The sequence below is a fragment of the Prunus persica genome, chromosome G7, assembly GCF_000346465.2.
Source record: "Prunus persica cultivar Lovell chromosome G7, Prunus_persica_NCBIv2, whole genome shotgun sequence".
NCBI lineage: Eukaryota > Viridiplantae > Streptophyta > Magnoliopsida > Rosales > Rosaceae > Prunus > Prunus persica.
In genome coordinates this window covers 19,336,497-19,602,403 of record NC_034015.1, presented here as the reverse complement: position 1 = coordinate 19,602,403, position 265,907 = coordinate 19,336,497, and the positions used below count along the sequence as shown (strand labels likewise).

Sequence of the window (265,907 nt, the reverse complement as noted above, 5' to 3'; positions counted from 1 at the left end):
AGAAAAAAGAGACATATTTGGGCTCTGAAAAACAGACTACATTTAATGGCCCAACAATGGTGCTAGTTTGAACTGGGTTTATGCAAAATGGGTAGGCCCATGCACACAGAACAATCTAGTATTACTAATTATTATTTTTGGCTTCTTTTCTAAGTAATCAAAGTCTTGCCAGTAGCAATCAGTCCAATCCAAATTCCAATCACTCAATCCATCAGTGTGCTAATGGTTAAGCATAGTTTTGAAGATAGGGAACAACCCAGATGGCAACTGTTACCCACTTAAAATATTCATCTAACCAATTAAATCCAAAAGGATTATGTTCCATGGGGACACATCAAACCAGAATCATCCAACAAGTACATATTTGTCACTATCATTCATTACAAAACCTAATTGAACTCAGCAACATTTCTGCTGCTCTTCAATTTCCATCTTCTTCTCTTGTAGTTTCACTTTTGAATTGCCGTTTCTGGTTCAAGTGTGAAAGAAAGAAAAATTCAAGTGACACCTCCTTTGCAAATTCCAAACTATCATTTTGATCCTCCTGAGGAATGTGGGCCCACTGCACAGGGTATCCCAAAAAAAAAAAAAAAAAAAACCCAGCTACCATTCATGCAAGTTTGAAGCTTCATCTTACGAGGTTGCTGTACCTTCCCACTTTGGAAATATTCGCAAAGCATATACTTGCATGGATTTTTTTATTTTTTTTAATCTATCTCCTTTTTTCTAAGAAATAGCTTTTATATAATTTTATTGGTCATGCTGTATTTTAGCTTTTGAAGGATTGTTTTTTACTAAATCTAATTACTTACTAATACTATCCAAGGAGCTCTTAAACCTGTCTTTTTCTTTAATAACTAACCGCTTAAGCCTTTTGACTCACCATGAAAAAAGATCCACCAGTCACTCTCAGAGACACACATGACCTTTGGGGCATTGCCGTAATAAAATCCAACTCCAGAGGCCAAATATAAACATCAACCTCATCCCCTAGATTGACTATTTTACAATGTCGATTTCAGTTGCCAAAATTATTCGCATACTATATCCAATTCCTTGGCATCTAAGTTAACAGTACACACTCTGTCTTCAGTTCCCAAATTTAGAAACCCACCTCTTCAATTTCCCTAATTTCCGTTTTTAGACCCCAAAAAAATCCTTCTTTTACCTTCCAGATCGGTCCCAATTTGATGATTTATTTCAAATCTGCTCCGTGATCCCCAAAGTATGTAACTTTGTAATTTAACTTTGGAAAGTTCTGCAATTTGCGATATTAAGGATTCGGAATCTTTTCTTACCCTTTTGTTTGTTATCTTTAAAATCGGATCTTGTGTTAGGGGTTTTTTCGGTGCGTGTCTGTCTGTGCGTTATGAAGATCGAGGAATTGGAGGAGGCGGAGTGTGATTGGAGCGACGGCGTTTCCGGGAGGCAGATAGTTAGGGTTGATGACGCCAAGAGAGCGCTAGTCGGAGCCGGGGCTCGGATCCTTTTCTACCCGACCCTGTTATATAATGTGCTTCGGAACAAGATCGAAGCTGAGTTCAGATGGTGGGACGAAGTTGACCAGGTTTTTCTCATTCATTTCTGTTCTTTTGTTTTTTGGCGGACTGGTTTCGTTAATCCTGTGTTTGTTTGCCTAGAAAACGTTGGAAAACGGAAATTGTTTTGGTGTGTTATTGAATTAAATTTTTTTATTTTTTTATTTTATAAACAAAACCTATTTCACTTGTCATGATTACGGGAGTTAGGGCTATCAAGTTATGCTCTGTTTGGTTGCTGGGAAAGCTGATTTCGAAACAAGAAACAAGTTTTTGAAATTGATTTACTTTTGCAAGAAAGTTTGTTTGTGAGTGGAGGACCGAATATATGTAGCTTAATATATGGACAATTTATTTTCTTGTCAGAATGATATTTTTTCTTGTTTTTTTAATTGTTTCAATCAGTTTTCTCACTATTATTTAGAATGATTTTGAAATTTTGATGATTTCATTTTATCAGGACCTTAGAAAAATTGGATTCTTGCATATTGCTAAAACATATTTGAAAACTTCTGGCCTTTGCTGGTGATTGGATGCAAGTAGGTCTTGGAGTTGTCTTAGGAGATATCCTTGTTTCAGTGTTCTAATGCTAGTCTGTGTTGTACTTGTGTTGTCTCAGTTTTTGTGTTTAATGGATAAGTGGTGTTGTTTTTCAGTTTGTTCTGCTCGGTGCGGTTCCATTCCCCAAAGATGTTCCCCAGTTGAAGCGACTGGGTGTTGGCGGTGTTATCACTCTCAATGAACCTTATGAAACTTTGGTTCCAACGTCCTTGTATCGTGTGCGTGACTTCTCTGCGCCATATGGTTGTCATTTGCTGCTATTTTGTTAGATAAGAAGGGTGAAATGCATTTAAATCCTGTCTATTTAGATTTTTACTCATTTGTTTAAGATGTTATGATTTTCAGGCCCATGGAATTGACCATCTGGTAATCCCAACACGTGATTATCTCTTTGCTCCTTCATTTGAAGATATTAGCAGGGCTGTGGAATTCATTCACTGTGAGTGATCTTATTCAACCTCAAATCTGCTAGTTTGTAATCTCTTAGCTATCATTTGTTGAAATGTTATTTTAATTTTGTGACCTTTGTTTTTCCCTGGAATACAGTAAATGCATCTTGTGGTAGAACTACTTATGTTCACTGTAAAGCTGGTCGGGGAAGGAGCACAACTATCGTGCTTTGCTATTTGGTAACTGTCTCCTGCCTTCAAAAGTTTTCCTGTTGCGTTAGCTGAAGAGTTACTAATCATTAACCCTTTTCAACCATTTGGACATCATAGGATTCAATTGATTTGCTTTCTGTAGGTGAAACACAAGAACATGACACCTTCTGCAGCCCTGGACTATGTGCGCTCTAGAAGACCTCGCGTGCTGCTGGCCCCCTCACAGTGGAATGTATGTGTTGCAGTTTTCTTATACCTGTGCATTTTATTGTAATCTGCAATCTTCTTTCATTTTAAACTTTTGCAGTGACTGATGTCATTCATTCCCATATCCATACAACCTCACTCACCATTTTCTAAAGTTGCTTGCACTTAAAAAATAAGCAGGCTGTTCAAGAATATAGCAGATGTAAGCCAGCTACCACAGCATGTTCTCCGTCAGGAGATGCAGTTCTAATTACCAAAGCTGATCTTGAAGGCTATCATGGCACGTGTGACGATAATGCTTGTAAGCAGTTGGCAATAGTTCCTAAAATGGTGAAAGCCAGTCCCATGATAGCTAGGTTATCCTGCCTTTTTGCATCTCTGAAAGTTTCTGGCAGTTGTGGACCAGTCACAAGGCGGTTGACTGTGCCAGAGCCACGTGCTTGCTGAGCTCTCCCGCATCTCACACAAGTGTCATGAGTTGTTTTGCTTGTACAGAAGAGGATGGTGGAAATAAATGTAGAAATTTTATTAAGTGCCAATGTTTCTGGTAGCTTCATGTTTACGGGAGAGAAGGTAAATGAAGGGAAAAAAAAAAAAAAAAAAAATTCGGCGGCTTTCTTGGAAGGTTGTGTATAACACTCTTGGCAACGGCTGAGGAATGGATTTGGAGCTGTACTTGTACGTTAGAGTACGTCAATTTTTCTCCTGTTTTTAATTGTCGCTTTGCATGTAAGTTTCCTAGTTTGTACCCACCCTTATGTACTGCTGCATTTAAAATATCATTTTGCTTTAACCTTGTTGGTGTGGGAGGGAGAATATGGTTGTTTGTGTAGATGCTTATGTCAAGTTGTGTTGTGAAGTAGGCTGCACGTTTGAAGCAGGAAGGAACCAAACCCCAATCAAGGGCAACATTGTAGAGCACAAATAAATCTAAGACAAATTTTGTGACGCGTACTAAGCCGCCATTGCAAATCTAACCCCAACTTTAAACTAGCAAAGCAAAGTCCAACTAGGACATGGACCCAAAAAAAATAAAATCCAAAGACAATATACAAGTTTGTAATGGGAACACAGCAACCAAGAAATCATACAATTATCGGAGCATTGGTGATCATTTCAAATTTCAAAAGTTAAAATTCATGACCTCTCCGCGGTTTGTGAGTTGGAGAAAGAAAAAAGAGAAACGAAGATGGAGAGCTTTTAAGTTGTCACAAATAAATAGGAAATTAACAAGCAAGCCGGCTTTTTTTTATAGAGTTTTTTTATTTGAACTCCGCACTTCTCTTTGTTCACTCTATATTCTAAGTTCACTCCCAACTTCTAATTCAAATTTTCACAATTTCTTAGAAAATTTCACCATCTTTTCGAATTACCCCTAAATACACACCCATCAGATAAATAAAAAAAAAAAAACTCATCAACCTCGCACCCCACACCCCACACCCGATACCCGGCTTTCTTGCCCCTTACCATTCTTAAGTTCACCTCAACCTCACATTACTTAAAGAGATAAAAACACTGTTGTCAAATGTGTTTGTGAAGAGAAGATGAGAGTGTATGGTTTGTGAAGAGAAGATGAGAGTGTATGGTTTGTGAAAAGAAGATGAGAGTGTAGTAGATTTCTTAGATTGAAAGAGATGAGTAATATGGCAATAGAGTGTAGAGGAGTTTGTATTTTTTTAAAACTTAATATGAAGAGTGGTGGAGTGTGTGGAATATATATGTACTAAGGTTAAGTATTAAGTTGGATAACCTTTTTTGTCTTCTACATAATAAGAAAAATTAAGAGCTTAAGCTTAATGCTTTAAGTATTAGTGTGAAGAAAGAAAAGCATAGAATTTAAATAGAACAATTCGGGCATTTGCAGCGGATAAATGTCATGGAACCAACATTGAGGTGGCAGCTGCAGCTGGTGAGGGTGGTGATGGAGAAACCTTTGATGTGCATCAGTTAGGTATTTTAGAGGTTCATAAATTAAGAATCCGTTATTCTCAACAACAACAAAAAAATTCCCTACTGGTCATAAATTCCAATTCTAATTTTTTTTTTTGGGGTCGAAATTCCAATTCTAAATTCCAATCCTACTTTTGATATTCTATAATTGCATGGAAAGATGGAGACAAGATAATAATGCTTTTGATCTTTTTTGGTTTTGTCATGTAGTAGGGTACCAACGACAGTTACCTATTTATAATTATTCCTGAACTGACCCCAATGTCTGTTGTCTTATTCGAAAGTATTGGCAAATTGCCATTTGGTCCTTTTGTAGTTGAGGACATATTTAAATGACAGGGATTAATTCTTCGTAATTTTAGTGCGGATTCAAGGCCCATGTTGAGCGGCCCATTTAAGCCCATCCATTCATGCTCACTTACCATTCAGCCCTTGTTGTAATTTTTTCATTTTTTATTCAATTTTTATATATATAAATGAAATAATTATTAATTCGTACCTAAAACTACTCTTCAGCATTATAAACACTCATACGTTAGCAGTTTATTTTGTCCTTTTCTCCTCCTTATCCAATCCTATCCTATCTCAGGATAATATTATTATTATTAGAACATTGTTTTCAACATCTGTGACCACATATAGTCTAATTGTTCAATGAGACACTTTTGCCCGATTAGTCCATACACGTTTTATATGGAAGAAATTTACAAAAAACCATATTCTTTCCTGCTTAAACCATAATGTGATGGAAAAATTTTAAGTCGTCATCGTCATGTAGTGTTATTTATATATAAATAAATATTTTATAATATTACGTCACAGTTAGTGTTATTTATATATAAATAAATATTTTATAACATCACGTCACAGTATAATTGTAATATAACGAAAAATGACCAAGTGTGGTATTAGCTTTTCAAAGAAAGCACCTTTGCAACTTTAGTGGCCGCCTTGTGTTGTGTAGCATCTCGGTACAAACGTCTGGTGTTTTACTGTGTGTCTGATCTGATATCGTATTTCATAGCATAATCGTATAAACAAACCCTATTTCTACTGTGGATCCTACAATCACATTTGTCATAAATTTTCTCATATTAAAACCTCCTCACAATAAATTTGAATTATTAATATTTTATGCACACAATATTCGTACATGGAACATTATTCTTATATATATATATAAAATATATTTCTATTGTTTTTATTAAATCTCATTGCTTAAGTCTCCACTCATGCACGATATGCTCACCAAAACCCTCCAAACCAAAACTAGTACAACTACCTAGAGCTGGGTAGAAGCAGAAGCAGTGGGAGTTTGTGTTTTTATATATGAAAACTGAAAAGGTGGTGAAGTATATAAATATAAAAAGAGTAGGGTGGTGTGGTTGGTTGTGGAAGAATCCGAAAAAGGGAGAGTTTGGCCATGTTGTGATATTCGTCCTTGCACTACCTACCACTTACAATTCTTCCTGCAACTTCTTTATGGGACCAAATCTCTGCACATCCACAAATCTTAGCCCTCCCTGCTTCGCCCTACTATCGTACGTACCTATTTTTAAACTCTTCCCCCTCTATATCTCTAAAAAGATACATAAAAGCACAGAGAGCATCCAAAATCTTCCATAAAGCCAAAGAATTCAATTTCACCTTTTTAGGTTGATGTCGAACACGACATATATATATACATGTATATATACAAATAAACATATAATATACAGGATAATTCAGCTGAACGAGGGCTCTCAGGAGATGTTGGTCATTTCGAAACTTAAAGTTTATTCTTGTCCTTTCATTCTTTGTTCACCTCTTTATTCCATTCAGAAATTACGATGAAGTTGCCTACCTTCCATGTTTGTTTTTAGCTTTATTTCATGCACGTCCCATGAAAATAAAGATAGCATGCACGTTACTCTCTCTCTCTCTCTCTCTCTCTCTCTCTCTCTCTCACACACACACACACACACACACAGAGGAGAGAGAGAGAGAGAGATAAGCACATCTTTACTGGTAGTCTATAATAATAATACTGCTGAAAAAGCTCGAATCTGGAATAGAATAAAGCAATAAAGAGCACCCTCATGAAGTAAGAAAAAAAAGAACGGAGGCACTGATCACTACTAAAAATGTGAAACTCCATGTTACTATATCTTATACTAAGATTCCAGATTAATTTCCAACTACAAGTTTGAGCTCAACCCCACTTCCACTTCCTTTAAGAGCAAAAGTATAAAATTAGAGCCTTGTCAATTTTGCCAAGGGACTTGGTGGTGCATGGGAACCAACAGAGTAAAGTTTCTCTCCCTCCTAACAAAAGAAAAGCAAACTTCCTTTTCATAATATTAATAGGAAGACCTCAAGAGAAATACAAGCAGTCACTCAAAACAGATGAGCCCGAAAGTTCTTCGCATTTGTTGATAATTTAGAACTGACGCGCAGAGAATTCAATCTTTACTGGCAAATATATACATTTATGTATAATTGCTGTATATACGCAAGTAGGAAAAAGAATGGAAAAAAGAAATAAAGGAAGAAGAAAGTTAAGTCTGCTTCCATAGCATATGTAAAACACTTACAGATGACCATAATGAAGAATCAATTCCTTATGTCTTTTTCTTTTGGATAATGCATGCGTCATTCCTTGTAAAGAGATACTTCTCCTTCATGCGAATTACAGTTTGATATATATGTAAAAATAATTCATAAAAAACAAAAAAAGAAAAACTTATGCACACATATCACACTGCTATTGGTAGGAGGAATGTAGAAGCTTACAAGGTAACGAGAGAAGTATTTTTCTTTTCTTTTTTTGTTTTTTGTTCTATGATATATTTTCCAAGTGGACAAAAATCAAAGCACTCTGAACAACGATATTGTCTTAATATAATAACACATTTTCATTTCTATTGATATATCTTTACTAACAAAGTCATCTCACTAACCAAAGCACAATTAACGAAGTATATGTTGCAATTGGCGCAAACTCTTTGGTATTTTTTTTTTCTCTGTAAAGAACAAGAAAGAAAGAAAGAAACATTATACAAACATTTTCAAAATAAATAAAATAATAATAAGAATAACCCATAAAGATGGTATTGTGTAATGATAAAGGTGATGATTTTCATGCAGAATAATATTGGATTTGCTTTGGGTCTTTGGTTCTCCTTCTATTTGTCAGAAGACGAGAGCAGCAGCCTTTCTTCGTTTTTTCTTTTCCTTGTTTTCTCCTTTTCTTCTTTTTTCTCTCTTTCCTTTCCAACATGGACTGTTTGCTCAGTTAATTCAGTTGAAACCCAAGAGAGAGAGAGAGAGAGAGCTTAGCTAGCCAGAGACCCCCCAAGATAGAGAAAAGAAAGAAAAAGTTGATGACCAAACCAACTTCTTTGGCCTCTCACGTTTGAAAGGAACTTGCGGGGGAGAGGGTGGTGATGATGAGGATAATGACTTTGTCTGTCTGTGAGCCTGTGACTGTGACTTTGATGAGGGTGTGTTTATTATTCTCTCTATTGAATTTTTTTTTTCTTTTTTTCTTTTGGGTTTTCTCTTCTACCCATGATGATCTGGGTTGTCAGGGTCAGGCCAGAAGGAAGAGTACTTCATCCACTCTGCCTCTTGAGGGTTTGGCATGGATGACTCCTGCAACAAAATGAATCGTAAGCGTGCCCGGTTTAGATTAGGATAATTAGTAGGGTTTCTATGAAACTAATTTCCTGATAAAAAAAATTAATATGCAACAAAGAATTTTCTCTGAAAACTATAAGTACAATTAGAAGATAATTAACAACCGAAAAAAGAGCCCGAGGGGAAGCTGCTACTTGAAGGTATCACTACCTGTATTTTCTAAAAGTGAAAAAGAGAGTTTCTACTTGAGTTTCAGTTGAAGGCTGGTCGTTTTCACAATGTACATTGCTCTCTCTCTCTCTCTCTCTCTCTCTCTCTCTCTCTCTCTCTCTCTCTCTCTACCTATAATAGCCTATTTTGTTAGGGTACTTGATCTAATAAAAAAAGGAATGGAAACACAATTTTTGTTTACGATCTGAATTTAGAAATGATAATGATAATGAGAAATGAAAATGGTGGTAATAAAAGAGTCACATGCACAGTAGCTTTGATGTTTTGAATTTTGCTATTTTGTACATTATGACGGCTTTACAGTCAGGTAACAGGAAAGATTATATTCTATAGACTAGCTAGAGTCTAGATATGCTAAGTGTCTACCAAAACATATATACAAATGAAAAACAAAGATAAAGAGAAAAGGGCAAAAAGGCTTTGGCTTCTCCTATCTTTAATTTAAATTAATAGTAATAAAGAAATTGGTTTTTGTTGCTTTTGGTTCTTTATAATCCATTGGCTTACTTTTTCTTTCTTTTCACTTGTGATTAGTCGGCATTATGACAAAACAAAGGTCATGAAATTCAGAGTCAAAAAGTTAGATCGATATATCTACTCACTTCTTTTACATTACTGCTGGAGGTGCAGCCCATTATGAGTTCCTCCAAACCAGATGCAGACCTTGCTCCTATTTTATGATGCTGTTGTTGTTGTTGTTGTTGTTGCTGGTGCTGTTGTTGCGCCTGTAGTCATTCAAAAGACAAACCACCCAAAAGAAAATAAATAAATAAATAAATAAAAACTCATATATATCATAATGATATTGTCTTCACGGATTAAAAAAGTGAAAAGAAGTTTTCATGCTTGCAATTTAGCAAACACCAAAAGCAACACCAGGGATGAGTTTGCCACATATACAACATGGCTTAGACGTAATGAGTTTTAGTTATGTGGATGACCTAATTATTATAACAGACGACCCGGGTGGAACTCAGTCCGAGTCATTGACTCGGCTTTTTCTCTCTCTCTCTCTCTCTCTCTCTCTCCCCCACCTTTTGTTGAGGAACATTTTTTTTAATGAAAGTTTGGCGGGGCAAATTAAATACACCTCTCATAAGAACATGTACGTGACCACTAAAACAAGAAAAGAAAAGGAGAATAATGTAAAAACAAACCAACTAGAAAAATTATACGCACTATTCCTTTTACAGGCCATGAGCTCTGTGACATGGCATGGATGAATATATATATTGGGTTTTGTTAAATACCTGGAAATTTTCATTTTGGAGCATGATTCGAGAGTAAGAGTCTTGGTCAAGAATGATGGAGGTGTGATGGAGAGGAGGTGGAGAGATGATGGTGGAAATGGGATGTGAAGGACGGCTGATGTGGAAAGCTGTAGCAATTTGTTGATGATGTAGTTGCTGCTGCTGTTGTTGATGTTGATCATGCTGATGGTGATCAGGTACTACTTCATGGGCCATATGATGATGATGATGATGATGATGAGGCTGTGGTACTGATCTCTGGTGGTGGTGCTCCCCTCTCATCTCTTCGCACGTGCCGGATGCCGGTCCTTCCCTTGCTGTTGAAGCCTCTCCTCCTATCCCCACCTGCAAATGGACACCCCATGAACAAATTCGCTACCATGTCTATTTTTTTATCAACCACTGTTAATTGATCACTTCCCTTTTTTCTTTTATTGTTTTAATTTCTATATGTATGTAATTTGTTTACGAGTGCTACCCTTTTGGTGGGTAAACTGGTTTTTAGTTAGATGACAGTGATAATCAAGAGAGGTCCGTGAAATTTGTAATGCCACAAATGCAAGCAATGGGTTTGAGAGGAAAATAGTTAACAACATTGAAACCTTTTTGATAGCAACATATATTTACATAATATATGACTAATTAAATTGTTGGAAAAGATTAACGTAAAAAACAAAATGATGTTTATAAGTGTTTGATTTAAAAATATAAGTTGCATGGAAATTTAAATAAAATGAAATTAAAAATATAAGTGTGAGTGTGTGTGTATATATGAATATGAAAATTAAAATAATCACCTCATCAAAGCTTTTTCTGAATGGGGCAAAGCTGAAGTGGTCTGATTTCAACTGATGAATGTCCATGGCACTGTAACTTGAAATAGGAGCAGCAGCTGCAACCCCAGATGCTACTGCAGACATTTGGTCATGCTCTCTATGAGAATGAGAATGAGAATGAGAATGGGGTGGTATTATTTCTTTAGAAGAACAACTCCCACTGCCACTATCTCGTCTGCTATTAGCAGGCACAATATCACTGCTTCCTTCACCAGTAGTTGCGCTTGCTCTATCAGACCAGTTGCATTGCCTGGGCTGTGTCTGATAGAATATCTTTGACACCACAAGCTCTCCTTCTTTCTCTTCCTCATGCTGCCCAAGATGGTATTGGTGCATCACCCAATTCGTCTTTTCGGGTTTTCGATTTTTCCCAAAGTTGGTGTAGAGGACCAGGATTTTCTTGCACCCTTTTTGTTTGCCATTCACCATGACTGGCCTGGTCTTGCCTGTCTTGTGCCACCTTGTTTCCCCTCCTTGCAAGTCACATTCGGTTTGGATTTTTCTTCTTTTTCTTGTCCCAGTTGTGTAAGCTTTCGAAGGTCTGTGGAAGAAGTGCCTGCTCAAGCCATCTCTTGTGACTCCTGTTGCAAGAAATAATGTGGTCAAGCAATCAAAATCAAAGTTAGGTTGACTTAGGTATGACAAACTTTCACCCAATTAATATTGAGATTCTTCAAATTAAGTCATAACCAACTGAAGCAGTGTATGGGAAGAAACAAACTAATTGCAATTCATAAAATTTCAACTTAATTAATCTGAGAGAGAGAGAGAGAGAGAGAGAGTAATTTTCAAATAGTGATCATCACCTGGAAGTTTTTCAGGATGGGTGTAACAAATCCCATCTTCTCCTTCAATTGTAGGGATGAACTCATCAATCAAAGGGTGAGACTTGGTGTCTTTGCCTTCTACCTTTGCTTCAAGGTGTTCAATCAGTTCTTGGTCTGTTGGATCAAATTTCACTCCTGCTGGTAGACCTAACCAATCCTGCAGCAAACTCCATTTAATTTAGTAATAAGTTTCAAGTAAAAATATTGAATTAAAGCAAGAAAGGAGAACAAACAAATTAAAGTAAAAGATAAAGATGAACCTTTTTCATATAAATTTTTTTCTCCGTATTGAAAATAATTACTATCAAATTTTATATACAAGAAGCATAACACTTTCATATGCCAAATCCTTTTTGTAGAAGATAAGAATAGTATAGGATTAGTATAATTATCCATACCGGCTTTCCTTCGAGTTTGTGTCCACAACCGGGGCACTGCTTGGATCCACACATCTGATGCTCTTCAAGCTTGGCATCAATGAGATCAGAGCTTCTGATGGACCCCAAATTACTCTTATTCATTGCTCTTTTCAACGTCCAGGATTGGATGCTATCTTCTTTCTCTCAAACTCATCAACTTACATATGAAATTGTCACCATCCTCGTAAAACAGCCTGCTGCTCATATCCCAGCTGCTTGCTCTCTATACAGAAATCATACACAACTTCGATTGAGATCTATCGATCGATATATCAACTGTGTGCACAAAAGGGTACTCTTCAAAAATAAAAAATAAAAAGCAAGGAATTTGATTGATATATATTTGTTGGATAGGTTCAGGAACTTGATGAAAGATCAAAATATGAACAAACTATAGAGCCTTTCTCAAGCAAGAAGTACAGCTTCATCAAGCTGATGAAGTATGAAAACAAAATATCAAAAACAAAATCTTTATATGAAAAGAAATATAAACACAAGTTTTGCAGATTGGAAAGTTGTTTCCTTGGCGGAAACTGGAACCAATATGAAAAAAGAATAAATTTTGGAAAACCCAAATGAGAAAATAAGCACCCAAGATAGAAAATACAAATATATTTTTATTGAGGAAAATCAGTGAGCAGGAGGAGAAGAAGCTGAAGCTATAGGAGAGAAAAAGAGGAAACTGTCGCAGTGAGGTTGAGCTATAAACCTGCTTTAACCATGGAAAACACCAGAGCTGAGAGTTGCCTCTCTACTTTAACTGAAGGGGCAGTGAGAAAAAAAAGGAAAAGTTGCTCTCATACCCCTATACTACTACATACCACCTTTAAGCCTTAAAGCCTTTGCTAATTTAAGCAGCGCATGTAGCTAGGCGGTTTAGGGGAGAGAGAGAGAGAGAGAAACACACAGAGACAGACAGAACCACAGACACACACATACACAAACACAGAAGAAGAGGATAGAAAGAGAGAAAACCAAGTTGGTTTTTCTAAAGCTAGCTAGCTCATCAAGGCCTCTCCCTCACCTTTGTTAGAGCCTTGACTACAAAAGCAAAAGGCAAGAAACGGCCTTCACAGCTGTTACTAAAGCAGAGGAACCCATCTTTCAGATAGTACTAATATATTTATTGGAAAAAAAAGGAAAAAAAAATTTGAATGATACAATATTACAGTATCTGTATATATATATTTATTACTTGTTTATAATAAAATAATGGTTGGTATTTTCATGGTAAAAGGTGGATGTCAATAAAGTTGATATTTAAATTCTTAAAACCCCAACCAAAAAAAAAAAAAAAAAAAAAACAGAGACATATTTGAACTTATACGTGGCAGCAGAGACTTTGAGTGATAAAGACGAAATCAGGAATTTTGCAGTCCCAGAAATTTTTACTTTATTTTTGGTTTTGTATAACAGATTATAGTTAAGAGGCATAATAAAGCCAAATCTTTTCTTCATGGCAGTGAGAGAAAATGAAAAAATAGTAGAGAAGAAAAAAGAAAGATGATAGGTTCTCACATGGGTTTTGAGCTGGAGTGCTGATCATGATGCTTTTGCCATGAATGTTGCAGAGAGAGAGGAGAGAGAGAAGAGAGAGAGGTATTAGAAGGTTGCTTGATAAGCAAGGCAAATGAGCAGTATACTTGATGGACCACCACCACCCCTTCTAATTAGAACTTATGCAAAATCATATTAAAGAAATTTTAGAAAACTTGAGGTAGAAGCACCCATTAAATTACCTCATCCGAAAAGAGATGATACATATGTATTTTTTATTTGTAACTGCAGTATTATATTTTCTATTGGACCCTCTTTCTGGCTTGTGTTATTTCTATTTAGGGGAGAAATCTAAAGTACTAGGCACTCATACCAATTATGCTAGCCCCCTATATGTGAAAGATGTAGGGCCCACCCTTGTGTGGGCCTCAAGCCCCTGTGGCCTGGAAAATCTTGTGCTCTCAAAAGTGTCTTGATATATCGGATGATGGTGAGCCCTCACGTTTATAACATTCATTCAAGCAGTCAAAAATAAAATGATGGATGGTCCAACATGCTGCTTACACAACAGATAGATGTCCATGATTACTCATTTGTCTGATATCCCCTCCTTTTTTCTTTATTGGGTAACAAGAATTTCCTAATTTAATTCAATTGTGTATCTTTAATAAAAGATCATTGATTTTTTTTTATTTTATAATATAAGTGATAGTTTAAATTATTATGATCTGTGGGAATGAGAATTCGAACTTAAGTGTAAAGAGTTATGTTCACTATCCTGACCAATTGGCCTGACGGATGCCTGCAAAGATCATTGATTCGTCCAGAGGTGAAGATAAATACAGAGGGCAAAACCATTAAACTTGTAGAAAGCCTTGGGTTTGTTGTGTCCTTTTTGTCCCAAGGGAATGAAAGAATCAGACTGACTAAGCCAACAGCAGAACCCACATTTCTCAACACTGTTTATATATATATATGCTCTATTGATACTTTGCATGTGGCATGTGTATCTCCAAATTAAATGTATTTATCTTGAAATTAGAAATGGGTTATGTCAGGGGGAAAATGCGGCAAGGAATATTAACTATATATGTATATGATTTGTCAAGAGGAATATTAGCTGTATATGTAATAAGGGTCAATTCAAATTGAGCATTGCATATGAAATATTCCAAGAACTTTCAAAGTACTTGCATTATTTGGGCACATCTTTACGAGGAAAATACTCCCCTTTCTATGAATTGAAGTAGAGACAGGTATGAGAATATTTCTTACAAGTAGGTTGGTAGAATAATAAGACTTGGTACATCTCAAATTTTATTCAGATTCAGCCCAAGGAATTAAATTTGCATTTTATACAAAATGACGAGCAGAAAAAAGTGACCCTGAACAAAAATCAAAACAATAATATCGGGAAGGACAATGACTTTAGACTTTAGCTAAAACTTGATGATGTCCGAGACCAAAAGAAATTGCTTCATACGAATACTGTATTTGAGCACATCCCTTTTCAAATGCTCAAGAGGCATACTGCATGCTCGCTCACGCACGCACTTACAATATTCTACAAGTCATGATCCTTTTCTACTAAGCTGAACCGTTGGCGTAAACGACTTATATCTTTGATAACATTTATCTCCTCACTCAAAGTCAAAGTTAGAGTTTGAATACTCCTCCTGGGGTGAGAAGACCATCTGGTCATCAAAATAATGGTCGCAGGAAGCAAACAACGTACTTTAATTAGAAAAAATATTCATGATGAAGGTGAGTTCTATCATAATGGTGTTTGTGCATGCATGTTTACAGATTTCTCATTGTCAATCAGATGGTAAACTGCGTATGAGTGGGTGGTTGCAAAATGCCAATGGATGCTCGACAGAAGCAGTAAAACCGTCGGCATATTAATGATTTCTGAAAGCAGAAAGTGAGAGAGAAGTAGAGGAGACAAAAGAAAAGAATATAATTTTTTTCTTCTTTTCTTTTCTTTTCTTTGTTTTGTTTCCTTTTCCAGGTTGGCCAAAAAAATAAAAATAAAAATAAAAATAAAAATGAGAAGAACGTTGAGATTATAGAAGACAAGGATAGAGCATGTACGTGCAAGTTTTGTCATTTTAGTTTGGTACGACTCTAAAATGCTTTGGGAGAGGAAGAGCAGAAGTGATGTTAGGTTTATCTACTATCTAACATTGCTTCCTCTTCTTCACCAATTTTTGCACTTTGACTTTCCATTATCCTTGCAAGTTATATCTAACATCTCTCACTCAGTTTTGTTCAAATCAATATAGAACTGGCAAAGCCACCACCACTAAATACAACATTAATAATAATGATTATAATACTAATCACAATAGCTTGAATTGCGTCGGGTTATCGGGTAAATCAAGGTAAAAATATATATACGACAGATCATACATGGCACTGCAACTCACTGCCTCACAAACTCTACCAACAAAATTTATATATAAGCCGTACGTATCAAAATGCTGCTTGTCCAGAATCATCAATTTATTGTCCAGAATCATCAATTTATTGGTTGACATCAATGTACAAAGTTTCATCGCTTATCTGAAATTCTTGTATAGGAGCTCTGTAAATGCATACGTCAAAATACTACGAATCAGGTTACTACCCAGTTCGGTGTATGAAAACAACTCATTTTAAATGGAACTTTTTGCTGACTGAGTCATAGCTTGGGACTTTAGTAACTGCAAAACAAGATTGTGAAACAAAACGGCATTATAGCTGAAGGATACTTGTGAGCCAAAAACAGAGAATTGTCACTAAGCTGCGTACATACCATCTCCATATGATGCCATTGTAAGAGGGGAAGATAAAAGCTTTTGGCCAATTGAAGCAATATCCCCCAAAGAAACCTCATCCACAGCCTTCAAGAGTTGGCTCAGTTTCCTAACAATACAATATATTTCCATGAAGAGAATACCAGAAGCAGACTTCTTTCAAGCAGTGTATGCACAGTATAAAACATATAAGCAGCAAATGGTATCGAATCCATGTGAAAATGTGCGTGTATGAGAGGGAGAAGAGTAGTGAGTAGTGACATGACAATCATTTCATCAGAGAAGCAACGTTCACATCTGACACAAAGTTCATCACAAACATGTATGGGCATGAGAAAGGCCATACCAGTCATTGTACGTCAGAATTTGCCTCCCAAGATCATCTGCAACAACCATCTACAGAATGCAAATCAAAAGTAAGCAAATAAAATAACATTTATAAAAATCTCGACACCAAGATACACAGATCCTAGAAGTATAAATCAAGTATGAATTTATTGTTACGAAATTCACTGATTGTTTACATACTCTGGATTCCAAATTCATAAGAATGGAGGACTTTGTTGACTTTTTAGCACGATCTAGCTGTACCTGGTCCACTGTGTATAAGAGAAAATAACATGTCAGTGACTGTTTCCAATTATCAAGTAAAGCAAGGAGATTAAGAATCAAAGGAAGCGAAGATAACCTTCTCCAGGTGTTGCAATCGCAATAAGCTCATTAGCTGCTATATCAATGGCTTTTGTGACAAAATCTGAACCCTGAAATCCAGATAAGGCTCCTAAATTATTTACACATATATCTAGAAACTAAATTTTCCTATTTCACATTTCACATGACAGAGTAGTTACTTACAGTGGCAGCTTGGATGCCAAAAATGCCAGTATTGTTGTAGATGCTACTGAATGCTGAAATGGAATGTAATTCTAAATGTTGATTTAACACACGAGAATCTGCAAATCACACAGCAGCACATATATTCAGATGCCGAGGTTATTTAAATCAGAAATAAATATATATAAAAAGAATGAACAATTCATTTATAAAAGAATGGTATAGCTGAAATATAAAACAAAGGGATCCTACTTCCTAGTGACTTAGATGCTCCTATGTAAAACAAATGTATAAACAAGCCCTCTTGAAGCATTAGTGTCTTTATTGTACTTTTTTTTGGGTGCATTATTTAAATTTCTGCTTGTGTCTTTTAAACAACTTACATAGACGTGAGTGCATCCCTTTTCCAGGTCCGCCGGCTGAAAAAGATCCACCTCCTCCCATTAGCACCTACAATAAACTGGATTTATTATTGCTTTCCAATTTCCAATCCTATTAAAGAGCATAGAATGAAAAATTTTAATGCAAATGATAAATAAAGTAAGAAGGAAAGCGCACTACAAAAACGTATTATAGCCTTTTTGGGGGAAGGGGAAGCACAAGGAGTTATAGTTACTATAGAAAGACAAAATCAATATAGACCTGAAGAACATTCACAATCATTGCATCCTTCTCGTTGAGCCAACCACCAGGAAGTTCAAATGCAAGAGCAAAATGAGTTTCCTGTTGCAATGCAAATCAAACTTATTGATGAACAAGAAAGAAAGGATAGAAAATTTAGATCAAACATATAAGATACGCACCCCTGAATCACCTAGACCACGGTAATCACCTCCAGTATACACAGATTTTGGCTCCTTGGCAGGAGGGACATTGGGGAGATCAGACAAAAGTGGTTCTGCAATTTTTAGAAGCTCCTCATGTTCAACACCATAAGCTGCAAGTACCATTCGAGGAGCAGTATAATTTTCCTGAAATTCTCAATAAAAACATCAGTTTATTGGGAAAGATCAACTAAGAAAATAAATAACTAACAAACATAAAAGAACACAATGAATAATATGCATTCAATAAACTTACAGATAAAAATTCCTCCAAAACGTTACTGTTCAGTCTACTAATTGAAGATTCTGGGGCTAAAAGTGGATTCGCCAACCCACCCTTGTAACCAACAGAGTGAACAGCTTCCAAAACAAGGGCTTCAGGGTTTGTGGAGGCTTCACTAATATTATGTTTCACCTTCTGAAGCTGTAAAAGATGGAATACAATACCCAATATTAGCCATAAATTTGGCATGGCATGTAAATTTTCAGCAGAAGAACAGCAAGACTCTGGAAATTTACCTCCTCATTGATCTCCCAGTCCAGGAAAACAGGGTTCCGAACACAGTCAATAAGAAGCTCTACCATTTCAGGAACATAAGTCTTCAGAGCATTGAAGGTGTAAGCCATCTGCTCCCGAGAAGCTGAGGCTTGCACGTTGCCACCAATTGCCTCCACCTCCCGCACAATACGCAAATGGCTTCGGTTTCTTGTGCTCTTAAAGGCCATATGCTCCAGAAGGTGAGTGGCGCCAGATGATTCCGGTGTCTCATAGACCGAACCACAATTAACATATAAACCTACAGAAGCTGCTGGTTTCTGGTTGACCAACAAAATCCATCAGTGAGCGAGTTAAAATTCTTAATCCCCCGTTTCAGGGAAACAAGAAATAGAAAAGAATAAGCACTTCCAAGGACATACCTCTGACTTCAGAGAAGCTATTTTGACACCATTTGGCAGAGTTGTAATCTTGGGTTCCACTGGTTGAACATAGTCAGGCAATGCAGGTGGGAGTTTGATGCCTGAAAGTGGAAAGTCTAGAGGAGGCATAGACCTGGACTTTCCCCCAGTCAGCCAGCCAAAAAGAACTCCAAAAGGAGAGGAGGACGGCGGCTTCGTGGCAACATCATTCAAACTTGAAAATCTGGCCACTCCCCTATTGAATGTACTTGTACGACCCTGATCCCCTCGTTTGAAATCAGAGAATATCAAAGTCACATTCTATGATCAGATTACCAACATACATAGAAACACACAGACAGACATACATACATTAGTTCCATTTCCATATATTTTGTACGTATTTATGTATGTTTATATGAGTTCCAAATATTTTGTCCAGAAACTATAAGACTGAACTTTTTTTTTGGGGTAAATTATTGGACCTCAACTTCACCAAAGCTTGCACGGATTTGAATTTTACTCTTGTAGCATGTCATAAACTCTAAATTTTATTTTCAAAATTGAAATTTACTGGTCGAACGAATTGAATTTTACTATTCACGCTAAAAAATATTTGAACTTTACTATTCTAACGAATTGAAAATTACTATCTTAACGTGTTGTCGTAAATTTTGAATTTTCTTTCCTACACTTTCACGCATCCAAGCAACCGTTACGCATTACCAAAATCCAGATTAAATCACCAAAATCAGGACGCAATCAGAGAGTTCAGAATTAAGATTTTTCAGTGACAGAGGCAGCCAAGCACTGACCTTTAGAGCCCTAAGGCGCGAAGCTGCGGTTTTGAACATGGCGATGGATGCTGATGATCACACAACCAAAATCCTAGACTGTACGGACTCCGCCTTGTCTGTGAAATTTGGAAAAAGGTGTTAGAAGAGTGGAGGAGAAGACTCCGCTGTGAGGAACTCACTGGTTAGCGCGGGTTGTGCCCCCCACCATTGGCCACCGACACACCGTGTATGGAATTTTCTAGTGGGAGAACTCTGTACGGTTGAATTTGATCTCAAGATTCTGGTTGAATCCTGACATCGACGGACAGAGTGGTGCCAACTCATCACGAGTGTCTGGGCATATTTGGTTTGGGCTTATACTGAACTGGGTCAAAAGAAAAGAAAAAACAAACAATAAACTATTTTTATTAATTTTTTTCTTCTATAACAAGAAAAATTAAAATCAAAATCAAAATCCCACTAATTATTGTTTAATTTAAACACTAGATTTGAATGTGTCAAAATCTCTATATTTATCGAATGTGTTAAAATCTCTTAACTATGGACATCCAAATTGGTTCAAGGTAAGTGGTTTATCGAGTGTGTTAAAATCTCTATATTTTGTGATGTCATTTGTGTTCTTTATAGAATATCTCTTTATTCAAAGTTAGGGTGCGTGTACGTTTTAATATGATTAGTGTGCGTGACATATGGTTCGATTTCAAGCAGTTGAATAATTCTCGCAACTTATAAGCATCCAAGAATGTGAATAGATCCTTTTCAAACTAGTAGCTCATGGTGATGCTAATGTGATATGAGACACTGATATCCTTAGTCAAATTATTCTGTTCAGAATTGACCCTTTTTCTTGCAAGATTTTAAATTCTTGGGTATCATGCCAACTTGAAAGCAAATTCAGACATTTTTAGAAGCTTGAAGATGAGCAATGAAGTGGATCAAGGTGAACATAAAACAATTATAATCATTAAAGGGTATTTTAAAAAAAAATTATTCAAATCCATTATTCTCAATATATATTCCTCTTGTAATCACAAGTGACAGTAGGATTATAAAATAAAAATAAAAATTCTTCCTTCTTTCTGGTAACACAATCAGATTTAGAATATATATTCAGAGAATGTCCATGAAATTCCTGATATATGGAATGGAATATTATCAATATTCTTTATGTGGATAAGTAGTTCTAGTGGAAGCCATAGTTGCTTCTATCCCATAATTAGGGTGATCCCTTTGTTCATATTTTAACTTTTAACCAAGAATGATTAAAAGAAAATTTGCATTTGGATAACATAAATAACAAAAAGAGAATGAATTTTTGGACAGAAAAAACAGAAAGAAAAGAGAAGAGATTATGCTAAACTCATTCATGTAGTTTACTGCATATCAGATCAATCAACTGCCATCTCTTTCCTTCTACTTGTCCTGCAGATGCTATTCTCTTCAATATTCACCTGCTCTCCTTTTCCTGCACAAGAATTTGCTTCCTATTGCAATGGAATTTACAAATAGTAGCTTGGCTCTGTCTTAATTTGTTGCAAAAACTAGAACCATGACAACAGCAATGGGAGGCTTACATGGGCCAGTGGTTGCAGCTTCCTGGACTAAAGACTGCACTTTCCAATTGTTGTCAAATTGTTAGTTCTTCTTACTTCTCCAAGTCATATATATGATCATATATCTAGCTTATATCACACAACGAATGTCAATAAAAAATTTCTTCATTTTTTTTTGTTCAGGCTTTCTGCAGAAACCAAATTTCACCAAGACCTCCACTGCTAAGCTCAGTTTTCCTTGCATGCCATTTATTGGGGTTGCCTTCAAGAAAAAAGAAACTCATGTTGTATCTCCCAACATATCTTCACCAAGCGTGACGACGGGGTTACTTGATGCATGGGACGATGAATATGGCGGAGTCATAATGAATTCAGAGAGCCTACCCATGAGTGCAAATGCTTTTGCATCTGCTTTTCAGGCTTCTCTGTCCAACTGGAAAATGAAGGTCTAATAGATGTGAACTACATAAAAATTCCTACCTTATTCTAACAAAAGTCTGATCTTTAAATTGAGATGCTATTATGTGCAATGCAGGGGAAAAGAGGGGTATGGCTCAAAATACTACAAGAGCAAGCTGATCTTGTCCCAATTGCAATTCAGGTAACAATTCAATTCAAATGGTCTGATTGTCTGTTATCATCAATGATACAATCACTTTCCTAATCATTGTTTATTTTCATCTAACCATAAACTACTAATTAATCTTTTAAGTGGCAACAAATTTGTTAATTACCATTTTCAAGACATCTGATTATCCTGCATTCAGGAGGGTTTCAACTATCACCATGCTGAACCAGGATATGTTATGTTAACATACTGGATACCCAATGAGCCTTGCATGCTTCCTGCTAGCCCCTCACTTCAAATTGGCATTGCAGGATTTGTGATCAATGACAAAAGAGAGGTATCTATGGCAATCATCGTTACAGTTATTTTGAAGTTTATGGGACCATTTGTAAAAATTCGTAAAAATTTATACCTGATGCAATTTAAATAACACAAGGTTCTTGTGGTAAAAGAGAAGTGCCCTTGTAGCTGCTCTGGTGTGTGGAAGTTGCCCACTGGTTATATCAACAAGGTTAATATTTTCTAGTCTTGATTCCTCTGCTTTTGAATTCATAATTTCCAGCAAGCCCAACAATAATGTGATCTTCTTCTTTTCTCAGTCTGAAGACATATTCTCTGGAGCTATCAGAGAAGTGAAAGAGGAAACTGACGTAAGAATATAAATATTCATCTTTCTGTACCATTATCATTGAATCTCACTTGTTTAACTACTTCTTACTGGTCACCCATTTCTCTGTTCACAGATTGACACAACTTTCCTGAAAATGGTAGCTTTCAGGTAAGGCTTTCTGTTGGCACCAATCTTTCCTTTGGTTGGTTGACACAAATTTCCTATGAAATAGCCTAACTTGATCCTCTTTCTTTTTGCATGTGTAATTTCTATTTCCTTCTCCTCTGCAACTTGAAAGGCATGCACACCTGGTTGCATTTGAGGCGTCAGACTTGCTCTTTGTCTGCATGCTCAAGCCATTGTCTTATGACATCACAATAGATGACAAGGAAATCCAAGCTGCAAAGGTATTATATATAAATCAAAATTTACTCACATTCATCCAATTTTTCTTTTGGAAAATTAGATTTTCTCACTCCAATTTCTGATTGATTTGTTTGATCATCTTTCTCAGTGGATGCCTCTTGATGAGTTTATTGCCCAGCCATATTACCAAGATGACCCCTTGTCCAAGAAAGTCATTGAGATATGCATTGCGGCTCAAGAAGATCGCTACAGTGGCTTCACTGGTCATCAGCTCAACTCAAAAATTGATGGAAAATTATCCTACTTGTATTATGATGATTTAAAAAATATTTAGAAATTTCATCTTCTATATTATTCCAAGAGGCATGCCTCCTCAATCTAATATATGATACTGTATGTAAAAAACAATTTTAGCAATATATTTTAAAACTAAAAATATTATAGCGACTACCAATTACCTCACTTCCAACAACATGTGATCCTTCTAGTATTATATTAAAGGGTAATAAAACGACATCAAAATAAACCCATAAATTTGAATCAACAATTGTTGTTACGTGACTCGATCGATTAAATTCGTGATCTATTTTCTTTGTTAACTCTTAAAAAATTCAAAATAAATATAAATAATTGTTCAACTCTCTGATAACACAGAAAACTAACTTCTATTTATCCAAGAGATGAATGAACTTCAAAAGAGTGTTTTCGACTATAGAAGGAAGAACCCTAATCTTAATCAATCAATTTATGGGGACAATATACATTAACACCACCAGAGTTGGTTCTACAGAGCACAGATTGATTAAGATGCATACAGATGGCACAAACCCACTGATCTCTGCTGTCCATAACGTCTTTGACAATGACATAAGCACCATCTCAGATTCAATGTGACAAATTCCAACCTGCCCATATCCTCCCCCTCCATGAACCCTGCTTTTTTCTCCAACCATATCATTATCACTTTTCATTTTCCACGTCTCCCCAAAATCCCTGTGAACCTCTTTGCTTTTGCTTCTCTACCAAATCACTTTCTAGCAAACGACTTGTCGTATCCACTCAAACAATGGTGCCCAAACTTCAACGGTCAAACGTTTCCTTTTCTTTTTTCTAAATTCTAATTTACTTATCCTCCACTCCACGGCTATTAATTTCTGCCAGCCCAGAAAAGTAAAATTGTTAACCGTTAAAACAAAATAATTCTAGAATCTATAAATTTCCCAAAATGGTAGTTGGTTTCTTCTCCAAGTATTAAAGCTCAGGTTTTTTTTATTCATCGTCAAAAACCAATAGAGAAAGCGAAACAAACAAGTTTCATCCACCGTTTTTCTTTTTCTTTTGTTTCATTCTTTCTTCTTCTTCTTCTATATATGATTATGAATATGGTGGTTTTCTCTGTTTCTTATACCAGTCCAAACTACTTGTCGTTGCTCTCTGTTTTCCAATGGACTCAGTTTACGCTTCTTCCTCTGCAACCATTTCTGTGAAGCCTCCACGTAACTCGGATTCAAACTCGTTTTCGGGCTCCAGAAATCGGGTTACAAGCTCTTCTGGTTCGGGTCACAAAGTCGGGTCCTTTTCTCGTTCCCTGATGGAAAACAAGCCTCATAAGGTTGTGGTCGGTGACGCTGGTTATGTGCTCGAAGATGTTCCTCATTTCTCTGATTACATTCCTCATCTCCCTGTACGTCGTCGTTCTCTGCCTTATCTTTTCATTGCCCGCCAAAAAAAGAAGAAAAAGACAAAAACTTTTTTTTTTTTTTTTTCTGGGTTTATGGATGGTTTTTGGTTGGTCTGTATTTGTGAGTTCTTTATGTATATTGTGGTAATGATGGGTTGTTTTTTGATGGCCTTGTAGACCTACCCAAATCCATTGCAAGACAATCCTGCATACTCAGTCGTCAAGTAAGTTGTCTTCAGCTTTGTTATGTGTATGTCTTATTTCTCTGCACAATTGGCTAATTTATAGGAAATTGTCTTTTTCTAAAAATTTATTTTCAGGCAGTACTTTGTTAATGTGGACGATACTGTTGCCCAAAAGGTGAGCTTTTTCATATAGATAATAGATTTTCGTCCTCCATATTTCTGTTGAAGAAATTGTTCATATTGTATTTGCAGTACTATAAATTATGCTCATGTATGTATTGTCCTCTCTTCTGATTTTTGTAGATTGTTGTTCACAACAATAGTCCGAGGGGCACACATTTTCGGCGTGCTGGACCACGTCAAAAGGTATGCTTTTGTGAATTTTATGAATGGAGCTTGAAATAATTAAGTACCATGGTTCTGTCAATGACTACGTTTTTCTTGTTATGCAGGTGTATTTTGAATCAGATGATGTTCATGCTTGTATTGTGACATGTGGGGGCCTGTGCCCTGGGCTCAACACAGTGATTAGGGAGATAGTTTGTGGTTTGCACCATATGTATGGTGTAAAGAAAGTTCTGGGGATTGATGTAAGCTATTGCTGCAAACTTCTATTTCCAAAATTGGTTTGAAAGTATAAGAAATGAAGAACAGAATTAAGTATCAGACGATGGCTAATGAAGTTGATAAATTTGCAGGGAGGATACAGGGGTTTCTACTCTCGTAACACAATTTCTTTGACCCCTAAGAGTGTGAATGATATCCATAAGCGTGGTGGAACCATCCTTGGAACATCACGAGGCGGCCACAATACCTCAAAGATCGTTGACAGCATTCAAGACCGTGGAATCAATCAGGTTTTTTTTATCATACTTAATCAATGCTATTCGTTGATCAGCAGTTTGTTGTATGCATTTCTTGTGGGTCTAGATATGCATGGACTATAGCTTTATATCTTTCTATGTGACAGGTTTACATAATTGGAGGAGATGGAACCCAGAAGGGGGCATCTGTGATATATGAGGTGATGTAATTTTACAAGATCTTGCCAATCTTTCTTTTCTCTTGGTCAAGGCTTAGGCAGCAATCTTTCAAAATGAAATGTCATTTGCTTGTGCAAATTATTTTTCATTGACATTATGGTTATTCATCAAGCAGGAAATTAAAAGACGTGGTCTCAAAGTGGTAGTTGCTGGAATCCCCAAAACCATTGATAATGACATTCCGGTAACATTTCTTGGCTACCCTACCTGTTGCTGAGTTATGCGTGTTTTTTTTTTATCTCAGAAATTCACAAAATTGTTCAATGATGTCTCTTGTTGATACAGGTTATTGACAGGTCCTTTGGCTTTGACACTGCCGTGGAGGAGGCTCAACGAGCAATTAACGCGGCCCATGTTGAATCTGAAAGCGTTGAGAATGGAATTGGCCTTGTGAAGCTGATGGGCCGGTATAGTGGTAAGCTTCCTGCTTGCTCATGACATCTTCCATTTTAGAAACTCCTTCAGAATGTCCTGAGAAGTCTTCCTAGCTTCCTGCTTTACTTGTTAAGTGCATGTTCTCACCACTTAAACTGGATGCTGTGATGCAGGGTTCATTGCTATGTATGCAACTCTTGCAAGCCGAGATGTAGATTGTTGCTTAATTCCAGAATCACCTTTTTATCTAGAAGGTCCTGGTGGACTTTACGAATACATAGAGAAACGACTCAAAGAAAATGGGCACATGGTTATTGTCATCGCTGAAGGTGCTGGGCAGGAGCTTCTTTCTGAGAGCATGCGTTCTATGGCCAAACAGGATGCTTCAGGAAACAAGCTTCTCCAAGATGTTGGCCTATGGATTTCCCAAAAGATCAAGGTCTAGTTTCTGATATGCATATTCTCACTCATCAGAAGTCAGTAATAAGATTTGCACACAGTTTCATTGATATATCTCTTGTTTTCTGCAGGATCATTTTTCAAAAAGGAACAAAATGACCATAAACCTCAAATATATAGGTTGGTAGACAAACATGCAAAAAAAATTCTTATACATTATACTCTAAACAAAAGTGGGAAGGACTACTTCTAGATCAATCAAGCCTTGCTCTTCATTGTTTCAGATCCTACGTATATGATTCGAGCTGTTCCGAGCAATGCCTCTGATAATGTGTACTGCACACTCCTTGCTCAAAGTGCTGTCCATGGAGCAATGGCGGGTTACACAGGATTTACAGTCGGGCCTGTCAATGGGAGACATTCCTATATACCTTTCCATGTGAGTGCCTCAAATGATGCACAAAATCAATGTATCTTTTGGTTGTTCATAGATATAACATGAAGTAATTGTTGGCTTTGCAGAGCATCATTGAGCAGCAGAACAAGGTTGTGATAACTGACAGAATGTGGGCTCGGCTCCTATCTTCCACAAACCAGCCAAGTTTTTTGTGTGCTAAAGACGTCATTGAGGACAAGAAAGAAGAACTGCCAAGCCAGTTGTCGGATCATCAAAATGGTTTAAAAGACAATTTGGTGAAGAAAGAAATCAGTCATGCCCTGTAATTGAGATTAGTACTATACTGATCTTAAGTTGTTTTATTCAAAAGAGAGAGGACGAGAGTCGAACTCTTATTGTAAATTTTTTTTTTGGGGTCTGAGTTGGGATGTAGGGATGGGAATGTTCCAAACACTTGAGTTTGAAGGCATCACAAATTCAGAAAAATAACACAATTTCCATGTTTCCATAATTTATTTTTAAACATTTGATTATGTGATGGTAAAACGGACAGTCTTCAACTTTCGTCTATTTTAGAGGTTTGAATCTTGTATTCTACAAAGACTATTCTCTTTTCTTCGATAATCATCCAACCAGACTTTCATTATATTGAGCTTCCAGAATTTTTTTAACTATGGTGCTAAATGGCTTAATAGGTAGGTAGGTTGCACAAAACGATTACTATTTTTAAAAAAAATTTATTGAATACAAAGTGATAGTTTAAACTACAACAGTTAGAGGGCTTCTCACACATGCCACCAAAATGCAATGGAAGTTCAACCCTAAGATCACTGATTTACAAGTCAAAGTCATTTTTTATTGAGTTAGACCCCGTTGATGCTATTTTTAATTTTAAGTTTCTTCCTCTATTTCTTTTTCTTTTATAAATTTAACATATGCACACACCAAAGAAAAAAGGATTTTAACATATAACACTACACAACTACACACACATACCCACAAAAATATATTTGAGGAAAAATTTAGTCGCATAATTAAAAGCAGATTATACATACATTGTATCTAGAAACAAGGAAAGTAAATTTAGGTTTTTGCCATAAAAAAAACTTTCACTTTTAGAAAAAATTAAATTTTTTTCAAAAAATACAGAAAAATATCTCAACCTTCATACCAAAAACATACAAGGATTTCTTAGTAGATTCAAAAATACATAAGGGCATTTTTGTCCATTTTAGCTTCTTTTAAAAATATTTCTCACCCCTTTCGCTTTTTCCAAAACATCCCAAAAATAACCTGGTAAAACTGGTGCAGACAAACAGATCCTTGAGGTTTGAGCTTCATAAAGCAAGACATCTGAGACTGAGAAATTGAGTTGTTGTGTTGAGAGGGAAGGATGGGGATCAGATTCATATTGATGGTGAACAAGCAGGGGCAGACACGTCTTGCCCAATACTACGAATATCTCACTCTCGAAGAAAGGCGAGCTCTTGAAGCTGAGATCGTCCGCAAATGCCTCGCCCGCACCGAGCAACAGGTCTCTGCTTCGTCCTCAGCTTTTGCTTCGTTTTCTATGCCTGCTTATCTGTATTTTCTAAAAGATTACGAATTTGGCTCCAAATCTAATTATCGGAACCAAAAGCTCCGATTTTTTTCGCTTTGAATCGTGCATTTATGAAATATGAAATTGCCAATGCCCAATTGTTCAATTCTGGGTTTACACGTCTTTGGTGAGATCTCAGTACCCAGGTTGCTAATTTAGATCCAAAACTAAATTGAGTTATTTCTGTTGGCTATATGATATAAGAATTAAAAGTTTTTAAATTTTTACTGGGTGTCTCAGATATCTACTTCCTGAAACTGTGGTTGCATGTAAGGGAAATAGGATGTCCTGGTAGAGTCAGATCGAATTTTCATTCCTTGATAAATTTGATGATTTAAAGTTAAGAATAGGTGGGTTCTGCCACTGAATTGTTTCTCCTCTCATTTACTCCAACTTTATGAATATCAAACACTTGTTACGATACCCATGTTTTGCATTATGATTTATGAAACATGAAATTTTGTGGGAAACCTCATTGGTGACTAACCCTTTTAGAAGATCATATCTTTGGGCCCTGCTGAACTTAAATCATTTGTAGGAGTTCACTACTTGTCTTCCTGCCTCGAAAGAGATCCTATTAGCAGGTTGCATTGGTTTGTAGGATGGTTACTCATTTTGTTGACTGCTGCATACTAAGGGCAGCGTTTCTTTATGATGCCGGTCATGTTTAGCACCGGTTATTTCTTTGCTTGCATATCTATGGCATTTAGCTGGGCTCTTTTCCATAAAGATTTATAGTTGAGCAGCATAAATATATAAAACTTGATCCTTTTTTCTTTCTGTTCGGTAAACTGAAGTTAGTATATATTTATGTGACAGCAGTTATACATGTTTATATTGCTGATATTTATTGTACATTGAACAGTGTTCATTTGTTGAGCACCGGAACTACAAAATTGTGTACAGGCGCTATGCTTCGTTGTTTTTCCTGGTTGGAGTTGATAATGATGAAGTAAGTTACTCACGAAAAACTTGTTCTCTTGTTGCCTCCAATTCCGTCTTTCTTAATATATGTTTCCCTCTTCTTGTCATTTGCATTTCAGAATGAGCTTGCAATTTTGGAATTCATACATCTGTTAGTTGAAACCATGGACCGCCATTTTGGCAATGTGGTAAACTCCTCTTCCCAAAATAGTGCACGTGTTCCTTTTTGCTTCTGACTTGATTTAACCTGCCATTTTCTTCTTTTTACTGGTCGACAAGAAATTAATTTGTTTCTCTTCAATTGAATTTGCAGTGTGAACTAGACATCATGTTCCATTTGGAGAAAGCGCATTTCATGCTGGAAGAAATGGTCATGAATGGGTGTATTGTCGAGACAAGCAAGTCTAGCATTCTGGCGCCAATACAACTGATGGATAAAATGTCTTGAGAAAACGCCAAATTAGATGACAGATTGTTAAGTGTTTGGGTTGGGTTGTATTGAGTTTGCATGTATTTGTGTTGCTGGTTGTACAATAACTGCAAAGAGGATAAATACCATACTCTTTCATTGTTATACAAATTTCGGTTTATTTTGTTGAATAACATATATATAATATGAGGAAAAATACCCTTTTGCTGAAAACGTGCAACACTTTGATCTTATTAATATTATCTCTTAGTAAACACAGCCTAAGTTACCCAACAATGCCATTCCCAATTGATGTGTATTTCTATTTACGAACATATCTGCACATAAGACTCACTATATTCCACCAAGGCCTCTCCTTTTCTTTTTTTTTTCTTTTTTTGGTCTGACAAGGCCTCTCCTTTCTAATCTACAGACAACTTGCAATCATACAGCTGCAGGCTTCCCATCCTTTCTAGGATCGCTTACAGCAGTGAGCGTACCATGAAATGTTTGTTCATTAGAATTTTGTCCACTTTTTCGGCCCATGTTAACAGGTTTTCGGAGGGTTTGGACAACGAGCTGAGTGATGGCTCCCCCTGCCTTGGCCTCCAACTGATGTCCCCGCTCTTGCAAGAAGAGCTTTTTTTCATCCGAAAGCTCGATGTGATCTCCGTCTATCAGTGTCAAGTTCTCATAGGAGACTACGTTTGGTATCAGCTGCATAGAATTAAACAAGAATTTCAACTAAACGGACAAAGAGTTCATAAAGTATATCATGCCTATGAATTGAAGCAAGTTATCAACCTTGTGGTAGATCCTTGGACTTTGAACTGCAGCTAAAGGTTCCATCCCCAATACAAAGTAATTCAGAAAAACCTGGGTTACTGCTGGAATTATGTTCATACCGCCACTACCGCCAATAACTCCAGCCAACTCATTGTCCTGCAAAAACCAAAAACATTCCCTTTTATTGCCTACTTTAATCTTACTGAGACGCAAAGTATGCAGATGCAGTACTATCTGTACCTTCATTATAATAAGTGGAGTCATGGAGGATAAAGGTCTCTTGTTTGGTTCAATAAAATTTGCCGGAGCAGGAGGGAGACGGTCTGGGGATATCTCCGTCGGAGTTGAGAAGTCATCCATCTCATTGTTGAGCAGAATTCCAGTAGAAGGAGAAAGCACTCCGCCTCCAAAAGGATAGTTTACAGTGCTTGTCATTGAGACGGCATTTCTATCTGCATCTACTATACAGAAATGACTTGTTCCATGATCTCTGAGCTGGCTCCACCTGGTTAATCATGGGATGAAATAACTTCAGACTAATGACTTAGGCAGTATTATTAGCAGTTTATCCAGCAGGTAGAGAAAGCTCTAATTTGAACCACAAAAGAGCAGATCATGCCTTTGCAAATAATACTCTGGAGGGAAGGTTGTGTTGTCAAATATCTTCTGCTGAATTTTCTTTGCAAAAGATGAGGAAAGCATATCAGATGCATATTTACTTGTATCAACGAAAGCAGGGTCCCCCAAGTTCATTCGGACTGCAAACATGTGTTTCAATGCTTCAATCAGACGATGTAAACCAAGATCTCCCTTTGCAGCGTCCGAAGTTCCATAGCTGTCGAAGATGTTCAGAACCTGTTTTTACCAAAATGCAGACCAATTCATCAAAATGGTCACAATCACCCAATTTGGAAGGAAGATTCTGCACTTACATCTACTGAAGAGCAAAATGGTAAAGAAGAAATAGGAAAGAAATTACCCACCAAAGAAAGCCCCAATGTTCCACTTGAAGGAGGTGGCATTCCAAATACATTGTAGCCCATCACATTAGCAGCCACTGGTTCCACAACACTCACCTTGTAATTCCTTAGATCCTCCATTGTCAAGATCCCACCAGCCTCTCTCACATCCTTTACTAGTTTTTCACCAACACTGCCATTATAGAAGGTTTGTGGCCCAAGTTCTGCCACTGCCTCTAAGCTATGGCCAAGTTCTACATTGTAGCATGTATCACCTGTCTGTAACAACTTCCCATTTGGTGCAAACACTTGCCTTAAGCCAGGGTCACTTAGAATCTTATCTCCAAATCTACTTATATATCCTCCAAGATAAGGAGCAATCACATATCCATCTTTAGCTAGTTTTATGGCAGGTTGAAATAAAGTCTTCCATGCCATACGCCCATGTTGCAACCAAGCTTCATGGAGACCAGCTATCTCACCAGGAACTCCCATTGACAATGCACCTAATAACTTGGCTTTGGGATTGGTCTCGTACATATTCTGTTTGATGACAATAACAGTTTATACACAACATAAAGAGTAAAATTAGAATGAATCTTCATCAAGGAAAATGATCAAATTATTAGTCACCCATTCCATTCAATGGGTCCAACCTAAAAGATTGGTCCGTCTTCGACGCCAACACTTCTGATAGATTGGAGCCACTGACACACGGGTTTCAATCAAAACTAGCATTTCAGCTGAAAGAGAGGATTTTGAAACCTGTGAAGCAGCTATAGGAGCAGTCTCCCTCAAATCAAAAGCTTGGGTTTGGGAGGTTGCTGAAGATCGGACAAGCATGAAACCCCCACCTCCAATCCCACTTGCCATCGAATTAACAACGCCAAGGCACAATGCTGTTCCCACTGCAGCATCAACAGCATGCCCACCCTGTCTAAGTATTGAAGCACCAACCTCAGAACATCTGGCATCATCAGCTGCAACAACTCCCTTCTCTGACTCAACAATATCAGAATCATTGATTTTAAAATTCCCCTCATTATAATTGTTTGCTCCTCTGATCAGTACCCGCCCATTTGTGTGCCCCCCAAATATAAAGCCTACAACTAGAAAATGAATGAAAAATACAAAAAGTGTCAGTGAGCATCCAATCCAAAGCATTTAACTTTCAAAAGTATTGTCAATAATTAAAAAGCATTTGACTTTTATTGTCAATGTCCTGGTTTGGCATTCCAGATATAGAAAGCAGGCACTATATTCAAAGAAAAACTTCAGGGGCAAATAATATGTAAACTGATAGTGGAAAAGTATGAAAATTTGATTTAGATTATGAAAATTTTTGCTCTTCAAGTTCAGTTGTGAGATTGGTAATTCGGGTAAGTCCATGGAACTGAGATCGCCCCTAGCAGCTAGGTACTGTCTCTAAAAGCATAGCAGCCAGCACACACATTTTAACCAAGCAAGAAAAATAAGTGGGTTCTTTAAGCATTTTATATAGCTGCTGAAAGAAAATTGGAAGCAAATAGATTGTGAAAAGCAGACCCCCAAAAAAAAAAACTTCGTGAAAAGCCAGAACAGAGAGATCATAAATACAGCTTGTGGTATAAGAAAGTGAGAGAGAAACAAGAACTGACAGATGATGGCTACAAATGCAAGGAGGAGCCAAAAAGCTCTAGATGTTGTCGACCCATGGCTGTCCAAGAGTGGAGCTGCCAAGCTCTGTTGCGCCATCAGGTGTTTTCACAGAGAGAGAGAGAGAGAGAGAGAGAGAAGCTTAGATGCTTTGGTATTGGTAGAGTGGTAGGAAATGTTTTCGTTGTTGTCAACTTGTCGTTCATTGATATAAAATAAGCAACAAAAAGATTATTCGAGCACAGAGACCATAGTTGATTTGGCACATTGAAATGACGAAGTTGTGTCTTTTGTTTTGTTTTGCTTTGGTTATTTTTTCGGCTAAGCCTTTCTTCTTTCACCAATTTGTAATCTGGCCAGCTTTTCTGACCCAATACAGAATTACATTCTCTTCAGTTGGATTCCTTCGCCTGTCAAACCAAGAATAGTTAAATTGTTACATTCCATCCGTAACTTGGCCACCCTCCACCACTTAACTGCTGCCATGATAAGAGAAAACCTTTTTTTTTTTGGTTCGGAGTAGATATATAGTCTAAACTACGAGATGATGAGAGTTTCTCACACACTCTACCATGATGTGATGGCGGTTCGAACATGAGACTATTAGTCTTTAAGTCAATGACCTTTTCAACTGCGCTAGAACTCGTTGGTGAGAAAATTTGGGCTAGAGTTTTCACCTCTCATTTGTGAGAGCTTTATTTGTATTGTTATGGCTTGTTTTTTTCAAGCTTTATTTATTTTTGGTTGTTCGATAAAAAAAAAAATCTATTTTTAGTTGTTCTGAGTTTGCACTCTTAGTTGGAATGCATATGCCAGAGTTTCATCGATCATGCGTGATCGTTAGTGGAGGAGACTCAGATTGTCTTAATTCTTATATTAGATTGCTATGTAATTGTAATAGCTATTTGTAGCTAGTTTGTATTAGTCATTTGTGGCTAGTGATTTTTTTAACTGAATTATGAATGCAATCCAAAATTTCTCAAAAAAAAACCCCACCACTTGAATAATATAAAGTTTATCAAAAATAGCCAAAATTTACCCCCTATTTTCAAAAATGTCAGTTTTTATAAAATCTTTCAAATATAGCCAAAAACTCACCTAAATATACACAAATGCCCTTAAAAATTAAAACTCACGTAAACCTAAAAAGCAAAACTCTACTACACAAAGTTTTGAATCGCACGCACTTCTGTAGCCTTGGTCGAACTACTGCTGAGCACACACGTTTGTAGCCTTGGTTGAACTACTGGTGAGTGATGTTCTTCTTTTTCTTTCTGCATATTTTGTGCTTATTCGTGCGGTTGCTTCTTTCTTTTAATTGTTTCTTCGTTTCTTTGGCTTGGTAGGAACAAGAAATTGAAATTCATCAATTTTGGTGTGTTTTGATGGTGTAGCATGAGTTCTAGGTTTCCTGCACATGGCGTGGGAGGAATATCTTGCTTTCTTTTATGGGAATTTGAAGCAATTCCAACACTTCCTAATTCAACTTACCGATCTGTAATACCAGGTTTGCTTTTCTTTCTCTCTCTCCTTCCATCTTTGCTTTAATTCTAGGATTTTATGTTGGCCAAATTGTGTTTAGCAGCCAAGGACGAAACTATATCTATCTTACTGAATAAATAAAGAATTTTTGATAAGAAGTTTATGGGGATAAATTCCCAACTCTTCTGTTAAACTTGCTTTATTTCATTCCACTTTATTCAACCGTATCATAGCATAAATTCCTAACGCTTGAAGTTGAAGTTGGTTGTGTCGATGACCGATGCATGTGGAAATTGTGTGCATCCAAGGTATGAAAATCCTCATATTTCATGGTAAAAAAATATTTTACAAAACACTCATGCTCATTGGATGCTATTCATCGCCATCATCGACATGCAAGTAGTTCTCTTATTGGTCAATACATAAAATCTAAGTACGAGGGTGTATCACGAGTACATAGACCCCACGACATCATGGAGGATATGCAAAAGGACATGGGTGTGAGTATGTTATAAGTTATGTGAAGGCTTGGAGAGCTAGGGAACATGCACTGGAGTTGGTTAGGGGATCGCCAGAGGAATCTTATGCGATACTTCCATCATATTGTGCTATGTCAGAAGCCAAACATCCTGGTACGATAACTCATATTGAAACTAACAGTATTAATCATTTTATGCATTTTTTTCATGTCACTTGGACCTTGCATCAGAGGATTTCGCACTGTTATCAAGCCAGTAATTGCACTTGATGGAACATTTGTAAATGGTAAATATCGTGGGACATAGTTTGTTTCCACATGGAAGGACGGAAATAACCGAACAAACCATGTTGCATTCGGAGTTGGAGATTCAGAGAATGATGGATCATGGAATTGGTTTTTGACAAAATTACGGGGAACTATTGGGGATCAGACTGATTGGGCCAACGTGGGACTAGACTCAATGAGAGAGGATGGGCACCTGTGAGACAATGGTTTTGTTCGGCACCTACGAGTTCATGCATCAATTTTCTTCAGAGTCTCAATCTTTAGTAAGATACCAAGTATAAATCAATAACTGGAACTCAAAATATATTGGAACTTTTTAAGTCTATGTGGGTTTTAATTTTTAAGGGCATTTATGTTTATTTAGGTGAGTTTTTGGCTATCAAAAGTATTTATAAAAATAGACATTTTTGAAAGTGGTAGGTAAATTTTGACTATTTTTTATAAAAACTTTGAATAATATAGGAATCAATTTTAAATTAGTTAATTCACAATTTGCCACCACCACGTGATTAGTTAGCATAAATTCATACTTGTTTTCTTTTCAATTTATGGGATTTGTTATTGGCTTGGACTTGCATGAGAAGACTTATGGGGGTTTGGAAATAAAGATTCAATTTTGATTTTGATTTACTAGCTGTAGACGACAAGAAAAACCAAGACTTTTTCTAGACACAGACATGGAGGGGCTCCATGGACGTCAATCATTTTCGCTATATCACGAGTAGTCTCTCAAGTCGCAAGTCGAGCCCCTTCCTTCAATTTAGCCCACATGTTGCTTGGTCTTTTTTTAAGTGCATAATTCTTCAATTTCAAATTCAATCAGCAAAAAGCATCCAACTTCTGAATTCTAATGATGTCTGTTCATTTCAACTTCAAACTCAATCTGCCAAAAAAGCGTCCAGGTTCTGAATTCTAATTTCTCTGTTCCTTCTCCAAATTTGACCAAATGTTCGTTCAAGCCATTGTTTCGTAATCAAACATGTCATGGATTTTGACTTTGATGAGTTGATTGGTATTGAGCAAATTTTGGTTCGGTTTCTTTCATAATGTTAGGCACCAACTGCATTATCAAACATAACTATCAAGCAGGCACACGTACTAGTACTACCATGCATATGTATTGGAAGGAGAAAAAAGAAACTATGCCCGGTTTAAACAATGCCATATGTAAGGGCTTCTTTTTTTTTTCTTCTTCTTTTTTTCTCTCTCTCTCTCTATATATATATATATGTAATAAAAAAAGGCCACAATCTAAAAGATGACCTGGATCAAGAAAGAAATATATATCTATTGAGGGTGTATATTTACCAAAAGAATTAAACCAAAATAAAAACTAGGCTCTTCATGTCTGCCAGAACACATCAGGGTCATTGCTGTACAATGAGTGATCCTGAATTTCCTGGTTAGCCACATGGCAATCAATGAGCCGAGATTGGATAATTTTACACAGTGCCAAACCAGAAGGAAGCACCCACCACCCACTTTCATCCCTGCATTTTGCAAACAAGGATTTTCATTAGCAAGAATTGAAGTTGCTGCAATAACTATTTACAACAGTTGAGGCTACTACATAAAAGAGTTGCTGCCATTGATCTAAAAACTTACATGCTAAAATTCCAGGACTGAAAGTTGGAATGCTTTTTCTGCGAGTGGGTCGTATACTGAATCAATCCGCATGTAAAAGCAACAACCTGAAACATTACAAAATGTCAGGAATCGCACCATCAAATATCGAAACAAGGGCATAGCCTGCTTGTATTGTAGTAATAGCCTTTCATCTGACCCTCTTGAATTTTTAAGCCACTGGGTCAGAACAACTTACAACATTGATCAAGGATGTGATATTCCACAAAGCATATATACGTGCAAGACCTGCTGACCGTCTCGGTCCATGACTAAACAAAGCACTGATTCCAGCTGGGAAGGGGAATAGTAGTCCAAGAGGAAGAATAAATAAGACTAAGAAGAAGTCCAACAGTGAAATAGAATACAGCTGCAGCAAAGTGAGCAAGACTATGCTAAAATCCCCCAACAGAAGAATAGAGATGACCAAACCAACAAGATCCTGTGATAAAGAAAGATACGAACGAGGGAGAGTTAGAATAGCATCTAAGAACAACCAGATTACAGAATGAGGAATGATAAAAGACCAAGTCAGTATATTGTAGGCATGGTCACTACCTGATGGCCAACAGGTTTGCCATTACAAACTATGAAGGAAAAGGGATAACATATAGCTTTCCTCTCTTTAAACATCCTTAAGCTCTTGGTGTGTAAAATCCCTCCAGAGAACCTTTTTTGAGACATCCAATGGTCAATGAGTCTCAATTGTTCAAAGGGGTTTTCCCTATGATTTCTTGGCATACTGCAAATCAGGTCAAAGAAACATAAGCCTTAAGGTATATAACTTGCTAGAAAAATAATCAGGAGGAGAATGTTACCGTGACTGATGCTCTGGCGGCAACGATGCATCTTGGCCATCCAGCGCTGGTGGCATACTTTCATTGTCAATAGCATATACCAAAAGTCCAAACTGGCAATATCCAGATGCGGTAGGCTGAAACCAGGCAAGATCTACATGTATTCCATATGCACTAAGAGCAGGGTTTGCATGTGTTTCAAGCCAGCTGATAACATGACCAAAAGTTAATTTTAAGTGTCCACGCCTAACCAAACGCAGTTGAGCGTTTAGACCAGCTACAAGCCGATACCAGATTGTAGGTGGAATACACTGAAAACAAATCAAATATAACAATCAGAACTTAATTTTTATATATATAATCAGCAGTAGGATATAACTGAACTTCACATGATACACATCCCTAAACATAGATCAGTAGCAAACCTGACTCATGAGGCTAGTAAGAATGTTATCACTGTGAAGAGAGAAAGGAGCCATGTAACTTCCATTTCCTCCAAAAATTATAGACATCGGAAATCTCTGATGAAGGCGGGGAGGAAGACCAGCTCTTTTCTCATCTCCACCCAGGAAAAAGTCCACATATGCAAGCATTAGATCAGAAGTTGCAGCTACCTGCAGGAAAAAAACATTAAACGTGATGGTAAAACTGTTTATTCAGCCATAATTTCAAAACGACTCTTCAAAAGACGTTAACAAATGAAAATCGGCACAATTGCACTACAATGACACGAGATTAAAGTAGATCATTCATATGTATTCAGTAAACTTCATATATAGATATCTAGCTAACAATGCAAGCTGATGGTATTTCTGTTCCAGGTGCTTAAGATCCTAAAACCTCATAGTCCAAAGAAAATTATGTAGAGAAGCATAAGGAAACACTAGACAGTTAGGATGCCTTTAGAAATACCTTAAGCCCTTCATACAGTGCACGCGAACGACAAGAACGCAAGCAAGAATGATCATATTCTGACCGAACATATTCTCGAAGTTGTTGTAACTTCTTTTTCCGTCGACTCTGTAACCATGACCATGCAAGTGGATAGGCAAAAACAGAAAGAATGCTGTAGATTGATCCTTCCCACCACTGATAAGCAGCTAAACCATTAATCTCATCCACAAATCTATTGAATGCATCTTCATATCTGCCATGTAATGAAATACTTAAAACACTAGCAGAAGTTTACCCAACTTGAGTTAATAAGAAACTATGAACAACATTATCAAACCCAAGGCATCAAGCATCAATATAGAAATATATGCATAACTAAACAAAGGCATGTCGTGTCACCATTAATTTGCAGTGAGCATCCAAGCACCAAAATCATAATACACCAAATGGAGAAAGAGAGCTTACACAATCTCTGTTACTTGTTCTGGAGGGGAATGAGGTAGATGCCAAGGTTCACCGAATGTATTTGGCCCCATGAAATACATCCTATGTACATGACTCTGAGATTCCTCGTTTCTATTTGTTTCCAAAACCTAAATGACAACAGGATTGTCACATCAAACACGATGGAAGATTACAGGGCACTCCAATTTGGTTTTTAAATGACAATTAAGCCAGTAATAAAAACAGCAGTAAGTAGCCAAAGTTAGAAATTGGAGGCAAACCTCATTTAACGATTCCAGGAAAGGGAAGGAATGATCTAAACGTGACCCCTGTCGAGCAGGTAAAGGAGCTGGTACTTCATCTGCAGTAACATATTTTGTTCGTGCAACACTAAGCACAAGAGCTAAAAGGATGAGGAGACCTAACAGAATAAGACTGAACAACCATGGTCCACCAAAAGTGTAAACCAATTCTTCAAGTGCTGTATAACATTTTGGCATGTGATATCTGTCAGAAATGCACTTGTATGGACAAGGAGTTTCACTAACACCACCTGATAAAATTCAAATGAAGTCAGAGAGTTGGTTTACCCAAAGAGAAACATAATCACACTAATATTGTAACACCACTCTCAACAACAAAGATCCACAACATGCAGCCAGTCAATCCAATTTCCAGGTCTTCACAAGTCAACTAATGACGAACTTTTTAAAATAAAGCATATTGAAAAACATAGCGAAACTGCTGCACAAATAAATAAGTAGCCAAAGTAAAATTTAGGGATACCTCGAACAGTAACATATATGGCACGATGTGGAAGCTCGAGAGATGGGCAAGCATGACAAAGGGCTCTATCAGAGCCACTGACATTCTTAAAAGTGCCCACAGGGCATTCCTGCAGTACAATTTGCTCAAATTGTAAACATAAACATGATAATTAGGAGAAATAAAGCAACCCATCGAAAGCATATTAAAGCCCACAATCACAGACGCAAATATGTATACAAATACAATATGAACCAATATCTTCTTATCACATGGATACAGAGTCTAGGAATCAAATGATTAAAGATCCAATTGAACAATTAAACAATGCAAAATTGACATCAACGATAATGTTTCAAATGCGCCTACAACAACAGGAAGAAGATAATTTATTCAACATAATGTTTCTTAACTCTATGCTAGATATAATACCATGAACGCATCCATATTACATCTTAAAAGCAATTAAAAACATCATGCAAATATAAATTGCGAAGCTACCTCACAAAAGATACCATAAAGCCCTCTAGGACAGGCCTTTCCAGTAATACTCCCATTTTGCCCAGCAAGACCATGACCTCTACCGAAACCTCCCCTGCGCCAAGGAGAAGGAAAGAGGGTTAATATTTTATAATCAGAAATCTAATTATTGAATAGAAACTAAACCGGCGACATATATATGTCAAAATGAAAATTGTGAAAAGCAGTATCTATTTCAGAATACAAACCCAGTAACAATGCTTCCTCTCACTCTTGCTATGGGTAGATATGCATCACCAACTGGTATATCCGACCAATGAAAGTGAATCCTTCCACCACCACCTCCGCCACCACCACTAGGACTACCATGTCCACCAACAGTTGAGATTGTAGATGAATTACCAAGTGCCAAAGTTTGAACAAACAAAAGAATAGTTCCACCAGATCCACCACCAGGACCTATATTTGAAAAGGTCCTACTATATTGCTCCAAAAAATCTTCTCCAAAGCTTTCTCCGTCAGCTCTAAGAGAACCACCAAGAGACAAACTTGACAGCGAGCGCTCCAATGAACCCATTACTGTTCGGGAACAGGACAAACAACACAATAACTATCCATCACAAAAAGAAAATCAAGAGAAACGAAATTGAATTTAACAGTTAAGATATGTTTAACCCATTGAATTGTCAACGTATTTCAAAAATTTCTCCACAACTTTCATATACGTTTACTTATATTTCTTACCGATAATACCACCACCTGCAGTTGCACCAGCTAGGCTATCATTTCCACTGCCACTACCAAGTTCACAAGGTAAATCAGCATCTCCATAGGAAACACCACCTTCAATAAATTTTCCGTCGTAATACCCATCCCCACCTTTGCCACCATGGCCCCCGCCACCACCAAGCCCATTTACAAAAAACTTTCCTCTACCCATCCCACCAGTGCAACCTACACATTGAAATAGAGATTCCTTAAATCTTAAAATGCATTGTTTAGGTAATCATTTATTTCAACTTCTAATCCAAATTGTTAAAAAATAACACAAAAACACATACCTAGCCCAGATGCACTAATTACCCCAGAAGAGTGGACCGCTACAGCTCTAACCCAGTGAAAATGTATAACAGATCCAGATACAATGCCTTCAACAATAACATCTTCAACACGACAGATCTGGAAGTAGTAAGCCAAGCCAACCATATATCAGAAAAACAAGGTGGAATCTGTTCAACCATAATAAAAGTTTGGCAAATTGACCAAGATAAGTACTTAGTTCTCAATCTGGATCAATGGGAGACCTGAAGAGTGAAGGTCAATGTAGAGTTCATGTTACAATCTTCGGGCGGATGAAGTAATTCCATGGGGCAGTTTGGAAGTTCACAGTTGAGTTGAGGTTTCCTACCAGTCCCAAAATGAAAATCAACTCCAAAAATAAATAAAAAATACAACAAAATAAAATGGCATCACTGAGAACTATGAATTTAAAACTTACGTCAAATTACTACTGCCACTGTCCAGAGGCCCTCGCAGTAAAGATCCAGGTCCAACCTTCATATTACAAACAGAAGATTCAGTATGTACATGGCAATGCAACAAGATAATACGTGATTAGTGGCACAAATCATATAGTACATTTCAGAATTCACACAGCATGACAAGTAACAACATCAGACCATGTGGATAAGATTTTTTTTTTTTTTTTTTCATATATATGCTCATTGGATTTGCTTATTATGTCAAAAATGAAATTAACAAACCAATGAAAGTTCCAAATTCAAGTAACATAAAACTGATGCCAAAATCATTGTTCCTCAGATGCCAACAATTCTATGTATATGATGGTGGAACTTTAGAGAGACAAACTGAACACTTTGCATCATAATCCTGAAACTCGTAAAACATGGATTTAAAAAATGGTGAATTCTTAAAAACTACACAATAAATACACAGCTTACATAGATACTGAAAAACAGAGACAAAACCAGGTGTTGTGCTTCAATCAGATCTCCTGGCCCAGACAAATTCAAGAAACCTTGTCCATGAACTCCCAAATTTGCATTAGAATGTATCACAGACGACCCCTGACAACCAATTACAGAAGCATGACTTGATACTGTAAACAACATAATATTATATTACTTGTTATTTTAGGTGTAAAATTAAGGCTCAAGTTTCAACATACCCTGAGAACCACTAAATTGCTTGCCTCAAGCAAGGATGTTGCCACAAGTGCATCAGCGCCACCATCTATAAGCATTTTAGAATTCAACATCAAGTGCATTTTGACAGACATTCGAAGAGCCCCAAATATCTGAATTTATTAGGAAAAGAAAGTAGACACTCAAATGTTAAAGTCTTACAAGGTAAGAATAGAAAGAAAGAAAAATGGTAAATCTGCCACTTGCCTTGACAACAGAATCACTCATCAGAAGCTCTTCTGCCATTAACTCAAACTCTGATGAAGCATAATGTGCAAGACCAAAACTCAAAACTGCACCACATGATAAACGAATTTGACCTCGAACCTGTACAATGCATTACAATTTCAACATAATTCAAACTTTACAACACATGTTTTTTATTTTGAATATCAACATTAAGACAAGAAGAACCCCTTCAGCACAAAGCAATAAATGTTAGTTCTTCAATTACCTGAACACGGCTCCAATACAAAGGAACCAAAGTCTTGGCCTGATTTTTGATATCAACATTGGTCCAAAGTGGCTGTTTAGGAAACTCTAACAGAAGCGTGTCAGTCTGTGTGGACAAGTTGTGATTACTGACAATAAGTTTCCGAGGTACAGCATCATAATACGTCCCTGCAGCGCCTGCATTTTCAGGACAGCCTAAACTCCTTCCCCCTGCCAGAAGAAGCAGGGCATCACTAATATACCAGAATTAATGTACAAAATCAAAGGAGTTCCAATGGTTCTTTCAAAAGCAAGTTCTTTCTCTTCAGATTACAAAAGATAAACTTAAACAACTTCTTTCATATACAAAAATATATTACAAAGAATAATATTTGACTTACCATGAGCGAAGATATCTGTATCATCACGCCTGCTGAAAACTTTGATGGAAACTCTGCCACCTCCTCCTCCAGCGAATCCATTACCCCCCACTGCACTTATCCTGCCACTTCCAGTCCTGCTCTCCACAGAAAAATAATTGTAGGTATGCAAGGGAAGAACAACACAAGCTGATAGCATCTAAATTCATGATTGAGCATTAATAGGCACAAGCATTAGTCCTTTTCAAAAAAATAAATAGGCATAAGTATTAGTGAGTCATTGTTTCAAGTTAAACAAGCAACAGCTAAAGAACTTACATTCTATAAGCTCTGATAAATATGCTGCCTCCAGACCCTCCTCCACCCTTAATTCCACCATCACCACCATCAGCCAAAACACTCCCACCAACATCAATTGAACTTCTGGCCTCCAACCAAATCCTTCCACCTCCTTCCCCACCATTCTTCTCATCCTTAGTAGTCGTGCCACCCTTACTCCCATAACTCACGGGCTCATCCAACGATGACCACGCATATGGATCCCCACCCCAAACATCGGAAGGGAGCTTCGTATTATCGGTCACACAACTAGCACCCCTCCCACCATGCCCTCCACCAGAGCCCTGCACACCCTCTGGGGTGCCACTAGTCTGCGGCGGGGGTGCACCAGCCAATGCCGTAACGTTTATCACTGACCCTATTGACAAGTTTGCATTTGAAGCATTAACCGAAACTAAACCTGCAATAATCATTGAATTGCTACCTAAACTAAATTCTCCACTAATATTAACCACAAATGAGCAACCCAATAGTGGGCAGCTCAAATTAACACCAGGGTGTATATATAAGCTCCCATTGCCTTCTATAAACACATCATCTTCAAGAATCAAGCTTGAGTTGAGCTCACAAATGGTGTCCAGAGACCCAATTCCATTGAGACCCCCCTGACACGAGAGCGGTGGGGGGTGAGGTGGCGGCGGACTCGAAGGTGGCGAAGGAGGCGTGTAGTCTCCCTGAAACTGATCGAAACCGAAGCCGAGAACCGAGAATTCATCGTCTAAATCAGCGCAGAGAATAGGGTTTATGGTGAAACTGGCCAATAGGTTGAAAACGAAAAGGTGGAGAAGAAACGGGGGATTAGCAGCCATCTTGAAGAGGCAAAACTCATCACAGATATAAAACCCTAGTTGGATATTGGTTGCAGAATCGTAATGGGTCAACACAAAACCCAAATTCTGGGTTTTGGGGACATGGATTTGGGGATTTGAGAGTTTTGAGTATTGAATTGAGTGAGATTCTGGATCAAAGACTGGAACTTAGAGTGAGAAATTGGGAGGATAAATTAGGCAAATACGTAAAAGCCAGACCTTTTTTAAGAAATAAGAATTTCATGAAAATGGTAAGCAATCTAATAAGAAATTAGCGCGTATTGCTGTTGCTTTGTGATTGAGACAGAGAAGAAGACGAAGAGCTGATGCCTGGTGGAAGCAGAACAGAACCGACGCAGCATACGTGTGCGTGGCACGTGCAACCTTCTTTATTAAGGTATTTCAGACTCTTGAGTTTCAGATAAGCTTCTTCTTCCTTCAATTCAACATTCCAATCCGACTTTCCCAACTGCGAAAAAAGAGAAAAAGCAAATTCAGCGCAACACAGTCTTTTCCTACAATTAACAAAACCGCTGTAGATTGTCACTGATTTCTGATGCGTAACGTAATCACTAACAGAGATTATATTAGATTAGGTTAGATTTAACACTAATTACATATTATTTCGATTCTAATCTCATTTAGTCATTTTATACTAATGTAAAGGTATGCGTCAACTGATGGAATTATTGGATTTTTTTTTTTTTTCTGGTGGAAGAATTATTGGATTGGACCAACCAAGATAGATTGCGGTTAGTTAATTATATAATCTGTCAAATCAAATTCTATAAAAAACCACCTTTTTTTTGTTTCTTTGCGATATAGTATCTTATCAAAAGCTGCCACCTTTAACGATAAAATACTGTGCAATGCATCCGTCTTAGGTTCATCAAAGAGATTATTAACTGTTTGATTATGATTAATGAATAGTTACTGATAGTTACTTTCAACTTTTAATGCTTCACTGTGGTGTTTATTTAGGATCTGTCATCAAGGGAGAAACTTTTTTTTTTGGGACGAAATAAAGGGAGAAACTTTGAATATTCGGCTCATAGAGTTTGGTAATTGAAATCAGTACAGTCTAAATCCCGTAACGAGGATTTGGTTGGATAATAAGAACGTACAACTTGGTTCTTTCTCTGTTTTTTCTTTATTAACTGTGTTACGTACGTTGTTGCGTACAGCTCTCAATCTAATTTGCAAACAGTGGAAAAATTAGAATATAATTAGTCCTTTGTCATGGAACTTGTGGGGTGAATGAGGCATGAGCTGACCAATTTGCGTGTAATGAACTAGGGTAGGGCTGTTCAAAAATAATAAATCAGCAGCAGCAATCTGTTTGGTCATCATCCAGCTGTACGGTTGATTTATTTTAACTCCCAGCTTCAGGGAAGTGGATTTATTTTAACTTGGAAATGGAAATCCAATTCATGTGGATGAATTTTGATCTTTATGAGTGAGAATGGAACTTTCGGAAATTATGAAAGGAGAAGGATGCAGAAATACACTCTCTTAATTCATTCATGAAATTTGGTGTGCGCAGCAGCCCAAGAATATATTTCTTAAAACATGTAAATAAATAAAAAAATACAACTCATCAAAAAGTAGCTGGAGGGAGCAGAGCGCCTCTTCTTTAACCAACGACCAAATGAAGTCTTGATGAAGCAGAGCATATAAAGGTGCACTTCTCCTTAATATACATATTGATCATGTTGGAAACTCTCATGGCTCACCATCTCAGCTTTGCTGGGAAATACTGCAATAAAATTCACGTCCAATTAGAATATGATCGGTTGGAGAATGATCAAAATCCCTACTGAGGAACTGCACAGCAGCACTCACCTTCTCAATGAGGGATAAATAATATGGCTTCACTTTTTCGACATCTACTCGTACTTTGCTCTTGCTGTACAGGTCATATTTGCTGCATAAGATTACATAAAATAAAAGTACAAACATTGTCAGTTTGAATTAGAATGATGAGATGGGATATATAAACAAATGAAGTGAATTGGAAATGGAGCTTACTTGAACACTTGAAGCCACTTTAGATTCTCTTCATCCTCCTTGTTCATAAGGTGTCTATAAGCCCCTGCCCTATGTAAAGCTGCAAGATGATAAATGGGAAATTTTCAACATTGGTTTCCTTGGACAGAATATTGTCAAGTGCAGTCTGCATATTTGGAAGGCGATTTTCATGATGGTACTTACGATAAAACGAGTGATACCGGACGATGAACAATCCAGCCTGAGGCAAAGTTGTTCCATTTTCCTTAGCCACCTGCAGATTTGAACATACCAGTTAACAAAATCAGAGTTATGCTGATAGTAATGTTTGAAAATCGTACGGAGCGAAAGACATACCAAGTACATGTAGTCATCATGACCCCAAGATATCATGACATTGTCCAGTCCGCATCCTTCTGAGTAGATCCCATACTTAGTGTTAAAGGAAGCATTGTTGTAGTCCGGATTTTCCTTGAAATACTGCAGAAGCAAATAAATTTGGTGTAACTTGATTGATTATAGTCACATTTAAGATGTCCTCAGTTCAAGTAAATTTTGAAGAGGAAATTTACCTTGTGGTGAACAATGGATTCATCAAAAGCGCACCCAAGAGGATGTGTGTCTCCTGCAACAAAATAATTGAGTAACTTTTTTCAATTGAAATAACTCAAAAAGGGATAAGGGTGAAATCATATATATCAATCAACAGTGAAACTGCAAGGCTCACCAACAACAGCCCATTGAGGAAGTTCTCCAAAGCTAGGAAGAAGAAGCACTTTTCCAAGATCTGAAAAACCATGCAAGATTAAGTTAAATATGCTGCTGTGGATCTTTAATCCAAAACATATCAGAACCAAGGAGTTTTGATTGGGTATTTACCATGAATAAGGGCAGTCAAGTGCAACCAATCTTCATTAGGATAGTCTTTTCTGATGGCTTCAGCTGTTTGCAACAAATGCTCAATTTGGGGTTCATCCAAGTCAGGGTCACTGTCATCCACAACCTCATTGAGGAGCTCACAACATTCCCATATGCTCATTTCCACTCTGTTCAACTTGCTATACTCCTCCCTCATCTTCTTCACGAAATCGAATGTTTGATTGATGTGGTTCGACTTGTAGAATTCCTCCACAGATTTCTGCCTCTCACTTTCTGCATTGTAATCCCTGCAAAGCATTTGTGCATAAAAATCAGGTCAGGCTCCAATGCTTTACAACAAGAAACCAAACCCTTGATGCAACATAAGAATGTGAACAAACTGAAAATATATATAGAGACCTGAATGACTGGCCAAATGAGTTAATTTCAGGGGCAATGAAGGCATCATTTGATGCTGCAATTTCTTGTGTCACACATCCGTCATTTTTGGAGATGTCTTTGGGCACCACAAACCCACCATCCAAAACCAGTTCACAGGTTTCATTGGTTTCAGAACAAAGCTTCTTCTCCTCCATTTGTGACCCTGCTAAAACAGGAAGAGAAGATCAAGATCAGAATCAATTAATTCTGCATCAAAACTGGAACCTAAAACTCAATGCAGAAGAGTTTAAAACAAAGAACAAAGGAAAAGGGTAGAAGGGTACCAAGCTGATGATCAGGCTGCTCAATGAGGATAGTCATTTTTGCCTCCAAAACTCAATCAATTAAAATATGACCTAAAGCAAACAAAAAGCACCAGAAACAGAGAAAAACATCAATCAGGCTGCTCAATGGGCTGTGTGGCACAACATGTTGCCAAAGAGGGTTCTTATAGTCACATAAACTGTCCTTGCATGAAAATTTTGAAAGCATGGAAGTCCTCAACTGAAAAAACCATCAGCTTCCAAACCATTATTTTATCCAACAAAATCTTACAAAATGTCCTTGCATGAAAATTTTGGAAACGTACGAGTCCTCAACTGAAAATTTATATATTTTCCAAACTAGTTTATCCAACTGGCCCGGTTGAAACGTTCAAAAAATACAGTTGGACTTGGAAGGAAAATGATAAGGCTCTCTCTCTCTCCCTCTCTCTCTGCCCACATTTGGGAAATAAGATGATTAAAATTGAAATTTAAAAAACACGACTAAGAGTCAGCTATTACGTGGATATCATATCTAAATTTCTTGCTTGGACCTACTGACATGGAATCTAGTCATGGCCGAGTACTATATAGAACTGTTTTCTTTTTCTCTGGTGTGAGATCAACGGCTTAGCTGTGACCCTCTAAATAAAACGTTGACTAATATGGTACTAGTAATCAGAATCGACGGTGAATATTTAATATTACACGCCGACATCAACTTGCTAAGTTTTTTTTCTTCTTTTTTGGCTGAGAACATCAACCTGCAAGTTGCATTGTGTTCTTGTTGTAATGAAAAATATAGTATTCTTAATAATGCACAGGTCGGCTGTATTCTGAGAGGATATGCCAATGCCATGGTGGGTATATTTCCTGCTATAGATTTATACCATTGCCGACTGCAGGTTAAATTGCTAAACTACGAATCTAAACAGTTGATGTGTGGTTAATGTTCACAGCTTAACGATATGAGAATTTGTCTCGTAATAAAAGTTTGATAAGAGAGTATTACTCGACAAATTATATATTATAATTTTGGCTTCGTTAAACAAAATTCAAAGAAAAAAAGTAGAATAACAAGAACAGCTCATGTCTTTACACTGAAAGAGAAGTTAATGGGAGGTAAATTGAATACATGAAACTTGATACATGCATGCTCACAGAAGATGTATGTTAATTGATTGATGATAGTAAGTAAATTGAGCACGTTTTCGTTGTTCAAAAAAGCAGAATATTTTGTGTCGGGGGGAAATATAAAAAACGTGTTTGCTGAGGCCTTAATGCATATTTATACCGTACACTTGTGATGGTTTTATATCTGTAATGCCAAGAAATTGAAAGTAAAGATCTTCCATAGCTACCCTACCAGGTTCCGTTCCCTTTGAAACCATATTCGGTGCTCTTTAACGTAGTTTAGAGTAATTTAGCGTATCGCTTTGAATCATATCAAATTTTCTTAGAAATATATTTGGTAATTGAGATTGGATTGGATTGCGTGGTAGAATTGGATTACATTAGATTGAAAATGATAACACTAATCCAATGATGTGTTTGGTATTACACATGATTAATGGATTTGATTGATTGAAATGTTCTATTACATGGCTTAGTAGGATTAGACATAATTCAATTCAACTTAATCCTAACCTTTTGGTAGGATTCATAATCTTACTATATTTTGCCCCAATAGGATTAGACATAATCAAATTCAATCTTCTCAGAAATTCTATGGAGCCCAACATTTGTAAGCCTTTCTTCAAAGATCAACATGACCTCTTCACAGACAAATCTTACCAAATAATAGAGACCAGGTGACCCACCACGAAGCCTTTTCTTGTTTCTCGGTTGGCAAGATTTCAGACCAACAAATGCTCTTATGGGCAGATGTAAGTTCCAAAGGTTATATGGACAATTTTTTTTTTACCACAAAATGCTTAACTCTGACATTACAACTATTGAACATTTCATGAATACCAAAAAATAGCCAACTAATCAATTAAAGCAGAGTGGAGAAAATATGTTCTAGTCTCCATTTGCAAGATGGTTATAACTCAACTTAAGTGATTAAAAGAAATTAGTATTGTATTCGGGATTGTGTGTTCGAATTCCCTTTATTTATTATCGTTTATGTAAAAAATAACGCTTTAAAGTTGTGAATTTGAAATTCATAAACTTCATGTCAAATTCCAATCCTGCTTTTCCATTCTGTATATCCACTTAGGAAAGACAATGACTAATGTTTTCCACTTACCATACCATGATAAACTAGACAACAATTTCTTTTTGTTTCTCGGAAGCCAGGCCACACATGGAGCACATGAAAATCATGAAAAATCATGACTCATGAGACTTACCGACACCGGTAAACTAAAAAGAAAATTGCTCCCTCCCAAGAGTTCTGCAAATCAGTATTAATTAGATTGAATGCCGGAGTCTTTGACAGAAAAGACATTGTCGATTTTACATTATTCACGAATTGACCCCAAAGCCTGTTGTCTTATTCGAAAGTATCGGGGAATTTTGCAGTTGAGGACATACTTAAATGCTGCCACTTTACGCGGTACCCGGTCCAAAATTGGGCAGCCGACTGATTTTTCTGCTGACAAAATTACCGGATCAATGTCCAACAAATGCGTAACACTAAAACTGGGCCTGTCCAGACCAAGAAAAAACCATTGGGCCTAGCTAGTTCAGCCAAGCAGTTCTTTTATTTTTCGATCAACATACCAAATTTTATTTTAACAACCCAAATTAAGCAGAAGAAGGATTTGAAAATTCGAGTGTGAGAGGTAAACATACTCGAGTCAATTGGCCTAACCCACAAATGCAATAGATCAATCAATTAAATTTGATTGCTTCTGATAAACATAGTGGACAAATATGTTTCATGAACTCGACAAAAAGAAAAATTTTGATGCATGAAGATTTTTGTGTACTTTTTTGTTTATCAATGGAAAAAGTGAATCAGAAAATGAGATATTGTTCAATATTAAAAAATAAAATATCACTAAATTAAGAATTAATTACACCCTAATCATAGACTACGGTAATTGTAATCCAAAACCTACAATCTTACATTTGTGGACCAAAAAATACATATTTGTTTGGGCAATTTGGTTAGACAAAGATAAACATCGAATCTAGTTCAGGTAAGATTGTATCCACTTTACAGTTCCAATCTTTAAAAAGAATACAACTTCAAAAAGATGGATGATTTGTTTAATCTTCATTCCTAAGATTATATATGTTTTGTGGACAATGATTATATGCAAACAACATACATAAAATAACAAACAACTTGCTTAGGAACCTTATCCAAGCTAATCTCTTTGCAAAAATTGTGGGCTGCTGTTCTATTCTTTTTTAATCTGCCTTTGAGAGTTGGCCTAACCTTCAATTCAATCGCTTAGTTTATGGATTACAGCCATTTTACTATAAGAGGAGCATACAAACTGATGTATTGGGATAATTTTGTTTGGTTACTAAATAATAGGGAGCATCAAACTTGGACATTTCAGTCAAATTTTGTGTCGGGAATAACACTTCTTACTACGTAATATAAATTTATCGACATTCATACATACACGTGAACAACTATCGTTAGCATTCACATCAATAATATCTTTACTTATTGAAATAACATAATTGCATCAAATGTTTATATTTGAGTTGATTTCTTGTGCACTCAAAGACTGTTATATATAATGTTTCTTCTTAAAAGTTGATGGGACAAATTATACTTAATTCCTTTCGTGATTAACACTTCAGATTCTCATATAGGCCCGAAATAAAGTCATTTATTCTTACATCGATCAACCCAAGATAAAGTCATCCATGGTTTCGTAAAAATAAAAATAAGTCATCTGTAGATATTATATATTAATCAGTTGTCCCTTTCCTTGATAATTACAGACGAAAAGAAACCCGCAGTAAGCACATAAACTTCTACCCCAGAAGAAAATATATACATTATATATGGCGCAGATATTATCATAGTAACAGTGACATCTGCTGGTGGGGCAATTAATCTTATCTATATCACTCTCAATGTGACTGATACCGTCACTTCTATATACATTTTTTGTATTTATTATTCTTTAAAATTTATTTCCATGTCCCTAAATTCACAGCAACCTCCCAAATTTAGGCCTCTAGGTCCTCCACCTCCACCACAAACAAATATCACAAGGCACAATGATTGACCTTCAAGAACAAATTTAATTTCAGAGGATGTTTATCCGTAATTGTAATGACTTTTATTTCTAGTTTATATTGATTATTTATGAATGAAATTTCGAAATTTCTCAACATAAAAAACCCCGCGTTGTTCCAATAAATATTGATTTCTTTGCCCCCTTAACCTCATATAATTGTTGCTTATGCTGTAAAATAATTGTGTGCATGCAAGATGTAAACTTGGCCCACAATGCCTTGGATTGGATCGATCATTGAGGCCTGAGAACTTTATAGTCCCATTGATACGACAAGAGATTTAAGTTGTGCCAAAGATTTTCCAAGGCAGCAAAAAAGTTGTGCACGAAGTAAAATTAGGCCATTAATCGATAAAATTGAACAAGGAGAGAATCTCATGCTAAAGGTATTGCATGAGAGGCCACAGAAATCACGTGTTTGGATAATGGTATATGAGATGCTGTGCTGACATGACAGAAAGCAAACCTACATAAACAAGTTTCACAAGTTACCCTAATTTTGACGAGGAGACTAACTTATTACAAAAAATTTCGGTCAACAACCGATATGATAGTGTTTCATTTACTTTTATTATCGGTTAACTAGACTTTTATTTAACCAGGAACAAAATATTAATGAATATACGATTACACTAATTTTAAGATTTTATGACTCATTTCAAACACTGGCGTAACCAAGTTAATAACTGAGGTGGGTTGTAGTCCAGGAATTTTTTTTAGTGGAAAAACAAAAAATCAAACATGTAAACTCAGTATGTATTAATCTAATAAAAAGTCTTAAAAAGTTCAATTACTTATGAATTTAGTTGCAATGCATCAATAAAATTACATATTGAAATAGGTACACTTTCAATTTAGTTGTTGAACATATTTTCATTTTGATAATATCTGTTTTTTTGTTGCATTTAATATGTATTTATTTTGTGTTAAACTTTATTGAAAATTAGTCAATGAAGCTATGAACTAGCGTGTTTTATATTATTTAATGTATACATTTACAAAGACTATAGAAATTGCAAGTACAAAAAAAATATATATATTCATTACATTTTATCTTAACCCTTTATCTAGCTCACCCGTTGAAAAAATTCTAATTCCGCCCTTGCTTTCAAAGTAGTTCATCTTACTAGCGTTTGAACTTTGACATGGATTCTTCTTATCCTTTATTGGGGTTGGCTTGGAAGGTAGGAGGCAAGGGGCAATTGATGGTCTAAATTGAGTTGATGGGGCCGTGTATGCAATATGCAATATTTGATGTGAACCTAGGTAGGTGTTTGGTCACATCACCCTTTGCTCTCATATGGGGAGCTAAATTAGCAATGGTTTTGGAGCAAGGTTGAATTATTCTGTTTTTGAACAAGAAATTGCAATCTAGCTTGGGAAATCTTGATATCCATCTGGGTTTCGTTTTTCATGTTCCTATCCGTTTTGTTATAATGCATGTGTATAATTTTGGACATTGTCTCACTCCTTGATGTTGTAGAACTCGATAAATTCCTATAAATTTGGTATTGTGTGATGTTTGACCTTTTTTAATTATTTATTTTAAGTTTTGTACTGTTAACACGTCGACTCGATTGAATTCCTCTCTCATTTTATCCTTATGTTTATTAACTTTATCTAATCCTCAAAGATATAATTGAATTAGGAACTACCTGCAACGTTCCAAAAGCAAAAATACAACTCGAAAATTACAATTTGCTTAATATAATCCACTTGGGTAATGTTTGTAATATCATTTATGAGGTGCCTAAAAGTACCGAAATTTTGGAAGGAAAAAAAAATTGAAGGGATTAATGACATGTTTATTTTTTGATAAAAAGCGATTGTAATTTTATTGATAACACATAAAAAAGTACAGAGTAGTCGCAATGCCAAATATGAGTACAACATCTCCAGTGACCAAACAAAAAGATAAATTAGTTTGATCTGGAGAGAATTACATAATGAAAATCAAAATAAGGAGTTTAATTCTGATTATTGATTACTCATACGTTACTTCACAAAAAGAAATGAAAAGGCAAGTGGTGCCGACATAAAATCATGAATTCAAGTCAACTTATGATTTTGGAGAAATTTGACTTTTGAGTGAGGAGGTGATATTGTAATTCCGAGAGATGCCCACAAGAATCCATCTTTTTTACTCATTATATCTTCATGCAAATTTTAAAATTCTAAATTTATCATCCATTTTAATCCATTTAGAACAAATAAATTTTAATAATCAAACTAGTTTCAATTCTGATTCATGAGAATTTAATAAACAACTTATAAGGAATCAATATCACTCATTTCCTGATTCCACATAAAAGTTTAGTATACAACTTTAATTGGAATTCGAATTCCAACTACTCCTCAATATAATTCCTCTTAACCTGATTATGAATTAGTAAACATCAGAAGAATATTATCGATTATGAAAATAACTTTCATAAAAAACAAAATAGCTCAAAGTTCACTCTCATGCCCCCATATATTCTTCAATTTTATGTTTCAATCCAAAAGATACTTTATTTGTTGTCGACAATCCAACAGTTGCTCTGTGGATGATATTATGATGAACCTCCTAAGTTTATTTATTTATTTTATTAATAAAAATTCATTAACAGTGGCTTGTTTATCGTTTGGTTTTATATTTTAATAATGCTTTTACACTTTAGGAGTTACCCCCTACCTTTCTTAATGTATCACTTGTTTGTCTATTATTCATTAGGAATTTCTTGGTTTGTATTTTGCTTTCGGCTGTGATATGTATTTGTCGTTTCTGTTGTTGTGTGGTAAATTTATATTGTTAGTCTAAGTACAAATGCTTCGGGCTACTAAATTAGAGATTTGAATATTTGTTGGTTTAGATGTAATTCTCTCCAAATCAATTTATTTGATCACTGAAAATGTTGTATTCATTTTGACATTTTTGTGACTTTGTACTATGCTCTATTTCTTCAATAAATACTATTGCTTTGTTTATAATAAAAAAACAAGGTAATTAATTAGGTTCTTAAGTATCTTCCAACTTTAATATTTTGTATTAATTTATTTCCTCCTTTTGGGGGCTGTGTGCAGTGCAGGGTTACTTTCTTCCCTTTCAACTAAAGAAGATGTTGCAAGATCTTAAAAAATCCCAATAACATTGACAACTCCAATAGTGGAAAAGCCAAAGTATATTATCTAACCTCACCCGATGTTGTCGAAACCAAGCTCACCCAAGAACTTGATTGGGCAGCAGCAGATGAGCAAAACCCTTTACTCTTCTTCTTTATTGTTTTTGGACGAAAAACCCTATTTACTCTTTGGCATTTATCATTCGCATGCATATGCTTTCCTTTTCTATTCTCTCCACCTTAGCTAGTCTTGAGGATTTGAAAAGTCTTCCATGGATTATGACCGCATGACATGACTCACACCACCACTTTGTGTATAACATATCTCTCAAAAATGGTTTAAGGGTCAAATCCAAAATATTTTGTATAAGATTATGTGTAATATAAGTCGATAATATGCAAGACGAGATTAACATAAAAATTTAAATTGCTTGAAAATAGTGTGTTCTGATGCATTTTAACTTCCAAAAATCTGGCACCTTGGTTATATTTTTCTGTCCTTATATATATATATAAATAAAATAAATCAACCGTCATTTTTCTGTCAAACATATCCAGATCACCAAAATATCAATAATAAATATTAAAAAACAGAAGGAAAAAAAACCTGTTGGTTGGTGAGGTTTCATGTCAACATTTGTTTTTAATCAATATGTCAATATTAGATTAAACATTTTGCATTACGTAGAAATTGTCAAGATGAAACAGGAGTCTATAATCAATCCATGAACACATCGATTTCCACAAATATATATTTTTTTTTATATAAACAAATATACATTGACTACTTTGTGATGAGTAATCACATGGCAGCTTAGCCTTTGCATGTTACATTTACCTTGTTTGTAAGGCAAGTAAACAGTGTTGTAGTTTTGTGAGGACACGCGTACAAGTCAAAATAGTGTAAAATAGTAGTCATAATACATTCTCGAAACATAATTGAGAAATCCACTTAGTTAAATAGATTAGATTGGATATGCATCTCATTCTGCACTTGAGTTCGTATCCTTTTTTATGTATTTTAGATTTTAGATTATATTAAGTAGAATATTTTTTGTATAAAAAATTTAGAAAGTAACACCTCACACATAATATTTTTACCAGTAATAGAAAATAAATTAGTTCCTAATTTAGACGATCGAGAGCTAAGTAAGGATCATTGTCATCGCCCGTCATATCAAATATGGTCACTCTCACTGATAGTAGTAATAGCCAAAGAGCCGACAGTCAAACGTGATCTGGTTTTTCTTTTTATATATAAACACCGAGGTTATCTTCCCACTACCAATCTTTAAAAAATTCATTTAAAAAATGAGTTAAAAATGCATATAAAAATTTCATTACGCAAATGCATGAAAAAATGGTTATGGATAATAAAAATCAAGTTTATCGATCGTAGTTTGTGATGATAACTGAACCGTGATTTTCAGCCGTTGATACCGTTCCTGCTGATATTTGCGGAGTAGCATCCGATACTTCCTCTTCCAAAACGATAATATCAAAGCGGTCAATTAAAATAAATAACAAAATCGAAACGCGTCAAAATCACGGGAATCTCGAGATCTAAGAGTCATGGAGATGCGGCCACGTGGTGAAAAGAGCTTGTGTGGCAGTCATGGTAGGACCAGACTTGTCGCTTCCGGAGTGAGTGGAAAAAGACGTGGACACGTGTACGGTGAAGGAGAGATTTAAGGGGACGCGTGGTAGGTGTCCGTACATCCATCGCATTCACTCTCTGGAGAAGGATATTACTCGTACGGGGGAGCTCGTTCTGTTTTGTCGGGACGCGAAAATGTCCTTAACTTTGGGACATCTGTCCCATTCCCACCCTCTTCTTTGGCCCTTACCCTAGTTCGTCAACACTATTTCACGTGACACTGTGAGTTCAGAACAATATTATTTTGGCACCCTCAAACAAGTTTATCCATGCCATTTGTTTTTCTTTTTAATTTTAAATTCAACCTTGGATGTTATATTTGATCCAAAGAAGGGGTTAGCATCAGTCGTACACGCGCGTGCGACTTAATTTCGGCTGTCGACACTTTTAAATTAGACACGACATATGCTAGTAAGGAAAGAGTCAACCTTGAGCTAAATCTAATGAAAATGCTAATAAGGGATGATGATGTTTTGACAAGTAGTTTATTGAGAAGCTCCCATTGATGCATAACTTTTTCTTCTAATTTTCCTTTTTTATCTCAAGGGAATAACACAACAGAATCAAAGTGTTGGACATGATGTTTGGCAAGATCTGATAGGTTAAGATACCAGAACTTACAGGCCTCCTATTTAACTTTTACTAGTCCTAAAAACAAAGGACATCCCCAACTTAGGGTTCCTCCAAGGGAAGAACCAAATTGATATACCATTTGGCAAAGCCAGCGCGAGCACACTTTGGACAAAATAGTGGTGCCTCTAGAAGGCGCAGGAAGACTACAAGGCACCAAACAGGACTATAATCCAAGAGAGCCATGAGGTGAGTACAGTGCTACAGTACAGATGCTAAAACAGAGTGCAGATTCTGTTGTGTTGTGGTGAGGTGGACAAAAGAGACCTCATACGTGCCCTAACTTCCTTGAGACCGCTGCCTAGAAACTGCCAAGTGTAACCCAAAGGGAAAGGGTTTCATTCTCACAGCCTATATATAATTAAGCAGCAGGGCATGGCAGAGCTTTTCTTTTATTTATGCTTGCCCTTTACCTCACTCATCCTCCGCTGCACCTTTGCACCTTTGCACCTTTTGCACATGTCTGCCTCATTCTTATCCCCTTCATTAGCCTCCACGTACGTCTACCCACATCGTCCCCATCCCTAAATGATTTCACCTTGTTTTCCTTTTCATTTTGGTTCTTGGTTTTGTTTTGGGTTTACAACCAAAGGAACGAGGTGACTGAAGGAGCTACAAACCCCAGAACTAGAAGCATAAGTTGTTAATGTGTAAATGAACTCAACTAATCTTATTGATTACGTTCATATAACCATTACTTTTTGGAGGGGTGGGTACAAATATTCAAACATCCAGAAAAGGTGAGCCCCGACGAGGGCTGCTGAACTTTAATTATAGGCCAAAAGGGGCACTAAGAAAAGTAATGAGATCTCTGATTCACCTCAAATGGATAGACATAAAGCTCTCTACCCCGACACCACACATGCTGCTTCATTTCAATGCCTAAGGATTGTGTGGCCCAGGATGGTTGGATCCCAATGGGGGAACATTACTCTATCTTGTTAGCTCTTACACAGTCATCAAATCCCTAATACAACAAAACAGGGTTTCTGGTTTTAGACCTAAACGATTGATGAAAACATTCAACAATAGCTGTTGTGGCCAGAAACTAAATATTTCGATATCTTGGTCTTTTTTCTGCCGACATTGTTATCAGAATGTGCGTTCCATCAAAATCTCTAAGACATTTCTAAACATGAAATATAAAACAATATAAGTATGAAACTTAAAAGATCATTATACAAACAATAATTGTGAAATGAATTTTGGTGCTGTTTTTTTTTAAAAAAAAATGAAAAGTTAGGCGTTATTTTTTTATGTAAGTTTTGGCACACTGGAAAATATGAATTCTCGCACTATGAAAATTGTAAAATGACGCATATTTTGGTGGAAATTAAACTCGGGAATTTGATGCCTCAGTTTCCATGATTTTTCCACTGCGTCATTTAATAAATTCTAAGCTTAAGTTGCCAAACGAGAGAATTGTCAATTTCTCCTCTTAAATTTCTGACTTTTTACTAAATTTCGAGTTATTTTTCCTCATCCAAATGAAGAGTAATACAACAAAACAGGGTTTCTGGTTTTAGACCTAAACGATTGATGAAAACATTCAACAATAGCTGTTGTGGCCCTGTAATTAGGGAAATATCATTTTCAGGGAGAGGGGAGGGGGGCGGCCTGGAGGCATCTTTGTATGGAATATGGATTGGACAATTTGAGTTGGATATGGATTGTGGTCAATTGACCTTTTAGGCGTGATAATATCCGTGACAGATGCATAGAAATCTACTAGTCAACCAAGGAAGGAAAGCACAAGAGAGTTTCTGCTTCATTGGAATTGACAATGAATTACAACCAAAACTTTACAAGTTACAAATATGAAGTTTCTGTTTTTATGCATTTACGTCCTCTCTCAAATTATTGACTGCTACAAACCAAAAAATGGGATCTGAATATGTCCAAGGCTTAGTGAAATTGGCATAACCTAAAGATGAGCTCCCAAGTCAGTTTCTTTAACTATTTTCCACATCTTGATGTTAACTTCATTCAAGTTGACTTGATATAATATAGTCTATTTTCATACCAATTCCTCTTGATAATGGACAAAGTATACGTACAAAATGATGTACATAACTAGAGAATGAGTATGAAAAATTGCACGTTTAATAAGTGCATTCGTATGTTAAATGCTTTATGAACAACAATTCATTTTCCAAAAACTATTTCATACAATTTTAGTGTTGCGTTTAGTTTATGGAAAATGGAGCTTTGAAATGGGAAATATGATTTCTTATGTTTAGTAAGTTTAAGCATGAGAAATAGTTGCATGACAGATAAGAAAATATGGGGAGAAATTAAACTCTCCAGCCCTTTGGGTTTCATTTTCCCTTCTCGTGGAAAGCTAAGGCCAACATTAAATGCACTTTTTTATGACCATTTTGTTCGAATTATTTACACTAACATCCTCTTAGATTTTTGACTTTTTCATGAAACCCCATCAGGGGGTGTTTGTGTAATTTTTAAGACATAGGAGAGTTTTATGAAAACACCAAAAACCTTAAAGGGTGTTAATGTAAATAACTCTATTTTGTTGCCATTAATAATTTAAAATTACTATATAGTATTTAATTGATTTTTTAATTAATTGAAGAATTAAATAAAATTTATTTTATATTCCTTCAAAAATCAAACATAAAAAATTAAATAAAATGATATATTTATTTTCCCATCGTTATTAAACATGTTAAAAGAATCGTTTAATTTCGATCTATTAAAAAAAGACATAGAAAATCATTTTCCATCAAATTCTCTTCACAAACCAAAGCCTAGAAGTTTCTCGCTGGTTGGGAATTCATTCATGGGAGTTTTCTATTTTAAGTTATTTTAATTTTGGTTTTTAATTTATTTAAATGCTGTTTATAGAAACAAGTCGGCAGCCCAAAATATTATATAAAAAGAAAATCCTTTATATTATTACGTATCACACGCTCCACCGCCTTCGGAAACCAAGGGCCTAGCAATAAATAATAAAAAGTCGAGCGCCACGATCACCAAACAGCATGTTCACGGGAGTCGGCTCACCGTCCAATCTTAGTCACCCACGTGTCACACACGACCATCCCAAATAAAACCCCAGCCCTCGCGATAAACACGTGGATAACAAACCTTCAGCTGTCCAAATTCAATAAAACAGCACCGTGACCGAGAAACTCCCCGTACGGTTCTTTTAACCGCGGTGGTAAATGGAGCAGCTCCTAGAAATTTTTAACTCACAACTCAACCACGGTTAAATCACAACCTAACCCAGCCCAACCACGGTTAAAACCCACTCTCAGAGCAGTTTATAAAGAAAGCTACACCAGACTGATGTTCCCCTAAACACCACCACCCAAACCAAAACAAAAAACCACCCAAAAAACGAGAAAATGATGCTCGGAGAACCGCACCGTCCCAATCCAACGGTCCACGTCCCTCCGTGGCTTCAACTCGACGATCCCACGGCGGAGGTGTACTCTCCGTTCCCCCTGAGCGGCGTCTCCGTTAACTCTGAGGGCAATGCAAACGGCGCCGACTACAACAGCCCTTACTATCTGCACGAAGCCCTGACGACGTTCCAGCGCTACTTGCCCTCCAACGAAACCGACCCGGACTCCGACTCGGACATTTCGGTTCGCGAATCGGACTCTCCCGTCGACGCATACTCCTGCGACCATTTCAGGATGTTCGAGTTCAAGGTAAGGCGCTGCGCACGCGGGAGGTCACATGACTGGACCGAGTGTCCTTACGCCCACCCGGGAGAGAAGGCCCGGCGCCGCGACCCGAGAAAGTACCACTATTCGGGTACGGCTTGCCCCGATTTCCGAAAGGGTCATTGCAAGAAAGGCGATGCGTGCGAGTTCGCGCACGGCGTTTTCGAGTGCTGGCTCCACCCAGCGCGCTATCGTACGCAGCCGTGTAAGGACGGCACGAGCTGTAAGCGAAGGGTTTGTTTCTTCGCGCATACGCCAGAGCAGCTAAGGGTTTTGCCTCAGCAGAGCCCCAGAGGCTCCAACTCGCTCAGCACGGCCGAGTCGTACGACGGGTCGCCTCTTAGGCAGGCGATAGAGGCTGCTGCCTCGTGCGGGAAGACGCTGCCTTTTCTGTCATCCACGCCAGAGGAGTCGCCGGAAATATCCCCGCCGGTGTCTCCGATGACCCGGTCGCTGAGTCGGTCTCTGGGTTCGAACTCCGTCAACGAAGTGGTTGCTTCACTGAGGAATTTGCAGCTTGGAAAGGTCAAGTCTTTGCCTTCTTCTTGGAATGTGCAGGTGGGTTCTTCCGGGTTTGGGTCTCCGGGCTCTCCCGGGTTCGTGTCTCCACGCGGGTCAATTCTTCGACCCGGTTTCTGTAGCCTTCCTTCGACTCCGACCCGTGTACCGGGCCGTTCTGGAATTGGGTATTTGGATTTCTGCGAGGAGGGTTGTGAGGAAGAGCCTGCCATGGAGAGGGTGGAGTCTGGAAGGGGATTGAGGGCGAAGATGTTTGAGAGACTAAGGGAGGAGAATTCTCTGGGTCGGGTCGAATCAGGCCCGAGCGGTGGTGCTCCTGATGTTGGGTGGGTTTCGGAGCTGGTGAAGTGAGTGGGGCCAAGTGGGCACATACGGGTTCTTTAATGGTTCTCTTATGATTTGTTGCTGAGATGAGATGTCTATGATTCTATTTTGGGTTCAATTTGGTGGCCTCTAATTACCATATTTTGCTTTCTCTCTCATTGTGAATAGTGTCTCTGAAGCAGAGAGAGAGGGGGAGAGGGTTGGTATATCTATCTGGGAATTTGATTTTGGAAGCAAAGTCAAGCTGAAGATTTGAAGATTATGTGTAAATGTTTTCCCAACCAAGATGGTTGGCGTGGGCGAGAAGAGTAGAATCTCTATTTTGGGGATTGTTCTGATAAGAAGTAGATAATGCTAGATTGGTAAGAAAGGAATTGCCTTTTGTATAGTTGAAGCAAGACAGTGGATCATTCCCTCTTTTATTTTTCTGTTCATTATGGTGTTTGTTATCACTATCCCACTTACTGATCTCTATCATTGTAAAAAACTTATGCTTCTATGCCAAACTACTTATCTATGTAAAAATTGTAACTTTTTCCAGTTTCCTCTGGTCTGTTGCTCTGTTTTTTAATTCCTTTTGGCATGTTGGGTTTTTCTTATTTCTCCTTAAATTTCAGAGGCTGTTGAGGTTTAATTTTCTCATTGACAAGGGGCTTCACATGGAGAAACACTTTCATGCCTACTATCCCCCTGCCGAATAACGCAATGACACACCAGATGACTTCCAGATGACAAACCAGATAAAACTTCTAGATAACTTTTTCAGGTGTAATAGTATTATTGACCGGTAATAGTCCGTTGCAAGGAAGTTTTTATGCTTCACATGGTTCGACAGTGTCTGGAAAATGAAAGTGAAGTCCATAAACTCTTCCCCAAGTCTCCTCCTCCTTTTCCACTTCACAGGTTTGAAATTGTGGGACATAAATTGGAATTCCAGGGTAAAGAAAATATCTCTGACAAAGAAATTAATGGATGAAAAATAAGGTGGAAATTATATCCCTGGCAAAGAAAGAAAAACTATTTCTGTATTGTGCTCTGGTATAATTGGTCTTCCGACTTTACTTATATTCAATAGTCTTTGATTTAACCCCTCCAACACGCAATATCTTAAGGATATGAGGCTATTATGAGCTATGGTTTCATTTTCCCTTCTGTTGACCTTTACTAGAATAATACAGGCTGATCCTGATGCTGCTGCATGCACTCTAAGCTTGTTCCCACCGTTGGATTTTTATTGCTGAAGCTGTGATTGTGATGAGGGTCTTTGGAATTATCGTACGGTGAACGATCTGTCAAAATCATGATGTGTAGAGTCTTGTTTTCATTGGGTGGTGGTGTTGATTTAGACATGGATAATTACTGATAATGATTTTAATGTATCCGAGTGCGGTTTATTGGTGGACTAATTACACACTAATAATGAATGAAATGCTAGCCAGTCTTAATTTCGATGCATTTGTTTCTCTGAGCATCCCATCCCATCCCATCCACCGAACTGAGAAGCTGCTTTTGGCCTTTAAATTCACTGAAAAGCAAAATTTGGGTTGTTGAAAAAATTCAATACACAGGTACACAGGGACAAGGCCTCTGCAAATTACGCTGAGAGAGAGACAGAGAGACGAAGACATAATTTTGAACAAGTACAATTCTTGTTTCTTGATAAACAAATTGAAGAAACAATATTTGTTTGCCTACCCCAAAACAAAATAAAAATAAAAATAAAAATACAAGAGCAGGGTTATTATATTGAGTTCCAACCTCCAACTACAAAAGTGTCGTTGTCTGCCTCTTGAGTCATAAGCTATATGCCGCATCACGTAAAAACCTGTCATGTTTTTATTTGCATGTTTGCCACGTGCATGCTTCGTGTCCCTAAACATCAATTTGCTTCTGCTCATGTACATGTCGTGCTCTTGGAATTGCAAAACTGGAGAGAGCCCTGCGGTCCTGAAATTTTCACTCTCATTCTGGGATATGCCATCCAAACTGGCAGAACATCACGAAGAATATCCATTTTTGGAAAATAAAAAGCATAATTTTGTGCATCAAAAACAAAAACTTAAAAATATGAACCCATCGAGGAATTATAGGAAACTGAGATGTTTGGTCTGCCATATATATTTGACGTTTTTGGCTTTTAGCATTGGGAAAAAACTTGTAGATTGGGGCTAGGTTCCATTTCAACCCCAAATTATTTGTTTAACATTATTGTTAGCATCAGATCAGTCCACTGAAATCTACATTATCAAAAGAAAAATCGAGGTGGGTCCATTTGTGATAAAAGACGAACTGAGTTTAGAATTATAAAAATAATAAAATAAAAATCTTCTTTGTTTGTGTGTGTGTTTTTGTCAATGACCATGAAAGCAAGGAAGACGATGAAATCGTGTGAATTTGTAGTGTGATTTCCCAGCACATTGAGGTTACCGTCAAACCAAGTAACTAAAATGAAATTGAGTAGTTGCCAGTCGCTATCCTGCGCCGATGGGTTCAAAACCCATACTTTTGGCTGCACCAACACCAAATGAAATTAGGTGTAAATGTGTATTAGTTTATAGTTTCAACTTGGGAGTTTGATGCTGACAGAATGGACCAGAAACGCAAAGATCATTTAAGGTATGGAACTATGAAAATGGATGGGATGTGAAAAAGGGCACAATTATATGCATGCCATGACATGTGGTAACCTAACCACTCACTCACTTGTCCTCGGATTGCTGGAAATCCGGAACCATAGTAAGAAATTATGTTCTTATCTTCATTACTATTACAAGTTGCATTCATATATAATTGTGTTCATATGGGATTTTCAAGTGCTTAATTTCTTCTAGTCAAATTTGTTTGTTTTTTTTTTTTTTTTTCGGATAGAAAGATTAAGATGCCAACGTTTGACTTTTTGTTTTTGTTGAGACAAGAGAGCCAAATTATAGGAAGAATACGAATGCAGGACTGCATCCTTTTCTCTTTATCTCTCTCTCTCTCTCTCTCTCTTTCTAACCTTTAATCCAACTATGAAATGGACCTCCATTATTCATTAAAGAACATACTGTTGATATGTTGTAGGTAATAGGAGTTTGAGCTAAACTAGTCAGTTTTCACAACTTTTATTTTATAACAGCCCCTGCCCCTATTTAATGTCTCTTTATTGTCCCTATAGTGTCTCTTTAATGCAAAAAACAGCTACTTTAGAATAGAAGTTGTGAAAAAGGGCTATTTTAACCAATTTCAATAGATAATATGTCAATATCGTTATCTCCAAAATAAGAAGTTGACAAAAAAGGGGCACTAAAAGATATAGTATATATATTGCTTGTTTGTTACACAATTTTAGACAGCACTGAAAAAATTAACTTAATTTATAACATGTGTAAACAAAATAAGAAGTTTATTTGTTTATCATACATATTACATTAATTTGATGAAGTATAAAAGGAGGTCAGGGAGTGCATCAATTAAATATTAAAAAAAAGGTTGGCTCTTAGGCGGGTCTAGATCGGGCCAAGCTGGGCCAGACCACAGGCGGTCTTGTCTGGTCAAGTCTTGGGTGGATGGAGAGTTCCAAATTATAAGCCCAAATCTTACCCAACTTTAGAGCAGGTTGAATCGAACATGCCTAACTATCGGGATGGGCCTGACTTTGGCCTACCGAGTCTCATTCTACCCATTTTAACTCGTAGACTGCGAGCGAGTCGAGAGTTCCAAATCCTAAGCACAAGTCCTACCCAACCTTAAAGCGAGCCAAGTCGAACATACCTAACCATCAGGTCGAGTCGAACTCTGGTCCATCGGGTTACCACTTTGGCCTGCATGCCAAATGTTGATTCCCATCTCCAATAAAATGTAGCAATGTGGTACACATTTTCAACAATATCGATGCGCTTTAATAAAGACCAAGCATCATTGAAGTCTATGCATCACTTAAATAAAGCATGCTTTTTATTCCGGAATAGCCCAAAACAGAGCAGTCTTTTTCCGTACGATTTGATGGGCTAGAAAAGTTTCATGGTCCTGAAATAAAATTTGGAGAGAAGGAATTGGATTATTGGACTAGGGGAGGTGATAGTTTGCGATAGGCCCATAGCCGATGTAGTTAGATTTTGTGGAAGGCTTGGAAGCCCAAGTACATGAGCCAGCTGACTGTTCTTGATTTATTTTGATCACCAATAACAGCAAATCGATCTCATTCAGATTTATGTCATCGCCAATCAAATTTGAAGTCGTCTGCATATTATATTCAGTAAGCACAACATGATCATGACATTAAGCAAAGTTTGGCAGATGATAAGCAACCAATCTCCATATAAAATCAATGTCAAATCCATAAATATAATATTTCAATTGGCCTAACATATCCCAGATTACAAAATTCGCATTTTCTGCATAAAAATGAATCCATGAGGCCATATCATGACAGATGGTATTTGAATAGTCCCATGTCAGGGTGATCAAAGCGTGAAATAGTTTCTGTCAACACCCAGGTAATAGATTTTTTTTCCTTTAATCCGAAAGCTTAAGGTAAAGTTAAAATCGCGTTTAACTTACGTGTAACGAGTCAAGTATTTTTCTTATTTTATAAGGCATTGGCATTGTGTAGGGAAATTTCTGTTTTGACAGCAAATGCATGAGAACTGCGTGCTTCCTCAAGCACCAACATTGACTAGTCTCTCTTTCCCATTAAGAAAATGAATAAACTTTATTGGTCAGTCAGACGAAGTCAAGCTTTCTAAAGGCTCTTTTTATCCATCTTTCAAATGCTCAACGTACCCCCGCACTGGTTTAGTTTCTCTCCTCTCCTCTGCTAACTTAGCTTTTGGACCCTTTGGCTGGTCTGCTTTGGTGGTTGAATTTGAGGCCAGAGTAATAGACTAGTGTTTTTGAGTGTTTGGCCATGGGAAGAGCTCCATGCTGTGACAAATCTAAAGTGAAAAGAGGACCGTGGTCCCCCGAAGAAGACACCACCCTCAAGAACTACCTCCACAACCATGGCACTGGTGGCAATTGGATTTCGCTCCCTACCAAAGCAGGTACTCTAATTTCAAATGATCACTTACTAATTATTACTTCTTAATTGTTCTTGGAGAAGTTGGTTAGTTCATGCAAAACAGTTAGTACTACTTTTATTCATGGTGGTTAAATGAATTTAAATTTAATTATGTGTTGAATTAAGGCCTCAACCGTTGTGGTAAGAGTTGTCGATTGAGATGGCTGAATTATCTTAGGCCAGACATCAAGCGTGGAGGTTTTACTGAGGAGGAAGACAACCTTATTTGCACTCTCTACGGTACCATTGGAAGTAGGCAAGTCCAATATTATTTATAAACATATCTTGTGTGTCTAAACTGTTTAATTTTGTACCATTTGTGAAGTTCTATTTGTGTGTGATTAATTAGGTGGTCTGTTATAGCATCCCAACTGCCAGGAAGAACAGACAATGATGTCAAAAACTATTGGAACACCAAGTTGAAGAAAAAATTCTTCGCAGCATATAACATGAATTTGGCTTCAAGAGAGTTTCCGGCTTCAGTTCCCAAATTTGAATCTGGAACCCCTCAGGATCATGGGACTTCATCATCTTGTTTTGATGGTACATTGCCATATCTAATGGACGTGAGCTTGGGGCAGAGTTTTGATCAACAAAAGCAAATAAGTCAATTTTCTCATTCAAATTTTCTGGAAGTTAATGATTTTGGCACTTGTGGAAGTAAGAGTTTCACCAATATTTCATCATCTCAAGAAGCTTCAAGTCTTCCCACTTCATCTATTTTGGGTTTGGAGAACAATTACACCCTGTGGTCTGGCGATGAAAGTGGGGCTCTTACGGACTATGGATTTGAGCCTCCTGCTGATGCTCTTCTGGGTAACTTTGGTTATTAGGCAAATATTTAAATATACTTACGAATTTGCTCTATGTATTATGCATATAAAAACTCTCTCCTTACCTACATGTTAACAGCAGGCTATAAACTCAAGATGCCAAGGCAAAGCCTCTCTATCAAGTTCACAAACTAACACGTATGAATACTAGGGTTTTGGTTCTGTTAAGAACAACCAAACTTGGATGATTATGGAATTATGCATGCAGTTTATCGACTAATCAAGCTGGCGTTTAGCGTTGTTTTGTATTAATGTTTGTGGTAACTTTGGCTGAGGGCCCTAATTTGCTATTATAAACCTTTTTTTTTTTTTTTTGTGTGCCTAATTGTGCAAGTGAAAATATTCAGTTATATTGTGAGGTATATATGTAGTCAGCAATAATTTGTTTGCTTCTGACTAGTCAGAGGTCACAATAGTTGCATTGTGCTGCATATTCAAAGTGAAGAAAATGTCTACATCTGACAATGACCATCTATCTCTCTCTCTCTCTCTCTCTCTCTCTCTCTCTCTCTCTCTTGTGGGTTTCTTGTTTTGTTTTGTTTTTTTCATTTGAATGAGCTTAGAATAAGATTACAAAGAACACATAGTCAAAAGCCATAAATGTTATTCATAGATGGATAGTCAATTTGAATGAAAATTCAAGGAGTAAGAAGTGTAAAAGGGTTTTAGTCTTTGGTAAACAGCCTTTGCCATTATCTTTAAGAACATGGCAAAGACTGGTACTTGAAAAAGTGATGACCAAAATGGGTGCCTTCTGTTTTCTTTGGCTGGAAGTGGAGAAATAGAGCATGCCTCAGATTAAGACTATTATATTAATATAAAGTGTGGCCCTTGTGAGCTTCATCATATCCTTTATTATACTTGTTCTCTGAATCTGCCCTTCTTGACCTCTTTTCATTCAACTCTACCATCATATTTCTTTCTTGTATATTAAGGACTTCTTTGGTTGCCTTCCCCTATTCAACATGCAAAGTCTCATTGCAAGACTCTTGCTAAGCTAATAAACTTTTAGGATGAGTTGATTGATGTTGAATACAATTCAAATGGGGTGCTAAGAAAAGCTGGTCTTTTGTCTTTGTATATTATTATTGTAGTAAAACATCATTACAATAATCTAATCAAAGAATTGTGAAGGAAGCAGCATAGAGCAACCCATGGTGGCTCTAGGTTGTGAGGTTATCTAAACTAAGAGACCAACTTGGTCAAATCAACATCTTTGCTAGTCAAGGATTTTCAAATTCACATGTGCTGTTTCTTTTAAGAAATATCTTTGTTTGTTTATAAGTAATTTCTCCAACTTGCAATTGTTTATTATGAGGTCAAATTAGTGAGTATCAAGGAAAGAACAGAAAGGAAAGAAGAAGAGAAACACAATCTTCAATGATATAAATTTGATTTTACTCTCAGAAATATCAAGCCTCCTCCTCACTAGCTACCTAGCAAATGGTCCTGTCATGGACTCTGCATTTGTGGAATCTTAAGCAACTATGGCCAAGTAAGTGCATGAACATTGATAGCTAACAATAAGGAGAAGAGAATTGCCTTGCTTCTAAGGGTCTGAGAACAAAAGCTTAAAGTTTCTAGATTGCTAGTTGCATCATGAAGCAAGTTATCAGAAACCTAATCGAAAATAAGCAACATTGATGTTCAGAAAACCCAAAAAAGGTATAACAGCAGATTTTGCTCAATACGGAAAAACTCAGAAGACCCATAAAAAAGAAAAACTTGAAAGAGAATCACAGGCACATACCGACACATGCATCAAAACGAATCATTCATATATAGCCATGAATTGACAGATTTTACACCCGATGCACTACCTCGTATGCATTTATGTTTTTCTTTCTTTCTAGAATTTGATTTAGTGGTGGCAGTAAAGTACATTCTATAGTTTTTTGGGTTTATATTTCCGAGAAATCCATATTTTTATTGTTGGTGCAATGTGGAAATATATTTAAAGAATACATCATTTTAATTAGTCTAGCCGTACGACTATACTCTTTAAATATAATATTTTAACCGTATAGCAGAGCTGCGCTACTCTATAAATGGAATATTTTACCCGTATAGCCGGGCGGCTATACTCTTTAAATAGAATACTTTGAAGGTGCAGCCGAGCCGCGCGCTCTTTAAATAAAATATTTTGAAGGTGCAGCCGATCGGCTGTACTATATAAATAGAATATTTTAAAAGTATAGCCGGGCGGCTATACTTTATGAATGGAATATTTTACCCTTACAGCCGCGCGGCTATACTATATAAATAGAATATGTTAATCGTATAGCCGCGCGGCTATACTCTATAAATGGAATATTTTGACCCTTGTAGCCGAGTGGCTATACTCTATAAATAAAATATTTTAAGAGTATAGCCGCGCGGCTATACTCTATAAATGGAATATTTTACCCTTATAGCCGCGCGGCTATAAATAGAATATTTTAATAGTACAGCCGCTCGGCCCCACTCTTTCAATAGAATACTTTGAAGGTGCAGCCGGTCGACTATACTGTATAAATAGAATATTTTACGAGTATAGCCGTCCGGCTATACGCTACGGCTATACGCTATAAATGGAACATTTTACCCATATAGCCGCTCGGCTGTACTCTTTAGATAGAATATTTTAATAGTATAGCCGCGCGGCGGGACTGTTTAAATAGAATACTTTGAAGGTGCAGCCGATCGGCTATACTGTATAAATAGAATATTTTAAGAGTACAGCCGGTCGGCTGTACGCTATAAATGGAATCTTTTAAAAGTATAGCCGCACGGCGATACTCTTTAAATAGAATATTTTAAATTGATTATTTTAAAGGTATAGCCGAACGGCGATACCTTATAAATAGAATATTTTAACAGTATAGCCGATATACACGCATATTTAAAGAGTATAGCCGCTATGTACCAGTATTCCAATAACGTGTTTCTTCCGTTTTTGTTGTTTTCCTTTCTCTTGTTTGCAAAACGCACTTGTTAATCTACGTATTCTAGACTAGTTGTGTTGATCATCAATGGAAAATTTCTGCTCACGATACAGAGTGAAAGAACCTAGGGGAGAGAGAGAGAGGCAGGGCTTCAACTTCAGAACCAGAAAACTTATGTACCAAATCATAAAACTCAAAAATGAATCACAAACTTGGCTATGTACATAAAAGAAATTCAAAAACTAAGTATAGACTTTGTTGTATATCTTTCTCAACCTGCAAGGCTGCAAATATCAAGCCTCCTCACTAGCTACCTAGGAAATGGTCCTGTCATGGACTCTGCATTTGTGGAATCTGTGTACATGGAAAACACTTCAGTTGAACTAGTACTAGCATACGGTGCAAATCTAACACGAAGTTCTTCTGTTGAGCCCGGGGTTCTTTCTCGATGCCTAGACAATTCCATTTCAAGACAATGTTTTAGCTCAGACAATACAAAATCCATTGTGGCTCTGTGTTGGGAGGTGGAAGTTGTGCACGCCATTGCTACCTCTAAGGCTTTCCAGACCGAATTCACATCGTAACCTTCTTGCATCCTTGGATCTACAACACTTGTTATATCCCCTCTTTGGAGCTCAGGATTCACCCACTCTACAATGTGGACATGCTCATCACTTTTTATGATTGCAGCTTGGCCTGTAATGAGCTCTAGTAGAACAACCCCAAAACTATATACATCACTTTTTTCATTCAATCTTTGACAATTGTAGTACCTGAGCACAAATCATAAATCAGTCACTCTTCTTATATCTGTGTTTTGCCATAATTGAATTTGACGTTGAAACTTGAAACTAATTTGCTTCTGCAGTTCTTTTTTACATCAAATACTCACATGATTAAAATGCTAAGAGAATAATAAAATGTAAAAACATACTCTGGATCAAGATACCCAGCAGTGCCCATGACTGTTGTCACTACATCAGGCTCATTATCACTGGGAAAAACCTTGGAAAGACCAAAATCTGCAATTTTAGCTTCCAAATTTTCACTTAAGAGAATGTTGGCAGTCTTTACATCTCTATGTACAATAGGTGGCTTGCATCCATGATGCAAGTACTCCAGCCCTGAGAGACATATTTCACTATCTACATTAGTTGAACTGTAATATAAGCAAATATTGTCATACCAGAATATATATTTAAGAATCTTTTGTAGGAAATTGGAAAATCACATGCACAGAATGCTGGTGTAGGAAAGCTGTTCCAAGTTTTAAGAGATGTTCATATTTTGGGTTGAGTACCAGGAAGCACCAACCTTGCGCAGCATCTATTGCTATGCGAAGCCTCATTTCCCAAGTCATACGTGTGCTCCTATCTGAATCTGCAACCATTAATGTGACATTTAAATATCTTGAAATGCTCAAGCTCATGTCGAAGGACAATGCTTTGATAAAGGATTACCTGAGAGACAGCCTCTAAGGTTGCCATTAGGCATGTACTCGTATATAAGTGCTAAGTTGTCTGCATCATCACAGTATCCAACAAATGAGGCCAAGTTTCTATGATGGATTCTCATCAGGAGCTCAGCCTGCAGTCAACAAGGGACTCATCAAATCAATAACAAATGAGCATAGGCCTTTGTCTTTCATTCTAGTTTCACTCATCACTCATATGCAAGACTTTTATTCCACATCCAATGAATTTCAAGGCATTCTAACTGACAAACCTCTGTTTGGAACTCCCTAGGTCCTTGAGATGATGACGGGGAAAGCATTTTGACTGCAACTTGGGTGCCATCTTTCATGTAGCCATGGTACACAATCCCAAATCCTCCCTTCCCGATCGCAGTTTGAAAGTTTTTGGTAATTTCTAAAACCTCTTCATGAGTAAACTGGCATTTCTTTGATGCTATAGTTCTTCCTGTTTTGTTAAAGTTTTCTCTTTCTGTATCTAAGTACACAAATAATGATTTCAGATTCCGACTGTTAAAAGAAGGAACTTTTCATGATTTAAAATGATAATTTCAGAAGTTATTTCTTCCATTAAGTTAAAAGGTACCTGCTTTTCTTTTTCTTCTCAATTTCCATACTACTATCACCACTATAAGGAGGACTAGTGCTGATAATAACGATGCAACTATTGGAACAACAATTTTCTTCTTCTTTTTGCATGAATCCGAGCCACAAAGATTTTGGCTATCCACACTGAAATGCAGAAGATACACAATTATCATACTTCTCTGCATAATGCATAACATCAACCATTTCTGTTATTTTTTAAACTAAAAGAAGCTTACAAAACCAGATAAACAAGAAGCAAGTTTCCGGGTTGAGATGAGGAGGTGTACCTCAGTTCAAGTAGTCCAGCTCCTGATCTCTCCAGAAGAGCGTTTGGAATGGAACCAGACAATTGATTGCCTTTCAAGTTCCTGCATGTCAATTCTTAATAATGGAATGCTGGCATCACAATGAATCTATCATCATGTAGTAATCACACTTACAGGATCTTGAGAGACTTTAGTTCTTCCAGGAACTGAGGCACCGGTCCAGTTAAGTTGTTGTTTGACAAATCTCTGGGACAAAGCATGTAAAGTTAAGTTAGTATGTTCATGATATTAAAGTGGATAGCTTTAAAAAGATGAGCCTTTTTGCAAGCACAAAATAACAATAATTACAAGGACTCCAATGATGAGAGCTTGGCAATGGAAGCAGCTATGATCCCATTCAAGTTGCTTGAGTTCAAGTTCCTAGTGACAATAAAAGGCAAATCTGTTTAGAAATGGATTACAAAGGAGAAGAAAATTGTATTAATTCTAGTTCCCCTGAAGGACTTACAGCGAAGTAATCCGAGGATGTGAAAGGGTGTAGTTGCATTTTAGACCTTCCCAAGAGAAATTCTTAGGTCCACAAGGATCGCCAGCCCAGATTTTTTTTATTTGATATGTAGTTTTGACATTCGTTATGGCCTCAACTGAGATCAAACAAGACCGGTGTGAAGCTAAGCATTTCTTTCTGAGCAATATACAAATTTGAATGCAGTAAACTTCAACAAAAGAAAACATACCATCTTCACTAAAAGTAGGTGATTCAACCCGCTGCATGACTTTGAAAACCTCAATAGCATTGAGAATGGGTGGAAGGGTAGAGTTCTCTGCCTTGTATATAGAAATTTGGTGATCTTTTCCCACCAGAGCTCTTGAATTTGATATTATGTCTGCTTGTAAGTAACGCGGCACGACAGGTCCAAACAATGGAGATCCATTCCAAGATATATTGAACTTTCTTGACTGGTTTCTCGCAAGAATCTCTACCTCAGCAAAGTACATATAAATATAAAATTGATCATCCATACCAGTTGTGTTCCAGTACAAGTTTAAAGGTTCACTTCCATTTTGAGGTCTAGCTGCAGTCTTGATTACTTCAAACGGTGCTCTATATCCGTTCTCATAGGTATTAATTGGTAAAGAAGTGCTAACTGTATTCCAAGAAGGTGAAACATAAAGGGACCAAATTCGATCGTAAACATCATCTCCATATCGACCTGTTCCATTGCTTGATCCAATGTCTAGCCTTCTAAAGAGTACTAATGATGCAGTGGTCCCATACTCAGTACCATAAGTTGAGCTGTTGAGCGGTCTAAATTCCAATGCTGAAATGAAAGGAGTTCCTAAACCTTTGTTTACTAGACAAATATGCATGCTGTCAGATTGTGCAAAACCTATAATCTCCTTTGTAACAATTTCAGAAGCATTTCCAAATCTCACTGTCGACCAGAAGTTGACATCAAGATATAGATCAAACTCAGGTAGCTTGTTTTCTCCATTGTAGTTTCCATATAAAAAGGAAGCTCTAATCAAATTCAAGCTGCCTTTTCCCGCTTCGGGTCTCAAAGTGTAGCAATTTTTGTTTCCTAGAGGAAAACTCCTGAGGTCTGAGAGAGGGAAGGGTAGGTTGGGATACTTTGGATACATATACTCAGAGGAGATGTTCTGGTTTATCCCTGTATCTGTGTAATCTCCATCTGGTGAATATGTTATGTTGGTGTCTGTGTCTTCGTAGGTCTTCGAGGGAGAGCCACAGTCAATGCTTACGAAGTCTAAATGAAAACAGATAAGTGAAGAGAAATCGGAATGAATGAGCTGTTTCTGATTGTTAACACAAAAGAACAAAACAGCCCAATTTATGACCTAAAATCCTAGATTTATGAATTATATCTACCCTTTTAAAAGATGCCACAGAATCATAATGGTCTTTATTAGTAGGAAAAGTTCTTCTCCTACCAAGAAAGGTAGCAATAGGCCAAGAACACAAGCAACTAGTACTTAAAGATACAGACTTTTACAAGAAACTATATTTAGAGCTAAAACAAGAAGTTATAAGTAGACATGTAAAATGAACCAGACAGACACAAATATCATTTGCTTTTAAAGAAAAAACTAACCTATCCGGCGCTGCGCATGAACTAAACTTGCACAGAGCAACAGGAGGAAGAACCCAGTTGACATTTTCATCTCTCTCTCTCTCTCTCTCTCTCTCTCTCTTGGATCCTATGAATCTGATACTAAAAATGAATGACAGTTTTTGCTGGTCACGTGAGCATCTTTGCTGGTCAATGCATACATACTGATTTCACATTCAGTGTGCTCAAGAACCTCAGCCAAATTAGTCAGACTAAATCCTTTTCATCCATTTTCAATCCAAGCCACCAAGTTTTAAACATGTGGGATGAGGATGACAGAGATTCGTGTCACCACACCACAGTTTAAGTAGAAAAATTTCTACCCACCCACCTGATAGTTTTGAAAATTGGTAGGTGCATTATTCATATGTTTTATTGTTCCTTTTTTTAAAACTTGAACTGTACTGGCAATCAATGATTAATTTAATTAGCATGAAAGCCAAAATCTTCGTGCCGACAAGCAGAGCAGAAAGAAACTGAGAAACGCAACCTTAAGTCCAAAGTCTAAAAAGGCATAACAAAGGAAGAATATAAAACCTTAATAATATTGCTCAACTTGCTTATAATATTGAACTAGTAGGCATTAGTATATCAGCAGGCATAAAATATTTGGGTCACATATTGCAGCTGCTGGCAGCTCTATCTTTGTGGCTTTGTACCAGACCTTTTTTGTTTTTTTTGTTTTTGTTTTTGGTATTATTTAATTTGTGTGTAATGGGATGATAAAAAATGGAGTTGGAAAGGGCCATAGCCGAGATCGATCTTGGCCATTTCATGAGAATCCAACGGTTTAAGGTCACTATTTACAAAAATGACAAGTTGTTTTATGTTAAGAAACTCTTTAGTGAAATAGAACATATATACGCCTTCTTCTTACAATCATCTCATCACATGAGTAACACGTGATACGTTGATACGAGAAAGAAAACTTGCATGATATTCCACTTCAGAATTTTATTTCATGACTCATTCATAATTGCATTGATCCAACAGTCTTTTTTGAGGAGGAGATATGGTTTTGACCATCATTTTTCCATTCCATACTTAAAAAAAAAAAAATCCCCTTTTTCATCCGTATGAGTAAGTTGTTCGTCACATTCGAACGACACGTCGTTTGAACAAACGCAAATGTGAAGTATAAAAGGACGTGTTAGTAATTTGAATAGTAATTTGAGCATAAGCTGCTGAGTGCTGCAGTGGATATAAAGAATTCCCGCCAATCTAGACGCTTCATTTCAGTAGCTTCCTCAGCAATTTGTCTTCTCAGCTCGCCTCAATGGTAAATCGCTCTCTCTCTGAACCCTAATTTTTCTTTAATTTTATTTGTATTTCTAGCTCACTCGTTAACTATAGTATCAGATCTCTCAAGTTTCAAATCCTAGCTTTTTGCTCCGTTTGGTTACTGAGAAAATGCGCGAATGAACAAGATTCAATATAGTTTTTAATCTTAAGTTCAAATTAATTGCTCCAATTAATTATTTGTGTCGCATAGAAACGAAATGTGTTAGTATTTTGAATTTCTTGCGATTTCTCTTCTCTCAATTTTTTTTCTTTTTGTTGGCGATGTTTTCATTTGTGTACAGTCGAAGAAGAGAGGTCTTTCGTTGGAAGAGAAGCGTGAGAAGATGCTTCAAATCTTTTACGACTCTCAAGATTTCTTCCTTGTGAGTATTATCACGCCCTGATGCTATAATTTTAATGAATTCATTCAATTTTTTCTAATTTTATTTTGCGAACCCTATTCTAATTGATTTCAATTGAGTTCTGTATTTTCAAATGTGGTTAATCTCTTTTTCATTGTGAACAATGTCAATGGTTTCAGCTTATATTGTACTTCTACAGCTCTGTTCATATGTTTATTGGTGATTTCAGCTAAAGGAGCTTGAGAAGTCAGGCCCAAAGAAAGGTGTTATTTCTCAGTCTGTGAAAGATGTGATCCAAAGTTTAGTGGATGATGACCTTGTTTTCAAAGACAAGATAGGAACCTCTGTAAGTAGATGTTTCCACATACAGCTTTGCATAGTGGATTATGATCAGTCTGTGAAAGATGTGATCCAAAATGCTTGTTTTTATTGGCATTTTGTAATGTATGTTATTTTAAAATTTCAGGTGTATTTTTGGAGTCTTCCTAGCACTGCTGGAAACCAGGTGAACCTTTGATGGTTTACATTATAAGCTCAGTTCTACAGGGTAGGATTTGTGCTGAAATTCCTACAAGTCGATTCGTGCTGATATTGTTTTTGGCCTTTGGCAGCTTAGGAATGTGAATAGCAGACTTGAATCTGATCTCCAAAGCAGTAAGAAGCGTCATGCAGAACTTGTTGAACAGTGTAATGCCCTGAAGAAGGGACGTGAGGATTCTGTGAGTGTTTCAAACTTTTATCTCTTTCAAAGGCTTGAACTGTTTTCTACTTTGTAAGAATGTATTTATGCATCTGAATCTCATGTTTTTACCAGGAAGAACGAGATGAGGCCTTAGCTGATCTAAAAGCCATAGAGCTAAAGTATAATGAGCTGAAGGTTGGAGTCTATATATCCTGCACATTTGTGATGCATTAGAGTTTGAAACAACTTAAATAAATTATTTGATCGAGTTGCTAACTGTAGTCCATTGCCATTTTCAGGATGAGATGGCGCAGTATGCAGACAATGATCCAGCTGCCTTTGAAGCAATGAGTTAATTGATGCTTCAATCATAGTAGAATGATGCCCTTTTAACACCTTCGAACTCAAATAAGTGAACTAACCATATTATAATTTTGTTGGCAGAGAAAGCAATTGAAGTTGCCCATACAGCAGCTAATCGATGGACAGGTTTTATCATAATCCATTTGTTTCTTGTTTGGAGGGTGGGGTGTGTTTCTAAATCAAGAGAATGGGAACTCTTAATAACTGTGGTTTAATTACTGCAGACAACATTTTCACAGTGCGCCAGTGGTGTTCAAATAACTTTCCGCAGGCCAAAGAGCAGCTTGAGAACTTGTACAACGAGGTAAATTAGAATTAATAGAGAGCAAGCCCAGGTTTTTATTATTTTGAACTCATGAGCTTGCCATGCTGAGGTTGTCGTTTGTCATGTCAGCTGAAAGAACATGCTCAATTTGAATCTAGTCATCTAGCTTCCCAGTTTCTCTCTTTCCTTTGATAATTGTCTTTCTAATTTCAAATGCAGATTGGAATAACAGAGGACTTTGACTATATAGAGATGACACCAGCTCCACTGAGCTCAGTTATTAATTAGATCCTGAATGGCACCGCATGGTAAATACAGTATGGTTTGTAATTCCTTAGATTTCAATTGTCAATCACCACTATGGCTTGTATCGAACAAGGAAATGGTGTTTCCTTTAGCTTTATGCATCATAATGGTACTAAGAACACAGGTTGATATGATACTTAATGACTCAATCTAACATGTTTGTTTACTTAAACCAGACTTTGTGTCATTAGGTCAAGATTTCCTGGTCTCCTTGATTAATGGGACGAACCAATTTTGTGTTTTTGCTAGAAAAGATTATTGGGCTTCAGCCTGACTCTTCCTTAACCAGACCAGCTTAGTCTGGAAGCTCGGGCTGACCCATTAATTTGCATCAAACACATTTCATCATCAAAATACTGTGACGTGATTAGTAGTTGATTTAATGAATAATTGTCGAAATTTTTTTGCACTGGAACAGGTGGATCAAATACTTTGAATATAAGTCACCTCATTTTCATAATGTTTACGACAATTAATAGAACAACATTCGAACCTTTCATTGTCAAGATAAAATCAACAAGAGGAAGGAAGGTTCAAATTTGTTTATATTCCAACGCACTGCCTTGCCGTGCCTTGAATTGCCAAGTTGGATGTGTGTCGGTTACCTTGAAGTGTGATGTGTCCAGACAAGACTAAAGAACACACCAACGGCTCAATCATCTGCTAGACTTTTGAAATTTAGCCAGAAAATTCAAAAATAATAGAAAGAGAATATGAGTGTATTGATGATATGATGGCATGTGGGAGGGGGTCCCACAGTTACACAGCTCGACAACAATGCCTGGAGTTTAACGTGCAACTGATCTCGGGCGTACGCGTGGCACCATCAAGAGCCTATAATTTGGGGTAGGAGGCTAAGAGCCATTGAAATGAAATCATAAGGTTAGTTAGCAGCAATTATAAGCCAGAGTGGCGGTTTCTATAAAAATTAAATTATTATTATTTTTTTTTTTGTGTGTAAAAGATTCTCCTCGTCCCACTGTCGTTTTAGGCTTTTGGGTTGGTCGTATTGTGTGAGTAATTTCCTCTTTCATTCGAAGTCTTTTGCTCTCTTTCTATATAAATCTGGAACTGAAGAGGTACAAAGCCACCCTCATTTGGCTGAAAACTTTGTATTGGAGTTGGAGAAGAGACCCATTGGGGCATACCATAGTGGGGGGCAGAGAGAGAGAGAAAGCTGTGTTTGGGAAGTAGGAAATTTTTTTACAGCTTGTAGAAAATGGAGATGTTGAAAGTTCAATTTTTTGTGATGGCAATTTGTTCCCTTGTTATCTCTCTGCTTCTCCCCTCCATCAATGCTCAAACCCTTGCACCTACCCCTGCCCCTACAAGTGATGGTATGTTTCTCTCTCTCTCTAGAAATCATGTTGTTGTGATTTGAGTTCAGATTGTTCGTGTTGAATGTTGATGATTGTGTTTGGGTATGCAGGGGTAGCAGTGGACCAAGGAATTGCTTATGTGCTGATGGTATTGGCTCTGCTCCTCACCTACATCATCCATTAGAGACCCCATTTTTGGAGAAAGATGAAATATAGAGAAGAGAAAAATTCAAGAAAAATTGTGAAGTGAAATTGTTGCATCATTATCATGTTAGGCTTTGCTTGCTAGCCCATGTTGCTAATTTGTTGTTACCATTTTTATCAAATCCCCTATTCTTTTTTCAATTTCAAGATTCATTAATTTCCATATCCTTCTCTCTGTTCACATTATGTTATCTCTCTCTCTCTCTCTCGCTAGTAAATGTTAAAATCACTGAAGTGAATTGGAGGGCAATTAGAACCTCAAAACAGTTTTAAACCAAAATCTAATACCTACTTTTACTTGGCAATATTAATATTGTTTATGGCACCAAAAAGGAACGACATGGGCATCCTCTTTCTTTTTTGTCAATACAGAAAAAAGTTGTGAAATCAAGACCCCACCTAACCAGACAACGTGTTTACCACTTCATTTTATAGAGAGACTGTTGTCTGGTTGTGGACCAAAGTTTTTACATGCGCAACCTTGTTTTAAGAAGCATGCCAGTGCCAGTGCCAGTGCCAGTGCCTTTTCTCTCGGCTTCAACTGTTTACAATCCATCCCCTTTTTGTTTTGTTGGGTTAGATATAGATATAGAGGCCTAATCCATCCCTAAACCCTAGAACAAAAAAAACCTACGTCGACCTTCCCTAGGGTTTGGAAAACTACAAAATCTCTTATCCTCAAGAATCATATAGAACTCTACCCTTTTTGTTTTGTTTGATCTTAGAAAATAATAAAATAATTCAAATTGAATGGTGGACAAGTTTAATATTGTTTTTTTTAAATAAAAAAAAAAGTACAAAAGAGGGTAAATGAGGAGAGCATTTGAACTCTACCCTTGGCATGAGTGAAAAACCATTAAAGCTACAAGCCCCATCTATTAATATTTGTTTTAGCACTAGAAGTTTTGTTGGGTTACCAAGTGTAGCAAGTTAATAGTAACCATGAAACAACAATAGAGACAACGTTCAACGATGATGATGTATTTGAGCAGCAGCATTTTCACTGATGGCCCACATGAAGAGACTAGTTCTTAGTCTAGTTACCCTTTTCATGGTTGAAAGAGAACCCGAAGGTGTAGCCGTTACACAATTACGTGGTATCACGTGTTTTAAAACATATAATAAATGACACGGTTCATGTTTGAAGACTAAAATTTCTCCCATGTTGGAATCCCTCTTTATCAATGATTAAAAAGACACTTAAACACAGGAGAGATGGTGAAATTTACGCATCATTTCCTTCCTGTCATTGCCTTAGGTCAACAGCCGATAGATTAAGCAAAAGACTGACCAAGTCCAATGGAGTGGAGGCGATACCAAGAAGACAGAAGAGCTTCATAGTATAGGCTCCAAGATCATCTCATATTATTCACTTGGTAATATCACATAATAGAACAAGCTACTGATTCAGGCCTGACAGAACATTGAATAAATGTTCAAAGATAAGTTAAAAAGAAAAAGAAAAAGAAAAGAAAGAGAAAACTCTGAAAAAAGCAGAATACAAGTTTCAAAGGGGACTGTTTGATTTATGCCACCTTTATATACATTCGGTTTAATAATGAAGCCACACAGAAATCTGGATGCGCGATCGGAGCACAAATCTCCATTATAAAATCAGACCAATCCTTTACATAACCTCCTTTCATCCTGCAGAATAATACCTGCAACATTATAACAAATAAAATCAACTCTTAACTCAAATACAAAACAATGAAACTGCATATAAGTTCATTTCACTAAAACCCTCAGAAAGAATTCCATTTAATGTACTTCATTCAACTAAAATGATAAAAGAAGGCACAATTTGTGAAACAAACAACTGCAATTTTATGTCTTTAATGATATTACAATAATCATACAGAAACTGATCAACGGACCTGCTCAAAGTGCCATCTCAGCCTGCAAAGCAGCCAATTCATCTTCTTCAGCAGTGCGCTTCTGGGGAATAGGACGGGTTGGTTGCCTTCCTGCTGGGGCTTGCACTGGAGCAGCAGGAGCTGTTGTTGCTGGCTGAAGAAGTTGTTCTTCCAACTCAGCGCCTTCCAGCTCTTCAAGTTCTGCTTCCAGTTCATCCTGCAGATTAAAAATGTCCAAACCACTAAGCAGCTGTATATACTAGTTGAAAACATAGCATTTAGAAAACCAATCATATTGGGATAAGGAAAGGAAAAGACAACACAAACCTCATCAAAATCAGCAGCTGCACCAATTGGAGCTGACAATGCTTCCTGTATCTGTTTCATGTTCTCTGTCTGCTCATTAATCTCATCCATGGTCTTGTCCACATCATCTATGTTCCTGTATAAAAGGACACCCATTTCAATTATGTGAGGAACACCCATAATTGAATTAATCAGATGTGATGTGACATCCAAGAAATGAAGATGAAACATAAAAAGTAAAGCATATTATTAAAAAAAAATTCTCGTGAAAGTGCAAATATGCTTAATACAACAATAAATGCTACATACGTTGCTTTCTGCATTGCTTTCATTGCAGCTGCTCCAGTTCTCAAGGCATCTACAGTTTCGGTTGTGGCTTTTGCACCTTCTAGCATTATCATCTGCAACATCAACATATGCCACATCAATACAGCAAAATCCCATTCATCAAAACCAAATAATCCAAAAATAGATAAAATTATTGACAATATTTGAAACACTATTTAAAGGATCAAGAAATATAGTTCCAATTCCAACGTCACCTGATCATGGATACGCAACTGGAAATTTCCAAGCTGTTCTATTTGTTGTTCATATAACCTCTTCCTCTTTAAACATTGTATAGCCGCTGCAAAAAAAGCAGCAAAAGTTACAACTCAACCACAGAACTAGAATTTCAAAAGACATGGACAACACATCTTTGGTTTTAGATTCAAATCATATAAGGGTCTTATAAACTCTTTATGATTTCCAACTTATAGACAAAATCTAGACAGGTTTGACAATCATCATTCATATATTTGACCAACTTTAAGGAGTATAAAATGTATTGGTATACACACTGAGTCTCCAGTCCTAACCAATTCAATTGGTGCTGAAAGCAGTGGTGAGGAATAAAGAAAGCCTCAGGTTAAGTTCCTTACTTAGATTAAGTTACCGTAGAAAAAAAGCTTGATAAGCATTAGATGGCAATAATACAAGGCAAACTCATGTATACATAATCAAGGTGCAAAATGTAAACTAATGGATAAACGGGTGTGAACATAAGCCCTCTCTCAAAGCAAAAAGTTAATAAATTCCTTAAAAATTATTCAAGAATTAGATTATCACCATCCGAATTCTCCATAAGAATGAAAACATTTTGCAACCATACCCCTTTTGTTCTTTGCTCTGGTGAATTCCTTGGCCCTTTCAACTTCTGCAGCAGCCTTTTTCTGTAGTACTTTTTCCTTTTTCTCTAGCATTTCAAGTGTCTGTACAACAGAGAGAGATTGATCGAGGAAATAATCAACTACTGACGAGGAACAAAAATAGGTGTAAACACAACCAGAAACAAAGTTCATCCAGATAATTAACATTTCCGTCAACTTAATAGGTGTTATCATCATCACTACTGAGATTAATGGCCTTTGTTGCAATACAAGCCAAGATATCAACTTGAAAATCAATACTTCATTTCATATGTGGAAAAACATCTTCAGAAAGCAATCTAATTGCATCAACCAACTCAAAGAAAACATAAAGAACTACATAATTGAAGAGTTCCTCATGTCCCATCAGCCTCTCATTCTAAACTATTCACAAACCCATAGAGAATCATCCACATGCCGGCACACACAGTCACACACAGTAATACTTACAGACTTCCAAAACCAAATCAAACTAACAAAGCTACGAACGAATCACACAAATTTAAATACTTTGAGAAAAATTATCAATACGAATGAATAAAAATCGATGAATAAATCGGTCATTTTACCTCATTTAATTTGTCTAAGGTGGTCAGGGCATTGCCTTCCTGTTTAGGTTTCCCGAAAAGCCTGGTAAACATGGTTGATTCTCTGCAATTATCGAACCCTCTCGATCTTCTGCATAATAAAAAACGTCAACGCGATGAAATCGATCAAAACCCTATCCAAAATCTGTTTCCCCAGCCCCGCCAAATCAAGATCGAAAATTTTCACCACAAAGAAACGTCACAACATTTATTGGAAACAGCGACGTACAGATAGATGTATGGGTAATTGGGTACATATGCTTACCTTGAAATTGACGCTAGATTTTGAGGAAGAAGGATCGGATTGGGAAAATTAGGGTTTCGAAGGAGAAGAAGGAAGAGGACCGTGTAATGGCCGTGGCTTTGCCGATTGGGTTGATTGGGGATTTCTTAGGCGTGTTGGTTTGTGTTAGAAGAAGGAGAAGCGAAGCTGCTTTGCCTTTTTCTGAGTTTCGTCTGCGTCGTTGAATGGAGTTATGTTTTTCCACGTGGCGCACTTGATTGGTTTGTGGGGTCCAGTGAAGGTCTAACGGACGGCTGGATGTATCTTAACCCTTCGGATGGGTGAAACGATGTCGTTTGGGTTTGGTGGTTAGTTTCTACAAGTCAATGATTGGTCATTGGAGCTTGCTCACTTCTGATGGAGGTAGTAGTACTAGTAATGCTGTAAAAGATGGAAATGTTTGTGATTGGGTAAGAATTTGATTAATTCTCTTTTTTACTATAGCAATAAAAAAATTCATGTAAATGACTTATTTACTTACACTTTTGTTCTTTACCTTTAACCATTGAGCTTTTACCGTTTCCTCTTTTTTTTTTTCTTTTTTAATGTATATATTTAAAGAGTATAGCCGCGCGGCTATACTAATTTAAATATTCGAATATATTGAGAGAGTATGGCCGCGCGGCTATACTCTTTAAATAATTGAATTTTTTAAAGAGTATAGCCGCACGGCTGTACTGTTTAAATATTCAACTTTTTTAAATATTCAATTATATTCATTAAACAAGTGCAAGTGCCAAATCAATGTGCATTTAACTGCACCAAGAACAATTTCACAACCCCTTTTGTATGTGCGGTGAACCAACTGGATTTGCTCATATTTGGGCGGTGAAAGGACCTCATTACTGACGTGCTTTACATGAAGATTCCATCAGAACTAGAAATAAGTGATGATAAAAATACAGAACTAGTATCGTTCAAATGATCTAAACATCGTTTAATAACTAAACAAGTCAGCTTTAGATCACTCGAGGCTGCAACGCTTGAAAATCACCCCCTATGATGTTCATCGTCTTGTTTATAATAGATACATCGTTGTGATAAATACTTGTAACATATATCACCCTGTAACGAGGAGTCAATAGAAAGAGGTGGCGCTTCAATTTCTTAACATAGTCTTTATAGCTGAAAAAAGAAAAAAACAAGAGTCATAAACACAGAAATGACAACATATATTTCGCCAAAAAATGAAGTCCAAAATAACTCACCAAAAGTTTAATGTTGCAGCATCATCAAAACAATTAAGAAATCTGTCACGCTCAGGCCATTGTTTACAACTAGGTGCCAGCAGCATCTTCAGAGTGTCCCTGAACTCTTGGAAATCTTGGATTTTCCTTGAATGTTGTTGATCATGTAGGCTCTCCAAACAACCGCCGATGTTAAATAGTTTCAGTTGGTCCCCAACAACAACATAATTATTATATCCCGCCAACGAACCATGGAAGAGCCCACAATCATGGATCTGAGCAATTACCTTTATTAATTCTCTGCCAAATCATGAAATACATTAGTTAATTAAACCATAAATTAATAGCACTATAACAAAAATACTATTACGCGACGCCAGAAATCAGATAGGCAATTACTTCCAACAATCAATTTGAACTTTCCAGGATCTCTAATTTCATGGTTTTGTAATTTGAGTACCCATTCGTCTAGTGTGTAATCAAGCTTGTCATAACACAAGGTCCAACAACCCTTCATCATATCCCTTTCGGCCTCACTGCATTCATCATTGAATGATTTCTGTTTGCAAAAGGTAATACTTAAACGGGCGAAGAATCCTTTTATTAGATACTTTACCGTCCAACCTAAAAATTTCTTGGGAGATTCACTATTATACCCAATATGGGGGCCAAAATTATAAAAATACCCTATATAAAATGGACTTTAGAAACACACCCAAAGTCCATTTACAACATAACAAAAAAGCTTTTAACTTCTTATAAATTACAAAACTGCCATCAATTTCTTAAAACAAGCCCAACCCCAAAATCTCATAAAAATACCCAAAGCACTCAATAGGGCATCAAAGTAATTTAATAATTAATATTAAATTCAATAAGGCCAGCTATCATTTTTTGGGTTTTTTTTGGGTTTGTTTATAGGAATTCAATTGTGTAGGGTTTATTTATAATATTAGTGCTAGAAATGGGTATATCACTAAATATCTCAAATTTCTTCGACACTCAATTTAGTTCTATCCTTAGCATCCATATTCATAAATGTCACACTCAATTTAGTTCCATCCTTGAAGAACAACTCACCATCATAATGTTGTTTCCTGCTAGCATAATCAATAACAAAATTATAAAAGCTAATACGAGAACCCATAACGGTGCATTTTGAATTATTCTTGCGCCATTGAGTTCTAATGTAATCAATGTAACCGTCGTCAATTGGTGTTAGCGTTTGTATTATTCAAGCTAGGTTTTCTTCTGTATTTTGGTTGTTAGAGAGAAGAGAAGAAAAAAATGGAGCAGACTTGCATAACCACTCTGCTTGCTCACGAAATCAGTGAGCTAAGCAGTTTGTATATTCCTTTCTCTAACCGAATGAGCTCACACGGCATGTACTACATGACCATTAGCTCTTAGCTGGATTCACACACAATTCAGTGAATCTCAGCCATTCATTCAAAACAATCCTAGCTCTTGGCTATTCTACTCTTTACTGAATTTAAGCCTTACACTTGTCATTCTCTAGGACTAAGTGAATACACAACTTTGCACTCTAGGCTTAAATGAAATCAGACTCACTACTTACAATTCTACACTCCCCTTTAAGTGTTGAGCTGATTTCACACCAAGCTTGTCTCTGAGGTAGCAGAATCGATCCTTAGCCAATGACTTTGTAAAGATGTCTGCCAGCTGCTCATTTGTAGGGCAGTAAATCAAGTTAATGATTCCTTCTTGCAAGGCATTCTTAATGAAGTGATACCTTCGATCAATGTGCTTAGTTTTCTGGTGAAACACAGGGTTCTTTGTGATAGCAATAGCAGCTGTGTTGTCACAATGTAGTGGTGTAACTTCAGCCTGAAATTCACCAAAGTCTTCCAAGACAAACCTGAGCCAAATTGCCTGTGTAGTTGCTTCTGAAGCACTGATGTATTCTGCCTCTGCTGTAGAAAGAGCAACACAGTTTTGTTTGACTGATGCCCAAACAAAAACACCACTGCCAAAAGAGAAAGCATACCCTGAAGTGCTCTTACTGTCATCCACTGAGCCACTCCAGTCACTGTCACAGTAGCCAATTAACATTGCATTCCTTCCTTTCACATACTCCAATCCATAATCAAGTGTTCCCTGAATATATCGGAGAACTCTCTTAGCAGTCCCATAATGCTTATTAGTAGGACAATGCATAAATCTAGCAAGTAGACTAGATGCATACATTATATCGGGTCTTGTAGCTGTGAGGTATAGCAAGCTTCCCACAATCTTCCTATATTGCTCTTCATTTGCTGGACCACTTCCATCTTCTTTGCTTAGCTTCTCTGTTGTAACCAACGGTATAGAGACAGGTTTGCATTCATGTAGACCAAATCTGTTCAACAAGGATGCTGCATATTTCTTTTGGTGAAGAAAAATGCTAGTGTGAGTTTGAATGACTCCCATTCCCAAAAAATGATGCAAGAGTCCCAAGTCTGTCATCTCATATTTCACCATCATATCTTGCTTGAACTCCTCTAACATTGCTTTAGAACTCCCTGTATAAACAATGTCATCCACATAGATGGACACTATTAGAATTTCTCCCCTTCCTCTGGTTTTGGTATAGAGGGTGGCCTCACTTTGACTCTTGGCAAAACCACATTGGGAAAAGTAGGTGTCAATCTCACCATACCAAGCTCTTGGTGCCTGTTTTAGGCCATAGAGAGCTTTCTTGAGTTTGTACACCTTATCTTCACTCCCCTTGACCAAGAACCCATCCGGTTGATCCACATACAACTCTTCTTCCAAAACACCATTTAGAAAGGCAGATTTGACATCTAGTTGATACAGTTTCCAGTCCTTTTGTGCTGCCAAGGCAACTAGGGTGCGGATTGTATCAAGTCTAGCCACTGGTGCAAATGTCTCATTGTAGTCAACACCTGGTTTCTGAGCATATCCTTTGGCAACCAGCCGTGCCTTGTTCTTCTGGACTGAACCATCAAAGTTCAGCTTGGTCTTGAACACCCACTTAACCCCAATTATAGGTTTAGCTGCTGGTCTGTCCACCAGCTCCCATGTTGCATTTTTTTCAATCATGGAAAGTTCATCTTTCATTGCCTTCATCCAAGATTCATCTTTTGCAGCTTCATCATATTTTTCTGGTTCCATAATGCAAAGGTTGCATTGAGCTAGAACATCATCCAGATTTCTCCATTTTAATGGAGTATGATCAAAGGCTTGAGTATTTCTCATGCTGCTGCTTATCTCACTTGTGCTTGGGGATGGAAAGTGGTCAAGACTTCTAGGAGGTGTTACTTGGGAAGAATCAATAGGCAGATCAGATGGTCCTTCATGAAAGAAAACACTTTCTTGTGTATTAGACATTTGTTTCCAATCCCAAACTGCATTCTCATCAAAAACAACATCCCTTGAGAGTAGAATCTTCTTAGTAGCAGGATCATATACTCTATAACCCTTTTCACAGATTGCATATCCCACAAGAATGCCCTTGGTGCTTTTTGAATCTAACTTCTGCCTTACTTCACTTGGTATGTGTACATAACACACACTACCAAATATTTTTAGATGAGCCAAACCTGGTTTTCTCCCACTATATGCCTCAAATGGTGTCTTATCTCCAAGTGCTCTAGTAGGACACCTGTTCAGCAAGTAAACAGCTGTATGGACAGCTTCTGCCCATAGAAAGTAAGGCAATCCTTTCTCATGGAGCATAGCCTTTGCCATTTCCACCATGGTTCTATTTTTCCTTTCCACCACTCCATTTTGTTGTGGAGTATAGGCCATAGAGAGTTGTCTTTGAATCCCTTCAACTTCACATAACTTGTTGAATTCACTAGATGTGAACTCTCCTCCTCTGTCACTTCTCAAACATTTCACCTTGAAACCACTTTGCAACTCTACCATTGACTTGAATTTACGAAAACAATTCAATGCATCAGATTTGTATTTGAGAAAGTAAACCCATACCATTCTTGTACAATCATCTATAAGTAGCATAAAGTACTTGTTGCCAGCAATGGATTCATTTTGCATGGGTCCACACAAATCCACATGAACTAGTTCAAATGGATTGCTTGCTCTCCATGCTTGGTTCTTTGGAAACCATTCTCGGTGCTGTTTTCCAAACTGACATCCATCACAAACTCCATCAACTTTTTCCATGAATGGCAGTCCATGCACCATATCCTTCTCTTTGAGTTGATTTAGACCTTTTAGGTGCAGGTGACCCAACCTTTTGTGCCACATCCATGTAGAATTGGATACACTTGCCTTTAGTGCAATATGATCATTAGAGAGCAATGCCAAGGGATAACACCTATTCCTTTTCATTTCCACTTTGATTACAAGGCACTCTAGTGAAGGACCTTCAAAGATGCTGCACAGTTTTCCTCCAAATACTAGATAGTAACCGTGTTCATCCATTTGTCCCACACTTAGTAAATTCTCTTTCAATCCGGGAAGATACATCACTTCCTTGATATATTTTCTGCCTTTGGTAGTGTCAATTGCCAATGTGCCCATTCCAGCTACATTCACAAGCTCACCATTTGGCATTTGCACCTTGCCTACCACATTTGTTCTAATATCTGTCAGCAAACTCCCATTTCCAGTCATGTGGTTGCTACACCCACTGTCTATATACCATTCTCCAGTGGTATTTGTGGCAGCAATAGTACTATTAGCATAAAATAGATTTCCAGTCACTTCCACCTGATTTGCACAGTTTGCTTTCTGCACATTTCTGCTTGCAGTGCACTCCCTAGCCAAATGTCCAAATTTATCACAATTGTAACACTTAGGCTTTCCCTTGTATCTACATTCACCATAATGGAATTTAGAACACACCTTGCACTGTGGTTTTGAACCTTCTTGACCCACTGTTGTTGATGAATTCTGTGCAAAGTTGGTGTGTTGAGGCTTGGAATTTGATTCCCATGGCTTGCCTTTCGAATTCCAATTTTTCTGAGACTTAAACTGACCAGCTTGATATCCTCCCTTGTTCTGGTTTTTGGAATTCACAGAAAAGGAGGCAAATGCCTTCTCTGCTGTATCAGAATTATGCAACTCAAATCTTTGCTCCTGACTTTTTAGAATTGCAATAACTTCCTGTAAATCCACTGTTTCCAGACTTTTTGTGTTCTCAATCACCAAACAAATAGGATCATAAACCTTATTTAAGCTAATTAGAACCTTTTGAACAAGCCTTTCATTTGACAGAGATTCACCATACGTCTTCATTTGATTTATTAGTTCATTCAAACGAGTAAGGTATGTAGACAGAGATTCATTTTCATGCATCCAAGTATACTCAAACTCTCGTCTAAGATTTTGAAGCTTCACTGACCTGACATGGTCACCACCATGGTATTCTTCATATAGTAGATTCCATGCCATTTTAGCTGAATCAGCATTGGCAATGCGAGGAAAAATCTGATCAGAAACAGAGTTCTGAATAATCCCCAGAGCTTTCGCATCCCTCATAAGAACCGCAGCCATCTTCTCATCATCATCCTCTGTAGATGTTTCCTCAGCTGCCTTCTTCTTCTTCGATTCTGGAATCGTGATTCCTTTCTCCACCAGATCCCACAACCCGTAAGACTTGAAGATGGTTGTCATCTTGATTCTCCAGAACTCATAGTTCTCACCGGAGAAGATCGGGGTTCTTACCTCTGAACCTCCAGAACCAGTCATTGCTGATCTCAGACAACCACAACCAGCTTACTTCAGATATCAATAATGAGCTTCAATCGATCGTCACAGGCTTGAGTGAGCACCGATTTAGCTTGATTTCACAGGTTTGAAAAACACCCAGATTTTTAATTGATCCAACCTGGCTCTGAGGCCATGTTAGCGTTTGTATTATTCAAGCTAGGTTTTCTTCTGTATTTTGGTTGTTAGAGAGAAGAGAAGAAAAAAATGGAGCAGACTTGCATAACCACTCTGCTTGCTCACGAAATCAGTGAGCTAAGCAGTTTGTATATTCCTTTCTCTAACCGAATGAGCTCACACGGCATGTACTACATGACCATTAGCTCTTAGCTGGATTCACACACAATTCAGTGAATCTCAGCCATTCATTCAAAACAATCCTAGCTCTTGGCTATTCTACTCTTTACTGAATTTAAGCCTTACACTTGTCATTCTCTAGGACTAAGTGAATACACAACTTTGCACTCTAGGCTTAAATGAAATCAGACTCACTACTTACAATTCTACAATTGGATCATGATCAACTTCCATTTCCTGAAAATTTAAGATTAAAAATTAGATTATTTGATTTTAGTGCTCATATAAAAAGAAAAATATTACCTAAACACTAAGCATGTCATTAATAATGATAATTGATATTGGACACTACTAATTCATGGAGCATAGACTAAAAAAGAGCGCCCACGAAAACTTCTCATAGAGCTGAATTATTAAGTCTGACCTTTCCTATATATGAAAACAAATTTTACACAAAAACCTCCATGTTCAAAACAAAAGAAAACAAAAATTATGTTATAAATGAGAAAACATAAGCTAACCTTTGATTGTCGTTGACAATGAGGCAAAAACGTACGAGATATGTGGAGTGGTCCAACGGACACCTTTGATTAACGAGAGTGAAGCCAAAGAAGATACTGAGTGAAAGAAAGAGATATCCAAGAGGGAGGGAGAGAAGAAGGTAAATTATATAGGAGTTTGAACTAAACCACTTACTCAATTGGCCCTAAAACCCAATCTCGCAAAAAGAGTAACAAACCCAAGCAAACCCAAAAAATCATAAAAAGGGTAACAATTAAACAAACAGGTATCATTGCCTTGCCCCTGTAGGAATTTGAAAACGGGAAACTAAATAGAATAAAGAGATCAACGCATAGAGCTGTAGAAATTTTGGAAAAGGGAAACTAAAGCTGTCAATACATTGCCAAAAATTTCTCGACTGAATTACATCTTCTTATGAGAAGCAACAAAGACTGAGAATCATGATCGGTGATGGGCCTCCATTCTCTCCTAAAGATGAAAATAAAAGTCCATTAAATTAATGGGATATCAAATAGTAAGTTTCCTATTTCTTCTTTCTTTCTATAAGTCTCCTGTTTCTTCCTTTAATAACAAAAAAACAAAAAAAACAAACAAACAAAAAACAAAAAAAAATAAAAATAGTAAGTTTCCTATTTCTAGTAGGTCTAGGCTTACTTTTTTTTGTTTCTAGGAAGATTTTTTTTCGGTCTGATGTTTCTAGGAAGATTAATTAGGTCGTTATATGAGTAGATGCTTTGCAATTCAGACTTTACGGATATTAATGAAAGCATCTGCTCTTCCATCTTTATATTTCTACAATTTTCAGTGATTTCGAAACTTTCATATCATACCCAACAAAACCCCTTCTGCCGCGGCATCACCAAACCCTAAATTCCCTTTTGCCTCTCAATTGAACCATTCCAATAGCAAAGGCCCTATCATGGGAGATCGGTATATATCTCAATTTTCCACCGCCGCCGCCGAGCTTACCTCGGGTCAAGGCCATGCCTTGACGATGGCTTCACGCCAAGATGACCTACTGGGCAAGATATCAGAGATGGAGAAATCTATGGACAAGTTACCGGAGATGGAGAAAATTCTGGGCCAACTGTTCGATTTGATGAAATCAATAACGCAGGAGCTGTGCTTACAAAGCCCCAGTCCAGCCATAACGACGACGCCACTTCCACCTTCCACGGTGATGGAGTGCCGCAATCCTAACCATGAGGCTCATGATCTTTACCAAAGGTCAGTTCTTAATTCTCATTGTTGTTGTTGTTTTTGTATTTTTTGTTTAGTTTATGAGAGAATTTTGCTTAAGTTTTCTCTCGCTGCTGCATGCATTTTGAATAACTTGCCTGAAATATATAATAACCAGTTTCTACTAGATAAATTCTCAATAGGCAGGGTAGGTCTTTAAAAAGAGATTAGCTTGACTTGTTGTATGCATTTCTCTTCTCTGTCCAGCTTCCCTGATGATTGGGAGCATGCATCAATGACGGTAAATCAAGGGGAAGCTAGATCTATATGTTTACTCGTGTCATCTTACGGGGATGGGATTTACACTAATGCAGTCTATGAAGTGAAATTCAAACACGGAGGAGAAGTCCCGGTAATTAGACATGTTGCCAAGTTCCGAGAAGGTTATTGCCCTCGGGTTGCAAGGGTTTTCAACCACTCCAATTTATACTACTTTGGTGACGACGGTGGATTTATTGTTGACATGGAGACTTGGTCTAAATGTTCATCTATTCCTCCTACCCCAGCCTCTAATTCACGAGAAACTATTGTGTACGCGTACGACAAGGTTTATTATCTTGCACGTCGATCAAGCCTCGAACCAGTTACAGAGCCCTCCTTCGGGCGATATGATCCTAATCAGAAGGTTTGGGAGCAAATGACTCCTTTTCCATTTTATGATGATTATGACCGCCATATGCGAATAACTGGTTATGCCGTTTGTAATGGCGTTATTTTGTTTTCATTGTGTGGCTTGATAAACGGGGATTTTTGCATCGCTGCTTTTAACGTGGGTAGAATGGATTGGAATCGGGTGGAATTTGACACTTCTGCTTGCCTTGCTCCTCCGTTCCAAGGGAGGGCTGTGGTTGTAGGCAAGACTATCTATGCCTTATACGGGGAGGCAGAGATTATAGCATTCTCCTTTAAGATGGAGAAAGGCGGTGATGATGATATTGCATATTCCATAAGCCAACTTTTTATATTGCAATGCCTTGAGTTTGCTCGTCCGCAAATGCCATGGTTTGACGATTTGACACAGTGTTTGGTTCATTTGGGGAACCATGACTTTTTCTATGTCCAAACTGGCTGGTGCGATTCACATCTCAAGGTTCAATATCTTAGTATCACCGCGTTTCAAATTGTTGTTGGAGAAGGAAGAGGATATATGATCAAGACCATACATTCAACTGTTCATTCTGTGGATATCAAGGGCTCTGAATGGTTCGATCTTGTGTTATGCTTCACGCCGTAAGTTTCCCTCATGTTTATTGTGTTTTTATCAATAAGATTTAATTTGTAGGTTGGAAATTTGTTGCATCTCATATGTAACCATGTTTCTCATTCTTATGACTCAGTGAGTGCGAGGATTATGAACACATAGAAGAGGAGAGTATAGCTAGTATGAATCAGCCAAGACAAGAAATAACGGCCATGAAGCTGGAAATAGAAGCCACGCAGCATGAAGAAGCGAATGATGCGCAAGTTGGATATTAGGAATTGTGAAATATGAAAATTCAATAGCATGATAGCCACCATCTAGAAAAAAAAAAAAAAAAAAAAATCCTATAACTTAGTTTAATTTTCCCTTGTTGACTTCCGCTTATTTTAATTTTATATTTATTATAAGTTTGGCTCCATTCTTTCGAAAGTAAGATGGAAACTGTGGTACTGTGCTAATCTTTTATGGATTAGTTTTCCTCAAGCTGTGACCTGGTTCTATTTTTGCTTGTTTTTTGGGTATACTAATCTTTATCCTTTATGGCTTGCTCTTGTTCTAAACTTAATTTGGTTGATTTTTTGGCCTATTTCTTTGGTTTTCTCTTTTCCCTCCTATGGACCAATACTGCATCTTATGTTATCTGTGGTGTGGATTATTCAGTTTCTAACAGGACCTGCTGGTCAATTTGATTGGATTGGTTTGTTTGCTGGACACTATAATGGTATTGGGAATCTGTTTGGGACTAAGAAGGAAACTGAACAAGCCTTTGGCGGGCCTTTCTTATATTTATCAGAACTATAAGAAGTTTCTCTCATCTCAGGAATGGTCAAGGTTGTTCTGGATCTGGGTTTAAATCGGAATTGCTTTTGTTGGATCGGACTTATAGTCCAGATATTATTTTTATTATGGAAACCAAGTTGTCCTCTAGATCTTTTAAAGTTAAATTTACTACTTTTGGTTTTAATAGGTTTATAGAGATTCCACCTGATGGCATGGCTGGTGGAATAATTCTAACTTCGAATGACAATAATGTTCAAGTTGGTATTCACTACATGAATGATCGTTTCTTATCACCTTCTGTGTTTGATTCTGGGATTGGATAGACCTTTTGTTTGTTTGTTGGCTTTATATATGTTTCCTCGAAAAGATGAACAAAGTCTTATTTGGAACATTTTATTGGTACACATTTGTTCGTGTAGTGTGTGTGAGTTTAGTATGTTATCGCTCATCTCAATAGGGAAGGTTATGAAGAAAACAAAAAATCCTTTCTTTACATGAAAAATTAGGTGGATCTAATGTTGTCACTAGATACATGTTGAACTTTCAAGACTTCATTCACTCTGCTGGACTCAATGAAGTAGCTTCGAAAGGTAATTCTTTTGCCTGGACTAGTAATCAACAACTGGGAAACCGTATTGATCGAGCTTTCTGCTCGCAGGATTTTCTTAGAATGTACACTATTGCTTTCTTGATGTCCTTCCCATTTGTGGTTCGGACCATAGTCCAATAATATTCATTCTCTGAGAGACCCTGTTTTTTTTTCGGTTTTCTTTTAAAAGTAAATTTAGGATTCATTCTACATGTTAATTATTTATTAATGTGGCTTTTCTTTATTTAATATTTATTATCAAGACCTACATGTTATAAAATCTTAAGCCTAGTATGTGATTATTCCTTTAGGTGAAAGATGACATCATGCTTGTTTTCAATGTGTAGAGACTTGGAATTGGTTTTTAATCAAATCATCATTGCCATGTCACCTTGCATGCTAGTAACAAGTGGTGTTGTGATATCATTGGCCAAAGGGGGATGAGTCACATTATTCCTTTACTTTTCTATCATATCTTTTGGTGGTGGGGTTGTGATATCAATAGCCAAAGGGGAGTGAGAGTCACATTATTCCCTTACTTTTCTATCTTACTATTTGATTGCATCCGTATCCTCTCCTAAATGTCATCGTTCCTTACTTCAATCATTCATTCCAATTCTTTAGAATAGATTTCTACCATGAAGTAGTGTTTAAGAGAGAGAGAGAGAGAGAGAGAGAGAGAGAGAGAGAAAGAAGGAAGAAGAAGAAACAAGATGAAGAATGTGTGTGTGTTTGTCTTGCAATATTTCATACTTGTCATAGTGAGTGGGTTATGTAATGCGTTCTAAAAGTTCTTATTTTGTGATAAATGTGAAAATCATGGATTTATTCTATTTACAAATCTCTCTCTATTTCCAAGTCAAGGACGTCTAATTTATGCAATATTTCACCCAATATATATTATTTGGAGCAGTGGAGGAGCTAGGATTTCATATTAGAGGGGGCCTTCACATTTGAATAAGAGCGCTAAAGTGCTAATCGCTTAATAAGTTAATTCGACACTAACTACTCATTTTGGCCCACTTCATAGTATCATTTGATATAAATTAACAATATATACATTCGTCACAATCATAATTGTAATGACTTTTTTATTTATTTTTAGAAACATGAATTTCATATTTTAAATTTGTCTACACTACTTAAAAATTTATATTCCAACATAAAGAAGAATAAAAAAAAAAGGTTCATAAATCCCAACACTAAGGTACCCAACTCAATGCACTCATATATGAAAAAAGGACGGAAATAAAAAATTCACAAAGCTTAAGTTAAACAAAAAATAAAAAGAAAGAAACGTTATAAATTTAGGAGTTTTTAGTGTAAATTTCATAAACTAACCTTAAAATTTTAAGGGAGATAAGTAGATGAGAGATCAAGAAGTTTTATGGTTAATTTGTAGACAATAAGAACCTAATATATTGTTTATTTTAGGATAAAAATCCTAAAACTAGTCTAATATAATACAATATCACTTATCATATATAGTATATATATAATTGGAAAAAATGGAGTAGGGGCTTGGGACCACACTGGTCCCTTAATGGCTCTGCCACTGATTTGGAGTTTTTGTGAAGTACGTATTATTCATGGAACATGAGAACTTCAATGACAAGGTATTTGAAGGATAAATGTACGAGACGGGAAAATAGGGCAGTGACGTGCTGGGTACAATTTGTGAAGGATAACCAAGATACGAAGTAATGATGTAATATGATTTGGATTATTGTATATCTTCTTATGATATTTTCTAGAGTGTGTAACATGGCATTGCTTGAGTGGCATATTACATAATTTACTCACTAAGCGGTGGTTTGCTCATCCCTCACCTATTTTGTTTTTCATATCGATTAGTAGGCAAGACAATATATTTTATATAAGAGTAATGTATTTTAATCAAATTTTCAGTCTTTTATTTTATTTCATTCAATTCACGCACCCTAATTCAGGTTTATTTTTTATTCTCGGATTGGATCGTGACATTCTCATAATGATATTAGAGTTCAAGGAGCTCGTTTTCAAGGTCATTGACTTACTAGTTATGCTGATTTTCCAAATATTCATAAGATGGCTTGGGAAATTTTACTCAAAGGCATGAGATGGAAAGGATATTAAATTCTTGACTTTTATATATATAAATAAAGTAACTCATGTCCAAAGGCACCCAAGAAAAAACAAACAAACAAACAAATATTTAGAGTACGCATTAAAGTATCTTATACAAATTGCTGTTATCTAGTTGTTGTACTCTAAGAAACTTCCTCTAAGCTATGATCACGAAAAACATGCCTCATCCACTGCCAATCTAACTGATAAGATGAATCCTATCAAAAAAATAAACCCAGCGTGTTCTGAAAATAGTGTCCACGTGCTCGATATTGATACCTTCCTTCTCATCACTATATTGTCTATAATGCTGATATGTGTTTCGCAGGAACCTTAAAAGCTCTGCCGGTTGATCAGAATATTGTTTACCCTTACCGGTCTCAAGTATTTTACGCAAAAACGGCTCGAACTTATGTCTGTCTTTGGGCCAACCTCGGAACATATTAAAATTATCATTGTGGTTCAATTCATTCTCCACGGAAAACTTATCATCATAATAAATACCGACAATATGTTTCACCCTTTCACAAGGAGTTAATAAAAAGGGGTGCTTCTTCAATTTCTCAACATATTTTCCATAGCTGAAAAGAAAAACAAAAAAACAAAAACAAGAAAACTCAGAAACAAACAAGTAACAACATATATTCCACAAAAAAAATAAAGTTCAAAAGAACTTACCCATATAATTTTGCAAGATCGTCAAAACATTTAAGAAAACTATCACGCTCAGGCCATTTACTATGTCCCATTGTCAGCAACTTCTTCAGAGTGTCCCTTAAATCTTTGAAATCTTGGATTTTCCTTGAATGTTGATCATGTACTCTAAGGCTCTTCAAACAACCACCGATGTTACATAGTTTCACTTGTTCCCCAACAACAACATAATTACCAGATACCTTCAACGAACCATGGAAGAGCCCACAATCATGAATGTAAGCAATTGCCTCTATTAATTCCCTGTCAAATCATGAAATACATTAGTTAACTAAACCATAAATTTATAGCACTATAACAAAAATACTATTCCGCTCACCGTATAGTACCACGCCAGAAATCAGATAAGCACTTATTTCCAACATTGAAGTTCAACTTGCAAGGATCACTAATTTCTTTGCTTTGTAATTTGGCGAACCATTCAGTGAGTGTGTTATCAAACTTTTCATAACACAAGCTCCACCAACCCTTCACCATCTTTCTTTCAGCCTCACTGCATAATTCATCATTGAATGATTTCTGTTTGCAAAATGTATACATCCATGGGCGGAGAATCCTTTTATCAGTTAGTTTAATATTCAACCTAAAAATTTCTTCGACACTCAATTTAGTTCCAGCCTTGGCATCCATATTCATAAATGTCACAGGCATTCCACCTTGTTTATTTTCCTTGAAGAACAACTCACCTTCATAATGTTGTTTCCCGTTAACATAATCAACATCAAAATTATAAAAGCTAATACGAGAACCCATTACTTTGTATTTTAAATTATTCTTGCGCCATTGAATTTTAATGTAATCAATGTAATCGGTGTCAATGGGATCATGATCAACCTCCATTTCCTGAAAATTTAAGACCAAAAAACATCATGAATAACAAATTTGAAAAGACTAACACTGAGAGATTAAATAAGACCAACAAAAAAGAGAAATTAAAAATCCCACAGTAAACCATACCACATCAACATAAATATGCTAGCAATCAAAGGTTAGCTTATCCGTAGAAAACACTTGAGCTCAAAACGAACAGTATTCTCACAAAACACTTGAGCACAACTCTAACAAAAAACAACGCAATGTTCAAAACAAAATAAAACAAAAACTAGTTTATAAAAAAGAAAACAACCACGCACCACAATGGAAAAAAAAAAAAAAAAACCCTCCATGTTCAAAACAAAACAAAAGAAAACAAAAATTATGTTATAAATGAGACAGCATAAGCTAACCTTTGATTGTCGTTGACAATGAGGCAAAAACGTACGAGATATGTGGAGTGGTCCAATAACACCACCTTTGATTAACGAGAGTGAAGCAAAAGAAGATACTGAGTGAAAGAGATATCCAAGAGGGAGGGAGAGAAGAAGGTAGATTATATAGGAGTTTGAACTAAACCGCTTACTCAATTGGCCCTAAAACCCAATCTCGTAGAAAAGAGTAACAAACTCAATCTCATAAAACTAGTAACAAAACCAAAAATCATAAAAGGGGTATGTTTGTTAGTTTCTTCTTCTATTAAGTTTCCCGTTTCTTCCTTCCCAAAAAAATAAAAATAAAAATAAAAATAGAAAGGTTTTCTGTTTCTTCCTTCAGAAAAAAATATAAAAGAAAATAACTAATAAGTTTCCTATTTCTAGTAGGTTATAGGATTACATTCCTGTTTCTCGCAAGATTAATTAGGTCATTATATAAATACATGCTTTGGAATTCAGACTTTACGGATATTAATGACAGCATCTGCTCTTCTATCTTTATATTTATAGAATTTTCCGCAGAGTTTGAAACTTTCATATCATACAGCCTCTTCTGCCGCGGCAGCCCCAAATCCTAAATTAAATTCCCGCTTTGCCTCAATTTAAGCATTCCAATAGCAAAGGCCCTATCATGGGAGATCGGTGTATATCTCAAATTTCCGTGGCCGCCGCCGAGCTTACCTCGAGTCAAGGCCATGCCTTGACGATGGCTTCACACCAAGATGATCTACTGGGCAAGATATCGGAGATGGAGATATCTGTGGGCAAGATATCGGAGATGGAGAAAACTCTGGGCCAACTGTTGGATTGGTCGAAATCAATAACGCAGGAGCTTCGCTTACGACACCCCGGTCCACCCGTAATGACGGAGCCGCTTCCACCTTCCACGGTGATTGAGTACTGCAATCCCAACCATGAGGCTGATGGTGTTTACCCAAGGTCGGTACTTAATTCTCGTTCTTGTTGTTTTTTGTTTAGTTTCTCGGAGAATTTTGCTTAAGTTTTCTCTCGCTGCTGTATGCATTTTGAATAATTTGCTTGAAATATGTAATAACCAGTTTCTACCAGATAAATTCTCTCTAGGCAGGGCAGGTCTTTGAAAAGATTAACTTGACTAACTTTATACATCTCTTTTCTCTGTTCAGCTTGCCCGAGGATTGGGAGCATGCATCAACGACGGTAAATCAAGGGGAAACTAGATCTGTATATTTATTCGTGTCTTCTTATGAGGACGATGAGCATGCTAATGCAGTCTATGAAGTGAAATTCAAACATGGAGGAGAAGTCACTCATGAATCCCCAGTAGTTAGACATGTTGCCAAGTTTCGCAATGGTTCTTGCCATGATGCTGCACGGATTCTCAACCACTCCAAATTATATTGCATTGGACATGATGGTGGATTTATTGTTGACACGGAGAGTTGGTCAAAATGTTCATCTATTCCTCCTATCCCAGCCTCTAAATCACTAGAAAATATTGTGTGTGCATATGGCAAGGTTTATTATCTCGCATCTCCATCAACCTTCTTATCACCAGTTACGGGGCCCTCCTTTGGGAGATATGATCATGATCAGAAGATTTGGAAGCAAATGACTCCTTTTCCATTTTATGATGATTATGACCCCCGTATGCAAGTAACTGGTTATGCCGTTTGTTATGGTGCTATTTTGTTTTCATTGTCTGGCTTGAGGAGGGGGAAATTCGGTGTCGTTGCTTTTCATGTGGGTAGAAAGGATTGGAATCGAGTGAAAGTTGACACTTCTGCTTATTGTGCTCCTCCTTTCCAAGGGAGGGCCGTGGTTGTAAACGAGACTATCTATGCCTTATATGGGGAGTCAAAGATTATAGCATTCTCCTTTACTATGGACAAAGATGATAATAATGGTATTCATTATTCCCTAAGACAACTTTTTATATTGCAAGGCCTTGAGTTCGAGTGTCCGGTGCTGCCATGGTTTAACGACAGGTCACAGTATTTGGTTCATTTGGGGAACCATGACTTTTTCCATGTCCAGACTGGATAGTGCGATGGATATCTCAAGGTTCAATATCTTAGTATCACCACGTTTCAAATTGTTGTTGGAGAAGGAGGAAGACATATGATCAAGACCATATATTCAACCCTTCATTCTGTGGATATCAAAGGCTCTGAATGGTTTGATCTTGTTTTCTGCTTCACACCGTAAGTTTCCTTCACGTTTCTTGTGTTTTTATCGATAACATTTAATTTGTAGGTTGGAATTCTGGTGCATTTTGTGTATAACAAAGTTTCTCATTCTTATGACTCAGTGAGTGCGAGGTTGATGAACCCTTTGGATTAGAATGAATCAGCCAAAACAAGAAGAAATAACTGCCATGAAAGCTGGAAATAGAAGACCTGCAGCATGAAGAAACCAATGATGCGTGAATCGAATATTAAGAATTGTGAAATATGAAAATTCAAAACCCTTGGATAGCCACCACCTAGAATAAAAAATCTCCTTATAACTTGGTTTAGATCATTTTAATTTGTCTTTGTTGACTTCCGCTTATTTTAATTATATATTTATGATAATTTTGTCTTGATTCTTCCGAAAGTAAGATGGAAACTGTGGTACTGTGTTAATCTTTTATGGATTGGTTTTCCTCAAGCTGTGAACTGGTTCTACTTTTGCTTTTTTGAGTTTTATCTTTATCCTTTATGGCTTGCTCTTGTTTGCTGGATTGGTTTTCCTCAAGCTGTGAACTTAATTTGGTTTTTTTTTTCCTAGTCCTATTTCTATGCTTTTCTATGTTCACTCTTGTGGACGACCAATACTGGATCCTATGTTATCTGATGTTTGGATTATTCAGTTTCTAACAAGAACTGCGGGTCATTTTGATCGGATTGGTTTGTTTGCTGGACACCAAAATGGTTCTGGGAATCTATTTGGGACTAAAGATGGAAACTGAAATAGAAGCCATCACGTTTCAAATTGCTCTGAGGAAATCCTTTGTTATCTGATGAGGTCCACCTTGTTTGGATTTTATCAGTTTTCTGGAACCCTTCTGAGGAGAGCCCCATACATCTTCAGCTTTCACTCCCACAAAGCCCAAATATTTAACATCTCTCTCATAATCTCCAATTCAATCTTCAGGTTCACAAGCTCATCCCTTTAAGCAATCGCTCTGTTCAAATGTGTCTTTTTGATTTTCTTAGCCATATTAGTGATTATGCCACTTCCCATTTACCATTCTTTGAGCCCGGAAGAGGTGGCTCAAATCCCAGATAATTTTTTTTTTTTGACTCTGCTAAAAAGCGGCAGCAAGCGACATATAGATCCAGTTTTGGCTGCTTCCAGTGTAATCGTTAGTCTGCTGCAACATCTTGTTTCACGTAAAGCCGACCCTTTGGATTGACAGGTTCACTAAAGACCTTTGTTTTGTCACATATAGCAACTAGTATCTCACTCACATTATTATACTCACTCATGTTAAAGTGAATTAAATGTAAATGTACCACGTGGTATACTACCATAGTATTCTATAATTTCTCTTTCATATGCTTGTTAGACCCCATTTGCAAGGAATAGCGCCCTCGTTACTCCGTATCCATTCAATTTCGTGAAAGCTAGCGTATATGTCTTGCAGGTTGTTACAGTTGGAAAGTTCCAAGGAGGTGGTGCATTCAATGTTATTCCAGATTACAATTGGTGGCACGTCCAGAGCATTTTCAAAGGAAAGCTTTATCCAACTTAAACAAAGAACATGAAGACAAATATCGTATGCTGATTGTCCATTTCTTTTACAACGTCTTATAAAAAAAGTTAATTCTATAAGAATTGGAGTTGCAGGTTATAACAAGGCAAGCCAGTGTACAAAGGTGTAGTGCAACCGTCGTGTTCAATGGAAACGATAAGCCCTATACCCCACCGTGGCTGTTAACGACAAAGATGTGCATTGACACTTCCGAAATGTTGAAGGACATTTGCTCGGGCATCACTACATAGTGGAGAGCCAACCGACGATGGGTTCATAAGACTTCTCATTTTACAAAAGAGTAATTATTCCAGGATACTTTTTTCTTCTTGGTATGAAGAATGAGAGACTCGAGGAAAGTTTGAATCGGGGCATTCACCGTTGTTTAGAATAAATGAAGGCGTTCTTCCGTATGGAGCAGCATTGCATGCATCATTGGCCACAAGGTGCCTCCTGGAAAATCAACCCAAATCTACTTGGCCAAAAGGGAACTCTCATGATGAGGTATAAAGCGCTAGGATGAAGTGAGGGTTCTACCCAAATCTCCCATATGTAAATCTGACTTTGCACAAAGAAAGTCAGATATCCATTAAGTGTTCTTTCTTTTTTATATATTAATGGTAGAGGATTTCTATGCTTTTCTATGTTCACTCTTGTGGACGACCAATACTGGATCCTATGTTATCTGATGTTTGGATTATTCAGTTTCTAACAAGAACTGCGGGTCATTTTGATCGGATTGGTTTGTTTGCTGGACACCAAAATGGTTCTGGGAATCTATTTGGGACTAAAGATGGAAACTGAAATAGAAGCCATCACGTTTCAAATTGCTCTGAGAAAATCCTTTTTTATCTGATGAGGTCCACCTTGTTTGGATTTTATCAGTTTTCTGGAACCCTTCTGAGGAGAGACCCATACATCTTCAGCTTTCACTCCCACAAAGCCCAAATATTTAACATCTCTCTCATAATCTCCAATTCAATCTTCAGGTTCACAAGCTCATCCCTTTAAGCAATGGCTCTGCTCAAATGGGTCTTTTTGATTTTCTTAGCCATATTAGTGATTATGCCACTTCCCAATTACCATTCTTTGAGCCCGGAAGAGGTGGCTCAAATCCCAGATAAATTTTTTTGACTGTGCTCAAAAGCCGCAGCAAGCGATATATAGATCCAGTTTTGGCTGCTTCCAGTGTAATCCCTAGTCTGCTGCGACATCTTGTTTCACGTAAAGCCGACCCCTTGGATTGACAGGTTCACTAAAGACCTTTGTTTTATCACACATAGCAACTAGTATCTCATTCACCTTATACTCACTCACGTGAATTAAATGTTAACATCTTGTTTACATGTACAAGAGGTACCACGTGGCCATACTATCATAGTATTCTATAATTTCTCTTTAATATGCTTGTTAGACCCCCTTTGCAAGGAATAGTGCCCCCGTTACTCCGTATCCATTCATTTTCATGAAAGCTAGCGAATATATCTTGCAGGTTGTTACAGTTGGAAAGTTCCAAGGAGGTGGTGCATTCAATGTTATTCCATATTACAATTGGTGGCACGTCCAGAGCATTTTCAAAGGAAAGCTTTATCCAACTTAAACAAAGAACATGAAGACAAATATCGTATGCTGATTGTCCATTTCTTTTACAATGTCTTATCACAAAATGTTAATTCTATAAGAATTGGAGTTGCAGGTTATAACAAGGCAAGCCAGTGTACAAAGGTGCAGTGCAACCGTCATGTTCAATGGAAACGATAAGCCCTATACCCAACCATGGCTGTTAACGACAAAGATCTGCATTAACACTTCCGAAATGTTGCAGGACATTTGCTCGGGCATCACTACATAGTGGAGAGCCAACCGATGATGGGTTCAGAAGACTTCTCATTTTATCAAGAAGTAATTATTCCAGGATACTTTTTCCTTCTTGGTATGAAGAATGAGACTTGAGGAAAGTTTGAATCGGGGCATTCACCGTTGTTTAGAATAAAATGAAGATGTTCTTCCGTATGGAGCAGCATTGCATGCATCATTGGCCAAAAGGTACCTCCTGGAAAATCAACCCAAATCTACTTGGCCAAAAGGGAACTCTCATGATGAGTTATGAAGCGCTAGGATGAAGTGAGGGTTCTACCCATGTAAACCACTTGCAGCCTGTGAGCTGCATGTGAATTTGATGGTAGAATCCCCCATATGTAAATATGACTTTGCACAAACAAAGTCAGCTATCCCATTAAGTGTTCTTTCTTTTTTCTTATATTAATGGTAGAGGATTTGAATTCGGGAACACGAGAAAAAATACCATTAGACTAGAGCTAGCCTTTGACGATTGAGAAGAGAAGTACCATTAGACTACCATCATATTGGTGATGTACAAATTTATTATAGACAATGAAATTATTATGATACTAATGTTAAATTAAGCAGACGATGTCCTACAGAATGCTACAGAATGAAATTATGAATATTGTTATTAAAAAAAAACGACAGGTCGTTTCCTTTGGAATCATGTCACGTGTGTAAAATTCCCTTCGATTGATGACGTTCTGCCATTAGCGCCTATCATCTACGAGTCTTGGAGCTCTAAAACGGTTGGTTTCTCATCCCTCGTATGATGAGGTCACCGTCTTTGGATTGTTTTGTTGGTACCCTTCTGAGAGCAGAGTCACCTGCATCTTTAGCTTTCACTCCTACCTAACCCAAAATTTTAACCCACTCTCTCAAATTCTCCAATTCAGTCATCAGATTCACAAGCTCAGTTCTTGCAATCAATGGCTCTCTGCAAATGGGTCTCTTTGATTTTCATAGTTGTGGTGATCATGCCACTTCTCATTTCTTCAGACCATTCTTTGAGCCCGGAAGAGGTGGCTCAAATCCCAGTTAAGTTCCTCGACCATGCTAAAAGGCAGGAGCTTTTTGATTTTATGGTGGGTGTTCGAAGGAAAATACATGAAAACCCAGAACTCGGTTTTGAGGAATTTGAGACTAGTAAGCTTATCAGAGCTGAGCTTGACCAGATGGGCATCCCTTACAAATACCCATTGGCTGAAACTGGTATTGTTGGCTTTATTGGGACTGGTGGACCGCCTTTTGTTGCAATTCGAGCGGATATGGATGCTCTAGCTATGCAGGTTTAGTAGAATTTTGGAGCTTTATAGATTTAGTTTTTGTCAATGTTTGAGTAGGATTATATTCATGTTGGACCTTTAGTGCTGGACTTGAGAGAGTTGGAAATTAATCATTAATATTGACTGTTATTTTGAACTAAAGCTAAAGACAAATTGATGACAAGTATTGGGTTTTCTTTTGGTACAGGAGAGTGTGGAGTGGGAGCACAAGAGTAAAGTTCCAGGGAAGATGCATGCATGTGGACATGATGCTCATGTTGCCATGCTTCTTGGTGCTGCAAAGATACTTCAAGAGCATCACCACGAATTACAGGTTTCCTTGTCCTTCTATTTCTAGAATATCCATTTTGTCGTGAAGTTGGATTTTGGTTGATGTGAACCAATTGTGTTCTTTTTACTGGTTAATTTTATGGGTTGAAGTAGTTACATAACCTTGAACATCGTGCTGGCATGGACTTTTGACAATTTCATAAAGCAATTATACATTAAAAATTGTCATTTCAGATGGGGATACATGGTTCCTGATTCATCTCTGCTGTTACACAAAACATCAGGGAATTAAAAAAATACAAAATCATTATACATATGTGTCCCATGTTTGACAATCCCCATATAGAAGCATGCAGGTAAGCTGATTGAGATTATCAATCCTCATATGTGTTGAATTTCTTGGCTGGATGTTATGTGGTTGCACACATTAGCAGTTTGACTTAGCTTCCCAGAAGTTTACTTATAAAAGAAGAGCTTAGACCCCTAAATAGTAATTGTCATCAAGTTAAAGATGTGACTACCAAAAGTGTATCAGTAAATAGATGACATAATAAGGAGGGAGGAAACATGGTGATGTGAATTGACTTTTGGAGTGCCCACTGGAAGTTGGAATTGCATTATGATGTAGCCAGCTACCAGGGTCGAGCATAGTACTTAGTCTATAGATTGCTAAGTGTGTGTATTTCTTAGTAGGGTTATTGGCATATTAAGTACACTTAGCATCAATGACACATTCACCGTAAGTTATTTTCTCACTTGCATTTTTGTTAACTTCCCTATGTCATTGTAGCGCAAGCGTTGTATTCTTCAGTGGATTGTCAATTTTATGAAAATGTACTTTGAATGTAGCATAAGAAGTTGCTTGCTCACTAATGTTTCTACATAAAGAGCTCTATCTTTCCTTTATTGGGATATTTGATTATAGAGCTGCATTATTAGATATTCCATTGTTTTCTGTCAGCTGAATAGTGGTCTCATGTAATACATCTCTTATCTCCAAAAGAAAGTTTTCTTAGTTATTTGTTATGTTTCTTATAGGGAACAGTTGTTCTTGTTTTCCAACCAGCTGAGGAAGGAGGTGGAGGAGCAAAGAAAATGTTAGATGAAGGGGCATTGGAGCATGTTGGTGCCATCTTTGGGTTGCACGTCGCTGCTGATTACCCCATTGGTTCAGTGGTCACCAGGTGTGGCCCTTTTTTTGCTGCGAGTGGTTTTTTTGAGGCAGTAATAAGTGGGAAGGGGGGTCATGCTGCCATTCCACAGCACACAATAGACCCAATCTTGGCTGCTTCCAATGTCATTGTTAGTCTGCAACATCTTGTTTCACGTGAAGCTGACCCCTTGGAATCACAGGTTCTCTTTCTGTCTCTCCCTCTCCCTCTCATCTGCTTGTGTCATTTTATATCTCTCAAGTAACCCATCAAATCAAAATAGCCCAAGCAGTGCAACTGTGTGGAAGTAAAAACTTGTATTGTTCTTGCAGCAGCCGTATGGAATGGAACTTCCAATTATATGTCGTATCAGTATCTTTTTTATAAATGATTTATTTTAGTTCCATAATCCATTTTAGTTCCTGTTATTCCTGTACCTTGGTTCTTCTTTACTTTTGAACCTTGATCTTCTTGACCCCTTTGTTTTGCACTACGCATATTTTATTGTTCCGTTGCAATAAAATCCTCTCTGTCCCATAAAATTTGAAGTGAAAATTCTACCCAGATCATTTTTGCTTTCAAATATAGAAAGTAATTAAATGTTTTCTTTTCCCTATGCTGTCACTCACTCATGGGTAAATGTTAACCTCTTACTTCATGTGCTTGTTAGACCCCTTTGCAAGGAATAGTGCCGTGATTACTTCATATCCATTTAGTTATATGAAAGTATATCTTGCAGGTTGTTACCGTTGGAAAATTCCAAGGTGGTGGTGCATTCAATGTTATTCCAGATTCTGTTACAATTGGTGGCACGTTCAGGGCATTTTCAAAGGAAAGCTTTATCCAACTTAAACAAAGAATTGAAGAGGTATTCCTCCCTTTACTTTCGGCATCCTGACTGAGTGCTGAAGTAAAAAATACCCTTTGCTGTCTTTATTGATTTCGTTTACAATGTCACATTGTAAATGTTAATTCTTTATCTGAATTGCAGGTTATCACTAGGCAAGCCAGTGTACAGAGGTGTAATGCAACAGTCCTATTCAATGAAAGGGATAAGCCCTTTTACCCTGTGGCTGTTAATGACAAAAATCTCCACGAACACTTCCGAAATGTTGCAGGTGATTTGTTGGGCCCTCAGAACATATTGGAAAGGCAACCCATGATGGGTGCAGAAGACTTCTCATTTTATCAAGAAGCAATTCCGGGATACTTCTTCTTTGTTGGTATGAAGAATGAGTCTCAAGGAAAGTTTGAATCAGGGCATTCACCGTTCTTTAGAGTAAATGAAGACGTTCTTCCATATGGAGCAGCATTGCATGCATCATTGGCCACAAGATACCTCCTGGAAAATCAACCCAAATCTACTTTGCCGAAAGGGAGCTTTCATGATGAATTGTGAAGCTCTAGGATTGATAGTTAAGGGCTCTACTCATGTAAACCACATTATGAACTGCTTGCAGATTTGATGCTAGTATCATCGCCATGTAAAGCTGACCTTTTATCAATAATTCAGCCAACCTGTTCATGATGTGATAAACCTGTTGTGTTCATAGTGAGTGGAAATTTTGTTCTTCTTTCAAACTAACAACTTAAACCCATTTTCATTGAAGAATATCAAAATATCCTTATTTAAATAGTAATGGTTCCTAATTAGTAATGTTCCTCCTCACTGTTCTTCACAAATTATGGCCAATGTAGTTCTATTATACATGGATTTTATGTTAATGTATAGACCCCACCGATCCCTTCAACAAAGCAGAGTATAAGTCATTAGCTAATATTTAATTGCAATGCCAATAATTGTCTCATTTAAATCGAAAACCTACCTTCACAATACTGATAATAAAGATGCTGCACATGTGACAATGTGGCATGTTGCTCATTATGAACCTAAAACTTTAAGTAGGGTATACCCTCAATTGGATAAATTATACAATGGTGCTGGTGCTGAAGAATGAAGATGACATTATGTTAATGCTTTCCCTTATTTGAGGTTACCACCTTTCATACAATTTCCAAAGAATTAGTTCGGGCTAATGGAGTCTACTCGATGGAAAATGGCCTTGACTTGCAGATTAGAGGTCTTAGGTTTGAAGCTCCATGGCATTTTGGCTGAAATCTTGGTTGTGTGTGAGAAAAAAACCCCTCTCCCATCCCAAGAGTTTTTTTTTCGTTGTTGATAAAAGAGCGATAGTATTTTATTGACTATCACATTATATCAATCAATCGAAAGCTCTTTTGAACTGTTTTCTAAAATGAGGCTCATGGCCCCAGGGAAGTAAGATTCTGCGAAAAGAAAAAAGGAAACAAAATCAACGAAGTTTCCAAAATAAGAGTACTGCTAAACCAAGTCTATTGCAATTGCAATTAACCAAAAACTCCTTTCCGTGTTAATTAAAGATCCCCCCCAATCAGTGCAGCAGATTAAAGAAGGCGATCAGTTTGGTTGATTCATTCTGTGATTCTGTAAATGTAAAAAGGTAAAATCCACAGCCAAAATCACCATAAACTTGCAGTATTCGTTTGCCTGCAGCTTGCATAAAAAGCTTCAATTGGTTAAGAGGGGTAAAACTAAAACTCATCTTCTTGAGAGAGAAAAGAGAAGCAGTCTTTGAGATCAAAATGGAGAGTTTAGAGTTGAAGTTTGACAGCACATGTGGTTGTTGGGTGTTGGAGCCCATTGAAGGCTTCAAACCAAGACCCTCAAATCCAACCTCTACCAACAGGCCCTCCACTGATACTTTGCCATCATCAATACCTTCACCAACTAGCAATTCTGCACCACCATTGCAACCACTTCCAAGAAGTGGCTTGTCTTCTCCCACTTACTTCAATCTCCGTGATTTACAAAAGCCTAGTCAAGGAAGGTTTCGCAAGATTGTGATTCGGTTTTGGAAATGTATCAAGCCAAGAATTCAATCAAGTCCTGCAAAAAAAGCGAAACAAGGAACGAAGCCTGGTGGTGCCTCAACCAAGACAAGAAGCAGTGTGCAGTCACCACAGGCACATCATGCTGAGTATTATTCTACAATGAGCCCCGATGAGCGCGATGAAAATCTAAAGGCGATCATCATCTACTGCAGGAAGTCTAATTCTACAGACTCTACAGAAGTGGTAAGAAAATTTCAACTTCATGTCTCTTGTTAACGGTGCTTCTCTCAATTGACAGATGGAAAAACATGAGATATATTGACATGATATGATTTGTATTACTTTGCAGATGGCAGAAAACTGATGTTATATAAGCAGGAGGCAGATTGGATTCTTTTTATTCTAGAGTCTACATTGTCTGATTCAAGGTTTCTTTTGTCATACAAATATATTATGAGTTATGGATTCTACTTTTGCCTGTGACGAGACTTTAGGCTTTAAATGGATGCTACATATCAAGAAGCAGAGCAATTTCATGTATGTTTCATTAAAATGAAAGTTAACCCCATTAATTTGTCAATTGTCACTCCACAAGAAAGCGAAACCATAACATCTGCTAAAATTTCTATGATATTTTTCTAAAATATTACTAAGCTGTCATGGCATTGTTTTTCTTGTTATCACTGAAGACCATGGAACCAAATTCAACGTGATACAGGTTTTTTACTATCAGTTGCCTACTGGTATTTATTTGGAATGCCATTTGAAGCCCAAAACGAGACCTGTTTTCGCAGGCACCATATGCCATTCCTTTGCCTTGAATTTAAAAATGGATTTGAACCTCCAAACCCTAAATCCAAGTCTCAACCTTTCTCAAGCCTCAAATCTTAACCCCAAGCCAAGACTACTATGGGGCACTTATGACTCGATTAGGCTTGGATACTCACATAACTCAACCTAGGGTCTTCTTTTCCAATCTTTACCTTATGTTTGGTTTGCTGAGAAAGCTGTGGGGAAAGTAAAATTGAAAATAGAATCTTTATCTATTTAAAAAGTATAGCCGCGCGGCTATACTGTTATATTCGAATATTTTAATAGTATAGCCGCGCGGCTTTACTGTTAAAATATATTATTATTTAAAACGTATAGCCACGCGGCCATACTTTTAAAATAACCATTGCTAATTAAAAGGATGTACCGGACCCACTTAATCGACGGTGCAGGAGACAGTATATTCTTCGGCTGAGAAACAAATTTTCCCTGTTTTCCCATCCTCTTTCTCGAAGGCCAAACAGAGAGAACGAAGGAAAAAACTCAACTAGAAAAATTGTTGGCGATGAAGAAGCTAGCGAGACAATTGAGGAAGTCACAGGACGATGACTTCTCTCTCCCTACTTGGGACGACCCTACTCTCAACGATTCTCGTCCCCTAGACATTCAAGGTTTATCTGAGTTCTATCTACGATTGGCTGCCGATAAATGCCATCAAAATGAAAATTTTGAATTTTTATTCAATTTTTGATTAAATGGGTTGTCTTGTTTGCAGAACAAGAAGAGTTGGTGCGTTCATTCGAGAAGAGTCAAGCTCAGCAGAGTCGTTTCTGGAGGGTATATTTTAGTCCTCTCCACCAAGTAAACAATTTTAGTTGATTTTCTTTACCTTGCAACCATGAACTAATTGCTTGCTGATTCTTCTTTTGCTAGCTTTTGTTTGCATCACTTCTCTTTTGCTTCTCTGCGTTTCTGTTATACTCGATCTTCCAGCAGGTTTTGTCTCCATGGGAATTGGTATGTTTACTCTCTCTCTCTCTCTCTCTCTCTCTCTCTCTCTCTCTCTCTCTCTCTCTCTTAAAGCCAGATCAAGCATTTTGCTTTTTTCTTAGTTCTCATTGAATTACCATTTTCCAGTGTTATCAGCACTAGATGCGTGGCAATGGGAATTTCTATCAATTACATTTCATTAATGCTTTGAAATACATTGGGTTCAACTTTGGGATGGGTATTTAATAATATTTATTTTAACAATGAGACCTAATACAAGTAGTGAATATGTGGTATCGTCAATTAACAAGTGTAAGGATTTCCGTTCTGATATTAAGTTGGAAAATTTCACTAGGTAGATCTTGTTACTGTGGAAAAGTTTAGAAATAAGCCGTGGGTTGAGTGCATTTTTGTTGTTTATGGAACTTTGGAAATTTGAGTCATGTAGTATTTTCTTGTCAATCTGTTCTCTTCATTTGTTGTCACTCTCTAATATTGATGATGAGACGAAGGTCAGATGGGCAACTTGTTTATTATATGTTGAATTTTGTGGCTATGTTTTTCTGAAAGATATGTTTACTAACTGAACTGTCATATTTTGTTCTTAATCACAGCGGTATCATGCTTACTTCATGGAGGAGGTGCACTCATGGATGATTATATCAGCAGGTGTTTTTCCAATACTTTTCATTAGTTGATAGTAGAGTCAAATGCACTCATGAGATAACCAACTTATGATAATATATTTCCAACCGTTCGTTCCTTCAAATTTCTTCCTGTGGTAGCTTCACTGGTCTGATTTGAAACTCTATTCTGTACATGATATGTACTCTTTGGACTAGTTTCATATAGGAACAGGCGGTAGCAGCATACTTTTCTACTTGATGTATATTCTTTGGGTTTTAAACCCAATCCGTAATTTTTCACTGTTGAGGGAAGTACACTTAGCATGATGTTTCAGTGTTTAAATGGCTGTCTTGTCACAATATTTTGAGATGAGATTATTAACTAATAAAAACTTAACAGATTGGCTAGCTGTTTTAGCATGTTCATCAGCCATCATAGGATTACTTCATGATTCAAAGCATCACCGGCGATGGATTTGGTACTCGCTATTTACTGGCATTATACTCACAGTTTTTTGGTTGTATTACATGTTGAGGTATGTTTACTTCTCAAACACACACATTCTAATGTGAGTTAATTATCTTTTGATTTCTCTAACCAATATACTTAAGGCACCAACTAGTTCTAAACATATATGATACTTGTGCAGATTGCCAAGGTTCCGCTGGGATGTAATCTGGCTTCCATTTGGACCTCTAAGGTATGATCAAATGTGATTTATGTTCGTAGGTTGACCATGCAACTTTTAAATTTAATCACGAAAGCATATGTATACATTGGAATTGCAGTGGAGCAGGACTCACTCTGTATGTCGATCATCTACTAATTGAGTCATCAGAAGAAATAAGAAAACTTCGAGGCTACATGTATGCTTACAAAGCTAGCTGAATCTCGTGTTTGTTTATCTTTGACATTGATCCGAGATAGATAGCACAGGGACTAGACTAAAAGTGTGACTCTGGTACGAGGCAGCTCATAATCCTTGTTAAACTCTAAGGTAATTCACTTTAATCATATTTTGTAAAACTAATTTTGAATAATTAGTGGGGTCTGAGAGTTTATGAATTATGTTTTAGAGGCCTCCTAAATTCTGCCCTCTAAAGTTCCCTCTTTCACGATTGGATCACCTTTATCAATTTTTGTTCACACTGCATCAAAACGTTCACATGCTAATGGAGTTTCAAAATGTTTTGGGGTTCTATTCACCTAGTGTTCTGGTACTCTATGTGCTCATTCATGTAGCCTCTTGTCCTCATGTATCCTAGTGCTTTGTGTGAATGGAGATAAGTCAATGAGTTTCTAATGACCTGTTTCTTCTCTGTTTACTGATGTATCTGAAATTCATACCTCATAATGTTGGAATAATTTCTGTCGTTTAATGTGGTGTTGGTAGATTTTATTTAGTCACAAGCTATGGCTTCAAATTCTGTTCTTTGATTTTATTTTGGCTGTCGACAGAGTAGTTTGCAATAAATTTTTATGTAGTTTAATAGGTTCCATGCTCTTTCTTTGAAACTGAATCTTAGTTTTTGACCTGGTCTACTTTCTTGGAATCTGGTTGCATGCTTATGTGGGTTTGAAATTTTATTGTTTTTTGGTTGTGATGGAATGCTAACCTGAAAATGTATTCTAACTGGCTTTGACGGGAGATATTTGGTAATACTTGGGTCATGCCTTTCTCCTTTTGTTGTTGATGGGGATTTGCCTAATGTCTTGTGAGTGTTTATAAACTTTGCTTCTGACTGCTAGGGCTACTTATAGGAAGGGAAATTTTTTTATTTTTGTTTTGTAAAGGGGCGAATTTTGAGTTTTAGGGTTGTTTTTATTAATATGCTTAATGGAGCTTTGGCTTTGCAGGCTTTCTGTATTGGGGATTTGCAAGCTTCATGTCAGAGGCTTCATATCTGCACAAAGAGTATCATAAAAGACCAAAAGAAAAATAAGTTGAGCGAATTTTATTTATACTTTATGTAATATTTATAAACAGACCTTTTGAGGAACGGTATTGTTTTCCTAACAAGAGATGTTATTAAAACCATGTTAGTCGCGGAGGGCTGGACGAAATGTTTTTCACAACTTTTAGCGCTGGTTTTCTGTACTGCTGCCTTTGTTGCTTTTTGAAACGTTCTAAACAAATATGGATACTTTTGTAGATTGCATGTGGAACTCTAAGGTATGTTAAAATGTGACATTCATGTCCACAAGTTGTTTATGCAACTTCTAGGTTTATTCATGAACACATAGGTATGCTATCATGTGTATTGTGTTTGAGAAAAACTGAGACAAAAGGCACACTTGTTCATGTGAGATTAGGATTTCCTTATTCTTAATGGGTTTTGTTTTAATTTTTCTTATTATTTATAAATATGAGAAGGCCACACTTGTTTTACATTCTTACGAAACCATTGGCAAAGCACACACACTTTGTGGCAGCGAATGCGTTAGATTCTTTAAAGATATCAGAGCCTTTTTTTTCCCCTTGCGTATACTAAAGCAGAGCAATTTTGAAAACCAACAAAAACAACCAAACTGAAAAGGTTAAAAAGTGTTACAGTTTATAATTTTGAGTTCTAGATTTCGCTTGTGACCACCCAAAAAAAAAAGAGTTCTAGATTTTGTTTATTCGTTTTATTGAAAGTTTATATATGTATTTTATTTTCACACCTCATATCAATAATCAGTTAGTTTCACTCACTGCTCAGAGTCTGAGATCCTCACACCCATCTAGCTTTCCTTGGGCAGCAAGAAAAGAAATCCTGTTACGTCCAAACCCTTATTCTTAATTATTTTATTGTAGGGTTTCCTGTTTGATTTAGGATAGTCCAGTGAGTATATAATCATCCCATCGTTTATTTTCCTTCTTCTGCGGGTAAGTTTTCATCACCCACCAACCTAAACATTCAATTACAATAAGCTCCAATCCCTCAAGTTTCAATCTTCAATGGAGAGGCACAGCAATCTAAAGACATGGATATCAGATAATTTAATGGCCTTGCTCGGATATTCTAACATCGTAGTTGTTCAGTTCATTATTCGGCTAACTAAGGAAGCAACATCACCGGCTGGTGTGGTGGACAAGCTTCTTGATTTTGGGTTTTCCTCATGGAGTGAAATCAGCGCTTTTTCTCAAGAAATCTTTGCAAGAGTGCACCGTGAAGCATCAGAGAGGGAAATTGCTAGTTTGGTGAGGAAGCTGCAGAGACCATATGATCACTTGGATGCAGATACTGATGATTATTATGAGTCCATGAAATCGTATTAAAAAAAGAGACGGTACATGAAGAGGGTGTCGAGTGAAGAAGATGAAGATGATGATGAAGAAATGGAAGAAGAGAGACGGGTTAAAAGACGAACTTGGTCAGATGAATGCCAAGATAGTTCAGACTCGGAAGAAGAAAGATTGCGTGATCAAAGGGAGAGGGAGCAATTGGAGAGAAATATAAGGGAAAGGGAAAGGGATGGAGCAGCAGCTACAAGAAAGCTAACAAAGGAAAGGTTAAAACAAGGGGAGGCAGAAGAGAGTACAGATGAGTTTGATGATGTTCTGCAAGTCCAACCCGTGCATCCATTTGAGTATAGGACGAAATCAACCCTGGAGAAGCTGCAGGAGGAGAGAAAAACATTACCAGTCTACTCATATCGTGATGAGTTACCCCAAGCAGTTGAAAAACATCAGTTCTTGTTATTGTTGGTGAAACTGGATCAGGAAAAACTACACAAATACCCCAATATCTACATGAGGCTGGATACACAAAGCGGGGCAAGATTGGGTGCACGCAGCCACGGCGAGTTGCTGCCATGAGTGTTGCTGCTAGGGTTTCTCAAGAAATGGGCGTCAAACTTGGACATGAGGTTGGTTATTCAATTCGTTTTGAGGATTGCACCTCTGAAAAAACTGTTTTGAAATATATGACTGATGGAATGTTGTTGCCTGAATTTCTGGGTGAACCAGATTAAGCAAGCTATAGTGTACTGATGGTGGATGAGGCTCATGAGAGAACTCTCTCAACATATATTTTGTTTGGATTAGTAAAGGATATTGCACGATTTAGATCCAACTTTAAACTGCTAATCTCAAGTGCAACTCTTGATGCTAAGAAATTCAGTGAATATTTTGATTTTGCCCCAATTTTCCATTTTCCAGGAAGGCGGTATCCTGTCGATGTAATCTATACAAAAGAACCACAAGCTGATTATTTGGATGCAGCCATTGTTACTGCACTTCAAATCCATATGATAGAAGCACCTGAAGATATGCTGGTATTCCTCACTGGTCAAGAAGAAATTGAAATGGCAGCAGAAGTATTGAGCCCACGCCTTTAGGGGCTAGGAAGGTTGTTCTAGCCACAAACATTGCAGAGACCTCATTGACCATAGATGGGATCAAATATGTCATTGACCCTGGATTTTGCAAGACAAAATCTTATAATCCAAGGACTGGGATGGAATCATTGCAGGTGACTCCCATCTCCAAGGCATCAGCAAGGCAAAGGGCAGGTCGATCTGGCCGAACAAGCCCCTGGTAAATGCTTCAGGTTATACACTGCTTACAACCATCAACATGATTTGGATGATAACACAATACCTAAAATACAACGGACGAACCTTGCAAATGTTGTTCTAATGCTGAAGATCCTCAGTATTCATGACTTGTTACATTTTGATTTCATGGATCCTCCACCTATTGAAGCTTTAATAAAGGCCCTGGAATTGTTGTTTGCACTAGCTGCATTAAACAAATATGGAGAGCTGCTGTTGGTAATTCAATTTTTCACCGTCCAAAGGAAAAACAAGTCCACGCTGACAATACGCAACTGAATTTTCAAACTGGGAACGTGGGAGATCACATTGCCTTACTTAATATTTACAACACATGGAAATAGGTAAATTACTCAACACAATGGTGCTACGAAAACTTTGTACAGGTTAGGAGCAAGAAAAGAGCAAGAGACATCCGGGATCAACTTGAGCGGCTCCTGGAGAGGGTTGAGATTGAAATAACCCCAAATCCTGCTGATTTAGTGTCGATAAAGAAGGCCATTGCCTCAGGTTTCTTCCCTCATGTGGCAAGGTTGCTTAAAAATGCATGTTACAGAAGAATCAAACATCCACAGACTGCCTACTTACACCCCAGCTCAGGGCTAGCACAAGTGTCTCCGAAATGCGTTTTATACCACGAAATTGTGCTCACAGCAAAAGAATATATGAGGAATGCAACGGAGATAGAGCCGAAGTGGTTGGCAGAAATAGCTCCACATTATTACCAGCTAAGGATTCTGAGTCAAAGAAGATGCCTTGCTGCCAAACCACTTCAACTGAATACTGTATTTAGAAGAAAATTGTGTATTCTAATGTTTAGGTTTACAATGTGTAGATTCGGATGTATGATAATGCTCACGAAATCCTTTCTGTTTATTTTTGCTTAAAAACCAACTTCTAGAAATTTAATGTTTTCTTGAATGTATGATAATGTTCACGAAATCCTTTCTGTTTATTTTTGCTTAAAAACGAACTTCTAGAAATATAATGTTTTCTTTCATGTGTCATATGCAACATCATGCACTCCGATTTAACCTTCTTCCTTGAAAGTTTAACAAATGGGCAGCTCGGCCATCAAACTCACTTTTAGATATCAGTACGATTTCCTCCAGAGGGAAAAGAAATTGAGAGAGAGAGAGAGAGAGAGATTAAAAGGTAACCAGAAAACCAAATCACTTTAACCAAAAAGTACATTACTGATGCTGAATATTTAGCCAAACAAAAATACACCAAACTACTGAAACAAGTCTTTAATCTCTCAAGGTTTTTGCCAAAAAGCTTATAAAACTCTTTTTCTGCCTATTGAATAGATTACTTAGAACACACATTAACGGATCAATCATCCTCTTCAATGACCTTGGTGCCCAACCCACTCAGTCCTTCAGCTGGGATCTCTGCAACGGTAACAAGTGAGTAAAGCTCTTCCTTGGCATCTTCATCATCATTCCTCTTGCGAGCAATGCGAACCCTAATCCTTCTTGGGACGCTCCTGATTCCTCTGCTCCAGATCTGCTTGTTCAGCTTCACATCCACCCTAACATCATTTGTCCCCATTGCCTTCTGAGCGAACTTCCTGATCTCCTTTATGGCATTAGGAGCCTTCTTCTTGAATGTGCTGTTATGTAGAATGACAGTGCATAAGAGAGTTACTTGCGTGCTTTTCCAAAGCTATTACAGAATTCAATTGATATTGTAGTTCAAGTATTTACATGTTGTGCAAGTATTACAAACTTTACAACAAACACGGACACTGCAAAAATTTCACAACAACGTTTGTAGGTGCAAAGGCAGCAGTAAATTGAAGGTATTATGTGGAAAGCTATATCTGGTTCAATTACCATGTACAAGGTAACAAACAAAGCAACATTCAAGGAAATAAAAACTTATGTGAAACTTCCTGTCTCCCCAGACCTTTAAATGCCATCCACATCTGAGACAGTGATCCTCCTATGACCTCAATAGTCATCCACCTCTGCAACAACTTATACTAACTCCATAGAACAGCCCTACAATCCATACGAAAGCGCACCCCAGCCACCCTCTAGTAGTCTCACCATAAAAAAGGCACCCTAATCCATACACCCACCAAAACCTGACCATCTCCACCTGAAAACTCTAATTTTAATAATACCCAATCTATAATCACATTGAACAATAACAGCCATCGCCCATTTCCCTGATCCCAATCAAAGTGCCTGCAAGATGTTGCGACCTTGCAAGAAGAACCAGCCCGCCAATTTTGTTAACTAAGATCCGCATTATACCTTTTCTCTGTTCCTGATTTCTCTTTTGACACAATTAAATCTTTCTAGTCAAATAACTTGACAGATATACGTTGGCCATTAAAGCTAAACAAATAAATCCCGCTTGGGTGTAAGTTGAAATTACTCGCTACTGATTTCATAGAAGCAAAGGCGCTCTCTGACAATCCAGAAACCCATAACCATATATGAAGCTCAATTCTAAATAAAACTCAGAACAGACCAATATGAGGCTAGCCAAACAATATGATGAGCAAAACAAGCAGCCACAATCAAACGTTTATAATAAAAATAGCTACATAATATATTACCAGCCATGGAGGCGCTTGTGGAGATTGATGGTGTACTCTCTGGTCACCACCTCCTCCTTCCTTCCCTTTGTCTTCTCAACCATTTTCACACTCTCCTTCTACAACTGTACCTGCACTGAAATCCCCTCACTTAAGAATCTCCACAACTTAAATATCCAATCTTTAAAAGAAATGGCCCTGGCTTTCAACAATAGGGAACCTAAAAACAAAGGCATAGATCCAATTAGAAAGATTTTTTTTTCTTTTGTTTACGTCGATTTCTCGGAGACCAAACAGAGAGTGAACAACTTAAGCTTTAGAATTACTACTCCATACGAGGGAAAATGTGCGAGAGATAGTGAGAGAGAGAGAGAGAGAGAAAGAGAGACTAACCTTAGGGCTTGAAGTGAGGCAGAAAGAGAGAGAGACGAAAGAGAGAGGCGCTGGGAGATCAATTAAAAAAGGAGCGCAAAACCCTAGCTTCCACACCGTTATAAGGCTCTATCAGAGTTAGACGACATGTCGCTTGTTAATGCGTTTTGTTGTCATGAACGTCGTGTCCTCTTACATATTTCTCACGGATGACACTTCACTTGCATTTCCTTCTACAATTAACCAATTAGAGATGGTAATAATTATCTGGCAAAAAAAATTAGAGATGGTGATTAAATCGTTTTAGTTTTGTCAAAAAAAAAGAAAAAAAAAAGTCGTTCTGTAAAGAAAATTGAAAAAAAAAAGGATAAGCCACCTTTTGCTTTTAAATTTGTGTTCGGGTTTCTTCTTTTGTTACAACTCATTGAAACTTTGTTTCCTCTTCTTCTTTTTTTTCCTTTCTTTTTCTTTTCTGTGCAAGAGTAAGGCATGAAAGAACATCTCAATAACGTACGCATATATGTAGACAACAACAAAAAATGAATTTTATGGGTTAAATTTTTAAATAATCCAAAGTTGTTCTCACTAATTGGACAAGACAGAATCATTTCATTTTAAAAGGACAAAGACAAATAGGAAAAACAATAGTATATTAAAATGCAAATCATTATAAAACAAAACAAAAAAAGAACGAAAACAAAAGTCCATATCCAACAAAAATTCTCTATATAGGGTGTATAAAATAAAAAATACAAAAAGCCTATTGACACGGGCGTGGCCGCAGGTCGAGAGGCTAGTGTTTATAAACCGAAATGTCTACCCCCGAAAATATATTACTGGATAGATAGTATTACTAAATAAATGTTATGGAGCTACAAAGGAGAAATACACATTCATGTTACAAGCCTCGAATGGGGCCAAATAAATTTGTATTTGCTTCCATCTTAATATCTTACCCTCTCTATAAATTCTGGTTCTACAGAAATTCAGCTATTATTGAGCTTATATGTACCCCTCAAATCATTGAGCATTGAAAAAAAGAACCGTCCTAAACTTATTACCGGAACCTTGGCGCTTTTCATGTATCTAGAGCTCTGTTATGTCAATGTCACCTACGATTTTAGGGTCTTCTTGAATACCTCCACAAGCTAAGAGCCAAAACTGTGAGACCAGCAATGCCAGCCAAAATCTGTTACAACCAGCAAAACTAATTTGTTATACAGCTGCTCTAAAGTTTACGAATAATTTGAGATAATTCATTCAAGAACAAATTTGAATAGAACTCACCTTTGCATGTCTTCCGTAACTGGTTTCAGTAGATTGAAAGAATGATCTTAGTGACTTAAAGTGAGATGTACGAGGCATCAAGATCACTACAGTGTACTGTTTTTTGCAAGGAAAAGGCAGTATCTTTTGTAATGCCAACTGTGCGGTTACTGGTGTCAAAGATTGTCTGACTTTGGACCGGCCTTCTTCTTGAATCTGCGATATACGTTTAATAGTCGTTTGAGTATTTGAATGCATACTACCTCAAACTTTTTGTTGCAATAAATAATTTCCTTCGAATGGAAGCTAGGAAATGTTTCTGTTTCAAGGAACTACTGTATCCATAACAATTTCTTCTACCCTAAGACTTCACTTGAGAACATTAAACTCCAAATCAAACTGGAACCACTAGCCATTCACCAGGAATTGAGCAATTTAGAGAGAAACAAAATTGCAGGGGCGGTAGGCAAGTAGGATTACAGCAACCAACCTCAAAACAAGTGCCAACATCACCTGAGTAGACCCTTGACTGGTAGCTGTGCAAAATCCTGTCCAACCAGTAGTAATTCTCCTGAAAGAGTGGGAAATCAGAAACAGAAATCAAGTGATTTACAATTACATCCATTTCATTCATCTCTAAGATCCAGGAAACTTTATGCACTAAGTGATCATCAGGAACAATTGAGTTGAACATTTGATGTCCTACAATTTGGGGTAGAATGATGTTTTACCGACCAAAATGAACCCTATTGTAACAAGAAAACTTACTTGAAGCCCATTTTCATGGGCTCTTTGCTCAATTTCAAGGATGGTTGAGACATCCTCGTCTGACGGCCCTTCCTCTTGAAGACGTGAAATTTCATCCAAAGTAAGATCGACCTGTTATACGGTATCAAATAGCTAGTTCACCAACCATTCAATTAATAAATAAAAAATAGAAACATGTCAAGCTACAAAAGCACCAACCAGCTTTGAGGAGATTTCTGGATCACAAGAAAAGTTTATGCTTATATCACCACGAACATTTGCAGTTCTGGAAGGCTTATTACCGCCAAGAAATACAGAAACACCTACAGTGTAGATCTATTGCATAGAGGTAATTAAAGAAGAACTGAACCAAAGATGAAGGTGATTAATAGAACTAAAACAATTAAGACACATGCATACCTGTCCATGTTTGAACCGGAGAACCTGCATGATTTTTGTTTCAAGAAGTTTGCTCAGGAACCCAATAACGTGAATATCTTCTACCTGCCATTTAATTGTTTTTCCCCAGCTATAAATCATCAGTAAAATTGAAATCGTGAAAGGTCATTGCATCATGATCTGTCACATGCTTCGTAACATAGGAAAGGAGCACACACCATGGTTCCATTGTTCAGTTCCACAGGGAAACACAGCTGGACAGAACATTGTTCTTCAACCATTGGGCTGTGAACAACTTCTCTGCAAGCACGTCCAGTCAAGTGTATTAGAAGGGATTTGGAGCAATAAAAGGAAGTAGGTGTTCAGACATGCACTAACATGTCCAAGGAGTAAAATGAGAAACTTCAGTAGATTTAAGACAAGGGCAGGAATGACAATATTCAAACATCCAATAAATTGGGTGGCCGATGCAAGAGAGAGCAGGGATGCTGCTTAATCAAACCCTTATCAAATAACGGTATTTTTTGTTTGGGAAAAAAAGGTCAGGTTGAACAATTAGTCCAACTGATAGCATCCAAACCCATGTAGGTATTGATATTATATTATTATTTCATATTTGCAACACCTTCTACCACTAACATAAATACAATGTGCTATTGCTGCATATGGATTTGTGCTCTATTCTACCTTATTCTGGTTTTAGGAAAAGTGAATGGTAGTCCCTTGAGATCATCACGATTATATTGCAGGACAGGTTCAGGGGGGTTTGGTATTCCACCCTGCATGGTAAATCACATACCTGTGAGGACATATAATATAATCCAGGTGTAAGTAGACTCGAAAGGAAGTTTTACTTACCAAATACTGCAAAATAAGAGGAAGTGCTATAGAGGGATCAATGTTCCCAACAATAACAATGGAGAAAGTTGATGGATCCTTGAAACATTTGTTGAAATATTCACAGGCTTTCAATGGATCAACTTTCCGAAGATCACTTATTCTAATAGGCTGCAAAATATATAAATAACCCAGAATTATAACTAGAACAAACCACATGAATGAAAACTACAATGAACTCCGAATGGGCATCTTACTCTAAAGAAATAGGAGTTTCCATAGTTGAGCTCCTTCACACGGTTTGCAAATGCAGTGTAAGGATCCCTGTCTTGAGCACGGACCACTTCTTCTGCCATTTGCATCACTATTTTGACATCTTCTTCTCCTGGTGTTACATTTGTCGTAAATAGTTGATAGACAAGCTGCCAGCACAAACATTGCAAAAGCTTTGCAACTTAAGAAAACCTTGCAAAAACATGACAAATAAAGAGAACTACGGGATAAAGAGAAACCATTAATTTTTTTTTAATATTTTAAATTTCCATCCCACAACACTCCGTTAACATTGTGATCATAATATGAGAGAGAGAGAGAGAGAGAGAGAGAGAGAGAGAGAGAGAGAGAGAGAGAGAGAGAGGGCATACCTGCAAAGCAGTTTCCAAGTCTGAGGGTGAACAATCACCAGAAAAGGTTCTCATATATGCTCCAAGTTTTGTGCTGACTTCTGCTCTCTTACCAGCAAGCATATCCATAAGAACTGAAGGTCTATAACCATATACACCAATTTCTCCTGCAATGGTTGGTCCCATTGAGCAAGAAAAGTACTCGCTTTCAGGAAGTTCGGATAAACCCCCATATGAGAACCCTGTAAAGATAACCTATCAAAACAAAGCGTCGATAAGAATTACAAACCAACTAAATTACTAGACATACTATACAACAACTTTCTGATCTTTGGTACTACCATACATGAGAACAGAAAGCCATTATATGAGATGGAAAATTTCTCTCCTAATGATTGGAAAGGAACAATATCATATATAATAGTTCTTTTAGCCTTGAATTAATAAATGTTCATTTCATGCATTGGAAATAGAATTTCTTCCTTTCTCTTTCGCCCCTAGTTCTAACGACTACAGATCAATTAGAATGATGAATGTCGTCTTATGTTCATAACTTCAACTACAAAAAAACAAGTGACATATTGACAGAGCTTTAGAGCTAAACTCATATAATGAGATCCACACAGTTTTTCCCCAGACATTGAACTACAGATATTGCATTGCTTTCACAGAGTTCCACCTGGTCATCAAGGAAGTTTGTACACTTATAGCAAACTCTCATGCCATTTGATAGAACTAACTCAGTAACTCCAATTTTTGAATATTCCAACTCCTGCACTATATTCCTGAAACAAATAATTTAAAAAGGCTAAGAATACTGAGATATCAGAAAACGGTTTAAGAGAATTCATAGAGCTGATGATAAATGTAGAATACATAAGAATATAAACTCCCAACAGAAAATGAAACAATTTTATGCCCTTATCGAATACAAGCAAGCAAAAAACAGAGTTTTCTGCAGAGAAGAGATTCTCATGTGAACTAGAAAACACAAGCACACACAAAGGGGAAAGAACAAAGCAGAAATAAAACCGATATGGTGAAATGCATTTCTAAGAAGTTAAGGTCCAAAATTACCCAGGATTAGGTTTTGAATTAACAATTTCCTCTGGAATCTGTTCATCATCCCAAGGAGAAATGATTCTTTTTTCCTCAAGATCATTGATCATTGATACAACATTTTTTAGATCACCTATTGTTGCAGAAGCTCGTGGCTCAATTGTCTTAATGACACAGCTGCATGATGTTTGTAACTTTACTGCATATTTGGATATCTCTGCTGTGGTTATCTCTACAGGTGTAAAAGTCATGGTGAGAAGAGCTATACATTTGTTATATAATAAATCAGATCATTACATGTAGATATGCAAAGACTCACGAGGTAGAAGAGTCTTCTGGAGTTGAGCTTCATATTCAATCCCAATAACAGGTTCATTGCGGAGAAAATGCTACCCAAAGGAACATAAAGGCAAAACATCTTTCCAAATCAATACAAACGTCATATTATAAATTGAAAATTTACAAGAAAGCTACAATTTGGAAATACTTGTAAATATTCATCTCGCAAGCTAGTTGATTGCATTTGATCACGCTCCAAATAGGCAGATTCAATCTCTGACATCAGTAAAGCTCGAACAATAGACACTTCTCGTTCTGAAAACCCATGTAATTGTACCCTTGCAACCTGAAGGTAAAGTGTCATTATAATTAGTTCCAAATTAAAAACAAAACAAGTAGAGTTTTTGTATAGGATGAAAAACATGCCTCAGTCAGCATTGATTCTAGGGCCTCAATAGTCCCTTTTTCTTTACAGGATGAAGTCATTATATAAGCCTTCAATGGATTAACAAGAACATCTGCGGAAGCCGAGCATGAGAAATAGGGGGGGTCCTTCCTACGAGCTATCTTAAAGAACCTCTGGTTTAGGGCATAAAGGAACATGGACTCTGCCAGCAAATCCCTATAGTCCCTCACTGTATTCAGCTCACCAGCTGCCATCTTATAGCTAATAATTACTGCAGACTGTCACAAGCGAATTTCAATGTTAAAACTGAAAATTCCACGTATATCACTTGCATGTCCATGAATGTGCAGATCAATTGGTACAAACAAGATTGAGATTTATTTCTGTACTAACCCCAGTAGCTTCAGATTCAACAAAACATGAAAAACGTGGCTCTTCATGAGATGGAACTGTATATCTTGGTATAAGAGGCAGCTCAGGTGATGAAATTTTATGTCCGAAATGATTCTTTATCAACTCAACTACACTCTGAGAGAGAGAGAGAGAGAGAGAGAGAGAGAGAGAGAGAGAGAGAGAGAGAGAGAGAGAGAGAGAGAGAGATTTTAAGGCATCTTGACTACGAAACAACTCTTATAATTCCAATATGAACATTAACATGTTGACAATGCCAAACCTGGGTATCAGAGAAATCTCCAACAGCTATCACTGCCATGTTGCTTAAATGGTACCACTTACTATAGAATTGCTTCACAGTCTCAGAAGAAACAGTTCGAATCACCTTTTCTAATCCAATCGGTAAGCGGTCAGCATACTGCAATGAAAAGAAGGTTCTCTTATTTTGGTCAAAACAAAAGAGGGGTCTAGGAATAACATAAGATTGACAAAAAAATTCAAAATTAGGACTACAAGTTTACCTAGGTCTTAGACTTCAGCACACATAGCAGAGAAAATTTAAAAAACTTAAATTCATGTACTTTAGCTTAGCAACATCCTTCTACTTAATATAACATTAAAGAAATGATGTAAAACTAGTTCCAAGTTCCAACCCTCTGTGGTGATATGTGTGCATGGTACATTGTTCTATCACGGACCCCTAAATCTAAGACTCAATTGCATAGTCCATAATGTTGTAGGAGGCGCATAAAAACATTACAGCTGATGGTTCATCAAAGAATAAAAAAATCTCCTGATCAAGTTAGTCAGGGATTATAAGCTTCATAGTAGCGGTACCTGTGAACCTTCCATCATCAGAATCCAATGTGCATCCTGCATCCTTCCTGTAGCATTCCGGTTCCCTCTGTATTCTTCCATAACCGCACCTCTTTCTCTTTCTAGATCATCTTTTGAGACACGAACCTGCACATTGCATGTAATTAAACCAGAGAGTAAAAATTGTTTAGAATTACCGAACAAGGTAAACTTTGTTTATACCTCAGAACTGAATTCAGCCAAGACTGAAATGGCCTGAGATAACAGTTCATGCTTATCAACAGGAACAAACAACTCGTAAACAGTGTCATCGGCAGATGTCACTGCATTCTGACAAGCGCCAAATTCTGCCCCAATACTCTCAAGAAATCTGATTATATCATGATTTGTGTATTTCTCAGTTGCGCTGAAAGCAAGATGCTCAACTATGTGAGCAACTCCTCGTTCGTTCTCCTCTTCCAAAACTGATCTGCCATGAACCCAATAATATAACAATCCTTTATAAATTCAGGGATATATACATATATGAAAGGTTTGAACCTATTTATCTAGTCAATGAGATAAAATGCTAACTCTACATATGATATAACTTTCCAACTCACGCACATAATATATTGTTGTGTCATTATGTGCATTTCAATTCCATGTTATTCAATTTCAGTTATTTAATCATCCCGATGGGGGATGGAAAAATCTTTCCTCTTCCTTTACTCACTGCATTGTTCGGTTTCAGCAAGTATAATTGATGTTTCAGTTTATTGCCTTGTGGATCAAATTACATTATCAGAATCCCAGAGTATAATAGCAAATGGCAGTTCCCCCACCAAGTTCACCAAAACCCACAGTGAAAGAAACCACTAAATTAAGCACACAAACACAATTGCCCAAGTAACACCAATCAACGACCAAATGCACAGAAGCAATAAAGATAAAGAAAAACAAACCCAATTACAAACAAAAAAGAAGTTGTACCCGACTTTGACAGCAAGAGCGAGCGCTGCTCTCATTCTGGGCTTAGAATTACAACGAACATAGTAACATAGACCATTGTCAAGCCTGCCATAGTCAACTCCAACAGGTTGCTCCCCAAGCACTTGGTCCATGTCTACGTTCACCAGCTTCAATGACCTGAACCCATGTTTCTTCTTCACTATCTTTGAGGTCTCTGCCGGAAGCAAATCCATCTCTGTGTCTCCCTCTTCAAATTGGGAAATTGGACTCACTTAAAAGTTTCAGTCTTTCAGATTTCAGTTATTTGTTGGCAAAGAAATAATCTTTATAATAATAACACCATAATAGTGTTTGTCAAGACTCAAAAAAAAAAAACACGAAAGCTACGAACTGCAACTTCTGTGTCGTCTTTCACAATTCGAGAGCACTCAGCTTTGACTGTGATGCCATCAGACCTTGCACCACCATGATCTTGCCACGTCAGCGTTCACATCTTGGGCCTGAGCCCATTAGGAACAAACTTGGGCCCTTTCTATTCCCTCTAAAGAAGAAGAACTTGGACTTTTACGGCTCCACAGTACCCAAATTGATAGTCCCCTCTTCAGAGTCTTTCACTCTTGAGCTGAACTGTGTTCAACTTTCATCACCGCAGTCTTCAGAGGCGCCCGTTAAGGTGCTCAAGAGAGACGCCTTTGCTAAAAGACGACGGTATTTGAGAAACCATGCTTATCCTGCACACCTGCGCGCCTGTTCTTCAAAGTCCCAACACTTCCTTATCCTTATTTCCCAGCAGCACAAGCCGCTTCCCGCCATTTTGTACAGTTAAGCTTCCATTTCGGAGCTTTTATGCACAGCCGGGCCAGCCCAGGAAGTCTGTGTTTGTGGCTAAAGCGGGTCGAGGCCTAAAGCTGAAGACTGAAAAAGTGAGTGAAGGAGAAGACGATAAAGAACATGACTTTATTGATATAGAAGCTGAAGTTGAAGCTGAAGCTGAAGATAGATTTTCAGGCCGAGGTGGGTTCACAGGGAGAGAGGAAGAAAAGGACTTTGATCGAGACCCTGAGTTTGCTGAAATTATGGGTGCTTGTCTTGATGACCCACAAAAGGCTAGGTCCAAGGTAAACCTTTTTTTTTTGTGGTTTTATTTTAAGGTTTAAGGAGTTTTATGTGTGAGCATTGACAGAGGTTTAACCAAATTGCAGATGGAAGATAGGTTGAGGAAGAAAAGGAACAAGATATTGCACACAAAGTCTGGTTCAGGTGTACCCATGAATGTGACATTCAACAAGTAAGTTCAGATGGTGTTGGAACAGAAAGCAATTTGTCAGTGTGGGTTTTGGTCCATTTTCTAGCTTGTACATGCTGGGGATGCTTAGTATGAACAAATGATCTTATGCTAATTATTTCCAGAGGTTGTTCTTGTATGCAAATTGTGTAAACTACCTTTTTTTTTCTTTTTTTTTTTTGGGTTAAATAACTGTCTTTTTTAATTTCACTGATGAAACAAGATCATCAAGTGCATTTGTTTACTAACTTAGTCTTGGCTTCTGGCACAACCAGCTTTGGTTTCTCAAACTCGTATATATGGTTTGAATTCTACAACACTCCATTGGAACAAGATGTTTCCTTAATCTCTGATGTAAGTACCTTATCCTCTTCTTGAAAATACATTCTTTGTGAATATTATCAAGTAACTTAGTTGATCTGGTGTGTCTACAGACCTTTCGATCATGGCACATCATTGGACGCATGGGTGGATGCAATTCCATGAATATGCAAGTAAATTTTCAATTACCCTATAAATTTCCGTTTTAAACTTGGTGGGAGCCAATCGGCCATTGAAATATCATACATGACTTCATATCAAGTTTATATATTGGAAAACAAAATGCAAGTTTTTGAGCCATAAATCCCCACCTGCTTTGATCTCATTCATGCAGTTGTCACAATCTCCTTTGGATAAAAGACCGAGTTATGATGCCATTCAGGGAGCAAATGTAACACCAACTACATTTTACAATATTGGAGATCTTGAGATTCAAGACAACTTAGCACGTGTTTGGTATGAGCTCAACTTGAATTTCATGATTTGGGACTTTATGGTGATGCTTAGTTAAATGCTGATGCTTTTTTGCAATTGGGGGGAATGGAAGTGTAGATGGTTCTTGCTCACCAATCTGATAAATTTTTTGACAGGGTGGATATTGGCACCACTGAACCATTGCTACTGGATGTTCTAATAAATGCATTGACTCAGATAAGCTCCGAGTGCGGCTCTCAAATTCCCATATCTTCTACTGGATGTTGCTTGTTTAATGCCTTGGCCTAGATTCATTTGGAAGCTTCTTATTTCGTATATTTATTCTAACTCTTATTACTTGATGTCTGTTAAACAGCTTTGTTGGAATCAAGCAAGTGGTGTTTGGTGGGTCTGAGTTTGAAAACTGGAAGGAGAACTTGACATCAGAGGATGCAGGTTACAGTGTTCACAACATTTAGCCAATTTGGTGTGCCCAAGATTTATATATTATGCTCAACGTCTGAAGATTGAAGGTATCAGACTGGGTACAAAGAACGGTCAAGATTAGAGATGCTGACGTAAAGCCAAATCAATGATAAATTTCCGGTCGTGTACCTCATGTTTTGATCCTAAGAGATGTATATGGACTACTGCTTAAGGGGGGATATAGGGGAACTAAAATGGGGGCCATTTGCAACACAGTAATTTAGCATGCTAAGGATCTCCTTATTTTCCCATTAATGTGCAAGTTTTTCGTCCAATATACGATACTTTACTTTGTACCAAACAGATATTACCTAAATTGACAAAGTGGATGTGAAAAAAGCAGGTGACTTGTTTTGTATTTGTAAACACGGATCCCATAACTTAATGCAAAATTGAAAAATAAAATTGCAAGTTATAGAGAACGACACTGACATGTTAAAGGTGGCGTTAGCTGCTCAATTTCATTATAAGTAATAAAGTTCTGCAAATATTCGAATAACAAAAGCTAGGATGCAAGCATAGAGCTCAAAGATTTACAGATAAGCCTCCGATATTCCAACCCACAAACCACTTTCACCCTACAAATTGCATCAATTGGTAAAGTACAAGGGCATCGCCAAAATTGAAGTCCTTTATGATGCCTCAGCAATGATAGAGAGCTGCAGAGACACTTTCTCAGCTATTGATTTGATCTCTTTCACTCTCTCATCAACTAACTGCTGGAGTTGCTCCTCCTGATTTGGTTGATTCTCATCTATCTGAACAGTACTAGCAGCTTCCCCAGCTTGTGACCTGAACATCACAAATGACATCTCGGGTTCATAATTGCTTGGGACTTCAATCACTTGCTTCCCACCAATCCCAGAATCTTTTCCGATAAGATCTTCCTTCATGCGATTAGAAATAATTCCCACAAAATCATCCATATACCTGTCCACATGATCAAGGCCGAGATAAAGGAAAACCTCCCAACACTGAAGAAACTGTTTCTTGTTGATTTTCAAACTTTTCCGGACATCCTCAATGACTCTAGTGTCTGGCATGAGTCGAGGAGTGTGTGTCTTCTTCGACAATTTTCCTTGCTTTAGTTGCGAAACTGCTGAGCTGACTGCATGCTTGATTGGATCGAACTTAAGAAGGCGCAGTACATCAACACAAGTGCGTACATGTTGAAAGTAATCCAGTGGTTCTTCAACTGTGAGGTCATAGACGTTTTCAGATATTGCAACATCATTGAGAACCTCAAGAAGGTATCGTCCATAACCCTTGTGTTGATAAGGAGGCAATACCAATATCTGCCATCAACAAGGAGGCTTGTTAAAACTCAACAGCACCAAGATTGCACAAAAAATGAAATTTATTTGAACTACGGAAGCACCAAGCTGTTTCTCTAGAGCATGCATAACTAGCAACTGATATATACAAGGAGCAAACCTGACCAATCCGCAACCGAGAACTATCAGGATAATGGTAAAAACGATACACAGCTGTAAAACCAAGCAACATATTGTAGATTTCCCCCTGCTGATCTGTTTTCCTCTGGATCAAGACATACAACTCCCAGCTTGGATCCACAACATCAATTGGACTGCTACCTAATTCAAAAAACAACAATTGATGTCATATTCTTACACTCCCCCTTCCCATCATTTCTCCATAAAAATAAGAAAAGAACAGAATGTTCTCTGATGACGTGAGATAGGTGATAAAATTACCATCAATAAGAAGAAGAACAAGAGGAATCAAGTGACTGTACAGGTGTCCAGCAGCTGTCTTGCCCACAACCAAGCGAACAACCTGAAGTTGGCTGTTATTACAAAATGCAACACAAATTTCTAATATTTTATTATAGTACGAAAAAACAAAGATCTGCACATCAAAATCACCTCCACATCAGAAGTGGCTGCATTAGAATCATTTATTTGTCCATTGGAGGTCTTGTACTGCAACACCTCCCCATTCGAGACAATGGATCTGCACATGTTTTAAAGGTAGAATTCATTAAGTAAATAAACAAAGTTACAAAAATCCAAAAGTTATGGACATAATTAATTTTGATATTTGACCTATGAAAGTATTTCACCATTCATTACCTAATAAAATTCCTCTGTGTTGAAAAACTTTGTAGGAACTCCTCCTCACTCTCAACAAGGGTCAAACCAAAGATTTCCTGGAGAACACTACTAACTTAGCAGCCAAACTATCAACATACTAAACTGAAGTGACAGTTTAAATTGGGAATCAATCCATACCTGAAGAGTTGATTTCAAATCGGTGATCCCTTTGCCTCCCTTGTAACATTTAACCATTTCAATCAGCAATATGACAGAGACAGTGCTAGAAGGATAAGCAATTGGCAAAGTTGGCAAATAGAACAGATTGATGTACACACAAAGAGAGAGGGGGCAACAGAATGCCAACACTTACATCAGTTGTGCTCTCAAATGCAATATCAGCAAAGGCATGAAATGAAATACTGCTAACCCATATGGTAATCTGCATTGGATGGAAGATAATAATGAAGCCATGTTAAATCATTCCATTCAGACTATTAAAATAGTTTAAACATTATTTGCACCAGTGAAGCAAATGATATGAAAGTAAACTTCAATTAAAATGTACAAAGATTACCTTCAGTCCTTTGTAACCATATATCTTCCCCTCATCAAAAAATCTATCCAAGTCAACATCATCTAAACAAAAGTTGTTTGAAGCACCCACTTCCTCTTTGCTAGAAACTGTGATAGCAGTCATTGATTAAGCACGCATGTGAGCTAATGATTGAGTTATTATAAAGAAAATACATAGGATTTAAAGCAGAGTATTCGTTTCCTGAGTCAACAAGGATAAAAATATCAACAAAAAGTAAGTTTAATATCACATTCCACAATTAAAATTTTCCAACCAATCTGAAAATGTATAAAGCACGCAATTGCATCTATTTTTAACATCCTCGTATAACTTATTAAGCATTCACGTAATCTCGACTCATACGTGTGATTAAATCATTTTCCAGTCACCAAAATCATCACGGCTTGGTTGCTGACTGAATGTCAACCTCAAGTCCAAAATAATCACAACTACGAATTTTCTTGTTCCACGTTTTCTTATTAATCAATAACCAAATAGCTAAAATGGGGTGAGTTCCCAAATTTTTTTTTTTTTTAAGATAAAGTTTCTGGCCGAGGCTCCAACTTTACTGAGCCACCAAACAGCTCATTAAGTTAATGTTCAACCAAACCATCTCAATCAAAATGCTGAAAAAAGAAGTTACCTAAAACTAAAATTTAGCCTCACTCAACAATATCAAACAGTAATATCCGGTAAATGCGCATAAAACCCATCATACCTAGGTAAATCTTGATGCAATCTTTGGCGTCTACTCCAGCATCTGCTCCCAAACCCACAAAAGTACACAAAAATTAGGTCTAAATTAAGTACCAAAACATACAAAACAGAAAGGAGAAGAGAACATAGTGGTTTATAGAAACAACGGAAACATAACTTGGAAAACAGAAGTGAAGAGGACTCACCGGGATGGGAGAAGCCCACACGACGTCGTTTCTTAGGTTCGGTGGCGGTGGGATCGGCGGTGGGTCCTTGCTTCTGGACCATTTTCTGGTTAGGGTTTCGGGAGCAGGAAATGAGAGGGGGAGAGGCGGGAAAAATTACACTGTTATAAAATGGGGGGGAATTGGGCATCATCGGTGATATTTATAGTGAAATTGGCAAACATAAATATCACGTAATTTGCACTTGCGACGCATTCCAATTTTCCAAATTTATCTGGGCCATTATCCTAGCGCGCGGCCAGTTTCTGTTTATTGGAGCCTTTGGCTGGTAGCTCTGCTTTGCTTTGCTTGCTGGATCTTTGGGTTTTAATCCAGAAAATTGGAGCCGAGCCCAAAAATTTCAATTCAATTTTTTATTACCCCAAAAAATTTTCAAATTCAATTTTTTTTTTGAGATTTTCTATTTAAACCTCACACTTCTCTTATTTCACCCCAACTTTTAATTTAAATTTTCACAATTTCTAAGAAAACCCCACTATCTTCCCAAACTACCCTTAAATACACCCCAAACTGAAAAAATAAGAATTAAAAGAGATTTTCTATTTAAATCCCACAATTTTCTTTGTTCCCAACAAAAAAAAAACACAAACAAATGAAACCCCAAATCCGAAATTTAATACTTTCTAGAGAAAGAGAACAGCTTTACCTCTCTCCAAGAACTATAACTAGAATTCTAACACTTGGGTATTGTTGAGAGAGAGAGAGTGAGTTTGTAAACAGGAAGTTGGAAGGAGGTTTCTAAAACTTAATATGAAGAGTAATGGGGTGTGTGTATAGATGTAGTAGGGTTAATTATTAAGTTGGATAACCTTTTTTGTCTTTTTATACAATAATAAAATTTACAGCTTAATAATTTAAAAGTAAGTAAATTTAGGTTTTACCCATAAAAAAACTTTCACTTTTGGAAAAAGCCAAAGCTTTTTAAAAAAAGACAGAAAAATCTCTCAACTTTCAAACCAAAGACATGCAAATGTAAAGGATTCCTTAGGAAATCAAAAAATAAATAAGGGCAATTTTGTCCATTTTGGCTTCTTTTAAAAATTTTCTCTCATTTGGGCTTTTCCAAAGTCTCCCTTTAAAGTATTGGGGTGAACAAAGAGAAGTGTGGAGTATAAATAAAAAATCTCTTTTTTTTAAAGGAAATTTTCAATTCAGTTTTGTTGATGGTTTTCCCGTGTTAATCCTATATTGGTGGCTTCATTCTGAAGGGTAATTCTACTGTGCTATGGCTTCATTCTGAAGATAGTGATTCTACTGCGCCTATAGCGGTGGTGTTAATCCTATATTGGTGGCTTCATTCTGAAGGGTAGTGATTCTACTGTGCTATGGCTTCATTCTGAAGGTAGTGATTCTGAAGGGTAGTGATTCTACTGTGCTATGGCTTCATTCTGAAGGTAGTGATTCTACTGCGCCTATAGCGGTGGTTTCCGACCGCAGCTTTTCAGTCCGATCTTCGCGTTTGATTTTTTGTCTCAGTTTGATTTCCTGCAGGATTCTTTCAGGAAGATTGAGATCATAACCCTTCTATGATTTCTGAATAGCACCTCTCTCAAAAGAAAAACTGAAATCACTTACCAGGTGATGCTATGTTTTTAACACCAAAAAAAGTTGGCTTAAGATAAAATAGATAACCCAGGAAATGATGACAAAAATATATGCACAAATTCCTTATATCTTGCATTTAACCTGGTAAACTTGAATTTGGATTTAAATCGTCGTTCTTCAACCACAAGAATTGCATCCCGAAAATCTATGATTAAGATATTTCTGAAAACTACATAGCATTACCAAATCAATTTTCAGCAAAACTTGGTGATAAGACAAAAAACACAAACAGGGACCTTCCCTTTTTCAGTAAAAGGGCAAAAGTTTCCAAATTCTTCTGGAGATAAATATAAAATGGGAAATCATGTCTCTCTGAACCTGGAAAAGTAAAACTAAAAACACCAAATGAACATAGTAGAGCGATGACACATCTTCCCCACTATCTCACTTCCTACCAGGGGTCTTGACAGCCTGCCTATTCCTCTTCTTGACACCAGACTTGGAGACCTTGAGACTCCTGTGAACAACACTAAGCCTGGCAAGGGCTGCTTTCTTCAAATCGGGTCTATAGAAATTATCCGCCACCTGGAACAATTTACAATTAAAAAACAATTTAGCTAGTGCAGATATCAAAACTGTAGGAAACAAAATGCAACTTTGTGCTCTACAATGAGAAAAAAGGCGAACCACAAAAATCCATATGTTTGTCACAAGAGGGCTTAAAAGAAACATACTATTCCAGATCATACAGAACAATTTCAAACCATTAATTCTGTTATGATCGCATGATTTGTGAAGAGAGAGAGAGAGTTTATGTTAAACCCGGCTAGGAATTATAGACACTCATTAAACTGGATAAGTTATTACTGGAATGAGAGGCTCCAAACATAGTATGATCATATCAAATGTTCCACAAAACCAACTTCATTATAATGACACCACAGTTGAACGCAAATCAGAAAACATTGAAAGGCCATTTTCATTTTTCTTTTGTTCTCACTAAATTTGGGTCTTCAAATACCATGTCAATTTTCAGGTATAAAAGAGTGCTCAGAAGCCAAGCGTAACAATTGTATTTCATTGAAAATCCTACACAAAGTAGGATCTTCTTACGTGTTAGCTGCTCATCACTGCTAAAAAGTAACCAGGCGGCTGATTAACATGTTAACAACTTGGGCTACACAGATAACAAGATTGCAATGACATTGTAATTAACCTCTATTGCATTCAAGCATCATTGATATTAAGCATATTAATAATTCAACTCAAATAGCAATAGCTAAAACTAGAGCTCAGGATATGAAATTCGGAGGTACCTGATTGATAACAGCCTTGGCCACACGAGGAAACTCCTTCCTGATCACAGACTTGTGAAGCAAACTGGCAGGCTTGTTCTGCTTCTTCGTCTTAGTGGTGGCGAGCACCACAGAATGGTCTTTGCCTCCGGGCTGAATAGTCACCGTCTTCTTGTTCGCCAAGCCTAATTGAAGTTAAAACAACCGAAAATGAATTAAACGAGTCGTATTCCTAGGGTTAAAAAAAAAATTTCTCGGGAAACAAACACAGGGTAAGAAAATACCAGAATGCTTGTAGGAGTGGAGGTTGTAGAGGTTGTTGGGCTCCTTGCTGAATCGGACGCCAGCGTTGCCTCGGCCGAACTGCTTCACCAAGAAGGAGTTGTTCTTCTTCACGACCTCCCAGATCAATTGTCCTGGAACGGTAGCCATGGCACCTAGCTGCTGTAATCACAAAAATCACAAAATATCAACGGCTCTGATTCATCCAAGACTAAAATGTTTCAATATCAGCATGATCTGATTCAATGGAGCGAGAAATGGAATCAGAGAGCGAGAGATCTTAGAGATGGTGAAGAACTTACTCTTGCAGGGAGAGAGCTTCTGTGTTTGAGAGAGGAGGAGGCTCGGTGGGTTCACGAATACGCTCAAGTATTTGGTTTATATAGTTCGTTTACAAAACCCTAGACACTAAAATGACATGCTGAGGAAACTATATTTATATATTCAAGAATAACAAATGTATCAAGTCCGGCCGTTTGGTCTAGTGGTATGATTCTTGCTTTGGGTGCAAGAGGTCCCGAGTTCGATTCTCGGAACGGCCCTTTTTGTAATTTTAATATGTCTTTCTGAGTTTACTTCATTCTTTCTTTTATTTTTTGTTATACATGTATCAAAGTTTACTTTATTTATTAATTATTGTTTTTCACTTTATTAATTATTGTTTTTCACTCCTCTTAGAATTCAAATTTTCTCACTTAACTCTTAAGAGCTCTAAAAACCTTACTTCGTATTTCAGTTTACAAAGTTCAAGTGTCCCGAGTTCGATTCTCAAAACGGCCCTTTTTGTAATTTTAATATGTTTTTTCTGAGTTTACTTCATTCTTTCTTTTATTTTTTGTTATACATGTATCAAAGTTTACCTCATTTTATTAATTATTGTTTTTCACTCCCCTTAGAATTCAAACTTTCTCACTCAACTCAAAGTTTACCTCATATTTCACTTTACAAAGTTCAAGTAATTCACCGACACGATAAGCCTTGAAATATTCTTTTTCAAATGTCGGTAGCGTAACATTCTGACGTGACATGAGCATTGTAGTAATTTCAACTAAAAGAAATTAAACTTTTTAAAACTTTTTTACAAGTGTTTTTAAAATAAAATAACTATTAAATAATTTACCGAAGTTTATTTATTTCAATTTTTTTTTTTGCCACGCTGCTTGAAGAACCCATAAAAGCTACCCTGCTCAAGTTGTAAGCTTTAATTTTCAGAATCAAAGCGGCAGCCTTTTCTCTCTGCTCTACAGTTTCGTCGAACTCTCTTCGCCTCTCTCTCCGGCTGGTAAGGTTTCTCTTTCCCTTTGATTTCGAAATATATGAAGTTTCGTTGATGGGTTTAAGGATGAGAGTTTTGGATTGTTCAAATGCCTTTCCTTTCCTTTCTTTTCATTTTTTATTTGAAGTGTTTTGCGGGTGAAGCAATGGAAGACAACCTGATAGCAAGCGCGCACTCTTCTGCGTTCAGAGAGTCAGAGGATTTGGAGGGCCAATCCAGCGAAATCGAAGGGTACGATTTCAATCAGGGCATAGATTACCCTCGCCTCCTCAGCTCCATGCTTTCCACTGGCTTCCAAGCCTCCAATCTCGGAGACGCCATTCAAGTCGTCAACCAAATGGTAAACTTTCTCTCACCAAACCAACTTCATTGTCATTTTGTTTTTAACCAAACCCATCATTTTAATTGCACTGAAGCTAGATTGGAGCCTAGCAGACGAGGGTGTAGTTGAAGATTGCGGTGAGGACGAGAGGGATTTGAAGTACAGAAAGTCGGTGAAATGCAAGGTGTTTCTGGGTTTTACTTCGAATTTGGTTTCGTCTGGGATTAGAGACACGATTCGGTACTTGGTGGAGCACCGTATGGTGGATGTGGTGGTCACAACTGCTGGTGGCATAGAGGAAGATCTTATAAAATGCCTTGCGCCCACTTATAGAGGCGATTTCTCGTTGGCTGGAGCTCATTTGCGGTCGAAAGGCTTGAATCGAATCGGTAATTTGCTTGTTCCTAATGGTAACTACTGCAAGTTTGAGGATTGGATCATACCGATTTTCGACCAGATGTTGAAGGAACAAACTGACCAGGCATGTATCTTAAAAAAGGATACTTTCTTTTCAAGTTACTTTTTTCAATTTATGGGGTGTGTGTGATTGATATGGTTTTTTTTTTAGCAGCACATATTGTGGACACCGTCTAAATTGATTGCACGCTTGGGGAAGGAAATAAATGATCGACGTTCATATCTTTATTGGGCATACAAGGCAAGAAATCAACTAAATCGAGCACTTTGTGTTTAGCTCTTAAGCTTGTACATAATGTTGGTATTGTTTATTTTAAAGTCTAAATTTGGTTGGATAAATGTTACTGTTAGTTAGAAATGGAGTTGTGTTTCAAAATTATGCAAGAGTACTATTGGAATGTTTGTTATCTTCTACTATCTATGAAAATAGTGTCAGTGATCTTTGCAGTAACATTTGGTGTATTTTTGTGGTTGTTTTCCAGAACGATATCCCAGTTTTCTGTCCAGGCTTAACAGATGGCTCACTGGGAGACATGTTGTACTTTCATTCTTTCCGTAGTCCAGGTCTGATCGTTGATGTAGTGCAAGGTATGCTGCTCGTTACCTTGTCGTTGCAGCTGATAATTAACTTGGGAAAATGTAATCACAAGATAGCATGCCTTTGAACAGATATTAGGGCCATGAATGGCGAAGCTGTCCATGCAAATCCAAGGAAGACTGGAATGATCATTCTCGGAGGGGGCCTGCCCAAACATCACATTTGCAATGCCAACATGATGCGTAATGGTGCGGATTATGCTGTCTTCATCAATACTGCACAAGAGTTTGATGGGAGTGATTCTGGAGCTCGTCCGGATGAGGCCGTATCATGGGGGAAAATACGGGGTTCTGCTAAAACTGTTAAGGTATTACCTAACCTATGTCATATCTTCACTTTGCCCATTCCCTTTTAGCTCTCGTTTTTGTTTGCATTATAATATATACTTCTATCCACCAAATGCTAACCCTTCCAGCGTTTTATCCCTGTTTAATTTCCTTCCTTTTGGTTGAACCAGGTACATTGCGATGCAACAATTGCTTTCCCTCTGCTGGTTGCTGAAACATTTGCCAAGAAAGCTGTCGAGACAATGACTTAATATAGTTTCATTGTGAAGATTGATTTATGATAAAGAGTTTCAAGTAGTCGTGATGAAGCTGATAACTGCTGGGTGGGGCTCAGCAAACATGATAATTACCACATCGTATTTAAGGGTTTGCAAGATCCTATGTAGGATTAGGAATACAGAAATTCACATTTTTCCCCTTGTGTTAGATTTTTTTACTTTTTTGTTTTGGTCTATCGTAGGGGTTAACATGACATACTAGGGGAATTTACTTGGTATTTCTGATCATTTTATTCAAATTCAAGTTTGAACTCCTATATGAATGCTAAGTCCATTTACTTAAGAGGTATATATCTCTCTTCTAGTTAGGCCAAAAATTTTGTCGAATTGTTATGTTCACCAAATTACGCCGCTTTTAAGCCATTCCTCCATGAAAATAAGTTTTCTTCGATGACCAATCTTTAAATTTTGGAACAATCCTCCCTTTTTAAATTATAATCATTTTTTAGCTTGACTGGTTTGGACCTTGGGTTTAACATTTCATTTGGGAACTCTGGAGATGAAGTTGTTCGTGCCTCATAAACAACACTCGGAAAAGCAGAGATCACTACAGCAAAAATTTATTTAATTAAAACTCCTGAGTTCAGAAAACTTATAATTCAAATCTCATTAGCATAGGAATATTGCCAAATGCTCAAGCTTAGAAATGTAAGATTTCAACTTTCAAGCAAGAATCAGTTAATTCTCCTGCAAATTGTGATCCCATCACCCAAAGAAGCATGTGAAATTTGGACACGAGCATCGGCTGCGAGTAACTTGTTAAGCTCAATAGTCGCCTGTCTGCCTTGTTTCATGTATTCTGGAGTTGATTCCTCAAGCATTACAACTGTTCCTCCCCAGAGGGTGTTATCATAGACAACTATGCCACCCACCTTCAACAGCTTCATTAGCCTCTCATGGTATTTCCAATAGTTCACCTTGTCGGCATCAACAAAAGCAAAGTCGAAACTGCCTTCATTTTCATGCTGCAACATAATCCCCAACCCATGAGAAAATCAAAATGCACAAAACTTCGTTGTTTTCAGCTAAGCCAAAAAGAATGGTTTGAAATGCAAAATACTTACATGTTCTAGTAGCTCATCAAGAACTGGTAGGGCTTCAGATTCAATGAAGTCAATTTTGTGTTGAACACCAGCTTTCTCTATGATTGGCAACCCTATTTGATCATATGCGTCACGATTCACATCTACCGCTACAATCTGCAATAATGTATTCAGAACCATAAATAGTTTCAAATACATGGAAGTTCATTACTTACTAGCTTTCAGCATAATCCTTTATTATAGCCCCGCATGACAAATAAGCGAATTCAGAATTAGTAGTGGCAGACCTTGCCATCCTCAGGAATTGTAAGAGCAGTGAGGAGAAGAGAGTATCCGGTGAAAACACCAACTTCGATTGTCTTCTTTGCATCTACTAGCTTCAACAGCATAGTCATTAACTGACCTGCATCTGGTGCAGTAGCCATCTGAGACCTGAAAAATAACAAGCTTATTAATAATCCTCCTTAATATTTTTCACTCACTCATATGTCAAGTTATGGCTTGGTTATCAAGAAGCTTAATGAAACTTAAGATGAAGGCCACCTTCGGATGTATATGATTTAATCCACATCATAAGTGCTAAGATAAGAAGGATGACAACCTTGGGTGGCTGGCAGTGGCAGCCCTTAGCTCCTTGAGAGGCTCCAGTTCACGGGGATATACACTAGTCTCCAAGATATACTGCCACATTTTCAAAATGAAATGTCAAAAAATTTAAAAATAAAAAGCATAACAAAAGTTGAGAGAATGTGTGGTACCTGATATAACTCATCACTCTGCAGCAGTCCCTTTTGTGAAGGATCCGATTCCTTTTTCAGGTTGTGCTCCATTTCTCTCCAAATATCTCACAATAGAGTTCTGATAGGCTGCAAGGAGGAAGAAGCTAATCCAAGCAATTCTACAAATCCAACAGTTAAGAAGAGAATGATTAAAAATTAACAGGCTTATCTGTGCAAAGGCAGAGCACAATTGCAACTCAACTTCAATGGCATCAAGATCAGAGTAACAGGGCCCTATACAAGAATCCCAAAGTTTTGAGTATCAAACTACCACCTTTTAATCTTTTTGGAGTGTCCACGAAGGCTGAACAGTCTATGAGGATTTTGTGGTTCACAAAATCAAATGCCAACATAGTAAATTTTTATGAACAGATAAAAATCAGACTCAACAGATAAACCCAACTCCTGTAAATTTGACAAACTCTGTGATCATTCTCACACCAACTTTCATCAAGCTAATAAACCCAAATGCCCATTTCTTTACCGCTCATCAATATCCCAAAGACAAAGTTACCATCTAGGCTACAAGTATTCTGGGTATGTATCATTTCTGCCTCAATCTAAAAGTCTGCAATATATTCATTGAAAAGAAAGCATAAAAATCTAAAGTCTGAACCTTCATGCATAGTAAACAATTAACACTACGCTTATGCAATAAATTTCACTGAGACAGTGAAAGAGAGAACCCGATGAAAACGAAAGAGAGAACCCTTTGGCCTTTGAATTTGCTGCGAGGGTAAACCGAAACACATCAAAACACAAATGAGCAAAATGCGTTTTTGATGAGTTGGGCCAATCACTATTGACTTATTTTCCATTGCCGTTCAAATTTTCTTTTTCAACTGCAGGCTGGCTGTTATACGACCGTACTAAAGTGTACGACATCCTTTGACTTGTCGTTGCCGCTCTTTTTCGAGAGAAGAACAAGTAAGGTTAAACGGCCCTGTCTTGACCGTTAATTGCTATCGGGTGTCTTTGTGCATTGCAGCCAAATAAAAAGTCCAAAACTTTAACTTCTATATAACAATTTTTTTTGTTTGCCAAAATTTGGAAGGGGAGGAGGGAAATCTCACACACACGGGTAACACGAGGGCTTGAATCCAGGACCACTTGAAAGCACGCCAAAAACTTGGGCCAATCCAACTAACACCCAATTGGTAACTTCTATATAACAATTGATGTGGCAGTGTTGGTTTATATTTGAGAAATTTTTTGATGATTGTAGATTGTAATATCTTTTTATCTGAGTTTTGGATGTGTTCAACTCAGCAAGGCTGTGATGAATGGGACTTGAGTTTTGAAAAAAGTTCGCAATTTGAATAACTAAACTCATCTCTTTAATATATGATTTCTTGATCAATCACTTCACTTGCTCAATTCAACATTGTCATTTTTATGAACTGGGTGATTTTATTTCATCTCAATTCTCAACTGAGGTTTATAAAGTAGTTTCTTAACAGAACTAATCTGATTAAGTACATATGATATTCATATCGACTTTCTGACTCAACTTGATCAGCATATGCGCCTGCAGATTGTGATCCCATCACCCAATGGAACTTGAGAAATTTCAACGTTTGTGTCAGCAGAAACCAATTTGTTAAACTCAATTGCGCACAGCCTCCACTTCCTTTTGGCCTCTGGAACATCCTCTTCAGGCCAAGCAACTGTTCCTCCCCAGAGTGTGTTATCATACATGAGTATCCCACCAACCTTGATCAGTTTCATTAGCCTTTGATGGTAGTTCCAATAGTTGTTCTTGTCCGCATCAACAAAAGCAAAGTCGAAACTGCCTTCCTTCTCTGGCTGCAGTACAACATACACTAAGCATCACCAATCTTTCAATACTCGAAGTTGAAAAGAAAACAAATAGAGTCAAATACAAAGTAGCAATTTTTTCTCTGCTTACATCTTCTAAGAGTTTGTTGAGAAAAGGCAGAGCTTGGGACTCAACGAAGTCAATTTTGTGTTCCACACCGGCTTTTTTTATAACTGGCAAGCCTATTTCGTATGTTTTTCGGTTGATGTCTATGGCTGTAATCTGCATTCATGAATTATAAACTATAAAGCATAAATTTTTTGTTGTTGTTATATCAGTTGAATTGGATAGATATATGGACCAAGTTACCAACCTTGCCATCATCAGGAATTGTAAGAGCTGTGAGGAGAAGAGAGTAGCCAGTAAAAACTCCAATTTCAATTGCTTTTTTTGGGTTCACCAGTTTCAAGAGAAAGGTCATTAGCTGACCTGCATCAGGTGCAGTCCCCATGAAAGCCCTGCACAAGAAAGAATGGTTGGACCATAAGATGGTTCTAAAGAAAACATGTTTAAATGTTGTAATTTTACAGTTTTGCTGCACCTTCATTTTTGAAATCTAGAGACTTACATTGGGTGGTTTGCAGTAGCAATTCTCAGTTCCTTGAGAGCATTTGGTTCTCTTGGGTACACACTAGTCTTCAGTATGTACTGCCATTTCAATTGGAACAGGCAGTTTTATTGTTAATATCATGCATATTGACAAGTATATTCAAATTAGGCAGACTCTATATGCAGAGTTACCTCATGTAACTCCTGGCTCTGCAACACAGTTGGGTTTTTCGTGCTCACTGGCATTCTTGTATTTTCCATTGCCTCCAATGCACAATAATTCTGAAAATCCTCCTGCATAAAGCAATTTTAGAATAGTACTTGAGGCAACCATGAGATTAATGAAAGTAAAAGAAAACCACCAAATATAATTTTCGCATGGTTGCAAATTGATATGGTCATTACTCTGATCCAGAGATAAACCCAAAATGTGTCTGGATTGAAGTTCTGAATAGATACTAACAACACTAAACTTACGAGGCTTTTGTCTCACCTTTGAGCTTGTTACATTTTTACTTTTTCCTTTTTATAAGCTCTTGTAAGTTGGTTTTGCCTCACAAGCTTTTTGTTTAAACTTTTTATTTATTTATTACTATTACTTGGTTACGTAAAGCAGTTTTCACCCTAGCTTGTCTCAGTTGGGACCTCACAAGCTTTAGGCCTTCCCCAACCCTGGTTGTAGGCCCCAAAATGTGTAAAACTCATCTTTAGCTGTGGGCCTGAAAAAAAAATTAGGCCAAATTTTGAGGGCCATATTTAGCTCTCCAAAATATTAATTTTTTAAAGTATAGTAATTGATGCACTTTCAAGAAGGTTCTAACTATTAAAAAAAAAGTAACGGCTAGCTGACGTTAGTGCGTCTTTAATAGCAACCCTTAGACATATGTCTGTTAATTTCTAGTTGCACGAACTGATCTCATGATCACGCCCACATGTGATTCTTCCTCTTGTTAGGTAGCATATGCGATGGGCCCACAAAATAAATTTAGCCTGTCAAAATGACTAGATGTCTAAATGCGGCCCTCAAAATTCCGCCTAATTTTTTTTTTTTGGAATATGAAAACAAGCCACACAACACCATAAATGAAAACAAGCCACACAACAACAGAATAGTGGAATATATGAATGTTGTACCATAGTTTTTTTCAAAATAATAAAATATGATAGGCCCTAAAATATAGCCATGCTTGACTAGGGATGGAAAAATTTAGCCCTACATTATTTTTTAGCCACAACTTTAACATGGCCAAAACAAACCAACCATCTTGGTGAGATATATAAGCAGTAATGTAATTGGCAGATATGATCCTTATAGCATAGTCTCGGATATTCTCATAAAATTTAAAACAAAGAGAAACGGAAAAATGTTTTATTACGTAACAACTCTTACAAATGGTAACCTCATCATATTTGCAATATAATGGTCTAAAAATGAAAAAATAAAAAATAAACGACTCAATTTTGACACGGTTACATATACCATCAACCCTTACTTGAAAATCATAAAAAATTCAAGGACGTCAAAGAATAGCAAACCTTTTGTGATAATCACATCAAAATGTATCCTATATTACTATGTGCAAATACCTATATCTATTGTCGACTCTGCCGGAGGGCCATAAACTTGGCAATTATTGCATCGGAGTCGGGAAGCTTTGGGTGGACATGAGAAGCTTTCTCCTTTGGTGCACTCTCCACTGTAGGACCTGATGATTTTGGAGTTTCAGTGCTCCGTGCTGTTGCAATCTTTGGAGAAAGACTGGATGATTGCTCCCTTGGAAATGACTTTGAAGTCTCTACATGCACAGAGGACCTCTTGGATTCTGGTATTGGTTTAGAAGCTGCTTGTTCTACTGGTCTATGCCGCTCCTGACTTCCTTGGCGCATTGAACTCTTCGTCTGGGACAAGGGCCTTTGTAGAGTTTCAGTGGCATAAGAGGGGTTTCCGTATGACTTTGAAGTCTCTATGGTTGAGGACCTCTTGGATTCTGCAATTGGTTTAGGAGCTGCTTCTTCTGCTGGTCTATGCCACTCCTGACTTCCTGGGCGTTCTGAGCCCTTGGTTTGGGATGATGGCTTTGGTAGAGTTTCAGTGGCATAGGAACTCCTTGAAGAGGGGTTTCGATATGACTTTGAAGTCTCTACAGGAGAGGACCTCTTGGAATCTGGAATTGGTTTAGGAGTTGCTTCCTCTGCTGGTATATGCCACTCCTGACTTCCTGGGCGTTCTGAGCTCTTGGTCTGGGACAAGGGCTTTGGTACAGTTTCTGTGGCATAGGAACTTCGTGAAGAGGGGTTTCCATATGAATTTGAAGTCTCTACGGGTGAGGACCTCTTGGATTCTGGAATTGGTTTTGGAGCTGCTTCTTCTGCCGGTCTATGCCACTCCTGACTACCTGGGCGTTCTGAGCTCTTGGTCTGGGACAAGGGCTTTGGTACAGTTTCAGTGGCATAGGAACTCCTTGAAGAGGAGTTTCTGTATGACTTTGAAGTCTCTACAGGCGAGGACCTCTGGGATTCTGGTATTGGTTCAGGAGCTGCTTGTTCTGCGGGTCTATTCCACTCCCGACTCCCTGAGCGCTCTGAGCTCTTGGTATGGGATGAGGACTTTGGTAGAGTTTCAGTGGCATAGGAACTCCTTGAAGAGACTTTTCTATATTCTGAAGTCCTTGACACATCAGAAACAACTGCTGTCTTTGAGCTAGAACTTCTAACAGAATTTGAAGAAGAGGGCTGTGTCCTTCTAGATAGTTTAGCACTTGGACGGGCATTGCTAGTGGAAATCTTTGTGTGAAGATCTTCCTCACCTTCGCTATCCTCTGAATCAAAGAAACCAAATGTGGATTTTGAGCTTGCCTTTGCTTCAGATCCCAATTTTTTATTGAATGGGTCTTTACCACTGCTAACAATTCCATGTGACAGTTCATCCCCTGAAGAATCATCATCGGGAGCAATATATGAGACTTGGGTTCTTCGGCTCCGTTCCTTAATCAGTTTTGTGCTCCCTTGCAGATTATTTGGCTCTTGACTAGAAGCACCAGAAACGATGGAAGTCCTGACTTTCGGAGAATGGGAAGGTTGCTCAATCTTAGTATCCTCAGTGACTTGTTTGACAAACAAAGAGTTTCCTGATGGTTTCCTGGTAAACGGTGGATGCTTATACCCCTTATTCCGCAGGCCACCTGTCAAAGTCCCATAGTTCAACTCATTGTCAGTGTCGCTTACACAACTACACCCCTCTGAAACCTCACTATCTTTCACAGTTTGAGGCAACTGTAGTGTTTGAAAATCGTCCTTAACATTTGAGTCTAATCCAGATTTCATTAGCCCTCGAGATGGCTCACCAGTAGGCAATTCATCATAATCAAACTTTTCCTCCGAGGCAGTGCTATTTTCAACTCCTTGGCTTCTCTCAGGCTGTACATCAACGGAGTTCAAATTAAGAGATGAAGGCAGTAACCATGACTTTTGATTAGAACCCAAATTTAACTCCTCCGAAGATGAAGATCCAAATGACCTATGTCTTGCACTACGGCTCTGTGCAGAAGAAAATTTAGAAACTGTGCTCTGGGAAAGCTTAGACTTGTCTACCTCCTCTTCACTGTCTGAACTTGGGCCATCTGAAGCATCAAAAGCAACAGGCAACAAGTCATTTGGTTCTGAAGAAGCCACAGAACCTGTCAAGTTTTCTGAAAAAACAGGAGGGGAGTGCTGCGTCAATGAAGAACTTAATTGTGAAGTGGACTTAAATTGTACTTCATCAGTCTGATGTTTGGAGCTCCAATCATTTAAATGAGCTGAAGAAGAAAATGAGTTTCTATCGGGAGAAGGAAAATAAAAACTAGATTCTTGGCCCTTGAAGTCCTCCACATCAAATTTATATTTATCATCATCTGAACCAGAGTCATCAAAAACCAAAGCAGCATTTCCATAAGAATTCATTTGCTTTGTGCTCTGATAGATATTAGCATCACCAACAAAAGAATCCTCACCCAGGCCAGTGGAAACATTTACGTGATCATTACTTGAATTTCTTGAATGAGACCTGGCAGATTGTTCTCCAGTCCTCATATCTCCCGAATAAGAAATATGATCATTCCCTCTCAAAACATCCTCCTGATCATCACTACCAAAACTTGAATTAGATTGGGAGGCAGGCCTACTAGATTTCTCTTCAGATCTCATATCGCCAAAATAAGAAATATTATCAGGTTTCTTTGCAGTTTGCATCTCACTCAAATACACATCAATGTTGCTGGACTGTCTCTTCGTACTCACTTCACCTATAGAATTAGATTGGGAGGAACGCCAGCTAGATTTCTCTTCTGATCCCATATCACCAAAATAAGAAACATGATCAGATTCCCTTCCAGTTTGCATCTCACTATCATACACATCAATGTTGCTGGACTGTCTCTTCGTACTCACTTCACCTATAGAATTAGATTGGTAGGGACGCCTGCTAGATTTCTCTTCCGATCCCATATCGCCAAAATAAGAAACATTATCAGATTCCCTTCCAGTTTGCATCTCACTAGCATACACATCAATGTTGCTGGACTGTCTCTTAGTACTCACTTCACCTATAGAATTAGATTGGGAGGAATGCCTGCTAGATTTCTCTTCCGATCCCATATCGCCAAAATAAGAAACATTATCAGATTCCCTTCCAGTTTGCATCTCACTAGCATACACATCAGTGTTGCTGGACTGTCTCTTTGTACTCATTTCACCTATAGAGTCACGTTTCTCAGGTTCAGATGACTTCCTTTGAGGATATCGATCTGCCATTTGGTGACTATTCAGTGAAGGATCATTGTTAATGGAAGTTCTACTAGATGTTAAAGAAGCTGACTGGCTAAATTTATCCCGTGATTCTGAAGAATGTTGCCTTGAAAGTTCTGCAGCTGCTCTGGCAGCCATGCTTGCCATTTCTGCTGATTCAGCAGCTGCCTGCGCTGCAGAGGCAGCATCCTTAAAGTTCATGTTCCAATTCTGCCTACCCGTTGAAGAAGTATTTCCGTCCGCATGAAATGAATGCCTATTTTCCGTCCCATCAGTTCTATTTCCTGTATATAATATCCAATTAAGAATGAGACAAAAGAGAAATTCAAAATAACACTAGTAAATACTAAAACTTAATAAATCACCACCTCCCAGTGACTATTGATGTACCTGAAGATCTCACTTCTGGATGAAATGTGTCAGATGCGGTTGCTTTGTTGGAAGAAACATTTGAAGAAGCAGAATCCCGGAAGCGAGGTGAAGATCTTGCACTCTGCTGATTAAAGTTCATGGATACATCATGATTCTCATAACTTTGAGGTGGAACCTGAACATTAGAAGGTTCCTTGACATCATGATTAGGTGGAGGTGGGCCACGCGGAGGTTCCACATGAATTTTACTGGCCGAGCCAAAAGTATTTGGTCCATTCTGCGCAAATGTCACAAAATTCCTTTTTGCCTTAAACAATGAAATGTAATACGACCCAGATGAATCTATAGTTTTATGTTATCTATGAAATATCAAGCAACGAATGAACCACGCTAGAGCTGAACCAATCTTACCAGCAGGTCCTCCGGAGGCTTGGACTCTTTCTCTTCAAATGATTCAGGATCCCATTTGACGTTATGTTCCTCTGCAATTGCAGCCAAGATTTTCATCTTCGTAGGGCCGTCAGGTGATTTGGCAGATAATTTCTCCACTAACTGAGACAATAACATTCAAAAAAATATATCAATAAAACTAATCTGCTGACTTTTGACAGAATACATCCAGCCATCTCCAATGGGACCCATTTAGTTTCCATGTTAAAACTATCCGCGGATATTGAACAGGTATATGAACATACCATACGATTTACACCACAATCTGGGCGCAATTCAACAGCTCCAGAGATAAACTCCTTTCCATATTTAGCAGTGAAATGCTTGCGAACATCCATGAGTTCTGGTATGTCTGCACATCTTGGAGATGCAAATACTACACTAGTAATTGCTTCCTTCAGATCAATGGGGCAGTTTCTGTAACATATTAAACAAATCAACACAACCCAAGCGCTTTTAAAGCAAGAATTGAAAAATACAATATTGAAAGGAGTATAACCATATCGCTTATTCTATGATGATAAAGTAAAAAAACCAGACAGTAAAATATTCTAAACTCCAAATCCTTAGTTACAGAAACACAGAAATACCGGTAGCTTTATGAATCTTAAAATGAGCACTTAACTGACGAGTAACAAAGTATTGCTAAATTTAAACACAAAAGCACATGCATGAACAAAGATGACAAAACTATTGGATTTACATACTTTTGTGACTCGATCATAGGCAAGCGTGCTGCAATAAGTTCGCAATATATCTCAATAAGTTCATATGCTGCCTTCGTCTTCTCTTCCCTGAGGACATGTTCAACCTGAGATACAGGATGCACGTAAAAGTCATAAAAAAAAGTGTATGTTATCACACTGGAAATTCCAACAAGTAGAGGCTGCTACTAAGATCACTCATCAAATAAAAACACCTAGGGCGAGAAGTTTCGTTTCTTCTATATTACTCTTTGGCCTTTCATGGGTGCACCACAGCTGAAATTGGCAAAACTGTGGGTTCCTTGCCCATTAAAACCATTTCAGACGACATATTAAGAGAATAAAACATATCAATGCCTTCCTAAAATGCATATTGATGATAGAGCAGGTCCTCCAAATTAAATGAAATAGGACCAAATCCATGAAGAAGCATAGTGTGTACGTACTATACATCTCTGGTTATAATAGAACATAAAACAAAAAACAAAACTTGATTGCAAAAGCAGAGTTGTTGAAGGATCAAAGACAAACCCGAATTCTAGCAGTCCGTTCCTGGCCAGTCTCAAGTAATTGGGCCAATTCCCTTTTTATCTGCTTCACTTGTGCATCTTTCTTGTTCTTCAATAGCTTTATCCGAGAAACCGCAAGCTTTAACGACGTTTTGCTGCATCGACACCAATCAAACCCGCCAAATTCATCAATAAAACAGTAAAATTCCAATACATAACACAAATTTGCGGTAACAAAAACTTGAAACTCCGCAGCAGCAGAGTCAACCACGCAGGAATCATTGTACAAGTACAAAGCTCTGTTTCAAATTTTCTATCTTCTCCTATGATTCTCGGAAACCAAACAGGCCGCTAATAATATTTATAAATTTAGAAAGAAAAAAAAACGAGAAAAATTACCATTTGGCTGGCTTGAAGCTCCTGTGAAGCATGGTGAATTCAGAATTGAGATTCTTCAAAACCAAAGCTTTGAACTTTCGAAGTTATATGATCTGATTAATTTTCCTAGGCGCCCAAGAAACCCAGATGGCGTATTGAATCGGGTGAAGCGTGTGATAATATAATAATGGAAGTTTCTGATTGTGGAATTTAGTAAAAGCAAAAGAAGGATCTTACAGAGGAAGGCGCATGGATATTGAAATTTCGTGGAAAAGGAAAACGAAGACTTTCGCCTTCTTCTAAATCACACGGAAAGGAAACGAGTGATTAAGTTTAGGTGTGGAAGGGTGCAGGAAACAAACAATGAGAGGCTAACCTTGTAGCCTTTGTATGTTTGACTAACTTTGTTTTCTTTTTCTTTTTTCTTTTTTTCTTTTTTTTTTTCCTTCTTTTTTTAAGTTTCTACTACTTTGTCCTGTGAATAAAATAATCCAAAATGTGTTGTCCTGTTCTTTTTATTTTTTTGGGAGTAAAGTCTCTTGTCATGTTCTTTCCTTCTCTTTTTGTGTCTGATATTCTTCTCTTAAATTGTCTTTTTATTTTATAAATAAAATTTATATTCTTTTTCTTTGAGGTTTGGGAAAAGGGTATTCGTTGATTTCAAACCGTTAAAATTCAGCAAATATGCATACACCAATTAGATTAGATTCCTAATTGTCAATTCAATCCAATTTGATCAAAGCTAGGATCTAAGAGATTGGATTGGATAATCGATTTTAATAACGGAAAATAGCCATTTATATAAAATAGTTATCATTAAATTTAACACACATTAGATTGGATGAAGCAATTAGATTGGATTGGATTCTCCCTAGTAAATTTGTCATATGATTTGAACAGTTTTGAGATTTTAAGATTCAATTCAATTCACCAAATTATTAAATTATAAAATACTACGGTAGTATTATCATGTGGTACATCTTGTATTCATGTTATAATATAGGTGGAAGGCATGATTTATTTCTCTCTTTTAGGGAATAGTATCAATAAATATTTACTTATATTATAACATGTGTACAAGATGTATTATATGACCGTACTACCGTAGTATTCTATAATCACTTGTATTTCTGGATTCCAAATCGTTAAAATTCAACAAATATGCATCCACCAAGTTAGATTAGATTGCTGATTTTCAATTCAATCCAATTTGATCAAAGTGATCCATGATTTGGATTGGAAAACGGATCACACATTAGAGTATTTTCATAATATTTTTTAATTCTCATATAAGATCAAAGTAGCATGAAGCAATTAGATTGGATTGGATTTTCGAGATTTTAAGATTCAATTCAATTCACCGAATCGAATCAAAATTGAATTAGATCGGTTTAAGCCAATTGAATTTGGATTATTAACACCCCTTAGTTTTGGAAGACAAAATCATAATAGATGGAGTTGATATCTTATTGTTTTATTTTAAGCCGGTCATTTTAGTCTTTAGATATATTAATTGAAAATCCCTGAGTTTAATGATATCTTAGAAGAAATTTTTCTTTTAAAAAAGTACATATGATGTAGACACCGGTGTAAGACAAGTATTACAAACCATAAAGTTTTGATTTGAGGCGCACAAAAGTTGAAAAGGAGGTGCATGTGCAGCCCACGCTAAAAATGAGTATTCATTCATGTGCACCGACAGATCATCCCCAAATATTATAAATCCAGTTACTGCTGCTCACGTCTTGAATTTGTCCTCAAATACTCACAAAGGTTGCAGAATCTTAATCCAAATGGTTGTAAAATATAGTTAAAGATGCCAAAAACATCAATCATTTGATGTGCAGAAAACAAAGAGCTAGAACATAAAATAACATAATTTTTAAATTTTTTTTTTTTCATGTATGGAGAGGTTGTAATGATCGGAATTTTCCGGTTTTTTAGGTTATTTTTAATTATTATTCATGCGAAAAATTAGTTAAATCGAAAATTGTTTAGCCATTTGATTATCCGGATAATTTTGACATCGTCAACATAAAATATATCTCAACATCTTAAAGGGTAGTTGACCCACCACCAACATAAATTGCCTAACTTCCAACGTGAAACTAACAAATTGTGAATTTAATGAGCAGTTGTCTTGTTCTTTTGTTAATGTCATGCAACTGATGAAAAGAAAAAAGTTGAAAAGGAATATGCTATCTTAGAGGCACATGGTGACAAGGACCACTTTGAAAACATAGTTTTCAGGACTCTGCATACATATGAAAACCTTTTCCTTAGGATTTTCCAAATACACAAATCCTAAGGAAAAGGTGTTCACATGTGCAGCAATATATAGTTCAACCTTCAAATCCAACATCCCCACCTTTATTTTCTTCTCTCTTTATGCAGCTGTTAAACTTCTCATGGAATTTGACATTGGTCATAATCTCAAGTCCATGATGTTTCTGGAAAAGTTATTGTTTCTGAGCTTCAACTTCTAACAGGATTTGAAGAAACCGATTTGGCTCTCCTAGAAAATTTAGTGATCAGATGAGCAATGCTGGGGCAAATCTGTCTGGGAACATCTTCCTCAGCCTCACTATCATCTGAATCAAAGTAATGAAAAGAGGAACTTGTGCTCACCTTTATTTCGCAGCTCCATTTCTGGCTGCATGGTTCTTTTTTCCGGCAGCTACCATTTGCAGGTGAGAGTTCATTTACTGAAGAATCATCATCAGAAGTTATATATATGACTGAGGTTCTGGTGGACCGCTCCTTGTTTAGTTTACTGAAGAATCATCAACAAGAGTACTAGAAACGAAACAAGTTATGTCTGCTGAAGATCATGGAGATTGCTTGAACTTCGTATAGCCGCGCCGCTATACAAAGGTTTCTTTGAAAACAATTAGTATCGCCGGGCGGCTATACTCGGGTTTTAAACCTTTTCCAAATAAATAGTATAGCCGCGGCGACTGTTTTTTATACTCGCTGTAAATAGTATAGCCGAACGGCTATACCCGGTTTTTTGCATTTTTTTCCCACAAATCGTATAGCCGTCCGGCTATACTCTGTTTTAAAAAAAAATTCCAAAAATAGTATAGCCATGGGGTATACTATTTTTGACACGCGGACTCCTAATCGCCAGGTGGGCGACTCTTTTTTTTTTTTTTGGGTTTTATAAATAGTATAGCCGCACGGCTATAATAAGTTTTTAATTGTTTTCCAAAAATAGTATAGCCGTCCGGCTATACTCTGATTTTAAAATTTATTTTCCAAAAGTAGTATCGCCGCGCGGCATAATATTCTTGTTGACACGCGGTCTCCTTATCACAGGCTGACCCTTTTTTTTTTACAAAATAGTATAGCCGCTCGGCTATACTCGCTTTTCAAAAGTTTTCCAAGAAATAGTATAGCCGTCCGGCGCTACTTTGTTTTCAAAAATACTGTTCCAAAAACAGTATAGCCACACGCGGGCTCCTAATCGCCAGGTGGGCCGACTCTTTTTTTTTGGGTTTTATAAATAGTATAGCCGCCCGGCTATACTCGTATTTACTTAAATTGTACTTCGTCACTCCTTTGTTCAGAGCTCCAAGCATTTAAATTATCCGAAGGAATTGAGGATGAATTTCCACCGGGAGAAGAAAATTTTAAACTAAATTATTGTCCCTTGTAGTCCTCCAACACATCAAATTCACAGTTATGGTCATCTGAACTGAACCAGAGTCGTCAAAAATCACAGCTGCATTTCCATAAGAATTCATTCCTTCTGTGCTTTGATGGATCTTACCATCACCAAGTCCGAAATAAGAAATAATATCATTCCCTCTCAAAACATCTGTATGATCATAACTTGCATATATCACCTCCGGTTTACAGGACTGTCTCTTCATACTCAGTTCACCTAATAAGTCAATCTTTTCAGGTTCAGATGACTTCTTTTGAGAATAATGATCTGCTATTTGGGGAGTATAAGCAATATGCTCATTCCATCTCGAATTACCTTCCCAATCATCACTTCAAAAGGTTGACTCAGATCGAAAAGAAGACATGGAAGATTTATTTTCAGATCTTATATCTCCAAAACCAGTTTGCAAGTCACTCTTATACATCACCTCAGATTTACTGGACTGTTTCTTCATACTCACGTCACCTAAAAAGTCAAACTTCACAGGTTCAGATGACTTCTTTTGAGGATATCAATCTGCCATTCGGAAACTATTTGCCGAAATGGAAGTTCTACTGGTTCTCGAGGAGGCTGACAGGCAAATTTTGTCATGTGATTTTGATGAGCATTGCCGCGAAGTTCTGCGGTTGCTCTGGCAGCTATGCCATTTCTGCTGATTCAGCAGCTGCCTGTGCTGCAGTGGTAGCATCCTCAAATTGCCCGTTCCAATTCTTCCTACAGAAAGAAAAATCATTTCCAACCCCAGAAATAAATGCCTATCTTCCATCCCGTCAGTTTCATTTCCTGTATGCAAATGTCCAATTAAGTATCAAACAAGTGATAAATTCAAAACACCACCACTACATACTGAAACTCAATAAATCACCATTGCACTGACTATTGATGTACCTGAAGACCCCACTTCTGGATAAAATCTGCAAGATCTGGTTTCTCTGTTGCCAGAAACATTTATAGAAGCAGAATGTTGGAAGCAAGGTAACGATCGTGCATGCTGCTTATTATAGTTCACGGATACCTCATGATTCTCATAATGTGTGGGTGGACTGTCATCATAATTAGGCGGAGCTGAGCTATGAGGAGCTTCCACTTGAATTGTACTAGCAATGCCAAAGGTATTTGGCCCATTCTGCTCAAATGTTTAAAATTAATCAACAGACATGTCTTGAACAATGCAATGTAAAGTATAACCAAGATGAAGTTGAAGTTTTATGTTATTTATGCAATTACAAGCAAGCAATAAATCAAACCACCTACAGCTGAACCAATCTTTTCTTTTTCCTTTTTGGAAACAGAATTTATTAATATCTTAGTACATCCTGCCATAACCAAAGAAATAACACGAGGTATATAAGCATACCATAGGATGTACACCACAATCTGGGCGCAGTTCAACAGCTGCAGAGACAAACTCCTTTCCGTATTTAGCTGTAAAATGCTTGCGAACGCAAATGAGTTCTGGTATTTCTGCTGCACATCTTCAAGATGCAAATATTACACTTGAAATTGCTCCCTTCAAGTCAACTGGGCAATCTCTGTGGAAACGTTAAATAGGTCAACACGATACAAGATCTTTTAAAGAAGAAACTGAAAAAGTGAAAAAGTAAAACAAGATCACTTGTTGCACGATTGTATAAAGAACATAGACAATTAACTAGGACATAAATCACACATAAAAACTTAAGCTACATGGAATTGGTGCCCTTGAACCCACAAAAGCATGCAAGACTTTTTGTTGGTGTTGCATCAAACCTGTACTGTAGGGCCACATAGCTCCAAAATTAAAGTCCTATATTCCTCTATCAGTTCTCAAACTTTACAAAGCATTGTCATATTGGCATTCCAAAATTAAGATCATATGCATCCCTCGTCTTCTCTTCCCTGAGCAGATGTTCGACCGGAGATTCACGATATCATTCCCCAAACAAAACAAAACAAAAAGTATATGTTATCACAGTGGAAGTGTCAACACAGAAGAGCACAACACTGAATTAGTATAGCCGCGCGGCTATACTATTTTTAAAAAAAATAAAAAATAAAAAATGAAAGCCTCGAAAAAGGCTTAGAGCCATTTCCTAGCAACACAAGGCAGGCTAGAAAGGCGAGAGGAGCTACAAATACTGAGATATACGGTTTATGCCGGACCAACTGCCATATGAACGCCAAAACGGATCCTTTCATTCCTTTGTCCAAAAAACATAGAAAAACCAGTATAGCCGAGCGGCCATACTATTTTTATTTAAAAAAATCGAGTATAGCCGCCCGGCTATACGTTACTTTTTAAAAAATGATGAAACCTTGTATAGCCGATGGGCTATACTATTTCTTTTTTAAAAAAAATTAGAAAAATCGGGTATCGCCGCGCGGCTATACTATTTCTTTAAAAAATATTAAAATCGGGTATAGCCGATCGGATATACTATTTATATTTCTTTTATAAAAAAAATTCTAAAAACCGATTATAACTATTTCTTTTACCAAAAATGGGAAAAATCCGAGAAAGCTTTGAAACTTTGCTCTGAGTAAGCATAGACTTCTCTACCTCCCCTTCACTGTCCATCTGAAGCATCAAAAGCAACAGGCAATAAGTCAATAGGTTGTGAAGTGGCCATAGAACCTGTCAAACTTTCAGAAAAAAACAGGATGGGAGAGCTGCGCAAATGAAGAGCTTAATTGGGAAATGGACTTAATGGTGCCTAGAGCTGAGCCAATCTTACCAGCAAGGCCTCAAGAGACTTCGACTCATTCTCTCCATATGAATCAGGATCCCACTTGATGTTATGTTCATCTGCAATTGCTGACAATATTTTTACCATCTCCAATTTGCCCAATTCTGCTGCGCATCTTCGAGATGCAAATATTACACTTGAAATTGCTCCCTTCAAGCCAACTGGGCAATCTCTGTGGAAATATTAAATAGGTCAACGCGATGCAAGCTTTTTAAAAAAAAAAAAAAGAAACAACGGAGTATAGCCGAGCGGCGATACTATTTCGTTTTAAAACGAAATGAAAAAAACTGAGTATAGCCGTTTTAAGAATTTAAAAATGAAGTATAGCCGCGCGGCTATACTATTTCTTTTAAAAAATTTAAAAACCGAGTACAGCCGAGCGGTATACTATTTCTTTTTTAAAAAATTAAAAACCGAGTATAGCCAGGCGGCTGTACTATTTTTGGGTTAAAAAGATTCTAAAAACCTAGTATAGCCGCGCGGCGATACTATTTTTTTTTAAGTTGAAAAAATCGAGTATCGCCGGTCGGCTATACTAGTTCTTTTAAATAAATTTAAAAAATCGATTATAGCCGCCCGGCTATACTATTTTTTTAATAAAAAAATTTTCTGAAAACCGATTATAACCATTTGTTTTATAAAAAAAATGGGAAAAATCGGAGAAAGCTTTGAAACTGTGCTCTGAGTTATTGCCTGTTGCATATACCACCTCCGGTTTACTGGACTGTCTCTTCATGCTCAGTTCACCTAATCAGTCAATCTTTTCAGGTTCAGATGACTTCTTTTGAGGATAATGATCTGCCATTTGGGGAGTATAAGTAATATGCTCTTTCCATCTCGAATTACCTTCCAAATCATCACTACAAAAGGTTGACTCAGATCGAAAAGAAGACATGCAAGATTTATTTTCAGATATCTTATTTCTCCGAAACCAGCTTGCAAGTCACTCTTATACAGCACCTCAGATTTACTGCACTGTTTCTTCATACTCACGTCACCTAGAAAGTCAAGCTTCCCAGGTTCAGATGACTTCTTTTGAGGATATCAATCTGCCATTTGGAAACTATTCGCCGAAATGGAAGTTCTACTGGTTCTCGAGGAGGCTGACAGGCAAATTTTGTCGTGTGATTTTGATGAGCATATTGCCGCGAAAGTTCTGCAGTTGCTCTGGCAGCTATGCTTGCCATTTTCTGCTGATTCAGCAGCTGCCTGTGCTGCAGTGGTAGGATCCTCAAATTGCCCGTTCCAATTCTTCCTACAGGAAGAAAAATCATTTCCATCCCCAGGAAATAAATGCCTATCTTCCATCCCATCAGTTTCATTTCCTATATGCAAATGTCCAATTACGTAACTTTGTGATTATTTGTTGTTGGCATGTAATATATAATATAGTTGAAGTTGATCAATTAAACTACTTGTGAGTAAATTTTGTTGTGATAATATAGTTGATCTTCTTCTTTTTCTTCAGTTTTGGGGAGATGATGCTGGAAATTGGAAGTAATGGAAGGTTGACGAATACGGGAGCAACCTTGCAGAGCAAGTGAAGCAAAGTTATTCATAGAGAAATCTAATCTACAATGATAGAGAAGTTGTTTCCACCATTGCAGTTGAAGAAGAGATGAAGCTGGTACTTGAGGTTGCCATGCTTTGCACTAAGAGCAGACAATCTGATCGCCCATCCCATCCATCCAAGATACATTGATTTAGAGCTTTTACCGGGTCGAAAAAATAAACCCTACTTTTGAAGCAGCAGGAATTATGATTTTGGATGCAGATTACCAATTAGAACAAAACAAAACAAAAACAAAAATAGGATTTCTCATGTGCAGAAAATAAGTCTCCTTCTTGGGTTGGCCAGTTGTTGAATGTATCTCAATAACCAGACGGCTCTAGAATAAGAACCAATTGTAAAAATGTACATATCAGAGTCAGCAATACAATACAAAATCAGGTAGGACTGAGGATCCATTCACTTAATCGTAGTTAGTTCATTTCTGTCAAATGAGTTCCAATACCAAGTTTTTGGGTCTTGGAGAAAAATTGTTTGAAGGTAGGGGTCCTCTTGAACAAGATTTCTCTTTGGCAAATCATAGTTCGAGCTTCGAGTTACTAAACTGGCTCAGCATGATAGCCAAATCCATACCTTGTACCATTGTAGGCACAGCTGTCTCATAAGGACACTGCTGAGAAAATCCAACCTTCCCAGATTTTTGTACTTTCTTTATGCAGGTCTTGAACTTCTCATGGCATTTTATATCGGTCATACCTATAAAATCAATATATTATAGCAAAGGATGTTGTAAAACAAGCAAGCTAATACCATGCCAATAAAAAAGAAAACAGTAAATTACTAGAATTAAAAAAAATATTCAACAACCAGCTACAAAAGGGGGAAGGACAGACAACTGTATGTGCACGGTTCATGACGAACTGCAAACAAAACAGGAAGGACAACTGTATTGGCATGATTCATGATGAACTGCCCAATCCTTGTATCATCTAAATTCGGTAATATATTCAATTCATGTTGCCCAAGTTGTCTGCCCTTTGTTAATTTATGGGTTCGGTAGTTAATCAAAACTCCAAGAAAAAAATGTTTATATCTGACTGTCACGATGCACCAAGACCAGACAACCAATATATCAACGTGTTGAGTTCTCAAGTTTAAACTTTTTCTTTACCCTGCCCTAGAGAGAGGAGATGATGCTGTTATAGTTGTTAAATGAATGAATTCTTAACTAGAAACCAACTTGCTCTGTATATGAGTTATCTTATAGAGGAGCAGGCCTAGAATTCAACCAATTACATGTTAGTTTCCATTACGTACTTTTTCTATTGATTGGCAAAATGAAACTAGAACGCTTTTGACACAACAAGGACACAAGTTTCTGAGAAATCATAACAAGGATCCAAAGCAAATGAAAATGTGGCTGCGATTTTTTCGAGTGAGTGAAATAAAAAGTTATCAACCATATTTTTACCAGGGCTGATGGCACATAAGAAATAGACTATTGATGGTTTGTAACCCAATTCACTACTACTTTCTAATAATCAAAAGTTTGATTCTTTTTCCCACCAAAGAATGCTACTTGTCAATCAAAATGCCAAACAGATATGATATGACATTTTGTTTCCTATTCATCTAATTCATCTAATCATCCAAAACCCAAGTGTCTAAAGCTTATTTAATCAGTGAAGTAACTGAAACAACCACATAAATTGCAGCAAAGCAAAAGCCAAAAACATGTTACTTTATACTTCAAGTTCCACCAAAATTAAAAAAGAAGATACCTTTTTTGCCAACACAATCATCATGAATCTTGCAGCAAGCATCAAGATCATCGCAGGGCTTCTCCCCTGGGCAGCCGGTCCACCCTACTCCGCAGTACTTTCCGTACCGAATCCCAACAGCTAAAAGTTCACAAACAATAATATCAATTTAAGAATAAAATACAGAAAAAAGAGTTGGATTTGAGAAAGTTTTAGCAATTAAAGGATCTGGAGCTTACAATTACAGTTCTCTGCTACGCAGATTCGGCTGCAGGTCACCTGCACATTCCAAAATCCCAGTTTTATTTTAAAAACAAAGTGAAAAAGAACAAATTCGAAGCTCCAAATAATATGGGCTCAATTTTTTTGTCCAATTTTGTGGGAAGAGATATTTACCTCGGAGTCATTGTTGGAGCAGCGGGCGACGGCGATGAGGGAGAAGATAACGACGGCGAATGCGGCGGCAAAACTTGTCGTACGACGGAGGCCGGCGTCTCGCGACATTGACATTGTCGCTCGCTGTTTCAGTTTTTGGGCTCAACGGGATTAACAGAAACTGAAGTCTTCGGCGCCTTCTTCCTCGAAGCGTTCCGTGTATTAATATTTGTCGTTTCTCTGCGTGTCTGTCTGTCGGTTCCTCATTCGCCCGAATGACGTTATTTGATTTTACTAAAGTGCCCTTTCCTGGTCGCTGACAAATTGCCAATGGCGTAGTCAACAATAATACATAAATCAAATTTTATTTTTTGGTGCAACTTAATTAATATATATATATATATATATATTTTTTTTTTTTGTTATTTGCATAGGCAGCTTTTAAAAGTCTATTTTAAAGTAAAAATAATTTTCAAAAACTACGATTAATTTTAGAATTTGCTATTCCTACTCCCAAAAAATCCATATGCACACATTTTTCTTATAAAAACATATCATAAAGAACAAAAATTACATTTAAAATTTTACATAATGACTATTTTGAAGTGTGAATAATAACTTTGTAAAATAACTTTTATACACAGGCGGACCAAGCGCATCGAACAAAAGGTGCAATAATTTGATGTAGCAAAATTTGTTGATGTGTAAAGGATCAACATTGTCTGCATAATTCTTGAGAAAAAAAGTTCAAAAGATGAAGAAAACTGGCGTAAATGTTAGTCTGAAACTAGAGACATGCAATGGCAGTGGGTACAATTGCAATGTGATTTCACGTCTGTTCGATGGCCGAGCAAAGAAAAAAAAAGGCAATTGTTCCTTTCTCCATGGAAATTTGGCCAACCAAGTAATTTTGTTCGAGATGCTCTATCAATATGGACCATAACAACAAAATCATCAGATATAACAGTTGAGATTTCATCAGAAACAGATTCTACCAGATACAAGAATCCCTTTTAGATTCTGACATGCTCACCTTGGCATAATCGGATGGCAATACCAATATTATACGGTCGCACTACACATTTGGATTCAAGGGATTGATCAAAGCACAAGTAAAAGCAATTGATTTCAAAGAGAGTGAATCTAATAAAATTTGTGACGTATTATCATCATATTCATGATTCCAAAAGAGAAAACTAAACAACATCCCATTCAAGTTACTTTCAAATACATTTGATTATTAAGGCTGTCAAACTTGCCCACCGATTTCTCAGCTTCAAAAATTTGTCAAGGAAAACAAAAAAATTGCAAGTACAGTACCCGCAGTTCAGATCCAGCAAATGACATGAGAGGCTTACACGTGCAATCCCTAGAAACATTTTATCAAATGGTTGCTCTCAAGGATAGTAACCAGTGAAGGTAAATCCCCTTCCCACAATCTCACCAGCACAAAACCATGCAAAGCACTCCAGCCCAAACAAAGCAGCAATGCCAGCATCTTCAACCTTCAGGTCCTGCCTGTTCTTCCACAAATGCTTGATGTAATCAACTTCCTTCCAGAATGATTCGGTACGGCCAGGAATACTGTAGAGTAAAAACTAAGTCAGATGAAGTAACATATATATATATAAATGTGCATACAAATCATTAGAGAAAGACATATTGGGTTATTACACAATGACTACTGCAATTAAAATGCACTTCCAATGAAAGTTCTAAGCTTGAATGAGTTCGTTGGGTATATGAAAGACTTCATAAAAATAAATGTATGAAAAAGAGAGAAAAATTGTATCAAAAGCATTCTTAGTGATGGGTTCTCAGGTCCCAAAATAAATCCGAGACTTGATGATACACACAACCAAACCATTGGATGCCCATGAACAAATTGCAATTCAAGCACGTATCAAAATAGTCTGCTATAAAAACATATTGCCACATCCAGGATGTACAAAGAAAATTGACACTTGGATGCCCAGTACTAAACTAGAGCACTTATGAACATAAAGAAAAGGGCGAAAAGAAAAGAAACTTTAATTAGCTTTTCGAAAGAGCACTCATTTGTTTACAAAGCAGAGAAATTAAATGGAGGCAACAAGAACATGCAAGGCAATCTACATTCTTCTCCTTCAATTACAACAACTGTATCAACATCAATTCAGGCTTCAGAGCTAGAGAATGTTGCTTATTTAAAGCAGATAAATTACATGATAGAAATTAAAGGAAACTAATACCAAAAAAATATTGTAATCACAAGTTGAAGAGATAGTTCATTTGGAGAATTTTCATGGTTTCAATCCTGACGATGGGCAGAGTGGGTCTGAAATAATCTTATGCCATTGTTGTGTGTAATGATAATGCCTGCTAAGATTTGTTACTCAACTCACTTATCTTGGGTTACATTGTTTAGTTACTTACTATGCATTAATTCATTCAGGCTCTCGCCGTGGTAGGAAGGTGATTCAACTCACATAAATCTTGAAGAGCATGTAATCAACATATATGAAACTTTCATTCACTCTGGCACTCCTACCAGAGAAGCCCAAGTTATAACTCAATTCAGTCCTTAGGCAAAGAAGGTTAAGAAATATAACCTAGCAAGTCGAGTATAAAACAATTGCTTTGACAGCTCATTGCACTTCTCAACTGTTGGTGGATGCTGAATGTATTGCTTGTTCTGCTCTAACAAATTCTTGTAGTAGGTACTTCCATGCTTGGACACAAACTGTGTTGCTTGACAAGCCTTAGATTGCAACTGGCGCAACTTCGATGCCATCAATGCCCAAATCAATCCTAAGTTCAGAATATAATCAGTTAATTACCTTAAAACAAGTGAAAGAGCTATAATTCAACAAGAACAGGTAATCTAGGCACAATTAAAAAGAAAAATTCATCAATTTGCACCATGCACAACAATGTGCCAAAAAACACAAGACCATTCTCTATACGGGCACCGCAATCTCTTGCCCAATTTTTTTTCCCCAAATTTCTGAACCCTAAGTTTCATTTGCCTCAAAAATTAAAATTGCTTATGGGTATCAAGCTAAAACCCTAACCATCGAGATTCTCACATAATTAAATCAGCCGTAAACTTCATATGCTAAAAAAAAAATTCAAAAATTTGCTTCTTGGTCTAAAACCCATAGATTCGCATGCTCCGATTTCCAAATCAAAGCATCACCCAAAGGGGTCAGTCCAAAATCGCAAGATCTAAACAATCAAAAGCGGAAGCCTTGAGATAAATCAACAAGTTGCAACTGGAAGCAGAGAAAGCAAAATCTGAATGACATTTTACCTTCGTCTTCGTAGTGTTCGATTCGAATGCAAAGCCGAAGAGAGAGAGTCTCAGACTGTCAGACCCCTTGCTTCTCTTGTGCTGCGCTTCGCGGCCTGCGTGCTATGGTGTATAGAGGGAGCTCTCGCGTTTTGGGATCAGAGAGGTTTTACCTGTTGGGCTTTCCACTCAATTTCAATCGGGGGTAGTTTCGGAATTTCAGTATGAATTGTGGGCTTTCATTTTTGCTATCTCAAGCTGGCCCAAAAGAAAATCAATTAATTTTCGTCGGCCCACTATTATTATCAGCCTGCATGAGATCGAATAAATTCTGTAGGCCCACTCAAAAAAAACCGTCGAGAAACGAAAGAGACTTCCATCTCCAAGTTTAACTCAGACGTAGCTCGCTTTTTTTTGGGAAATTCGGGCATGAAATATTTTATTTATTTTAACATGGAATGCCCCCTGTTTTTTTAAGGGTATAATACCATTTCGTGTTCTTGGAATGAGAATTGAAGAAAGACTTTCCACCATGGTCAAACTAACTCTCCCGACAACTTGTTCCTCTACTTGCCCAATGAAAATGAACCTTCCATCAATAGAGTGAAAGGATTTTTTTTTAATTTTAGCATCACATGAGAGTGATTTGATGACATCCGTCTACTCTCAACCAATGGATCGTATTCGTAGAAGAACACAATATTCATAAAAGAAATTAACATAGTTGGAATTTCTAATATGTTAATTAACAAAATACTAGCTTTTTCGCACCTGTGAGAGACTTTTTTTTAATTAAAAAGATAAATGGGTAGTTGTGTCCCATAAAAATATGATCCATTATCTAATTTTTCTCTTAATTTTAATTTTTTTAAATATGAAAAGTGTGAATTTACCATATTATCCTCATTTAATTAATAATTTCAATTCTTAATATTTGTATTAACAAAGAGCATTTTTTGGTATTTTGAATGTTTAACCATTTTCTAGTATATATATATATAGATAATGAACCTTAATAATCATATTATATTGCATGCTAAATGACTTAAGCATGGCCGGCTAAACCCTAATGGCCCAATGCTCCTATCTGACATATATATGAATCTCATATTCAAAGTCAGAGTTATTTGTGTTTATACCTGGATTTTTTTTTTCTCATTACGACCCACATAAAACCAAAAAACATGAAAAAGCGTCCTTGATAATTTTATCCTAAATAATTCACGTGTTAGGCTGAAAAGATTTTACGGTCAACATTTTGCTAATGCTTGTAATTATACATCGTATCAGCACACAATATCCTAATTAAAGTCGTGTTAGTTGAAAAAACAAAATTATATGCCAACCTTCTACACTCGTATAGGTCTAAAAATAAAAAATTCCAGTATCGATAATTTTTATATTATTGCGATTTGAATCATTTGATTGGGATCATAGTGGACCCTTGCTCCATATAGAAATTGGCAGCGACCATCACGCCACTGAAAGCTTTGCACTTTCCAGCATATCACTGAGACTTCATGGAGCCTGTTCAAACTTCATGCCAAGGCCAAAAATCAAATGGAGTAGTTGGCCAAATTTGTTATTTTATGCATCTCTACATGCTTACTTGGCAGCTGATGATTGCCCTCGTGAGCCACATGGTGGTGATCTGGAGGACTGTGATTGGTGGGTTTGTTGTTTCCGTGTGATTTGTCATGGGAAGCGATCACACATTTTAATGATATATGCGATATATAATAGTTGACATTTGGCTTGGAAAATGATCAATGGGGTTTGGTGTTATGTGTCAAGAAATTGTCAACAGGAAACTCTGCTACGCAGAAGAATATATGGCAACAACTATAAATATATTCACACTAAACCCTATTAAAAAAGAATGGGTTGTAAAAGAAACTCGAGAGATAAATTTTTGTGTGTGACGGCAATACCAAAGATTAAGTTGGCATTGAATTTCACATAAAAATGGGTTGTTTATAGTTTGAGAAAGCTTAAAGATACTTTTCAATGATCATATCGTCTAATGTCGTAGTTTTCGTATATATGAAATGACATTATCATAATCTTCGACATATTAGAAAATAATTGATATTTGGAATTGACTTATAGACACCTACTAACCATATTATCTCTACATGATTAGACTATCTACTGATGCGCCTCCTGACCTGAGCTCATCTAAACCCTCTCTGCTTTCTTCATCTCTCTGCTTAAACCAATTTCGGTTAGCTATAATCGAACTCGCCGTATCTCTCGAATGGATATTTATGTTAATTAGATGATTAATATAGCCTAATTATAATTTGATATATTCTGGGCCAGTCTGTATCAAATGGTATATAGCATGCATGTGGTGGACCAACATTTGGTAAAGCATGGCACATTGCACGCAATGCTCATATATTAAAATTATAAAAAAAATAAAATAAAATAAAAACAAGAGAAAATTAACCTACTAGATCAATCAGGCTTATGTTATATGAGCATGATATGATAGTGACAGAATCAGAGCTTAATTAATTAAAATGTCAAAGGGGGTGTAGACGTTTGATGTTCTAATCTCTAAATATATATGCCATGATGTTTACATATGGCTAGGTCTCTACTCTCTCTCTCTCTCTCTCTCTCTCTCTCTCTCTCTCTCTCTCTCTCTCTCTCTGTGTTAATATTCTCGACCCCACATTAACATGTTGTTTCTTGGGTCTTTCTTCGAAACTTGATTAATTGCCCAATGTCATGTATCAAGAGTCAAGTCTTCCAAACTCCATTGATGAGTTCTATATTAACACTCGACATGCATTATTTAAGTGACACCACAATTAGCTCAAGACATGGACTAATATATGACTAATGAAATGTAACGCAAAGAGATTTGTTTGAGATAAAGACGATAGATTGTATTTATAATTCAAGCACAAAAGTCGTCGGCCAAATGATATATTTAGGATGTTTCACCATGGAATGTTTCTCTCCCAATATCAGGCACACTTCCTTCCTTACCACTTGAGCTCACTTAAGAGCTAATGCGTTTGTTCAATATTTTTGTTAGAAGCATATCAGAAATTTCATTAAAACTTTAAATTAATGCTCCTTGCTCATTCGAGAAAGATAGATGCTTTTGTAGGAAATACTAAAAGAGAGAGAAGTAATGCTACTATCAATTGATTATAGAAGTTGGATTTCTGTGAAACTTGCTTTTCCAAGCAAGAAAACAAGGGTGTTGTTTCATCCAATCTAAAGTACATATGATGAGACAAATCTCCAATTCCTGATGAACTAGCTAGATTTTGTCTTCTCAAGAATCAAAATGGGTAGAACCATTCAAAAAGAGAAAAAAAGGATCAAAGGATCAAAGAGATGAAAATAGATTCCAACTTCTCTGTCTTCGTTCCATGAAATTATGTATTCTTTTGAGAGCAATTTCAAGTGTCTGCTCACTCATGTTGGCAAAACACACCCTAAACCAACCTGGTTCAGAGCAGTGGCAAGAAGAGCCTGGAGATATATTTAACTTCACTTCATGCAGCATAGAGTCCCAAAGAGCCAGTTCACCTCCTCTTGTTGGTTTCTCTAAGAGTGGACTTAAATTCATCCAGCAAAACAACCCAGCATTTCCTTTCAAACACTCAATCCCAGCTTTCTTCAACCCTTCAATGATCATATCATATCTCTTCCTCAGTCTCTCTCTGTTTGTCTTTATGTAATTTTCAGTGAATTCCTTATCAGACAACATGGAAGCCAAGAGATGTTGTGTTTGAGAAGATATTAAGGTGAAGCTTGACATCCTTCTTGCTGTTGTTACAACCTTGTCATTGTACGAGTACACGGTGCCAATTCTAAATCCCGGAAGGCCAAGGTCTTTGGAAAGGCTATAAACAATGTGAACTCTTTCTGAATTCTTGTACTGCCTGGCTTCAAGAATCTCTGCAATGCTCACGAATGCAGAGGATGAGAAGGTGGACCCCGAATAGATTTCATCAGAGACAAGATGGATGTTTTTGGAGGTAACAAAATCAAGAATCTCTTCAAGAACTACTCTTTGGATTGTTGCACCTAAAGGGTTTGAAGGATTTGTGATTAGTACCCCTCTCAGTCTCATGTTCTTGGCTTCTGCATCTTTGTATGCAGCTTCCAAAGCTTGAGGAGTTATCTGGAAATTGTTTGAGCTGTCACAGTGAATTGGTACAATATTCACACCAGTCCTCCACCTTAAATCTCTATCAAATCTGTAAAACAGAATTTGCGCAGAACATAATTAGTTTTGATACATATATGGATTATATAAAAATAATATGCATAAAATGTAAGTTTGAATTGTGGAGGGAGGGACTAGTTCTTACCCCGGATAGTATGGGGTTGGCACAAGCAAAGCATCACCAGGATCAGCTATAATGAAAGTTAAAAGCTCATTGGCTGCAGTTGCACCTGCAGTTAGGACAATTCTATCAGGGTCAAATTTGGCTCTTCCTCCTCTGATTTGTCCCATGAAACTTGCCATTGCCTTTCTGAAAGACACAAGGCCATGGTAATCTTGAAACAAGGCATTTTCTCTAAAGCAAGGCACTCCTTTTGATCCCCATTTGGAAGCTTCTGAGTGCTCTTCCAAGTACTTTTCCAACAAATCAAATGAAACCTGTTCAAGAATCAAAACAACAAATGAACATTAGATGAGAATTCCAACACAAAATTTTTTTTTTAAAAAGTTTCAATTTGGTCTTGGTCATGAGCATGCTACTTACTTGATTCTCTGCCAGCCCCATCTGTATGACACCAGAAGGGTTAGTTGATTGATTATAAGGGTCTTGATCATATGCTTTCCAGCCTGCAAAGTATGGAGAGTCTTCTCCATGAGTATCAGAAACAGCTATCTTTGATAGCCCGACAGAAGGCTGCTCAATCTCTATAGCCATCACTAGCTAGCTCAATTCGTTGCGAAAAAGGTTCACGCTTCTCCTTTTTTTATCTAGGATTGATGGCAACGGCAATGCCTAAAAATATTCAGGCTTCTCCTTTTTTGTCTACGATTGGTGGCAAAGGCCAATGACTAAGGGATTAGAGAAAAGAGCTGAAGAGAGAACTGTTTGAATGAAACCTCAAACGGACGGGCCTCTTATATATAGGGAAGGCAAGCCTCTGCCTCTATAGTTTTTTCTTTAAAATATAAATCTCATGCAACAATGGTTGGTTGGTTCTGTCATATTAGCAAACTTTCCCTATCTCAATCATCCTAAGATCGTGAACGGCTGTAGCCCGATAGAAAAGAGTCTTGATGTGAGAAATACCGAGGCCTCTCCTGTAATTTAGAATATCACTTATATTTTTTTTAAAATAATAATCATCCTAAGATTATACATATCAAATATGGTGGCTAAAAGGGTAGTTGTCTTATTCCTTAATTAATTAGAAAAAAAAAATTATGGGATTTATTATGAGTGTTGCTATTTCCACCTCTGTATCTTATTTTCCCACTCACTTTATCTTCAAATTTTAAAAAATAAATTTACTCCGTTGTAAAATGACTTTTAAGAACTTAACTCTAAGTTAACACTGTTAAGCCATGAAAATAAAAGAGCCCAGCAAACAACCTCCAGACTACCCACCCGACCTCATGACAACCAAACCCAACCTCCCCTCCTCACCTCACCGCCACCCACATCATCAATTGCCACCTGAACCAAATGAGTTGCTCTTGTAAGATTCCCAGTTGCCCTCCTCTCTATCTTTTCTTTTTTATAGCAGCACTCTTTATTACGCAGCTAAATTGTAGTTGGTTGATACTTCAAACCAAACAAATGATTGCCGTTTCAAATCCAGGAATTCTGTAGTTAATAAATTGTTTAACTGGAATATGTAAGTTTGGTATTTGCATATAATAAGAATAAAAATAACCAATACATAAATCAAAGATCAAATCCCATTAAATCTTTTAATTAAACACTTTCCATGCTGCAAACCAAATATTTGAAGAGATCTAAGAGTAGTTAAGTTCTGCTAACCAGACACAGATAACAATTTATGCGAGATTTTAAGATTCTGATTGTTAACAAAGGTAGGACAAAGCAGAAACTCCGAGAAGATCTGCTCATGGTCCCACACCATTTGTTCTTAGCAACAAAACATATTTTGACCTGCTTTTCTGCTTTTCGATTGTGTCAATTTACTGTGTGTATTTTTGTCTCTGCATTTTTTTTTTTTGGCAATTCAAGCCCATCACTGTCCATTTTGATTATGTTTCTTATAGCATAAGAGTGTTCCAAGTTTGCATAGATGGGATTGTTTTTTTTCAAACGGTAGGGAGATTGCATTCATAAATTACGCTACGAGAGCAATACAAATATAATATCCACAAGGCTCACTACAACTACCTGCAATGAAGGAATCTAATGACAACATCAAACTTGTAATGTATACTACAAACTCAAAAATAATCCGGCAAAAACACATGTCTGAAAAAGCCAAGTATATAACAACCACAACGCAAACTCTCCCACATAAACACTACAACTCCGGGGTCATGGGTACGAAGGTTAGTACTTCTCTACAAACCCCAAAATAGCAACAACAACAATAATATTTTTTTTTATTTACAAATTTAATAATTGTTATGGGTTGTATTTAGCAGGTATATTATGTTCGGGTCTATGTCACACGAGCCTTTTTTTTAAGAATTCAACTTTTTCTCTCCGATTGGATGAAGGAATTAAAATTTTGCATATAATTCTTAAATGATGGAATTTAGATTTCCATCTTTTAACTTTCTGGCAATTAATAATTTCAGTGTTTGAATTTATATGTCAAATTTTATAAATGACATAAATTACAGTGAAAAACGAATTTATGTTCAATAGAAATTGCGAATTAACGCCTCTTTTGGCAGAAATTAAACTCGGGAATCTTGATCTCCAATTTCCACGATTTTTTCCACGTGTCATTTAATAAGTTCTATGCTTAAGTTGCCAAACAATGGAAATATCGATTTTTCCTCTTCAATTTCTGACTTTTAGCTAAATCTCGAGTTATTTTTCTCTATCCAAATAGAGAGTTTGTTTCAAACCAACTAGTGGTTTGCTTATATGGGAAACGAGACATTAAGATATAATCCGCCCCCATGATTTGATAACGGAAAGAGTCATTTTTCCATTTACTTGTCACCGTACGAATATGTACCACAATCGTCGATACAATTAATACAAGTATTTGTTTGGCAAAAGAACCAATACCCGTATATACATACATAATGCTCTCATACATATACAAAATGTTATATGACATGAGCATATAAACACACACATATTTGTTGAGATCTCGTTTCTAATTTGTTATTGGTGTAAGATTTCATCAACTAACTTGGGCTGTGGATATGAGAAAGAAAAGCAAAAGATAATTTTAAAATGTTGCTCGAGGTCATGAAGATCCATGTGCAAGATAGCATGAGAGATTTTGCAATTAATAGATAGAATCCCCCCTCCTACTACTGCATCAAACATAGAGAGAACGTGAATACTAGCTACTGATGAGATGACGACTACAAAGCCGACTTCAGCCTTGCCATGGACAGACAAGTATCAAACAAAAGTTCCACACAAGATATGGAATTTCAATTTTATATCAATAAAACTTATAAATAAATAATCAGATTGCCCTTTAAAATAAATGATGACCTTCTGTTTGCCGCCTATATATGTTTATTATTTTATTATTAAAGAGTGTAATTAAGGGTTGCTAGCAGCCATCATAAACTAATTAGCTAGCTTGCTAAAGCAACTACATAGTAATGAATTAGGTAGTTAAATTAATATAATTAAGAAATTAATATTATGATATATGTCAAGCTCTTTGCCAAGAAAGTGTACTCACATTTCCTAGGTGGAGTCCAACTCAGAGGCAGCCATGGCCATGGAAGCACCCTAGAAATTAGGACAAGTCAATTGCACTGCCTAATTAGAAAAATACTTACATTCTTTCTCGGAAGTACGACTATTAGTAGCTAATGTGTCAACATCCTCAGAATAAGGGGCCAAAGTTGATGTCACTTTATGCTGTTCAGAAGGACTACAAATGACAGATTGTATTTGCCTTTTGTCTTAATAAAAATGTTGTAATGTGTAGCTAGCTAGCTAGCCAAAAATGACCTAGAGATGGGAAAATGCTTCAATTTTGAAAATGGTCGGCCTTCAGCAAGATTGGGTAGGTACCATTTTTGTATTTTAGACATGATCGATCGATCATACATATAGGAAATCTATTTCAATTGACAAACATTGCGCCGAATCTCATCACTAGTTAAAAGCATATGCATATGTGGAAAAATCTCATTATGTTATATAAAATGCTTCTGTTTATGTAATATATGTGGTATGAATAGGTCCACATTTGGTTCTTTCAGATTCTTTCAGATTTCAAAAATAATAAAAAATAATAAAGATGTGAATCACATATATATGATCAAATGAAGAGGCTGGTCTCCTGCAAATGTACAAGGGAAAAATGGAGCTGGTGTTTGCAACCCAATCAAAGACCAAATATCTTCATGGAAGATATAGAACCAATAACAGTGTGCCACTTGGACACGGAAATTCTTTATTATAATTGATCTTGCTAGCTAAGATCATGCACGAGAGAGAGAGAGAGAGAGGGAGAGAGAGGAGTGTAGAATATTGGGCAGGTCAGATTTCAATCTCTGATCATAACGCTATAATATGCTTGATAAGTTTTTCATGTGACATATTTTTATCGACCTTATTGATCAGGGATAACGAAACAATACTACTCCCGTATCTTCTATTAGGGGATGAATTGCTGAATTGGTATAAGATTTTGTACTTTTAATTAATTTCGTTATATATATATATATATATATATATCCAATCCAAGCCTAAGTACGTTGTAGCTAGTTTATAAAATAATTAAGGATTTCAAATTGCGTGGTTTTGTACCAACACGTTTTGTGAACCCCATATGAGGCTTTGAGAGACATAATCCCAACTTGGCCAAAACCTTGTTTACTGATGTCTGCAGAAAAGCGTATGTTTTAATTGTCTTTATTATACAACTTTCCTTATGGCTCTGCAGAAAACGCGATCAGCCTTACATTTAGTACACACAAATTAATATACAGCCTTACATTTGCTCTGGTTTTTTTAAAACACCCACTTGCATTTGTGATTATATTAAAGCGAATTAAGCTTTTCTGATGTATATATGTGACAAGAATGACCTTTTTGTGGATAATTTTTTGTCTTAACCATGTGCCGCCTTCTTATTCTTCTCAACCAAATTAATGCTTGTATTTGTGTGTATGTACATTTCATTATTATTGATGACTATAACTATAATAATTGTAAAGTGAGAGTTTTTGTATATATATAAATTCTCTTATGTGGACATTCGGACGTTATTATCGTGAGAACGCCATGTATTTTGTACCATCCCTCTCTGCCTTCTTGCCTGTTTACAATGACATCCATACGATAATAACGTGTGAATATTCAGATTGTGATCCAAGAAACATCCATGCACACAGGCTTTTGGTGATAAAATTATATCAAGATTATTGTAATAAGACACATTATTGACACAAAACAGGCACGTTTGTTTCTGGTTTTGAATTCTTAATATAGGTGTCACCTAACCTAGCTCTTTTATAAATCCTTGTATAAATTTTGCTTTCCATATCTGATCTTGATCTTTCTTTCTCTCTTCCAATGTATATAACTGTCTACTCCACCTCCCTTGCCAACCAGGCAACTACGCTGGCTCATACATGGCTTTTTTTTTTTTTTGGTCGAAGGCTCATACATGGCTTAGTTTGCATGCATGGGAACTCATGAAAATGCTATATATATTTCTAATAATAAGGCCTCGTAAATTGAATTCAAACGCATGTGTGCTTGCACATTTTTTTAAAACCCTATCATATATTCAAGTCTAAATACAAGAAGTTAGAGGAAATTGCTCTGAAACTGAAGACCTTTTCTCTTGAAAGAATTGGTTTACTAAAGCTGCCAAGTAATAATATGGTTTTGTTCCCATGCATATATATATATATATATATTAAAATTTCATTATAGCTAGCCTATAGTTGCAGAAGGCCTGACAAATTGAGGGTTTGGACTAATAAAATATATGTTAAATGATAGTTTGCAGTCGACTTTGTTAATGACTTTTACCACAGATCATAAGAAAGTTTCAATTGGCAAATGTCTCAAGATCAACGACAGTATATAAAAGCGACTGAATGTTTACTTATAATATGTCCTACACTGATTATGATTTTTAAGAATTTTTTTTTCAAATTTCAAAGTCAAATGGCGCTCTTAAATGCTAAACTTAAATATAATATTAAGCAGAGAATTCGAATCCCTCTTTTATACCCCCATTGAGCTCAGATCAACATGAAATATATGATCTTAAATATTTCTCTCGAATGCGTGTTTACATTATTTTTTTGATTAATTAATGTAATCAGTGTTTACTGATTAATATATTCAGGGCCTGCTGTGTATCAAATGGTATCTGTCATGTGGTGGACTAACGTTTGATGCAAACCTTTGTATATTATGCAAACCATATCTTAATTAATCATGCCAGGTTATATATGAGAATGACATTGCAACGTCAAAATCAGCTTACATATTGTCAAAAGTTGGAAGTTCAAGGAAATATTAATTCAAAATAATAATATTAATTGCAAGACAAGTAAGAAAAATGCATAATATTAATCTGAACTCCATCAATTATACAAAATGAATTTGTGAGAAACTTGCTTTTTCAAGCAAGAAAACAAGAGAGATGGTTGTTACAATTCAATCACATCTACAATACTATATATGTAAGGAGACAATCCTCCTAAGAATCAAAAATAGGTAGGATCACTGAAAAAAAGGAAGATAAAAAGAGAGGAAAACAGATTTCTAGCTAGCTCTCTCTTTTTTCTCCATGAAATTATGTATTCTTGTCAATGCAACTTCAAGTGTTTGCTCACTCATGTTAGCAAAGCACACCCTAAACCAACCTGGTTCAGAGCATTGACAGGACGAACCTGGAGAAATGTTTAGCTTCACTTCATGCATTATAGAATTCCAAAGAGTCAGCTCACCTTCTCTTGTTGGTTCATCCAAAAATGGACTTAAATTCATCCAGCAAAACAACCCAGCATTTCCTTTCAAACACTCAATCCCGGCTTTCTTTAATCCTTCAATGATCAGATCGTATCGCTTCCTCAGTCTCTCTCTGTTTGTCTTTATGTAGTTTTCAGTGAATTCCTTGTCAGACAACATGGAAGCTAAGAGATGTTGTGTTTGAGAAGATATTAAGGTGAAGCTTGACATCCTTCTTGCTGTTGTTACAACCTTGTCGTTGTATGAGTACACGGTGCCAACTCTAAAGCCCGGAAGGCCAAGGTCTTTGGAAAGGCTATAAACTATGTGAACTCTTTCTGAGTTCTTGTACTGCTGGGATTCAAGAATCTCTGCAACGCTTATGAATTCGGAGGATGAGAAGGCGGATCCCGAGTAGATTTCATCGGAGACAAGATGGATGTTTTTTCGGGTGACAAAATCAAGAATCTGTTCAAGGACTTGTCTTTGGATTGTTGCACCTAATGGGTTTGAAGGATTTGTGATTAGTACCCCTCTCACTCTCATGGTCTTGGCTTCTGCTTCTTTGTATGCAGCTTCTAAAGCTTGAGGAGTAACCTGAAAGTTGTTTGAGCTATCAGTGTGGATTGGCACAATGTTCACCCCAGTCCTCCACCTTAAATCTCTATCAAATCTGAAGAAGAAAATTTAAGTTGACATTAGTTATGAGAATTCGAATACAGAAGTCACAGAAAGTATGCATGAAGAAAACAATATATAACTTCCAAAGATTATGTTCTCTTGTCAAATAACACTTGACATGATGTTATGTTGTCAGACTATCATTTGGATAGTGTCTCACTGTCGACAAGTGAACATTTCCGTAACTTCTAAAATAGTTAAAGTTCCATGTTGGAGGATAGTTCTTACCCTGGATAGTATGGGGTTGGAACAAGCAAAGCATCACCAGGATCAGCTATAATGAAAGTTAAGAGCTCATTGGCGGCAGTTGCACCTGCTGTTAAGACTACCCTATCAGGGTCAAATTTGGCTCTTCCTCCTCTAATTTGTTCCATGAAACTTGCCATTGCCTTTCTGAAAGACAAAAGTCCATGGTAATCTTGAAACAAAGCATTCTCTCTAAAGCCAGACACTCCTTTTGATCCCAAGTTTGAAGATTCTGAATGCTCTTCCAAGTACTTTTCCAACAGATCAAATGAAACCTGTTAAACAAATTAAAAAACTAACATTAGGTGAAAATTCTAAAAAAAAGAAAAAAAATTCAGAATTTCTTCTTCTTGGTTTTCTAAAGCAATTGATCATTGTGATCATGAGCACTTACTTGATTCTCTGCAAGTCCCATCTGTATAACTCCAGATGGATTGCTTGATTCATTATATGGGTTTTCATCATATGCTTTCCAGCCTGCAAAGTATGGTGAGTCTTCTCCATGAGTATCAGAAACAGCTATTTTTGATAGCCCAACAGAAGGCTGCTCAATCTCTATAGCCATAACTGGCTTTCTTATAAACAAGCTGTTATGACTAAGAGAGAGAGAGAAGAGTTTGATAGAGAACTGTTTGATTGAAACCTTTAAAATGCCCTCTTATATTTAGGAACTGTTTGAGAGCTTTGCCATTAAAAATTAATAATAAAAAAAGGTCCCCCTCAACTTGCCTGGTCTATTGGAAAAAAGGAACAAAAAGAAAAAGAATCAATGATTGATTCTGTGACATAAGCAAGATACATAAAAGCTGGCCTTTTACTTATGCAGTTTTTATCTCATGAACAAGTACCAACAACTGTGAATAAATTATCCTGTGTTGTCAAAGCTTTCTTTTATCTTAATCTCCATAAGATCTGATTAAGATATGGAGGTATATTTGGTTATTGGGTTCCCTCTCTCTGCAAATCCCCATGTTCTTCCCAACCTATGACAAATCAAATCCTTGCTGAGCAAACTCTAACTCCCATGCTGAAAACCAAATGATGCATGAAATTAAAATGCTTATACAAACAAATTATTGTTTCGAAGAGATCTAGGAGTGGTTAAGTTCGATTACGTGACAAAGATACCAATTTTCCCAAGATTTAGATTCTGATTTGTGGACAAATTAGCTACTAGGACATATAATTGAAGCCCCATGCCTGCTGCTGACACATCACACATGCATATGCATTAATTCCCAGCAACAGAATTTATAACTTGGGGGTTTTGAGGTTTGTAGCAATAATCATCTCATGGTTCTAATTAAATTCTCAAAACATATGTACCATTGTTAATTGTAGCAGAATGCAGTGTTTTCTTTTATTATATTATGTTAGATCATGCATTGCCCATGATATCCAATCAGTGACAATTCTTAGGCATGTATGCAACATTTTTCATTTTCTTCTTTTCTTTTTTACAAGTGGAGGAAGATACATTTTCTCTGTGTTTGTGCATGTGTGTGTGTGTAAATGCAGACAAAACTTGTTCGAGTGGCAAAATGATAGGGGGGAATATGTTTTGGGGTTCAAGATATGGTGAAATTCCATGTGCAAAAACTCAAACAGCTAGCTGCATCAGAGATTTGCAATCAATACATGGAATCCCTCGTAATCCATATATATACAACAGAGAACGTGAATGGAGTTATGAAGATGACGCCTGCTAAGGCCATTTCAGCCTGCAAGGCACAGACAAGTATCACCGCAAAAAGTATCCATCAGATATGGAGCTTCCTTCAATTTTAATCAGATTAATGCAGTCATGGGAAATTACACTCGTTTCAGTGGAAGGTGCTTTTCATCTCATTAAAAACAACCCAATAATGCAAGGGGCTTGTAGCTTAAGTGGATAAGAGCATTTACCCTTGCACCCGAGGTCCTAAGTTCGATTGCCCTCCCCCCAAACCCAATAATTATAAAAAGGGATGGTGGGTTGTGTTTTACCACTTATTAAAGCAGAGACATGCCAAAAAGTAAACTTATAGCTAAAGCATTTCATGTTCATCTGTAGTTAAGTATGTGCAGTCAAGTTCAAAATCAATGGATTAGGTATTAATTAGTAATTAAGAAGCTGCATTGTCGGTAAAGCTCATTGCTGAGAAAGTGTTTGATCACATTCCTATGTGGATTGCAGCTGGGAAACATCATCAAACATGTCATGGAATGGAATGGAAGCACACCAGAAATTAGGACTGACAAAGACAGACCAATTGGCTTTACATGGAAACAAACTGCATGCACAGTCTGTACTGTCCAAGATGGCCTTTTTCCCAGCATCAGTAGCTACCTCTAATTAATCAATTAATTAATTAAGCAAGCCAAAAAGCTGTAGGGAGATCATATAATTACTTGAGATTAATGAGATTTTCTTAATGGTCTAGCAGCTGCTGTGTCAACATCTTCTGAATAAAGCGCCAAAGTTTGTCCTTTCATGTTGCTCTCAAGGACTACAACTGAGTCACAGATGAAAGCTAGCAATCACATTACATTATACTAAATCCATCTTTATATATGTAATTTGTGGTAACTGGGCAAGCAGAGCTCTAAATTTGATTCCCTGAGATGATTTCATATGTCAAAATAATAATAAATAATTGGGGATATGAAAGGGTTTCAAAAGTTGTAAAAAGCAAAAAAGAAAGGGAGTTGGCATGTTTAATTGTAACCCAATTATCAGGCCACAAATCTTGGTGAAGATATAATAGCAATGACAGTGAGCCACTTGGGATTCTTTATTATAATCATGCCATGATCATGTCAAAGAAGATAACTAAAGATTATCGGGTTGGTGAAGGCTACATCTAATTAATAGTTTATTCCTCACACTCTGCCTCTGCTACAATCAATTGCTTAAATTGGTTTATGACTATATGGATTGTATTAAGAGGTAAATTATCATAATCAATACTCATTTCTCCTCTTAATGTTGAAAGAAGTATTGTGTTCGATTCTCGTCTTTTATTAACTAAAATAAATAATTTCACCGTACTCAACGATTTCTTTCCGTGTTTTCATATTTGTACGAACACGTCTTGTGAACCTCATATGGAGCCATGAGCTTGGAGGCATTGAGAAACATGATCTCAACTTGTGCATGCCAATGTTTACTAATGTGATGTCTGCACATAAACATGCCCAAGTACCAAGCCCATGGTGGTCTTCACCTTAGAAATTTCCTACATGTTCTGCTTCTGCATATATAAAATGGAGGTCAGCCTTGTATTTAGTACGTACACAAATATTAATATATATGCTTCCATAATGCCATTTTCTTAATGTCGTTTCCTTTAGTTGTAAAGCATGAAATGCGATCCACCATCGTCCACATAGACTTTGACTTACCAATAATGCATTAATTTTCAAACCTCTACATTGATTATAGTTTTTCTCCCCCTCAACTTGCAAATTGTTTTTGTTAATTTCTGTGTTTATGGTTGAACATATATTCAGAGTAATGTCTCTACATATGTGCCAACAATCACCTTTTTGTGGAGAATTTCCTACGTCTCAACCATGTGCTTTCCTCTCATCCCATCCTTTCTCAAAATATAATAACTAAATACAAATCCAAGGCTAATAATTGCATAGTTGAAGTCTCTTGTATATATTCCCTAAATTGTGATCCAACAACCTCCATGCAAACACAGGCTTAGAGATAAGATTGCTTTATCAAGATTATTAATTATAAGATGCACACCAACCATGATTTCTTTCTTGTTCTAAAGTCCATTTTGTAAAAAACGCTCCCGATTCGCAAGGAGCATATAGCTTAAGTGGTTAAGAGTATTTATCCCTGTTATCAAGTTCTAAGTTTAATTCCCTCTTTCTTCAATATTGCTTGTATAAAAAAAAAAACCTCCTAATTCAATTATTATGGTCAAAAAATTCTTACATTTTATATTAAAACAAAAAAGTAGAATGTATGTATTGATAGTCGATCAACATAGCATAGCATGTTGGATTAATAGAAAATATATTTTTAGATGCATCCATATACTCTAGCTCCTTGCCAACCAGGCAACTACGCAGGATCAGCTAGCTGATTGACAATCATCTCACATTTATACATGGCTTCACATTGAAACTCATGAAAATTGTTCATATTCTAGTAAAGGCCTCGAAAATTGAATTCAAACACATGCCCACATGCGCATATATACTTACAATTTCTTCACTGGCTATGGTCCTTAATTTTTTTTTAATTTCTCAATTTGTAATCAATAGATCATCGTGACGTTATGAACAAAAAAATAATTGCAACGAGTCATATGTTAAAAGTTACAATGATGTTCAGAACTAAAAAAAATAAAAAAAAAGAATCGGGTCTAGCCTAGTGAAAAATGGTCTTGATTTGCAGACAAGTGGCCTTAGATTCGAACCCTCATAAAACCTTGATAGTATTTTGTAGTTTAGACTATCGCTTATATTTAAAATAATAATAATAACAAAAGAAAAATCGATAATTATTTATTCATAGGACTGGCCCAAAATATTCATAAGATTAAATGGGCTTGGTATGGGCCTAATTTAAGGCCCAAAAGTGTGGGCTTCGATCCAATCATATAAGTATGTCCGTACGTTGGTTCCTTGGTTCCCGGGAAAAGAAGCCATTTCCATGGCTTCGCTGTCGTCTCTCACTCCTCCTACAGTCCCGGTGGAGCTCTACGTCACCAACCGCGAAAAGCTCCTCAGTTCTCTTCGCCATCACCTCTCTCAGTCTTCTCGTCCCATCCATGGCATCGTCTTTCTCCAAGTAATCCACTTTCTTCTCGCTGATTTTGATTCAATGTATTTTCATAAAAAAAGGAAAAAAAATTGAGCTTTGGTTTTTCGCAACTGGTTTTTGACTTGTTGTTTTTAGGGAGGCGAGGAGAAAAATCGCTATGACACTGATCACACCGAGCTCTTCAGGTGCATATTTGAAATAATTATGTTGTTGATCATATTATTGTTGATATTCAATTTAGCTTTCGGTTTATGTATGTTTAGGTATTGTTCGATTGTGTGAAGTACCAGTATGTAAAAATGACCATTGGAATTTCCAATTTAAATTTCGCTTTTACTTTTGTAAAAAAATAAAATAAAATAAAAATTGCCACTTAATTAGACTCGGTTAAGAAGTATCATAGTTCAGAGTATGATTTGTATATTATGTTATGAAAGGTGTTTGGCTACTATTGGTTGTTGTCACCGCAATAATTGGTTTGCATCAATGGATGATTTATTTATTTAGTTTCTGATTGCTGTCGAATTTCCGTTTACAGGCAAGAGAGTTTCTTCGCTTACTTGTTTGGAGTAAGAGAGCCTGGCTTCTATGGAGCTATCGTAAGTACATATATTTAGGACACTTGGGTTGTTCTTGAATGCAAATGTGTTTTTTATTCGGTGTTTCTTTTCGGTTTTAGCTCTCATGGGTTACATGTAACGTATTGTTCTTCTTGTGGGCTGATCTTTTTGTATGCTTTTTCCTTAAGGACATTGCAACTGGGAAATCTGTTCTCTTTGCTCCTAGGTTACCCGCTGAGTATGCTGTTTGGTTGGGAGAGATCAAGCCTTTATCCTACTTCAAGGTGATTGACGGCTTAATACATTTCTCTTTAAACATAAGATGCAGTCGTTATTCATTAGCTCACATTTATGTTATTCATTTGCAGGAAAGATATATGGTTAGCTCAGTATTCTACAGTGATGAGATCACAACTGTTCTGCATGATGAATACCAGGGATCTGGTAAACCTTTATTGTTTCTCTTGCATGGGGTCAACACTGATAGTGATCTATTCTCAAAACCAGCAGAGTTTCAGGTTAATAAATCTCATGCTCCCTCTTTATCTCATATCAGTTATAGATACCTTCAGAATAGGATTTGCTGCATCAGTTCTTGTTCAGGTGGTTAAAGCTGGAGTTGGGGAATGATAGTTGTTAGTTCACTAGATGAATAAATTATAAAAACAATTGCATTCTCTGTTTTAGACACATTTTTCTTTAAGTAGAATGTTATACTGAATATAAATTCTTAATCTTTTTATAGGGGATTGATAAGTTTGACACAGATTTGACTACCTTGCATCCGGTTTTGACTGAATGCCGTGTCACAAAATCAGATCTGGAGCTTTCCCTTATCCAGTTTGCCAATGGTATCAGCTCTGAAGCTCATGTCGAGGTAAGTTTCTATGAAAATGTTCCATTGCGCATATGTGTTACCCATACATCATATACATATTATAAGAAATAAATGTACTTTTAACACAAATTCTGCATGTCATCCTCACTTATGCACGTCTAATGACAAGAAGCAGCTCAGAAATGAATCAGTTATTTCACTGTTGGATGGGCTTTCTGCACTTCGAAATCTTGATTTTGGACTGATCCTTATTAGATCTTTAGAAATGTTTCAGACCTTGAATGTTTTTTTTTTCTTAGTCATGATTGCTATTTTTCTTTCTGACCAGGTCATGAGAAAAGTTAGGGTGGGCATGTACGAGTATCAGCTGGAAAGCATGTTTCTTCACCACACCTACATGTATGGTGGCTGTAGACATTGCTCGTACACTTGTATTTGTGCTACTGGTGAAAATAGGTAAACTTTTCTTAATTAAGCCATGAGTCGATAGAATAATCTGGTCAATTAAGAGATCCTTTTGATTTCTTTAGAGGTTTGAATGTATCGATATCGACGTTAATCTCAACTGTAAGCTATTGGCTAAAATTTCTATTGTTTTGAAAATACAGCGGTGTTCTCCATTATGGGCATGCAGCAGCTCCAAATGACAGGGTACAACATACTTAGATGCTAAGTACTTTGTTACACAATGAAAATTAGCGAAAATTCATAACTTCTTTTGTGCAGACCTTGGAAGATGGAGATTTGGCATTGCTTGATATGGGAGCTGAATACAATTTTTATGGGTCTGACATCACTTGTTCTTACCCAGTGAGTATGCATAGTTTTGTTTGCAATTAAGTTTAGCTAGGGGTAAGATTTTCTGAACCATGGACTGAATGGTAATAAATAGTAGTACGCAGGAGACTCTTCTTGTGGTACAATGCCTATTTGTTTGATTTTTCCCTGAGCTTTCTCAGAATTCTTTCAACCTTATCTGCAGGTGAATGGAAAGTTTAGCTCTGACCAAGCACTTATATATAATGTAAGTGCATTAGTATTACGGCATTGATTATATCTTCAATTCTTGCTCTCTCTATCAGTGCATTAGTATTACGGCATTGATTATATCTTTAAAATTGTCTTGTTTTCTGCAGGCTGTCCTTGAAGCTCACAATGCTGTCATATCTACAATGAAACCCGGAGTAAGCTGGGTTGATATGCACAAGTATGACTCAATCCTGACTGTTTCTGTAAACAAAAGATTAAGGCGTTTGCTAATATTATGTGCATTCTGATTCTCTTTGCCTCATTATTTACAGACTAGCAGAAAAGGTTATTCTTGAATCATTGAAGAGAGGGAGCATCCTAGTTGGGTAAAAACCATTGTATCTCAATTATGTACTCTAGTATACCAATTACTTGCAAGTTGCGTGTAGTTTTGGAATTATAAATTTACTTAAGCTGCTCATTGCTCTTGGTTCTAGCAACGTTGATGATATGATGGTTGAACGATTGGGTGCTGTTTTCATGCCTCATGGTCTTGGGCATTTGCTTGGTATCGACACTCATGATCCTGGTGGCTACCCAAAGGTTATTATCAACAAGTTATATGCTCTCCTTTCTAGTGTATCTTTCAGAATTCCTTTTTAAATAATTTTTGGCATTTTTCCTTGGTGGAACTTGGAACAACTGCATAATTTGCAGGGTTTGGAGAGGCCAAAAGAACCTGGATTAAGGTCTCTACGTACAGCAAGAGAACTCCAAGAGGGAATGGTTAGTATCGATTTATAGATCAAACCCTTTCGCTAATGTTCTGAATTTTTTTTCCTGAACGCTGGTTAAAATAATTCTTTTGCATTTGATAGTTTGTCTTTGGGGATTGTTTTGTAGGTGATAACCGTGGAGCCTGGTTGCTACTTTATTGATGCTTTGTTGGTTCCAGCCATGGGAAGTTCAAATACTACTAAGTTCTTCAATCATGAAGCAGTTAGTAGATTTAAAGGTTTTGGTGGAGTTCGCATTGAAAGCGATGTGGTACATCCCATCTTCTGAACCTTATGATTCCTTTTACCGATTTTTGACCTGTGTTCCTTGTCCCCTTGGTTGCATTCGCATTGTGGTTTTGGACATATGAAATAATAACATGCCACTGAAACTGTACATTTTGCTCAACTCTCTTCATCTGTGTTGCGTCTGGTTCACGTATATCTCGGTTTTCTTTATATGGTCGATGTGTGCTTATACATTATTCTGGTTGTTGTAGCTTGTCATGGATACCGGTTGTAAGAACATGACAAAGGTTCCTCGGGAAATATCAGAGATCGAAGCAGTAATGGCGGGAGCACCGTGGCCACTTGATAAAGCTTCTACCGGAAAGGGCTGACAGTTTAAAGCCTCTACCGAGAAAGGGCTGATAGAACAATCGTATCCATAATGGATTATGCTATTTGTCATGGCATAAAGAATAAGATAGAATCTCTCAACAACAAAAAAAGAAAAGAAAAGAAAAAAGAAAAAGATAGAATAGCATAGCATCCGCTGTGAAATATTGTTGTAAACGATTTATTTGTTCTCTTAGCTATCATCTCCACATTTTTTCATTATATCTAATGTTTATTTTCTTCATCAAACAATAGAAGACTTCCAAAGCTAAAAAATTCTAGTGATTTTTCCTTCATAATGAAAAGAAAGGGCAATGCTGTGTTATTATTAATCACATCTTTTTCAAGGTCAAACAAAGAAATTGTATGGTAATGTCTTGGTAAAGAGAGCGAGACGATTAAAAAAAGAAGTCAGTTTCAAGCAAACTAGAAACGCCGTCGTTTGGTTTCCGCATCATGGACCTTGGGCTCTCTCTCTCCCGCGTCGGCAAGCAAAACGACGACCCTTCCACTTGAAGTGGAAAACGACCTCCAACGGCCCCACTCTACTAATTTTAAACAAAAGCTTTAAACTTTAAAAAACACGGTCTCTGAAAAACTACGAGCCATTAAGTACCCAAAAACCCCTCGCAAAACCCTAAATCGCTGTCAATGGGTCGCCGAAAGAACAACAACAACAGCAATCAGAGCTCAGCTGGCTTCAGCCACTTGCCCCAAGGCTCCAAGATTCGCTTCGCAGACAAGGAAGACGAAGACGAAGCTCTCAAAGACGCCTCCGGGAGCTCCAACCACGACGAGTCCATGTGCGACCCCGAGCTTGACAAGGCCGTTGATGACTCCATGGGCGAGCCTGACGTCTCTTTCATCGCCGCCGATGATAAGACCAGCGCCGACTATTACTTCGACTCCTACTCTCACTTCGGTAGCTTCCTTTCTCCTTCGTTTACTGGTTGTTGCTTGCGCTTTTGTTTTGGGTGTCTCTTTGGATTCTGTGAAAACTGAGACAAAAGGGATTTGAAAAAAGGGAAAGTTTTTGTTTGGATGATTGATTTTTGGGTGTGGGTTTGGAAAGTTTCGAACTTGGTTGCATTTTTGTTTTCTAAGTTAAGACCGTTGTACTAGTTTTAGTTGATTGGGAGCTTTGGTTTGAGTGCAATGGCAGAAAGTAATAGAGCGATATCACAAAATTTTTATGCTTTAATTGATTGCATATTGTGATTGTTGCATTTTTTCTAAAAAAAATCGTTCTTGTTTTGTTTCAATGAGCACCTGCTACAAAAGGCTTAATTTGTGTTTTGTGTGATTGCAGGTATCCATGAAGTAAGTGTGTGGCACTTGGATGCAACCCAGTTCTGCAGTTCGTTCTTGTAACCTCTTGCTAATACCCATTGGATGCTCCTGACTATTGTCATCTTTCAGGAAATGTTGAAGGATGTAGTGAGGACTAAGACATATCAAAATGTTATTTATCAGAACCAGTTTCTGTTTAAGGACAAGATTGTTCTTGATGTGGGAGCTGGGACTGGAATTTTGTCCCTATTTTGTGCAAAAGCTGGTGCACAGCATGTGTATGCGGTATGTTTTTCTTAAAGAAAGTTTGTTAACAAATCAATTTCTAGTAATGCATAGTATTTTTCTTATTTTGTAATGTAGCTTGGTTATGTCTCCTTAATATTACTGATATGACAAATGCTTTATCCACAGGTTGAGTGCTCAGACATGGCCGACATGGCAAAAGAGATTGTTGAAGCAAACGGATTTTCTAATGGTAATATTTTCAGAGTTCATACCTGCATGTAGTTCTGTCTGTTGACAATGCTTTGACAAAATAAGTATTCTGTGTACTCATTGGTTATTTGATAAATGCAGTAATAACAGTTCTGAAGGGAAAGATTGAAGAACTTGAGCTTCCAGTCCCTAAAGTGGATATAATTATCTCAGAATGGATGGGATATTTTTTGTTGTTTGAGAATATGTTAAATACAGTCCTCTATGCTCGTGATAAATGGCTTGTAAGTAGTATTTACATCCTATATTTATTGTCTGTGATATCTATGCCAAGAATAAATACACCTGCAGACTAATTATTCGGTTGGGTGGGGCTTCAGTTCCTGTGACCCTTGTAGAGGGATACAATCCATTGTAATTGTGATGTTTTGAGCTCCTTTGGGTTAATGTTACTTGTTGATCTTTGCATATAAAAGCCAGGGCATAATCTCTGTTACATTCAAGTCAAAGATCTATCATGCTTTGGCTTATTTATATAAAGATTCTTTCTTTCTTTCTTGTTTGTAGGTAGACGATGGAGTTTTACTACCAGACAAAGCTTCTCTCTATTTGACAGCTATCGAGGATGCAGAGTACAAAGAAGACAAGATAGAATGTAAGCCTTTTAAACTCTTGTGTGTATACACGTTGATCATTGCTGACTTGGTCCCTTAGGTGGACTACAAATGTTCTTTAGTGCCATGCAAATGTACATGTAATCTTTCAGCTCATCTTTATGAATTTTTGCTTCTTACCTCTTGCAATTTTCATGCTATTCCAGTTTGGAACAACGTATATGGCTTTGACATGAGCTGCATCAAGAAGCAAGCCATGATGGAGCCCCTTGTGGACACAGTTGACCAAAATCAAATTGTTACAAATAGCCAGCTACTCAAGGTGGGAAATATCTATGCAGTGATTACCGTGCTGCACTAAGTGAAATAAGTCTGGCCTCTTTTATGCTATCAATTCTGTCCACTAACATTCTCTAATTTTCTTCATTCAGACAATGGATATATCTAAGATGACTCCCGGAGATGCTTCCTTCACAGCACCTTTCAAGCTTGTTGCTGAACGTGATGATTTCATTCATGCTCTTGTAGCCTACTTTGATGTGTCATTTACAAAGTGCCATAAATTGATGGGCTTCTCCACAGGTCAGTATCTGTGTGCTTTACTTCTTATTTTCATTCATTTGTTGTCTGGATCAAAGTTTGTTTTGGAAATATGGGCATTTGAAGCAACAAATAAATGGAAAAAGAAGAATATGGGCATTCGTTCTCGAGTGAAGCCCCAAACCCAAGTTTCAATCAAACAATGGAATTGAGGTAATCAGAACTTTCTGACAACTTGAAATATAATGCAGGGCCAAGATCACGGTCTACTCATTGGAAGCAAACAGTCCTGTACTTGGAAGATGTGCTAACAGTATGTCAAGGAGAATCCATTGTCGGAAGCATGACTGTGGCGCAAAACAAAAAGAATCCCCGTGATATTGATATCATGCTCAAGTATTCATTAAATGGCCGACGATGCACGGTCTCGAGGGTTCAATATTACAAAATGCGCTAAGTTACGTTATGCTATTTTTCCATCGAGAAAGCAATCCATAATTGCAATAACTCAGTGTTGTGGATTGTTGTTGCTCAGCCTGTTTGAATGTTGCCTTCCTTTAGGTTATCTGTGCTAGGAGGCAGCATTGTAGCATCTGTACTTTTAATTATCCATTTCTTAAAATTGTAATGTCCAAATTTTGATGCTAAAAGGTTTGGAATTTATTTATTTTAGTTCATGACTTGCAATTCTATAAATCTCATCTGTTCTTTCCTTGGGGTAAAAAGTTTTCATTCAAGTGATTTTTCATTGGAATAATTGCCGGCATACGCATATGCTTTAAAATTTGTTATTCTTTCTTCGTAAGTGTAATGCTATTATGAACGAGGATATGAGCAAGAAAGAAGTATTTGGTAGCTGCCATTGCATTTCAGAGGTTAGAAAACACGTCAACTAAAGCAAAAATCTCCGAAGTTGATACAATTGCAATAAGGTAATGGAAACAACTGTCGAGTATTCTGGAAGGGCATAAAAAGCAAAAACTGCAGCAAATCTACTTTTTAACTTCTCCTCAACTTCCTACTTAAATGTCAAAACAATATTGATACAATTAGCAAAAACGTGATTACTCTCATACAAGTTACTATAATTCAGTGATTTTATGTTCTAAAGCTCTGCCTTGTTGGCCTTTGTACTCTTCTTTGAAGCTGGCTTTTTCAGTCCCCTCCACGTTTTCCGTAACCAGTTAGAGACTTGGTTTGCATGTTTCTTTAGTGTCTCCTTGGTCTTCAAAATTCCGTTGGTGATCCTCTGTTTCAAGTCACTCTTTGCGCTTTCTTTTTCTCTCAAAACTTTTCCCTGTTTAAGAAAATCTTTTAAATGCTGAAAGAAACAATATGGTTTTCTAATGGAGAATTTGTAGACTTAAGATTTTGTAATTACCAATTTTGAGGGAATCTGCGTGTCCTCATCGTCATCATCTTCATCATCGGCATCTTCACCACCAAAATTTTGATTCATCAATTCATCTCTTGAATACATTTTCATGCCTGGGGCTCCTGGCATACCCTGAAGAATGGTAACGCAGAATATAGGTCAAAATTCAGCACACTAGTATGATATGAAAAATTTTCAGGAATGCAAGGACAATTACCTCCATAGATTTCATTATCTTTTCCATTTCAGCTTCTTTAGCTGACTTGGCCACAAAAATTTCTCCAGGAGTCCTATTCTGGAACACACAAGATATTATCATGAGTATCAAAAGTAAGCGTCTTGCTCATGCAGCAAGTTGTGCAAAGCCAAGCATCTAGATTTATAGTATCCTATGTAACATAATGACTTGACCTCCTTAAAAATCAAGGTGATTATAATCAGTGGTAGAGACTAGAGATTAACATGTATACAAAGCAGCAGTCGTGAATCTCCACGTCAACCTTATTAGGGTCTCAAATCTGTATATCTAGTAGAAAGTCTTTGAAGCACGTTACCTACCTGATTTTATAGGTTGTGGAATAAAGACACCATTGTTGGTTACACATGAGCCCCATGTGTGTAAAAACAAGTTTCAGACTAATTTTCTACTGGCCAAACTTAGTTAGGAAATGAAGGATAATGTAATGATCAGCATCTTAAAATCTCTACTTGACATACCTCAAAGACGTACGGTTCATGTTGAAAATAAAATTACTTGGCGGAAAAGCACAAGAGTTGCAAAGATTGACCCATATCTCAATTAACTAACATAGGATGATCCCTTACAGACATATTGTGCAAAGAATGAATTGAATTGAATATCAAGTCAAGAAAGCAGTTACCTTAGGAACTCGGGGAGGCTTGGTACTGCATGCTTTAGTAAGGTCTTTGCATAGATAATTAACCAATGAATCAATGTCAGGCTTGGATTTATATAGATATTCAGCAACATCAGTATCAGAATACCCCAAAACCTGCAATATTTCAGATTAACGCTTAATTGAATTGTAATACATGAACATTCAGACTAATGCAAATTGAAGGCCAATATTAAGAGAGAGGATGAATCGCATTTGCAGTTCCTAAAAAAACATATTGCAGAGTTCATATTAAATTAAGAAATCATTTGACTTTCTCACAGTCAATTAAAAGGAAAATGAAGTGGAAAACCAAAGAATTTAACTTGATTGGTTGCAAGGATCAATATTTTAGGAAGCAAAGTAACCCAGATACACAAGAAACTAAAAAACGAGATCCAAAACCTCACCTCCTGACAAGCTCGCTCTATTGTCTTGCATTCCGAATTACATTGTCCTTCAGAACCTTGTTCCACCAGCTGAAAAGTAACAAATTATGTAGCAGGTCAGGACAATGAACAACAAAATGTCTACAATATGCCTACAGGAATTTGTATATCCACTATACCATCAAAATATCAGCAAGCAATACTTTCCAAGCAATGAATAACTAAACTCAACTATACGTAAGCACAAAACTCAAAAATACCATTTAACTCATCAAACAGGCCTAAAACCAAAAACAAACCCAAGAAATTGTTACCTCCAACTTATCTCCTTGCTCAACTATATCAATCTGCAAAATCCAATCCGCCTCTGCCTTCTTCAAATTACAGACATTCTCCGAAATCTCAATAATCTGATACTCCGAGATCTAGCACCAAAAAACGAGCACCCACTTTCAAATTCAACAGACGCTCTGAAACAAAAGCATATTGAAGGCTCTGGAAGAAAACCCAGATGATAAAAATACCTTCTTGGGGGTGATCTCAGCTTGCTTCTTCTTAACTTGTTGGTGTAGCTGAGCTGCGAGCTTTTCACAGACTTGGCATTTGATGAAAGGAATGTCTTCCTTCCTCGCAACAGTCATTGGTTTCTTAGCACACTCGGAGATTGGCATACATGCTAATACCACCAACACTGAGATTGCTACAAGAATTCGCTTCAGTTTCGCCATAACTCTCTCTCCAGAATTCAAACAAGAACCTGAACACAGAGACCAAACAGTGACAAACACAAGCCTTATAATGATTTTCACCAAAAAAGACGCAATCTTTTGTTTTTTTGTTTATTTTAGTTTTGATGGATCAATGTTTTCACTTGGTCAGCAAAAACAGGTAGTTGTGAAATTCAATTTGCTCCTATACGTGTTTCCTTGCATCTGATTGGTGGTTACAGCATAGTGTAGTAGTGGGTCCCGCTTACCAACCAATAGAATACGAGATACACGTCTTATTGTCAAACTCTGCCCATGACCCGACCCGACCCATTGACCCATCTTAGCGATAACAAAACGACACGTAGTGCTTACAAACGGCGGTAACCTCTTAAACCCTAAACCGTTGGTTTCTTCAACTGACCTGCTCATACAATTAGGGTTTTTCTTTAGCACAGCTCCTTATCACATTCCTCACTGAAACAAATTGGTCGCATTTTAGGGTTCAACCATGGCTCTCGCTTTAATCGACTCCAAAAGTTCCTCAATCCCAGCAAACCTAAGCCCTCTGATTGGCGAAAACTACCACCTCAAGTTAACCCAATCAATTCAAAACCTTTTAGTTGAAATTCACAAGGAAAACCCCAAATTCTCCCACTTCATCCAAGTCTTCTACGACCTAATGCAAGCTCAAGTAGACCCACCTCTCGAATCCATCTGGGTCTATGCCGCATTGACGTTTCGTAGCCGTAATCACCCAAAAGAGGACCCTTTGAATCGAATATCAGCCGCAAAAGACTTATTTCAGCTGGTGTCCGCGTGCTCAGCTTCGGTCAGTTCTTTGAAGAGCATCGCATTGCTTGCTCCAGTGGTTTATGAGGTGTACAATGTGGTTGTTGATTTGTTTAAGAGGGACTTGTCATTGAAAGCAGAGAAGAAAGGGATGAAAGCAGTTCAGAATTTGGTAGGAGTGGTTCTTGGTTATGCAAATGTGTGTTCTTGCAAGGATTTGGGTGAGAATGATGGTTCAACTGGTTCAAGTTTGATTACTCCTTTTGCGGATTTAATTCGTGTTTGGATGAACTCAAATGAGGGATCAGAATTTTTCTTACCTTTAGTGAGCAGTGACGTGTTTCGGGGGCTTAGTGAGAGAGAAGGTGATGTGGGTTACTTGGCAGGAGTTGTTATTGCAGAGGTGTTTTTGTTGAAACTGTGCCTGAATTTCAAACTTGGGACTTCAACGAAGGAGTTGGAGATGGAGTTAAGGACTTGGGCCATTGCTTCCATTACCGGATTTCAGAACTTTTACCTTTTTGGTTAGTGTTGTTTTAGCTTTTTCTTGAATTAGGACATGGTGTATGTATATTTGTTATCAAGATTTTTCCTTCTGCATCACACTTTTATTTTAGTAAGGCATGTGTTCTGCATGGGCTAAAATGGCCGAGGGTTATTTGCACCAAAAAGGACTGGGATAGACATTAACAATGAATGCTTTATCATATATAACTTTTCATTGTGCTTTTGCTATGTTTCTTCTGTTTCATCGATTTCAAAAAGTGAAATTATATCACACGTATCTAAAACTGTTCGGTAGTTTCCTAGTTACTGCATGCCTTGTGTTTCACTGAATAAAATTTCATGTCTCATATAGCGATGATGATTTCATCAGATTCTCATATTTATTGTGCTAACATCCTAATCTTTGTGTCAAATAGAGGTGCTTGTGAGGATGCTGCTGGAGAAGACTTTGCCTGTTACCTCCCTTTTGGTTTGTATTCCTCTTTTAAAATGTTGAGTTTGATACTACATCTGTCCTAGTGTTTGTTTCTATTCAAACAGACTATATTGACAGGAAGTGGAATTATCTTTTTGTTGATATGATCTTACAAGTAAAGTTCACATCTTGTTACTCTTTATATGCAGAGTTCTGAAGATGAAGTTTTGTTGAGGCAAGTGCTGTATGATGCCATCATATTGGTTGAGTATTCTTTCCTCAACCCTGAGAGAGTAATTCACTTACCTGCTGAGCGCATGAAAAGTATTGCCATGAAAAGATTGATTGTTACTCATGAAGCAGTGGAGTATTTCAGGTATGAAAAAATAAATATAATTATATGTCCAGAAAGAAAAAATGAAATAGAAATCAGCATTTCATTATGTTTTTAAAATTCTAGTGAAACCCTTATGGAAAAATTTCACTACTGGTTTGCTTTAGGGAGCATGGGGATCAGAGGAGAGCCATCTCTTATGTAACTGCATTTTCCAGTTCACAATTATCTTCCCAAATAATTAAATGGGTAAAGAATCAGATTCCTGAGGATGACGGTGCAATCAGATCAAAGGGCACTTCACCTAAAGCTCTTATAAGTAAGTGATTCTACTTCCGTTTGTTGTAAATCAACTATAAATATATTTTTTTTAATGCTCTCTCTAATATCGATCTCATTCTCCAGGGTGGCTTCTTAACCTTGAAGATCATGGCTTAAGAGTATTTGATGATAGCATGGAAAACTTTCGTACTAAACTGGTTCATGAGATGTCCAAATCAGACTCTGAGCAACCGGCTTCTAAGTTGGATAGCAAGAAAGTGGATGATGATCTTCTCTTTTACATAGATAACAATGGAGACGAGGAACATGCAGATGAGGAGAATGAAAAGGTGAATGAATCCATGAGTGCTGCATTTGTAGCTGCTGCGCATACAATGACCTCATCAGAAAAAAGAGGAAGAAAACGGAAAGAGGGGAAAACCCCTGAGAAGAAAGAGAAGATAAAATTTGTAAAGTATGACCTTCGTTGTAACTCTGACTCGGCTAGTGGGAGGTCCTCATTCATCAATAATGATAGCCTAAATAGTGGGAGTGAAGTTGAGAATCCCCTCTCTGATGAGGATACAGAATGAGAAGAGCAATAATGTAGTTGCTTGTGTGATCCAGAAAAAGTATACTATATTTTTTTTCCCACTACCTCGTGCTCATGCAGAAAACTCAGGCAACCAGATACTCGAGGCATCCTTATAAGTTGTATACTGAAGGTTAATACACTGCCTTACCGGTATCAGTTTTGTTGTTTCTTTAGTAGTTATTAGAAGGGGAAATATCGCATTTTTGTGTAACTTATTTGCTAGATGGAATACAAACTTTGTTGTGTGCAATAGTAAGAAATGTAACGTTTTGGCATCAGTTTGGAGGGTCGGAAATGCCTTAGAAGTGTGTAATTAGGAAGTTCCTAATTTGAAAGTTTTAACCAGTCTCAAGAAAAAAAAAAATTACGTACTTAACAGTAGAAATCAGTAAGGAGCCTTATGATCATCAAAGAAATGGAGGTTCCATATCATACGCCTTACTCAATGAACCTGGATTACAAATTTACAACCCTGCGGCCAACTAATGCCCTGAACCCAATGAACATATACAATTTTCTTTTGGTCAATGAATATATACAAAAAAAATTCGGTGGCAACCAATATGAAGGGTACCAGACGAAAGCAGCACAACTAGAGAGGTCCACATGTGGCTTTCAAACTTCACAGTTCACAGAGCATAGACGCCAAGCAGCTGCAGTTTTATACTGCTTGTCTTAGACTCGCTGTTTGGTCTACACAACCCAGGCTTTTCCACATGTGAAGCGCATATGAGGTTTCAATATTCTGGTCCTCTCTTTGTGCATTGGCTCATTCCTCTGGTCAAACCTGATAATAAAGAATCCAGACCAAAAGAAAACCGTGATAAAGAACGTTACTAAATGTTCCATTCTATGAACTTTAATGACAACACAATTCATTCTCAAGAAAGGGCGCTTCATCCTTCAACTTTTATCTCATTCTGGAACTTCAGAACTGCCACGAACCTCCTGTTGAGATGTATATCATACTCGTCACTCAACCTACCAAAGGAAGTAGAAGTAGAAGAAAAGGGATACAATCTTAGAAGACAACAATACCTTATCCAAGTGGCGGTGAAGGAAAGACTCTATTAGCAAACCGCACATGCCACAGAAATAGGAACCTTGTGATAAAATCATTCAGTCCAAGAGGGTGCTCTGCATTAAGGGAATACAAGTCCCAAACCAAGAATTATTTCCCTATACTTCATCTATGGTACAAACCCTGATCAAAGAACTGAGACAGATACTCTACACAAAGTTGGAAAAAATGGTGGGAACTACAGCAAATGGTGAAAGTATCTAACCGAACACCCACTGTCACCCCCATGCACATAAGCCTGAACAAGGAGATGATTGTGCAATCAGAAATTAGTTATGGTGCAAGATCTCATCAGAGCAAATGACTTTAGAACATGAGTAGTGAAAAAGGAAATCTACTTCTACACCTACCTTTGGTTGCAACCCCATATTAACACCAGCAAATGTATCTAATATTTGAGTCTTGAGATCAGCAACCAAAGAGTTCCAAACTCTCGCGACTTGAAGATCAATTAAAATAAAGTAAGTGTTAATCATTCTGCAAAAAAGTTGAGAACCTCAAGGAATCAGACAGGTCATTTACAGGAAGCACAGGATCATCAGGACAATCGAAGCAGCTACCAACTGCAAGAACTATTGCGAAGTTCTGAAGAGGATTAATGTGAACAATAGCAATCAGTTTCACACAATATACTTCAGGAAAAAAAGAAAGAAATGCACTCAAAGAAAACCATCTACGAACCTCATGGCCAGGAGGATTGATATGATATACGCAGACGCGGAGTACAAAAGAAGCGGCTTCAGGACAAAAGAATAACCTTTCAAAACAGGGCATACCTGCTCAGTTTGTTTTAAAATGGAGGGAAAAAAGGGTAATCAGGAACCATTTAATTGTCTAGTTATGTTATGAAAAAAAGAAGAAGCAATATAATATGTTGAGAGGTAGTACTCTGATAAGATTACAGCTGCATTTCTTTGGGTAGGAGATTGTGGTTCATAGTTCATTATGAGGACAATGTTTAAAATGCTCTGTGGGTGAACCCCCTACCCTGACTATAGAGCTTCTAATGCCAAATCACCAGAAGTCATTACAGGAGCAAGTTCCACTCTTAAAATGATGAAACCGCTTGATGTCACGAACAACTATTTCCCGATTTGTGACATCTGAAATGAGCTTCATAACCTCATGGCAGTCTCCACAGATGCGTAGATTTTTAAAAATCCGAATAGTTTTTGGAGGATTGGTACTTATAAGGGAGAAGGCAAGAGCCAACCTTTCACTATGATATTGGAGATGCTCGTTTTTTTCTCTTTCAGTGATGTTATGAAGCACATCTTCTGTTTCCGGTATATAACCTACTGAATTCAGCTTTTCGCCTAGTTCCTCCAATTTCAAATGGATATCCCTGATTCTTGGATGTGAACCATCTTGAGAGACAAAAGTGTTGACTTGTCCGTCAACTTCCACCCAGCTACAACCAGGTTTTTTCTTAACACCCTGACTGGACATTAATTTCCTGACTTTGCTAACATCATCCCACCTACCTTTGACTGCAAAGATATTAGATAGTAAGATATAAGTTGAATCCATCTCAGGTTTAAGCTCAAAAAGCTTTTTTGCAGCTGTTTCACCAAATTCTACATTACCATACATCTTACAAGCCCCTAGAACAGTCTCCCAAATAATGGGATACAATGTTAGTTTCATTGTCTCAATGAAGCTTTCAGCCTCATTAAATTTTCCAGCCCTAACAAGAATATCAACCATACAAGCATAATGCTCAATTGTAGGAGTGATCCTGAAAACTTTGCTCAGTGAGTCAAAGTGCTTTTTCCCTTCTTCAACTAAACCCAGGTGGCTGCATGCAGAAAGGATGCCAATGAAGGTTACTTCATCTGGTATGGTGCCTTCATTCAACATTGTTGAAAAGGCTTCAATAGCCTTCTCTCCTCTCCCATATTGGGAATATCCACATATCATGATGTTCCATGAGACTGTATCACATGAATCTAAGCCCCCAAAGATATCCTCAGCATCACCTATGCATCCACATTTTGCATACATATCAACAAGTGCACTACTAACAAATAAATCTCCCAAATGCCCACTCTTAATTGCCATTGAGTGGAGCTGCCGCCCATTTTCCAGCATAGCTATACGGGAGCAAGCACTCAAACAGCCAGCAAGGGCGAACTCGTTTGGCTTCACTCCTTCTTGTTGCATCTGACTGAAGCAAGCAACAGCTTTCTCTGCTTGATCAGTTTGTGCATAACCCGTAATGATGACTGTCCAAATGAAGAGGTCCCGATTACTCAATTTATTGAAAGCTATCACAGCATCTTCCAAGAACCTAATTTTGGCATACATGTCGATGAGAGCTGTCCCAACAAAGTCATTGTCATCGAGGCTAGTTTTGACAATATGGGCATGTACTTGTTTTCCAAGGCCTACATCCAAGAGGCTAGAACAAGACCTTAAAACACTAATGAATGAGTACATGTTGGGCTTGAAACCTTCGACAAGCATTTGGCGGAAGATTCTTGGTCCTAGGTCACATATTTCATGATTGTGCATTCCAGATAAAAGGGAATTCCATGAAATCAAATCACGATCTGTCATTGCCTCAAAAACTTGAGCACCATCTAGCACACGCCCAATTTTCATATACATTGTGATTAGAGCATTGCTGACTGAAATATCAGATTCACAACCGTATTTCCATGCAAAAGCATGGACGCTTTCACCAAAATGCAGATCTTTGAGATCAGTGGCAGCACTGATGATACTAGAAAGACTAAATTGATTTGGAGAGATTCCTGTGCTTATCATTTCACGAAATAGCTCAGCCACTTCTTGGCATTGCCCTTGTTGATCAAGGCAAGTGATAATTGCACTCCAGGCCACTACATCAGGATTTTTAATCCTCCTGAACACTTTTACCGCATCGATTGCCATCCCACACTTTGAGTACATATCAACGAGACTGCAACCCAGGAATTCATCTATCTTGCACCCACTTTTAATTGCTAGGGAATGCAAAAACTGACCTCCTCTCAAATTTTCCGAGTTTGCACAACCTTTGAGAACAGTAGACAAGGTGAACTTGCTCAACCTCATTTCTGATTCCGTCATTCTGCAGAATAATTTCAGAACTTGCTTTCCATCACCTTCTTGAGCATACCCATTAAGCAATGCATTCCACGATACAACATTCTGCTCGGGCATACAAAATAACACTGTATCTGCAAGTTCCATCTCACCACATTTTGCATAAAGACCGACAAGAGCGGAACCAACAAAAACATCCGAAAAGAACCCCAGTTTCACTGCTTCAGCATGCAACTGTTTCCCAAAACCTAAATCGAAGCACAAAGAACATGCTTTCAAACCAGTTGCCAATGCAAATTCATTTGCTCTCGTACCATCTTTCTTCATCTCACAGAATAATTTAACAGCATCAACACCAAAACCATTAACTACAAATCCTTGAATTAAAGTAGTCCATGACACAACGTCCTGTTCTGGCATCTCATCAAGCACTTTACGTGCGTACCCACAATCCCCACATTTTGCATAGACATTAACCAATGAAACCCACAAATGCAAATCTGGATCAATCCCATTTTTTATTACCTGCCCATGAATAGCCTTCCCCTCATTCAAAGACCCTTGCAAAACACAGGTACGAAGCATCCCAGAATAACGTATAAGCCTCTTTTTGCTATTGAAAACTCTAGGCCTGGTTTTCACATTGCTTCCTACCATTTCCTCATTAGTTGAACTGCCGTTATTTACTCTTACTTCATGAAGCTGAGTCTCAGAGTTTGGGACATTGCTGAGAGCCAAATCACTAATGGGATTCAAGTCAAACGCTTCCAGAGCAGCACAAGACAAGGGCTTTAATTTAACAGAGAGCAAAAGTGACCTGGAACTGAGACTAAGCTTGTTATGTAATTGAACCGAAGAAGTGGGTCTTTGGCAAATGGGCAATAAGAGACTCCGGAAAGCAGGTGACATTCGCAGAGCTTTCAAGTCACATTCCATCTATTTGAAACAGTTTGTAATTATCAAATGAACCAAAAAAATGGCTTTATAAACACACACAAAAAGGTTATCCAAATATAGGCACAAGAAGAAATCAACAACACAACATAAATTACATAATCTAGAATCAACAATAGAAATGAGTGAAACCAATTATTAATAAGGAACGTTAGCTAATATTACAGAAAAGTTTCATGCTTTTCACTTACATGTGCAACCAGGACGGTGACAAATGAAAGCCGGCGACGTCGGTTGACGACTGGCAGCAGCTACAGCAGCTGGTGCTTCTTCTCTCTCCTTTCTCTATTGGAAGTTCCTCTCCCTCTCCTCTCTCTCTCTCTCTCTCTCTCTCTCCCTCACCTTCCTGGGTAGGGGTTTTGCTTAAACCCGCGACTGCAGTCGCGGGCTTTCTAAAAGTATCGTAGCCGCCGGGTCGTCTTCCTTCATTCTCTGTCTAGATAAGATGAAACGACGTCGTAGACGTGTTCAGAAAGCAAATTCTACTGAAGCCCAATAGCTAAGCATAGAGCCACAAAGCAGGCCCAACAAAAGCCGAGCAGCCCCAAAAACTACAGCAACCCAATTTTTATAAGTAAATTTAGATTTTAGTCACAAAAAACCCAATTTTTCAACGGCTCTTTTTCTCTCAGGCTCTTGAAGCAGAGCAAACTACGACGTTTCCTGGTGTTGTAACCTTGTAGGCCTGCTATTGTGACCGAATCGGTTCAGAGCGAGGAGCGTGTATCATCGTATGTCCTTCAATTTCGTTAATTGCATGGAAAAACTCTGGTAAACTCTCAGGTAATTTTTATTAGATAACAGGTTTGAGATTTTCTGGGTTCTGATTGTGTAGTCTCTAATTGGTTTTGGTTCAAACTTCAATCCTTTTGTGAAATTGTTTAGTATTTTAATTCAAGGAAGTTGAATTTGAAAATTAGAATTGGAGGTTTTGAAAATAGTTCATACATCACTGCTGTTACCCCATAAGACATAGTAATCTTGATCGGCCGTCTGTTAATTTCTTCTTCTCCTCTTCAAACAGGTAAAAGGGATGATCTTTTGCTTACCCAAAGAAAAAAGTAAAACTTTGGTTCTAATTGTATGATAAATGACTGATTGGATGATGTGTTATTGGAATTTTATCTGTGTTTGGTCCAATAGAAGGGTTCTTGTATTAAATTACGTTTCTTTGTTATGAGCTAAAGTTCATCCTTAATAATTGGGTTCACGCATCACTTTGTTGATTCTGGATTATGTCATTTGTGTTGTGTTGTTGATTCTGGATTATGCCATTTGTGCTGTGTTGTTGATTTCTTGCTTTTTCTATACTTTGATATCCTTTGTGTGTATGTTTGTAGAGCCTTTTTCTTTGATTCATTTGATAATTAAAAGCTGTTTCAAATGGAAACATATAAAAGCCTTTCTGTAACCAGGACTTGAATTCCATTAACTTTTTTCTGTGGGATACAAACAAGAACCTCCTGTATTAAATTTCAAAACAGTATTATTCTACCCTGGAATAGTTTTCAGAGTGGCCTCTGGGTTCTGTTAGTTTGAAGATCAGTATCTTCATTATTTTGTTCTTAGATTTCCATGTATGCATAATCTATATGGTTTCCTTCATTGACTAGTCGGACATGACAGTTTTGGCATCACTTTATTAGCATAGATGCTGTTAAAAATACAATAATAATATAAAGAACCGAAAAACTGTTGACCCGCATTTGGCATGATTGTGTCCTGGTACCAGGACATGATATACCTCTCCCATATCATGTCCTAGTGATCTTTCATTTGTTAAGTTTTGTAGCTGTTTAATTTCTGCAGATGTTTAATCCTTTACATTTTCAGGCTTTTCTTACTGCATTTAGTTGATTCATATGATGCATACAAGCTGTAGCATCTGGATCTCTCAGTTTGCCATCTCATGTTTTGTTAGTCTGTATGGATCACTCCATTATGGTTGGTTGTATTTGGCATGATATGGAATTCGGTGGTTCTTTGAAACGTAATCTTAGATTTTGACCTAGTCTACTTTTCTGTGGAGTGAGTTGGAATCTGGTTACATGCTGTGTGGATTGGAAATTTGACTGTTTTTAGGTTGTGATGGAGTGCTAACCTGAAACTATATTCTAACTACCTTTGATGGAAGATATTTGGTAATATATGGTTTATTGTTTTCCCCTTTTGTTGTTGATTAGGTCTTGGGATTGTGATTTTTGGTTTGCTTTTGTTAATATGCTAATGGAGCTTTGGTTGTGTGAATTTTCAGGCTTTGTCAGGATTGAGTATGTAATCTTAACAAAATTACAAAAGCAGGTTGGAGGTCGTAGTAGGTCCTTGGCTCAAGGAATGATGTTTTGCAAATAATAAAAAAGTAGCTTCAGCGAAACTTGAGAAACGGTTTTCCATTTTAAACAGGTGTAAATTCTTAAAATTCCGTTCCGAATGAACAAATCACTGCCCAGACGGAGTAAGGAGATGATTGACTACTCTGACGACTTTTAGCTACGGTTAAAAGTTTCGTTGACTATAGTTTCAATTAGTGGCGCTTACCAACGGTTAGTGACCCAAAAAATCGAAGCTAAAGCTGTTTTTGAGACCTTAAAGTCGCCACTAATTATCTTAAAACCGGAGCTAAAGATGCAAGCCGTCATTTAAAACCAGACTGGCTACTTTTCTGCTGAATTAATTTTTTTTTTTTTTATAACAAGCAATAGTCTAAGCTGCAAGTAGAAGGGAGTTTCTTACACATACTATCAAGATGTCGTGAGAGTTCGAACCAAAGACCACTTGGCTTAAATAAGTGTTTTTATTTACTTTTTTATGACAATTTAATGTTTCTCCTTTTTCAGGTTCACAATTATTTTTCTTCCAATATAAACAATTTAGTAAACCAAAAAAGAATAATTGTTATTTTCATTTGTCCAGTATTATATCTACAATCACCACGGAGGAATGTGTTGTTCCATGTTATGATAAATCTTGATGTCTGGCAATGGGAGAGTAGAAAACCACAAAAGCAAGGTTAAGTTTTGGAAATTTTGTAATATCTTCTTACTTTTAGATATGTGAAAGTAAGAAAGAAAAACTCTACCAAATATAAAAGAGAATCAAATCAGATTATGCTTACAAATTTCAATAATCAATATCATGTGGTCAATTTAGCAAGAATCAATATCTCCCCTTACTCAAATTCAATCAAAAAGTTATGTCTCACACTAATATAGGACATGAAACAACAATAGTAAAGACATTCACAGATTCATCTCCAAATAAAACCATCCCCTTTTGAATTGACGAGAGTAACTTTTCATTCAATTATTACAGTAATATCTCAACGTATTTTACAAATAACCTCACTGGTAATTAGTAAACAATTCCAGAAAGAAAACTATTTTCAGTAAGAAGAAAATATAGTATGTAAAGCTTGCCAAGTTGTCGACATTAATCCTATATATGCTAAATACTCATATAAATAACATGATATGCATATCCATATGTTTACTGCTAGAGTCTATATAAGCATGCAGTTTAGGATTCCTCGTATATCTTGTAGGAGCTTTTTTGTTCCGGCAGCTACAGATGGGCCTGGGCTACTGTAAAGAGCAAATGGGTAAAACTTCCCCCTATGTATGAGTTTAAGAATCAAACTCCAAGAATGCTTCAAAAGGTTCGTGGAGCCTCAAGAAACACATTGGTTACCTTCACCTACAAAACCAACTGTCGCTTACAGATAAATACTTGGCTTGGCTTGAGAAGCTTGTGGCATGAAAACTAAGCACTCATGATTTTAGCATTAAAGAGAGAGAGAGATGTGATTTCCTATGAGAAACAGGGGTTCAAAGCAAGGGGGAAGGGATTTTAAGAGGATTCGTTGAGGAGAGAGAGAGAGAGAGAGAGAGAGAGAGAGAGAGAGAGAGAGAGAGAGAGAGAGAGAGAGAGAAGGGAAGAGAAGTGGGTGGTTTGAGCAATTTTCCGGCAGCCTGACAAAAGCTTTGCCAGGCTCTGGAATGACTTGCCAGAAGAGAAAATGGAAAGAGATGGAGGAATATGGCTCGAATTTGAAGGATTCCAGAGGTGAGAGATACTGCTTGCTCTCTCTCTGGATGTGTGTGTTTTGATGGGTAGGAGATGCCTCATTTTATAGCTGCTGGAAGCTCCTTCTTCCCAAGAAACCTTAAGTGGTTTCTCCCCAATCTGCCAAGTCTTCTCTTCCTTCGATTCACCCTTAGTTTATGAAATCCTACTCAGTCCAAACACACATGGACAACATTTTTGGGAGCTCTAGAGCCTTCCCGCAGCTGTTCCAGTGGCCATCTCTTATCTTTGGCTACCCCCTCTTCTTCTTTCCTCCATTCTTTCATGTCAAGAGCTGGTAGGAGAAAGAAATAGGTAAAGGCGTTGGTCTGAAAGGTGCTTCTTCTCCTAGCAACCTGCGCGCGCTAATACCCTTCGATTTTTTGAATGGTCTGCCTAGAGGTTTGCCTTTGACCACGTGCTGGAGTCTCCCAGCAGTTTGCAGACGCAAGTGGCCTTTGGCTTTTGTCGTGGTTTTGCCTCCAGCCAAGTGCTGGAGACTTTCAGATATTTTTCTTGGTCATTTGGGCCTCCCTAGGGTGATAGGTTAGTCTATTAATGGAATGGGCCAGCTTCCTAAAGTGGTGGACTATTTTTATTAAGGTGATTGACCAATTTTCTCTCTGTTATGCTTACCTATATATTTGGGCTCAAAAAATGGGCCCGAGTTTTGGGGCTCCCAAGCAGCCCAAAAGTTCCATTCCTTGGCTTATCAATGGGCCTCGTGAATGCTCATAACCATCCATACCACAAACCACTCAGCAAGCCTCTGGCATTTGCGTGGCTTGGACCCACTTAAGCTTGTAGCGTGGCTAGGTGCAAAATAAGGGTTTTCTGCTTGTCATTGCATGTCGATCGGCTTGCTCAAATTTTATCGCTTTGAAAAGTGATATGCTGCTTGACGGGATAATTAGCATGGGCTCGTACAGCCAGTGTATTTTATAGGCTCATTTCAATTCTTACCGTGATGGATCACATATTTTATTTGGCATGACACGTGGATTGTGACTCGTGCGAGCATGTATGGCAAACTTTTGCGTGCTCCAAATCGGGTCTCTTCTTAATAAGGTGTCGCACTGGGCCGGGAATTTATTTGGACCCAACCCTGGATTTTTTGGGCCTCAACAATCCCATATATTTATTCCATAGACTTATCTTTTTATCTCAAGAAATAAAGATAAATACTAAATACTAAAAATGAAATGCAACCATTCTTTAGTTAATTTTTTTTCTTTTTTTCTTTTAAAATTAAATGATGGGTCTAGAAACTTAACAAAAAAGATTAGCACATAACCCATTTTGGGATCATCTAAAATACAACTTAAAAAACATGAAGGCTCAAAGGAAAAGAAAGGTCAAGGAAGGCAAGTTTCTATGTTTTCATTGAATCGTTTCTCCAATTGCAATGTACAATATATAAGAATTTACACCAATTTTGGTGGGAACATAAGAATAAGAATACTTGTTAACAAGAGAAATTGGCAACAATCCAATTATCCAATAGGTGATGCTCATATTGGGGGAGATAATTTTAACACATTGTGATGGCATTGTTTCACTTTCTTGATGGTCATAAGAATTACCCCCATAAACTAATCAACCCATTTGCAGCCTGCCAACTCCATGTTTGGATTAGCACCAGTTCTCTGGCCTCCAAATCTGGCTTGTAATCTACTTCTAATGTCTGCTTGGTCAAGCGCCCTCCATAGTTTTAGTTCCTACCTTTCAACTTCTTGAACTCCGGAATGGCCTCCTGTAGGCGTCTGCATTTTGTGGCAGTGGTCTTTAAGATGGAATGAGCTCTTGAGGACCATTTGATTCTCAGCCATAGGCAATGCATCACCATATATCTGATAACATGTCCATGCCCCAAGCCATTCCCAATCTTAAGAGAAATTTATAGTTTTCATTCTTCATCGAGCTAGCCTTTCCAACTGTGAATAAATCTCCCTGATCATGGGATGTGTTCTATCTTGAGCAAAAAAAACATGGGCTTGAGCATTGAACTCTAGCCAGCTACACCCTGGTACTTTCGTAATTTTCCGACTGCGCATCAATGCCCTAACCCTTGCAACATCATCCCACTGCCCATTGGCTGCATAAATGTGAGATAACAATATATAATTGAAGCCCATTGCAGGTTCAAGCTCAAATAGCTTCTGTGCAGCTCTCTCACCAAATTCCACATTCCCATGCATTTTACAAGCCCATAGAACAGTTTCCCAAATCAAGGGACTCTCTGTGAGTTTCCATTCCCCAACAAACCTTTCAACCTCATTAAATTTGCCGGCCCGACTAAAAATATTGACCATACATGCACAATGCTCAATTGAAAGAGTAAGCCCATACTCCTTCCTTAATGAATTAAAGTGCATCTTCCCTTGATCAATTAAACCCATGTGGCTGCATGCAGAAAGAACACCTATAAAAGTAACCTCATCTGGCGGAACACCTTCATCTAGCATAATCTGAAAGGCTTCAAGAGCCTTCTTTCCTTGACCATGTTGTGAGTATCCACATATGATTGTGTTCCAGGAGACTCTGTTTCTTGAATCCAAGCCCTTGAATATCTTCTCAGCATCTTCTATACATCGACATTGTGCATACATAGCAACAAGTGCACAAGAAACATATGTATCATTTGACTGTCCAGACTTCAATGCCAGTGAATGGAGTTGTTGTCCACTTTCTAGGATTGCTGAACTGGAGCAAGCACTCAAACAACTAGAGAAAGTAAAGTTATTGGGCTTCACACCTTGTCGTTGCATCTGATTGAAACTCTTTACAGCCTTCTCTCCTTGATTAGTTTGTGCACAACCAGATATGAGGACTGTCCAAGTGAAGAGGTCTCTTTCCATCAATTCGTTCAGGATTACATCTGCATCGTCCAAGGACCTGCCTTTGGAGTACATCCCAATGAGAACAGTTGCTACAAATCTATTAGCGTTGAGGCCACTCTTTATGATATGCGTATGTACTTGCTTCGCAAAAAACACAGTTAACAGGCTGGAACAGCATCTTAAAATGCTGATATATGTGTACGTATCAGGTTTGAAACCTTGCGCAAGCATCTCTTTGAAGACATTTGGCCCATGATCACAGTTTTCACTGTCATAAATTCCACACAAAAGGAAATTCCATGAAGCTGTATCTCGAACAGGCATTTGATTAAATGCATGCCAACCTTTTTGTACAGATCCAACTTTCATGTACATTGTTACAAGTGCATTGCTGACGTAATTATCAGATTCGAAACCGTATTTAAATACACAAGCATGAATGCTTTCACCATAGTGCCAATCACCCAGATTCTTTGCAGCAGTCACCATACTAGCAAGGGTAAACTGATTCGGTCTTAAGTTTGTGTGCCTCATTTGGCAAAACATCTCGGCTGCTTCAAGGCTTCGGCCTTGTTGATCAAGGCAGCTTATCATTGTACTCCAGGCTACTATTTTCGGATTTTTTATTCTCCCAAAGACTTTGAGTGCATCATCTGCCAATTCACACTTCGAGTACATATTAAGAAGGCAACTACCCAGAATTTTATCAAGCTCACAACCAATCTTGATTAGAAGAGCATGCACAGCTTGACCTCCTCCTAAATTTTCCATGTGAGCACAACTCTTAAGCATAGTCAATAAAGTGAATTTACTAAACTTCAATCCCTGAATTTTTAGTCTGCAAAACAATGTCAGAATCTCTTTCCAATCACCAATCTTACCATATCCATCAAGCAAAGCATTCCATGACACAGCATTCTTCTTGGGCATGTTAAAGAACACCTTATTTGCTAGTTCCAGCTCTCCACACTTTGCATAAAGATCAACCAGAGCAGACCCAACAATCCCATCCAGAAAGACTCCTAATTTTATAACTTCTGCATGCAACTGTGTCCCAAAATCCAACTCTAAGCTAATTGAGCAAGCTTTCAATCCAGCCGCCAAGCTTAACCCGTTTGGCATACTACCATCCTTCCTCATCTGACAATAGAATTTAATCAAGTCGTAGCTACATCCTTCATCTTCCAGCCGAGACATTAGCTTATTCCACAACACAGCATCTTGTTCTGGCAATTCATCAACAACCTTACCTGCAAACGCAAAGCTCCGCAATTTCACAAAAAGACTATCCATTGAACTGCAAATTTCCAAACTTGGGTGAATCCCATTTTTGATCAGTTGATCCTGAATCGCCTTACCCTCGGTCAAAGGCCCTTTTGAAGTGCAACTACGTAGCAACCCCGAAGGGCCAGAACAGAGACTCGTCCTCTCGTTTGGGTTATTCTTGGATAATTTTCTGAGTACGTTCTGAAAGCGCTCATCAAAACACGACGCCGTACAGTGTTCAGTGTCATTGCTAAAAGAAGTGGCTTCTGCATGGGATAAAGCGGTACTAATGGGACAGAAAGCAGCGCGAGATTGTGGGAAGGAGAGAAGGTTGCCAGGAAGTTCAACGAAGAAATGACCTCGAAAAGCAGTCCGTAGGATACGCATTGCAGTCGCATGAAGACAAGCCTCCGAATGTGGGAATTAATTCTCTCCCTCATGTTTCCTCGTACAAATAGCGAAAGCGATTGATTAAAGTATGAATTGGACCCGTTACATCACCATAATATTAAACTATTTCTAGTTTAAATTACTCTAAATTAATTTTATGGATGGACTCAAGACCATAATGGCCTACCCCAAAATATTCTGAAAAATATTGAGATATAATTCCACCAACTAATTTTCTGTTTTGCGGTACGTTTCTTTCTAAATTATCCTTAACCCGATGAATAAATTTGATGACTCTAAACTGGTCTATATATTTCAACTTTTTATAAGGAAAATATTATTTATATTATTTGATGTAGCTGTATCTAAGTGGAAATGCAGTTCAAAGGAATTGAGAGAGAGAGAGAGAGAGAGAGAGAGAGAGAGATTCTGAACGAATGGGAAGTTCCCCTCTGTTATTGATTTCTCGTCATCATAAATAAAAGTCAATCCAATTTGTTTATAGTAGAATTTACAGACAGCTCAAAGGAATGATTCCCTTATGACTGACTACAAAAGAATGAATCAAAGTCTCCTCCCTCCCTATATAATTATATTATATATGACAAATTCTTCCCCTCTGTATCTACAACCCCACCCCTCCGGCCACTTCTTCTACCCTTTTTTCCTGCTTAAACAATAAAAAATTTAACAAAAGAACCAAAAAAATACCAACTTTTGAAACCACATTCACATCACTTGCATTATTTCCAATTTCCGCCTGTTTTTCGACAATGTTACCGTCCTAGTGAAACACGGGTCTTTATTGGTTTTAGTTTCAAACCCATGCTTTCTGGGGAGAGAAGCTCCGGGGAGATGCAAGACGGGCTGAGTGGGCTCCTAGGGCTGTCACTGAAATGGCATGGCCTATACAAGCCATACCCCATGAAGAAGTACTCCATAGGTATCAACATTGCATGTGGCTGCTCCTCTGTTACCATAGATCCACAAGCCTGGACCTGCACCAACACAACCCATCCATCCTGTATTGAACACTCTCTCTTTGATTCTTTTCAAAATCATGCGCATCTAATGATAGATATTTAGAAGAAACAAGTATAACATGGCATGCAACATACCTCTACTAAGGCACTATATCTCCTATCCAACTTTGCAGTCATGTGGAGAGCCTCAGAGTGGAAAGGAGAGCTATCCCCAACAAAAATAAGTGTGCGACACCTTAGCGACTTCAACCCTTCAGTTATGTCAGGTCTCCTGAAAGTCAGAAAAAACAAAGTTATAGACCATCAAAATATATTGCATTTATCTCTGTGGAGGGGAAACCGGAAAGTAAGTAAGCAACTCCAGCACTGTTTACCGATTAATTGCTTGAAGAAATCTAAAAACATTTGAGCTCTGCCTCTCTTCCAGCAACTGAAGAAGCAAACATTGCAAGTAAATCAGACAGATAAAACCATTTGAGAATCCTGTTCCAGAAAACATGCACTTTACCTAAAAGAAATTTAAATTAGTTGAAGCACTCACTTTTCTGCATGCTTGAACTATATCTGACTCTGGAACTTCAGCACTACCACGAACCTCCTGTTGAGAAGTATAACATACTCATCACTCGATCTACCAAAGGTAGTAGAAGTGGAAGAAGGAAACAATGTTAGAGCACAGCAATACCTTACTGAAGTAGCGCTGAAGCAAACACTCTTTTAGCAAACCACACATGCCATAGAAATATAGCATATTCGACATCACCTAAAAATTACAAGTAAGCATAGGTTTAATATTCGAAATTAACATTTACTCACAACAAATAAGAGCTAAGTTTAGAAAAAGGACCTTATTATAAAACCATTCTGTCCAAGAGGGTGATTTGCACAAAGGGGATACAAGTATCAATCCAAGAACACGCTCCCTATATTTCATCTATTGAATAAAGATTGATCAATGAACTGAGATTGAAACATTTTAAAACATAGTTGCAAAAAAAAAAAGAATGGAACTTACAGCAAATAGGGAAAGGATATAAGCACCCGCTGTCACCCCCATGCACATAACTGCACCAAGCCTGAAGAAGGAGATGTTAGTGCAATCAGAACTAGGTAATGTGCAAAATCTCATCAAAGAAAATGACATTAAAACATGATTAGTGAAAATGGAAAACCACTTCTACACCTAGCTCTAATTGCAACCCATTATTAACACCAGAAAATAATGTGTTACATTTAAATGTTGGAAGCAGCGTTCAGCGTCATTTGAAAATCAGTTGGAATGAAGAAATAGTGTTAGTCATTACCCAAAAAAGTTGAGAACCTCAAGGATCTGATCTGCCAAGTCATCAACAGAAGGCACAGGATCATCAGGAAAAATTGAAGCAGCTCCTAACTGCAAGAACTCTTGTGAGAGTTCCAAAGAGAAACTATGTGAATAATGGCATTTAGTTACATAAAATATTTTTCAAAATTGATATGATTTGGTTAAAAAGTATAATAGAAATCCACTTGAAGCAAACCATTTACAGACCTCATGGCCAGGAGGACTGATATGATATATGCAGAAGTTATGGAGCAGCAAAGAAGCCGCTTCAGGACAAAAGAATAACCCTTGGAAACAAGACATATCTGCTCAATTTAAGAAAGAAAGAAAAAAAGTGTTAGAAAAATAAACGTTGTAGAATTGTCTAATTGTGTTAAGAAGAAGCAATATATTTGAGAGCTTTGATGTCCATTCAGAAAATAAGGTATTAAAATTTTATTAAGAACAGCAAAAGGTAAAACTCAGATTGCTATTTCAAACAACAACAAAATGGAGCCAGGAAAATAGACTTTATTGCACTTACGATTTAGAGCTAAATCAGGATAAGTGATAAGTGCAGGTTTCTCTTGGTCTCCATACACAATAACGGACACAGAACCACAGCCAGTTCGTATAAAATGTTCCTGAGGATAAAAAAAATTGTAATAAATGAGTAACAACCAGAATAACAATATCAGAGCAAGAAAAATTAAGCATGCAGATTGCAAATCAACAACTATATCTAATTGTCAAAGAAAACATCACAAATTTACAAGTTAAATTATTTTACTACCATTATATTTATATGATATATACATAAACATATAACCTTTATTTAAGAGATATCTACTGTGTCTTATCTATGTGATTATTAAAACATTGAAGTAAGGGGAAAAAATTCCAGGAATCCAGCTTTCCAGATAATTTTATTCCCTAAAGAGCTTCCCATGTGCACTTACACCTTTTTCAGGGAACTCAAACTGACCTGCCACATATTTGACATAACTTTGTTAAAAATAGATGAAACAAATAAGTGGTTCTGGATATCAATCATTTAAATCTCTTGAAAAAGGAAGAAAAGAAAGTGGTGACAGTTAAAAAGAGAAGCATGGAATCTAATATATTAAAGAAGAAAATAGCTTTAAACTAATCAGAAACTGATAAAAAATAAGTTATAGATGACATTTTAAAGCAACAGCTAGACTTGTCAATAGAGTGGAGAAATAAGACAACGAAAGGTATAACTTTGGTTTCTTCAACAGACAGTAACACACTTTGAATAAACCACAGAGATTGACTCATCGAAGCAACCAGCTTCTTGCCCAATAAAGAACATCACACAAGAAGGAAAGAATCAGGGAAAAAGAAAAAAAGAAAAACCCCCATTACTGAGTTGAAGCTTAATCCAAACAAATCAACAAAAGGGTCTAAATGAGTACTTCCTATACTAAATAATCCAAAGTAATCTCAAACATTCAACCCTTTCGCATAAAAGTTCACAAACCGGAACAAAGCTAAAAGGATATTAAAAATATAAGGAGAGTGGAAATGAAAATCACCATGAGAACAAATCAGGTGGGATTGCATATGGAGCGAGAAGATGTTAACGTTACAAATCCCCAATACACAAATGCGCACTTAAAAGGAAAGCTTCGTTGCATCTATAAGGTGAAAATGTAAAAAGAAAAATGATATCTAGCAGATCTAGAATTACCATTTGCATATCTTCAGTATCCCAAAATTAAATTTTTAGCAAACCCATTTCTAGAAACATCTGAAATTAAATGGTTTTATGTTCTTCTTATTGAACCAAGCCAAATAGTCACCGCTGTCGCATGCTACAGAGGACTTGGGGATGGGGAAGAACAAGCATCCAAAATACAAAATGTGACTTTCCTATCTCTTTTCCTATATTTTCTATGTAACCAAACAGGAGATAACTCCAACATTTCAAAAGCAGCAAAACGTATTGCAAACCAAGGTTCCCAAGAAAATAAACATGAAAGAAGAAAAATGAGAACCGTAAAAAATTCAAAATTTCGAAAGATTAAACTCAATCTTTGAACCCAATGCCAAAACACTTCGTCCCAAATTAACTTAAGCTTTCAGCTAGAAGACCAAATCCCAAAACAAAAGAAGAAGGAAACAACAAAAATTAAAACAGACAGAAGAAAAAAAATCAATCTTTGAAGTAAAGCTCGAACCTTTCCACCAAGATAGATCTTCTCCATATCGAGGGAGACGGCGTCGTTTGATTCAGCCATGGCTAACTCTGCGCGTCTCCCAACAGCCCCTCTCTCGCTCTCCCTCGCTCTGTCTCTCTCTTTCTTTCTCTCTCTTGAAGAAATGTAGGCCTTTGGCTTCGTTGTGGCTTATATACAAAGCGACTCTTTCTCTCTCTAAAGCGAAAAAATAACCTGCGGTTAACCACCACCGACGCTCCCACGCCTATCCGTACTAACGGAATTTAGTCGTTAATCTTTTACCCGCGGTCAAATTCAGGCTGTTGCTTCGATACGACGTCGTATCGTCCCTTATCCGTTAAGTTTTCGCGGCTCAATAATTTACCGTATTTTATAGATGCTCGTTTTTACGGTTTCCGGATTTACTGCTCATTTTTTTGACTTTAAAGGGAATGATAGTGGCATGGCCTTATCATTGTGGTTTGACTAAAAGTGTTTGGTGTCCTGGTGATGTGTACACAAGTCATTGGATGCTTTTTTTGTAGGTCCCATGTGGGCCATGCGCACTTTATTTAATTTTTAATCCAAAGAAAAAAAATAATAAAAAGGTTACATGTTTTGGGGATTGGACATGTTTAGAAGTTACAATACTCTCTCTCTCTAGTTGCCTTGCCTTTCAACTGACTCAATGATTAATCATGCTATCTTAATCATGATTTGATGGAATATCTTTTTTCATCACATTTTTTTTTGCATGGTGTGTTTGCTCCCTTTTGGTGTCAATTGAATTAGTTGCCATGAAAAGGAATAATATTTCAATAAAGCTAAGCTAAAAATATCAAAAAGAGGAAAAAATAGAGTTTGGAATATGGGTATTTTAGGGTTTTTCTTTAGCAATTGGTTATGGACAGAGTCTTTTCTTTATGCAGGTTGCAGTTTGTTATGGGCATGAGCCCTGTTATGGTTAAAACTGAAGTTCTAGATGCACAATTTTGCTCAACTCAAAAATGCGGAAGAGGTTAGAACGTTCTTATGGATCAGGTAATTGTTCTAGAGTTCTGTTAATACTAAATCGTGACATATTGAAAACCGGTAATATGTAGTATTGTCAAATATAAACTCTACTATATTTCAGTATCGCTTGTATTAAAAAAAACCTACAATTTGCTCAATATTAACTCAAAACATCTCATTTGCGAAACAATCAATCTTCTCTATTTGATATTTTTGTTCTAACGAAACTATACAACTTATTAGTCCTGCAATAGTCCTAATCAATTACTATTTCATTGAACAAGACCAATTGATGCTTCTGACCATCACATTATTGAGTATGTTGGCATTGTTGTTTCTACATTACCAACCACTTATATTAGGCCTACCGACTTTAATAGGACAAGAGACCCAAGACAATTTTAGGGTTCCATTGTTGTCCTCAGACAGGCTGTCTGTTCATCATTGTTCACTGTGTTCTTAAAATTCCAACATAGCCCCCAAAACAAAGTTTTCATTAATTAATTAGTTATTTATTTTTTAACAACAACAAAAACAGAAGCAGTCACCAAACGCCGTCGCTTAACTCTTGATTTACAGTTGGCGCGTTCAGCTGCTTACCGTGAACAGCTTTTCTTCGCCGGCGGGAAAATCCCCTCCGGGGCTCGTAATGGCGGGAATAGTGGTGGTTTTTGACTTTGACCGAACCCTAATCGACGGTGACAGTGATAGCTGGGTCGTTGCGGAGATGGGTCTCACTCAGCTCTTCAATGAGCTTCGCTCTACTTTGCCATGGAACAAACTCATGGTTTGCACTCTCTCTTTCTCTCTTAGATTTATAGAAAAAGTCCAAATTTTTATTCTCTGGTTGATTGCTAATAAATGGGTGAATTTTGTGAACGAAAACGATATTTTTGAACACTTAACCTATTTGTTCTGTTTGGTCACAGATATAAACAAGAAAAAATATTAAGAATTTCTATGCAAACCAGTTTGTGAACTTTGTATTATTGCTGAGAGATCCTTGCATTTGTGGGTTTTTGACTTTGATCATGGACTTATTGGTTTGTTAATGTTCATTGGCAACATACACACAAGTTACAATGAAATGAAAACCAGTTATGATGCCGAAGGACTTAGCCTTATTAATGTTGACTGTTAAACTTTGTAGGATAGAATGATGGAGGAGCTGCATTTGCAAGGAAAAAGTTCTGTGGATATTAAAGAGTGCCTCAAAAGAATTCCAATGCATCTAGGGGTAATTGCAGCTATTAAGTCAGCTCATGCTTCAGGGTAAATTTTTCAGCCAATTCATTTATAGTTGATTGTATGTTAATTCTGTTTTTCTTTTCGTATGGTGCTAAAACAAACGATGTGGTGTTCAATATGGTCGTTGCAGATGTGATTTGAGGATTATTAGCGATGCAAATCAGTTTTTTATTGAGACAATCTTAGAATGTCATGGTTTGTTAGGATCCTTCTCACAGATTGTCACAAATCCAAGCATTGTTGATGGAGATGGAAGACTCAGGATTTTTCCGTACCATGATGTAGGCTCACCTTCTCATGGTTGCAATTTATGCCCTTCAAATTTGTGCAAGGTAAATTTTATTATCAAACCAATATGCATTTGTTTATGTCAGATGCTCATGTACTCAGAATATCATCCATTTCAGTTATATATTACTTCCACATATGTGCTTTTGTTTCTAGTGGCATACAACTATGTTTATCATTACAATTTAGTACCTATATACTAAGAGTTTCTCGGTTGCTTTATCGAATAACTGATTGGTTTTGATGATTGGAGCTTCTCTTTAGATACGACTTATGCATCACCATCGAGGTATAATATTCATAAGTTTAGCAATTAGTATGTTTTTTGGCTTGCTGAGAGCTCCATTTTTGTCTATCCTATGCCTGGACCAGTAACAAATAATAACAAAATGGAGACATGTTCAGTTTGTAATTGCTTTTTCTTCCTATCTATAGGTGATTGTAACTTTTGCTATTAATTATTTGGCCCTATTTACCTGAAAAAAATTGTTTCAAGAACAAGAGATACACACTTCTAATGTATATGATATGGTCCTGTTTCCAAAAAAAGATCACAATACATATAGGAGCCACATTGAAGTGCTGCCCATTCCTTTCCAATCCGTTTTCAGTAACATTTAGGGGAAACAAATTGGATGCACTTTTTGCTGGGTGATGAGTTATAAGACTCAAGTGTTTGTATAGCGGTATCAAATCCACTGATTCTTCCATGGTAGCTCCCAAGTAAAATTGATCTGCAGGATATGCAGAACATTGAATTGATTTCTTTCTATCATTCACCATCCCAACTATTTCAAATTAAACGCAGAGCTAAATATTTCTATCATTTCTGCTATGGGGGTCAGGATAAAAGTTTTGTGACTTGGTCTAATGCAAGTGTGCTTCAGTTTTGTCCCCAATTTTGCCATTTAAGAGGCTTATTTTCCTATCGATATGTTTTACTGCATAAAATGTTTTCTCCATCTTCTCATTACAGTAGCTTTGTTCCATATAAAACTGAGGTTCTATTTATGATTTCCATTTTAGGGTGTGGTGATTGATCAAATCCGAGCATCTGTTTCTGCCAATGGGAGGAAAATATATATCTACCTAGGAGATGGGAGAAATGATTTTTGCCCAACTTTAAGGCTTGTAGAAGGAGACCATGTAATGCCAAGGAAGGACTATGCTCTATCAAAGCGCATTTACAGCAACCGAATGCTTATCAAGGCTGACATCCATGAATGGAGTGATGGAGAGGAGCTTGGGAAGATATTGCTTCACCTCATCCACAGAATTTCTACTGAAGAAATTAATTGTAGTGACCTCAGTCAGCTGAACTCATCTGACCACATATGACAGACAATGCCTGATGAAATACTCCCTCAAACTCTCCCTGTTTGTCACTAGCAATCGAAGGCGGAAATTACTTTCTGATAGAAAGCAATTTTTCCTGTGACTTAAATTTAAGCAACACAGATTTGAATGTATTTTTTACCATTAATATTAGACTGTTGCTTCTGATCAAATTAGAGTGGCTGGTGAGTGTTGAGAAACCCACAATTTTTCGGTCTCTAACTGAGTTTAGGAACTCTTTTCTTTGGTAGTGTTGGACGGTACGCATTTTTTGGATAAGCTAAGAAAAATACATTCTATGTCAACTTTTTTCTTCTTCTGTTTTCTGTAGTTTGCAGGTTTTATTGATATCTATGTTCTATGAATCTATGCCTAATCTCTATATAATTTTGGTTTATTAAATTCACCTATGCTGGCACGTGTTACACGGTCCATTGATGCTAATAGCTAGTAAAATAATCAAATTAACCATTCATATTCCTTGTTCATGATGACACTAATCACACTGAAGTCAAAATTGAACAAAGGGAGAGTCTTTGATTTCATTCAATTTTCTAATGATGTGTGCTTGAAACTTGTGACTGAGAAAGTAGATGGATTTGATTTGATTTTTATTTATTTTTAATCTGGGTATATGGACCTGTTTTGACTTGCCACAGAAGCCCATGATTGAAACTGGCCCAGTAATAATTGGACGGTCCTGATTGTGAGATTCTTCTCAAATAAAATAGAACTGAAAGTAGCTGAACATATCTCTGCAAACCAATAATTCTTTTTCTTACATAGAAAAAGAGGGAATCCAAGTCAAGCGTGTGCTTCTCTTACTTGTCCGTTGTCCTCTCCCATACATATAAAATCCATAAAACACATAGAGAAACGTTTCGATTCTTTTCTCTCTCTCTCTCTCTCTCTCTCTCTCTCTCTCCTCTGCGCCAACTCCTCCTTCAATCAGCTACCCAGAATCTCTCTCTCTCTCTCTCTCCCTCTGTTTCTTCAGAGGGTGCTGCAATGGCAAAGAAAAGAGAAGAGAGAGAGATGAATACCTACCTGGATGGGATAATAGAGGCCATGCCTGTGTTTGCCAAAGAGCTGATTGCTGGTGGTGTTGCGGGTGGTGTTGCAAAGACTGTTGTTGCACCACTTGAACGTATCAAGATTTTGTTTCAGGTACAATTGTGTTAAATTCTCCTTCAAAATATGGACTTAGATTGATTCTTTACTTTTTTTGGTGTGAAAGGGGCTAAAGTTGACTCTTCATTTTGGGCACTGTAAAGATTGGTATTACATTTGGCTTCTTGGGTGTTTGAGTTTCTGGGATTTATTCAGTGGGTAGATTTCATCTAAGATGACTGCTTTTCACTGAACTGGTGCAAATTTTTATGGATTGTGAAATTGGTTCTGGCGTTGGGTGTTTGCTCGTATCAGATTGAATAATACTGTGATCATTAGAAGTTCAATGGGTTACTTTATTTGATTCGATTTTTCGATACTTTGTTCTCCATGGCTTTGTTTTTATAGAGGCAGTCATGGGGTCAATAGTATACAAACAGAATTTCAGGAGTTCCAAGCAAGAAAATCCGAGTTAACTTTCCTTCCCCGACCCAAAAAGGAAAAACAAAAGAAGAGAACTTGTAAGGTTTTTTGAGAGAGAGAGAGAGATAAATAGCTTATTTAACACATGTCTTGATTTTGTGTGTGGTTTTGCTGTTTTTTCTTCTTCCTTGAGTGGGAAACTGGAGGTTAAGATATTCCTTCATGTTTCCCATGGCGATTAGAAACAAATTATTAACTTTAAACTGGATTTACCATTAAGCAGATTATCCTTGAAGATTGAAATAATTTGTTTGTTGTCTTTTGCAGACCAGAAGAGCAGAGTATCAAAGCATAGGGCTGTTTGGATCCATTAAGAAAATTGCAAAGACAGAAGGGCCTTTGGGTTTCTACAGGTGGATCCCTGAGTACATAATCATTTATGTGAAGGTTGTGTTTTCAAGTTTTCAATAACTAACATATTTTCAAACAGAGGAAACGGAGCTAGTGTTGCAAGAATTGTTCCCTATGCAGCTTTGCATTATATGACCTATGAACAATACCGCAGATGGATTATTCTCACCTTTCCTGACGTGGGGCGTGGACCTGGTCTAGATCTTGTGGCAGGGTCTTTTGCTGGAGGAACAGCGGTGCTTTTTACTTATCCTCTTGATTTAGTTCGGACTAAGTTGGCTTATCAGGTAACTAATTGAATCGTGAAAAATCTCTCACTCAAGTGCACGAATTAGTTGCTCTTTACACTTCCAAGAAACTTTTTTTTGACAGAAGCCATGTTTTGTTTTGCAGGTTGTTGGTTCACCGAAGTTAAATGTTCAAGGGGTAGTAAATACTGGACAAATTTATAAAGGAATTCTTGATTGTTTCTCGAAGACTTACAGAGAGGCTGGACTTAGAGGCCTCTATCGCGGTGTTGGTATGGATTTGAAAACTGCTTGTATCATCCACTGCTGTCATTGTGTGTTTCTATAGTTGTTAAGATGTTTGCAACAATTTTGCATTTAACGAATTAACATCATTATCAGCTCCATCACTTTATGGAATCTTCCCATATGCCGGTTTGAAGTTTTACTTCTATGAGGAGATGAAGCGACATGTCCCTCAGGAGCACAAGAAGAGTATTATGGTCAAACTTGTATGTGGTTCTGTTGCTGGTCTATTAGGTCAGACTTTTACATATCCCCTCGATGTGGTGAGGAGGCAAATGCAGGTAATGTACTTTATAAGGGTCCTTAAAATACTCTTTGACAGAAAATTTTGTGACATTGATGGGTGAATCATCTGAATAGGTTCAACGAATTGTGTCATCAAACAGTCCAGAGATGAAAGGGACAATGGAAGTCCTTGTCATGATCGCTCAAAAGCAAGGATGGAAGCAATTATTTTCAGGACTTAGCATCAATTACTTGAAGGTGGTAAAAACCTAGTCAGTCTTTTCACAGAAAATCCCTTGGCTTTCTTGTCTAATCATGTTTTGGGATGTTGTAATTCAGGTCGTACCATCTGTAGCAATCGGGTTTACAGTTTACGATGTTATGAAGTCCTACCTTCGAGTTCCTTCAAGGGATGAAGCTGTGACAAAATTGGTAACCAACAAAAGAAATACCCATCCATCCTCCCTTCACTCCTAGTTACTTTTTCTTCCAATTTTTCACTTCAAGTAACAGCCCTGCACAATTGATTGGGAGCTTTTCCTTCCCTTTTGAATTGTCAATTAGGTTGACTTTTTGTACCATTCATGCCATTTTCAGCTGTACATTTCATTCTTTGGAGCTGAATAATAGCCCCTCGGTAGGTTAAACCCCTCCCTTACACATCCTACAAGCTCTAGTTTCATTGATTAAGTTAGCAGAAATCATCAATTAGGCTACCTTGTATATTTAGGAGAGACGATTCTCTTGCAATGTACATATGGAGAATTTTGACCCCTGTAATCGTTCTATAATTGAATAATAAGACTTGAGTAATCTTACTAGCTTTTCTTGTCTCTTTAAGATATTGAATTAAGAACTTGAAATGCATCTGTTCAATGTTTTATTTACCACTGCCCCCCAGGAAGCAGATTCCATTTTTGCCTTTTTCTTTTCCTGGGAATAAAAGGCGAAAAAGGAATTCATTCTTCGCTACTGGCACAGCCCCCAGAAGCATATGCCATTTTAGGTAAAAGATGAAAGATGCAAAAAGGAATCATACAAGGCACCTTCCAACTTTTGAACCATGGTTGCTTAATATTGAAAACACTCGACCATATTATGCTTTCAGAAATAAATCAGAGAATCAATCAGCAAGCAAACAGGAACATAATCGTAAATTTGTTTTCTATTGAATGTAATTGAATTTAAATACAAGATTAATGTACAAGAAAAGATACTCATAAAAAAAACTACAAAGTTAATTTCCAGCCACAAAACTTCCTTTGATTTTTCATGCTGCACATTGAACATTACATAACGCAGCACCACAGCCTCGACTCTTGTAGAGAAGCTGTATGCACTAGCTGCTGATAAGTTTACCAGTAATCCCCACAGGAGCATTTCCCATCCTTGAAATGATGGAACCGCTTGTTATCCCTGACGATCAGCTCCCTCCCAACGATCTTTGACATGATTTTTATTGCATTATGGCAGTCGCCGCATATTCGAAGATTCTTAATTATCCTTAGAGTTTGCCTGGCTGGAGTACTGATCAGACCATAAGCAATTGCCAAACGCTCGCTGTGATACTGCAAGGCCTGCTCTTTTGCCTCCTGATCAATGTCATGAAGCACATATCTTGTATCTGGCACATAGCCTGCTTCCCTCATCTGTCCTTTCAAACCCTTCAGTTTCTCATATGCCTCGTTTGTAATCCGATACTCACTCACCCTATTCTTCTCCCCTAGCATGTTAATCTCAGAGTGCTGCTTCCGCAGAGGCAATGGGATTTTTTCAGCATTGGCCTTAGAAGGATCGAGACTAACCAACAAATCCTCAGCGCGATCTTCAAGCTCAATGTCTCCATGAATCCGCGCAAAGTTTCGAAGAGCCTCCCAAACTTCTGCAGTAGGCTCAAATGGCATTTTCTCAATGAATTCCTCTGCCTCATTCAAATGACCAGACTTTCCAAGAACATCAATAAGCCCTAAATAATGCTCAATCTCCGGCACAATCTCATACTCATTCTTCATCGACTCGAAGTAAGTTAACCCTTCTTCCACAGCTTCCGCGCTAGCACATGCCACCAAAACCACTACAAATGTCTCCTTATTGGGCTTCAATCCTAAATTCCTCATTTGTTCAAACAACAGCAGCCCCTCATCACCCTGCCCATTCACCGCATACCCATGTATCATTGAATGCCACAAACTCATACTCCGCTTAGGCATTCGATCGAACACCTTGCGTGCATCTCTCATACTCCCACATCTTCCATACATTTGAATCAATTTAGCGTTCAACTCAATATCTCCACGAAATGGCCACTGTTTCATAAAATCATGAATCTTTTTCCCAACCTCAAGCGACTTCGAGCTGTCACACGAGTCCAATAACACACAAAATACACCATAATCAGCGGAAACATCTTGAGCCATATACTGCAACGCCTCTTTGACCTTACCCTCCTTGCACAAACGCATCAAATCCACATCTTTTGTGTTAATACGCAATGGAGCACTCAAATTTTGGTTGTTTAACTCATCACCGTTCGCTTTGGGTTCATTTGGTTGCTGGCTCTGGTACTTGTTGCCCTTGCGTAAAGGTTGGGTCTTGTACTGGGAATTGGAGCGAGATGTTGTTGGTTGGGGCTGAGAGGAGCCAGTGTTGCGGCGATGTACTCTGGGATTATTGGCACTGGGAACTGCATTGGTGCAGAGAGGTTTGGATGGGATGGGATTGAAGGAAGAGGAAGGTGTGGTTTTGAGGACCGAAGGAAGAGTGGTGTTGAGATAGAGCATATCAGGAGGGGTTGGAGTTATCCGAGCTCTGAAACGAAAAGAGGTAATGGAGTTTCCAGTTGGCTGAAGAGAAGAAGTCAGAGAAGCCATTGATGTGCTAAAGTCTGCTACTATTGGAAAAGCAGAAAGAGGAAAGAAGAAGTGGAGTGATGGGATAATTGGGTCATTGGTCGATGTGGGCTTCAAAACCATGTCAATGCATGCAGTAAGAATTCTATAGTAAGGGCCTTATATGGCTCTTACGTTGAATTAAATTGATTAATCATTTGATTAAATTGATTAATCTGATTTAACAGTTAAGATATAGAATTTCATCTAAGGACCATGTACAAAGCCCTTACTATAGAATGACTCATCAATGCGATTAGAGGCAAGCCGACTGGATCTAACCCAGTTAAAAAGACCTTGAATTGCAAATTAATTTCGAACCTACATGGTACCAAAGCCCAGCCACATTTGCACAATCTACCTTCGCAAAAGACATTTGGTCTTGAAATTCAACTCTTGTCAAAGTCTATTTACTTTTAATTTGTTCATTCATTCTTTCACTTAATTGGATCATTTATTATTTAGATGCTAAACAAACTTGGCCATGGTAGAAATCTACTTTTGTGGAAAGTTCAACCTAAACCCAATTCCCTCCATAAAATGTTTAGTTTTACTAAGCTAAGCTCTCGGCCTTTATGATTGTCCAATGCTCCAAGGCTCAACAAGGTTTAGATAATCTCCTTTTTAAAAGAAGAAGAAAACAAAGTACAAAAACAAAGCATAACGATAAACAACTAACATAACCATCACAAGTTCACAACTCTCATTCTCATATAATATAATCAGACCACTCGGAAATAAACGACGTATGGTCCATGGACTCGCCAGGCACATCCTCAAGCTTCGACGGCCGTTCCTTCCCGCCAACCAACCTCGCCGGATTCCCAACCGCCGTCGTCCTCGGCGGCACATCAATCAACACCACCGATCCGGCCCCGATCTTCGCCCCCTCCCCTATCTTCACATTCCCTAGAATCGTCGCGCTCGCGCCGATCAAAACCCCATCGCCGATCTTCGGGTGCCGATCTCCGCCGGCCTTGCCGGTCCCACCCAGCGTCACGTGGTGAAGTATCGACACGTTGTTTCCGATCACCGCCGTCTCCCCCACCACCACCCCGGTGGCGTGGTCGAACAGCACTCCCTTTCCGATCCTCGCCGCAGGGTGTATGTCCACCGCGAACACGTCGGCGATCCGCGAATGCAGCGCAAGCGCCAAGGGCCTGCGTGACTGGATCCACAGCTTGTGCGCCACTCGATGAGCCTATAAATCAAATAAAACAAAATCAATTCGTTTATTTTCTTGCGTTTTCTCGGAATCAAAACAGGAAATTAAATTGTGGCCCAAAACCTCAAATTAATTACCTGACAGGCTAAGAAGCCCTTGTAATTGAGCAAGCAGTGGGAGAATGAGACGCAGGCGGGGTCGCGCTCGTGGGCGGCGCGGAGATCGGCAACGGCTGCGGCGAGCAGAGAGGGGTCGGAGGAGAAGGTGTTGAGAAAGAGGTCATAGAGGAGCGTGGAGAGGAGAGTGGAGGAGCAGAGCTTGTTCCCCAAGTGAAACGACAGGGATCGCTTCAACGACGAGTGGGAGAGTATCGTAGAGTAGAGGTAGCTGGCCAGAGCCGGTTCGGCCTCGGCGTCGCGGCGCGCCTCGGCTTTGATCTGGGCCCACACCCACGCCTCGCCCTCGACTTCGGCGGACGACTCTGTGTGTCGGAGCTCGCCGGCTGGCATCTTATCCGTTGATGTTTATCGCCTCTACGGCGCACGATAGCGGAGAGCAGTGGAGAAATGGTGGTTTGTGAAACTAGGGGATATGTGGTTGTTTATTATATTTGTGTTTTGTGTGGTTCAATTAAATACATGGGTTGCTTTAGGGAAAAATCAGGTGGCGTAGGATCTTTAAAACCCAAAAACAGACGTACAATCCAATTCGTTCTTCTCTCTGTCTTTGGTTCCAGATGTCACATAAAACGGACAGAAAAAAATCCAGCAATTTTATCTTATCTTATGTTTGCAAAGAGATGCATCCCTAACTAGAGAAGGCTAGTTAAAATACAACGGGGATCTAAATAAGTTGAGAAGGCCTTGTCAGTGATCTCCGATTCGAATCCCATGATATTTTGGTAGTGTGTACTATCGCTGGTATAAAAAATAAAATGGAAACCCAAAAATAACAAATCATGACTTAAAAGGAGAAAAACAAAAACATAAAATATGGGATGAAATTACACAAAAGGATATCAAATAAAACAAAAAGTCAAACCAAATTCATACCCAACTTCTTCTTAGGCCAATACAACATTATTTTAAAGGGTATGTAATAATTTGATACAGAAAGCTACAACATTATCTGATAGGCATAACAATCAACGACAAATTGAAGTCTGGATCACCAATTTCTACAATCTATTTTCAGAGAGAAAAGAAAACCCCAAGTGGAATTACTCTACTTCCCTTGTGTTATGTTGCTCCCCAGCTCCTTTCATGAGTAGTTTCACATAGAGATCCTTTCTGTAAGGACACATAATTTTGTTTTTGCTGTCGCAGCACCTTCTTCCACTTCCTACAATAGGCTGCCTTGTGCAAAAATATCCATCGCCTACATCCACCACCACCCCACACGTAGTATCATAGCTTTTATTGGACTGTCAAAACTTGAGCTTGCACTTCTCCAAATTTACATAATGCAGATGAATTCTGCTCATAGTTTGAAGTCCCAAAATTACAGGGTTCAAAAGCCACATCATGCACATATTTTAGTTTAGCTTCGTTTGCCTACTTAGAGTTGGGGTTCTAGATTCTTTTCCCTTTATGTTCATCACATCTTTTCCTCCCTTGAATTGGATGCCTTCTGCAAGAAGAGCCATCAGCCAAGATGAATCCACAAATGGAAGTGAAGCTCTCTACTGGATAACGGTTAATAATTTGAGCATCATGAAACACTCCGCTGCTAATAGCACTGCATTCTGATTCTGAGTCAACGGTGCTATTTGATATCCCAACTCTAGTTGACCTATTAATCCTCATCCCTTTGTGTTTAGCACACCTCTTTCTTCCTGGAACTGGTGGCGTTCTGCAAACGGAGCCATCAGCCAAGATGAATCCACAAATGGAAGTGAAGCTCTCTACTGGATCACTGTTAATAATTTGAGCACCATGAAACTCTATGCTGCTAATAGCACTGCATTCTGATTCTGAGTCAACGGTGCTATTTGATATCCCAACTCTAGTTGACATATTAATCCTCATCCCTTTGTGTTTAGCACACCTCTTTCTTCCTGGAACTGGTGGCATTCTGCAAATGGAGCCATCACCTACATCCACCCCACAAATTATAGTATTCTCCTGAGTAATGCCAATTCTATCCAAAACTAACCTAGGCTGTGATCTGCCAAGCTTGAAAACTCGAGAAAGGGGATTGTGGCTCTCCCTATTAGCATAAGCACTGAACTTATCCTCTGGTGAAAGCAATATGCTTGATTCAATCCTAGTACCCACTTTCTTCGGACTGAAAGGCACAAGCTTCTGGGCAATATTAACAAATCGTGTAGGGCTTGAAGATACCATCTTAAGTTTTTTAAGGACATCATCGGGGCGTCTTGCCCCATTAATGTTTGTGTTCCATGCATAATCAAATGTGTTAAGCAGCTGAGTTTCTGTTTTCAGCGCAACACTTTTGTTTTCCATCTGTAGATACAATCAACAAAGAACCGATAAGGGCATATCATATATTCCAATCACATGGCCAAAATTGCACCCAGAAGTGCTTCAGAATTCATAAATTCCAATTAAATATCAGATATTTCAGTCCACACATACATAATGGCAAGCACATGATCACTATTTACTATGTACGTGTATGTTTGAGAATCGCAAAGTTAACACAACTAAAAGCCTCGAGTTGTATAAAAGATAGAAAAACTTCATACAAGTATAGCTTCTATCTAATTATGATGGTCCCATATATGTAGTAATGGTATGAACATGAAGGTGGACGAAAACCCTGAAATTAGAAATTCATGAAGCAATCAACTATCCAGCTTGCAGCATCTGATCTTTACAGGAGATGATAAGGACTCTTCTGGCCACCTCTGATCAACTATCCATGAGTCTCAACCAGAAGAAAGGCATCCACATAATATGCATGATAAACTAGTATAGCCATCCATGACAACAAGGAAGAATAAAAGTGGTAACTTAATAAATGCATGATACATCTAATTCAATATCAATCACACAAAAAACCCTAGTAAAGTTCAAACTTCTTAAAAGGATCAAAATTTAGATAAACTTACAGGAGCCCATCTGTACACAACGGGGTAGTCTCTTGACAGTATCTCAGCAAACAATCCCGGCCCCTTTTGGACACGGTCACTAGGATGACCAGTTGGGCAGCCATTGCCCAAATGAGCACCTGAACGACCATATTGCTGAAGTCGTGTCCTCACATTATCAGCTTGTCCAAGGTACACTGGGACTATATAGTCTGGGTCAAGCTTGCCAATCTCACGGCCTAAACCAGTACGCAAGAATGCAATGCCAAGTTCATAGACACCTGGACTCTCCTTTTCTGGGAGGTTATGAACCCTGTATCTTTCAGCCCCTTCTATTCCCAGTGAATAGTCTTCCCAATCCGAAGGACCAACCAGAATCTAAAAATGCAGAAACAAAAACACCCATGTTGTAAATACCATGTAAAACTGGATTTTGGAATCTGGGTAAGTAGTGGGAGTAAATTTGAGATCTTTCAACAGAGAAACAAAAACCCAGAAATCTAATTTGAAGATACAGCTAGTCAGTCAATAAAATGAGTTGAGGACAGAGAAAGTAATCAAAATCTCCAAAGATTTCAAATTACAGATCAAGTAAAAAATCAAAATTTCAATTACAATTCCAGTTCCATCAGGTGAGGCAGAGAAATTACCTTCCAATTGGAGAAGTGAGAGTCGTGTTTGGTGCGCTTGCAATCTTCTCTCTTCAACCTTGTCACAGCAACGGTCAAGTCGCTGGCTCCCATTTGAGGCTTTGTGCCCCCTTTGCCGGAAAATGACCGTTAATTGCGCCCTTTATCAGCGCCGAGATGATCTCCTTTCGAAAATACCACTTTGCTCATATAAAATTAAGCCGCATCCAACCCCAAACTGGGCTGTGGACTGGCCCAGACCAAGTGAACTTTTTTTCTCTCTTCTTCTCCGGGTGAGATTTTTTTTTCTTTTTTCATTTAGAATAGGGAGCCGTTATTCGGACTCCAAGAGGTATCGTACACTTTTATAAGCACAATTTCTCACTCATATTTTCAGAGGGAGAACCTCAATAAGTTTTATGGAGTACCAAAAACAGTTCCTTTAAGATAAACGGTGACCGACTCGGTAATGAAAACGAATATTAGTGAGAAGAAAAAGGAGACTGATTCGAAAGAGCATCTTTATAATATGACATCAAGCTTCATATCATGCACCGTTTCAAAAGCAGCTTCTTCTTCAATCTTCTTCAATCTTATAAAAAATGGATTCTCAAGTATAGCCGCGCGTCTATGTTTTTTCAAAAACAGTATAGCCGCGCGGCTATAGCGAGAATCTTTTTTTATGAATAGATTATAGCCGCCGCTGGCTGTACTTCGGATTTTTTAAAAGAGAGTCTAGCCGCTCGGCTTTACTGGGGTCGTTTTTAAAATTTATTTATAAATAGTATAACCGAGCGGCGATGCTCAAGTATAGCCACGCGGCTTTACGTGGGTCCTTTTTTTTTAAAAAAAGTTTATTTATAAGTAGTAACGCCGCCTGACTATACTGTTTTGACACATGGGTGCCTAATCAATAGGCGGGCACTAGGTGCAGGGTGGGTCCTTTTTTTCATAAATAGTATAGTCGAACGGTTATACTAGCAATTTTCTTTTTAAAAAGATCATAGCCGCCCGGCTATACTCAGGAATTTTTTTAAATAGCCAGAATATAGCCGGACGGCTTTACTGGGTCCTTTTTTTTTCGAAAAATAGTGCAGCCGCCCGGTTTTACTGGCATCGATTTTTTTAAAAATTTATTTATAAATAGTATAGCTGGTTGGCTATACTTGGGATTTAAAATAGGGAGCTGTTATTCGGACTCCAAAAAGGTATCGTACACTCTTTTAAGCACAATTTCTCACTCATATTTTGAGAAAGCAGAATCTCGATGACTTTTGTGGAGTATCAATAACATTTCCCTTAAGATAAATGTGACCGACTTGGTAACGAATATTGGTGAGAACAAAAAGAAGACTGATTCGGAAGAGCATCTTTATAATATGACACCAAGCTTTATATCATATACTGTTTCAAAAGCAACTTCTTCAATCTTCTTCGTTCACTAATCATGAAGCTGAAAGTTTTGGCCTATATACGCTGATAAGGTCTTGAAAGGTATGATGGCCAAGATATATCGAGATCAAAGTTCTCATCAATCGTCATGCATGTTTGATTCTTCCTAATATTGTTTCCTTCATTATGTCTCTTCGTCAAAAGCAACTTTATCAGCCAAAAGATAATGCACCAAAACTTGTTTTAAAACATCTTTGGATAAAGAGGAAAAGGAAGTGGATTGAGACATCAAATTCAAGAATCGAAGCCCATTAAGGTCCATTTGCCAAATGCTTACCTACCCATGATACAACTTTATTTGGAGAAATAGAACTAAATAAGAGAAAAACAAGCAAACTCAATATTATATAGTCCATGAAACTTCATCATTTTTAACTTTTTGATAAAGAAGACACTCAAAGCAATTCCATTATTTTCTGACTTCAAGAAAATGAAGGTACTGCAACATGTTACCTCTAAGGTCCTACACCCTAGATAAACTTACATGGGGAGAGGGTACACAACTTGGGATGTTCCTCCAATGTTTAATTCAACCTTTTGTCTAGTAGCTAGATTATAATAGGGAGTGGTCCTACACCTATAAGCTTAAATTTGAACTCACTTTGAATAACTAGTGACAAAAAGATAAAAAATAAACAATAAAGAAGATGGGTAGTTTTGAAGATTGCATAAGGTTTGAATAATTGACAAGATCTTCCAACCAAACCTGAAGGGGTAAGAAAATAGACGTATGGGACACAAATGTGAGTCCTCAATGAACTAATAGCCATCACGATTCTTGTTTCTTTATGAAGAGACAAATGTTTGTCGATTATTCAACATTAATCAGGTAAATTCTTATTTGAATTTATTATTAAAAATAACAAACAACAGTTAATATTACGATAGATCCGCACAAAAAATTACACTTATAAATAAAGATCTATTAGTATCTTCTTCCTTTATATCAAAAGCTAATTAAAAGAGGTAATGAGAAGACATAAACATATTATATCTTTGAAGTTATGGCTAATGGACATCTCATATCCCTTGTTACAACGTTAAATTGTTAAAAGACAAACACTAAATAATGTCATATAAACCAGTGTGACCAATGATCTCTTTCCTATATATAAGTTATTCATTTTCATTCCATTAGCACATAGAAAGTTACCACTTCCAAAACTTACAAATGAAAAGACTTTTTTAACAGCAAGAAAGAGAAGCTCCAATCATTGATCCGCTCTTGGTCTTCTTATTATTAATCAGCTAGTGTCGTGTCGTTTAACCTAAAATCTCCACTTCTTTTTGTTCTTTTATTGGTTTTATAGTTGGCGCTTCTTTCTTGCAATGATGCAAAATTCCCAAGTGAGAATCTACCAACAAAAAAGTCCAACTTAGGCCACCTGCTTCTTCTCTCCATGACTTAATCAAAATTCTGCTATACTTTATATTAACATCAAGGCACCCCGAGAGCCACATGCAAAGTGTAGACTCATTTTCCATGAAAGAACCGATCTTTTTTTGGGACAAATGAAAGAACCAAACTTTGAGTTTGAAATTTTTTGCTCTGTTCTGCATTAATCCCAAAGCTTGTGTTGTCTTGTAGAGTCATAGAGTGTGAGAGGGGGTTTGGGCCCCTTTACATGTCCTTTAACGGCAATGAAGTCAGTGAGTGGTTAAAGTACATAGAAGACAGTGCGTGTCCTCTTCTACTTTCATGTTTCTTTTGTGTTCTTGTCATCTGGGTAAAGATCAAAAAGCTCCTTCATTTGGTTTCTGCTTCTCACAGTGATAATGCGTGTATTTCTGCTTCTGGGTTTTGTTTCATTTGAGAATTTGGATATGGGTTTTGATTGTGGGGTTTGTTGAGGAAGTGTGGGGTTGTAGAATTTCAGATTTTTTGGTTGAGGCAGAGGTATGAAAGAGAAGAGTAATGGAGTTGTGGCTGGGAAAGTTGTGGTGGTTGCTGTTAATGCTTTGAGGGAAATTCAAAAGACTGCTCTGGTGTGGGCTTTGACTCATGTTGTGCAACCTGGCGATTATGTTAAGCTTTTGGCTGTGATTCCTTCTCACACATCAAGTAAGCCTCCTTGTTTTTTCTGTTTCAACTGAAGAAAAGTTGCCCATTTATATATCAAAATGTTAAAGATTCACACAAAAATGCAAACTGCATTGCATGTTCGCTAATAATGCTCCTTGTTTTTTCTGTTTCAACTGAAGAAAAATTGCCAGTTAATGTTTCAAATTGCATTCCTTTTGGTTAATTAGGGAACTTTCTAGTGTATTGGCAAAATATGTTCTCTCTTCCTCTGTACTTGACTATTGGGAATTTGAAAATCTTACCGATGGCATGTTAAGTTTGACAGAGGTGCTTCACAAATTTGAAGCTTTGATACCAGTTTCAAAATCAATTGAATCACAGCCGAGTTGAATTATGTATGAGATGTATCTGATTTTTCTCTCTCTTTCAAATACCATGTGTCCAGGTAAAAAGATATGGGAGTTTGCAAGATTTACTAGTGATTGCACCACTAGTCATCGGAGGTCTCTTTCAGGAACCGTGTCAGATAAGAAGGATGATATTGTGGACTCATGCTCTCAGATGGTGCTCCGGCTCCAAGATGTTTATGATCCAGAGAAGGTTGGTACATCAATTCCGTTTCCAATGGTTTAGTCCTTACATGTTTCATTTCTAATACTAATCCATTCCCATCATATTTTCTTCACAGATAAAGATCAGGATAAAAATTCTCTCTGGCTCACCCTGCGGTGTTGTGGCTGCCGAAGCAAAGAGAGCTCAATCAAACTGGGTTATATTGGACAAGTAATACGTCAATGTAACCTTAATTTCTATTATCACATGCTATAGCCTACAATTTCTTATTTTAGGGATTGCTGTTTAGATGTGTGATAGCATACAATGGCATCATAATCCTTAGCCAACACTTTTGTGCATGAAAGCTTTTTCTCCAGAATACTGTTTGTTTCCCTTATTGCCTTTTCAAGTTATCAATTTTATTCGTGTGCAGACAATTGAAATATGAAAAGAAACACTGCATGGAAAAACTGCAATGCAATGTTGTGATTATGAAACGATCTGGGCCAAAGGTTCTGCGCTTGAATTTGATAACAAAGACAGACCCTGAAGTGCCTTACCCTTCATTGTCTGAATCAGAATCTTCTCCAAAACGTCTAAAAAGCAAGTTTGAAGAGTCGAATATGATTAGAGGGCCAACTGTGACTCCTAGAAGTAGTTTTGACCACGAGTCACCTCTGACTGCAACTGATATTGGAACATCATCCATATCTAGCTCAGATGTGGGGACTGAACGAGATTTTCTTTCCGAAATTTTGGGGAGGTTAAAGCAAGAGTATCCATCTACTATTGAAGGAAATCAGAATTTGAATGAATCTGATATCGAGACAAATAATGAAAACCAGAGTTCTTACTTCACAAGTTCGTGTTGCCAGCCTTGTATGGCAGATTATCAAAGTTCTGGTGGTGAGTTTTCAAGATGTGCGGTGGAAGGTTCAGAGAGACCTTATGATAAGGCTCTGATTTCAACGTATGGAGCCTTGCTGGATAAGTTAGCTAACTTGAATCGAGAACCTGATGTTGGGGTCTTGAATTATAGGCTTGATTTGAATTTAAGCAGAAGTGTACGTGAAGCAATTTCATTATCCAAAAATTCACCTCCTAACCCTCCTCCATTGTGCTCCATATGTCAGCACAAAGCACCTGTTTTTGGAAATCCTCCTCGGTGGTTCACGTATGCGGAACTGGAATTTGCTACAGGTGGATTTTCACAAGCAAATTTCTTGGCTGAAGGTGGGTTTGGTTCTGTGCACAGAGGTGTCTTAGCACATGGTCAGGTTGTTGCTGTCAAGCAATATAAATTGGCTAGTTCTCAAGGTGATCAAGAATTCTGCTCCGAAGTTGAAGTCCTAAGCTGTGCGCAGCATCGCAATGTTGTGATGCTGATTGGGTTCTGCGTGGAGGATGGAAGAAGGTTGCTAGTTTATGAATATATATGCAATGGGTCTTTGAATTCTCATCTATACGGTAAGTTCTCCTCTATCCCTGATTTTTTAATGCACAAAATGAAATGATACTACTAACAGATCTAAGTTGCAAGCAAGCATGCTCTAGTATTTCCTCTTTACTTCAGATGAATGGCAACATTTATGTTCGGTTTTCAAATTACATAGATTAACAGATTGACTGGGTTTACTGATCAAGAATCAGATTGTCAAACAAATGAAAAGGTTATGGTCTTGACGTTAATAAGGACCCTGTTATTTCCAGGATTCTCAGTTAAAGTGTGGATATATACATTACCGAGAACACTCTTGCTCCACAAGCGCATTACACCTTCTTTACAAACTATAAATGTGCGTATTCACTTCTGTGACCATCCAAGTTAAGGGGATGCTAAAATTTTCAGGGCCACAAAGACATCCATTAAAATGGTCTGCGCGACAAAGAATTGCAGTTGGAGCAGCTCGAGGGTTGAGATACCTTCACGAAGAGTGTAGAGTGGGTTGCATTGTCCACCGTGATATGCGACCAAACAATATCCTTCTGACGCATGATTTTGAACCCTTGGTATGTCATACACTCCTCATCTCTTACAAAACAAAATTCAACTTTCTACTCCCCTTCACCAGTTGTATGTTGTCCTTGATGAATCACATCTTGTATGAGTAGTGTTTCTCTTTGTGTGAAGCCGTATGTGCATTGAGGATGCAGCGTTAAATTCCATACATGTATCACTCGGAGTAACTCTTACCCAGTTCTGGGTTTCAGGTTGGAGATTTTGGACTGGCAAGGTGGCAACCAGATGGAGATGTTGGGATGCAAACAAGAGTACTTGGAACATTTGGGTAAGGCCATAGGACTTGAGAAAAAAACAAAAAAAAGTCCTTCTCATTATACCAAATTACAATTGACAAAGTTTAGACTAAACCAGAAACCTTGCCTTAAATGTAGTTACTTGGCTCCAGAATATGCTCAAAGTGGACAAATCACAGAAAAAGCTGATGTATATTCCTTCGGGGTAGTTCTAGTGGAGCTTATTACAGGACGGAAAGCTATGGACTTAAACAAGCCTAAAGGCCAACAGTGCCTCACTGAATGGGTAAGCATGAACAAGATAACTGTAATTTGAGATCGTGCAGTATATCAGAGATAGAACATCTGACATCTTTCTTTTTCAAAACATACTAAATAGAGTTTTGATAGAATATTGAGACTTCTGCCATAGCTACTTTCAAAGAGCTTTAAGGGTCATTGCTTATACTCATCTGTGTGGAGCAGGCACGGCCCTTGCTAGAAAAGAACGCCATTTTCGAGCTGTTAGACCCGCGGTTAAGGAGCTGCTATTCGAATCAAGAGGTTTGTAACATGCTGCAATGTGCTTCCTTGTGCATCAGGAGAGACCCTCATTCCAGGCCTCGCATGTCCCAGGTATGAGTTGATGTCATGTCACCTCACTCACTGCATCTTCATTTTTGCCTGAGAACCATTGAAATTTCTTGTCCATTTGGTTCCTATAGGTGCTTCGGATTTTGGAAGGCGATGACATCCCCGCAAATTCGACAAAGCATTCTTGAAGGAAGGAGGCATTGTGAGAACAATCTGTAGACGATCCACAAGATAGCTATACATTTTTGTTCCAAAAGAACAAAAGAAAGGTATTATTATACATTCTAGTTAATTAGTTTCTGTTGTAATGTGTAGTTGTAAGATAGGTAGATATGCCTGTCGTCAATTCCTTACGAGTTACAAGTTTACAACCATATGAATGAAGTTGATGAAATTTCATTCCATTCCTCCAGTCCTCACTCGTGTTGTTGCTACGTCAAATTGAATATCTGGAGATTTTGTAGACATATAACATCGTCCTGTTAATATAGTAATTATCAACTGAGTAATGTTCTCTTGCGTAAGAGTTTGATAATAAGATCATATTATAGACACATCAACATGGTTGCTCATGCTTTAACCATCGTCTTGATCATACACGTATCTGGTGTGCTCGGTAGTAAGTAACTATGGGACGGGACGTGGATGGGCCTGCTTAAAACCAGGTTATCCATAATTCATACGTTTTCATATTATTATGGTATTCATTTTTTGGATTTAAATTGGAATACCCTGATTTCGATCCGATTCATTGATCACAAGGGGTGACCCTCTACCACTCATGACACTGCTTGCCTCTTCTATGAAGCCACCTAATGAGTTCTTCTACATGTTTGTTGGTAAATTACCCACCGCTTGATATTATTTTAAGGAATCATTAGATGGTTTTCCATTATTTAATATAAACGTAAAAAATCAATCGGAGCCATATTAAAACAGGGAAATTTGTTTAACACTACTGTTCAATACTCATATACAAAACATATCAGAATTTCAAAAAGAAGAGGAGGCAAAGGCTCAAAATCATTATTTGCTTGCTTCCAAATCACCAGAGATATAACGCAGATTACTGTAAACAGCCAGAGGACCGACATCTCTAATCCGGCTGATAAGAGCTTCAGGGGATGAAAAACATCTCACAAAAACAGTTTTAACAGTCGTGTATTATTGCCTTACTATTTATCTTTTTGCTTTTTCATTTTTACTTCTATAAGTGAGATGACAATAAAACATGGTTTAAAATTTAAATCAATATCTGCTCACGTTAAATGTTTGCAATTGCGGCTTCTAAGAACAAATTTTCGTCTATGAAATTCCTCCTGCACAAGATTGTAGAAATTAGAACAGGATGAAAAGTGCGAGTTTCTTCTAACATCAAACACAAGCTTAAACCACCACATCAAAGTGTTGAAACTAGCAAGTCCAGCAACAAAACCACATAGAATGCTTCAAAAACATAAATGACGAGAGTTTAATAACCATGACTTCTTATAAGAAAAAATTACAGAGACTGTCTACAATACACCACTGATATAAAGATTACACATTTTCTAAGTTACAGTAGTGTTTGTCTGCTCGCAGTATACTCAACTTAAATCACTCAAACTAACTATGCAATACATTTGCTTCAATTTTTTTGGGGGTCAAATTAGTAGATAACTGACTAAATGCACATCGTCTAAAGTTTCATTAAAACTTTCCACATTTTTATCACAATTTCCATCGTTTTTATATAATTCTTACCGATATCGATACTTTCCCGATAATTCTGTGTTTTTGGACCACCAATATTTCCGAAACTTCCAATATTTAAGACCTTGGTCTCAACCTTTAGGAACCCTAAACAGGTTACTGATGTCAATTCTGCTGTAAAAATAAGATTTTATGGGGACTACTTCAATTAAAATGGACAATGACTGTTATTTGGTGCGCTGAACCTTGACTTATTAAAATGAAACACTTGTGTAAAACAAAAATGCCATTATTTTATTATCTCAACCAATCACGACATGACAAGCGTCATAACTTTTTCAGTCTGTTGAGCACCCATGTTCTTATTAAAAGAACACACACACAACAAAAAAAAAAAAAAAAAAGGTGAGTTTGGTGTATTATTGGCGGTAATTATAGTGCGAATGTGGTAAAAATTGGGCCCAAAAAAGTGAAAGAAGCTATAAGCCCGGGAAAGGACTGAAAGGAAAACCAGAGTATGAGTCTGAGTGAGACCACGGGACGAACACCATGTGTGCGCTGGTGACAGTTGGCAGCAAGCGCTTAAGCTCTGTGTTGAGCAGCCTTAACTCTCTGTCCCTGCGTCGCTTCTGCAGCACACTTGCACCTGGCTCCATTCATCCCACTGCAATCGTTCACCCCAATGCCGTTTTGGGTCAGGTACTTCATTTGCTCCACCTCACAATTCTCAACTAAAATAGCTACCTACTGATGAAACTGATAGTGTGGTTTTGGCTGTGGTGTTTTTGCGATCAGGGTGTTTCAATTGGTCCCTTTTGTACTGTTGGGTCGACCGTGAAGGTTGGAAATGGCTGCCAATTATACCCGGGAAGCCATATATTCGGAAATTCAGAAGTTGGGGAGCGTTGTGTTTTGATGACGTGAGTTTTGAATGCATATAAATTGTTGAAAAGTTGATAAAGGTTTCACTTTTGATTTCAAGTTTTGAACTTTGCATTGTGGTACAAAATTTGTCAGGCAGTGGCGCCGTTGTTGGTGATGATCTTCCAGGCCGAACTTTGCTGGGATGTAATAATATTATTGGACACCATGCTGTGGTTGGTGTCAAATGCCAAGACTTGAAGTACAAGGTCAGTTTCAATGTTTCATTTATGTAACAAAGTCAGCAGGATACACAAAAATTTTATGACCAAATTCACTAGTTAGTGTTTGTTTTATGATTTAGTCAGGGGATGAATGTTTCCTTGAGGTTGGGGACAACAATGACATCAGGGAGCATACATCAATCCACCGGTCTTCGAAGTCGAGTGATACAACAGTATGTGGATATGATAATTACTTTTTCATTTATTTTTGTGTGTCGTGTGTTAAGTTTCATGCTCTGATACTAGTGTTTTGTGATCAGGTTATTGGGAATAATAATCTTATCATGGGTTCTTGTCATATTGCCCACGATTGCAAGATTGGAAACAGCATCATTTTTGCAAATAATACCCTTTTAGCAGGCCATGTTGTGGTGGAAGTAAGCCCTTACGCTTTATTTGGATTGTGAGATTTCAAATTTCAGGATAGTGGTTGATGTTTTGTAGAAAGATATTTTCTTTCACTCTAATAAATATATTTGAGATGTCCGTTATATTTTCTCAAATCAACAATGTTACATTCTATCTTTGCATTTCAAATCCCTTCTCTTTGCATTTCAAATGTAATTTATATACTTCTATCCTACTTGCTGTATCTGATATATAGTCATGTTTCAAATGTAGGATTATGCTCACACTGCAGGGGCTGTAGTTGTTCATCAGTTCTGCCATGTTGGTTCTTTCTCTTTTATTGGTGGTGGCTCCGTGGTATGACATGATCTTACTCTTTACCGTCTGTCATTATACACTATAATTTCAATAGCTTATGTATCAAGGGAACCTGCACAATTTCTCTTGTCCATTTATGAGTGTAAGCCATGAATTAACTATAAATTTCCCACTGTGCAATATTGATTTTACATTCTTATTTTATTTGCCTGAAGATTGCACAGGATGTTCCAAAGTACATGATGGTTGCAGGAGAAAGAGCTGAACTTCGTGGTTTAAATCTTGAGGGTCTACGACGTCATGGTTTCACAGCCCAAGAGGTTTGCGTTAACAAATATTTTATCTTAGTTGCACTTTCTACTTCCTTATGTTAAATTGAATGCCTAAAAGAGCTTTTATTCCTCTGGGCAAGGATCTAGATCAGAAGCCTGCGAACAGCTTACCAAAAAATATTCATGCCTGCTGAAATTTCGAAGGGTTTCGATGAACGTCTGGCTGACATGGTATCATATTCAACCATATCCGTCACCCTCTCCATGATATAATTTTAAATCGTTGGTCAATGGAGTTAAATTCATTTTGCAGGAGATGCGTGATGAATTGGCTCATGTATCTGTAGTCTGTTCCATGGTGCAATCTATCCGTGACTCTTTTGAAGGAAAACGACGTGGAATATGTAAATTCAGACATTGGAATGGCTCTTAAAAACATGCAATAGGTCAGTTTCTTTATTCCACAAAACTGTTATTCTATTTTCAGAATCAAGAAAGAGAACTCTTAACAGAAAATTAAAGGTGCAAAACATCCTCTCTCTTTTCCCCCCAATTTGAATGGTATCTTGTTATTAATCTAAATCCAAAAGCTAACATACTTTACCAATATCCATATCCATGCTTCCTAGGTACAGAAAGATAGATTTCCCTATGAATTGTTGTAATTAGTGTGGTTTTTATTTCTTCTTTTTGCAGTGATCTAACTGCCATTGTCTTTACAAAATGGCTTAGCATCTGGACTAATTTGTTGTATGAAGACCTTACCAGGCGGCTCATGGTTGTCTTGTAATGAAAATTCAAGATTTATATTGGGGCAGTTCTCATTGTTTGATAAAAGAATATTTTGGTGAAAGGATGTAATACAGAGAGAAGTTGCAGACGCATAACGTAGTGTAGAAGTATTAATCTTTTCAACTTGTGGGTTGTTTCAACTTTCAAGGAAATTACTTGTGCAATGTCTTTGAAGTTAGAAACAAACATTTTTTAAGTTTTGTGCTTCTTGATAATGTTGACCTTGAAGCACATGCTATTTGTACAAGCAGATTGAACCTCTCCCAATTCAGAGAAAATCCTAGGAATTTGATTGTTCTGGTTTTTCAGTTACATGATGGATTTTTATTTCTTATTTATCCTCTGTGATTACCTGAATAATGTATTAGCTGAGGTATTCTAGAAGTTTGCTTCTTCGAAAAGCAAATCAATATGATATATATGTTACAAGACAATCTTTGAAATTTTCTTTGTTCTCATAGTCCATTGGTTTCCTTCTTGATTTGAATGTTTAGAACGGCAATGAATCAATTCAAGGTCACTAAAAGGCATTTGACTTTGATTTAAAAACTGTTGTTCTTTGTTCAAGCTTGTGATACCTTTGACTACATAATTGGTTGCTTCAGGGACTGAAACAAATCAGAGAATTTTGCAACTATTGAATACTTTTCTTCATATCTTACACTGGGGGGAACGTATATATCTACTGTAAGATATGAACAAGATTTCATATACAAGGCAAATTAATAATTATGTGCTCCCTACTATGCATCCGAGTTTGAATCCCTTTTCTCGGAGTTTAGATTAATTTACAGTATAATATCGCTTGTATCAAAAAAAAAAATATATAATTTTCTGATGTCTAGGCTTCATATGAGCCATTCATTTTCAATTCCTGATACTCAATCCACCAGCTCAGGATAAATTCCTTGTGATTGTGATTATAAGAAAAGCACTGATGAACTTGCTGACAAATTTAAATTGGCCACTCTATCAAGTACCAGGAGAATCATATGTGCTACAATTGACTTCAATTTTCAAAACCTGAGGCTTTGTTCAAAGAATGATAAAAACTTTTTTCAGTGCGGTCCAAATTGCTTGATTTTCCAAGTTTCCTCATCTGCATAGTGAAGATTCTTTCTTAACTTTGACTTGGAAGCAATGACTTGAATGGCCACACCTCTTTGTATGTTTAGAAAGACACTTATTTCTAGAATCAAATCTTATTTTATTGCAGCAACAAAAATAAAAATATTTTTTTATAAAAAAAAGTATAAAAAATAAATAAATAAATATTATTTTATGTGCAATAGAATTGACAGACGTTAAGTACTGATGTTCTTTGGCCTACTGTTACAATCATTCCCTCTCCACAGATAAATAAAATAGACAAGTGACAATAATATCACTTCTGTTGTGGCTGCTGATATGAGATTATTTTGAAGAAAAAAAGAAAAGAAGAAGAAGAAGAAAAAGAAAAGATGCTTAGTGCTTGTACATTGTATATTCCTCTACTTCATTTGTAGTTGTAGCTAATATTGGATCATGGCATATGATGTAATCTTTAGCACTAATGGAAGATTAATTATGTATATAATATGATAATGAGATATAAAGGCATTATGCTCTCAGTTCCTAATTAAAAAGATTAAAGAGCAGTTGAGATCTTGGATTTGAATATGACCCATGTCAAAACCTTGTCCATTCTTTTAACCTTTTTTTTTTCTTCTTCCCATATTTGAACTTGAAATGTGTGTGCTACTTTTTTCCATCTTGCTTATCTGTGGATGCTAGTGTTTTACAACCCCCCATTCTCTTTTTCCTTTATGTTTTGGTTGGACTTTAGGGAAAGAAGTAGACTCAAAAAGCAGTGCTATAATATATTTAAAACAAAAAAAATGAACTCATTTCAACTGTTGATTCATTATTCCCCTCGCATGTTTCAACGATCATGATTATTTTACACCACATTACGCTTGTGGACAACTGATCTAAAATTAAAGCCAAAAACATCGATCATGGTCTGATACTACTACTGCTTCACTATGCTAGTGTTGTTTGAAAGTTGATCATTCCCTCCCTTGTTTAGATGCAGTGGTTTGTTTTTAACTTGAGCAACTCAGGCTGATGGGTACACTTCATTATTTTATGGCCATTTATTTCTCGTAAAGTTTATGCCTTTTGGGTTTGTGTGGGAAGCAATTGTGGGCAGAAAAAGAATGATTTCTAATCAAATCTCTGTACCAGATTTAATATAATTATTGAACACAGGAACATGATTTAGCAAGACATATATGCTTTAATAATCAATCTATACAACTTGGTACTTAAAATAAATATTCCCTCTGAGTCCTTTTCAGATGAAGCTGAGATCTCAAGCTCGCCTCCATTCTTGCAGTTTTAGGTTTTAGCTCATAGGCTACAACCCTTTGACAAATATCGATGCAATTAAGGGAATTTAATAACATAATATATTCAACTGTCAATTATAATTATCCTCTGGTTTCATACGAGGGAAGATTCGTTTCTATAATAACGCCAAATGCAAAATGCATAAAAATAAATAAATAAATAATTTGGAAGTGTTTCCTGGTTCAGACATAGAAAGGACTAAATAATTTTCAACTTGGCCTCCTCATATATTGGATTATTTTCTTTTTCCCAAGTTTCCAACTTGCTTAAAATCTTAATTAACAAGATGGCCCCATGATTAACATTAAGTAGGACAAAAGTAGTTGCGTGAGAGATAAATATGTCTATCTAAGTTATTAATTATAGATATATCATGACTCTCTCTCTAGATTTTGAAGTACTCTCGTGTATTACTTTACCAATATGGGAAAGGGAATATACTATTCTTCTCCTTTAATCAAACTGAGGGATTCTATATATTTTGTGTGACAATAATTATGGTATACCTTAGCTAAAGTGATTAGCCATAAATTGTGCATATAAAATAATTTAATTAAAAAAAATTAAGTGATATGAGTTATATTATGAGATATAAAAAAAGAAATCAAGGATAAATAATTAGGTTAGACTTGATAATAGATGATATAGATTGATGATCAACCGTCGAATAAAAATAAATTTACGTGGCAACAATATGGAAAATGGCCATGATGATGATGACGGTGATCATAGATTTTAAGCGATTTCGATTATTTCAATGTTTGATTAGATGGTGATCATGATCAAATCATTAATTTGTACATCAATCTATTTTGAGTATTAATTGGTCCACTGATTTGAAATGGACAATAATTTTGGCTTCCTTCCTTTGAAATTATTGGTATTAGGGGCATATAGTTGTTGACTTATGAGCAGGAGCCTAACATCCTCCTTAATTTTTGGTGGAACTAACTACGAAAGTACTGAAAAATATCATATAATGTTGAACTAATTTAGGCTAACATTATTCTGTTTTCTTTTTTGCCCTTTTTGGTTGTCTTATAATGATATGGTATGTTGTTTCTATGAGTTTCCTAAGAAAGTGCAACATGGGTTGATCAATGTATCAACTTTCAAAGTAGTCTTCCTTTTCTTAGATATTTCTCACCCACCGACTTCCAAAATATTGGAAAAGATCATCCATCTTTTTCTTTCTCTTCTCTTTCACGGTACACACCATATTCAAAGAAAACACATTAAAAAACTCATTATGTACACACTGACTTAAATGTGAATATAATTACTAACTAACTTTTAATTTAGTGATATTCCACTCTACGGTAATTAAAAAAAAGGATACGAACATATAGATACCTGCGATTTATCTTCTTATATATAAAAGTAGTAAGTAATTGGTGTTTAATTAAAAAAGAAAAAAGAAAAAACACAAAAAGCTGAATAGTTTGCTAGAGGGTCCCCTACTCATCAATATTTGTACGTAAGTAGTATATATGCCTACAAACTCCAGAGGACAAAAAGTATACTGTATAAGATAAGATTTATAATTTGTATAAAGGGAGGCAGAGAGAGGTAGGTAGTTATACAAGTTTTGTTAATATGTTTAGAACCCAACTTGGAAAAAAAATCCATCAATAAAAAAATATCCATCCAATCATCTTCTCTTGGTGTGCATCCATTTTCATAAACCCCACCCTCACCCCCCCCTCCCCCATCATCTTATATACCACCAAAACACTTTACTTATTCTCCCTCTCTCCTCTCTGTCTTTCTCTCTCTCTGTCTCTCTGTCTCTCTCTCTCTCTGAGTTTTGGACTTGTTATTATTTGGAGAATTAAGTGGAGGGAAGGCACTTAATAATATTATCATTGTTCTTGTCTGGGTGAAAATGGGCAGAAAGTGCTCACATTGTGGAAACATAGGCCACAATTCAAGGACCTGCACGAATTTCAGAGGGACTGGTACAAGTTTTAGTGTTGGTCATGTTGGGGTTAGGCTCTTTGGTGTCCAACTTCATCATCATGATCATCATCATCTCATGATGCCTTCATCATCTAATATGAATCATCATGTTGCCATGTCCATGAAGAAAAGTTTCAGCATGGATTGCTTGCCCACGTCATCGGCCTCATCGTCCTCCCCATCTTCTTCAAGAATTTCTGTGGATGAGAATTCTATTCAGGATAAAGCATCCATCGGCTATCTCTCTGATGGTCTCATATGCCGAGCCCAAGAGAGGAAAAAGGGTCAGTTCCCATTTAATCATTTCTTTCTTCTTCTTCTTCTTCTTATTTTGAAAGGAAAATAAAAACTTCAATATGAAGGGATATTTTACTTCAATTTCTTCTGTGTATTCAGTTTCTATAGCACATTTTCTGCACAAATTAATCACCCATTTATTTTTTGCTTAACATATATACATTTAAATGTTTATTATATATATATTGATTTTATTTTCACGCACAGGAGTTCCATGGACAGAAGAGGAGCACCGGACGTTTCTAATCGGTCTCGAGAAGCTTGGAAAGGGTGACTGGAGAGGCATCTCTAGGAACTATGTGACCACAAGAACCCCAACCCAAGTTGCCAGCCATGCTCAGAAGTACTTTCTCAGGCAAGCAACCCTCACCAAGAAGAAACGACGTTCTAGCCTCTTCGACATGGTATATAATATACTTAAGTTTAAAAATCTCCCCCTCTTAATTAAAATTTATGTATGGATTGAATTTTAATTCTGTGCTCAAAATTCAATTAATTATGTTCATATATGTGACAGTTTGGGAGGAGCAACAATATCAATCTGTCAACTGGTCATCCTGCCAATACCAACACCTCTCATTATAAGCAGCCATTAAGCGATGATCATCAAGTTCTTCCTCCTCAACATAACAATATTATTCATGACAACTCTGGTGCCACGCTGCCTCTGCTTGAACTCGGCACCTCCGTAGCAGCTCAAAATCCAAACTTAGATAATCTAAAACCGGATCACTGCAGTGCTAATCAGCAGCTACCGGTTTGGATTTACGGATTGATCGATTCCCAGATGAAATATTCATCAAACATTGCTGCCTCAAAACCCGGTTCATCAGCATCAGTTGTACCGGATCTAGAGCTCAAGCTTGCCGCGCCAGCTAGTCCTAGTTTGGAACAAAAAAATAAATCTTCCCCATCCCCAGCAGGTCCCCTCCTTAATCTTGGACCAATTAGTGTTACATGAAAAAAAAAAAAAAAAAAAAAAAGTCGATGGATTGGGGATGCATGATAGAAATGATGATGATTTTGACTTTAACCCAATTAAGCAGCTGAGGAGGAGAAGGATCTCAAGGAGAATTCATGGGCCACTTTTACTTTAATTATAGTTAGTATATGTCTTAATTATATATTTAACGTTCTCTTCTCTTCCCTTCCTTTGAATAAACGAAGATGTATCCATAATCCATGCATGAAAACTTATTATGGAAGTGCTCAGTGCTTAACTAGCTTGGAATTAATTAAAAATTATTCTACTTTATGCTAACTATATGTAGTTAACCAGTTTGATTGGTTGCAGGCTAACAATTATTGGCAGTGATTATCTCTAAAATATATATAATCTAAAGAGATTATCAATTCAGAAAAAGGGCTTTCCGCAGATACGCTCATACGCCCATTTCCATATTGAATACCTAACCATTGTTGGGTCTTCTCACTAGGTTTATTTTAATCCAGGTCCTTATTTATAGTATTAATTTGCAAATTGAAATAACGAACCGCATTTTGGAGATTGTTCTTCGTAATAAATAAAGAAAGCTTGATATCTTTGCGCCAGTCTGGCTAATGGTAATTAAGGAGCAGAAATCCTTGCACAAAAGCAGATGCAAAACACAATAACACATGATTAATCTGCACCAATGATTTGATGACAAATGTGAAGGTTTCTTTAATGCATGAATACAGTTTTATTGAATGTTTGATGATAAGTACGTACGATCTAACAGTGACTACTGTCGAAAAGAATATCAGACAGCCAGGCAGGGAAAGAAAAGCAAACAAGAGAAGAGAAAAAGGTGCATGGCAGATTGTTTTGCTACTTGAAAATATATATATATATATATATATATATATATTGGTTTGTCGTCGTATTATTTCCATATTGCGTAGCTTCTCTTTTCTCTATTTCCATCGTAGCCAAAAACAACTAGCTGTACGTAGTTAATATCTTTGAGTGCCGACAGGGTATGAATTCTTATGACACTTTAATAGTGTGTGTATGTGAGAAACTTCCTTATGAATTGTAGTTCAGACTAATCGTTTGTATTTAAAAATAAAAAAATCATGTATGTCCAGGTCTTTACTCAACAACACCACAGCTTGACTCTCTTACATTCTGTAATTTCCAAGTAATTTCATCCTATAATTTACTGTTGGCTCCATCCCAAAAAGTTCTTGACTTTTTAAAGTCAATTTAATGTAATAGTGAGGAAATTAATTGATGCAAAAGAAAAAAAATTCAATATGCAGCAAAACATTAGCTAGGAAACAGCAAGCAAAAAGATCTGGAAACCGTGGACTGGTGACCAGGTTACAAGTAATTAACTACCATTTCATAAGTTTGACTACAATATTCCCAACACTCAAGACTTTTTGTGGAAGTTTGAATGTTTCAAAAGTCTAACCAGAGCCTTAGTAAACACTTCAATTCCTTGACCACCTACAATATTAATTGATAATTCCGCAATCTTGTTTTATCTTTCTAGGGTTGTTTTTTCCCTTGTCTTGAGGGGCATCTAGCACAATCTATGATTTGGAGAGTACCTCAAGAAAATCCATATCCCTATAACATTAGAACGACGAAGTTATTAGTTCACCAAATAAAAGAAGACAAAAAAATTTCATTAATTTTGTGTGACCACACAGCTGACACATCTGTATGCTTTTCTATCGTTTTTAAGATAAGGAAGAAATGAAGCTAGTCCACATGTTCACAAGAAAACACAATGTCACATTCTAGGGCTTTCATGTCTAGCTAGCTAGGAGAGTAGGCAGGGACATGGTTCATCGGCTAGAAGAAAGACTTCTATGAAATATGGATAGCATTATTTTGTTATCTCCGACCAATAACATATGATACGCGTGATAATATTTTCATGTGACATAATATTATTGGTCGGGAATAGAAAAACAGTGATATCTCTGTTGCAACTAAGTTTCTTTACTATCCCCATTGCAACTAAGTTTCTTTACTATCCCCATTGCAACTAAGTTTTTCTCTAGGGGAGGGCTTTCTTTGAGTGTGCTAACTTACAAGCCAACCCCCTAGCCAAAAGAAGAAAGAAGTTTCATTGCAATCTTCTATCCTCGCCTGTATGAGAAAAACTTATCTACATCGAAAATGCTGTTGTGACGATATTCTAATCCAATCACACATGATCATATATTAACCTTCTTGCAATGTAGTGCATGATTGGCTTGAAATATTGTCATATTAATTAGCATCCCGTTAATTGAAATTAAGTACTTCTCCCTCCTAAAAGGAAACTGATGTAGAATACATGGTTGAGTTGATCGAGGAAGAGCTGGACAGGTGCGCAACGTCGTCGCGGCAACAAAGCTCAATCCGTGCAAATATGGGCCCTGAGCTCATAATCAGGCTCATGACCCATCGTTTCGAAGAGAACAAGGTGACGAGTGCAACTCGCCACTTTGTTGTGATATATGAGCTATGTTAGCCAAATTTTATATTTTATTTTGACTTTTCAGCCTTTAAGGTTTTAGAATATTTTGGGAAATTTTGTTTATTTCCTTTTCACTTTCTAATTAGTTTTCCTAACAAGCCTAGGGTTTTCTTTATAAAAAGGAATACGTTAGAGCGCCCTAAAGAATCATCTTATTTTTAATTTGGTAGTGGACTCCAACGTGTTATTTTAGGGTTGTCATTCGATCTCTCTGTTCCTCTGTATCCCTTCCTAATAGTAGAGTTGAAATAATAGTACCAACCATGTGCTTGGAAATTCTTCGATCTTTGTGTCTGTTTGTACGTATTTGTTTTGTTTGATTTAATACCATCTGTCACATTTATTATCACTTTTAAATTACAGAGACATTCAACCAACTTGCTATGTCTTCTTTAATACCCGTAACTATCTGTGTGTGGTGTCAAATTGTTTGGAGAAACCTTTACTCAATCAAAACAAAACCCACATATCCACTTTCATGTTCACATGAATCTTGTGGAGGATACAAGTTTGTTTCTTCCAGCAAGCAGACACAAATCCCATTTATCTTTTCCCTTGTTCCAAATCTGTACACACATACATACACATTTCTGTCATGAATCATAATGTTGCATGCATAAAAAGCATTGCCATCACCCTCATTGGAGCCCTGTCTTTATAACAATTTTTTTTATTTCAGCTAATCTCAATTTGTTTAATTACTAATCTGGTTTTGAACCATATTTAGTAAACTAATGACATGTGGTGGTAGGTCATCCCCCATAATATAGTAAAGATATGAAGAAAAAGAAAAATATATTCTTGTCAGCAGCAACTAGCAAGCAAGGTTTATTTATAGCCATAGGTAATAATAGGCAGACACCACCAAGGAACATAAGCATTCTGTAGCCGCATCATGTTTGCAAAAGCTAAAGTATTACATGTACAAATATATATATATATATATATATATATATATTTATAGATGTGCAGCATCAAGAAAAGAAAGAAAAGTCTTGTCCATTGAAAAGCATATCATGACATTTATATATATATATTAGTGAGTGCATAATTAATGTTAATTATGTCATGTGATGATGACGGGCCTCTTAATTTAATTAAGAACTAATTGTAAATTAAGACTGAGTTACTAAACTAGTGAACAATCTTTGTCAGTAAAACGTGGATTAACCAACTATTTTAGTTAGCTGATGGAGAATTTGCCTTGATTCTCCTTGATTCTTTCTCATTAGTCGTTTCGTCATTTGTTTTCTTCCTGAAACCAGTTCACACTCTACACTCTAACCATTTTCACTTTATTAATTGTAATTGTCAACTGGGTTAAACCGTATGTTTCCTTGTGGTTCTGCCTATTTTCACTTTCAACCTTAACATCAAAGATGACTTCTGAGGATCATGTAGGTTTTTTTATATGTTATATGGCAACCTTGCCTGACTTCCACTTCCATGGTAATTTAACAGACGAAATTATCTGTAACTATCACCACTGGATTGATTATATTCTCTTTAACGTGTTAAGAGAGCAATGGCAGACAACTTCCAAAGATATATTTGGATATTATTTCATGCAATCAATAGAGTTTACCTCAATTTTCTTCTAAAGTAATTATTATTACTGTAATATGATGATCCCAAATCAAATTAGGTAGGGAGCACCATGTTTTGGTGACAAACAGCTAAGATGAAATTGCATCTTCCCTAAAAAAGAACCAAGTTTAAGAAAGAAAAAGAAAACTGTGGTACCATTATAAGAACAAATACATGATACATTTGAGTTTGGGAACATCGCTGATTCTAAACTGGGGAAGAAAAACAAGACAACTAAAATTATCAACCTCAGGAGGAGAAGGGGGGGGGGGGGGGGAGAGGAAATGATTTACATTACAAAATGGACACTATTTCACAAAGAACAAAATTTTCTGGCTCGGTATCTCCAGCGTGCTCTGTTTTTCTCGGTCGCAGTTGGCATTAGGATTCACTATTTTCTTAATCATTCAGATGCATGGAAAGTAGGCAACAATTTGAGGAGCTTTACAGTTTAGAAACTTTTCAACCAGTCGACCTCCTTTGCACTCTTAAATACCTCTCCTCCAGAGTATAACAACCCCATAAGGTAAAGGCTAAAAATTGCATTTTTCTGGTTCATGCTTTGTTTAATGTCATGAATCATGAGAGCCTTGGACCATCATAGCAATACGCTTAGCACTGTCTGAGCGATAGCTTTCTCCTTTAAATCCAATCTGGGAGGAGAAACCATATTCAAGATATTTCAAAACACTAGCTCCAACAAGAACCATGCAAAACTCTAAACTGACACCTTTTTGTAGGGTGAAAATTTATGTAAATGTGCAAGTGCCGATCATTACCACAGTTGGGTTATCAGGGGAAAACCACCGCAACAACACGCCAAGATGAACAACAGCAGGAATCATCTTGAAAAGCAATGGCGTAGTGACCTGCACCATTAGATTATAAAAATATATATCCCTTTAAACAGGCCATGTTTTCAAACTGAGCTGCAATTAACATTTCAGTAGATGTTGCACGTACCAGACTGAGGGCTGTTGTGCCTAGAAGCAACAGATATAATTTACCCTGCAATAGTGATAAACCTTCAGTTACAAAGTCAGGTTAATTAAACTTGAGTCAAGTCCCTAGATTAGCTGGGGTTTGCAAAGAGATTTAAGTTCTATAAAATTTCTTGGTAATTTTACAGGTGAAGACGCACTCACCTCAACCAGATGAAGATTAGAAGCACGGCTCAGAAGAACAAAAGAAAATTCTCCAATTTGTGCTAGAGACATCCCAACCTACGCATATGGGATAACCTAAGGCCCCTCCGTCAATAAAATGTACGGAATAGTAAAAATGCAGGTAAAACTGTGTTAGCAGTTTGCTGAAATCTTACAAGAAGGCAAGTCTTGTTATTGTAGCCAAATCCCTTGACCACACTGGCAACTACTATAGTTTTTATAATGATGACCAATATAACAGCTGCTAATAAAATATCAACATGATTCCAAAGGAAATGAACATGTATTAACATCCCAATGCTGGCGAGAAAAAGAGCAGCAAAGAAATTACGAATGGGCTCAACCTGAAAGACAAAGAACCCCCTCAAATAAGAGCAGAAACACATGTAAAGATTATAATCTTGAATTCAAATGTCATGATAATTGATAAGAAAATTCAATAGTATGTACCAAGACAAGTTAAATGAAAAAACTGCACATTCCTAGAATCATCAATCATGAAAGGGGAAAACAACTTGTAAAGCTTGTATCAGGCACCCCACAACTTCTGAAGTACATAATGAACAAAAGATATCTTACTTGTTCTAGTGTATGCTGACCAAGATCAGTTGTTGATATCATCACTCCAGCCGCAAAGGAACCCAGTTCAAGGCTTAAACCCAGCTTATCACTACACTGAAATGACATTTTTAAAAAAAGCATATTATATCAATCCTTTCAGACAGTCATTAGATAGACATGTGTGAGCATGGAAGCAAGTGCTGTAGGAAAATGTTTAGGGGGTAGGCATCAACTAACAAATATGTAACCCCTAATCCCCCTACTTTCCCCTTTTCTTTGTTGATGACGCAAGTAATTTGCTCAAAACAATGGCAAGATGGTCTGTTTATCTTACTTGTGCATATTAACTGGAATGAGTCTGTCCTTCTAAAATGGAAGATGTAAAAGATAGGAAATGAGACATACCCAAGCGACAAGTAAGCAGAATGCCACCGATGCCAATTGATAGAGTTCATTAGTCTGCACACAGTAATTGTTCAGCCAAAACAATCTCTAAAATTAAAGCATCTGACTGCATTAAAATTGAAGATTTATCAATACCTGAGAAGATAGGCTTATCATAAGCTTAAGGAACCACGGTACACAAGTACGTGATAATATGGACAAGGTGGCCAAAAATATAAGCAACACCACCAACCTGTAATAATGGACTAGTATGTGAAAAGAGACGTGGCACTAATAGACACTCAAAACAGGTAAAATATAATTAATTGCAATATCACTAGAGAAACAGAGCAGTTAAGAATTTCCTAGATGTGCCAAAGACTAACTATGCTGTTTTTGGCTTTCCACAGCTGAGTAATGGGAACAACATAAGTGTGTATAATGAACCTGCTTACAACCTGCCCAACCACTTGAATATCCCAAATAATAAGCTTAGAAGGCAATATAAATTTCTCAGTTATTTCATCTACACAATCTTAAGCTATATTACTAATTTAACAATGACAGATGAACTGTTGTTGTGATAAGTAAATAATGACAGATTAAGTTTCTGTTGCACACTCAAGGATAGAGTATCCAGCCTTTATTCGACCAAAAGAGTATCAGGCCTTTAAATTGCTAACTCAGGTCAGCCACCAGCTCTTTAAGCCTGATTGCATCCTCTCTCTTTTCCCCGTTTTGGTGCTGTTGTGAATTTTCGCTAAAATGTGTTGATTTGTTTATGCTTTACATGAAAGTCATTTCAACCTAAACATTTGGATGAACTCATATGATAGGATGACCTTTCATAACCTCTACTTACGATTTAGTCATGGATATTACTCCTTGAAGAATACCAGAACTCCCACCCAGAACTGGAAGCAGAGCAAATAGCAAACCCACAGCACAGTCCTAGTAGGTCGCACAAGTTTAAATCAGTGAGAAATCATAAACCTGAATCTTCAATCATTGTTTAAATACAGAAACTTATCACTGATAGATGCTGTAAAGTGAGAAATTGGGGTATCACATACCTGCAGTATAAGAGTGCCAACCACAACTTGACCATGAAGAGCACCAATACTATTTCTTTCCATCAAGAATTTCAAAACCTGCAGACCAAAAAGGATGAAACAATACAGATGTGGTACAGGAAGATCAAGTTTCAAGAATACATGAAAACAAATGAGATCTGACTAAAGGAGAGGTAGGCAAGCTTGTTTTCTGGTATCACCACTTAGATGCATATTGCACCAACTAGTCCATCCAATTGCATATCAACACCTCATGTTGAATAAGAACACAAATAAAATTCTATGCATGCTATGCAAACAATTGTAAAGCGGTACTAAGGTCATATTAACATAAGATGAAGACACCGACAACCCATTTGCAAGAATTATTGAATTGGTCATGAATCCATATACTTCCCCCAGGTAAAAACATAAGTGGTACATGAGAAAATATATAGAGATATCAGGGCAAAGAGAGTCACCACTGCTGTTGAAGACATAGAAAGAAATGCACCAACGAATACCCCTTCAGAAGGTCTCCCACCGCATAACTAGAAATAGCATGCAGTAGTCACATTAGAAATCCATTGAACACACAGATCTAAGTGGAAAGAAAGATAGTATAAACAATTATGACATGGAGTCATAAAATAGAAAGCAAGAGAACCAAAATGTTTTGAAGTATAATACTAATTTGCACTTGTCTCTTAGAGCAAAATGGCTAGGCTTAGTCCAGCCTGACTACCATGTGGTGCACATGGTATAATTCCATAGCCCCAGAAACACATAATTACCTCAAATACCCAGTCCAAGGTATGAAAATTGGAAACTCCAATTGGGTAACAAGTCCTTTTGAAGTATTTTTTTCACAATATATATGTAACACAAAATGTTGATTAAAATGCAGACATACTGAGGCTGTTATTCCACACAAGCACATAAACAGGAAAATTTGCAGTAGACCTCCCAGAACAGCCACTATACGAACAACCCGAAGCTGCAAACTTGAAAAGGAATGAGTAGTATCATGGCCTAAATTAACAGACAAACAAAACTCAGAAGGAATACTGCAACATTAAATTTACAAGCCAACCTTAGTAGCCGAGAATTCCAAGCCCAAAGCAAAAAGAAGAAAGATCACCCCAAACTGAGCCACTGTCTCAACCTACATGCATGTAATTTAATAAGGAAATGGAAGTAATGCTTATGAAGATACTTTAATTTCATATGACAACATACTTGCACCATTTCACTGACAAAACTTAAGCCTCCAGGTCCGATGACAGATCCAGCTAGCAAATATCCAGTAATAACCTGCAAAAATTCATAATGTAGTGAGTGATGACTTTTAGGACAATACATGGATTTAAAGGCAAAGAAAGACTTAGCATATATATGCCAGGACTTAGTTCAGAAGATAATTCCCAATCTTCAAATAGAAATTTGTTATAAAAGAAAGCGAAGAGCTATGATAGTGGACTGACTGGTTGTCCAGCACAGGCAAAGGCAATCCCACCACAAGTTGCAGAGACAATGACAACTACCAGATCCGAAATCAATCTGAACATATGAAGAGGATATATCAGCCAAAAGTTTCAGTGGCTCATAAATGAAATGGAAATAATAATAAAGAAAACATAAGCTGACCTCAAGTCCAATTGCAGCACAGGATATTTTGACTTGCGATTAGACATAATAAAGACATTGTCCTGATAAAATAAAAATAAAACTTTCAGCCTGCTGAAATGTATCAGCTTCAAGCACAAGGCAGTGTATATATTATCCAAAACAGCAGTATGTTATCGTCACCATAGAATTGTTATGTGCGTTACATTAATGTACTTTTATCCACTTAAACTTTATCAGTTACCTATCTATATTACAATAATATAAATTAATCGTGAACTCAATAAAATTATCCAATGACAGATGGCAAGCATACCTTCCGATCTATTAAAGTTGGCATATCTTCTTCTCCATTCTCATTATCCAGATGGAAAACATCCTGAAACTGAAATGACCTAACATAAAGGTCACAAAGATGTCAGCAAACTCACTTAAAGTATTCCTATTCCAATTACAACCACTTCCATAAATTGAAGTCAAACATATTTGATCTTCAGTTCACAAGATAGAAGAACATACTTCTCCTCCTTGCTGTCATTTTTCTTGGACTTAACTCTAGCAACGGTTTCAAGAACTGCCTAATAAACAAACAGTTAAGCTTTCAATCTCGGGCCAAGGATTATGCAAAATCACTCATATATAAAAGTAAATAAATGATATACTATCAAGTTGGATCGGATTAGCCTTGATCCATGTTTAATGTGTTAAGCTGAAAAATTCAAATCCTAATCTGATAATCCTATGAAATCATCACCCTTGTCCAGTTAATCTAACAAGATACAGATGAATTATATGAGAACCTGATTTGTTGTATAGACTCTTCAAGCCATATCCAACAGAAGAAATGTTGGAGTGATAAGTCTACATAAATATCATCCACCATAAACCTTTTTTTTCCTTTGATCAATCTAAAGAATTTTCTTTTATTGGTAGCTAAGATTAAAATGCGTCAAAGGTGTTAACTTTTAAATCTCCATAAGAAATAAGTTTATCTATGGTTTCTTTTCGACCAACTAAATCCCTAAATAAGCTTCTAGGTGATTATCATCCAGTTACAAACTTACAGCCCATTTACCTTGATTAAGAGAACTGAAAATATCAAACACATGTTAAAAAAAAAAAAAGAATGCAGCAATTCTTAAGCTCTGTTTGTTTTTCTCACACTCGCCTAACTCAAACACCAACAAAATTACTTAAAAATCGCAAATTTCAGAGCATGTGAGTGCCTACCTGCTGTTCATTAACGCTATTATTGAAGCCACCATCATCCGTGGCTGCACAAGAAGACACAATTTAGACCAATCATCTACTGTCATTAATTGCTTCAAATTTTCCACAGGAGACAAACAATGACAAAATCAACTTAGCAGCCGAATTAAATTCCACACTTTTCATCACAAAACAGACGATTTAACAATGCATGCAACGCCAAACATGAAATTTAAGGCCGTTAGGCATTCAGTTCGACCAGAGCAGCAATTGAAAGCCATTTATGGAAATTGCAAACCGAGGAATTGAAGCTCGGATCTAAAGAACCTTGATTTCGCTCATTCTCAGGGAACTCCCGCTCCAGAGCCCGATCAATCATGTCGGCGAAGCTGTCCTCCTCGGTGGATCTCCCGCGCGACGAGTTAATTGACTCGGCATTGGCCGCCTCCACCACCGAGTTCGACTCGTTCGACTCGGCGGACCCGGTAGGAACAGCGACGAAAGAGCAGAGAAGAAGAAGAAGCAGCGCGAGAGTCGTAGACGATCGGAGCCTCATTGCAGAGGCGTGGTTGTGGAGTGTGCGTAGAGTGATCCCAGCGTAAGTTAGCAAAAAGGACCGTGCTTTTTCGCTGAGAGAGACCATACACCAGGAGGGAAAAGAAATTAAGTTGAGTTGGAGTGGAGATGGAGGAGGTGACGGTGAAAGGACGAAATGTCTTCTAGAAGCAAAGGTGCGGGACTCTCAGGTGTCGACTGTTGAGAGATAAGCTTATATCCTACGCGCGAGCGCGTGTATTCACTGCCAATGCAATCCACGCTTGCAGCTTCCAGTGGGTGGTTAAACGGCGTTTCCCGCACCTCCTTGGGAGGGTGCAACTGTGAGGAGAGGATCCGGTGCGGTGACGGCGCATGAAAGCCAATGCAGCTCCAACGGTCAATTAGGTTGCGTACGGTCATAAAATCTCTTTTCTTATGCATGCGCGCGGACCCGTGGCAGCGGGCACCGGTTATTTTCGTTTATGTTGTACCAAAGAAAAGGGCTTTTTCACTTTTTATTTTGTCGGGGTGTTAAGCATGGGATTTGGAAGCACGATACACGATGGATGCTAAGATTAGAGGTTAAGCAAAGGTCAATAATGATGAATTTGTGCTCTTTTAGGAGGATGATTCATCAATTAATTGACATCTTCCCCAAATCATATTCAATAATGATGAATGTTTGTTGTTCGAGTCGGGCTCACATTTATTTGTGAATAATGACTTTTTTAAAGTGCAAAAACCTCCATTTGGAGATATTGTGATGTTTTTTAGAATGTCATGGTGTCCTTCATTTTGAGATATTTCTTGTCCCAAGATGTTTGATTTGAGAAATTATTTCTCTGCCTTGATCTTCTTAAAGCACTGGTTGTTGCTAGGGTATGAGTCCTCCTTATTTGTAACTCCAAGTGAGTTGGATTTCAAGCTGTATATTTTATTCTCACTGTCTTGTAATGCTTGTGCCTATTTGTTTATGTCTTTTAGAGTTTCTATGTTGCATGAACCTCTATTTAAGGTTATATTTTTTGTGTATATATTCTGAGTTTTTACTTAGCTTTTAATGAAAATTACTGTTTCGCAAAAACAATAACAGCTCAAAAAAGTTTATTAGCAAAATTGCAATTATTTTGATGTCCTTTGTTTTCTCATGAAGAAAAACAAATGGATCATAGGATTGCCCAGCTCACGTAGAGGCACATATTTCCTTAATAAAAATAAATTAAGAAAAAAGAAAGTAGAGGCTTACACACACAAGAAAGTGAAGCTCCTTTGGGCCACTGCATTCGGGATATTGTGCAAAGCCCAAAGAGAAAAATGGGCTCATTAAATGAACATTTGAGCCACAACAAAACCCAATTTCTTGTCCTCATTCATTTTCCTCTCCACAACTCGAGGAAAACGACGACGTCTTCTGGTGTTATAGTAACCTTGTAGAACTACGACCGTTGGGAACGAGGGCTCTGAATCGTCGTCTACAACGCTGAATGGTGTTGGGATGCTGTGGCCTCTAATTCCGTTAGTCGCATGGGAACAGAACAGTCTTGTTAAGTTATAAGGTAATTCTAATTCATCATTTTTTTGTAAAATTAATCTTCAATAGTTTGTGGGGCTCCGATTGTGCAGTCGCTAATTGCTGGGTTTGGTTCAAACTTCAATCCGATTGATAAATTATTTAGGAATTTAATTCAATGATGTTGAATTTTGAATATTAAAGTTGGAGGTTCAGAAAACTGTTCATACATCTCACTGCTATTAGTAGAACCCTTTGGTTTTTGCTGGAAAGGAAGTGTAGATAAGCAGCAAATAAATGGCTAATTAGATGAAAAGTTCATGTAATTTTACCTGTGTTTTGTCCAATATCAAGGATAGAAGAAGGTAAGGTCATAAATTAATTAGAGCATAATTTTTTTTGTCATTGACTGGGGAGGGGGAGGGGGGAGTATTATATTGGTTGCCTCAAGATTGTCTCCTATGTGAATTGAATCCGGGTGCACTTTGAGGGGAGAGGAGAGTTTGGCCCACTTTTCCACTGCGGTGCCACCCCATGTGCTAGAAATGAAATATTTAGGAAGTGGAATGTGGTATGTGAACAACTAAAAACTAGTTTTAGAAGTGTCAGTTCTTCACAATAAGCTACCTCCTTGAATTTAGTTTTAGAGAGCTCCTTGATTCTGCTCCTTTAAAGTTAACAATTTCAAGATTGGGTCACCCTTTTCAATTTCATAAATGATAATGAAGTTTCAAAATGTTTGATGCAACCAAGAAGTTATTCCCTAGGATAGTTTTCAGATTGACCTCTGGGCTCTGTTTTATATGGTTTCTTTCCTTGACTAGTTGGAGGTAAAGTATTTGGCATCACTGTGTCAGCATAAATGCTGTTAACAAAAAAGAAAAAAGAACTGAAATAGTATCTTCAAATAACACAAACACTAGCATTGCAGCTAGGAAAGCATAAATCTAAGTTCTTGGATAAATTTAAGTTCTGGGGATGTTGAATGCTTTACATCTTGAGGCTTTTCTTACTGCGTTTTGCTCGAGTCATATTATGAAAATGAGCTGTAATACGTGGATCGTTTTCATTTCGGACCTTCATAACAATCTGCATCTGAGTTTTCCATCACATGCTTTGTTGGTGTGTATCGGTTACTTCATTCTGGTTGGTTGTTTTTGGCATGATGTCAAATTCAGTGTATTATGGTGTGCTTCGTATGTTATTTGATAGCATTGGAGTTCTATTTCACCTGGTGTTCTGGTTCCTTCTAATGCTCGTTCGTATGCCCATTGTGATTTTTAACCTTGGCATTAATAGTCTGCGTTTGTGATATGTTGATGCCTTAATTTTTTTTTATTTCAGCACTTTGGCTGCTTGTTTTATTGCTGTTTTCTGAGGTGGAAATCTGCTCGAAACGAGTACTTCATCAACTAGTCCGTACGAGACCCTTTGGTTATTGGACTCTCTTTTTGATCCGAGAATACTATCCCTCAGTGATTTCATTTAGTTGTTTATTTCCATTACCATTAATTGGGTTATCAAATGAAAATAAAAACTATTTAATATCTGCACAATCTTTTCATCAGAGTAAAACACCAAAAAGAAGACTTCAATTTGAGCAAGTTTTGACAAATATATATAAATATGGACCATATGAGAAATGTTTTTTTTTTTTCTTTCCAAACATGCGGAGATTCCTGAACTTGCGTTGCTGAACGAACAAAACACTGCCCGAAGGGTGGGAAGGATTCAATATTTCTGTCGTCTTTTAGCGGCAGTTTTTCAGACCGCTTCTAAAAACCTTTTTATCAACGCTTAACGACGGTTAGCAACAGAATAAAACGTCGCTAAAGAATATGCGAAATCGACATTTAAAAGTATGAGCTACTGTTCTACTGAATTAAGTGTTTCTCTGTGTATTCTGATAGACATTTATTTCCTTCCTGTCAAATACTACGGGCAAATTATTACATGAAGTAAGCAAGAATTTACTTATCATTTGGTCAATCTTTACCATCAGAATGGAAGATTGTTCTTCTCTGTTACGATATAACTTGTAAATCTTGACATCTTGCACCAATGTAAATTCTCCCTCAAACAATTGAGAACCAAGTGACTTGTAAAGTCAGAAACCAACAAAGCAAAGTAAAATTTGATGGTTTTGGGGTGTCTCTGACATTTAGATATGCTAGAGCAAGAAAAACTAAGTCAATCTCTCAACTAGTCTACGTGTTAGACAGTCTTCAGAGAAATTCAAACTTGGAGTAACGGGAATGATAATAAACACGGACATTAGAAAATAACGGTTCCCAAAACAATTTGGATTGCCATGGAACTTGACTTTCAATGTCAAGCAGTACTTTTGCTTTTTTTTAATAAAAATAATAATAATTGGATTAAATGGTCAATGTTATTTGATCGTATCGATTTTGGGCCAATGTTTCACGGCAGGTTTTTTTTAATATAGATTTTTTGTTTTGTTTTCTTAAATCATAATGCAATATGTCAAAAAATTCCTTTGTACATAACAATTTATTTTATTTTTAACCTCCACTTGCTCTCACACAGTTGCTGTCTAACCCCTTCACCCAAGCTACTTGTATCTGCTTCGTTTCCAGTACCTTCAAGTATGGGCTGCCCATTGATGCATTCTTGGGAATGATCTTTGAAATATTATTTAAGGCACAACACAATTCAGAGGATTAAATTTAATATGTCAGATACGTCTGTAGATAGCTCACAAAATATGGGCATGAAACATTTACAAGGATAAACAAATCTTCAAAAATGACAAGCTTACAAAGAAAAATACTTCACAAAATTTGGCAAATGAAATCTGTGGGCGCGATACAATGTAATAGCACATTTGACTTAGGATATTCATCAAGCTGTTCTGATGTATCACAACAATTAACTGTTACTGCAAGCCAAGGATTGGAACTCAACATATGCTGCTGAACATCCAAACAATTTGCTACTTCACATCTGCAAGAGATAGCCTATAACAATTTTATAATAGGCAATTTAATTAATGAGAATTTAACTTTAGGGTTTTGCATATTAAATGAGATACGAACAGTCGAAATACATCCTAGCTGTCCATATCTGATCAAGGGGCAGATATATAAGTTCTCAAATTAAGTTCAAATTAGTTCCTTATTAAACAAAACACATGACATGCTGCATAATCACAAAGGTTACTAACTAAACCGTTTCTTAATAGTGATTAAGGTTCAGTTGTGGGCTTGACTTGGAAGTATCTAATTGCCCTATACCTACCTGCAACAACTTTCAGACAAAAGCGCCCACTGGCAGAGTTTCTCAATCCCCAGTTTTTCTTTCCCTGTTTGAATGGCAATTCATTCAGGGTCAAACTGCCCCTAGTTTTGCTTAAACGAAGGATTACAATGCAAAAACAACTGACCAGAGTAATGCCCTACAAAAATATGCATATAATAAAGCCCACTTGACAGAAACCATATGAACACATGGGGTTACAAGAGAGATAATTTAACATAATCAGGGAAAGTTTTTTTCTTGCAAAAATGAAGGAAACAAGACTTTGTTTACGAGAAAGATCTTGATTGACTTGTTGGTCAGAACAGATTATAGAAAAAAAATATTCACATGGGTTTTTGGCAGTTGAACTTGGACTGGAAATTTTGCTCTTTTCAAGGCATCCAAGCAAGTCTCCTTTCAACGAGGTTAATCTGTAACTGTCACATCTTGTAATCTAACTACCCTCTATATAATTATAATATTGGTAATTATGATATTTTCTGGGCCTATATATACTCCATTGTATAACCTATCTTCTACATCAGGATTAGAGAAAATGAAGGAGATGGGAATCCCTGTGATAGACTTTGATGAGCTCAATGGGGAAGAAAGGAGCAAAACGATGGATCTTCTGCACCAAGCTTGTGAGAAATGGGGATTCTTTCAAGTAAAGAAAATTCTGTTTTTCCTTTCCTTTTTCTATTTTCATAACTAAATGGACATCAATTTCACATCGTTTTGACAAATATATTGCTTAACATTTGCAGGTTGAGAACCATGGAATTGATAAACAGCTGATGGAGAAAGTGAAGCAATTGATAAATAAATACTATGAGGAAAATTTGAAAGAGAGCTTTTATAAGTCAGAGATGGCTAAAAGCTTAGAGCAAGATATTACCTCTGAAAAAGACTGGGAAAGCTCCTTTTTCATTTGGCATCGCCCCACATCTAATATTGAAGATATTCCAAACCTCTCAGACGATCTTCGGTAAGTCACTTAACCATAGGATTGGAAGAAATCATAACTTATGCACTGTAAAATGACACTTCAAATCATATGTGCAGCATAACAATGAATGAGTACATTCCTCAGCTGATTAAGATGGCAGAGAAACTTTCTGAGCTCATGTGTGAGAATCTTGGTTTGAATAAGGGTTATATAAAGGATGCATTCTGTGCTGGCAAGGGTCCTTCTGTGGGGACAAAAGTTGCAAAGTACCCTCAATGTCCTCAGCCAGAACTTGTTAGAGGACTTCGAGAGCACACTGATGCTGGTGGGATCATACTCTTGCTCCAAGATGACCAAGTTCCAGGTCTCGAATTCTTCAAAGATGGAGAATGGGTTGCAATTCCACCATCCAAGAACAACAGAATCTTTGTGAACATAGGTGACCAAGTGGAAGTGTTGAGTAATGGAAGGTACAAAAGTGTTTTGCACCGTGTCATGGCAGACAAAAATGGAAGTCGACTGTCCATTGCTACCTTCTATAATCCTGCTGGTGATGCAATTATCTCACCAGCTCCCAGACTCTTATACCCCAATCATGTCCGCTTTCAAGATTACCTGAAGTTTTATGCTACCACAAAGTTTTCTGACAAGGGCCGCAGATTCGAGTCCATGAAACAAATTGCATAATAGGTTCCTTTCCTAAAAGTGGAAATTAAATAAATTTTGCGTCCCTCACTCATGGGTTTTTCTTTTTTTCCTTATTGATGTCATCTACATAAAAGACCACTCAGAGAGAAAAAAAAAAAAAAAAAAAAGGGAGATGCTTGGCAACTGGATAATGTATTTCTTTTCTCTCTCTTCTTTGGTTCTATTTTTCTGTTTGTTTGGGGAGTTCTTAATAGAAATAATGGTATCTCTTATGCTTTCAAGATGAGGCAATATATGTTTTTATCGATTCTCTTTCGTTAATATGATTAAGACTTGTTGAGGGATATACCATCAGTGTTGTATATAGATATTGATAATATCATTTATGATATCAATGAACTATTTTACAGATGAGGACAAAAATAACCTTGTTACCATATAGCTTTTTATCCCAGCTAGGTCATAGTATCGAACTAATTCTCGACACTGGCTTATAGGATACACATCTACAGCGCCCAACATATTACTCACAGTAGGTGGCCTACATAATGAAACAATTCATCCAAACTGATTTATGGGATATCCTTTGGGCCTGCTCAGAGTAAATTTCCTATAGTTCTTCGTATTCATGTTTTATGAGTAAAAGGAACAAAGGTTATTATGATGGAAAAGAGAAGAATAACCAAGCAGGTCAAACACAACCACTACAGTAGCATAATTGCTTTCTAAACATTACTTGAATACCTAATGGTTTAAAACATAATTGTAATTCAATATAAACAGAAAAACCAGTAGCTTAGATAATGCTAGTGAATGAAGATCAATAGTTTAAAATGGCTTGCTCTAAGACTAAAATTTCAGTAGAACTTTCCCACAAACTAGCTCATTCACATAAAAAATAGCTTTTGAGATAAGATCTAGATGGTGTTCAAAATGTACATTCATAGAGACAGGCTCACAGCACAAAAACTCAACCAAAGAATTACAATTAATCAAAGCTACAAGCCAGCCAATTTACCTAATATAGATTTGGCTAAGAACGTTTTGTTATGCTCAACTACTCTAGTCAATATAAGCTTGTGATGCTTCAAGAATGGAGAACATTTGGTGACAAAACATAACAAAAAGTTCCCAAATTTCAGAGAGTTGGAAAATCTTTCAGCCAATTGCTGAACCTGGTAAATAATTTGGTCAACTGAATTCTGTGATAAATGAACATTATGATTCAAAATGCTTTGGAGCAGGTTAAAAAATGATTCTGTCCATACCATTTTATCAGTTATCAGATATTGATGGCAAGGAAGACAAATGACTTTCCTCTCATCTTTTTGTCCACACAGCAGCTTCTGACAGAAAGAAGCAACATGAGCTGGGTGCAAGCTTTCCTTGATGATCCTCGTGATCACATCATATATGGGGTTGTTGATGCCATCCCGTCGAAGAATTAGTGGAAATAAGAGTGCATACTCACTGGCCCTTTGATGACACTTGCAGTACTCTACTGTTGCAGTCACTAGCACACGAGAAGCTGGTTCCTCAAGGGCCAACAACTTGGGAAGCATGATCGAGCACAGAACCTGGCTTGGCCAAGTAAGCTCTTCTTCACTTCCACTTGTTAGATGAGATAATAGAATTGAAGCAGTCTCATCATCAGCTAACCAAGGTTCAATCAGACCCAAAACTGTGAAAGAATCTCCTCCTTTTTCTAAGCAAAGTTCGCGAATTTCTTTTGCTAATCCAACAGTTTTAGAAGTTGATTGAAAATCCACAACCCAAGCTTTCAAACTTACTGCCCTTTTTTTAATTTCAGGTTCAAGATGAACACTTTCTGGATTATCAATATTCATTTCCTCCAGAACATCATTCATATCCTCATCTTCACCCTCTCCAACTTGACTCAATGAGCCATAGTTATTTTCATAATTACCATTCACTGTCCTCCAATCCAATTCTTCTGGCGATATAGGAAGCCATGGTAGAACCAAGTCACTGGAAGCAGCGGAATCCTTAAGCCAACCCGGCAAGGACTCAAACTCATCCTCCCCAGAATCCAAACTCAAGCAAGAAATCCACTCGTAACTTGACTCAGACACTACATCGAGCAGATTGCGTGCAGCCCTATGTACCCAAAAGTCAAGCTCCTGACTTCCACTCAAAACGGTCCTGGCCAGCTTAGCCAAATCGCTGCTTGAAAACCTTTGACGTTCAAAACCAAGAAATGACAGAACCCGCGACTGAACCATGTTCGGTAGAGTCTGTATAAACATCACCCTGTTCATCAAAACTCACTATCAGTCGCCAAAACCCATGAAAATTATCAAAAGAGCAATTGGTTTTCAACCCTTCACCTATTTGTACACGGAGGCCAAGCCGAAGATGAAGAAGAAGACTCATCGACGACAATCGAATCCAAAGGCTTCATTAGCAACGAGAGGAAAGAGCCTGTGGTAATCGGGGTCGAGGTTGACGATGAGGCACTGAAAGATTGGTTTAACCATGTAGACGCTTCGGACTCGGGAGTTGGGGAGGTCAAGAAGATGTCGAAGAGCGGGACCCATTGCTCCATTTTCGCTTGCTCTGTAACTCTCTGCTGTTGGGTTTTGGAGGTTTCAGCGTTCTGGGGTTTTGAGAGTCTAAGAAGACGCGGGAAAATTAAATGTTCGTTTTTAACTAACAGATGATTGGAGTATCAGTTATTGTTTGTACTTGTTGCCAAACACGGCCTTTTGGAAATTTCTCGTGAGTTGGGATGGGGTATTTCCAAGGACCAATCAAATACAAGCCACGTGGTGGCTTGCGCTGGTGTCACGTGGGCAAGCATGTAACCTCGCGGGGAGTTCTCTTTTGTTGAGTGCGGTTGGCGGCGTGTTGATAATCGCGGTAAATGCGCTTTTGCCTGGGGCTCTTGGTATAATCGCTTCTGAGAAACGCGGTTTCACTTTTTGTTTCGAGTAATTTCAACGGCATGTAGTAAAGTCGTAAACTTTATAAATTTTGATATGGAGATCAAAGCTTCAGAGGGTGTGCCAATTCACGTGAATTTTAAGTTACTGTCATTAGCATTGACAAAAAAATTAATCTGTTCTTAAATTTTGATATGGAGATCAAAGCTTCAGAGGGTGTGCCAATTCACGTGAATTTTAAGTTACTGTCATTAGCATTGACAAAAAAATTAATCTGTTCTAAAAGGAATGTTTCTCTTTTACTTTTGTTACTTGGAGTAGAAGATGAAAAAACTACTTAAAAAAGAAGAAAAATTTGCAACACCACGTGCCGTGATGTAGACATAATCGTCGGCTACAGATAAGTTTTGCAGGTTGACCATTCTAGCTCTCAGTTGCACATCTTATAATACTTTAACAATACAGCATTTTTTTTTTCCAACAAAAATGAAACCATGCCTAATAAAAATACTTTATTTAGATCATATCAAAATTGTTTTGATTGTTTACTGTCGGACTAATGGAACAGTATCAACATATTGAGATGATATTGATTTACTGAGACTATTTGGTACACTGCTCTTTGATAACTTTGCTAAGAGCATTCCATACGAGTGAACAAGACATCTCTTTTGGGGTGTAAGAAAACATCTGATCTACCTTAGCCAATTAAGATCAAAACCCTACTTGCACACAAAATCCCAAAGCATATATAACCCAATCCAAAGTATCACAATTCACACCAGAACAGAGCAACAACTAACAAAGCAAACACAAAACCCCTTCCCCCACCTACTATCCCAAACACAATCACATCCCCTCTCT

The 265,907-nt window shown here is 37.2% G+C and overlaps 50 protein-coding genes, 2 long non-coding RNA genes, 1 other non-coding gene and 1 pseudogene across 84 annotated transcripts in view; 27 read left to right on the top strand and 27 right to left on the bottom strand.

Moving 5' to 3' along the window:
* Window positions 1,021–3,853, top strand: LOC18769057 (putative dual specificity protein phosphatase DSP8). Its single transcript, XM_020568813.1, has 7 exons — window positions 1,021–1,225; window positions 1,338–1,567; window positions 2,195–2,317; window positions 2,445–2,538; window positions 2,646–2,728; window positions 2,844–2,933; window positions 3,089–3,853. The coding sequence occupies exons 2-7, from the start codon at window positions 1,370–1,372 to the stop codon at window positions 3,353–3,355; spliced, it is 855 nt and encodes a 284-aa protein (XP_020424402.1). The 5' UTR covers window positions 1,021–1,225; window positions 1,338–1,369; the 3' UTR covers window positions 3,356–3,853.
* LOC18771576 (protein BEARSKIN2) lies at window positions 7,720–13,458 on the bottom strand. 3 transcript variants are annotated; one of them, XM_020569472.1, is made up of 7 exons: window positions 13,067–13,458; window positions 12,022–12,265; window positions 11,603–11,780; window positions 10,758–11,377; window positions 9,961–10,305; window positions 9,313–9,435; window positions 7,720–8,494 (listed from the first exon to the last, which is right to left on the bottom strand). In XM_020569472.1, exons 2-7 carry the CDS (start codon window positions 12,142–12,144, stop codon window positions 8,405–8,407), a joined length of 1,479 nt encoding a protein of 492 aa, XP_020425061.1. In that variant the 5' UTR covers window positions 12,145–12,265; window positions 13,067–13,458; the 3' UTR covers window positions 7,720–8,404. The 3 variants fall into 3 exon arrangements, with proteins under 3 accessions (XP_020425061.1, XP_020425060.1, XP_007201969.1); XM_020569471.1 differs by lacking the exon at window positions 13,067–13,458 and adding an exon at window positions 12,752–13,044; XM_007201907.2 differs by lacking the exon at window positions 13,067–13,458 and having other exon boundaries at window positions 12,022–13,044.
* LOC18770666 (mitochondrial-processing peptidase subunit alpha) lies at window positions 15,828–20,068 on the bottom strand. 2 transcript variants are annotated; one of them, XM_020568616.1, is made up of 13 exons: window positions 19,708–20,068; window positions 18,914–19,171; window positions 18,515–18,811; window positions 18,252–18,419; window positions 17,975–18,142; window positions 17,814–17,894; window positions 17,555–17,621; window positions 17,193–17,290; window positions 17,026–17,098; window positions 16,866–16,936; window positions 16,684–16,733; window positions 16,337–16,446; window positions 15,828–16,244 (listed from the first exon to the last, which is right to left on the bottom strand). In XM_020568616.1, exons 1-13 carry the CDS (start codon window positions 19,744–19,746, stop codon window positions 16,192–16,194), a joined length of 1,533 nt encoding a protein of 510 aa, XP_020424205.1. In that variant the 5' UTR covers window positions 19,747–20,068; the 3' UTR covers window positions 15,828–16,191. The 2 variants fall into 2 exon arrangements, with proteins under 2 accessions (XP_020424205.1, XP_020424204.1); XM_020568615.1 differs by having other exon boundaries at window positions 18,914–19,213; window positions 19,708–19,979.
* Window positions 21,018–23,234, top strand: LOC109950287 (nudix hydrolase 8-like). Its single transcript, XM_020568812.1, has 9 exons — window positions 21,018–21,323; window positions 21,426–21,688; window positions 21,778–21,843; window positions 22,010–22,147; window positions 22,247–22,321; window positions 22,410–22,460; window positions 22,554–22,588; window positions 22,719–22,827; window positions 22,935–23,234. Exons 1-9 carry the CDS (start codon window positions 21,239–21,241, stop codon window positions 23,118–23,120), a joined length of 1,008 nt encoding a protein of 335 aa, XP_020424401.1. The 5' UTR covers window positions 21,018–21,238; the 3' UTR covers window positions 23,121–23,234.
* On the top strand, window positions 23,959–27,432 carry LOC18771749 (ATP-dependent 6-phosphofructokinase 6). 2 transcript variants are annotated; one of them, XM_007203572.2, is made up of 14 exons: window positions 23,959–24,048; window positions 24,198–24,470; window positions 24,645–24,691; window positions 24,788–24,827; window positions 24,956–25,018; window positions 25,105–25,242; window positions 25,351–25,509; window positions 25,623–25,676; window positions 25,811–25,879; window positions 25,981–26,110; window positions 26,244–26,509; window positions 26,601–26,649; window positions 26,754–26,908; window positions 26,992–27,432. In XM_007203572.2, the coding sequence occupies exons 2-14, from the start codon at window positions 24,231–24,233 to the stop codon at window positions 27,190–27,192; spliced, it is 1,611 nt and encodes a 536-aa protein (XP_007203634.1). In that variant the 5' UTR covers window positions 23,959–24,048; window positions 24,198–24,230; the 3' UTR covers window positions 27,193–27,432. The 2 variants fall into 2 exon arrangements, with proteins under 2 accessions (XP_007203634.1, XP_020425101.1); XM_020569512.1 differs by having other exon boundaries at window positions 23,983–24,014.
* On the top strand, window positions 28,142–30,028 carry LOC18771871 (AP-4 complex subunit sigma). Its single transcript, XM_007204686.2, has 4 exons — window positions 28,142–28,400; window positions 29,332–29,418; window positions 29,510–29,578; window positions 29,704–30,028. Exons 1-4 carry the CDS (start codon window positions 28,260–28,262, stop codon window positions 29,836–29,838), a joined length of 432 nt encoding a protein of 143 aa, XP_007204748.1. The 5' UTR covers window positions 28,142–28,259; the 3' UTR covers window positions 29,839–30,028.
* LOC18771318 (gamma-glutamyltranspeptidase 3) lies at window positions 30,028–33,438 on the bottom strand. The gene is made up of 7 exons (XM_020569109.1): window positions 33,182–33,438; window positions 32,310–32,653; window positions 31,569–32,087; window positions 31,205–31,440; window positions 30,826–31,090; window positions 30,604–30,741; window positions 30,028–30,516 (listed from the first exon to the last, which is right to left on the bottom strand). The coding sequence occupies exons 1-7, from the start codon at window positions 33,276–33,278 to the stop codon at window positions 30,244–30,246; spliced, it is 1,872 nt and encodes a 623-aa protein (XP_020424698.1). The 5' UTR covers window positions 33,279–33,438; the 3' UTR covers window positions 30,028–30,243.
* LOC18770915 lies at window positions 36,530–45,191 on the bottom strand. Its single transcript, XM_020569108.1, has 22 exons — window positions 43,765–45,191; window positions 43,468–43,583; window positions 43,089–43,297; window positions 42,842–42,961; window positions 42,619–42,747; window positions 42,392–42,517; window positions 41,929–41,984; window positions 41,735–41,834; window positions 41,492–41,609; window positions 41,175–41,384; window positions 40,679–41,009; window positions 40,452–40,545; window positions 39,972–40,080; window positions 39,467–39,738; window positions 39,207–39,334; window positions 38,760–38,994; window positions 38,273–38,461; window positions 37,869–38,158; window positions 37,609–37,792; window positions 37,250–37,492; window positions 37,033–37,118; window positions 36,530–36,917 (listed from the first exon to the last, which is right to left on the bottom strand). Exons 1-22 carry the CDS (start codon window positions 44,592–44,594, stop codon window positions 36,770–36,772), a joined length of 4,323 nt encoding a protein of 1,440 aa, XP_020424697.1. The 5' UTR covers window positions 44,595–45,191; the 3' UTR covers window positions 36,530–36,769.
* On the bottom strand, window positions 46,087–48,479 carry LOC18771383 (inositol oxygenase 1). Its single transcript, XM_007203825.2, has 10 exons — window positions 48,185–48,479; window positions 47,880–48,063; window positions 47,481–47,767; window positions 47,329–47,388; window positions 47,174–47,226; window positions 46,959–47,081; window positions 46,806–46,875; window positions 46,623–46,701; window positions 46,437–46,518; window positions 46,087–46,350 (listed from the first exon to the last, which is right to left on the bottom strand). The coding sequence occupies exons 1-10, from the start codon at window positions 48,219–48,221 to the stop codon at window positions 46,324–46,326; spliced, it is 1,002 nt and encodes a 333-aa protein (XP_007203887.2). The 5' UTR covers window positions 48,222–48,479; the 3' UTR covers window positions 46,087–46,323.
* LOC18771449 (zinc finger CCCH domain-containing protein 20) lies at window positions 61,057–62,840 on the top strand. Its single transcript, XM_020568617.1, has one exon. The coding sequence runs from the start codon at window positions 61,128–61,130 to the stop codon at window positions 62,319–62,321; it is 1,194 nt and encodes a 397-aa protein (XP_020424206.1). The 5' UTR covers window positions 61,057–61,127; the 3' UTR covers window positions 62,322–62,840.
* On the top strand, window positions 67,081–68,271 carry LOC18769043 (transcription factor MYB6). Its single transcript, XM_007204375.2, has 3 exons — window positions 67,081–67,318; window positions 67,462–67,591; window positions 67,685–68,271. The coding sequence occupies exons 1-3, from the start codon at window positions 67,183–67,185 to the stop codon at window positions 68,166–68,168; spliced, it is 750 nt and encodes a 249-aa protein (XP_007204437.1). The 5' UTR covers window positions 67,081–67,182; the 3' UTR covers window positions 68,169–68,271.
* Window positions 71,243–75,854, bottom strand: LOC18770131 (probable LRR receptor-like serine/threonine-protein kinase At4g29180). The gene is made up of 12 exons (XM_020569297.1): window positions 75,532–75,854; window positions 74,155–75,186; window positions 73,926–74,061; window positions 73,766–73,837; window positions 73,592–73,663; window positions 73,439–73,519; window positions 73,150–73,295; window positions 72,818–73,041; window positions 72,553–72,679; window positions 72,407–72,472; window positions 72,027–72,216; window positions 71,243–71,865 (listed from the first exon to the last, which is right to left on the bottom strand). The coding sequence occupies exons 1-12, from the start codon at window positions 75,599–75,601 to the stop codon at window positions 71,403–71,405; spliced, it is 2,679 nt and encodes an 892-aa protein (XP_020424886.1). The 5' UTR covers window positions 75,602–75,854; the 3' UTR covers window positions 71,243–71,402.
* LOC18769610 (meiotic nuclear division protein 1 homolog) lies at window positions 76,544–78,980 on the top strand. Its single transcript, XM_007203036.2, has 10 exons — window positions 76,544–76,828; window positions 77,133–77,213; window positions 77,422–77,538; window positions 77,659–77,697; window positions 77,804–77,911; window positions 78,007–78,069; window positions 78,174–78,225; window positions 78,319–78,363; window positions 78,462–78,541; window positions 78,722–78,980. The coding sequence occupies exons 1-10, from the start codon at window positions 76,826–76,828 to the stop codon at window positions 78,788–78,790; spliced, it is 657 nt and encodes a 218-aa protein (XP_007203098.1). The 5' UTR covers window positions 76,544–76,825; the 3' UTR covers window positions 78,791–78,980.
* LOC18769137 (vacuolar protein sorting-associated protein 32 homolog 2) lies at window positions 81,619–84,898 on the bottom strand. Its single transcript, XM_007202491.2, has 8 exons — window positions 84,536–84,898; window positions 84,253–84,361; window positions 83,647–83,746; window positions 83,036–83,121; window positions 82,803–82,894; window positions 82,515–82,629; window positions 82,209–82,404; window positions 81,619–81,992 (listed from the first exon to the last, which is right to left on the bottom strand). The coding sequence occupies exons 2-7, from the start codon at window positions 84,322–84,324 to the stop codon at window positions 82,213–82,215; spliced, it is 657 nt and encodes a 218-aa protein (XP_007202553.1). The 5' UTR covers window positions 84,325–84,361; window positions 84,536–84,898; the 3' UTR covers window positions 81,619–81,992; window positions 82,209–82,212.
* Window positions 92,324–95,235, top strand: LOC109950128. Its single transcript, XM_020567671.1, has 3 exons — window positions 92,324–93,483; window positions 93,703–94,725; window positions 94,833–95,235. The coding sequence occupies exons 1-3, from the start codon at window positions 93,176–93,178 to the stop codon at window positions 94,969–94,971; spliced, it is 1,470 nt and encodes a 489-aa protein (XP_020423260.1). The 5' UTR covers window positions 92,324–93,175; the 3' UTR covers window positions 94,972–95,235.
* On the top strand, window positions 100,024–104,676 carry LOC109950226. Of its 2 annotated transcripts, XM_020568368.1 has the most exons (4): window positions 100,024–101,074; window positions 101,281–102,318; window positions 102,426–103,517; window positions 103,746–104,676. In XM_020568368.1, the coding sequence occupies exons 1-2, from the start codon at window positions 100,767–100,769 to the stop codon at window positions 102,158–102,160; spliced, it is 1,188 nt and encodes a 395-aa protein (XP_020423957.1). In that variant the 5' UTR covers window positions 100,024–100,766; the 3' UTR covers window positions 102,161–102,318; window positions 102,426–103,517; window positions 103,746–104,676. The 2 variants fall into 2 exon arrangements, with proteins under 2 accessions (XP_020423957.1, XP_020423956.1); XM_020568367.1 differs by having other exon boundaries at window positions 102,426–104,676.
* Window positions 106,403–109,986, top strand: LOC18769657 (IAA-amino acid hydrolase ILR1-like 4). The gene is made up of 5 exons (XM_007201990.2): window positions 106,403–106,987; window positions 107,172–107,297; window positions 108,293–108,607; window positions 109,145–109,273; window positions 109,397–109,986. The coding sequence occupies exons 1-5, from the start codon at window positions 106,628–106,630 to the stop codon at window positions 109,802–109,804; spliced, it is 1,338 nt and encodes a 445-aa protein (XP_007202052.1). The 5' UTR covers window positions 106,403–106,627; the 3' UTR covers window positions 109,805–109,986.
* On the top strand, window positions 112,490–115,879 carry LOC18769800. Its single transcript, XM_007202547.2, has 8 exons — window positions 112,490–112,718; window positions 112,823–112,884; window positions 112,981–113,064; window positions 113,652–113,706; window positions 114,064–114,199; window positions 114,314–114,364; window positions 114,453–114,661; window positions 115,522–115,879. The coding sequence occupies exons 1-7, from the start codon at window positions 112,613–112,615 to the stop codon at window positions 114,550–114,552; spliced, it is 594 nt and encodes a 197-aa protein (XP_007202609.1). The 5' UTR covers window positions 112,490–112,612; the 3' UTR covers window positions 114,553–114,661; window positions 115,522–115,879.
* On the top strand, window positions 116,606–119,104 carry LOC109950417 (annotated as a pseudogene).
* Window positions 119,352–121,251, bottom strand: LOC18771674 (60S ribosomal protein L31). 2 transcript variants are annotated; one of them, XM_007202702.2, is made up of 3 exons: window positions 121,148–121,251; window positions 120,776–120,885; window positions 119,352–119,818 (listed from the first exon to the last, which is right to left on the bottom strand). In XM_007202702.2, exons 2-3 carry the CDS (start codon window positions 120,856–120,858, stop codon window positions 119,539–119,541), a joined length of 363 nt encoding a protein of 120 aa, XP_007202764.1. In that variant the 5' UTR covers window positions 120,859–120,885; window positions 121,148–121,251; the 3' UTR covers window positions 119,352–119,538. The 2 variants fall into 2 exon arrangements, with proteins under 2 accessions (XP_007202764.1, XP_007202765.1); XM_007202703.2 differs by having other exon boundaries at window positions 120,776–120,890; window positions 121,148–121,244.
* LOC18769402 (zinc protease PQQL-like) lies at window positions 121,834–129,352 on the bottom strand. Its single transcript, XM_007204605.2, has 21 exons — window positions 128,924–129,352; window positions 128,174–128,420; window positions 127,973–128,098; window positions 127,416–127,553; window positions 127,136–127,270; window positions 126,763–127,020; window positions 126,545–126,682; window positions 126,377–126,446; window positions 126,076–126,289; window positions 125,678–125,783; window positions 125,020–125,253; window positions 124,633–124,797; window positions 124,397–124,546; window positions 124,226–124,317; window positions 123,757–123,838; window positions 123,560–123,643; window positions 123,359–123,475; window positions 123,161–123,271; window positions 122,883–122,963; window positions 122,414–122,608; window positions 121,834–122,315 (listed from the first exon to the last, which is right to left on the bottom strand). The coding sequence occupies exons 1-21, from the start codon at window positions 129,133–129,135 to the stop codon at window positions 122,247–122,249; spliced, it is 3,024 nt and encodes a 1,007-aa protein (XP_007204667.1). The 5' UTR covers window positions 129,136–129,352; the 3' UTR covers window positions 121,834–122,246.
* On the top strand, window positions 129,474–131,747 carry LOC18769115. The gene is made up of 7 exons (XM_007202266.2): window positions 129,474–130,020; window positions 130,105–130,190; window positions 130,463–130,541; window positions 130,622–130,681; window positions 130,843–130,964; window positions 131,099–131,170; window positions 131,299–131,747. The coding sequence occupies exons 1-7, from the start codon at window positions 129,625–129,627 to the stop codon at window positions 131,399–131,401; spliced, it is 918 nt and encodes a 305-aa protein (XP_007202328.1). The 5' UTR covers window positions 129,474–129,624; the 3' UTR covers window positions 131,402–131,747.
* LOC18769763 (histone acetyltransferase type B catalytic subunit) lies at window positions 131,842–135,150 on the bottom strand. Its single transcript, XM_020567954.1, has 10 exons — window positions 134,942–135,150; window positions 134,758–134,799; window positions 134,040–134,146; window positions 133,836–133,904; window positions 133,661–133,699; window positions 133,502–133,578; window positions 133,295–133,382; window positions 133,124–133,205; window positions 132,843–133,003; window positions 131,842–132,703 (listed from the first exon to the last, which is right to left on the bottom strand). Exons 1-10 carry the CDS (start codon window positions 135,111–135,113, stop codon window positions 132,041–132,043), a joined length of 1,500 nt encoding a protein of 499 aa, XP_020423543.1. The 5' UTR covers window positions 135,114–135,150; the 3' UTR covers window positions 131,842–132,040.
* Window positions 136,656–138,503, bottom strand: LOC18769177 (60S ribosomal protein L28-1). 2 transcript variants are annotated; one of them, XM_007202662.2, is made up of 4 exons: window positions 138,405–138,503; window positions 138,105–138,264; window positions 137,842–138,005; window positions 136,656–137,110 (listed from the first exon to the last, which is right to left on the bottom strand). In XM_007202662.2, the coding sequence occupies exons 2-4, from the start codon at window positions 138,250–138,252 to the stop codon at window positions 136,970–136,972; spliced, it is 453 nt and encodes a 150-aa protein (XP_007202724.1). In that variant the 5' UTR covers window positions 138,253–138,264; window positions 138,405–138,503; the 3' UTR covers window positions 136,656–136,969. The 2 variants fall into 2 exon arrangements, with proteins under 2 accessions (XP_007202724.1, XP_020423542.1); XM_020567953.1 differs by having other exon boundaries at window positions 138,105–138,261.
* On the top strand, window positions 138,573–138,644 carry TRNAP-UGG. The gene has a single exon. It is a non-coding gene; the product is annotated as a tRNA-Pro (tRNA).
* LOC18769561 (deoxyhypusine synthase) lies at window positions 139,305–141,537 on the top strand. Of its 2 annotated transcripts, XM_020567619.1 has the most exons (7): window positions 139,305–139,384; window positions 139,506–139,718; window positions 139,795–140,181; window positions 140,272–140,358; window positions 140,600–140,705; window positions 140,787–141,022; window positions 141,173–141,537. In XM_020567619.1, the coding sequence occupies exons 2-7, from the start codon at window positions 139,524–139,526 to the stop codon at window positions 141,251–141,253; spliced, it is 1,092 nt and encodes a 363-aa protein (XP_020423208.1). In that variant the 5' UTR covers window positions 139,305–139,384; window positions 139,506–139,523; the 3' UTR covers window positions 141,254–141,537. The 2 variants fall into 2 exon arrangements, with proteins under 2 accessions (XP_020423208.1, XP_020423209.1); XM_020567620.1 differs by lacking the exon at window positions 139,305–139,384 and having other exon boundaries at window positions 139,633–139,718; window positions 139,799–140,181.
* Window positions 141,815–143,889, bottom strand: LOC18771033 (probable caffeoyl-CoA O-methyltransferase At4g26220). 4 transcript variants are annotated; one of them, XM_020567674.1, is made up of 6 exons: window positions 143,719–143,889; window positions 143,082–143,221; window positions 142,925–143,004; window positions 142,611–142,755; window positions 142,345–142,479; window positions 141,815–142,245 (listed from the first exon to the last, which is right to left on the bottom strand). In XM_020567674.1, the coding sequence occupies exons 2-6, from the start codon at window positions 143,151–143,153 to the stop codon at window positions 141,955–141,957; spliced, it is 723 nt and encodes a 240-aa protein (XP_020423263.1). In that variant the 5' UTR covers window positions 143,154–143,221; window positions 143,719–143,889; the 3' UTR covers window positions 141,815–141,954. The 4 variants fall into 4 exon arrangements, with proteins under 4 accessions (XP_020423263.1, XP_020423261.1, XP_020423262.1 ...); XM_020567672.1 differs by having other exon boundaries at window positions 143,789–143,889; XM_020567673.1 differs by having other exon boundaries at window positions 143,082–143,336; window positions 143,789–143,885.
* LOC109946237 (probable caffeoyl-CoA O-methyltransferase At4g26220) lies at window positions 144,493–145,984 on the bottom strand. Of its 4 annotated transcripts, none has more exons than XM_020568748.1 (6): window positions 145,964–145,984; window positions 145,663–145,764; window positions 145,490–145,569; window positions 145,235–145,379; window positions 145,012–145,143; window positions 144,493–144,908 (listed from the first exon to the last, which is right to left on the bottom strand). In XM_020568748.1, exons 2-6 carry the CDS (start codon window positions 145,729–145,731, stop codon window positions 144,618–144,620), a joined length of 717 nt encoding a protein of 238 aa, XP_020424337.1. In that variant the 5' UTR covers window positions 145,732–145,764; window positions 145,964–145,984; the 3' UTR covers window positions 144,493–144,617. The 4 variants fall into 4 exon arrangements, with proteins under 4 accessions (XP_020424337.1, XP_020424335.1, XP_020424338.1 ...); XM_020568746.1 differs by lacking the exon at window positions 145,964–145,984 and adding an exon at window positions 145,876–145,951; XM_020568749.1 differs by lacking the exon at window positions 145,964–145,984 and adding an exon at window positions 145,876–145,951 and having other exon boundaries at window positions 145,663–145,752.
* LOC18770926 lies at window positions 146,811–153,288 on the bottom strand. The gene is made up of 7 exons (XM_020568744.1): window positions 152,690–153,288; window positions 152,313–152,445; window positions 151,785–151,888; window positions 151,323–151,494; window positions 151,039–151,179; window positions 150,646–150,904; window positions 146,811–150,539 (listed from the first exon to the last, which is right to left on the bottom strand). The coding sequence occupies exons 1-7, from the start codon at window positions 152,719–152,721 to the stop codon at window positions 147,064–147,066; spliced, it is 4,317 nt and encodes a 1,438-aa protein (XP_020424333.1). The 5' UTR covers window positions 152,722–153,288; the 3' UTR covers window positions 146,811–147,063.
* LOC18769798 (probable phospholipase A2 homolog 1) lies at window positions 160,859–162,927 on the bottom strand. Its single transcript, XM_007202660.2, has 4 exons — window positions 162,731–162,927; window positions 162,574–162,613; window positions 162,356–162,475; window positions 160,859–161,330 (listed from the first exon to the last, which is right to left on the bottom strand). Exons 1-4 carry the CDS (start codon window positions 162,842–162,844, stop codon window positions 161,152–161,154), a joined length of 453 nt encoding a protein of 150 aa, XP_007202722.1. The 5' UTR covers window positions 162,845–162,927; the 3' UTR covers window positions 160,859–161,151.
* Window positions 163,832–166,135, bottom strand: LOC18769397. The gene is made up of 3 exons (XM_007202700.2): window positions 166,002–166,135; window positions 165,301–165,499; window positions 163,832–164,293 (listed from the first exon to the last, which is right to left on the bottom strand). The coding sequence occupies exons 2-3, from the start codon at window positions 165,480–165,482 to the stop codon at window positions 164,107–164,109; spliced, it is 369 nt and encodes a 122-aa protein (XP_007202762.1). The 5' UTR covers window positions 165,483–165,499; window positions 166,002–166,135; the 3' UTR covers window positions 163,832–164,106.
* On the bottom strand, window positions 169,311–170,890 carry LOC18769044 (1-aminocyclopropane-1-carboxylate synthase 7). Its single transcript, XM_020568792.1, has 3 exons — window positions 170,720–170,890; window positions 170,321–170,613; window positions 169,311–170,206 (listed from the first exon to the last, which is right to left on the bottom strand). The coding sequence occupies exons 1-3, from the start codon at window positions 170,888–170,890 to the stop codon at window positions 169,330–169,332; spliced, it is 1,341 nt and encodes a 446-aa protein (XP_020424381.1). The 3' UTR covers window positions 169,311–169,329.
* On the bottom strand, window positions 176,668–178,729 carry LOC18769052 (1-aminocyclopropane-1-carboxylate synthase 7). The gene is made up of 3 exons (XM_020568775.1): window positions 178,401–178,729; window positions 177,989–178,281; window positions 176,668–177,752 (listed from the first exon to the last, which is right to left on the bottom strand). The coding sequence occupies exons 1-3, from the start codon at window positions 178,569–178,571 to the stop codon at window positions 176,894–176,896; spliced, it is 1,323 nt and encodes a 440-aa protein (XP_020424364.1). The 5' UTR covers window positions 178,572–178,729; the 3' UTR covers window positions 176,668–176,893.
* Window positions 182,651–186,811, top strand: LOC18769260 (xaa-Pro dipeptidase). The gene is made up of 16 exons (XM_007201902.2): window positions 182,651–182,801; window positions 182,910–182,959; window positions 183,313–183,373; window positions 183,523–183,618; window positions 183,703–183,852; window positions 184,080–184,211; window positions 184,501–184,628; window positions 184,781–184,823; window positions 184,899–184,982; window positions 185,155–185,196; window positions 185,309–185,379; window positions 185,474–185,527; window positions 185,639–185,744; window positions 185,859–185,927; window positions 186,045–186,188; window positions 186,418–186,811. Exons 1-16 carry the CDS (start codon window positions 182,664–182,666, stop codon window positions 186,535–186,537), a joined length of 1,488 nt encoding a protein of 495 aa, XP_007201964.1. The 5' UTR covers window positions 182,651–182,663; the 3' UTR covers window positions 186,538–186,811.
* LOC18769430 (probable protein arginine N-methyltransferase 1.2) lies at window positions 187,119–190,129 on the top strand. The gene is made up of 9 exons (XM_007202119.2): window positions 187,119–187,457; window positions 187,845–187,855; window positions 187,955–188,110; window positions 188,240–188,303; window positions 188,405–188,547; window positions 188,831–188,918; window positions 189,084–189,199; window positions 189,309–189,459; window positions 189,669–190,129. Exons 1-9 carry the CDS (start codon window positions 187,187–187,189, stop codon window positions 189,872–189,874), a joined length of 1,206 nt encoding a protein of 401 aa, XP_007202181.1. The 5' UTR covers window positions 187,119–187,186; the 3' UTR covers window positions 189,875–190,129.
* Window positions 190,285–192,962, bottom strand: LOC18770943. The gene is made up of 7 exons (XM_007202297.2): window positions 192,602–192,962; window positions 192,392–192,502; window positions 192,099–192,167; window positions 191,674–191,805; window positions 191,010–191,087; window positions 190,799–190,924; window positions 190,285–190,714 (listed from the first exon to the last, which is right to left on the bottom strand). The coding sequence occupies exons 1-7, from the start codon at window positions 192,803–192,805 to the stop codon at window positions 190,523–190,525; spliced, it is 912 nt and encodes a 303-aa protein (XP_007202359.1). The 5' UTR covers window positions 192,806–192,962; the 3' UTR covers window positions 190,285–190,522.
* Window positions 193,181–195,983, top strand: LOC18770388. The gene is made up of 5 exons (XM_020568306.1): window positions 193,181–194,100; window positions 194,500–194,552; window positions 194,708–194,874; window positions 195,000–195,151; window positions 195,238–195,983. Exons 1-5 carry the CDS (start codon window positions 193,296–193,298, stop codon window positions 195,684–195,686), a joined length of 1,626 nt encoding a protein of 541 aa, XP_020423895.1. The 5' UTR covers window positions 193,181–193,295; the 3' UTR covers window positions 195,687–195,983.
* Window positions 196,095–201,114, bottom strand: LOC18771488 (pentatricopeptide repeat-containing protein At3g24000, mitochondrial). 5 transcript variants are annotated; one of them, XM_020568305.1, is made up of 7 exons: window positions 200,963–201,114; window positions 197,658–200,753; window positions 197,451–197,545; window positions 197,120–197,354; window positions 196,923–197,007; window positions 196,727–196,825; window positions 196,095–196,636 (listed from the first exon to the last, which is right to left on the bottom strand). In XM_020568305.1, the coding sequence occupies exon 2, from the start codon at window positions 200,751–200,753 to the stop codon at window positions 197,784–197,786; it is 2,970 nt and encodes a 989-aa protein (XP_020423894.1). In that variant the 5' UTR covers window positions 200,963–201,114; the 3' UTR covers window positions 196,095–196,636; window positions 196,727–196,825; window positions 196,923–197,007; window positions 197,120–197,354; window positions 197,451–197,545; window positions 197,658–197,783. The 5 variants fall into 5 exon arrangements, with proteins under 5 accessions (XP_020423894.1, XP_020423892.1, XP_020423893.1 ...); XM_020568303.1 differs by having other exon boundaries at window positions 196,975–197,007; XM_020568304.1 differs by having other exon boundaries at window positions 196,727–197,007; window positions 197,120–197,208; window positions 197,292–197,354.
* On the top strand, window positions 201,329–203,355 carry LOC109950221. Its single transcript, XR_002272503.1, has 2 exons — window positions 201,329–201,554; window positions 203,026–203,355. It is a non-coding gene; the product is annotated as an uncharacterized LOC109950221 (long non-coding RNA).
* On the bottom strand, window positions 206,747–209,326 carry LOC18769388 (pentatricopeptide repeat-containing protein At2g33680). Its single transcript, XM_020569036.1, has one exon. The coding sequence runs from the start codon at window positions 209,324–209,326 to the stop codon at window positions 206,747–206,749; it is 2,580 nt and encodes an 859-aa protein (XP_020424625.1).
* On the bottom strand, window positions 209,757–213,968 carry LOC18769538 (pollen-specific protein SF21). Of its 5 annotated transcripts, none has more exons than XM_020569431.1 (12): window positions 213,820–213,968; window positions 212,577–212,600; window positions 212,160–212,259; window positions 211,844–211,941; window positions 211,617–211,705; window positions 211,328–211,388; window positions 211,160–211,246; window positions 210,998–211,075; window positions 210,854–210,910; window positions 210,687–210,742; window positions 210,448–210,583; window positions 209,757–210,351 (listed from the first exon to the last, which is right to left on the bottom strand). In XM_020569431.1, exons 1-12 carry the CDS (start codon window positions 213,877–213,879, stop codon window positions 210,106–210,108), a joined length of 1,092 nt encoding a protein of 363 aa, XP_020425020.1. In that variant the 5' UTR covers window positions 213,880–213,968; the 3' UTR covers window positions 209,757–210,105. The 5 variants fall into 5 exon arrangements, with proteins under 5 accessions (XP_020425020.1, XP_020425022.1, XP_020425023.1 ...); XM_020569432.1 differs by having other exon boundaries at window positions 209,870–210,327; XM_020569433.1 differs by lacking the exon at window positions 212,577–212,600.
* Window positions 215,260–217,988, top strand: LOC18769293 (thiamine phosphate phosphatase-like protein). The gene is made up of 4 exons (XM_007202411.2): window positions 215,260–215,599; window positions 215,963–216,084; window positions 216,191–216,392; window positions 217,375–217,988. Exons 1-4 carry the CDS (start codon window positions 215,462–215,464, stop codon window positions 217,684–217,686), a joined length of 774 nt encoding a protein of 257 aa, XP_007202473.1. The 5' UTR covers window positions 215,260–215,461; the 3' UTR covers window positions 217,687–217,988.
* On the top strand, window positions 218,508–221,208 carry LOC18769437 (mitochondrial substrate carrier family protein P). Of its 3 annotated transcripts, XM_020567689.1 has the most exons (8): window positions 218,591–218,608; window positions 218,646–218,850; window positions 219,544–219,629; window positions 219,707–219,914; window positions 220,021–220,147; window positions 220,257–220,441; window positions 220,521–220,643; window positions 220,725–221,208. In XM_020567689.1, the coding sequence occupies exons 2-8, from the start codon at window positions 218,692–218,694 to the stop codon at window positions 220,860–220,862; spliced, it is 1,026 nt and encodes a 341-aa protein (XP_020423278.1). In that variant the 5' UTR covers window positions 218,591–218,608; window positions 218,646–218,691; the 3' UTR covers window positions 220,863–221,208. The 3 variants fall into 3 exon arrangements, with proteins under 3 accessions (XP_020423279.1, XP_007202214.2, XP_020423278.1); XM_020567690.1 differs by having other exon boundaries at window positions 218,508–218,850; window positions 220,547–220,643; XM_007202152.2 differs by having other exon boundaries at window positions 218,519–218,850.
* On the bottom strand, window positions 221,533–223,417 carry LOC18769857 (pentatricopeptide repeat-containing protein At2g15690). The gene has a single exon (XM_007202304.2). It carries the CDS (start codon window positions 223,355–223,357, stop codon window positions 221,741–221,743), a length of 1,617 nt encoding a protein of 538 aa, XP_007202366.2. The 5' UTR covers window positions 223,358–223,417; the 3' UTR covers window positions 221,533–221,740.
* Window positions 223,801–225,253, bottom strand: LOC18770200 (serine acetyltransferase 5). The gene is made up of 2 exons (XM_007204638.2): window positions 224,576–225,253; window positions 223,801–224,474 (listed from the first exon to the last, which is right to left on the bottom strand). Exons 1-2 carry the CDS (start codon window positions 224,945–224,947, stop codon window positions 223,983–223,985), a joined length of 864 nt encoding a protein of 287 aa, XP_007204700.1. The 5' UTR covers window positions 224,948–225,253; the 3' UTR covers window positions 223,801–223,982.
* On the bottom strand, window positions 225,419–228,657 carry LOC18771626 (protein EFFECTOR OF TRANSCRIPTION 2). Of its 2 annotated transcripts, XM_020567822.1 has the most exons (4): window positions 228,141–228,657; window positions 227,512–227,868; window positions 226,495–226,903; window positions 225,419–226,272 (listed from the first exon to the last, which is right to left on the bottom strand). In XM_020567822.1, the coding sequence occupies exons 1-4, from the start codon at window positions 228,231–228,233 to the stop codon at window positions 226,010–226,012; spliced, it is 1,122 nt and encodes a 373-aa protein (XP_020423411.1). In that variant the 5' UTR covers window positions 228,234–228,657; the 3' UTR covers window positions 225,419–226,009. The 2 variants fall into 2 exon arrangements, with proteins under 2 accessions (XP_020423411.1, XP_020423410.1); XM_020567821.1 differs by having other exon boundaries at window positions 225,419–226,903.
* Window positions 230,941–235,532, top strand: LOC18769566 (inactive protein kinase SELMODRAFT_444075). Of its 2 annotated transcripts, XM_007204554.2 has the most exons (9): window positions 230,947–231,633; window positions 232,040–232,194; window positions 232,283–232,377; window positions 232,583–233,616; window positions 233,999–234,159; window positions 234,361–234,437; window positions 234,544–234,691; window positions 234,871–235,020; window positions 235,110–235,532. In XM_007204554.2, the coding sequence occupies exons 1-9, from the start codon at window positions 231,471–231,473 to the stop codon at window positions 235,164–235,166; spliced, it is 2,040 nt and encodes a 679-aa protein (XP_007204616.1). In that variant the 5' UTR covers window positions 230,947–231,470; the 3' UTR covers window positions 235,167–235,532. The 2 variants fall into 2 exon arrangements, with proteins under 2 accessions (XP_020424718.1, XP_007204616.1); XM_020569129.1 differs by lacking the exons at window positions 234,871–235,020; window positions 235,110–235,532 and having other exon boundaries at window positions 230,941–231,633; window positions 234,558–234,685.
* LOC18769292 (probable acyl-[acyl-carrier-protein]--UDP-N-acetylglucosamine O-acyltransferase, mitochondrial) lies at window positions 236,841–239,966 on the top strand. Of its 3 annotated transcripts, none has more exons than XM_020569130.1 (10): window positions 236,841–237,369; window positions 237,466–237,590; window positions 237,692–237,800; window positions 237,896–237,988; window positions 238,076–238,192; window positions 238,437–238,520; window positions 238,706–238,801; window positions 238,901–238,984; window positions 239,067–239,199; window positions 239,450–239,966. In XM_020569130.1, the coding sequence occupies exons 1-9, from the start codon at window positions 237,220–237,222 to the stop codon at window positions 239,184–239,186; spliced, it is 978 nt and encodes a 325-aa protein (XP_020424719.1). In that variant the 5' UTR covers window positions 236,841–237,219; the 3' UTR covers window positions 239,187–239,199; window positions 239,450–239,966. The 3 variants fall into 3 exon arrangements, with proteins under 3 accessions (XP_020424719.1, XP_007202504.2, XP_020424720.1); XM_007202442.2 differs by having other exon boundaries at window positions 238,697–238,801; XM_020569131.1 differs by lacking the exon at window positions 239,450–239,966 and having other exon boundaries at window positions 238,697–238,801; window positions 238,894–238,984; window positions 239,067–239,180.
* Window positions 243,409–245,453, top strand: LOC18770467 (probable transcription factor At5g61620). Its single transcript, XM_007202151.2, has 3 exons — window positions 243,409–244,179; window positions 244,400–244,596; window positions 244,710–245,453. Exons 1-3 carry the CDS (start codon window positions 243,822–243,824, stop codon window positions 245,151–245,153), a joined length of 999 nt encoding a protein of 332 aa, XP_007202213.1. The 5' UTR covers window positions 243,409–243,821; the 3' UTR covers window positions 245,154–245,453.
* On the bottom strand, window positions 249,365–256,062 carry LOC18769438 (K(+) efflux antiporter 4). Of its 2 annotated transcripts, XM_007204145.2 has the most exons (20): window positions 255,563–256,056; window positions 255,257–255,300; window positions 254,546–254,604; window positions 254,343–254,421; window positions 254,048–254,109; window positions 253,885–253,960; window positions 253,640–253,714; window positions 253,494–253,565; window positions 253,314–253,397; window positions 252,883–252,951; window positions 252,422–252,499; window positions 252,211–252,299; window positions 251,505–251,601; window positions 251,370–251,423; window positions 250,983–251,078; window positions 250,559–250,747; window positions 250,383–250,460; window positions 250,201–250,245; window positions 250,017–250,106; window positions 249,365–249,890 (listed from the first exon to the last, which is right to left on the bottom strand). In XM_007204145.2, exons 1-20 carry the CDS (start codon window positions 255,876–255,878, stop codon window positions 249,810–249,812), a joined length of 1,833 nt encoding a protein of 610 aa, XP_007204207.2. In that variant the 5' UTR covers window positions 255,879–256,056; the 3' UTR covers window positions 249,365–249,809. The 2 variants fall into 2 exon arrangements, 1 of the variants encoding a protein (XP_007204207.2); XR_002272656.1 differs by lacking the exons at window positions 249,365–249,890; window positions 250,017–250,106 and having other exon boundaries at window positions 250,224–250,245; window positions 250,383–250,478; window positions 255,563–256,062.
* Window positions 257,151–258,925, top strand: LOC109950449. Its single transcript, XR_002272655.1, has 2 exons — window positions 257,151–257,328; window positions 258,627–258,925. It is a non-coding gene; the product is annotated as an uncharacterized LOC109950449 (long non-coding RNA).
* On the bottom strand, window positions 259,910–264,939 carry LOC18769512. 3 transcript variants are annotated; one of them, XM_020569160.1, is made up of 3 exons: window positions 264,489–264,939; window positions 263,409–264,411; window positions 259,910–260,263 (listed from the first exon to the last, which is right to left on the bottom strand). In XM_020569160.1, exons 1-3 carry the CDS (start codon window positions 264,704–264,706, stop codon window positions 260,078–260,080), a joined length of 1,407 nt encoding a protein of 468 aa, XP_020424749.1. In that variant the 5' UTR covers window positions 264,707–264,939; the 3' UTR covers window positions 259,910–260,077. The 3 variants fall into 3 exon arrangements, with proteins under 3 accessions (XP_020424749.1, XP_020424750.1, XP_007203177.1); XM_020569161.1 differs by having other exon boundaries at window positions 259,910–260,249; XM_007203115.2 differs by lacking the exon at window positions 259,910–260,263 and having other exon boundaries at window positions 262,268–264,411.
* Window positions 261,089–262,431, top strand: LOC18770210 (1-aminocyclopropane-1-carboxylate oxidase 1). The gene is made up of 3 exons (XM_007202305.2): window positions 261,089–261,210; window positions 261,311–261,531; window positions 261,609–262,431. Exons 1-3 carry the CDS (start codon window positions 261,100–261,102, stop codon window positions 262,177–262,179), a joined length of 903 nt encoding a protein of 300 aa, XP_007202367.1. The 5' UTR covers window positions 261,089–261,099; the 3' UTR covers window positions 262,180–262,431.
* LOC18769350 (tetraspanin-2) overlaps window positions 265,626–265,907 on the top strand; it is a 2,244-nt gene continuing 1,962 nt past the window's right edge. Inside the window, exon 1 of the mRNA XM_007202385.2 lies at window positions 265,626–265,907. This exon is cut by the window's right edge and continues 539 nt beyond it. The gene's annotated coding sequence lies outside the window, so the exon portion shown is untranslated.

Bases quoted from the DNA above. Each gene is read 5' to 3' on its own strand.
- LOC18769763 (XM_020567954.1), bottom strand. From the start codon at position 135,113: ATGATGCCCAATTCCCCCCCATTTTATAACAGTGTAATTTTTCCCGCC. The intron at 134,800-134,941 runs GTGAGTCCTCTT...GTTTGGGAGCAG, and splicing joins TGTGGGCTTCTCCCATCCCG to ATGCTGGAGTAGACGCCAAA. The intron at 133,206-133,294 runs GTGATTTTGATG...AGCCAACTTCAG, and splicing joins CAGCCACTTCTGATGTGGAG to GTTGTTCGCTTGGTTGTGGG.
- LOC18771449 (XM_020568617.1), top strand. From the start codon at position 61,128: ATGATGCTCGGAGAACCGCACCGTCCCAATCCAACGGTCCACGTCCCT.
- LOC18771674 (XM_007202702.2), bottom strand. From the start codon at position 120,858: ATGGTTGAGAAGACAAAGGGAAGGAAGGAGGAGGTGGTGACCAGAGAG. The intron at 119,819-120,775 runs GTAATATATTAT...TCTACATAACAG, and splicing joins CACAAGCGCCTCCATGGCTG to CACATTCAAGAAGAAGGCTC.
- LOC18770200 (XM_007204638.2), bottom strand. From the start codon at position 224,947: ATGCCAGCCGGCGAGCTCCGACACACAGAGTCGTCCGCCGAAGTCGAG. The intron at 224,475-224,575 runs GTAATTAATTTG...TTTGATTTATAG, and splicing joins AGGGCTTCTTAGCCTGTCAG to GCTCATCGAGTGGCGCACAA.
- LOC109950226 (XM_020568368.1), top strand. From the start codon at position 100,767: ATGGGAGATCGGTGTATATCTCAAATTTCCGTGGCCGCCGCCGAGCTT. The intron at 101,075-101,280 runs GTCGGTACTTAA...TTCTCTGTTCAG, and splicing joins GCTGATGGTGTTTACCCAAG to CTTGCCCGAGGATTGGGAGC.
- LOC18770388 (XM_020568306.1), top strand. From the start codon at position 193,296: ATGGCTCTCGCTTTAATCGACTCCAAAAGTTCCTCAATCCCAGCAAAC. The intron at 194,553-194,707 runs GTTTGTATTCCT...CTTTATATGCAG, and splicing joins TGCCTGTTACCTCCCTTTTG to AGTTCTGAAGATGAAGTTTT. The intron at 195,152-195,237 runs GTAAGTGATTCT...CTCATTCTCCAG, and splicing joins TTCACCTAAAGCTCTTATAA to GGTGGCTTCTTAACCTTGAA.
- LOC109950128 (XM_020567671.1), top strand. From the start codon at position 93,176: ATGGGAGATCGGTATATATCTCAATTTTCCACCGCCGCCGCCGAGCTT. The intron at 93,484-93,702 runs GTCAGTTCTTAA...TTCTCTGTCCAG, and splicing joins GCTCATGATCTTTACCAAAG to CTTCCCTGATGATTGGGAGC. The intron at 94,726-94,832 runs GTAAGTTTCCCT...CTTATGACTCAG, and splicing joins CTTGTGTTATGCTTCACGCC to TGAGTGCGAGGATTATGAAC.
- LOC18770943 (XM_007202297.2), bottom strand. From the start codon at position 192,805: ATGGCGAAACTGAAGCGAATTCTTGTAGCAATCTCAGTGTTGGTGGTA. The intron at 192,168-192,391 runs GTAACAATTTCT...GTTACTTTTCAG, and splicing joins AGCAAGGAGATAAGTTGGAG to CTGGTGGAACAAGGTTCTGA. The intron at 190,925-191,009 runs GTAATTGTCCTT...ACCATTCTTCAG, and splicing joins AGATAATGAAATCTATGGAG to GGTATGCCAGGAGCCCCAGG.
- LOC18769177 (XM_007202662.2), bottom strand. From the start codon at position 138,252: ATGGCTACCGTTCCAGGACAATTGATCTGGGAGGTCGTGAAGAAGAAC. The intron at 138,006-138,104 runs GTATTTTCTTAC...AACTTCAATTAG, and splicing joins CCACTCCTACAAGCATTCTG to GCTTGGCGAACAAGAAGACG. The intron at 137,111-137,841 runs GTACCTCCGAAT...AAATTGTTCCAG, and splicing joins CCAAGGCTGTTATCAATCAG to GTGGCGGATAATTTCTATAG.
- LOC109946237 (XM_020568748.1), bottom strand. From the start codon at position 145,731: ATGGAAAATACAAGAATGCCAGTGAGCACGAAAAACCCAACTGTGTTG. The intron at 145,570-145,662 runs GTAACTCTGCAT...TTGAAATGGCAG, and splicing joins AGAGCCAGGAGTTACATGAG to TACATACTGAAGACTAGTGT. The intron at 144,909-145,011 runs GTAAGCAGAGAA...GTTGTACTGCAG, and splicing joins TCAACAAACTCTTAGAAGAT to CCAGAGAAGGAAGGCAGTTT.
- LOC18770926 (XM_020568744.1), bottom strand. From the start codon at position 152,721: ATGCTTCACAGGAGCTTCAAGCCAGCCAAATG. The intron at 152,446-152,689 runs GTAATTTTTCTC...GTGTCGATGCAG, and splicing joins AGCTTCAAGCCAGCCAAATG to CAAAACGTCGTTAAAGCTTG. The intron at 150,540-150,645 runs GTACATCAATAG...TATTATATACAG, and splicing joins TCCAGAAGTGAGATCTTCAG to GAAATAGAACTGATGGGACG.
- LOC18771383 (XM_007203825.2), bottom strand. From the start codon at position 48,221: ATGACTATCCTCATTGAGCAGCCTGATCATCAGCTTG. The intron at 48,064-48,184 runs GTACCCTTCTAC...CTGTTTTAGCAG, and splicing joins GCAGCCTGATCATCAGCTTG to GGTCACAAATGGAGGAGAAG. The intron at 47,389-47,480 runs GTAAATACCCAA...ATGGTTTTTCAG, and splicing joins CTTGACTGCCCTTATTCATG to ATCTTGGAAAAGTGCTTCTT.
- LOC18771626 (XM_020567821.1), bottom strand. From the start codon at position 228,233: ATGGGAGCCAGCGACTTGACCGTTGCTGTGACAAGGTTGAAGAGAGAA. The intron at 227,869-228,140 runs GTAATTTCTCTG...CTGCATTTTTAG, and splicing joins CTCACTTCTCCAATTGGAAG to ATTCTGGTTGGTCCTTCGGA. The intron at 226,904-227,511 runs GTAAGTTTATCT...TTGTATCTACAG, and splicing joins TTGTGTACAGATGGGCTCCT to ATGGAAAACAAAAGTGTTGC.
- LOC18770131 (XM_020569297.1), bottom strand. From the start codon at position 75,601: ATGAAAATGTCAACTGGGTTCTTCCTCCTGTTGCTCTGTGCAAGTTTA. The intron at 75,187-75,531 runs GTTAGTTTTTTC...GTTTTCATTTAG, and splicing joins TCATGCGCAGCGCCGGATAG to ACTTCGTAAGCATTGACTGT. The intron at 73,520-73,591 runs GTAAGTGTGATT...ATTGACATGCAG, and splicing joins CTAAAGTCTCTCAAGATCCT to GAACTTGAAAGGCAATCAAT.
- LOC18769512 (XM_007203115.2), bottom strand. From the start codon at position 264,706: ATGGAGCAATGGGTCCCGCTCTTCGACATCTTCTTGACCTCCCCAACT. The intron at 264,412-264,488 runs GTGAAGGGTTGA...TTTGATGAACAG, and splicing joins TGGCCTCCGTGTACAAATAG to GGTGATGTTTATACAGACTC.
- LOC18769657 (XM_007201990.2), top strand. From the start codon at position 106,628: ATGGCTCTCTGCAAATGGGTCTCTTTGATTTTCATAGTTGTGGTGATC. The intron at 106,988-107,171 runs GTTTAGTAGAAT...CTTTTGGTACAG, and splicing joins TGGATGCTCTAGCTATGCAG to GAGAGTGTGGAGTGGGAGCA. The intron at 107,298-108,292 runs GTTTCCTTGTCC...TGTTTCTTATAG, and splicing joins AGCATCACCACGAATTACAG to GGAACAGTTGTTCTTGTTTT.
- LOC18769566 (XM_007204554.2), top strand. From the start codon at position 231,471: ATGAAAGAGAAGAGTAATGGAGTTGTGGCTGGGAAAGTTGTGGTGGTT. The intron at 234,160-234,360 runs GTATGTCATACA...TCTGGGTTTCAG, and splicing joins CGCATGATTTTGAACCCTTG to GTTGGAGATTTTGGACTGGC. The intron at 234,692-234,870 runs GTAAGCATGAAC...TGTGTGGAGCAG, and splicing joins AACAGTGCCTCACTGAATGG to GCACGGCCCTTGCTAGAAAA.
- LOC18769044 (XM_020568792.1), bottom strand. From the start codon at position 170,890: ATGGCTATAGAGATTGAGCAGCCTTCTGTCGGGCTATCAAAGATAGCT. The intron at 170,614-170,719 runs GTAAGTAGCATG...ATTCTTGAACAG, and splicing joins TGGGGCTGGCAGAGAATCAA to GTTTCATTTGATTTGTTGGA. The intron at 170,207-170,320 runs GTAAGAACTAGT...TCTGTTTTACAG, and splicing joins CCAACCCCATACTATCCGGG to ATTTGATAGAGATTTAAGGT.
- LOC18769402 (XM_007204605.2), bottom strand. From the start codon at position 129,135: ATGGATTTGCTTCCGGCAGAGACCTCAAAGATAGTGAAGAAGAAACAT. The intron at 128,421-128,923 runs GTACAACTTCTT...GGTTCATGGCAG, and splicing joins GCTCTTGCTGTCAAAGTCGG to ATCAGTTTTGGAAGAGGAGA. The intron at 126,683-126,762 runs GCATGTTTTTCA...CTTTACCTTCAG, and splicing joins TAGAATCAATGCTGACTGAG to GTTGCAAGGGTACAATTACA.
- LOC18769798 (XM_007202660.2), bottom strand. From the start codon at position 162,844: ATGTCAATGTCGCGAGACGCCGGCCTCCGTCGTACGACAAGTTTTGCC. The intron at 162,614-162,730 runs GTAAATATCTCT...TGGAATGTGCAG, and splicing joins GCTCCAACAATGACTCCGAG to GTGACCTGCAGCCGAATCTG. The intron at 162,476-162,573 runs GTAAGCTCCAGA...GTGAACTTTTAG, and splicing joins CGTAGCAGAGAACTGTAATT to CTGTTGGGATTCGGTACGGA.
- LOC18769438 (XM_007204145.2), bottom strand. From the start codon at position 255,878: ATGGTCTCTCTCAGCGAAAAAGCACGGTCCTTTTTGCTAACTTACGCT. The intron at 253,715-253,884 runs GTCAGTCCACTA...GAATTTTTGCAG, and splicing joins TTGCCTGTGCTGGACAACCA to GTTATTACTGGATATTTGCT. The intron at 250,461-250,558 runs GTAAGATTTCAG...CCATATGCGTAG, and splicing joins ATAACAAGACTTGCCTTCTT to GTTGGGATGTCTCTAGCACA.
- LOC18769057 (XM_020568813.1), top strand. From the start codon at position 1,370: ATGAAGATCGAGGAATTGGAGGAGGCGGAGTGTGATTGGAGCGACGGC. The intron at 1,568-2,194 runs GTTTTTCTCATT...GTTGTTTTTCAG, and splicing joins GGTGGGACGAAGTTGACCAG to TTTGTTCTGCTCGGTGCGGT. The intron at 2,539-2,645 runs GTGAGTGATCTT...CCTGGAATACAG, and splicing joins GGCTGTGGAATTCATTCACT to TAAATGCATCTTGTGGTAGA.
- LOC18770210 (XM_007202305.2), top strand. From the start codon at position 261,100: ATGAAGGAGATGGGAATCCCTGTGATAGACTTTGATGAGCTCAATGGG. The intron at 261,211-261,310 runs GTAAAGAAAATT...TAACATTTGCAG, and splicing joins AGAAATGGGGATTCTTTCAA to GTTGAGAACCATGGAATTGA. The intron at 261,532-261,608 runs GTAAGTCACTTA...TCATATGTGCAG, and splicing joins AACCTCTCAGACGATCTTCG to CATAACAATGAATGAGTACA.
- LOC18771488 (XM_007203293.2), bottom strand. From the start codon at position 200,753: ATGGAATGTGACTTGAAAGCTCTGCGAATGTCACCTGCTTTCCGGAGT.
- LOC18769437 (XM_007202152.2), top strand. From the start codon at position 218,692: ATGGCAAAGAAAAGAGAAGAGAGAGAGATGAATACCTACCTGGATGGG. The intron at 219,915-220,020 runs GTAACTAATTGA...TTTGTTTTGCAG, and splicing joins GGACTAAGTTGGCTTATCAG to GTTGTTGGTTCACCGAAGTT. The intron at 220,148-220,256 runs GTATGGATTTGA...CATCATTATCAG, and splicing joins AGGCCTCTATCGCGGTGTTG to CTCCATCACTTTATGGAATC.
- LOC18770915 (XM_020569108.1), bottom strand. From the start codon at position 44,594: ATGGCTGCTAATCCCCCGTTTCTTCTCCACCTTTTCGTTTTCAACCTA. The intron at 41,985-42,391 runs GTAAGCTGTGTA...TGTAATATGAAG, and splicing joins CTCTGTTTTTCAGTATCTAT to GTTGGACCTGGATCTTTACT. The intron at 38,995-39,206 runs GTAAGCTCTCTT...ATTACATGGCAG, and splicing joins GAACAAGTAACAGAGATTGT to ATATGAAGATGCATTCAATA.
- LOC18769043 (XM_007204375.2), top strand. From the start codon at position 67,183: ATGGGAAGAGCTCCATGCTGTGACAAATCTAAAGTGAAAAGAGGACCG. The intron at 67,319-67,461 runs GTACTCTAATTT...TGTTGAATTAAG, and splicing joins TTCGCTCCCTACCAAAGCAG to GCCTCAACCGTTGTGGTAAG. The intron at 67,592-67,684 runs GCAAGTCCAATA...GTGATTAATTAG, and splicing joins TACGGTACCATTGGAAGTAG to GTGGTCTGTTATAGCATCCC.
- LOC18770666 (XM_020568615.1), bottom strand. From the start codon at position 19,746: ATGTTCAAAACCGCAGCTTCGCGCCTTAGGGCTCTAAAG. The intron at 16,734-16,865 runs GTATGTAAACAA...TGCATTCTGTAG, and splicing joins TTATGAATTTGGAATCCAGA to ATGGTTGTTGCAGATGATCT. The intron at 16,245-16,336 runs GTATGTACGCAG...CTTGTTTTGCAG, and splicing joins AATGGCATCATATGGAGATG to TTACTAAAGTCCCAAGCTAT.
- LOC18769388 (XM_020569036.1), bottom strand. From the start codon at position 209,326: ATGCGTATCCTACGGACTGCTTTTCGAGGTCATTTCTTCGTTGAACTT.
- LOC18771749 (XM_020569512.1), top strand. The intron at 25,510-25,622 runs GTTTTTTTTATC...TCTATGTGACAG, and splicing joins AAGACCGTGGAATCAATCAG to GTTTACATAATTGGAGGAGA. The intron at 26,111-26,243 runs GTAAGCTTCCTG...GCTGTGATGCAG, and splicing joins GCTGATGGGCCGGTATAGTG to GGTTCATTGCTATGTATGCA.
- LOC18769397 (XM_007202700.2), bottom strand. From the start codon at position 165,482: ATGGCATCGAAGTTGCGCCAGTTGCAATCTAAGGCTTGTCAAGCAACA. The intron at 164,294-165,300 runs GTTATATTTCTT...TTTACTCTACAG, and splicing joins TTTTATACTCGACTTGCTAG to TATTCCTGGCCGTACCGAAT.
- LOC18769115 (XM_007202266.2), top strand. From the start codon at position 129,625: ATGCTTATCCTGCACACCTGCGCGCCTGTTCTTCAAAGTCCCAACACT. The intron at 130,682-130,842 runs GTAAATTTTCAA...TCATTCATGCAG, and splicing joins GCAATTCCATGAATATGCAA to TTGTCACAATCTCCTTTGGA. The intron at 131,171-131,298 runs GTGCGGCTCTCA...TCTGTTAAACAG, and splicing joins TTGACTCAGATAAGCTCCGA to CTTTGTTGGAATCAAGCAAG.
- LOC18769430 (XM_007202119.2), top strand. From the start codon at position 187,187: ATGGGTCGCCGAAAGAACAACAACAACAGCAATCAGAGCTCAGCTGGC. The intron at 188,548-188,830 runs GTAAGTAGTATT...TCTTGTTTGTAG, and splicing joins ATGCTCGTGATAAATGGCTT to GTAGACGATGGAGTTTTACT. The intron at 189,200-189,308 runs GTGGGAAATATC...TTCTTCATTCAG, and splicing joins CAAATAGCCAGCTACTCAAG to ACAATGGATATATCTAAGAT.
- LOC18769610 (XM_007203036.2), top strand. The intron at 77,214-77,421 runs GTGAGTATTATC...TGGTGATTTCAG, and splicing joins ACTCTCAAGATTTCTTCCTT to CTAAAGGAGCTTGAGAAGTC. The intron at 78,226-78,318 runs GTTAATTGATGC...TTTTGTTGGCAG, and splicing joins AGCTGCCTTTGAAGCAATGA to AGAAAGCAATTGAAGTTGCC.
- LOC109950287 (XM_020568812.1), top strand. From the start codon at position 21,239: ATGACAACAGCAATGGGAGGCTTACATGGGCCAGTGGTTGCAGCTTCC. The intron at 21,324-21,425 runs GTTAGTTCTTCT...TTTTTTGTTCAG, and splicing joins TTTCCAATTGTTGTCAAATT to GCTTTCTGCAGAAACCAAAT. The intron at 21,689-21,777 runs GTCTAATAGATG...TGTGCAATGCAG, and splicing joins TGTCCAACTGGAAAATGAAG to GGGAAAAGAGGGGTATGGCT.
- LOC18769260 (XM_007201902.2), top strand. From the start codon at position 182,664: ATGGCTTCGCTGTCGTCTCTCACTCCTCCTACAGTCCCGGTGGAGCTC. The intron at 184,824-184,898 runs GTACAACATACT...TCTTTTGTGCAG, and splicing joins CAGCAGCTCCAAATGACAGG to ACCTTGGAAGATGGAGATTT. The intron at 184,983-185,154 runs GTGAGTATGCAT...CCTTATCTGCAG, and splicing joins ACATCACTTGTTCTTACCCA to GTGAATGGAAAGTTTAGCTC.
- LOC18769800 (XM_007202547.2), top strand. From the start codon at position 112,613: ATGAAGAAGCTAGCGAGACAATTGAGGAAGTCACAGGACGATGACTTC. The intron at 113,065-113,651 runs GTATGTTTACTC...TCTTAATCACAG, and splicing joins TTTTGTCTCCATGGGAATTG to CGGTATCATGCTTACTTCAT. The intron at 114,365-114,452 runs GTATGATCAAAT...TTGGAATTGCAG, and splicing joins CTTCCATTTGGACCTCTAAG to TGGAGCAGGACTCACTCTGT.
- LOC18769538 (XM_020569431.1), bottom strand. From the start codon at position 213,879: ATGGCTGAATCAAACGACGCCGTCTCCCTCGATATGGAGAAGATCTAT. The intron at 212,601-213,819 runs GTTCGAGCTTTA...AATATGTGGCAG, and splicing joins AGATCTATCTTGGTGGAAAG to GTCAGTTTGAGTTCCCTGAA. The intron at 212,260-212,576 runs GTGTAAGTGCAC...TTTTATCCTCAG, and splicing joins GTTTGAGTTCCCTGAAAAAG to GAACATTTTATACGAACTGG.
- LOC18769137 (XM_007202491.2), bottom strand. From the start codon at position 84,324: ATGTTTACCAGGCTTTTCGGGAAACCTAAACAGGAAGGCAATGCCCTG. The intron at 83,122-83,646 runs GTATGGTTGCAA...CTTTTTTTGCAG, and splicing joins CAGAGCAAAGAACAAAAGGG to CGGCTATACAATGTTTAAAG. The intron at 82,895-83,035 runs GTGACGTTGGAA...TTGATGTTGCAG, and splicing joins AGTTGCGTATCCATGATCAG to ATGATAATGCTAGAAGGTGC.
- LOC18771576 (XM_020569472.1), bottom strand. From the start codon at position 12,144: ATGAATAAGAGTAATTTGGGGTCCATCAGAAGCTCTGATCTCATTGAT. The intron at 11,781-12,021 runs GTATGGATAATT...AGTTTGCTGCAG, and splicing joins ACAAACTCGAAGGAAAGCCG to GATTGGTTAGGTCTACCAGC. The intron at 11,378-11,602 runs GTGATGATCACT...TTCTTGCAACAG, and splicing joins CCATCCTGAAAAACTTCCAG to GAGTCACAAGAGATGGCTTG.
- LOC18771033 (XM_007202436.2), bottom strand. From the start codon at position 143,153: ATGGAGCACAACCTGAAAAAGGAATCGGATCCTTCACAAAAGGGACTG. The intron at 142,480-142,610 runs GTCTGCCACTAC...ACATTATTGCAG, and splicing joins CAATTCCTGAGGATGGCAAG to ATTGTAGCGGTAGATGTGAA. The intron at 142,246-142,344 runs GTAAGTATTTTG...ATTATGTTGCAG, and splicing joins TTGATGAGCTACTAGAACAT to CATGAAAATGAAGGCAGTTT.
- LOC18769292 (XM_007202442.2), top strand. From the start codon at position 237,220: ATGTGTGCGCTGGTGACAGTTGGCAGCAAGCGCTTAAGCTCTGTGTTG. The intron at 237,591-237,691 runs GTGAGTTTTGAA...TTTGTCAGGCAG, and splicing joins GAGCGTTGTGTTTTGATGAC to TGGCGCCGTTGTTGGTGATG. The intron at 238,521-238,696 runs GTATGACATGAT...ATTTGCCTGAAG, and splicing joins TTATTGGTGGTGGCTCCGTG to ATTGCACAGGATGTTCCAAA.
- LOC18769052 (XM_020568775.1), bottom strand. From the start codon at position 178,571: ATGGCTATAGAGATTGAGCAGCCTTCTGTTGGGCTATCAAAAATAGCT. The intron at 178,282-178,400 runs GTAAGTGCTCAT...TTTGTTTAACAG, and splicing joins TGGGACTTGCAGAGAATCAA to GTTTCATTTGATCTGTTGGA. The intron at 177,753-177,988 runs GTAAGAACTATC...TTTCTTCTTCAG, and splicing joins CCAACCCCATACTATCCAGG to ATTTGATAGAGATTTAAGGT.
- LOC18769857 (XM_007202304.2), bottom strand. From the start codon at position 223,357: ATGGTTTTGAAGCCCACATCGACCAATGACCCAATTATCCCATCACTC.
- LOC18771318 (XM_020569109.1), bottom strand. From the start codon at position 33,278: ATGGCGCAACAGAGCTTGGCAGCTCCACTCTTGGACAGCCATGGGTCG. The intron at 32,654-33,181 runs GTCAGTTCTTGT...TTCATTTTCTAG, and splicing joins TGCATTTGTAGCCATCATCT to TTGTAGGCTTTATATTTGGG. The intron at 30,742-30,825 runs GTACAGATAGTA...TGGTTTTTGCAG, and splicing joins CTCCACTTATTATAATGAAG to GACAATGAGTTGGCTGGAGT.
- LOC18769293 (XM_007202411.2), top strand. From the start codon at position 215,462: ATGGCGGGAATAGTGGTGGTTTTTGACTTTGACCGAACCCTAATCGAC. The intron at 216,085-216,190 runs GTAAATTTTTCA...TGGTCGTTGCAG, and splicing joins AAGTCAGCTCATGCTTCAGG to ATGTGATTTGAGGATTATTA. The intron at 216,393-217,374 runs GTAAATTTTATT...TTTCCATTTTAG, and splicing joins GCCCTTCAAATTTGTGCAAG to GGTGTGGTGATTGATCAAAT.
- LOC18769561 (XM_020567619.1), top strand. From the start codon at position 139,524: ATGGAAGACAACCTGATAGCAAGCGCGCACTCTTCTGCGTTCAGAGAG. The intron at 139,719-139,794 runs GTAAACTTTCTC...ATTGCACTGAAG, and splicing joins TTCAAGTCGTCAACCAAATG to CTAGATTGGAGCCTAGCAGA. The intron at 140,359-140,599 runs GCAAGAAATCAA...GTTGTTTTCCAG, and splicing joins ATCTTTATTGGGCATACAAG to AACGATATCCCAGTTTTCTG.
- LOC18771871 (XM_007204686.2), top strand. From the start codon at position 28,260: ATGGGGATCAGATTCATATTGATGGTGAACAAGCAGGGGCAGACACGT. The intron at 28,401-29,331 runs GTCTCTGCTTCG...TACATTGAACAG, and splicing joins TCGCCCGCACCGAGCAACAG to TGTTCATTTGTTGAGCACCG. The intron at 29,419-29,509 runs GTAAGTTACTCA...TTTGCATTTCAG, and splicing joins TTGGAGTTGATAATGATGAA to AATGAGCTTGCAATTTTGGA.
- LOC18770467 (XM_007202151.2), top strand. From the start codon at position 243,822: ATGGGCAGAAAGTGCTCACATTGTGGAAACATAGGCCACAATTCAAGG. The intron at 244,180-244,399 runs GTCAGTTCCCAT...TTTCACGCACAG, and splicing joins AGCCCAAGAGAGGAAAAAGG to GAGTTCCATGGACAGAAGAG. The intron at 244,597-244,709 runs GTATATAATATA...TATATGTGACAG, and splicing joins GTTCTAGCCTCTTCGACATG to TTTGGGAGGAGCAACAATAT.